At 41.7% G+C, this 259,483-nt stretch overlaps 14 protein-coding genes and 1 long non-coding RNA gene across 18 annotated transcripts; 8 read left to right on the forward strand and 7 right to left on the reverse strand.

Annotated features, from left to right (window-relative positions):
* The first annotated feature begins 5,274 nt into the window (after positions 1 to 5,274).
* On the forward strand, positions 5,275 to 6,367 carry pth4 (parathyroid hormone 4). Its single transcript, XM_041945068.1, has 3 exons — positions 5,275 to 5,280; positions 5,421 to 5,509; positions 6,097 to 6,367. Exons 1-3 carry the CDS (start codon positions 5,275 to 5,277, stop codon positions 6,365 to 6,367), a joined length of 366 nt encoding a protein of 121 aa, XP_041801002.1.
* Positions 6,368 to 9,950: 3,583 nt separating this feature from the next.
* Positions 9,951 to 23,705, forward strand: cept1b (choline/ethanolamine phosphotransferase 1b). Its single transcript, XM_041960081.1, has 10 exons — positions 9,951 to 10,137; positions 10,795 to 11,097; positions 14,498 to 14,672; positions 15,117 to 15,264; positions 15,358 to 15,499; positions 17,247 to 17,331; positions 17,635 to 17,766; positions 18,664 to 18,822; positions 19,094 to 19,219; positions 19,968 to 23,705. The coding sequence occupies exons 2-10, from the start codon at positions 10,907 to 10,909 to the stop codon at positions 20,088 to 20,090; spliced, it is 1,281 nt and encodes a 426-aa protein (XP_041816015.1). The 5' UTR covers positions 9,951 to 10,137; positions 10,795 to 10,906; the 3' UTR covers positions 20,091 to 23,705.
* An 808-nt stretch (positions 23,706 to 24,513) lies between these two features.
* On the forward strand, positions 24,514 to 30,531 carry LOC121624439 (DNA damage-regulated autophagy modulator protein 2-like). 2 transcript variants are annotated; one of them, XM_041962083.1, is made up of 8 exons: positions 24,514 to 24,725; positions 26,604 to 26,831; positions 27,133 to 27,200; positions 27,536 to 27,678; positions 27,765 to 27,942; positions 28,463 to 28,545; positions 28,758 to 28,850; positions 29,087 to 30,531. In XM_041962083.1, the coding sequence occupies exons 2-8, from the start codon at positions 26,701 to 26,703 to the stop codon at positions 29,219 to 29,221; spliced, it is 831 nt and encodes a 276-aa protein (XP_041818017.1). In that variant the 5' UTR covers positions 24,514 to 24,725; positions 26,604 to 26,700; the 3' UTR covers positions 29,222 to 30,531. The 2 variants fall into 2 exon arrangements, with proteins under 2 accessions (XP_041818017.1, XP_041818007.1); XM_041962073.1 differs by having other exon boundaries at positions 26,658 to 26,831.
* Positions 30,532 to 32,010: 1,479 nt separating this feature from the next.
* On the reverse strand, positions 32,011 to 40,327 carry c2h6orf89 (chromosome 2 C6orf89 homolog). The gene is made up of 8 exons (XM_041954553.1): positions 40,193 to 40,327; positions 38,129 to 38,383; positions 37,345 to 37,510; positions 36,206 to 36,354; positions 35,514 to 35,665; positions 35,157 to 35,292; positions 34,502 to 34,625; positions 32,011 to 34,242 (listed from the first exon to the last, which is right to left on the reverse strand). Exons 2-8 carry the CDS (start codon positions 38,315 to 38,317, stop codon positions 34,160 to 34,162), a joined length of 999 nt encoding a protein of 332 aa, XP_041810487.1. The 5' UTR covers positions 38,318 to 38,383; positions 40,193 to 40,327; the 3' UTR covers positions 32,011 to 34,159.
* Positions 40,328 to 41,675: 1,348 nt separating this feature from the next.
* On the forward strand, positions 41,676 to 48,390 carry nfs1 (NFS1 cysteine desulfurase). Its single transcript, XM_041952375.1, has 14 exons — positions 41,676 to 41,711; positions 41,813 to 42,028; positions 43,376 to 43,452; positions 43,559 to 43,675; positions 43,856 to 43,939; positions 44,450 to 44,602; positions 44,725 to 44,818; positions 45,025 to 45,159; positions 45,267 to 45,424; positions 45,522 to 45,627; positions 45,821 to 45,902; positions 46,088 to 46,171; positions 46,498 to 46,587; positions 46,745 to 48,390. The coding sequence occupies exons 2-14, from the start codon at positions 41,923 to 41,925 to the stop codon at positions 46,806 to 46,808; spliced, it is 1,350 nt and encodes a 449-aa protein (XP_041808309.1). The 5' UTR covers positions 41,676 to 41,711; positions 41,813 to 41,922; the 3' UTR covers positions 46,809 to 48,390.
* A 1,182-nt stretch (positions 48,391 to 49,572) lies between these two features.
* On the forward strand, positions 49,573 to 75,699 carry LOC121612286 (RNA-binding protein 12-like). Its single transcript, XM_041945082.1, has 19 exons — positions 49,573 to 49,675; positions 53,983 to 56,708; positions 57,302 to 57,306; positions 63,548 to 63,655; positions 64,763 to 64,891; positions 64,997 to 65,176; positions 66,106 to 66,180; positions 66,458 to 66,529; positions 67,129 to 67,212; positions 67,440 to 67,529; positions 67,625 to 67,723; positions 67,815 to 67,901; positions 68,700 to 68,759; positions 68,993 to 69,126; positions 69,929 to 69,983; positions 70,221 to 70,275; positions 70,787 to 70,920; positions 71,011 to 71,247; positions 71,714 to 75,699. The coding sequence occupies exons 2-19, from the start codon at positions 54,011 to 54,013 to the stop codon at positions 71,828 to 71,830; spliced, it is 4,419 nt and encodes a 1,472-aa protein (XP_041801016.1). The 5' UTR covers positions 49,573 to 49,675; positions 53,983 to 54,010; the 3' UTR covers positions 71,831 to 75,699.
* Positions 75,700 to 77,025: 1,326 nt separating this feature from the next.
* fer1l4 (fer-1 like family member 4) lies at positions 77,026 to 109,182 on the forward strand. Its single transcript, XM_041949937.1, has 49 exons — positions 77,026 to 77,124; positions 78,348 to 78,403; positions 81,454 to 81,542; positions 81,682 to 81,781; positions 81,868 to 81,962; positions 82,315 to 82,359; positions 83,383 to 83,547; positions 83,715 to 83,775; positions 85,765 to 85,896; positions 86,017 to 86,079; positions 86,192 to 86,276; positions 86,357 to 86,525; positions 86,923 to 87,103; positions 87,641 to 87,827; positions 88,139 to 88,218; positions 89,126 to 89,251; positions 89,526 to 89,589; positions 90,888 to 90,991; positions 91,100 to 91,208; positions 92,205 to 92,412; positions 93,122 to 93,254; positions 93,355 to 93,455; positions 93,548 to 93,635; positions 93,757 to 93,873; positions 93,984 to 94,136; positions 94,248 to 94,467; positions 94,624 to 94,748; positions 95,312 to 95,446; positions 95,542 to 95,715; positions 96,614 to 96,724; positions 96,844 to 97,005; positions 97,188 to 97,362; positions 98,822 to 98,934; positions 99,075 to 99,191; positions 99,656 to 99,698; positions 101,187 to 101,287; positions 101,539 to 101,673; positions 101,752 to 101,871; positions 102,081 to 102,208; positions 102,292 to 102,462; positions 103,164 to 103,318; positions 103,688 to 103,869; positions 104,006 to 104,091; positions 104,180 to 104,278; positions 104,589 to 104,706; positions 105,233 to 105,356; positions 106,566 to 106,867; positions 107,091 to 107,191; positions 108,613 to 109,182. Exons 1-49 carry the CDS (start codon positions 77,046 to 77,048, stop codon positions 108,791 to 108,793), a joined length of 6,168 nt encoding a protein of 2,055 aa, XP_041805871.1. The 5' UTR covers positions 77,026 to 77,045; the 3' UTR covers positions 108,794 to 109,182.
* A 1,533-nt stretch (positions 109,183 to 110,715) lies between these two features.
* On the forward strand, positions 110,716 to 131,240 carry unm_sa1614 (un-named sa1614). 3 transcript variants are annotated; one of them, XM_041944102.1, is made up of 29 exons: positions 110,716 to 111,116; positions 111,319 to 111,515; positions 113,596 to 113,668; positions 113,763 to 113,908; positions 114,108 to 114,182; positions 114,519 to 114,568; positions 115,163 to 115,292; positions 115,998 to 116,083; positions 116,319 to 116,394; positions 117,232 to 117,312; positions 117,395 to 117,492; positions 117,585 to 117,654; positions 118,121 to 118,208; positions 119,142 to 119,190; positions 119,321 to 119,493; positions 119,608 to 119,741; positions 120,244 to 120,335; positions 120,447 to 120,633; positions 121,337 to 121,422; positions 121,509 to 121,624; positions 121,806 to 121,873; positions 121,954 to 122,061; positions 122,923 to 123,193; positions 124,076 to 124,243; positions 124,336 to 124,399; positions 125,155 to 125,198; positions 125,955 to 126,109; positions 126,628 to 126,753; positions 127,477 to 131,240. In XM_041944102.1, the coding sequence occupies exons 2-29, from the start codon at positions 111,390 to 111,392 to the stop codon at positions 127,549 to 127,551; spliced, it is 3,015 nt and encodes a 1,004-aa protein (XP_041800036.1). In that variant the 5' UTR covers positions 110,716 to 111,116; positions 111,319 to 111,389; the 3' UTR covers positions 127,552 to 131,240. The 3 variants fall into 3 exon arrangements, with proteins under 3 accessions (XP_041800036.1, XP_041800027.1, XP_041800044.1); XM_041944093.1 differs by having other exon boundaries at positions 110,716 to 111,515; XM_041944110.1 differs by having other exon boundaries at positions 110,716 to 111,515; positions 126,628 to 126,749.
* st3gal8 (ST3 beta-galactoside alpha-2,3-sialyltransferase 8) lies at positions 129,204 to 148,599 on the reverse strand. The gene is made up of 9 exons (XM_041944123.1): positions 148,508 to 148,599; positions 136,520 to 136,894; positions 135,983 to 136,094; positions 135,746 to 135,884; positions 134,734 to 134,927; positions 134,477 to 134,656; positions 133,354 to 133,399; positions 132,953 to 133,072; positions 129,204 to 132,644 (listed from the first exon to the last, which is right to left on the reverse strand). The coding sequence occupies exons 2-9, from the start codon at positions 136,668 to 136,670 to the stop codon at positions 132,477 to 132,479; spliced, it is 1,110 nt and encodes a 369-aa protein (XP_041800057.1). The 5' UTR covers positions 136,671 to 136,894; positions 148,508 to 148,599; the 3' UTR covers positions 129,204 to 132,476.
* A 2,848-nt stretch (positions 148,600 to 151,447) lies between these two features.
* Positions 151,448 to 165,084, reverse strand: LOC121617726 (protein SSUH2 homolog). The gene is made up of 12 exons (XM_041952947.1): positions 164,992 to 165,084; positions 163,760 to 163,840; positions 163,604 to 163,679; positions 163,275 to 163,404; positions 160,641 to 160,701; positions 159,968 to 160,089; positions 159,062 to 159,124; positions 158,811 to 158,890; positions 157,895 to 157,987; positions 156,671 to 156,776; positions 156,074 to 156,181; positions 151,448 to 154,907 (listed from the first exon to the last, which is right to left on the reverse strand). The coding sequence occupies exons 1-12, from the start codon at positions 165,002 to 165,004 to the stop codon at positions 154,767 to 154,769; spliced, it is 1,074 nt and encodes a 357-aa protein (XP_041808881.1). The 5' UTR covers positions 165,005 to 165,084; the 3' UTR covers positions 151,448 to 154,766.
* An 8,711-nt stretch (positions 165,085 to 173,795) lies between these two features.
* rem1 (RAS (RAD and GEM)-like GTP-binding 1) lies at positions 173,796 to 180,830 on the reverse strand. The gene is made up of 5 exons (XM_041959387.1): positions 180,765 to 180,830; positions 177,739 to 178,139; positions 175,537 to 175,619; positions 174,540 to 174,747; positions 173,796 to 174,416 (listed from the first exon to the last, which is right to left on the reverse strand). Exons 2-5 carry the CDS (start codon positions 178,103 to 178,105, stop codon positions 174,139 to 174,141), a joined length of 936 nt encoding a protein of 311 aa, XP_041815321.1. The 5' UTR covers positions 178,106 to 178,139; positions 180,765 to 180,830; the 3' UTR covers positions 173,796 to 174,138.
* Positions 180,831 to 188,580: 7,750 nt separating this feature from the next.
* pnp4a (purine nucleoside phosphorylase 4a) lies at positions 188,581 to 194,511 on the reverse strand. The gene is made up of 7 exons (XM_041957794.1): positions 194,489 to 194,511; positions 192,658 to 192,821; positions 192,197 to 192,300; positions 190,385 to 190,560; positions 189,950 to 190,140; positions 188,932 to 189,011; positions 188,581 to 188,724 (listed from the first exon to the last, which is right to left on the reverse strand). Exons 1-7 carry the CDS (start codon positions 194,509 to 194,511, stop codon positions 188,581 to 188,583), a joined length of 882 nt encoding a protein of 293 aa, XP_041813728.1.
* A 6,593-nt stretch (positions 194,512 to 201,104) lies between these two features.
* On the reverse strand, positions 201,105 to 202,704 carry LOC121624813. Its single transcript, XR_006007880.1, has 3 exons — positions 202,681 to 202,704; positions 201,769 to 202,031; positions 201,105 to 201,483 (listed from the first exon to the last, which is right to left on the reverse strand). It is a non-coding gene; the product is annotated as an uncharacterized LOC121624813 (long non-coding RNA).
* A 15,491-nt stretch (positions 202,705 to 218,195) lies between these two features.
* trib3 (tribbles pseudokinase 3) lies at positions 218,196 to 225,903 on the forward strand. Its single transcript, XM_041952524.1, has 4 exons — positions 218,196 to 218,804; positions 221,569 to 221,847; positions 222,018 to 222,310; positions 222,818 to 225,903. The coding sequence occupies exons 2-4, from the start codon at positions 221,569 to 221,571 to the stop codon at positions 223,308 to 223,310; spliced, it is 1,065 nt and encodes a 354-aa protein (XP_041808458.1). The 5' UTR covers positions 218,196 to 218,804; the 3' UTR covers positions 223,311 to 225,903.
* Positions 224,361 to 238,201, reverse strand: LOC121617351 (ATR interacting protein). The gene is made up of 17 exons (XM_041952510.1): positions 237,910 to 238,201; positions 236,865 to 237,205; positions 236,474 to 236,553; positions 235,641 to 235,811; positions 235,441 to 235,553; positions 234,865 to 235,124; positions 233,789 to 233,894; positions 232,866 to 233,030; positions 232,311 to 232,569; positions 231,804 to 231,857; positions 231,406 to 231,578; positions 230,494 to 230,630; positions 229,260 to 229,351; positions 227,603 to 227,689; positions 227,433 to 227,511; positions 227,078 to 227,299; positions 224,361 to 225,824 (listed from the first exon to the last, which is right to left on the reverse strand). Exons 2-17 carry the CDS (start codon positions 237,202 to 237,204, stop codon positions 225,751 to 225,753), a joined length of 2,412 nt encoding a protein of 803 aa, XP_041808444.1. The 5' UTR covers position 237,205; positions 237,910 to 238,201; the 3' UTR covers positions 224,361 to 225,750.
* Positions 238,202 to 259,483: the final 21,282 nt, after the last annotated feature.

Below are 259,483 nucleotides of genomic sequence, written 5' to 3' on the forward strand. Positions count from 1 at the left end.
AGGTTAATGCCGTGTTGGTGGTGGGGAAGCCAGTGAGGGATCACGTCCTTGTTGCTGTAGTAACGGGTCCTACTGACAGGTCTGTGCATTTTCTCTCTCTGGCCACACTGGAGGCGTAGACCCCTTCAGATGACCCCATGACTTTCCTTTAAAGTCTTTATCAGGACAAACTTCACACCTTCAGCTCCACTCCTGGTGAGGTTCTCAGGAAACTGTGGCTGTAATTGACACCACTACCTTTAGGGGGCGCTGTCCGATAGGCCTAATGTATGTTTATTACATGTCAGTCAAATATTGTGCTTTTAGTCTTGGCCTAAATCTGAGGCTCCAGTTTGTGGTGAAAGGAGACTTCTCTTCCTCTGCTCAGTGCAACACTGCCACCATGTGGATGCAGGCTGCTTTACACCTGATTCACAGTTAAAATGTGTGTACAGTTGTCAGACAGGAATAACGTTTAACTCTGTAAATCAGTGGCAGTAAATATTGACTTGATGCACAGTGAGATCATTGATCGCCCATTGATCAGTGCAGGAGGAGTAAAAGTCTGTCTCTGATCTGTGAACCAACAGATTTAAACCACTGATGATTCTGGACCAATGCACCGAATGATCCTGACACACTTTGACTCCCTCACACCAAAGTTAGAGCGAGCCATCGCTTGTCAGCTATGAAAAATACTCTATCCTGTTTTTATGTTGTTAAGTACTTTGAGCTGCATATCTTGTATGAAAGGTGCCACACAAATAAAGTTTATTATATTATTATTATTAGAAGTCTCCATTCAGATCAGCACCATGACTCAACAGTGTCAGTCTGACTGCTTCATGTCTCCTCTCTCCAACAGGTTTGGACAGTTGTGGAGGAAGTATTAATAATATTAATACCATACTGTGAAAATACTCTGTTACAAGTCAAAATCCCGCATTGAAAAGGTAACTTTAATAAAAGTATGTAAGCATAATTAGGAAAAAAAAAATAATTAGAATTTAAAATATTAAAAGTAGTAGTATTAGGTAGTAAATTAATCTACTGATTGTTTGGTTTGTAAAGATTCTGTGTGGAGATCTGCAGCCTTCTCTCCTTTTCCCTCTTGTGCTCTTGTGTTTTTCCCTTCTCTTCTCCTGTCTGTCTCTCTCCTGTCTGTCTACTTGAGTGGCATCAGTGCGGGGCGTGGCCGACAGGTGGGGCCAACCTCCTTGCTGATTGAGCACAGGTGTGCTTAATGAAGCAATCAAGACCCACCTGGCTACACAGCATACAAGCCCCAGGAAATCATCAAGAATTTGTAGAATTGTCTGCCCCCCCCCCCAGCGTGGTCACAACAAAGACCTTCTTATGTGCCTCGTCTCTCTGTGTGTTAAGTATCTGTCAGTGCTCGGTCCCCTGACCTGATCCCTGTGTTCGTGCTCAGGTGAATCCAGTCACCTGCTCTCGTCTGGACATTTGGTCTGCTCTCCCTGAGACTCGGAGCTGAAGCTTGTTGGACTTTGCACTGTTGAACTCTGTTCATCTTTGGGACTCATTACCAGTTGGCTTTGCTTGCTGAACATTCATTAAAACTGTCTTACTTACTCCTGTCTCTTTGTCTGAGCTTGACGTTAGTGTCATTAAACCCTTAACATTCTGACTTTAGTGAGAAATGTCTGAGTCTAAAATCTAAAGGCAGATTTTACCCAGAGCTCAAGAGATGCCTTTACAAAGCTTGTTTTAATTCGAACATCAAAATGATAAATAAATAAATAATTTTTTAAAGTATTTTAAAAAGTAGCAAAATCTGACTTTTGTGAAGCTGAAACATATTACTGTGAATGGCCTATTTCAAAATAATATATATTATATAATAATATGTTATCATTTATTACGGAATAAAGTGGAAATACTCAAGAAAAGTACAAGTACATCAAAATTGTGTTTTGTACTTTGTTTTCCTTCACCAACGCCATCATCTGCAAAAAGCAAAGATACAATCCTGAGGCAACAGGAAAGACTGCAGACGGCGTTCTGTGCTGCGTTCATTAAAAACTAGAAACACAGTCAGTTGCTGCAGCTGTGCAGAGGGGGAACATTAAACTGTGAGGCTGGTATCAATGAGATAAAATTACAGTAAATAGTGATTAAATTTTTTTTTTAAAATGTGTGTGAAACCCTTGAAGGCCCCGCACACCCACACAGGAGGTTTAAATTATTGATCAGAGCTCCATCTGTACTCGACCAGGTCTGAACCACAATGATCAGCCTCTGTGCAGTTTAATGTGAGGAACGTTTATCTCTGACCGGTTTCTCCTCTTTTCTGTTTCAGTCTCACCACGTCTCTGTTTCTTCTCTGTCCGTCTCCATTAGCCCCTGAATGTCTTCACACCACCATCACTTAACGGACCAAATCACTTCTCCTCTCTCCGTCTCTCCGCCCACGAGCCTGTGACGGCAGCCTACATTTCTCACAGAGGGAAACTCGTCCTGGAAGGTGTTGTCAAGACGACTGCGTTTCTAATGGTGACTGCGGCGACACCGAGGCAACTGGAGACTGCAGTTTATTTGGGTTCATTAATGTTGGTGGTTGTAATGTCAAGAGGCTGGAGAGGAGCTCCAGGCAAGAAGCATCTTAACTCCACACAGAGCGCGTTTTCAAAGTTTCCACCTGCACTGACAGACAGTTTGCTGACGTTCAGTTTATCCACACTGACTCATTTCTGTGTGTTTGCTCCCTCAACATCAATAAAACCATTCAGGCCCATTTTTCTCGATTCGTCTTTGTCAGACGCCTGAATCTCTCCGAGAGGAACGAGGCGGATTAGACCAGAAAATAGAAAAATGATAATCCCTCAATTGAATTTCATCCTCCTTTTGAAAACACCTGATTATGTAAAGAGTATCTGTGAGTGTGTAAACCTCTTCCACTGTCAGACCGGGGTGCAGGAGGCTGTTTGGGATTGTATTAACACAAATAACTTGCAAAATGTTTGATATTTTCCCTCCACTGACACAAAATCACATGTCAGAGAGATGATGGTGCTGACGTTAGTTTCGTTAGCAAATCAAACACCCCACTTTGAATCTGTTGTGACTCTAAACCTGTGGGAGGTCTGAAACGTGTGTGTGTGTGTGTGTGTGTGCCTGGGGGCTTTATAAAAGGTCTGGAGGTCGTACCTGAAGTCAGTTGAGTGTCTGATCATCAGAGGAGTGGCTGTCACCAACAGGGACACTGTGAGTACCTTTAAAAGAATATCATCACTTAACAAGGCTCAGAGACTGAGTTTTATTTTATTTTATTTTCGTTTAATTTGCCTCTTTTTATTTTAGTGTTGTCTTTTAGTCACGTCTGTAATCTAAGTTTTCTTCTGTTCGGTTAAAGGTGACGTCTGTGTGAAACAAACAGCTCTGTGATTCTTTCAGGCAACAGAACGAACAAATTTTCCTTTTCAAGTCGAAAAGTTTGACTTCAAAGGTCACTTCATAGTTCAGTGTGATGTGATGTGAACTGCATTTTTTTTGTCAGATTAGCATGAAAATTAAAAAAAAACCTGCATCGTAAAATGTGAATAGTTTTCATTCTTATAAGTGTGGTTGATCGACTGAAGGCTGGACAGAAGCAAACTCACAGTGAGACGTTCGCGTGGCTTTTTTTTAAAGTTTTTTGTTTCTTCGTTTCTGCTTCTGCTTGATTTGTCATTGAGATTTGGGATCTGTGCTCCTCAGCTCCTCTGTGACCTGCAGTCACCTGTAACGCCTTTCTATGTGCAGAAACATAATTACTCCAGCTTCAGACTGTTTAGTATGGCAGAAAAAGATTTAGTTTGTCCCAACACACATGTCAAATGCAGAATACTAAACAGTCCAGGATGTCCTCCTGCATCTGGTTGCATTTTGCATTATGCAAGCCAGCATGTTTTTTTGGTTAATCTCGTCCTCTGCACAGCTGAAGATTCGTCGCATCGACTGAGCTGCCAAGAGCAGAGTTCATACAAAGTCTTCGTACTCTGTCAGTACCCGATCTGGACATCCTGTCCGATCAGTACTGTGCATATGTCTAGGTCAGGTCCTAACGCCTGGCTGATGAGTTATTCTAACCCTAACTGCTCCTGCAGTGAAACAGACACATTTTTCATTCAAATTTCATGCTGCAGACTGAAAAGCGTACATGAGCGAGAGGTCAAAGTTCAAGGCACCATGTTATCTAACTGTATTCATACGCCATGCAACGATATGTACTTTGTCTGAGCAGTTGTCCAAAAGTAGACAGAAAAATGAAGCGATTTGTAATGCAGCCATATATCGCTGGAAAACTGTAATTCCATTCAGAGAGGGGAGGCGCCTCTGATTGGCCGGTGGGGCTGCTCATCCTGCTCATCATCACATCTGCTTTCAAGAATCACAATTTTCTGAACATTTTCATTTTTTTAGACCAACTGTTCAAAGGTAGAAAGTTAAAAAAATCTCACTTTCTGTGATGTTCCAGTTTCAGTTTCAAACACTTGACAGATGAAGAATATCGTAAAAGTTTGCTTCTTCACAGGAAGCTGCAGCTCTGGTCTGTGTGGACTCTGATATGGAAAAACAGCTCAGTTGTGTGCACAGCCCATCTTACAGTATATTCAGGCCATGCGCAGGATTAATTCAAGAAGGAAAAAATGCTTCGACACACTAAATTAAATCTCCTGAAATGTTTACAAGGTCGAAACCAGGCAAATGGCCAAAATGACTAAGGACAAGGCTGGTAAACAGGAACAAATTTAATTCCATCCTGTGGACGTCATAGTCTGTGATCAAAGAAAAAATATACAACACAACCCTCCTCCATCCTAATGTCTGAAAACATCCACAGAAACATGCTACACCTCCTGCAGTAAGATCCTTCTGTCTGTGCACAAAGCACCCCGTTCAATTGTTAACCATCCGGAGGAGTTTATATGAGCAATGTTTATATTCTGCAGCTAAAAACACACATGTGGTGGTATTTCTTTCTTGGCTGATTCCGATATATTTAGTTAGAATGGAACAAAAACAGGCAGCAGTCAACTTGTGTTTGTCATTCTTTACTAAAAGTTTTTTGCAGGAAAAAAAGCAGCTGAGATTTGTGTGCACATGCAGACTGAATACATTCTAATGAGCTGAGTTTAGAGGCATGTAGTATCTTCTGTTCTGCTGCTGTACAGAACTTTTTTCATTTTCTTGACTTCTCTCAAACCTTTTCTTCTTTTCTTGTGGATGATTTGTATATAATGTAACAACAGCAATGAAAATCAGTCTTTGTTTGAACTGCAACCAGTGACGAGGATGCAAGTAGATATTTGTTCAGGGGTCAAGAGCCGAAGAGGCTGGAACTGCCAATCCAAGAAACTAACCAGAAACATGTTTTTCGATGTTATTTTCTCTATTAAAGAAGCGTTTTGATGTGAGTGTTTCTTGCTGTTTTCTTGCAGAAGATGCAGATGTCCCACAGGCCTGTGCAGTGGCTCGCTGTCCTGCTTCTCGTCGTCTTTACAACCGGCCAGTGTCAACAGAACGAGAGGTGAGGCTCAGCATTTTTAGACGGTGCAAACTGTGAATCGCTTTTAAAAGGATCACTCCACTGAAAATAATATTTTCAAATACATGGAGACCCAGAATCACTACAAAATATTGACAAAAATCTATTTCCTGCCGACAAACACAACCAAAACAACACTGTGCGGCTAAATGTGCTGTGAAATTACTTTAGCGCTGCTTGAAAATGTGTCACTTTAAATCAAATCTTGTTCTCCCTGATTTAGTTTGTCACTTAATCAAACTGTGTTTTCTACAAATGTCACCTTGTATGTGTGACTTTATGTCTGCTGGTGTTTTTCAAATGGCACAACTTCAAATGATCAATTCAAACCACATTAATTTAGATAAATGAATTTCAAATTAAAACAATGACATGTTGTTAATCCAGTTTCCAACAGTGATTAAATTTCACAATTAGGAATTCAGTTACTCATAAGATTTAATCAGATTTATTATGACTCTGTGTTTGGATAAAACATCTGCTTTCTGAGCTTTGATTGAACAGTCAGGACTCAGGACTCAGTCCAGTACTGAGTCCTGACCAACAGATGCTTCCTGTCCTCCCTGCAGCCGTCGAGCGGTGACCGAGCACCAGCTGATGCACGACCGCGGCCGAAACATCCAGAGTCTGAAGAGACTCATCTGGCTGTCCAGCGCCATCGAGGGTCTCCACACTGCCCAGACTCGGTCTGCTGCTTTCAACCCCACAAAGGTCCTGAACCTGGCTCTGAATCCAGCGCTGGTCCCTGCTGCTGGAAGCCCCCAGCCCGCCCGGGTGCAGAGCCTCCTGAGAGACTTCTTGAATCCCTACCTGACTCAGCTGCCAGACAGAGAGCCCTAACAGCACACTGATGAAGCTACTGTACAGATACATAAAAACTTATCATTTGTGTCCATCGTTTAAACAATAAAACACTTAAAGTAGTGTCAAGACACCCTTTCAGCTGCAGACGTGTCCAAATGTCTTCAAGAGTTTAAAAGCAGATACAGATTTTAATTCTGAAGAAATATTTGAGTTTGAGCTGCCTGACGGGATTTTATCAGTGGGCAGAACTACAGAAACACGTTTTTGCTTTAACGAGGGATGAGCGATACAATCAAAAAATAAAACCGTTTCCAAGCAAGGGGACGATTACAAATTTAATGAGTTTCTCCATATAAAATTCGACTGAAACTATTTGTAGTGGAAAACAGAGCAGCATTAACAGAAGAGTAGCATCGCTCATCTGAACCTGATGCTTCAACTGAGTTTAGCAGTTTCCACTCACATCATTTCTGTTTGTGTTTCTGTACATCCGCCTAGTATCTGCAGGCAGCTTGCGTTAGCTACCCTAATGGCTAATGACAAAATCTGCATGCGTCTCGTAGCACCAGATGACGCCACTTCAACAACCATGGGGAGAGCACTCAGATATCAGTGTGTCGAGTCATTTTTCAGTCGGTCTCTCGAGCTGTAGATGTGATCGTTTGTTAGCCTGAATCTCTAAACTGTGTCGGCTGCACATTCACTATAACTGTTCACGTCACAGTTTACAGGATCTATCGTTCGTCTACCTTTTGACTTGAAACAAGCTTTTCATGCATGTTGTGATTTCCAGGATTTAGACATTTTACACATCACAGAAAAAGTTACATTTGAATTGTCTGAAATAATTTGAGATATCAGCCAGCGCTACTACTATCATACTTAGATCTGCTCCACCTCTCACTCTCTTCAGTTCAAGACAAATTCAGGCATATGCTTCCTGTTTCTTGTGTGATCTCCTGCAGTGCGTTTGAATTGGGTATAGCTGTCTGATCTGTGGAGCTGTTAGGGTTAGAATAACCAAAGCTGCTCTATAACCAAAGGGTGACACATTACAAGTTGTGGCAATAGAATGAATTAGCATGCACTTCTTGTCCCCTAAGTGGGCGCGGTCGCCTCTTCATTTAACGTTTACACACTACTGATGGATGATTGCTTGTCCACATCAAAACAATACAACATTAGATACAGTACAAATGTCATGTTTGCACCTTATTTTGCTTTTATTTTGTTTTTATCTGCTTAATGTGCTCACTGCAGATCTCCTGACAGTGTGTTGCTGAGTTCAGGTCTCAAACAAAGTTAATTTTCTCCATTTATACTTTTATGTAGCACATTTACGTTTTCTCTCTGCTTTGAACTCGCCTCTTGACAGAAGTTGTATCAACCAAGTTCCTCTGTGACCTGCACCCATGAAATTATCTTCGGAGAAGCATATTTCCAGCCTAAACTTGAACACTCGCTGGATTCAGGATGTGAACCACAGTCCCTGGTGTTAAAGTCCAGCAGTGGGTTGCATCAGCTATGCATAAATTCAAACGTAGCCTAGTTTGATAGTTTAACAGTTTGCCAGTATAGGCTATCATCATGAGTTTGTTAGCGTTACAATCTCATCCGCACAATAAGGGGGTACTGTTATATTAGCATGTGTTGTCGTTGCTTGCTGTAGATTAAAGTTGCACAGTTACCATCTACCGAGTTTACATACCTTTTTGTCGTTGTTTGCTAATTAGCGTTAGCTATTCTTAGTTGTTAGCCTGTTGGCTATTATGTAGCAAAGTGTTGAAAGATGATTAGGCACAAGAGACAACATGACAATTAACACTCTGATTGGCCGCAGGAAGTGATAACATTATTTTCTGTTAAAATACTTTGGTTAGTTTGGACTTGACACCGGAGTAGTAAAGGTGAACTTTACGTCTCCATGGGGCAACAAAACAACACAGTTTTAGTATTAAACTAAATAGTTTCAGTATATTGTTTAGTGTGGATTTTGCACCCTAGCTTCAGACAGAACTTACGTAGAGGTGGTGCAAGGTGGCCACTGAACTTTGTAGCTTAAGTCCTCAATCCACCTCGACCACCTCTCTATGACTTGTGCGAGGTACAAAAAAGATGTACTTCCATGCAAAAAACTGTTGCCCCCGAACATAAACCAGGAATAATGTTTCAATCAAAACGTGTTTGGCAAACTCATTTCAAGGACACAAAGTTGCTTCCTTGTGTCACCTCGACCCAGAGAGCCAGACAAGGCTCTGCTACCTAAAAAAAAAAAAACCCAGAAAAATAACAGATGAATATCTGCTTTTGCATGCAAAAAAAATGGGGTTGCAGGTGGCTGCAACTGTGTAACACATAAGCAAAAATACACGACAAGGTATCCTGATGTGACAAGATAAGGTCTGAGGTGGAAGTGAAGAACACCACAGCAGCATGGTGTGGTTTACTCAGACTGCTAAAAGCTTCATATTATCTTCAACTGAATCTTTAAGTGATTTTTACACAGAACGAGGGCTGTGGAGTCTGTCCTCCATCTTTTACAATGTTGTTATGTCACTTCACAGTCAGTACGGACAGAGGGAATTATTACAGGCACCAACACGTCTTGATAGCTTGACAGCTGAAGGAAACAAGTGTCTTCAATACTTTACTTCTTTTAATTAGTAGTGATTGAATCATGTTCACTTGTCTTATTCACAGTGTGGAGTTTAAAGCAGACAGTAGGCTACATAGTGCAGTCCAAACTTACAGAGATAACTCTTAATGTATGGAGCGACATTTATGAATACCATGTGTCTGATTAATTATCTTTGTGTATGTACATGTGTGGTTGTATAACAATGATTTGAATGTCTGTAATTTCATTTTGTGAATATTTATGCTAAATTTTGTGGATGTTGAACATTTTTGTCCTCAATTATACTGTACAATAATACTGCAAATTAGCCCTACAATACAAGAACAAAGCTGCTCTTTCATATTCATTTCAACAGATCATCTACTGGTGACGGTGTTGACTTTTTATCTGAGACTTGTTAGCTTTAGCCTGAGCAGTTTAGCATGATATCGTATGATATCTTCACTCGGCAGAATTTAATTTTTAAACCAGCTCACTACACCTGATTAAAGCTAGCTATTACAGGTATCCAGATCTGAATTCAACTCTGCCCAAATCATCACAGACAAACAAATACCACTATTACCACTTTGTAAGATTTGGTCTTATTTGTTGCTCTGCACTTTGTAGGACAGCTTTCTGCACCTCCACCTGGGTACCTCCCTCCATGTTTGACTCACCATCACTCAGCTTCCTGGCCCACATGCAAAATACCTGCAGACGTGATTAATTAATCATCACTGTTAATCACTTGACCCCTGAGAAGTATAAAAGACTCTTTCTATAATCAAAATGTGAACACTGTTCCTACAAGAAATTAGTAATACAATCTTTGTTATGTGGAGAGCAGAAACATGCCATGAAGAGTGTAGGTTGCCAAAAATCAGAGAAGGAGGATGTGGGCGGCTGGCCCGTCTCTGCCTGGGAGTCTAAACGCAGGGCCGAAGTCAGGGGAAGGAGACAGCTACGCGAGATTTCCGTGATGGCTAACGGTAACTAGCTTGCTATGTGACAGCCACAGTGACACCGGTCGTGGTGATCCATCTCGAGCTGCAAACGTTCCTCCGGTATACTAAGTCATACAGAGAAACTTTAAAACTAAGCGCCCACAGAGGGGTCCTGTCTGTCGGCTAGAAGAGCCCTCACCGCCCCTCGGACTGTCCGCGGCTCTCGTCCTTTCATCGTCCAGGTCAGTCGGTGTTATATCCGTCACTTCACCAACTCGCTAGCTGTCTTTGAGTTAGCTAGTCGAGCTAGCTTTAGCTAGCCGCAGTCTGCACCGGAGGTGTCAATGGTATAGTTTGATTTAATCAGTATGCTAAATGGGCAGTGATATTTTGAGTAATGCAAGTATGAAGGAGTAAGAAGAAGTCGACAGCAAGCTAGTAATTTTAAATAATCAAACTGACACATGTCTTCCGTAGCTACTTGATAAGCGAACGTTACAACCCCAGCTAATGCTAATCTTCAACATCAGCAATACTGATGTTAAGTTAGCTAACGGCAAGTAGCTATGCTAGGCAGCATTAGCAGACTGCTGGAGCAGATTGTTGTCAGTACCTCATGTGTTGCTGACAGTCACAAGAAATAGTTAAGTAGCACAGATACGCTGCATTACGTGGATCTTTCACACCGTCTTTGATTATTATGGCGTTAATAGTTAATCAAACACTTGTTAATAGCTTACATGCAGATATCTTTGATAATTTCTTCTGAGTCTAACATGTATAATCATGATTTTTATCACTGATGAAAATAATTATTAGTTGCAGCCTTAGTAAAATGCTGTTTATATGTTGTGATATCTTCACTGGACGTTATTGTGATATTGGTTTCTTTGTCCCAGGTATTGTCCAGCCTCATCCAGCCCCACTGTGGATCTTTAGCCCCTTCGGCAGGACAGTGGCAGAGGCAGAGCCAGAGCCATCAGGGACCAGACCAGCAGGCAGCAGGGCTTCATGACCACGACGGGGCAGCAGCAGGGGGGAGGCTTGCGTTCTCGCCGAAGCCTTGGTCGGGACAAGGACCCTGGGCAGGGCATGGGCATGGAGGCAGCCTGCTGGCTGGCCCCTGGAGTGCTGCGCAGGCTGATCGAGCTGCCCTCACCCCCCCTGTCCCGACACCAGCTCAAGAGACTGGAGGAGCACAGGTAACAGTGATTTCTGCTCTACGGATTGAGACAAACTCAATTAAAACTTTACCTTATGTGGAGTTATTTAATGTTCTGCACAGTAAGCATACCTAGTTCTGTGGTTCAGCAGTGATATGGATGGAACTACACAGAAAAAAGGCTAAGCACTATGATATGGATGGGTCCAGTGTGTGTAGAGTAGATGGCATCATATGTGGCTCTCCTGTATAAAAGTAGTGTTTGTTATGTCATCAAGCTTTGTCCAATTTGAGTAGACACATCTAAGTTGCTGCTAGGGCGACCCTGGTTTAATTAGTTATTGTTTTCTTCAAATGAACTGTTTATATGGTCTACAGGGTTTGAAACAAGATATGATTGTATGAAGTATTTTAGACAAGTTGATACAACTTGAATAGAGTCAAGTGAAATAATACAGTTGTTTGTTGTTTCAGTCCTTCCTGAGTCATTTCAAGAAACTGACCATTTAGCTCACGTTATTGCCATATGTCATATCATTAAGATATTAAATTAGTGGTATGCATAGCATTACTTAGTAATGTTCAGATATAGCATTCGAAAGTGTCTTTATGTTTATTGATAACAGCTGCACAGTTGTCCAGTTGTAGTTAAAATAAAACACTGCTGGTATGTCAGGTCTGACAATGATTTCACGTTGGACTCATGACACCTAAACTGATGATGACTCTGGTCTGTAGCTGCTTGAGCTCATGTTTGCTTCACAGTTCTGAATCTTCGAGACCAGACTCGCTATAAAAGCTCCCCAAAACTGACAAAACTGCCATCTGAAGGGCTGAGTTATGTTCAGGATCATATTAACGTTCAAGTGATGAATGTTTATTTTATGGATGAGAGTATTTTGAACTGGCTGCTCTTGGTTACGTTGTGGAAAAGCTGTGAACACACCTCCTCCTTACTTTACAACTTTACAACTTAAGTGGCCGAAACTCAATGTCATTTACATTTTCCATTATCCTACTTTATAGAAATGTAGATATAAGTCACTGCTGGCTGTTAAGTGTTGTACTTTTTAAGTTTTTAGATTACCATAGGTTTCTTACCAGCTTGTTTTAATCGGTTGAATAATGCTAAATTGGTTAGCATGGTTCAGTTGCTAAAGGTGATGTGCTTACCTGTCTTGTTTTACTTGTAAAGGTTCTATATATGAGAACTTGAACATGATATAGCAGCAAACAGCTATTTGTTGTTAGGGATCCACTGAGCCTCTTTTTCCACTCCTGATTCGATTTGAATTTGATCTTTTCAATAATTGAATTTTAAGATTATAAATAATTGTGCACCAGCAAAAATCATCAAAATTGACGGGAATTAAAATTTAAGTGTAAACCTTTGAAATGCAGCAACAAATTGGTCAGGAATGAAACTTCCACTATAAAACAACACAACAGCATCAAATGAGAACAAAATGTAAACAATAAATGACAATTAGGTCACAAACTAAATGACAATTCACACAAGCAGAATAAACAAGTAACATGTGAAAGAAAACATTCAAAATAAGCAGAACTGAACTGAGAAGATCAGCCACACTGTCACGATACCCAGTCCAACTATCTGAGTCGATATCGGACCGATATGTGATATCAGTATGGAACTGGTGCATCCCTGTTTGTTATGCACAGATATAGTGGAGTAATGGCGTTCTGAGCAGAGATGAAGCTACGCTCCCTCTGTTCGTGTGGTAATTTGAGCTTCTCTGTTCATTGTTTTGGTAGCCGGGATGGATGTGTGTGCATGTCAGTGCATGTGAGTCCCTCCCTGTGAAACTGTTCGCCCTCATCACGTTTATAAAGAGATGACGACAGCAGCCTCCTACACAGCATTGTAAAAGTGAGACGACAGAGTGTTGAATGGTGTCCCAAACATTCAAACTTGAGCTACCTAAAGCATATTTTGCTTGATTTTGTAGGTAGCTAGCGATAGCAGGATTGTTGAGAACCCTGCCTGCCATACCAGCTGGATCGTCCCTAAAAATGTCCTTGAAAAATCCTGGAAAATGATCTTTACAGAAGAGCGGGAACCCAGTTAAATGATGATAGGATGTGATTAACAGTTTAACAGGAGGGTGTAGCATCTTTGTCCTCAAGCTGGCTGTCATTCACACTCAACAACTGCTGACCTGTCTGAAATTGATGTGAGGTGATTACCTACATTATTTCTGTAGAAAAAGATTTGCCACTCTGTTGGTCTTTTTTGAACAGCAAAAACACCAAATCACCATCTCCTTATTTACTCAAACATTAAAATTATACAGAGTGCTATTCTTCTGTAACAAAACAGTCTTTGGCCAAGCGTAACCTGCCAACATTCACTTTTTATGCCTCTGCGCTGGTGAGGCATTATGTTGGTTGTCTGTTCGTGCCATTCTTGTGAACACGATATCTCGGGAATACCTCGAGGGAATTTTCAAATTTGGCACAAATGTTCACTCTGACTCAAGGATGAACTGATTAGATATAGGTGCTCAAAGGTCACTGTGACCTCACAAGACACTTTTTTGTCCATAACTCAATCATTCTTACGCTAATTAAGAGAAAATTTCACACAAATGTCTCATAGGATAAAAAGATGAAGTGATTAAATTTTATATCCAAAAGGTCAAAGGTCAGCTTCTCTGTGACATCACAATGTTCTGTGTGTCCACCTTGAGACTGTGCTGATTGTACAGATCGTCTGTGCTGCTGGCTTGAAGATGTGTGTGAAGCTTCCATGTTTTCTTTGCAGCAACATTCATATTTGAAGCACTGCAGTCCACCACAAGCTGATTGGTTCTGCTGATATTGAGCTTCAGGTGATTGTTGTTGTACCATGTGATGAAGCTCTCTATCAGTCCTCTGTTCTCCTCTGGAAAATATAGTCTCTAAGTGTAGACGGCATGTTTCTCACTGAAAATTATTCACAGGAATCACACGTTATTATAGTGATAACTTCCATTTTGCAAAAAGATACACAATACCTTTTATTATATTCCTTAAAAATCTTCACTACATATATTACATTAGTCTAGACTGACTTGACTGGTCGGCGGAGGAATACAACCATGGGGTGGTAGCTCTAGTTCTTCTCATACAAACCAATGGAATTAACTGTGATTATCTACAGTTAAGGTGACAGGTTGCGAGCTTGAACTGTCACTCTCTACAGCTTAATTATGCAAGTTGATTTTAAATTGGCAGCTCTTGTAATTTAAATATTCACTCTTTTAAAGCACAATTTCAGTACAAATCTAATGACGACAATCATATTTATTGTCACCAGCCATTGTCGTGATTCCGATATTCAGTTGTCATCATCACTGTTTGTTGTCCTTCCTGGCGTACAGGTAAATCACCAGGGTGAAGTCATCAGGTCCTCGCCTGTCCGTTGTCTCTCCCTACAGGTACAGCAGTGCTGGACGCTCCCTGCTGGAGCCTCTGATGCAACGTTACTGGGAATGGTTGGTAGGACGAGTCCCTTCCTGGATTGCCCCTAACCTCATCACCATCATCGGCCTGGCCACCAATGTCTTTACCACCCTCGTGCTCGTCTACTACTGCCCAACTGCCACTGAACAGGTTGGTCATCAATCTGGGATGGTCTCCTTTTAAAAACATATTAAACACACTAGAATTCATGTTAAAATCAAGACTTTGCATTCAATAATTAACTGTGATTGCTTTAACTTTGCTGTTTTTTTTTTTAATACAACTGTTAATAAAACTTTCAACATGTTTTCAGTTAAAAGAAACCAGGAACAGAGAAGGAAGCTGGAAGGATTTTAATGTGAAACATCTGTCAGTTTTTTAATGTTGATATCTTGAGATATGCTTGTTAGAAAACTGACTGGATTTTGGTGTTTAGAGAAGAAGACAAGCAAGCCATACGCACCCCTCTTTATGACCTTGTCCTCATGACAGCCGGGGGGGTGTGTCATGACGGGGAGGTTATCAAGCAGACCCTCTGCAGCTGGGGTAGAGGTAGAGTGAGTGACCCCTGCTTGAATGTATGTGTTGTTTCAGGCTCCTCTCTGGGCGTACCTGCTATGTGCTGTGGGTCTGTTTGTCTACCAGTCATTGGACGCCATCGACGGGAAGCAGGCCAGACGCACCAATAGCAGCTCTCCGCTGGGCGAGCTGTTTGACCACGGCTGTGACTCCCTCTCCACCGGTCGGTTTTGTCCAGTTCGACGTCGTTCCACTGTGTCCCAGTGAATCTGAAGCCCTTTTAACACCGCCTGTGTTCATGCGTTCATCTCTGCAGTGTTTGTGGTGTTGGGAACCAGTATAGCGGTGCAGATGGGTACCAACCCGGACTGGATGTTCTTCTGCTGCTTCGCTGGGATGTTCATGTTCTACTGTGCCCACTGGCAAACATACGTGTCAGGAACGCTGCGCTTCGGCATGTGAGTCGACAAAAGCTGCTTGTTTTTTTTGTTTTGTTTTTTGTTGTTGCTGTGTGAAGGGTTTTTAAAAGCATCATTTCCAGCCATCTGTGTATTGATTATGCTCATCTCAGGAGATAGAACTCAGTCCTTAGCAAGACTGAGTGTGACCAAAATCATACCTGAGTCCTACAAAAGCTTTTTTGCCATTTAACAAAATATTGCAAATGCATATCAAGTGCATTTTAAATGTTATCTAAGGATAAAAGCTTGTATAACGTCATTCAGGACTGGAAGGATTGTACTTACAGTCAGCACAGTCACCTTAATGTCCACCAGACGTGGTTCAGCGACATCACAGCCTCCAATGCTTCTTAGCATTTTGTTTGTGGTGTTTTCTTGGTTTTTCTTCTTTCTTTCTTCTTCGTTTTTTGTAGCTGTGGTTGTACGTATATTATGAAGACTAATTTCTAGTAATTTCATTCACTCACTCAACATTCAAAAAGTCAAACATGTTTCCAAAGTCACTGACACCTGTGAGGTTGGCAAAAGAGACAAGAAGCATGAGGACAGTGGAGTGCGTTAAATAAGAACATTGAGTTCAGTGGCTGTTTCTCACCTCCACACACAGACCTGCAGCATTAAGTCTGAGGCTGCATCCACAATAATACGTTTTCATTATAACCAGACAAGCATTTCAGCACCGTATCAGAAATAATCTCCATCCAGACTAACACGCCTGAAAACGCTTCTCACATGACCATTCATGTACACTGGGCATACGCCTGCCAGTGTTTGCCTCCACCGCATGTAGGAATGATGAAGTGCAAAGGTCAGCAACTCCTGTAATTTGTTATCCGTGTTAAATGAACTGCTGGTAGTCAGGGTTAATAGATCTATACAGTCTGTATATGGAGTTTAATTTCTATAGGAAAAGGATCATGTGATAGGAGCATGATGAATTAGGAAGGACACATTGTGACTGATAAGACCCAACCAGGAAGCAGAAGTGGGTGTATCATTTCCAGAAGGTTTCAGTCTGTCTGCGGTGGTTGCCTGAAACACATCCGGTTGACATGACCAGGTTCTAGGTTCAATAACTAGAAAGGTGCATTTCTGAAATCTGAAAACGTAGTTTGTTCACTTTATTTATTAAAAAGTGGATGAACCAGTTTCACTTCAGTGTTAGTCATGTCATTAGATCACAGCTGTCGAGCTGGAGTAAATGTGGATGTATTCTGTGTGTAGATTTGACATAACAGAGGTGCAGATCTGTCTAGCAGGATTACAGATGCTCACAGCCACTGTGGGTCCCTGCCTGTGGAATACGACGGTAAACCTCCTGGCTGTTGCTGCATGGCTCACTGCTGCCTGCTGTCTCCTTCCACGCTGACCGCTGACCTCCACTGAGTCACACGGAGAATTTCAATTCACAGTGTGTTCTGCTTAAAGGTGCAGCCACTAAAATACAGCTCTTCAGTAACATAAGCTGAGGGGAAAAATGCTAATAAAGTAATAAAATTTCATCTTTACATTTAATTCCAAGCACCACCAAGATGAGGCACAGTGAGACGCATGTTGAGTGTCTGTATCTGCACCTTTAATGCAGCAACTTTCCTGTTGAATCTCGATTAAAAAGAAGAAAACGACAGCGTCCCATCAGCTCCGTGTCCAGCAGCGTGTTGTGGAAGAAGGCTGTAGGATGACTGTGTGCTGGTAGATGTCACTAATCCTCACTGTGAACTCTCTGCTTTCTCCTCCCACTCAGCATTGATGTGACTGAGGTGCAAATCTTCATAATAATCATGTATTTGCTGGCCGCCGTGGGAGGATCTGCTTTTTGGCAGTCACTGGTAATTGTGATCGGTTCTAATTCTCAATGAGACTGATGATGCCATAATAATGTAAAGATGTTTATGTCAGTACTTAAAATGCAGCTCTAACTTTGTTAGTCTCACTGTTTTACTGTAATTGTAATCAGAAATGTGAAGGATATCACTCTGAATGCATTCTCTAACATTACTCATGATGCTTTCACTGTGGACGTAGAGGTGAATGTACTCACAAACTTTAAACTAGTACGAAAACTAAACAAAGTAAATATCTCTTTCATTATCGTTGCTTTAATTTTGGTGTTTCACTGTCTTTATTCCTAGATTCCGATCCTAAATATCCAGATGAAAATGGTTCCTGCCATCTGCACTTTTTTAGGAGCCATCTTCTCCTGCACCAATTACTTCAGAGTTATTTTTACGGGAGGTGTGGGCAAAAACGGATCCACAATAGCAGTAAGTCTGAACACTGAGCCCTTCCCCCAAGTTACTCCTGTCTGCCAGAACGTATCAGAGGGTGGATATTGTTTCATCACAGATAAATCAGGATAGAAATCCTTCCAAGCAGCGTCATCATAACCTGTTGATGGTTTGGAACACCGTTAATTTCTCAGTAGTCGCAGAGCTACCTTTGTTTAGCCTCAGTTAGCGTTATCACTGCTACCAGCCGACATTTGTCACTGGAATTCTATGTTCATGTAAGCTAGGCAGAACTAGCACATACTGAAAATGTTTATATATAAGATTATTATTATTATATCAGTTTTATTTATTTAGTTCAGAATTACAAATTTGCCTCAAAGGGCTTTTGGCGGTAAGATTTATACCCCCTACTGCGCACATCTTTGAACACTGTATTGGATTTGATTCAGAGTGAGCCATCGCAGCCTTCTCAGTGTCCCATCACTGACACTTTGCTGCACCCACCTGTCCCAGAGCTGTTAGCAGACTTCTCATTATTAGATTTTATTAGCCGTAGTCAATTGGCATTCATTCTGTTAACCAAACTACAGCTTCGATTTGGTTAAACACTCATCGTAAGCTGGTGTCAGTGTGTATCACCGCTTATCGTTTTGATGTTTAGAACATAAAGTGGACAGCTACAGCACTCATTGCTCAATCTCATGGTAATTTTGAATGTAATTCAATGGGTTGAGTTAATTTTTAAGCATTGTCACCATTTGTTTCTAATGCTTTTGGCACAAATATGAGCAGCTCTGAAGTGTCAGACCAGAATAAGTAGTTTGTTGTTAGCATCAGTTCAGTCAGGTTCTCTCAGAGCAGCTGTACTGTAGGTTTCTACTGACATTAACCATCTGTGTGTTTCTTGTGTTTTTGTGTCTCTGTCCTCAGGGAACCAGCGTCCTCTCTCCGGTCTTACATATTGGTTCAGTTATAATTTTGGCGATGATGATATACAAGAAGTCTGCTGTCCAGCTCTTTGAGAAACATCCGTGTCTTTATATCCTGGCGTTTGGCTTCGTCTCGGCCAAAATCACCAATAAATTAGTTGTAAGTCAAACTGACGTTTTGATAAGAGGGAGGTCAGACATAATGCTGCAGTCACAGAAAGAATAATCTAAAAAATGTAGAAACTTGTGTGTGTTTAGTGTAGCTTTGATATTGATATGATATGATATTAAAAACAGTAAAATGCCCATAATACCATAAATAGAAAAGATAAGATAAAAACAAAATGTACTATACAGCACCAAAGGGTTACCATTTAGACACTTATGTGTTTATTGCTGATTGTGTGTGGTTTTTGTCTGTCTGTCCACAGGTAGCACATATGACAAAAAGTGAGATGCATCTCCACGATTTAGCCTTCCTGGGACCAGGACTACTGTTCCTGGATCAGTATTTCAATAGTTTTATTGACGAGTACCTGGTGCTGTGGCTTGCACTGGTAAGTACAGACACCGTGAAATGAAAATAATACTTAAAATGTTCGGAATGACAAACATGAAAAGACTCATTGTACTAATGCTAAAATTATGAGGTAGAATAATTAGACACTAAGTCACAATCATGAGTTAAATTTTTAAATGTTTGAAATACAAAGTCAAAAATAACGAGGCTGTAATCTTCAATCAAAAGCATGCAATACACATTATTTTGACATTGTCAAACTGTCTGACTATGAGATATTGTTAATAATATTGTTAAAAGCATAAAATATTAACTCAAAATAACGAAACTAAAATACTAAATTATGAGATAGTAACAATACTACTGTTATATAAACAATTATGAGACTGATATACAACGTTAAAACTATTTACTATCATAAATCAATGTGTTCAAAAGCATGATTTCATAAATTGAAACTATAACATATGAGAAACTTTGAGTTATGACACACAAGTTGAATTTATGTGATGCTGAGTTAAAATTAGGAGACTGTGATACAAAGTCAAAAGTAAGAAATACTAAATTTAAAGGGCAAATATTAAGTCATTTCATAGGCTTAAAGTATGATCTGATAAATCAAAATCATGAGTTTTAAGTCAAACCAGTGAGAGTATATCAGAACTATGAACTGTCAAAGTTTTAACCACGAGACAGTAATAATAGTGATGATGTTTTTGTCCTGTCAGTCATGTTTCCACAGTGTTTTTCTGAAGAGACTGACGGTGTTTCTTTCTCCCCCGCAGATCATTTCCTTTTTTGACTTGGTGCGTTACTGTGTCAGTGTTTGCAACCAGATTGCCTGCCATCTTCACATTTTTGTTTTCAAAATCAAGCCTTGTTCAGTGCTCAGTTCAGCTCCTCACTGAGGACACGCCGGCCATGACTGACTCTGTCCCTTCCTGTTAGTCGCACTCATCTTTTCTTCCCTCTGTTTTCCACGTAGAGATGCAGGGGATGACGTGGTGTAAAGTATGTGCTTCTGCCAACTGAATGTGAGGACAAATAATATATATTAAGATACTGGAGTATTACTGTCACTGTTTCTTTTTCACCAGTATGGAATTGAATTTGTACCAGTTTCATCTTCTGCCCCAGTAATAAGAATTCTCCTTCTGACAAACTCATGGTTACACAGAGCAAATATTTCAGGAGAGTACAGGTGCTACTCAGTATGTTCAAGGAGAGAAACTTAAACTGAAGTGTGTTTTAACTGTTCTTGTGCAGAGAAAATGTATAGGAAATCAAACTCTTTGCTTTTCATTATTATAATTTTTTGTAATATTTGCATAACTTTACCTTTTGCTATTGTAAATACCAAACTGTTACAGTGTCTGTGCTTCTCTTTTAAGTTAAAAATCCTGCTTTGACACATTTATAAACCTTTTCTTCATGTGTCTTCATATCTCCTGCACAGCGCAGGAAACTGTGCAACTGTTACACATCAGCAAAATGCGGTTTTGGAGGAAACTTAATGTCAACTTAATTACGTTTTTCTTTTACATATCAAAACGTTCTTCTGCAAAATGTTCACTGCCAATGTTTTTCGTTTAGTTTGTTGACTGAAACCACTTGGTTAAAACTACACGTGGGACTTTTTGGGCACTGTTCAGGTCTGGGCTGGGATTTTATGTGTATTTATTGTCATCTATAATGTTATGTGCTAATACATTATTAAGAAGTTTATAGTTTTGTTAATGCTTCATGGAGTTAGGCTTCTCCACACTTTGATCTTTTTATTGTAAATATGTAAGGAATCTGCATTTGATAGAGGGAATGACACCACAACAAAATCTGTTGTCTAAAGTCAAAGGTCTGCTTACTTGCATTAAGAGCTATGCGGATGAAAGGTACGGAAGCTAGTAGGTAGTCCTTTTAGGTCAAGAATAACTTCGATGCTCAGAACATTTCTGGTTTCGGCTGCTTTGAATCAGTGCTCAGATGAGCCGTCACTCTGCTTTCTGTTACTTCTCATCTCTACCTGATATTATTGTTCTGTACATTTCTTATTGTCAACAAATTCCATGAAAGGACCAAAACTCAGCAGTGTGTTCATTTGTCTCTGAATACCCTCTGACCTCCTGCTCTGTGGCGCTTAGCCTCAAACTCATCGGTTCCTGCTGTGGATGTAAATCTTGAAAAATGCCTCACACACATAGTTTCATTTCTAAAATAATAATAAAAAAAAGGGTCATGCTTGTTAGTGGGTCAGTTCATTGTTGGTTTGGGTCTTTTCATTGGATTTGTTGTCAATAACAGACTTATTTAAAATGAACATCTACCTGCCACCATTAACGGTTATTGATGTGAACGTCACACTCCTTCCTGTGTTGCCGGTGGATTCTGCCACTTAACTGAACCACTGTTTAAATAATGTGTTCATATTAACAGAACCTGGTTGACATTGCGTTTCCCCCAAAACGCCTGCTGAAGCAGAGCAGGTGCACCTGGACTGAATGTGCAGGGGATGAGGTCACACGATGACATCACAGTTTTTAAGGTGGTGACTGACCAGAATCAGATCAAACTTTTGTTCCTGACAGTTAATAAAAACGTGTTTATTTGAAGTGGCTGCTGCTCACTCCGCCTCCACATCTACCAACATCATCTTACACTGTTACAGCACCTGACACTGAGTGGGTGTTGAATGCTGCTGCTTCTGAAGAGAACCTGTAGTGAGTTTCTTGCTTTTCCAGTTGTGCCTGTTTTGTTTATGTTTCTTGATCGGTTCCATCTGCAGATACTGTACTGATTCACCACAGTTTGTTTCACATGTGTAAGAAGGCCTCAAATGCAAAGTATTGACTGTGGTGAGAGTCAGTAACGTACAATAGCTTCAGAACAGCATCATTGTCTTTTGAGTTCAGGTTCAAGGTGGTTTGGTCGTAAACCACAGCCATTAGACTGTTGGTGTGATTCATCAAAATAAAGTGTTAAAGGGTCAATTCACACAAATCACAAATTTATTTGTCCTCGAATGCCTTTTGTTATCTTAACAGAATATTAGAGAAATATTAAGAACATTATGGGATTCATAGAATAAAGATGTGTATCATTAAAATAAAGCTGAAGGTATGAGTAAAAAAGTCAATGTATATAAAGTTGAATTGATGAGAAAAAGTCATTTGAATTAAGTGATTACAAGAAGATGGTTTCAGTATTTTAATAAGATCTGAAAAGGCTTTTTAAAAGACTTTTTTTTTTTAAAAAAAAAAAAGCAAAATTCTAGAGCGGCCTTGTAATACTTTGAAAAAAAAATTCCTCATGAGACCATAATTTTAACAGCCAAATATGAAAGTAAAGTACTGTTGATGTTGTTACTGCACGCTACCAGTGGGGAAAAAAAATAAATCTCAAGTTTCAAGATATTTGGAGAACAGTTGTAATAAAGTAATTACAGTTTAAGAAAAAAAGTCATTGTATAAAGTAAAAAAAAGTGAAAAATTCAAAATGAGAAGAATCCTCACTTTGAGAATAATTATAATAATTTAAAAAAATCTTTAGAACAAAGACAGCAGTGTCTTCCAAAAAAGACACTGCTGTTGAGTTTTTCAGATGTCATTTTCTAATAATTCGAGCCCCATAAGCTATCTGGACACATAAAATGAAAACCATGTGCATGACTGGATACTAACTGGTTTAGCGGGGAAGTTATTTTTGTGATTTGTGTGAAGTGACCCTTGAAGGATGCTGATGCAACTATAGCTACATTTCTCTTAGAGTGGGTGTAAACGATAAGCTACATTATGCATTAAACAACAGTGTTGGCTACAAACAGCTGTTCCTAGAATGTCACATTAAAGATTTTTTTAAATCCTTTATTTTGTACAGTGGAAGTCTGTACAGCAGTAGTTCTCAAACTTTTTCTGGCATGCGTCCCTTCAAAAGCTCGAGAGAGTTCAGGTCCTCCCACCCCACAATTTTTATCAGACATTAACAATGATAGGGGAAGCAATTCAATAAAGGATCCAGGGATCCACCACCAGTTTGGGAACCACTGCTGTGCAGTCATGACTGTTCACAATTGGTGTTTCGGGAGAAAATGGGAAAAGAAATGATGCTCTGATCAGCATGTGTACTGTACTGCTGTACAGTTTGTACTACAGCTGGAGATTCTTTGTATAACCCACAACCTGAAACCAACAACTGAGTAACTTTTCATAATAACTCTGAGATACAGCCTCCACAGCTCATGTGCATATAGTTACTGATGTCAGGTCAACTCTATCATTGTTACTAGTAAAAGTTTGCCTTAAACACGTTTGTTTTCTATTGTTTTGTACAGAGAAGAAGCTTTCATGATGAGCATGTTGTCACTGTGTGTGTGTGTGTGTGTGTGTGTGTCCACTCTGGAAAGCTTGTGCAAAAGTTTGTCTTCTGTTGGCCAGACTGCCAAGCTCAGGTATATCACCAATGTACAGAACAATGTGTTCTTAGACGAATACAGTCAACCAGATCATCTGACAATCTCCCCTTCACCTACCAATGCAAATAAATTTCATACTCCCACACGGAAGCAGGTTTCTTCTTCTGTGTTTTACTGGAAACGGTCAAACTGATGGCTTCATGTCCTCGTTCTGATGATGCCACTGAGGACAATGTTCAGTATGGAGGCCCCAAATCCAAAGGATGGTTTGTTAAAGGATTTGTCCAACAGTTTTGGAAACACACAGATTCATTTTGTGGCCAAGAGTCATGACAAGGTTAATAACTTACGGCTGTTATGCCTGTCTGCAAAAAATGAGACTTAAGATGGTTATCTTATTTTAGCACAAACACCTCAAACGGTTAACCAGGCTCTATCAAACGGTAACAAAACTGACACACCAGCCCGTCTAATGAAGATCGGCATTCGTTTATTACAAATTATAACCGAAGATTGAAATGTTAATTTGCATATTTACAAAGGCTTTTGTACTAGAGGCTTTTGTAGAGTGGAATGAACCCTTTCATGTAAACTGCTTGTTAATACTAAACTGTCAGTGGAGGAGTCATCAGAGCACACTCTATTATGTGCAAGTCTGTACTTATAGATATTCCTGATCACACACTTGCAAAATATTGATGATTATGAATACTGTTTGGATTGTATATTTACAAGGAGTTATGTTTTGTATATATAGCCTCTGCTGAATTTCCTGAAATGGTCAGTTAACTGATGTTTTATCAGCATTTCACGAGCTTCCTCTTGCCTCTAGTTTCCACTGAGGCCACGCCTCGCGCTCTCCGCCTGGCTCCCCTGCGAAGCAAAATTCAGGGCAGAAAATTCCACGCATCTGTCCTGTAGTTGAGTGGCGCATGCGCACTTCAACCCTTGACGGGACAACGGTAACAACACCGTGACAAGTATAAAACTTTATTTCTGAATGAAAGTGCGGCACACGACCCCGAGGATTAGTGACATTTTACAGGCGTCTGCACGGCATTCTGCTTTGGAAATACGTGATTAAAGAAGTTTTGTTGCCCCAGGAGGAGGATTATGGTCGCTGGAGGACTCGAATAACGTGAGTGTCATTAACGTTATGTTTAGTTAATTAAAAACCCACTTTCTGACAGTGACATTGGTTCGCGTGACGGTAACGTTGTTTTCTCAGTCGGGCAGCGGTGTGGTCCCACTTAATAAAATAAAAACGGTCATATATAGCGTTAATATTGGTAGGCGATGGCTATCTAGCGCAGCTAATGATAGCTAGCTAACTGCTAGCTACAATCTTAGTGATTTTGGTTTTGAGTCAGATAATTACTCGAGTAACGTTAGTTTGGTATTTTCCGTGATGTGTATGAAAAAGCGCAAACTGGTGGATTTTTGTATGTGCGACCCTGGTTCGTCATGGGCGAGGATAACAGCGAAATAGTTAATTTTACACACTTCAGTCTGACTTTCTCTTTCGTTTCCTCATCAAGAGCCGATGGTAAAAGGACGGGGACTTTCCTAAGCTGCTCTGCACGCGGCACCGCAACGTTTTTAGCTTTTTAAGTTGACGTTACAAACCCAGGTGAGACTGTGGCTGGGGGAGCTTCTTTTTAAGCTCATTTGAGATGCTTTTAGCCTCTCAGGAAGTCGGGCTGCACAATTAATCGCAACATTATCGCAAAGTGCAACATCCAAATCGCAGAAGCTGCAATTTTTCTGACAAAGGTAAAAATGTGTCACCACATACACACATTAAAAAAGAGATGCCCCAGCCTACACATCACATTCTCCAGATGTGAGGGAGCATGCCTGTTGGGTGCAGACCCCAGCAAAAATCACATCATCATCATTTTAATGTTTCTTAAAGTGAAAATGAAATGCAGAAATTACAATTCCACTTAAATCATGACTCAGATTAACACTCAATGATTTTTTTCTGCATATTCAGCACTGTGAGTTAGTCACATTAAAGAAAAGTGGAAACCCACCAGTTATTTGGCATTTTTGATAGAAAAGTGTGTAAATCAATTATTTGATTAGCAAAATAGCTGCTGATTGTTTGTCAATCAAGTAATCTGTTTAATTGTCTCATCTTTATTCAATTATTTCACAAAGAAAAGCTCTATCCACCTCAAACTCCTTCACACACAGAAATAAAGAAAGTTTATTAAAAAGGTAGAGCTGCAATTAATCGATAAGTTGTCAGCTGTCAAACTTATTGCCAACTATTTTGATTATCGATTAAAGACTTTTAATTAATAAAATTCCCAAAGCTGCAATTCCAGCTTCTGAAATGTGAATATTTTCTTTCTTTATTCTTCTATAACAAAAAACTGAATATCTTTGGACAAAGCAAAACATTTAAGGACGTCATCTTGGGCTGTCTTAAATACAATAATTTCTGTTCTTTTGAACAGATTTTCCAGAGCCATGAGAGCTAACACAATTCTGTTGAGAGGAAACTTTCACAATGAAAAACAAGAGTAATGTGGTCTTGCAGTCGGTGAAAAGCAGCAGCTTCACCTGGTCCTGAAAACAGCACCTGCATTGATCTCGTCTCCGCATGGACTCAGACTGAAATCTAGCCAGCATGTATTGTGCTGTGATCAGTTCTGCACAGGCCCGGCTCATCTCAAACCTGCCTGTTAAAAAACTAATAGGTCCCAGTTCAGGGAGCGACATCTTGGTGAGTTGTTCTGAGGGCGGGTGTCTCACCTCATTAACTGACCCCTCAGACTCCGTGAGCTCAGTAAGAGTGTTTGCTCTGCTGCCACTGCAGATGTTTCTATCATGGTCACATACTGTATTTTAATGGACAGAGAAAAGCAGCAAATGCTCACACTAGAGAAACAGCAGCCAGAGAATGGATCGAGCTTTTAATTGATAAGTGACTTCAATGACTAATAGATTTAACTGAATCAAAATTGTTGATGATTTAGTAGTAAGTAATTGTTTGACTGTATGTCAGTGTGTGTGTGTGTGTGTGTGTGTGTATGTATCACTGTTTGTGTGTTGTGTACAGGACGGAGTGAACCAACATCACACCGACACACTTGAGTGTCACCATGTGGTGGTTTCAGCAGGGTCTGTGCTTCCTGCCCGCAGCGCTGGTCGTCTGGACAGCGGCGTCCTTCATCTTTGCTTACATCACAGCGGTGGTGCTGAAACATGTGGATCCTCTTGTGCCCTACATCAGGTCTGAGTCTGGACACACACACACAGCATTTTCTGAGTTCTGTGTGGCTACAAGTATATTTTGATTTTAATTCCGTAAATCCATAATTAAGTAAAAAATGGATGTAATTGTAATTATTTGAATACTGTTGCCAGTATATAACATGTAGTTATATAGTATATAGTAATATGTTGTATAGTATGGTAGATGTCTTTCAGCACTAACACCAGAATGAACCTTTTTCATACCAAAACCTTTGCCCCTATTAAACAAAATAAATCAAACTACTCTTCAATGAACTTCGATGTTCTTTGTGTTGCAGCGACACAGGAACAGTGGCACCAGAGAGGTGTGTGTTTGGCATCATGCTGGATGTGTCAGCCTTTTTAGGTAACACACACATACACACACACAATTTCATGTTTCCATAGTTTCTGGGGACATTACATAGACTTGCATTAATTTCCTTGAGAATAACCATAACCACTAGTTGCCTAACCCTAACCCTCACCATAACCTTAACTCAAGTCTGAAATTTTAAAATATAACCATTTACATTATGGGGACTTCCCCATAAGGAAGGCGAGTCCTCACAGTATGACTGTGTACAGATTTATGTCCCCACGTGGTTGCACACACACACACACACACACGCACAGATACTTTTGATTATTTTGTCTGATTGAATGCTGTGTGTGTGTGTGTGTGTGTGTGTGTGTTTGAAGGTTTGGCCACGGTGTACGTGCGTTACAAACAGGTGGAGGCTCTGACGGGTGAGGACGAGCTCAGACTCAGCAGACTGAACCGCTTCGGGCTGCTGCTCGGTTTCATCAGCTGCTTTGGGATGTGCGTGGTCGCCAACTTCCAGGTGTGTTAAGCTGATCCATTCATACCTGTACAGCGTGTCAAGTGTGAACATGTCAGCAGTGAATCTGTGTGTGTGTGGCTGAGCAGAAGACCACGCTGTTCTCCATGCACCTGGTGGGGGCGGTGCTGACCTTCGGGATTGGGGCTCTCTACATCCTGGTCGAGACGCTGATCTCACTCAAAATGCAACCTCACATCCACAGCAAGTCCATCTACCTGGTTCGCCTCGGCATCGGGGTCTGGACCATGTGCAGCATCATCAGCAGTATCCTTTAACACAGCAGGAAACGGTCCAGCTGTGATGGAACAAGAGTTGATTCACACAAGAATCAGTAAGAGAATCAGTAATTAATCATTTTCTTGTGTCACCTAATTTAATAATACTGAAATATTTTAAACATACGAAACACAATGGAAACACAAAGCAGAGCCCAGCACCAAAGACTTACAGGTTCTTAAAAGTTCAGGTTGTGTGAAGCGTCTTTCAGGACAGGTGACTTCTCTGTTACTCCATATCTTCAAATCATGTTGAATAGCAGCCCAAGCGTGACTTGGAAATGTAGTTACATTTGTAGTGCCCCCCCCACACTGTGCACAGAGGTTACTTGGACAAACAAATGAGATGGCAGCAAAACACGTCAGTTATTCTGATTTAGAATCTCAGCTGTATGTTGAAACTCTCTTCTTACAGTGTTTGGCTAAACAGCGAAACACATGTCCTGTTGTATTGATGTGGTGTTGCAGAGCAGTGAGCTGTGATCTTTAACAGCGTCCTCTCCTCTCAGTGTTCGTATCATCTGTCATCATGTACAGCAGTTTGCGGGGAGTGGACGTACCTCACAAACTGCACTGGACTCCTGGAGAGCCGGTCAGTAGTCGTAGCACAGTAGTGTGCGTTTGTGTGCTTGTGCACCAGAGCTGGGCTTCATTTTTTATCAATTCTGATACTAAAATCATACTTCACTGTTTCTGGCTTCTCAGATGTTACATGTCTGAACACCAGCAGCTGCACAAGAACTTGTCCCATTAAAATAATGACACCTTTTGGTTGGTAACAGGTTTGTCTCTTGTGTTCTTCAGGGCTACACGGCTCATATTATCAGCACCCTGTCTGAGTGGTCTCTGGCCTTTTCCTTCATCAGCTTCTTCCTCACCTACATCAGAGATTTTCAGGTACTCAGTCTCATTGTTTCACCTTCACAGCTGCCATTGAGGGTCTAGTCCGTTTTGGTTTAGAGATGCATCGATTCCGGTTTCTTTTTAAAGTCTGACCTGTTGATTATGATTTTGTTTCTAAGAGCTATAATTGGCAGCGTGACTTCAATGGAAAATTTAATTGTATGTTCATAATAAAACTTTGACTATTAAGTAACTTCTACATTTTATGTTTTTTTTTAATATATATAAAGAAAATTACCTTGCGTGCTGAAGTGAATTTGCAGAGTAGCCACCTGTACGACTGGGCGCATGGTGGCGTTGCAGCATCACATCACCACAAGCGTGAAGCCTCCGAGTCGTCTCCACTGCTGGCAGGAGGAACATGACCAGCAGCAGAACATCCTGCAAGAACTGTTTAACACTGAGTTTTCTTATCATGTTTAAAGGGTTTTTATGAGGACTTTCTTAAAGCTGGTGGGGAGGCTCTTAAAGGGTCAGTACAGCCAAACTTATTCTCACAGAAATATCAAAACCTACACAAATAAAACCAAAACTATCTGACTGCAGATATTATATGAGGGGAAAGATGGAGATGTTGTATTGTTTTTTTGTGATATGGATGAACTGACCCTTTAAACCCAAATATGATGCGTGGCACTTTTCCCTCAAACTGCTTCAGTGACTTAAGCGCTGCACTTTATATCATTTATACTCAATTTAAAGATTTTTAAAATGCTTCCCTGTTTTTACTTCCAGTTCTAAATTATATCTGCTCTTCCGTTATGTCACATGGTAGAAATTACATTTTATATATTTATATATATAAAAATTTTGATTGCAGGGAGATTATTAAACTGAGTGCTGAGTCTCTAGTCAATGGATTGTTTAATATTTTCATTTTTTCTGACACCCGTTATCAGTCTGTGCTTTGATTTAGCTGCATTACCTCTTTTTGGTGTTAGGGTTAGCAGTAAATACTGCTGAAAAATTTCCCGTTTTTACTGTGATAGCCAGGTGGATATTTCTGAAACTTTGCACTGTTTACTATAAACTTTGCTCTCCTGTAGGTGGCGCTGGTCAGCGGGTGTAGAACTAGTCTGACCAAAGCTGAACAGCGCCCCCTGCTAGAGAATCAGCAGCCTGATAAATATCATTGTATTAACAGGTGCTGTATTGTGCCACTATTGTAATTATATATTTTTACAGTGTTCAATTAATATAAAGGTATTCTAAATTTATTCAGGCTGTATTTAAAGAATATATAAATAATCTCAAATTAAAAAAATTAAATAGCATTTAATTTGCCAATTAATCATTCTGTTCCTTTATTCTGGATTAATGAGTGAGTAACTGAATTTTAAAACAACTGACAACAGCTTTTAATTACACTTTAGTTAATTAACTAGTTTCTTACATCCACCTTTATAGGTCAGCAGTCAACATCGTCACTGCCTGTGCTGACACATTACTGTAGTTTTAAATTAAAAACTGTTTCTGTTTAATGTGTTGAATGTTAAGAGGTGTAAGCATCCACAGTACAAACACAGAGAGGCAGCAGAGTTCTGATTGGTCAGTCTCCTGTCAACACACGTCAGCTGGCCAATCAGAGCTGCTGCTGCTGTTTGGGTTGAACTACATGGAATTTCAGGTGGCACAGTGTTGACATTTGTTTTACAAATAAAGGGAACGGTCTCTACATCTATCTGTGTTACACTTCATTATTAAACAACAGTGTATTAAACAGCACCTGCTGTCTATTAACTGGGAACATATCTACAAATAAACATTCATGTTTGATCACATACAAATCTGCTTCACTTCTGGTCTGCACATTGCACTGTTTGCTGGTGTCTGTTTGCATTATTCATGTAAAGATTTTTTTCTTGTTTGTAGTGGCTGTGGTCTTACTCTGTGGACTTCAGACTGCAGCCAAGTTACATGTAAATATTTAACATCTTATTTATATAATTAATTTGGATTTAAAGCTGCACTAATCAATATTTTTGAAATTACCAATGAATCAACTGGCTGTAATTGAGCTTTTCAGCCTCCTTTAGCTCCTAGTTTTGGTTAATTGCAAACAACCAAGTGAAGAAAGGGCAACATTTAGCAGCTACAGATATTTTATCAGGAGTTTGTGAAGACCAAACTAGAGCTTAAGGGAGAGTGAATACTGGACATTCATTCATCAGGTGGCCACAAACATGACTACAGTGATGAAGATAATGCTCTGTGTCTGCTGGATGTGTAGCTTTTAAAGTAACATCGGTGTCAGAGGGTTTTGTTCAGCTTGTTCTGCTGTCCCCAAATGACCAAAACCTCGGCTGATTAAAAACTTCTATAATTGTGTAATACTAATCTGTTTATTTACTCACAGCTCTAATGTGTCGAGGTTCTTTAGGTTTATCATCAGCTGCTCTCTGATCAGCTGCTTCCAACAGGTCACTCCTGCTGATGATTCTGACCTGAAAATAACTTATAACTTAATAATTTAACAAATATCCTGATCTGTATGTTACATAAATGCAAAATAATGAGAATATGTCCACTTACCAAAGTGTTCAGCCTCCTCTGATTGTTATTTACCTTTATCTGGAGCGGCAGAGGCCAAGTTCTATTAATTAATAGTAATTGATTAAAAACTCTTCAGGGATTCAAAATCTTGGGACCTCATTGAGCCAGTTTCCCCAGTGTTTCTCAAACTGGAACAATGATTTCCCAGTTTACAATCTGGCAGTTGTCATGGAGGAAAAACAAAAAGCTAATTTACAAATTTGTACAAATGAGGAGGTGCAAAATAGTTCAATATAAATCATATTCGATATAGCTCCAAAATAATCATACAGCTGAATCAACATGTCTCAAAGAGTTTCTCCAAAAACTGAACATTATAACCGTGAAGGTCGAGTTTCCAGCAGCACTGAAGCGTTTGGGTACATCCGTTTGAGCTTGGTGTATCTAATAAACTGAACACTGTGTTCAAGGCTATCTTTGACCTCCCAGCAAATGTAATTGAACAATATGTACAATTTATTAACTGGTGGACACAATGCTTTCTTTCTCTCTAATACCTGCAGTGCTCAGTAAAACAAGCAGCTCAACAACTTTTCTCATTAAAAAGAAAACAAACGCACCTCATTTTCAACCACTCGAAAATCAAAAATCCCACAAAGATGGAAGCAAATACATGACAAGCTTTAATTTTCTCAGAAATCTATGACATTCCTCTGCGAAGCGACGCTTTAAAAGATTCACCTCCTCATTCTGTTCAAACGCTCCCAACTGGTGACGTTTGGAGATTTTTGGGATGCTTGAACGAAACGAGGCAGAAACTCAGACTTAACAGGCATTAACTTTGGCAAACTGATTTAATATTCAGACTTTTTAACGACCCATTGAAACCCTGATTATGCACAAAATATTTCCTCCGCTGACGTTCAACTGTCCACACTCAGTACTCATAACAGACAGTTGATCAGAGCATAATAATATTACAACACATTATTAAAATGAATGGCTTGAACACATATATACATACAATCATTACAATAAATAACAACAGTGAAATTAAGCAGCTTTGTCTGTTAAATTAGTAAAATCACAATTAAAAAGAATATCTGAAGCTGATCCTGACAGACGACATGAAGGACGAAAGTGAACGATGATGCTGTGCATTACGTTGGAGGAGGAAGTGGCTGTTAAAGGTTCAGTTCACCCAAATTACAAAAATACATATTCTCTCTCTCTCTCTCTCCCCTCTCGTGTGATCTCTCCAATCAGATCATTTTGGTTTTATCTGTCTGGGTTTGGAGATTTCTCATCTCGTTCAGAAATTCTGGTTTCGTGACAACATTAATCTCAACGAGCGGCACAACATTTACTTGAGGTTTATTCTCCGACCTTCAGCTTGTGCACAGCTGTTAGTTATGTTAACACCAAAATGAAATTCTCAGCTCATGTGTGAATAATTTACAGTCAAAGACACAGACACTGAACTACAATGGAACAATAATTGAGTCTATTACATCAGTAGTTGAGTAAATGAATGACAGCTGGTCAGTGTGAGCCATATTCAAAATGTCACAGTTAAACTTTCTTTTGAATTCTTTCTGTAAATTATTGGGCTGCAGTGTAAGATCACACATGTCAGGTCTGTGTCTTTTCCCTAAAAATGAGCCCTAAAGGGGCTTTACAGTCTGTGCAGCAGACTGTAAAGCCCCTTGAGGCAAATAGTGATTTGTGATATTGGGCTATATAAATAAAATCTACTTGACTAAACAGATTAATTTACAGGAAATGATGACAATTTCTGTTACAAAAAAATGCAATTAAAGTTAGTTCTAGATATGATAACTAAGAAAACTATGTTTCGTGTAACTTTGGTGAACTGGCCCTTTAACATGGAGGAAGGGCCCAGATGAGGAGCAGAAGGTGAAGCTGCAGGTGTGTCTCGCAACTTCAGGAGGTAGTAAACGTCCAGCAAGTACCAACACCAGTCCACCAAGTCCTGAAATTCCTAGAAAGCTCCCAGAATGCACTGCAGAAAGAAGTGAGGATCAGGCAACTCTCTGGAGGCAAGAAGTGAGCGGTGGGTCCCAGCGTTAATAAACTTATTTGTGTTCTGTTTGGGGCGGGGTTTATTTTGCTCTAACCAATCAGCAGTGACTGATCTGTCCAGTTGGCAGGAAAGGTGCGGTTTCTAGAAGCAGTTTACTTACAGCGGACTGAAGAAATGTAGCGATTTGTTATTCCTTTAAGTCGACTCACATCAACCTGCAAACATTTCATCCACACTAAAGTCTGTATTCTTAATGCCAACTGCGCAGCTCTGACTGACGAGTAACCAAAGAAACAGCCATCAATATAATAATCTCTGATTATGAGATGTGGGCAATGAGGCCTGGAACAGGATGATGCCAATGCACTCAACAGTGTTTCACTACTTTCTGACAGAGAAACAAACCCGATGATTTCATTTATCTTTTTTTTTTAATGCTAAAGATCTGATTGAAGCTATGGCACGAGCACAGCTGCAGAGACTTTATAGACCGATGATGCTGTGCTGTTACACACCAGGACAAAGTCAAAAGTCACTTCTCAATCCTCTGTGCAGTGGTTTCCCGTTCTCTGAGGACACTAGGTCTATCAGATGGGCGGGGCATCAGAAAAAAGACCGGAGGGTTATAAGGCATCAGTGGGCGGGGCCGCAGAAAGGCAGACGAGCTCCGAAAACACCTCAGCAGCAAGTCAAACATTCACGGCCGATCTGCGCCTCGCACCCCAGTCCTGAACTCTGTCCTCCTTGGCTTCGCTCCACCTGAAGGTTAAAAGGCCGATCCATCACAGATGATGTTCTGGCCTCGGCCGGGGAACAGCTCCGTCTGCCAGTACCGAGGGTCAGCGTAAACTGTACAGGTCAAAGGTCAGAGGGAACAAACATCAACATCAACAGCAGCCACATGTGACATCCAGCTGTTCTATGGACCCTTAGACAAAATGTATTCATGTCTGAATGAATCAACAAGTAATTAATGTGTTTTATACGGAGCCCTTAAGACCTGCTTTTTATCTTGTAGCACAGGACCAAATTTACTTGTACTGTCTGAAGTTGCTGTTTTGTCGCATTAAAATTGTTTGTGGATAAAAACAGGAGCGGCAGGTGTTACCCATGTCTCCAGGTGTCAGCCACAGGTTGAAGGAGCTGCAGTGTTTCTGACAGCGTTGGACGGGCAGAACTCGAACCGTTGGAAGCCCCTCGCCCACCACCAGCCAGCCAAACACACCGACACCCTGAAACACAACAGTAACTCAAAGCTGAGGCTGAGGGTTCATTTGTGGTGAATGATGGAGGGATACAGAACACCAATGAGGGTCAGGACAACACAGATTCAGCAGTCAATCAATCCACACTCTCAACTGCCCTTTCACACAGACATATGTCAGTAATAAATACAAACGTGTAATCTTTATTCCTAAAACAAGAGAAAATGTATTAATTCATGGGCAAGAATAAACAGAAAACGACATTAAACAATTTTACTGACATTTAAACATGTTTAAGGCAAAATCTGAAGCAGTTTTTATCAACAAATCTCAATCCAAAATCAAAACAAAAATCCTTTAATTCACACAGATTTTCAATTCTGACAGTCCAAAATGGCATTTTCAAAGTCAATATATTCCATCTGGCCAACCCCAAACTCTGTGTGAAATTTGGAAATAATCAATGTGGCATATTGTTACTTTTTGTCAAACAATAACAGTGTTTTCCTGTTCGGTCCTCCACTCTGTCAGTGCGGGGATGTCTGGATATGAACTCACCTTGCTCTGGGAGTTTGTGCTGTGGGTGACCAGGCAGCGCTGCACGATGGTCCCAGCACTGTCCAGCAGGGGGCAGAGCTCCGCCTTCGGGAAGAGCCACCTCAGCACCTTCTCCCTGGTCCCAGAGCTGAACCTCCTACAACACACACCACCGAGCCTCAGTAACAGTCTTTAAATACTGCTGTGCATATGCTGAGGTTTCAGGGATGCTCAGGTATTGATCTTATTATCGGCCAGATGTCGGCCAGATGTGACCGATACACATTAAATCTAGTTTTCTATTCTGCTTCATTCAAATGGAAACAGACAAACTCCCTCCCTGACCTGATCAGACTGACTTTGAACAGAAATGTGTACCAGAGCAGAGTGAAGTTGGCGGGTCCTTGTGGGAGGCCGAGGTTGTGGTTCTGCAGACCGTCGTCCTCCTCCAGCAGAATGGACATGGAGCCTGAATGGGCCAAGTAGAGCTCCTCAAGCTGCTGCCGCTGGACACTGAGGGACTCCCCACCCTGCAGAGACCAGTGCACACAGATCTGAATTGTGGTCACAATAAAAGCAGACACCAACTGTCTTCAGCAACTTTTAAGTCCAGAAAATCACATACAACAATGTAAAGGGCCACACTGAGCAGTTACTCCAGGTAGTAATGTGAAGGATTATAAACCTAGTGTTCAATCTTCTCATCTGATTGTGGGCGAGATGGCAAATGTATTTTAAAAATGTTGCACTGTTCCTTTAAAGTTTTCTACTTGTGTTATTTTTCAGTCTACAAAAGGTTGATAAATCTGTTATTAGGGGTGAATTCATTAACATGGTGACAGATTTAACTTAATTTAACTACAATACCCATGAGGACCGTGGGTATTGTAGTTACCAAGCAATCAACTGAACAGACAGAAACACCTGAGTGGTCAGAACATAAACTTATAGGATCATTGTTCTTTACATTATCCATGAGAACCCTGTGTTTGTATTTGAAGAACATTGAGGAGATCACTGGGATCACAGTTTCACCCATGATGTCTGTGTTGTCTGTGTTGACCTCTGACCTTCAGCAGGACAAGCTGGGGCCCCCGTCGCAGAGTCACAGTCCCTCTGAGGCTCTCCGGGACTTCCAGCACAGAGGAGATCTCTGCACAGCCCGAGCAGTTGACCAGATTCTGCCTGAGAGAGCCGGCACTCCACCATTCATGGAAACCTGCAGAGCACAAACACACAGATGATGGATGTAACTCTAATGAAGTTTTGAGAGCCTTTGTGCTACTTTTCTCAAGACTTTGATGATTTTATCAGTAGCAATTAATCTGTAAATTATTTCCTGGCAGGTTGACTGGTTGGCTGACTGCTCTGCCATAGCCTCCTCTTCGCCTTTGACCTCTTTGGTCCATGTTTGAAAGTAGCAACACAGAGGTGGCATCTTTTATAAATGGACAAGGACTAATTGCTGCTAAAAGACTTGTGCAAAGGAGTTTCACACAGGTGCATTAGAGATTTATAATTGTCCAAGTATTTTTTTATCAAATGGATTAATTGTTTAACATGATTACTCCAACAGAGTTTTGAGTCTTTCTATGAGATCTGTGCTGTCCGTTTTGAAAAAAGGTGTGAAACAAATGAAAAAGTGTTAAGCTGCGTCTGCTGGTTCCCACTTTCATTAGGCGTGTCTTAGCAAGAAAACTGAAAAAAAAAAAAAAAAAAGGCTTCAGGCCATTGACGGTTTCTTGCTCAGGCTGTTGTCACACCTCAGGTGTGTTTTTCTCAGAACAGACAGAGAACCTCAGAACTCAGTCAGTACTTGTATCCAGAAAAACATCCCTGAGTTATAGCGCATAGGGCTGTGTCGGTGAGGACATGTTTAAGATACTGAATAAAATACAAACCAAGAGTAACAGATTCACGAGTTTGAAGGTGAATGAGGGGAATGCGCTTCTCACGCAGGATTGAGGTCAGTCTGAGCTTAATAATTAATAACTACCAGTAAATACTTGTACAAGTACAACTCCTATACCTGGGTGATGTGTTACTGTGATGCAGCCAGTGTGTGTTAAGTTAGTGTTAAGTACTTTCTTATTGGTGAAAATCTGTTTTTGTGTGTGTGTAAATGTATGTATGTATGTATGTGTTCATGTATGTGTAATGTGAAAGAAATCTGAAACAGAAAGAGAAACACAGTGATCATGCTACAGACCTTGCAGGTTGTACTTCTTGGCGATGGGCAGGGACAGCAGGCGGACGTGGCTGAGGGGGGACGACCAGTTGTAACAGCCCAGGTTGACCAGACCCAGCTGGGGGGCACTCTGGGGGTATGTGAAGGCCAGCACTGCCACCAGCAGGAAGCCCACTGCCACCACAAACTGCAGAGACAACAGGGACATTACAGACACTGAGAGCTGCATCCTTCCTCGCACAAAGCATGAACAAGTCTTTACTCTCAGTATATGCTACAACAGACAAGGGATTTATTTTGCAGCAAGAAAATAAAGTAATCTGAATTTTCTAGAAACTCCTCTATCAGTTGTATCTGTATCAGTTTTTCTGGTTGCTGTAATTGTCTCTTCTGTCCATACTGGTGAGAACGTGATCACTTCCGAACATGATTTTTGACCTAACGTGAGGCTTCAGCAGTCTGAGTAAAACAAATCTACAAAATGATCGTCTTTTTAGTGCAAAATATCCGTACTGTTGTACACTGTACTATGAAGAGAGAATTTCCACAGTGTAAACACAAGAATGAACTTCGCACCAAAGCCTCATAAGGGCTGTGCAGTAGAAAAGGGCCATTACTGACAAACACTGAAAAAACAAAAAATCTAATTAACAACAATAACAAAGTGGGAAAAGCATCTAAAGCCTCATATCCAAGAGGCTACAACCTGCATGTTGAGTGCTTTTACATGTTGAAGGCCTTCAGTGATTCATCATTATATTTTCTGTTATTTTAGCCATGTCATAATTGTGCTGGCAGGCCTGACCTTTATGGTGGCCCTCAGGATGGGGAACTGGGGAGGCTCTCTCCTGGGTTCATTGGTCTCTAGGACCTGCTTGATGAACCTCTCTATCTCCCTCTCCGACATGCCGTAGCGGTAGCCCGACTGGCGGAGGATGTCGATGCTCTCAGACAGCTTGTCGTAGATACACGGCTCACTCATTGTTGTTCCCATGACGGCAGCTTGTCAGTCAAACACGTCGATCTTCAGCTGCTGCAGGCTCCAGGAGCATGGTGTCACCTATGAAGTCATCTGAAATTATACTTCCTCTTCATAACTTTAAAGACCAGCTAGAACATGATTAAAGGTGTTGTCCAGTGGGCGTCCTTATAACACCTGACAGAGTAGCATACCACCTACAGCACTTTATAATGTTGTCTCATCCCCTTCAGTGTCACATCGCTTTGACTATCAGTCATAACCTGTTTTGCATTAGCAAGACATGCCTTGACGTCACTTCATGTTAAACATTCCTGTTGTTATACAGCGCTGTTCAGATGACAAGACGCTGGTAGCTGTACTAATATTTTCTGACCCGATTTTACAAATTAGGCATTATTCTGAATGTAGCATTTTCCAATTAAGATGTGGGATAGGGTGGTGTGATTTGGATTTTAGGAGCATTCTTTGGACATGAATATATCGCATTCAGAACATGCGGCGCAGTTTACAGGGCACACTCTGGGGTAGAGATGCATGCATAAAAGAGAAGCCCACAAACACAGCAGAACACGAACCTTACGTGGCAATTTAGGGGGTAGATTATGCTAAAGATCACATCTCAGGAACTCACACCTGCTCATGTAAAGATTAGACAATGAATTACGACAAGTTTGTACAATTAAGGGAGTTTGATAAATGCAACTTGCTGTACTTGTACCAGTAAACCTCAATAAAAGCAAGAGATTTAGGATCAGCATATGAAAATATTCTTGTATGATTACCAGTGTCATGTAATCAGGTTTTGGTTGCTTGTAGACAAATGACTGATCAAATGATTTTTTTGTTTGTTTGTTTTTAATTGGCATCTATAAATAAAAGAATAAATGTAATTTTGAGTAAGATAAGCTTACAATGAAGAGTTTGGTGATTAACCACCTTTCTAATACAGGTTTCCACAGTAACAAAACTGATGCTTCAGGTTCTGTAGCAGTTAACTGACGAGTGAAACTGACTAACTTAAAACACGCTAACATAAACTAAGCAAACTCTGGGTTTAACTGACTGCAAATGCACTTCAAAACATGGAAGACGATTTAAAGACAGTCGAACTCGTCGGTGGGCATAGTACAGCAGACACTATGGACTCTCAGGTGTCCACATAGGCACAATTACAAACCGTCAGGTGTCCACATAGGCACAATAACAACCCGTCAGGTGTCCACATAGGCACAATAACAACCCGTCAGGTGTCCACATAGGGACAATAACAGACTCACAGGTGTCCACATTGTTACAATTAAGAAGTCCCAAGTACCCAGACAGAGACAATATCAAATCCCCAGGTGTCTACACGTAAATTACCGGACTCCGCAAAGAAAACGAACGTTAGTTGTATCCTCGTCATGCTTCGCTAAGTAGAAAAAGCAGGCAGGAACCAGCAAGCCACATGTAATGTCACTACGAACTCGGCTCCAAAACATGAAATGACACAATTTAACTTCCTTGATCATTAAACGTTAAGCGATTTAACCCTTAGCAAATGAACTTGGCTACTTAACGCTGACAGCTACCGTGAGCCTTTTTTTTCCCAAGGATGGCGAAGTTATGACCCGCCCTACTCTGACTCTGATTGGCTAGTATTCGTTGCCTTCCATGGTTAGCTTCATCCATGAGGAATGATTGGTTATGGTTACGACAAGGATATCAGGTTAAGCCAATCGAAGGCAGAGTAGGTCGGTTTATGCCTTCGCCATCCTAGGAAAAAATGTTTCCTACTATGAGCAACTCAAAGCAAAACACTGACATGTTAGCTTGTGCTTGCTAGCCTTGGTTAATACTTTCAGTTTACGTCGCTTAAAGAAAACTACAGAACACCGAGAGCCCCACCTTAAAGTGAAATCCACCGCCGTAATGGGGGTCTCTTCTTCTCACGCTACGTTCCAAAATGAATCTGTTTTTTTGAAAGTAGCTTGCTAGCTAATGGCCATGGCTGCCACATACAGACGAGATACAGTGCTCTTCTTCTGGCGATTTACGCACCCGTGCAATGTCGCCACCAACTGGTATGGAATATACATGTCTGCATGCCGTTCAGGAGAAAATAAGAAATACGTAGTGGAACCTGATAGCAGATAGCAGGTTGTCTTTGTGTCTGTCTCTCCCTCTTTATCCACCTGTTCCCCTGCATACCTCCATGGACTCATACAGTTCACTCACACATTTCCCTCAATGACAGTGCAATTAGAGAATGGACAAACTGTCCTTTTATGACAAACACCAGGTTACTCATAATAATGATACATGTATGTTTGAAAGGTTATGGCAACTGGTTCAGATAATTTGCAAGTGATTTACAGAATGAGCATGTTGATGAATACGTCTGAGAATTGTGCATATTAATATAGGTAGTGTAAATCATTTTGATCACCAAGACTAACTGACTGTATCTCTGAGTCATCTGAAGATATTTGAACTTATATATTTTAATTTTGTGTAAAAGCAAATGCAGATGAAGTGCATAGACTGAGGAAATTAACTTTAGGCGAGGTTAGATGTTAGAGTCAAGGTCATCTGAAAACGATGAGCAGCACTTTGAAATCAGCAATGGTCCAGCTCAGTGGTTTGCATGTGTACATATAAACAGTGGTCATGTTGATACATGTGCTAGAGGATAAGACAGACCGTTAAAAAGACAGTGTAAATCACTTTGGTCAACACGGCAAAGTCAACATACCACTGAGTCAAGGAACTAGAAATATATATAATGCCATGTGAAAAATTAACTGTGGATTTGAAAATGTTCATTTTTCTTTGACGATTCCGCCAGAATAACTGAGCAAAACTGTAAATCAATATAATCCACAGATGGATTCTATACTTTAACCAAACATATTGCCTCTGGTTTAGTTCATTTTACAGGAGAATGAACTCACGTTTCATAAACTACTGTCTGTAACCAATCAGAGGACAGAGAAAGATCTTGGCCCCGCCTCGAATAGCACCAAAACAACCCATGTCGTCCAATGAGATTGCAGTTTGTTCAGAGGAAGTCCCGCCCACTGTTTCCGTTTCTTGTGCAACAATATGAAACTGCAGCAACACCAATATGGTTCGTTGTGTCAAGCTGCAGAATCACAGGCTCAAGTCGCAGATAGACCGGAGGGTGCTTCTCAAAAAAGTAATTTGTTTTTAAATAACATCGTATTTTTAGTACAAACTTGCATTTGTTTTGGCAGTTTATCTAAAATAACCTTTAAAAAATAATAAATTAATTAGTAGCTGTTTTAAAAAAAAAACAAAAAAACGAGAAAACTTCACGTTCGTCATTGAAAATATTTTATTTTGAAAGTCATAATCGGAAGCGTTCTTTGTTAGCGTCCCTGCCTTCACTCTCACCGATTCGTATGTAAGTGACAGGCGGCAACCTTTCTTAAACCAAACTTCGCACACATTTTACTTTTTTTTCTGAAGTCACAATTCTTGAATCTTCTTCCTTTTCATTCACAGGAACCAGTAGGCTAAACTGGTTCATCCCGGTTTACACAGGTGTTGGTTGCGGTCAGCGTGTTGTTATCGGAGGTCAGTGAGTCTCCAGGTGAAACCCGCACGCCGTCCAGATGCTTTCCCCAAGCAGGGCAGTCTCCTCCCGGCTCTTCAGGCCAGTCTTGTGGATCCCTCTCCGGTTGGGTTCTGACCAGAGAGCCGCCAGCACCCTGAAGAAAGGTAAGAGCTGCCCGCAGCAAGTCAGCCTAGTTATTGTTATTTGGCCCTGAGAAGCTAGCACGAAGCTAATCCCAAAGTGACGCAGTTTACAACAGCTAAAATCCTGAGTGATGAAACGTTACATAGGGAGGCATGTGAGCCGCCTGTAACATTATAAGAATTCATTAATAGTATAAAACCACTCATAAATGATTAGTTCTAATTAGTTAATTGACAGAAAATTTAGCCGTGTTCAGATGTCATACTTGATTAATGATTGTCAATTAAGTCATTTATCAGGCAAAAGTGTCCAAAATCCTACAGCTCGAGCTCTGTTTACATTTTATTGTTGTATTATATTACCTGGATTTAATAAAATTTGTCGTTGTGTTTTTGATCAGTTTTTTATTTTCTTGACTTTTAAGTATATTTTTGTTTTTTCGGACTGCTGTACGGAAGAAATAAGACACTTTAAAACGTTTTGCATTGTAAAATTCTGAGTTTGTTAATATCTGCTTATTAGCTAAAATATTGTGCTTTTATTTGTCACTTAAAGAAGCACATCTATTGATCCTCATCAGTAAATTACTGTTTGTGTGTGTATACTACAAATGATTTATCACTGTCGGATTAAAAAAAAAGTTCAAATATTGAAATTGGCCTCAAGTCAAGTATCAGTTGAGATTCAATGTATTACCAAATGACCACATTGAAGAAGCTGCATGCAAGTAATGTAAAAACTTTATTGCAGAAAAAATGTCAGGATCAAGGTAAACCTTTTTCTCTTTATATACACTACTCTGTGTGTAGGAGAATGAAATTGGCCCTTACATATTACATGCACTGATATGGAGCAGACACACTGTTCTGCTGGCAGGTGGAGGTAACATGCCAAGGTATGTAGCTGTGTGCCAGCAAAGACTGCAAGCTAGTTAACAATTCTGGACTTAAAATACTTTCAAAAAATGGCTTTGCTGTTCTTTTTGAAGAAGGAAATCCACTTGACACTTTTGTTAGAGAATACAAAGAATTCATAAAGGCGAGTAACACTAAATGTAAACAAATCTCCACAGGGCACCTTTAAGTAGCGTAACGTCGTAAACTGATACAGTCTGACATAGAGGATGTGCATTGTTTTTGTTATATACAATAAACTATACATGGCATACAAATATGTTTTGGTACCAATGTGATACCGATACAGTGTTCAATTTTCAAAACCATACTTTTCCATTTGTGGCTCTATAGACACAGTTAATGAATGACTCAACAAGTGCTGACCTGCCTGTCAGAGAAGTCTGACCGAGGAATTGAGTCTAGAATCATGAGTAAAACAAGCTGACTGTTTGTTGTTGTTTTGTACTGCAGAGTTGATAAAGAAGTATGAACTGGAGAAAGATGAGCTCCGCCCCCTCTACATGGACTTCCAGGCCACCACACCCATGGTAGCTGATACCAACCGTGTTGTCATGGTTACAGGCTTTACCAGCTGATGTTAGAGAGTCACCTGCACTTACTTACACTTACATTTAAAAATGTGTGCTTGTGTAGGACCCTCGGGTGCTGGACGCCATGTTGCCCTACCAGGTGAATTACTACGGTAACCCTCACTCCAGAACACATGCCTATGGCTGGGAGAGCGAGAGCGCCATGGAGACGGCCAGGAAGGTAGAGAGACACTCAGTTTGTAGAGAGAGAGAGAGAGGAAAAAGTTTTTAAAAAGTAAAATTGTGTGTGTATTTTACTCTCTTTCTTTTTTGTCAGTTTATTTAGAAATTCTGAACATATTTACATATATATGTATTTAGGGAGAGACACTGACTGTGTGTTGTCTCTCTCTCTGAGCAGCAGGTGGCTGATCTGATTGGAGCAGATCCAAGAGAGATCATCTTTACCAGCGGAGCCACCGAGTCCAACAACATGGCCATCAAGGTCACCCTCTGCTCCTCCTCTTCAACACTAACTTTATTACCCCCTGTCCGTCACACCTTCTCTCCCCCTCCTCTCATCCCAAAATCCTCTTGTTTTGGTTCACAGTGAGAACAGATCAAGAACTGATGGAACATAGAGAGTACAGTGAGAGCAGAATAAAGGGCTGTTCTTTACGAATGAATTGAAATGAATCTATGTGTCTGTGAAATGTGTGGTTCTAGGTTCTGGGTGGGGCTTGTTCTCAGGACATTGACAGAGTCACTGACCTAAATTTGAATATCAAAGTTCTCCCAAGTTGAACTTGATGCAAAAAAAATCCCTGATAGCAGCAAATCCATGAAACTGAATTGATTTCCCCACAAAATCTTTGCCATTTTAAATCATTTGACCATACCTTAAGAACAGAATGACAACACTGTGAGAACACAGAACAGTCAAAAGGTGAATGAACAATAGAAAAAACACTGAGTTGTGATGTTAGTTATGACCCTGCCGCTCCCTCTCCTGCAGGGTGTGGCGAGGTTCTACCAGGCCAAGAAGCGCCACGTGATCACCACCCAGACAGAACATAAGTGTGTCCTGGATTCGTGCCGAGTTCTGGAGGCTGAAGGTTTCAGCATCACCTATTTGCCAGTCCAGAAGAACGGACTGGTGGACCTGGAGGTACTGAGCATGCAGAGAAATCACATAAGAGAGAGTACAGAGTGAACATGTAAAGCATGTCCAGAGAGCATACAGAAGCCAGAATATGCATTAAAACTACATGTGTGTCTGTGTGTGTTTAGCTGTTGGAGGCCTCCATCCGTCCTGACACCTCTCTGCTGTCAGTGATGACGGTCAACAACGAGATCGGAGTCAAGCAGCACATTAAAGAGATCGGTAATCATGGCAGAACAAACATGTGACTGACTCCCCACATTAAGCAAAAATCAGATTTCTGAAACTGTTTCATCCATGTTGGAGTGATTCAGAATAAAGCAGATCACCATCATCATGAAGAGCCTTCACTAGTCTCCGGATCTGATCTGATTGAGTGTTCTGATCAAAAGTATTGATTAATTAATCTTTTCCCTTCCTGCCCAAAGGTCGGATTTGTCGTTCTAAAGGAGTCTTCCTCCACACCGATGCCGCTCAGGCTGTCGGAAAGATTCCCATCAACGTCTCCGACTGGAACGTTGATCTGATGTCCATCAGTGGTCACAAGATCTATGGACCCAAAGGTTAGCTGCAGCATTACTAAAGATATGCCATCAACTGTTCGTTCATTAGGCAAGGAAACAGATTCTCTGTTTCCTGAAGAGAATTTACCTGTGCTGTGTGTGCACAGGTGTGGGCGCTCTGTACGTGCGACGTCGGCCTCGGGTGCGTTTGGAGCCACTGCAGAACGGGGGCGGGCAGGAGAGGGGGCTACGCTCTGGCACTGTACCCACCCCACTGGCTGTTGGACTGGGGGCTGCCTGCAATATCGCCCAGCAAGAGATGGAGGTAAAACAAACACCCTCAAACATCTCAAGACTTGAGAAATACAACCAAACATCCTGAGCCTTAATATGTTTGTGTGCATGCGTGTGTGGGGACACAGTATGATCATCACAGAGTGTCCACACTGGCTAATCGTCTGGTCCAGAAGATCATGGCTGGGATTCCTGATGTCATCATGAACGGAGATCCAGAACAACGCTACCCTGGTACACGCACACACACACATACACGAGTGAAACTCTTTCACACACACTACTGTGCTTGAAATTCATTCAAACCGAACTTGGAAGTCAGTGAAAGTCCTTGAACTTAATGTTGTAAAGTCTGTGTTATACTGGAAGAAGTTATCACAATGGTAGATGAGGCGGTTGGACTTCTCTGACTGTTTGTGCTTTTTAGGCTGTATCAACCTATCCTTTGCGTACGTGGAGGGAGAGAGTCTGTTGATGGCGCTGAAGGATGTTGCTCTGTCATCTGGGAGGTCAGACATACTCATGTTAACATTTTTAAAATTTGGAGCCTCAATGACACACACTGCGTTTTGATGAGAAACAACATTTTGTTTATAAGTTAACTGTTTAACTGTGTGTGTGTGTGTGCGTGTGTGTGCGTGTGTGCGCGCGTGTGTGTGTGTGTGTGTGTGTGTGTGTGTGTGTGTTTTTACAGTGCATGTACATCAGCGTCTCTGGAGCCATCATACGTCCTCAGAGCGATCGGAGCAGATGAAGACCTGGCTCACTCTTCCATCAGGTACAAACACGTCCCAATTGTAATCAAGTTGAACTTTAATAAAATAACAGCCAATCCTCTTAATAGTCCTGATTCTAATGTTGGTTAGAAGCAGAGTTACTATAATTACAATTTGAACCATGTTAAAGTTTATAATCATAGCCATAATTCTCATACAAAACTGAGTTTACTGACACTCATGTCTCACAGTGCAGCCTTTCTGTCTCTGGTTTGACTTCAGTTGAATCGCATCTTGGTTAATGTGAACCTGTGTGTGCGTGCGTGCGTGCGTGCGTGCGTGCGTGCGTGCGTGCTTGCGTGCGTGCGTGCGTGTGTGTGTATGTTAGGTTTGGCATTGGCAGGTTCACCACAGAGGAAGAGGTGGACTACACAGCAGAGAAGTGTATCCAACAGGTCTCCAGACTCAGAGAGATGAGGTGAGTTCAGCTAGATGGATCATTCTGGTTTACTCTCATTCTGACCTTATGTTGGTAGTTTGGTCCATTGTTTCTATCAGTTATAATAACACCATAGTAATAGTACTCAACAAGGTAATATCTGAGTGTCAGTTGTCTGTCTCTGTCTGTCTGTCAGTCCTCTGTGGGAGATGGTTCAAGAAGGCATCGATCTGAAGAGCATCAAGTGGTCGCAGCACTAGACTCCTCCCACTTCCTGTTTACTTCCTGGCTGACAACTAAGACGATGAATCCCAGGGAATTCTGGGAGTAGGCCAGCTTTTCCTTCCTGTATACAAACACGCACAAACTTCCTGTCTGACTTGAAGTCTGTTTGTAGCTGCGACTCTCTGTCTTTGGAGAAGCTCCTCTAGTTGATGTGTTGGGAGATGTTGCTTAGAGTTGACCAACACACGGCAGCGTCTGCTTATTGCTCTCATTCTGTTGTAGATCAGGCTTCTGTTGGCTGAGTGGCTTCTGTGTCTTGATTGAGAAGTTGTCAGAGGCTCTGACACCTGGCTCCTTTATTTAGACCCCATTTTTACACCTGGTATTAAAATGCAATCTGTATCCAGACATGTTATCCGGATAAAGAAAAACACATATTAATGCAAGGTGTAAAATGTTTAGTGATCGGCATGTGATCGCTGTTCTGCTGTAAACAGTAGGAGTCATAGTGACAGAGTACCTACAAGCTGGTACTGCACACTGAAGCAAACTGACACAATATTTTTTATACAAAGAAAGGAATAACTTTAAGTATTACATTTACTGAATTTAAAAGAGGAGACAAATAATTAAGAACTTATTGGGGACAGCATTTCACAAAGTTTATCAAGTGTCCCCTAACTCAACCACTCACAAAATCCTTAGATTTTTTGTTAAGGGAGTCTGGGGCTGATTACTTACTCACAGATGTGCTATGGATGTCCCAATGAGGATAACAAGAATGCATGAAAAATACCAGGTGCAAACACAAAGGAAAGATCGGTAGTAGTAGTAGTAGTAGTAGTAGTAGTGGTGAACCTTGTCTGGGACATTCTGGCAGATACCATGGTGATTTATCCTGGTTATAAGTGAGCCGGTTTCATGAGTTAAAGGCAAAGGTAATAGGCTGAATGGCTCATCTTGCTCCGTGACACAGGCTCTGGTCAGTGTATTAAGCAACCACAGGCAGCGACCCAGGTGACAAGAAACAAAATGGGAACAATGGGCAGCGTTGCTTCACCAAGGCTGTTGATGACAACTAAAGGCAGCAGAACAAAGTTCACTGAGTTGATCTAATGATCCACTCTGAGTCAGAACTTTTCACCAGATGATTCACATATTGTCTCCTGTCCTCTCTGTCTCAGAACTCACTATTGTCATTTTATTTTCTTCCCACCTCAATTTCAGTATTTAACAAAGAGCAGCACCATGTCAGTGTTAGCAGCCAGAGTTTCTTTTGTTTAAGTCTGGAACACTCTACAAGACTGTAGCCTGGATTTGACCTCAACGGCTAATTTTCGAGATGGTGGTGAGTAAAAACAGCTCAGAGCCAGTCTCTCACTTACTGACTGACACTGTGACATGTCTGAGGCTGTTGATGGGAATGTGAAGATGATCCTGAACAGTTTGGATGCTAAATATCCTTGCAGTCTGAGAGGAGTTTTAAAGTCTTGTATTGAGTTCCTGGATGTAATCAGCTGAGCCTGTACACGTGAAATTTACTAGACTCCTGCATCTACTGTCTTCTACTGTTACTCAACATATGCATTATTATCCAATAAAGCAGTGCTTCATGAATATGCAATGAATTTCTTTTTAATGGATTTTTTTTATTGGGATAATTACATTTCATGGTTAAATACTACAGTACATACCACGGCATTTATAGCCTGAGTTAGTTTAGTTAAGTTTCTGATATTATTAATACACAAGTTATTTAAGTGTTTTAGCATTATCTAAATATAACTTTATTATTGCTGTACACTAAACACCAGAAGTACATAAGAAAGCAGCTACGTTTTTTACTCAATCGAAACCTCCCCAATTTTGTTTACTATGTGTCATACATACTATATAGTACACCAATAATATCAGTATAGTAAGTATACTGTAAAACTAATATTTCTTAATACCCATAATTACATATATACATATATATTTTTTTGGTACTATTATAGTAAGTATTTTATAAGGTCATAGGAGTTCAGATTAACCTGGTTTGATGCCCAAAAGTAAGCTGTGGGCCCATTTTGTTGCAGCAGCTCATGTAAGTATCCTGTCACTGTCGAGAAGCTAATTATATTTTGCAATTATATAATACAAGCTTAAGTAATGAAGATATTAAAGGTAGTTTTTGACACAGCTCTTGTGATGAAGTAATAATGTAGGATCGTTGTTTCACTCAATATTGCTCTAAAGAGGTGCATATTAACACGTGCTAGTATTCAAAGTAAGACAAACAGTGAGGCTTTCAAGGTGCCTGGGAGTCTGAGGCACCAGGGGAGCTCCCTTTGCCCAGTTGGTAATCCAGCATCACTCATATAATTTTTTGCCAAAGGTACATGGACATCTGAACATTTCAGCCTTAGTTGAACACGTGGTACCAAAACCATGGATATTTCTCCATGGTAACAGCCCCCATGCTTCACCAGATTTTTGGAACCTGGATCTGCTTAAGATCATGAGTGAGGTCCTGCACTGATGCTGAATGATAAGGCCTGGTTCACAGATCCTATTCACTGCAAAGGTGGAAGATATAGGTTCGGCCTTTGTGTGTGCAACAGGGTATCCACATACTTGTGGACATAGAGTGTAAGTTTTGTGAGTTGAAACTAGAACTTCTGCTTGGACCTTCATTCTCCTACCAAGTTTTGTCCGGCTTGTTCAGCCGGTTATGCGTAGGGGGCGATGTTGCTCTCATGCCAGGAAAACACAGGCCGCAGTCTCGCGGGATCCCGTCGACTATCGCGGTGTTTGCGCCGACATTTCGTGCCGTAGCGAACTGCAGAGGAGAGCGGAGAAGAGAAGAAAAGAGCGTCGTTCATGAGTTAAACCTCAGTGTGTTTGTTGACAAAATTTCTCGGTAAGAATCCAACAGCGGCAGCCCGCTCAGTGACGCACTCACACCGAGAGTCGAGGGCGAGAGAAGCCGCTAAAAGCGTGCATCCTGCTCGCTTCTCCGCTCCAACACACACACACAAAGCAAGGATCACAACCAGCTAGCAATAGGAGGCTAACAGAGCGTTAGCCTGCTCAGGTAGCTAAGCTAAGCTAAACTAGCTACATTCAGCATTTCTGAGCTAGTTGTCTATGGCTCTGGCGGTCTCGTTTTAGAAACTTACATATCGAATATCTGGTTATTATTGTGTAAAACGTTCATGCGGGTTTGTTTAAAATGGTGTCTTGTACGTAGCTACTAGCTACCGTTAGCTAGCTAATCGACACGTTATTTATGCTTTCACGTATTTTTCATAACGCATCTTCTGTAGTTACTTCACTGTACAAGCTAATGAGGAGGGAGATTGTGTGTGAGTTTGAGCTCTGAATTGTGTTGTTTTGTAACGTTAGCTCAGGTTTTGTGGATTCCACTGCGGTCGCTGCCCACCGGAGACCGCAAGTGCAAACTACGCCCCCTGACAATGACGCCACACGTCCACCACGACATGAACTGAACTGATTGAATGAGCAGGTAGACAGTTGTTCAAGATGAGTGTCAGGTGTCATGGAACCTGGGTTTAATGGCCAGCGTGCAGAGTTACAAACTTTAGCCCTTTTCAGATATGGAATCAAAAAGTAATGGCTGTTCAAACTACATGACGTGATATTACATTTATGTGTTAAGAAAATGTATATTTGCAGATAAGTCATGATCAGATGTTTCAAATTGCTGAATAATTTTCCAGCCTTTTTGGCCTGGGTCTCACCGTTAGAGGGATAATCTTTTTTTTTTTCAGATTCAGCAGACATGAGAATTGATCTCCTAAAAAATATTAACTAAATGGTGGATTCACAGCGTTTCTGTTCACAGGTTCAAACTCATCAGATTGCCGTTGTGACTAATGTAAAAGTAGCGGAGGGGTTACTCAGACATGGGACTGACACATTAAAATTGCCTGAATATCTATGCAATGAGATGCATATCTGACATGGGCTATAGTTAAGTCATTGAATGAGACCTCCAATGGTGAAACCGTATGGAAAAAGTGAATAAATACCTGAGTACATTTTCCTCTACGGTAGATGTTTCTCTTTTTTTGTCATGAGCAGGTCAGTGGAGTTCTGTACAGTCACTTCTAAAATGGATGGAGGGATAAGGTCCGGAGCATACAGCTACAGTTAAAAAGTTTAATAAGGTGCAGCAAAAGACTGTGTTCCAGGTATCATCATGCCAGATCCTGTATCACTGAATGTTGTTGAGATTTGATTTGAGCTCTAAGTTGGCTGATACGTGGAGATTTGTGGATTCTGTCATTGTGTTCTGAGTTATTGCCGTTCCACTCTTCTTGTTTAATTCCATAATTGTTTGCTGTGTTTTGAAGTCAACCACGTACGGAAAGTTATGCATTCCAGCTTTAAAACAAGAAATCAAGGCAGTGTTTTCTTCTTAAGTCCTGAATTTGCTGTATTGAACATTTCTGGTTGTCTGGCTGTTTAAAGGCACTATTTCCTGTCTCCTATCAACTCCATTTTGTTTCTTGGTTTTATGTGAGTGCATACTGCATCTTCAGTTGAACTTTTTCCCCTCTCTGACATTTGTTGCTGTTTCCTCTCCTTTTTTATCCTCCTGCTGCTGTTGATGTTGTGAGAAGGTTGACACCAACAAGAGGAATGGATGTTCGGGTTGAAAATCTATTAAAACTCTATCTTGGAGAAGCATTAGGTAAAATGCCAATCATGTCAGTGCTGAATGTGATTTGTCTATGCAGAGGTTGTGCACTGAAACGGTTGATGATAATGTTGGTGATGCCTGGCATCATGCTGAAAGCTGTGGTGAGATGCAGATGGGAGCCTCACACCCAGACAAGGATTTCACCTTTTTTCAACTTGCAAGTTTTATGAGTTCCTGAGGGACTGAAATATCAGAGTTTTGCAAGATGTCCATTGAGAAACAATGAATAGTCTGACAATTCAGGCTCAGGGTTAGAGCTCAGAAACCTGAAGATGTATCTGAAGATCCAGTGACACTTGTGAAGCAAATGATTGTGGAAGCACTGAGCATTGCTCCACCAGCCTTTGCTCAGTTGAAGATGTTGTTATCAGTGCTAGCTAACATGTTGCTCTGCACTTTGCTTCTGTTTGCTTTCTCTTCTGATCAGCTGCTGTCTTTGGTGCTGTGCTGGATATCAGTTGCTGATGTTGCGCTGGTTGACATAATGCTAATGTTGCTCTTATTGATATAATGCTAATGTTGCTCTGGTTGACATGATGCTAATGTTGCTCTGGTTTACATGTACCTGGCATTGCTTTTGTTAAATGTTGATGACATTGCTCTTATTGCTCTGGTTGATAAGTTACTGCTGTTGCTTTAGTTAACATGATGCTAATGTTTTGTTGACAATGTATTGCAGATTTGCTGATTGACGTGTTGCTTGTGTTGTGGTCTTCTACAACTGGTTTCTGAAGTGCTGTCTGCTGCGACTTGGTGTTGCTCGAGGATTCAGCAAGGATCCATTTTATTCACCTCTATGTTCTTGCTGGCCTCCTGATTGCCGGCTAGGTCTTGGAGTTGTTGCTTGCTGTTTGCAGGGTGTTGCCGACTGGTTGCCAGGTGTTTGCTGGCTGGCTGTTTCTCAACATTTCACTTGTTCATAGGAAAGCTTTGTTTAATGTACACTGTCAACTTTAATCGTGATGGGTTTTGGTTTTGGACAGGTGTTTCTTTCAGCTGTCAGGTGGAAAAGCTGCTGCAGTCAGATTCCAAGATTTGTTTTCCTAGTTCGGTTGAAAGTCTCTCGTGGCTGTTAAAATTTAGTAGTACGACTGAAACCATACATCACACAATGCTATGTTAATATTCAGCGCTGTATCTGCTGAATTTGCGCGAGAGCCAGTTACTGACACTGATTCAGCACAAATGTTCAACTACTAAAAACACCAACACATGTCAGTCACTAGAAGCTAATGTCTGTTCTGTGAAGGTTGAATTTCATTAAGATGTTTTGATTAGGAATGTTTGTTTTTCTGACCTTTTCACCAGGTTTCAGTGTCCCGCAGAAATCCTCTGTCTGTTAAACAGTGAAACTATACACACAGCTTAGTTGCATTGGTGAGTTGCAAATTGTTGCATGAGATTCATGAAGGTTTACTGTTGCACGAAGTATTTCAAACTTTGCTGAAACTACTAGCAATATGTTGGTGCTGCATGGTAGAAAACAGTGAGGTTTACTCTAAAGAATGAGGTTCCACACAACGTCTCAGTTACTTACGGGGTATAGCAACTCTATTCAGATTTAAGGTCTTCAGTATTCTTCAACCGAATAGAGTTGTATGAAGTTCTCATCTGACATTTCATTGTCTTCAAGTTAGAGCCAATAGCCAATTTCGCCTTTTGAAATGGAGTTTCAGATACAAGCACTTCATTTGAAGCACACTGTAGACTTGCATTTCCAACAAAATAAGTTGCATTAGAAAGTTTTCTTGTCTTTAAATGTGCACATTAGAAACTATGGTGGTCATAAGCCAGATCAATCAGACTTCACTAGGAGGAGTTCTAGAATGTGACCTGGCCCAGGTGCATGCTTGCTTCAGAAAAAGTGGTAAAATTGGTACAGTTAGCTTGCTTGACAAAATCTTGGCCTGGCTCAAAAATGATTGATATCATGGATGACAAATTTTTCAGCCTGTTTTGCACTGTGTAACACATTTTACCTTGTTTAGATCCGGAACATCAGAGACAGTTGAGAAGAGAATGTGTGCATATCTATGTGTATATGTTCCTTTCAGTGCTGTTCCTTTATTCCTTGCCATGTAATCATTTTCCAACTAAAAATAACAAACAGTGCAGCAATGTTAATGCTGAAGATTGCTTCTGTTGGGGTCTGACGTGATCTGATCTGAAACAAGTTTAGCAAACTTATGAAAAGCTGCAGATGGCTGGAGACTGTTTCAGTTTAGCTTTTTTTTTCTGCCACTTTCCTGAAAATGTTTCACCCCCAATCAAACCCCCTTCCAAACACCACTGGTTTCCAAATGTCAGGACCTTAAAATTGGTATGTCCAAAGTTTAAAAAATGGTCTCTGGGTCATTCCGAGGAAACAGAAACGTAAGCAGTGTTGGCTAAGCCACTATTGGCCTGTGAAGTCAGATCTGAGTTTCCTGAAGAAACATCTGGAAACCACTGGTTGCCTTTTTTCTGCTCTTCATCTGACAGTAGTGTTGCTTTCTCCCCAGGTTGTAGGGCTGTTGCTTAGCAGTCAGTATGGCGGTAGTCATCAGGCTGCAGGGTCTGCCCATAGTGGCCGGCACCATGGACATCAGACACTTCTTCTCTGGCCTCACCATCCCGGACGGGGGAGTGCACATTGTGGGGGGTGAGCATGGCGAGGCTTTCATCGTCTTTGCCACTGACGAGGATGCTCGGCTGGGGATGATGCGTACAGGTGGGTCCATTAAGGGCTCCAAAGTGTCACTGTTGCTTAGCAGCAAGACAGAAATGCAGAACATGATTGAACTCAGCCGCCGCAGGTTTGAGGCTGGGGCGGGCGCTGTGGAAACCACTGCATCTACAGCAGGAAATGCCAACCGACAAGTGGCCACCCCCATACCAACAATACAGCCAGGGGCTGGGGGGAGAAGTGGTAGCCATGGAAACCAGGGTTTCAGTAACACTCCAGCCTCAGTTACGGCAGCAAGCTCATCTCAGGAGCCACCAAGCAACAAGGCGGTGGCCAGCGTGGTGCCCAGCTTCCCCAACAGCTACAGCTCCGCCCCCACAATCACCACAGCTCTGGCATCGCTCAATGCAGGCCCCCCACCCATCCCCCCACTTCCAAGCATGCCTTCCATGCCCCCCATGCCCACACTACCCACCATTCCAGTTCCTCCCCCAGTGTCCTCTCTCCCCCCTGTCCCTACTGTTTCCCCACTGTCTCAAGGGCCTCCAGTGCCTCCTATGTCCCACCTTCCCCACATGTCCTCCCTGCCTCCTTTCAACCCGTCCCTACCACCCCCAGCAGGACTTGGCTCCGGCCTCCCTCTTGGAACCCCCAACCCCATGCTGTTCAACCCTCTCTCCCCCCTGGCTTCACTTGGCCTCCAGGCTCAAATGAAGGCTGCTGCTGCTGCAGCCAGTGGAGCAGGAGCGCTTAATCCAGATGAGTTGTTTGTCCTCCTGCAGAACCTCCCATTCTCTTGCTCAGATGTGGATATAAGGGGTTTTTTCAGGGGTCTCGGGGTAGATGGGGTACGCCTGCTGAGGGATGGACAGGGCCGTCCAACTGGCAGGGCTATGGTCAAGTTCTTCTCTCCCCAGGATAGCTTCGAAGCTGTGAAGCGGGGAGGTGGTATGATGGGCCAAAGGTTTATTGAGATCACCCCTGGCTCTGAGCGACAATGGGCTGCTCTCAATGACAGTGCAACAGGCCATGCTCCTCAAAATAGCAGCAAAACCAATAATGAGTCACAGGAGCAGCAGCACCGTCGTGGTAATGCTGGGTCAGGGGCAGGAGGCAGAGATCAGCGAGGAAGGTCACGATCTCCCCATCGGCAGGAGTTCTGTGTCTACCTGAAAGGCCTTCCCTATGAGGCAGACAAAAAGCAGATAAAGGAGTTCTTTAACAATTTGGCCATCATAGAGGACAGCATCTACATCGCCTACGGGCCCAATGGGCGAGCCACAGGAGAGGGCTTCCTTGAGTTCAAAACAGAACAGGACTACAAGACTGCTCTGGGTGCTCACATGCAGTACATGGGCACCCGATTCATTCAGGTCCACCCAATCAGTCGGAAGGGAATGCTTGAAAAGATTGACACCATCCGCAAACGTGAAGCAGCACAGGGTGATGGCAAGAACCAGGATGGCTTGAAAATTCCCAGGAACTGCGCCCACATTACCAACATCCCTTACAACGTTTCCAAGAAGGACGTTCGTGCCTTCCTGGAAGGTGTGGGGCTTTATGAGGACACCCTGAAGGTTTTGACAGATAGTCATGGCAATGGTTTAGGCCAAGCTATCTTCCAGCTGCGAACTGAGGAGGACGCTCGCAAAGCTGAGAGACTGCACCGCCAAAAACTCAATGGCCGTGATGCCTTTGTCCACTTGGTGACCTTTGAGCAGATGAAGGAAATTGAGAGGAACCCTCCGCCCCAGAACAAGAGGGGCCAACGCAACCAGAACCAGAACCAGCTGAACCAAAATCAGAACCAGCACCAGCAAGCCCAGCCCAATCCCCAGCAACCCCAAATCAACCCATTTGCTGGTATTAGTGGCGAGGAGTTTAACTTTCTCAGAAACACCATGGGAAACCTCAATAGTGCCCCCTTTGTGACTCCATTTTCAGCTCCAGGGAATGGGCTGGCAGGCCCTCCTCCTCTCCCACCTCTGGCAGCAGGGTTGGGGGATGTGAATCTGGGTGTGGCTCCTCCTCTTGTTGCTGGTATTCCTGGTACTCCGATCCTGGAGCCACCAGGCTTTCGGCCTGGAGCTGCAGGAGGAGCTCCATTCAGCCAGGATGGCCTGAGAGGGTTGGTGCCCTTTGATAATGCCAACAGAAAAGGAGGTGGAGGAGGACAGAATCGAGGGGGAGGGGCTAACAACAACCAAGGCCGTCAGGTGGGTGGGGCTACTGGTGGACAGCCGGTGTTCACTCCAGGAGCTGATGGGCACCGTAACCAGCCGGCCCCTGGAGGAGCAAACAACCCCAGCAGTCAGCGTGGTGCTGCTGGCCCGACAATTGTAAAACTTCAGAACATGCCATTCACTGTAACCGTGGATGAAATTATGGACTTCTTTTATGGCTACCAGGTGCTGCCAGGCTCCGTCTGCCTGCAGTTCAGTGAGAAAGGCCTGCCAACTGGCGAGGCCATGGTGGCCTTCCAGAACCATGAGGAGGCCACTGCTGCAGTCATGGACCTCAATGATCGACCTATTGGAGCACGCAAGGTCAAAATAAGCCTGGGTTAAAGCCCTGCCTAAACCTACCTGGATCAACCATTCAGGTGAAGCAAAGCCAACATAGACTATACCTGATTGTGGACTCAAACTCAACTGTTAGCAGCTCAGTTTAGACCTTGCCCTGCCCACTGATTGTCAGTCATTACTGAAGCCCCTACCCGTGTGTGTATATAATGTCAGGTAAGCCCCACCCCCCCGCATTCTGTCCAGTAGGAGGTCTTTGATCCAGACTTGGCTCTTTTCTGCAGCTCCTCCACTGACTGTGGTAGCACAAACTGTTGATGATATTGATGTTGGGAGGATTTGGTCCTTTCTTACCCTGTTTCCAATGCAGCTTTTTGTCAAGTCATGTCCAGAGCTGACAGACTTTACATATTCACCTGTTTTGTTGCTATGGTAACGTGATGATTATAATGAGGCGGACAACTATTGTTGCTTTATGCGCTTAAATATGCTGTGCTGCTGTGGTTTATAGTGTACATGCTCTCTTGCTGTGGTAAAATGGTCTAACCACAGTAAGTTGCCATGATCAAAAGTGTATGCTCTTTTGCTATGATAAAATTTATTGTCATGGTAAAATCTTCTCATGCTCTGTAGCTATGGTAAAACATGCTGTAGATGAAAAGCTTTTCAATCACAGTGAATTATTGTTGCTCTGTTGCTGTGGTAATGTCTTCACATTCTCTGTTGCTATGGTAAAATTATGCTAAAAAGCTATGTTGCCATGATCAAATGTTCATGCTCTGTTGCTGTGGTGCAATGTTGACATGCTCCGTTGCTATGGTAAAAATTATACTGATATCCAGCTCTGTTTCCATTGTAAGAGGCTCTCTGTTGCTATGGTAAAATGTTGACACAATTCCGTGTGCCGTTGCTATGTAGAGGAAGCGTGATGGACAGATTGCTTATTTTGTAAATAATGACTTTGGGCCGCTGAATCTTTTCTCTGTCACATTTCTCACATGCTACCCCCAGCCCCGCCTTTTCCGCAGCACATGATCAAGAGGTGTTTGGACTGTAGAATGCTGAGATGTAGTCTGTTGCATTTTTTTAGTTTCATAGCTTTTTGTTGTAATTATGTTTGATAATGTTTTGGATGTTTTCACCTTAAAGCTCATTTTTGTTTTTATTGTCAGTGTGAACAAACTTGTATGATCGTTTAACCATACATGATGTGGAGTCTCCTTTGCTTTGGCTAATAAAAGGATATTCCTGATGCACACCTGCTCACCTGCAGTCAGCCCTCTCTGACTCTGCTCTTCACTGCCTGATCATGGAAACCTTCTGATTTATTGGTTCATTTGAGTAACTGAGTGGCTTGTTTCTTTATTTTGTAAAACTTGAATGGAAGACTGGGATTTCTTTGGAATACAGATGGCCTTCAATCTTCAATGCAACATAAGGTACTAAAACTCAAAGTTTGATCAAGTAAATGGCTGGCTCCAGGTTGTGCCTCGAGTAATCATTGCTTTCATAGTATAGTTAAAATGACACTCCCACCTCTGCTAGCACTAGGCCAATTGTTAACTTTGCTTTAGTTTTGACTGAACAGTGGCTGATGTCCTGTAGAATCACAAATCTAACTAACCTAACCCATTTCTGTAGTGTGTCTGTGAATCCTGGCATATTTTACCATCACTAACTCAGTTGAGCAGTTTTCACCTGTACTGTCTCCCAACATTACTCGGCACCTCCACACTGATGCTGATAGCTAGGCTAGTGTACTGGCTAAGCGACTAGCAGAGAGCTAATTGGTGACAGTCCAACATGTCATCAAAGCTACTGGTACGTTTTCAATTGGATTTATTTGGCATGATTCACTGTTTCTTGTCAACCAGCCAGAAAAACTACCAAATGCTGAAGATCGTCAATATTCATGATGCTCCAGGTGGTTCATGGTACAGCTGAGAGCTGCTGTGGTTGCTTATAGGTTTTCTAGATCCCTTGTGTTAATGATAGATATTTGTTTGTGAACTACCTTTGCATTCCCTTGCAAAGCTTTAATATTTCCTTGCAAATTCGTTGCACCCACTGGTGCTGTGGCTGCAGCCAGTGACTGTAGCTTTGTTGAAGCTTGTGCCTTTAGAAATGAGGATCTGATGGAATAATTAAAAAAATATTGTCAGGTAACTCAAAAGTACTGCAAGTGAAAAGTAGTTCACTGTGACTCTGAAGTGATCAGTCTAGTTTAAGTAAGGTAGTGCGTGATTAATAAAGCTCACACTAAGGGTTTTAATTCAATTGTCCTAAGGAAGGAATTTAATGATCGGGTTTATGTAGACGTAGTTAATATCATGATCTCAGAATAACTGATTTTGTTCCTTCACGTTTTATATAAGTGGGCTTCATCATGAAGTCTTTCCTCTTCCTTGACCTCCTAACAAAGAACAGAGCAAAAACTACAATTACTGCATCACAGTTGTCTGCCTCCACAAGTTGCAGTTTACATCTGTGTCTGTCCAGTCTAATATATGTGCTGAAGACTTTGAAGGACGTAATAAAGGACCAAGTATTAGGAAGTTATCCGTATATATATTGACATGACTCTAGTGAATGCTGTCCAATTAGAAACATGCTGCATTAACTTAGAGACTATTGTTACAGACGAGTACAGATGACTGACAGAGCGCTTCATCACATGGTGCAACAACAATCACCTTAGGCTGAGTATCAGCAGAACCAATGAGCTTGTGGTGGACTGCAATGCTTCAAATATGTATGTTGCTGCAAAGAAGCTACAAATTGTAAATGCTTCTCACACATCTTCAACCAGGCAGCACATAAGATCTATACAATCAGCACAGTTTCAAGGTGGACGCCCAAGATTAGTGCCACCAATTCAGCATCTGACCAAATGTGAAATATGGTCACAATCTGCCTGTCTGTTCCAAAGAACATTTTGATGTCAAGTGAAGCTGACCTTTGACCTTTTGGTTATAAACTGTCATCACAAATGACACATTTTTTTTCGTAATTAGCAAGTAAATTCTTGAGTTGTAGTCAGAAATGTGTTTTGTGAGTGACCAGTTCACCCTTGAGTCCAAGTGAACATTTGTGGCAAATATGAAGAAATTCCCTCAAGGTGTTCCTGAGACAACATGTTGATGAAAACAGCAGCATGGAGGCATAATGACAGAAAAGAAAGATGGAGGGACAACGTAACTCATCCCAAGATAACAGGATATTTTAGTTTTAAACTACACAGCAAAATAATAACACAAAAAGTCATAATCATATCATAAAACAATAATAAGAGTTAAGGTTTTAACATTAATGGCTTGAGTATTACTAATCAGCACAGCTGCTCTCAGCTTATATGATGTGCTTCGTGCTGCGGATTTGAAATGAAGAGTCAGTTATTTCTGTCAGGTCCACACATGCAGTCTCATGTATGAATCTTGTAGTTCTGAAATAGCTGCAATCATCAGTGGAAGTAATTTTGTCTAAAGAGGGACGTCTGCTGCTCTCAGGAAGTGGTTAACCTCCAAGCAGGTACACTGATAACAATGTTTAACTGGTTGTGCATGCAGTGTTCAAGTATGTGTGAAAGAAATGGATGAACAGGCCTTAATAAATTGAAGCGAAACACTATATAGACAAATTGTTGTTGGTAGATGATTGTGTCCGTGTTGTAGACCTGTTGTGTGGACGGAAGGAAAAATACATTGGAATAAAAGAATAATCCTGATGACGGACTTGGCTTCTGTGGAGGATGTGAGTCTGTGTGGGTGGGTGAGTGTGGGACAGAGGTAACATTGTCGCTGAATAACTGACACTGAGCTGTCAATCACCTGCTGAGATTCCCCCCTCCGACTGATGAATAGACAGACAAAGGCAGGACTTGCAGGTGAGTGACAGACACAAAGACGCTCTATTCAAAACACTGTATGAAAGGCCTGTTAATGCTCCATTGAAACCTGTACACCATCTTCATCCACCACAGGAGGATAAGTGCTATTTTCAGTGATGTTGAGTCGCAGTTGGCCGCCTGTAGATGGTAATTGGTGCATGATACACCGTATAACCCCTATTCAAAGAATGTTGGGACGCTGTGCAAAACACAAATGATCAGAATGCGATCATTTGTTGACCCTTTTAAACATTAAAAGGACTTTGGGCCGCTGTATTAAACACTCAATTGAAAATGGTACAAAGACAATATATTTAATGTCTTACCTCACCAACTTCACTGATTTTTGTAGATATATGTTTATTCTGAATTTGGGAAAGACTAGGAAAGTTGTGGAATGATCCAAAAACACCTGTTTGGATCATTCCACAGGTAAACAGGTTGATTGGTAACAGGTGATAGTATCATGATTGGGTATGAAAGGAGCATCCTGGAAAGGCTCAGCGAGGATGGAGCAAGGTTCGCCACTTTGTGAACACATGATTGGATAAAGGATGTTACTACATGGGCTCAGGAACACTTTGTGAAACTGTTGTCAGTAAACAGTTGTTCATTCTGTTATATTTACATTTTACACAATGCCCCAACTTTTTTGGAATCTGGGTTGTAGATGGTACAGGGCAGTCAGTAAATGGTTGTTTATGTTCTGTGAAGTGGCCATTAATGATAAATGGTGGCTTGTAGGTGGTAGACACTATCCTGAAGATGGTGGTGTGCAGGTGGTGGAGTCTAGGTGATAAATGTTGGCCTGTGGATGGTACCTTGTTGTCTGAAGATGGTACTGTTGATACACTAGATCATAGTGGCCTGTAGATGGTTAATGGTAGCCTATTTATTGCAGTGTTGTTCACTGGAGGAAATGCAGATTTTATTTGGTTTATATAACTCTTGTCTGGTTTTAAATTCTTCTCACCATAGCTTTAGTGTAGTTCCAGGAATGTGCAGTGGTTGGGTCCAGACCTTATAAACCATCCCAGTTCCAGTTCTGCGTCTCCTTTGCAACTAAACCTTTGATGAATTAGATTATCTGATAATTGAAGTGATAAAGTATTGTTTATTTATTTTCATGTTACATGATAAATATAGAATAAAGTCATAAACTTGGAAGAATTAAGTGAGTTTGCCCTTAAATTTCCCCTTAAGTGGTTTAGGGTTGTTTATTATCTTATTATTTAGACACATTTCCCTAAGGTTCTTAAAAAGTTTGTGATCTCCACCAGCATTTCAAATAAAGTTCTTGTGTGTTTGAACAAAGTTTACATGCAGCCTGAGCATAAAAATATGGAGACAGTGGACAGTTGACCAGAATTGAGCAAATGATGAATGGAAGCAGTTTTTCCAGGGAGGAGGATATGATGATGTCAAAGATGGGTGAGGCTGTGTTTGTGTGTTTGTGAGTGTGTGAATTATATGGTTTTACACAATACTACAGTTCTGTATATTATACCCTTTTCCTTCTCAGGACCCTGTTTTTCTGTGCTTTGGCCTCTCCTGTTCTGTTTCTCATTATGATTTGATGGGCTGCTGCTTTTTCTGACTCCACTGTGGTTCTGCAGCTAAGGATGAACAAGATGGGAACCTGTTCTCCTCTCTGTGAGGAGGCTGGCTCGTGCTGTGTTCAATTTCTTCTGTTTCTCCTCTGCTCTTCCTGGTCTCAGTTACACTTCAGAGTTTTCTGTTTTCATAACAGCTCATTATCTGACACACACCGTGAGCTCTGTTTGCTTCAGCAGCAGTACTTCCGGCTTAAGAGTGTGCCCTTCAACATAAAAGCACAGAAATATACTTTTTAACCAGTGATGAATTGAGTGTAAAAGTTCATTCTTGTTTTCAAAAACAGTATTTTGACAAAAAACTTAAAGATTAAAGATCCACTTACTCGCATTTTGAGAGAGATTTTAAATCACACATCACAGTCTTCCTCAATGGATGCTGTTGTCAGCTGTCATTATAACCCTATATTATCATCACCTGTTACCATTCTCAGCAAACTCCATTTACTAAGAAAAATCTTGATGTGGTTGAAAGCCCCAGACAAAACAAGTGAATAAGTGGAACTTAAGTGAAGGTTTTGTTTTGTCAAAGTAATGTGCTATTTAATCATGACACTCACTAAATAAAAGCAGAGATTAAAACTGGTCCTGCCAAATAAGTAATATATCAAATAACATTTTGTTCTGTAAATCATCATAATGTATCATCAAGTCAGAGCAGTTTATAAATTAGACAGTGTACATTTTTTATTTGTTTACTTGAATGTAGAAATGCTGCTGCTGGTCTGTACTTTATCATTAAACTACCTCATAAAGCTGCTTTTTTGACTTCTAAACTGCTGAGAGCAAGATCAGTTTTACGAGATCACAGTGAAGGACTGGTTGGCCGATGGATTATAATCCTACTTACTTTGGACCCTCTCTTTTCTTATTTTTGTGCTGTCATCCTTGTGTTATTGGCTTTGCAGAGGCAGGTTAGGGATTTCTGGCACAGCTTCACCTACTGTCAATGTGAACAATAACCTTGTTGTTAATACTACCACTGTTGCTGGAGTTTTGGCCTTATTGTGGCCCAGTCATCTTGCAATTTTATTCAGAAGCTAATGAATGTTGTTGCCATACTGATATTTAAGGCTGTTAGACTGCCAGAATTTGACATTTTGTGTAATAACGACAAAAGCACTTGTTTTTTTCTCTCTGTTGATTAATTAAAGGCAGTCCTGCTGTGAGGAACGGTTTGAAAGGATTTGTAATGATGCCGCTTTTATTCTGAAGGAGTTGGGTCGGAAGTCTTTTGTTGCTGCTACTTTGTGCACAAGTTAGAAACGTCGCCCGGAGCTCAGGGGGCGTGACTGACAGTCGTCCTGTCCAATAAGGATGCGGTTTTGTGCCTACCTGTCCAATCGGAGTGCATGCTGCCCATGTGCCGCGCCCTGTTAGCTAAACCTGCTGAACGGAGACGAACGGCTGCTTTCTGTCTCAGATAACGTTGCGGTTACAGCGCAAACTTCAGCCGTGGTTCATGTTAAACTCGAACAGAGTGATCAGGTAACAGTTAGTGCATTCTCAGGTGTGCCCACTCTCAGCGAAAAGGTGTCGCTTCCTGTTCCAGACCGTGAGTAGTTGATATCCGCCTTGGTGTTTGTTCCTGTGGTCTGAAGAAGATAAAATATAACTGCTCTGATAAGGTGATTTACTTAAGTTTATATCGACATAACACATGCTGTGTGTGTGTGTGAGAGAGAGAGAGAGAGAGATCTAGTGTGTGTACTGTACTGGATTAGCTAACTGGTTGACTGGATTTACAGTCTTAGTCAGTCTTTTTTCAGTGTCATGCTGGTGTTGCCTTCAGGTGCTGCTCCGTCAGTTCTTTCAGAGTGAGGAGAAACAGCCACAAACTACATCAGTCCATCTTCTCTAATGTTGGCGTTTTAAGAATAAGAACAAAGTGACCACACCTCCAGAGAGCCCAACCCCACTGTAGAACTGCTGATGATGGAGATTCCCAGAGGCTTCAGCTGTGGTTCAGTCAGTTTATTCAGTGTCTGTTTGAGGACTGGCAGCCATAAAGTGTTATCTCAACAGACTCACATTTATGTAAAGTAGCATAAGTTGATCACAGAACCTGTCAGCAGAACGCTTGTGAGAGAAAACTGCTCCTTGTACCTCACTATCGACCGTTAATGACTTAGTTCTGTGATGCAGCTGTAAAGTGATATACATTCATTTTTGAAGTGCAGACTGGATTCAGGGTTGAGCAGCTAATGTGGCATATTCCCATTAATTGACAGTAAGAAAATCTATTTACTATCACATAAGAAAAAGAAAAACAGAGAATCTGGAACTAGGAAATGTTGTAATTTAATCATAATGTAAATTTCTGCTTAACTAAATTGATTAATTAGTTATCAGAAAAGTTGTTTAATTTTGTTGGACTAATCGATTAAGCGACTTTTAGTTGCAGCTCTCATCCTCTGGTCCACTCCTCTGGCTCTCAGGCCCTCAGGACTTGTCTGATACAGATGTGGTTGTGAACTGTGGTTCGTGCTGGTTGTAGTTGTTCTCGCTGATGAATGTAGTTTTACCTAAACAGAGCTACAAGCTGTCTCTCAGCTCTGAATTGTACACTGATTATCTCTCTCTGTCCCCCCTCAGATGGCGGACTGTGTCTCTAAGGTGGAGCTGAGTGTCTCCTGCACTGACCTGCTGGATAAAGATGTCGGCTCAAAGTCTGATCCCCTTTGCGTGCTGCTGCAGAGCTCAGGAGGAGGCAATTGGACTGAGGTAAGATGGCAGGAACGATCCGGGATACACAAGCCTTTGCTTTATTTTATTTGTAATTTTATGTGAGATAAATTACACATCTCCCCCTCTCTCTCTGTCTGTCAGCTGGGTCGTACTGAGCGTTTGAAGAACACCTCCAGTCCGTCCTTCAGTCAGCGTCTTAGACTGGATTATCACTTTGAGACTGTTCAGAATCTGAAGCTGGGGGTCTACGATATCGACAACTCCACATCCGACCTCAGCGATGATGACTACCTGGGAGGGGTGGAGCTAACGCTGGGACAGGTACACACCAAACCAGCATTCGATCACTATGTTCAAGTTGCAACAAGGGATTCATTTCATTATAAATTAATCTCCTGATCATTTTCTGAAATCATAAATCAATTATTCTTTAGTCTATGAAATGGCAGAAAATAATTAAAAAAGATGCCCCGCATAATTTCCCTGAGTCCAAGTCTTCAGACTTTTTATTTTATCCGACCAACAGTCCAAAACCCAAAGATATTCATAGTATAGTGTACATTATACTCACATTTATTTCTCTGATGTCAGAGAACCTTTTGTACTTTTGCTTGAAAAATGACTGTAAAGATCAATTGATAATCAAAACAGTTGCTGTAGATTGATTGATATGTTCGTGTCAGACAATTATTGTAGACAATGTAGACAATCATTTTGTGCAGTGGAGTGTCAGCTCCCCCTGGAGGTTGTATGGAGTCATCACCCTGTGTGGTGTCTCCGCTCTCAGCTCCTTGGCTGGATTGGCTATTTTTGAAAATTAAAGTGATCATTTTGTGAATTCGAGTAGGTGGAGGCAGTTACTGTGTTTGTATCACTGTAACTGCTGGAAACTCACTTGAGATGATGATGCTACATGTTGGAGGCAGATTTGGGGAGTAAAACTGATCGTGATTCATGATTTTCTATTCAGTTTTTACAATAAAATATTTAAGTCATAACCAGCACTTTTAGAAGTAATCCTACATAAAATAGTTAAATCACAGAGTTGTTACTAAGAGGCAGAAAAGTTTCTCAGGTCCACGAAGTGTTCTGAGGTCCACACTTCCCTCTGCTGGACAAACTGTATGAATTATATGGTGTGTTGTTTCTCTTCTATGAAAAGTGTTTTACAGTTTCTGCCGTCACTACAGTACTGACACAGGATGGGAATCATGGATTCAGCTGAAGACTAACCTCTGTGTGTATTTCAGGTAGTTTCCAGTAAATCTGTGACCAGACCTCTGCAGCTGAAGAAAGGCAAACCTGCAGGAAAAGGAACCATCACTGTATGTACAGTGTGTGTGTGTGTGTGTGTGTGTGTGTGTGTGTGTGTGTGTGTGTGTGTGTGTGTGTGTGTGTGTGTGTGCGTGCCTGTGCTGTATCTTTTTTAATGTATCAACCGATCATTGTTGATTAGCTTAATGTTGTATTACATTGTATCAGTGGAGACTCCTGTTCTGTGATGATCAAAAAGATTGACTATCAAGTTGTGTGTGTGTGTGTGTGTGTGTGTGTGTGTGTGTGTGTGTGTGTGTGTGTGTGTGTGTGTGTGTGTGTGTGTAGGTCGCAGCAGAGGAGATCAAGGATAACAGAGCCATTGTGTTGGAGCTGGAGGCTAAAAACCTTGACAAGAAGGTAAGGCTGCTCCTCCTCATCTTCTCCCTTTTCTTCATCGTCTTCCTACTAACAACATCTTCAGAATTAGGAGATGGGCACTTAGTAAACACATATATTATAACAAGGCCAAGTTTAAACTTATAAACAGCTAGTTGGACTGGCTGTTGGAAATAACACCCTATTTTTTTCTCTTCCCCAGTGTACTTAAAGAATTAGTTTGATTTCCTGCACTGAAGAAAACACGTAAAGCAGCTGATCTGAGAACATGTTAACCTGTATGGGTGATAGAAGTGATATTTGATCACTAGTGTTATCCAGAATCACCAATTTTCATTTTAGTGAAGCAAGTAGACCAAAGAGACGTGGAAAAAAACTCTGAAATGAGTGAAGGACTGTTTCCTTGAATGGAAGACTAATGTAACGATACCTTTTTTGCTCTGTCCAAAGTCTTTGTTTTTTCACATGTGTACTTGTGAAAAGACGATTAGAAGCCGGGTCACTCAGCTTGCTGGAAAGACAGAACTGTAAACTTATATACTTAAGTTCACAAATACGTTTATTGAAATTTCTTGTAGACATGTGATGAGATGGCAGCATGTTGTATTTTCTCTGTTCAGGATATGTTTGGGAAGTCTGATCCATTCCTGGAGATATTCAAAAAAGCAGATGATGGAAAGTGGCAGCTGGTCCACAGAACAGAGGTACACGCGCAATATACAGTGAATACATTAATACACACAGAATTCAGGCACTCCAGTACAATCGTCAACAGTTAATGTAACGCACAACATGATTTTGGACACAAAGTAAATAACACTTTCTTTCCAAACTTCAAAACAAAAGTTAGATTTTTGTTTTTTAATCATGAATATTTAATGTGATGGATAAATGTGTGTGTGTGTGTGTGTGTGTGTGTGTGTGTGTTTAGGTGGTGAAGAACAATCTGAGTCCCACATGGAAGAAGTTTACTGTTCCTCTACAGACGTTCTGCTGCAGTGACCTTGACAGACCTTTGAAGGTTCCACCAATCAGAATCCACCTCTATTCAGAACAACCAATTAGAGTCCACCCTCATTCATAACAACTGTCACATAAAACCTCCTCCTTCTGCAGGTGGATTGCTCTGATCACGACAGTGATGGATCTCATGATCTGATTGGTTCTTTCACGACTAAAGTCTCTGAGCTGCAGAAAGCAGGACATGGTTCACAGGTGAGCTCACTGATCATAAAACATTTGACCTCTGTCTGTTGGCTGGTCAGAGGCCATTAGGTCATTAAAACTGTCTGACGTTTTCCCCCAGGTGGAGTTTGACTGCATCCATCCCGAGAAACAGAAGAAAAAGAAGAGCTACAAGAACTCTGGAGTTGTCTCTGTGAAGAGCTGCAAGGTAGAGACCACATTACTCATAGTTGTCAGCCTGAGAACAGATTCCTCCTTTGATCAATCTTTACCATCTGTAACCTGAACCGAGCTGCTGTTCCTCAGAGGACACTTTGTAACCTGTAGACACTGCTTTGAGCAGAAACGCCCCTGTGAATGTACTATTTTTGGGACTGACAGGTGACAGTGTGGAGTCATAATACAAGTCTAAAGAAAGAAAGCAGAATCAAACATAATGCACACTGAGGCAGTGGAGTACAGTGGTGTCAGTGTAGGAACTCAGTTGATAGGTAGTCTTCAGATTTAGAGCCGAACACCACACCAGATGTGAGCTGTTAGTGCAACATCACTGCTACTGAATCATCCGTCTATTCTGTCCTCATTCACTGACCTCTCCTTCAGTGTCACTGTTTTCACCAGGCTGAGGGAACATCAGAACTTTAGCAGACAAAAGTAGATTTATAGTGGGCTCCATGAGGAGTATGCTGGAAGAAAACTGATTTTTATTTCCCCATTCACCACAGCACTATACACCCACAGTGAAACTGGAGTCCGTGATTCATCATTACAGATGTTGTTTTAATGTTGTTGATTTCAATCTCTTTGAAAGACACTGACTGACCTTTAGACCACATTCACACTCAGTCCAACGCACATATGTAATCTTTGCTCCTTGTGTGCACTGTAACTACGTCAGTAACTTCACCAAAACAAATTGTGTGTATCCGCAACCTGAAGTGTACACTTTTTAATTTAAAAATGTGTGCAGATGCACGAGTGATTCTTTGACTCTGTGTGTTTGCAGCTGGTCACTCAGCACACCTTCCTGGACTATGTGATGGGAGGCTGCCAGATCAACTTCACTGTATGTCAACAGCAATTAACACATACACATTTTAAATGCTTTTTTTTATGCCACTAGTCTTCAGGCTTTTCATAAAAACCTTTCAGTTATGAATCATAAACCTCTTAATTGATAAAACACAATTTATTAACTGTTTTATTAAATTAACATGTCAACGATGTATTTCAATAATGAATGACTGAATGGATGTCTGTAGGTGGGATTTATGAATGAATGTTGTATGAACACTGTAGGTGGGGATCGACTTCACTGGCTCTAATGGTGATCCTCGCTCGCCTAACTCTCTCCACTACATGAGTCCAGATGGGTTGAACCAGTACCTGTCTGCTCTGTGGTCTGTGGGTCAGGTGGTCCAGGACTATGACACGTTAGTACACACTCGCACACAACCCTTACCTGACAAACTTGAAAAATCGCAGCAAACCCTAAACCGTATATACACCCTGAACCCTACAGCCTATATCTAAACACTATAACCTAAACTGTAGTTCCTACACTCTAAACACCACCACCTCCAGCCTTAAGCCTACACCATGTGCTCTGAATTCTATAACACAAATCCTTGTTCCTTCATCCTAAACCCTACATTCTTAAACTCTACCCTAAACTTTACATCCTTATACCCTAAACCCTGTACCCTTAAGTCTATATCCTACAGAATAAACTAGGAACCCTATTACCTTAACCCTAGTGTCTACACCCTACATCCTACACACTAAACCCCACAGCCTACACCCTAAATCCTACATTCCACACCCTAAACCCTATATCGTACTCCTGAAACTCTATATCATACACCCTAAACCCTACATCCTAAACTCTACTCCCTAAACCCTACAATCTACACCCTAAACCCTATATACGTCAGTCTAAACACTATATCCTGCTCCCTATACCCTACACCCTGCATCCGAAACTATATAGTGTACACCTTAAATCCCAAATCCTACTCCCTACACCCTGAATCTTTGCATACATCTTAAACCTTATATTGTACACCTTAAGTTTACATCCTATAACCTAATTCCTTTATTATACACCCTAAAATCTAAACCCTGCAATTTGCATCATAAATCCCACACCATAAACTCTGAATCCTATTAGAAAGCAGGAAAAGGTACTTTATTTCTGTGACTGTAACAGTGGTTATTTTGTTTTTTTTGTTTCAGTGATAAACTCTTCCCAGCGTTCGGTTTTGGAGCCAAACTGCCTCCAGACTACCAGGTAGGCTCTCTAACCAGCCAATCAGAGCACAGCTTTTTACAGGCTGTTTTGCTCTCTCAAGTATTACATCATTTTTAGCCCCGCCCAGAATCTGCAGCATAAAATCAGTTTCTGATTTTGTGATTTAGTTGGGGTTGTTGTCCCTTTCGAAAAGGAGAACAGTTATCTAAACAGCCAGTCAGAGTAAAGCTTGTGCATTGTCAGGTTTATTGAACTGCTGTGTTATTGATCTTGCAGGCTGCACACCATGAGTTCGCACTCAACTTCAACCCCACTAACCCCTACTGCCAAGGTACGCACACACGCACGCACACTAACATATTACTGTATGTGATACTAGATTGCTAATACTGATGCATGAATGTGTATGTAGCATTTCCCTGTTGTTGCTAGTCCAAATGGGAGCTGGTTTTATCTCCTATTTTCATATTAAGGTAGTCAGCAGTTAAGTCTTTTGGTTCTGAGCTGTCTATTTAAAAGAAAACTTAATATCATCAATTTAAAGTCAGATCATATCTATGCCTGTTGTGTGGTGGTGCTAATGAGGTCTGGAGAAGGTGTCTTTTATTTCATTCAATAGTCAAAAGTCTTCAGTGTCTGAACATGCAAGATCACAAAGACTCAAACTGGATCGGATTTTGGCAACAGCATCCAGATGATACCTGAATTTCAATTGCCTGCATTCATCTCTTAGCTCATGCTTGTTTTTCTCTGTTTCCATATTTCCTCGGAGCGTTTCAGCTGCTCAACATAAATAAAGTATTTTCATCTTCGTTAAACTGCTTCCCGTCTGTCTCTCTCAGGTATTCAGGGGATCGTTGAAGCCTACAGGATGGTGATGCCTCAGCTGAGACTCTCTGGACCCACAAACTTCTCTCCCATCATCAATCATGTCGCCTCCATCGCCGCCTCCAGCGCACAGAGCAACACCGCCTCTGTGAGGACTCACACATAAAAACACGCAAACACAAAAAACATTCACCCAAAACACGCTCACACTGAAGCCTATGTCTGTGTCTCTCTGCAGCAATACTTCGTCCTCCTCATCCTCACTGACGGTGAGATCACTGACTTCGACCAGACCCGGGACGCCGTCGTTCGGGCGTCGCGGCTGCCGCTGTCAATCATCATCGTGGGGGTGGGACCGGCAGACTTTAAGGCCATGGAGCTTCTGGATGGAGACGACGGCGTGCTGAGGTCGACAGTGGGGGAGGCCGTCGCCAGAGACATTGTCCAGTTTGTCCCGTTCAGAAAGTTCAAAGATGTAAGGCTGTGTGCGTGTGTGTGTGTATGCGTTTGGACAAAGATAACAGCTAGCTGGCCTTTTCGCATGTCAGACTCTCTTTGATTTATAGATTTATATGCGCCTCCTCGTGATTGCCTGAGTAGGTCCATGCAGGTCTGGGATGCAGCAGCTGCCAACCTGTCCTGAAGAGTGTGGAGTTAGAGGAAGGCTTATAGGAAGTGTTTCAAATCTATCTTAACACAATAGTCATGTGTTCACATGAACAGTGTAACACACTCTGCGTGCTGAAGTCTTTCCTCCTGTTCATACTGGTTAGTGATGGGGGACAGAATCCACCGTTTTGTACATAAATGTGTTGTTGTGACTTGAAAATTGTGGACCAGTCATTTGAGGACAAAAACAGACACTTACATCACATCTCTCTCTCTCTCTCTCTCTCTCTCTCTCTCTCTCTCTCTCTCTCTCTCTCTCTCTCTCTCTCCAGGCTCCCATGTCGGCTCTGGCTCAGTCTGTCCTCGCTGAGGTTCCCACCCAGGTGGTTTCTTATTTCAAAATGAGAGGCCTCGAACCATCTAAACCACAAGCTGCCCCCACATCCTAAAGCTCACCCGCAGAAAGCCTAAACCACACCGGCACACACCCCAAACCCACCCGCAAAGTCGACCACCCTTCAGGGACCAACCTGATGTGTTGCATGAAATCTTAGCCAATCACAAGGCAGCACTTAGCTGTCAGCCAATCAGAATGCCATGGGCAACCATTCCCAGTTTTTTTTAATGACTTTAATAATCACTTTGTTTTTGTATTCTTCTCTTTAATAAGTGGAATGTGGATGATGTAGTATAGATGATTGATTATTGATTCCTTCTGCTGCTTCCACACTAACTATGCAGATGACATGTTTACAAACATGTTTTTAACAATCACAGAGCCACACACACACATGCACCTTGACTTAGGTCACTTTTGAGGACATTGCATAGAAGACATTTGTATCCTGTAAACTAACTTGAAACTTAACCACTGACCCCAAAATCAGCTTTTTTCCACTTGGGAACATGGCTTTTTCCCCCAGTTGGCCAAACAGTCCTCAATTAACTGGTCTTTAGTCTGACCTGTCCCCGAAAGTAGGAATCACGCACCTAGGAGAAGTTTCGGCCACCATGCTCTGTCCCCATTGTTGTTGCCATAGTAACAGCAAAGGGTCAGTGATGTGTTGTGTAAAAACTGCATCCACTGTGCAGAGAGAAGTTTGGGGGTTTTCCTGTTCACTTCAACACAGTCAGTTTTATCCCTGCAGCATCTTGTGGACGTTAGAGGAACTGCAGGTACCTCACTGGAACCAGCGCTGTCCACGTTACTATGGTGACTGCTTTCTGGACCAGCTCTGTGTGTGTATGGCTCTGATTAGCTGTATTGATCAGGTATGGATACTTTGCACTTAGCTTTTGCTCAAAATGCTGGAAAATTATGAATGGCATTATATATTTTATATCATAGCTTTACTACTATAGCCTTACTATAAGACCTTAGTCTAGCCTTACTGTAGTCTTTAGTGTTGCTTGTGTGGCCTCGGCACGCTGCCTCTGCTGCTTTAGCCTGAATGTTTCCAGACTGTTCTGTCACAACTCTCAGTGGTTTGTTGATGCCCTGTGTGACCTGTAACACTGAACCTGATCAACTGCAGCATCCCTTACATGATGTCAGTGTTACACACAGGTCAGGATAAAGCTCTGGCTATGACCTCTGCCTGTCGTACGCTAGATTACTGATCATTACAGTGTGTTCAGACTGAATGCAGTGTAACCTGTAAAAGACAAAGGGAAGACAAAATCATACTGCAGCCAGGGCTTGATGAATTGACTTCATAGATATACAGACGTGAGGGAAAAGGGTGGAGACTGGAGGGAAATAACAGAAATTAATTTTAGAGATCGGTCTGAGTTGCACACAGTCTGTATGTTGTTAGTGAGCTACAGCTGAAGTCTGTACAGTTGGTAAAGAAACAGACTGCAACAACAGTCCAGCAGGTGAAATTACTTCACATTCAGTCTGAACTCATTGTTAGAACACGACCACTGTCTTCAGTTAACACATGATGTGAGTATCTGGACGTCGTAACCGTGGTAACCCTGCATCCCACGCGACCATAGTGGAGCGTTCCGCGTCTGTCTGAACCTCTGTTTCTGTACCAAAGACTATTTCCTCATTAACATGGATCCTCCCACCTGGGATACTGGACCGACCTGAAAACACACGTGCACACACACACACACACACACACACTGAGTCAAAATGTGTCAAAAAATATTAACCGCAACAAAGCCACAGTTAATATTAAATTCCACTGCTCTTCATAGTTACTGCCAACACTTCATCTGCAACCACTTCAAACTAACACTTTTGCTGTGGATGTTGATAGAAATGACAGAATAGTGATTTGAGTTTTTTTTCCTCTTTTGTCTGTTTTGTAGGGACATTTTTGGCTTTTTTTATATTAAAGTGAAATATTTGTGTTGCATTATTTGTAGCACTGAATTTTGTTTGGGAACAGTCTGTAACAAAATAATCTCTCTACTTTTTGTAGTTTACAACTGCAATTATAAAGCACTTTGAATGAATAAAAGTGTTACATAAATGCAGTCCAGCCACATCTCATGGTGTTGATCAGCAAACGGAGCTCAGATTGAAATTATGCGTCTCTTGGCTGCAGGTAAGCAAACACACACTACTGTTGTAGGAAAGTCAGGAAATAAATAGATGGGACAGTGATGTAAAGTGCCTTGAAGAAGAATTCAGTTTCTTTGTTGTGCAATAAGATCACTTGTGTGAGTACTATCCTGAAAAACGTCCCAACAGGATGTCAGATCAACCAATCAGCTTGCTGGACAGCAGGTCCACACTGCACGTTGCTGAGATTTGGAAGGCGTGTGCGTCGACCTATAACACCCTTCGCTGTGTTGGTCTGCAAAGACGTTTGTATGCGTCTGCAGAAGCATAATTCTAGCCTCGGGTGTCATCACGTGATAACACCTGAAGACCTCTGCTGTACTGGAGTGGTGTATGACATCATCACGACATCACATGCGAGAGCTGTAGAAATTACATCAGCGAAATGGAGAAGACCCTCTACAGACTGAACACCAGAAACACCAAACCTGAACCAGGTCAAAGGTCATCGGACGACAGATCCAACATCAGTGGCTGTCTCTGAACAGAGGTCATGACTCGCCGCCATATACGATCACCACTGGTTTAAAACTTAATGATGACTCCTGAACAAACTCCGTCTGCTGAAAGATTATGAGATGTGGTTGAAAGCTCTGGGAAAAACTTGAGTGAAGATGATTTTGTGAGTGTTTTTTTTTTTACTTGAGGCAGCATTTTATGCTGCTCAGCAGTTTGTCCTCCGTCTGCGTCTGTGGTGCCAACAATGTTTGTTTTTGGATCGAATTTGTTCCAGTTTTCCCTCCAAGTTAACAACAGAAACCATCACCTCTCACCTGCTCACAGACTCTGAACCTCCTACGGTAGCCCATGAGGGGTTTAATTTCTTAAACATCTGAGTTTTCAGAGACATTTTAAATCTCTTGGATTTGAAGAGATTTCTATTTATTGGCAGAAAGTTCAAATCGGTTTCCCAGAAAGTAGAGAGGATGAAAGTGTTGTTTTCTAGAGAGACCAACTGCAGTTCAGCAGAAGAAAGTTTTGACCCCACAACAAAGTAATATCTACTTGTGAACAGTTCATTTTTGGGTTGAACTGGTCATACACATTAACATATCAACACATCTGCTGCTGTGACCATGTCAATCAAAGAATGAATCATTTCTTTCCTCTATTGAAGTACATTTAGAAGCATTGGGTGATAAAATTATCCACTAATTTTTGTGAGTCCTGACCCAGTTAGTTTTGGCCTTGGAAACATAGCACTTAAAGCTCCAGAAAAAACTAATGAAAAGCACTAAGAGTTCAGATTTTGTGTGTATGTGTTGTTCAATTTTATCTCCATGTGATGCCAAACTACAACCGATCCTGTAGACTGAGGTTCAATCCTGTCAGGCTGCCATGGCGTCCTCTAAGTTAGTTTACATGTTTTATGTCATGTTATGAGATTCTGTTTTCACACGTGGTTTAAAGTGTTAAAAAGTGCCTCGGTTTTTCGGGACTGTAACTCTGGCTGCATAGTCACATGGTGCTGTGATGTCATCAAGTAAAGGAGTAATTCTAAGTTTGAAAAAGTTTGGGGAAAAAAAGAAAATGCTGTCTGATAAAAAAAAAACAGAATTTCCCATAATGCTTTGCCTCACAGCTGCTCACTGTGATCAAATGGTTTTTAATCCTGGATCACTACACATTGTTCTTCACTCTAAGTCCAAACCTACACGAGTAATTTTCCATCTTCTTTCTCAAAAAAAAAAACTGTCCACATGAGTGCTGTTTAAAAAAAACTCTCCATCTGTATGAAAATGCAAAAACATGATGTAAGTGCTGTTAAGAGCCAAAACCAACAGACGTCACATTAACCCTAACCCTAAAAAAATGTTGGCCAATCAGAAGCCTGAAAAAAAAGCTATTAGTTTTTTAAAAGCTCCATTTTCAACAACCTAAAAAAGCGTTAATGTGTGGACGAAAGGCCAAAACACTGAGAAAAGGCTGTAAATAGAAAATACCCGTGCACATGTGGACGAGGCCTAAATGCTAAACTGGTTGAGCCACAGCATCATGTGACCAAACAGCTCCACTGCTCACTTATTCAGCTAACTGCTATTAACTAACCAGTGTATCTAACCATTATCACCAGTAACACCATGTATGTATCAATGCTGCCTGTTACAATACAATAATAAAACAACTTTGGGAAAGAGAAAAAAAAATGTCTGTGTTTAAATGGAGAGTGCTGCTGCTGTTTAAAAGATAATTCAGTGTTTTTCCAACTTGTTTTATATTAGTAGTTTGGACTGATGTCCATCATCTGATCGTGTTTCTGGACTTTTCAGACTTCTTTTTATGGTTCTCAATGTGTTCCCAGATCTCAGCTATGAACTTGGTGAGTATGATGTCATTATCACTGAGAAAAAATGGAATTAATAGAAATAATGGACCATGTTTTGGGGAATTTGCCTGAGATCTGGACTGGACTGAGATGAGAACTAACCGACGAGATCTTCGTCTCATTAGTTAGTCCTCAGTCATGTCACATAAAAGTGACAGTAAGAGATGAAACTGTGTTACGTTACAAAGAAATTATATTTTCTGGTTTTTGTTTTCACAGTGGAAAATTTGAATGTGTTTGTAGTTTGTTTTTCAAGCCTGAGAACCTGCTGTCAAGGAACACAAACACCAGACTTCAAGAAGAAAAGAGTTATTTTAATTCAGTACTTTCTGTTTTGATGTTTTTGGTTTTCAATGCAGAAGTTTTGCTTTTACTTGAGTTTTTTTTTTTTTTTACATTGTTTAACTGAAGTGAAGGAACTGAGCGTTGCTTCCACTGTGTGTGTGTGAGAGAGAGAGAGAGTGTGTGAGTGTGTGCGTGTGTGTTCTAAGGAGGAAACTAGTTGAGCAACTCTATTTGCTTTTTCAAACAGCAGAGAGGACCTGCCCTAACAGACACACACTTCAACAAGCCTCTATGTACAGTTATACACACACACACACACACAGACACACAGGTACCTCCCATACATCACCCTGTTGGACAGAAAACACATGCAGCAGTTTGTTTCCAACTGCTGAAGAGAGAAGACAGAAAGGAGCATACGAGGCGAGTTCAGAGAGACACGATGTAGACAGGTGTGTCAGGTATCAGGATCATCATGTCCATCACTGTGACTCTGAAGAGGATCTCCAACCTGCCGGGACGATCTGACAGAAAGGTCGAACTCAGCTTCAGAGGTGAGTAACACACTAACCTGCCTGCATCCACAATGATAAAATGCCTCCTTATGTTCTATATACTGTGAACACTGTACGGCCAAAAGTGTGTGGACTACCCTGTGTTTAGTACACTTATTTATTCTCCTTAATGCAACATACAGTGATAATTAAGGCAATAGTGAGCTTCCAACTTTGTGACAGTTTGGCCTGTGTGTATAAGAGCTTTCATATTCTTTAAAAGTAGACATTTCTCACTCTAAAATACTTCACAGTAAGTCCTGCTTCCAAAAATATGCTTCAGTAAAACTACAGTAATAGTAGCACTGAAGTGTTCTATTACTTTTATTGATACATGAATGAGTAAGCACTATTTCAGTGTCGTAGCTGGTCAATATGGAACTCATTTTAACCACTTTATACCCTCTTAGGTAATGAATTGGGCTGTTTTCGCTCTTCATATGTTTTTTTTTTTTTAATCTGAATGTGTAAAGTACCATTAAATAGAAAAATAAAATTCCTAAAACTGGTACATGAGAGGATTTTGAGTGCCACAGCCGGTGAAATAACAACACGAGTCATATGTTGTTGTCTGTATTGACAGACAGGGGGGTTTGAATGAATGCTGCTTCCTGCATCGCAGCTCAGCAAAGAAACATTATCCAGGAAACAACTAACTTTACCGATTAACTCAGACTGCTGAAGCCTCATATCACCTATCAAATTAACATCAGAATGTATTTTTACACCGCTACGGACTGTCAATTACACTGGAAGCATGTTAGGAAGAGATTTGTTGAACAGGAGTTATGATTGCAGGAAGCAAAACTGTTTTGATTGCTTATACTAGAACCTGATTATTGTTTTAAGGCAGATGTTAAAAAATGCGAACCTGTCCTTGAAGACTGCAAACATGTGAAGGTTAACCAGAGCTCAGACAGGTTCAGTTAAAGAGGACATACAAATACAAGAACATAGCTCTGAGCTCATATCTTTGTTGATTTTATTTCATTTCCACATAAGGAACAAATAAGTGGAATTAAACATATGATATTACAATTACATTCAGAGTAATGCAATTACTAAAGATATTAATTTGAGTAATGCAGAAGCATGTATTGTATTTCAAAGAGACTTATTATTTTGAAAGTTTTCAGTCACCAGTGGATACCTGGGAGTCAGTCATCAGAGGTCAAATCATTACTATGCTAACCTGTCTGTCTGTCTGTCCGTCCGTCCTCCAGGTTTCATCCATAAAACCAGAGTCCTGCAGTGTGAGAACTTGGCTATCTTCAACGAGGTCAGTAAACCACATCACTTATGAGATCTGTCCACTGTGGACACATTCAGACCAATCAGAGAACGAGTTCCTGTAATGTCCACTGGATGCTGCTGTCATAAGACTGCTTTGAAGTGAATGGGAGAAACCCTCAACTTCTCTCCATGAATACAAAGTAAATGAGGATTTCGTAGTAAATGACCTGCTCCTGAAGTCAGTCTGAAGTTTACTGATGGTCAGTTCAGGACGATCAGCTGCTGAGATTTCAAATCACATGACTTGACAAATTTGTCCTCTGTGTGTGTGTATGTGCATGTGTATTACTCACATTGTGTGGACATAAATCTGTTTATAAATTGTGGGGACTCGCCTTCCTAATGGGGACAATGGGCAAGTCCCATTACATAAAACATAAATGAATGAATCTAAGTCTGTATGTAATGTCACCAAAAGTGATGAAAACACAACTGTGTGTGTGTGTGTGTGTACGTGTGTACGTGTGTGTTGCGGCATAGCTACTTCTGTTTGTCTACTTCAGATTGAAACTATTTTAATGGAGCTGATAGGAAACTGTACCACTCCTACAGAACACACACTCATACACAACCACTCCTTCAACACACACACACACACCTGCAGCTGACATGATTTTATTGCATTCTACTGAACTCTGCAGTGCCGATGGGGCTCCTGGAGAAAACAAAAAAACGAAGAATTCACGCATCAAAATAGAATTTTGTAAACGCAAGAATTACCAAATGTTGGTTGGTCAGAGCACCACTGTGGTCCAGACTGAGATGTCTCAATAACTATTCTCATGGATGGCTGTGAAATTGAGTGCAGACGTTCATGGTCCCCAGAGGATGAAAGTTAATGACTTTTGTGATCCCCAGACTTTTCCTCTAGTGCCACCATGAGGTTGAAGTTTATGGTTTTCAGTAAAATGTCTCAACAGATACTTCACAGCTTTGTCATAAATTTTGATACAGACATTTATAGTTAGCAGAGGATGAACTGTAATAACTTTAACGATGCTTTTGGACCTTTGAACCACCTTTCTAATTTGTTCACTTCTTTGGTTTATGACCAAAAACCTGCAAAACTAATGAGATTCCAATCAGCCTCTGCCTTTAGCTACTTAATCCTACTAATTAGCAGATGCTAGCATGTTAAACCAGCTGGTGAATATTTTAAGCATTAAACGTCAGCATGTTAGCATGCTTGCATTAGCAATTCTGTAGCTGAAAAACAGCCTCACGTTGCAGCCAGCTTGGCTGTTGACTCTTAGCCAATGTCGAGACGTAGCAACATCAGCAGCTTCGATCCATGTCGTTCACACAGGACACACACACAGGACACACACACAGGCCACACTCAGGACACACACTTACTGTAGTTACTTGAAGTGTGGAAGCCATAGCTGAAATGCCTCATGTGTAGACAAGCTGTTATGTTTCCTTTCTTCACTCATCACTCCCTGTATAACAGTCAGTCAGCAGTCAGTAAATTGAGATTTCAACACTTTCCGCGTCATAAAATGTGATGCACTGCATTATGGGATTGCTTGCTGAGAGGAGTGGATATGACATGGATGCTGCTCTTTTGTTCCCTTGTGGGGATTTTTGAGGCACAATATAAAAGATGAATTTCCTACTTTAGACACTAAAACATGGCAGACAGTAAACATAGTACACTGTGTAGTAAATATGGGGTGATACCCCAGTAGATAAAAAGTTGGGGAGGGATCATCACACTCATTACAATTCATCCCGAAAGGGACGTTATTGTGTGTTGCAAATTTCATGGCAGTCCGTTTGATGTGTTGATATTTCACAGAATAGGAGAAAACTGCTGTTTCCTGGTGCCACAGGTGAAGTCAGGGGGTCACCGGAGTCATTAGGATTCATCCTCTTGGGATCTTGAATGTCTGTAGAGCCAGGATGCTAGCTTGAATGGATGAACCATCCCTGTTTAGACGTTTGAAGTGAACAACACAACAAACTTGAGTAAGGTTGTGTGGTTGGGCTGGACAGATGTTACTAATGAGGATTTCTTACTTCTAAAACAGGACCTGGACATTGCAGCTTCATGTCAGCTACGATGTGGTGACGGTACAGGTTGAGCTTTATAGAAGCAGATCGATAAATGAGTTTGATTTCACTGCTCTGAAAGGAGGCATCTCCGTAGCAACAACCACAAAGGCTCATGGCTACTGTAGTGTTTAGAGCCATGAAAACATTGTCTCTTGAGATCAGAAACTAACTACACATTTGGCTCAATGATCTGAAGACTCGGGTTGTGAGTTTGCGTATCTCCTGAAAACAAACTTTATTATGCAACTTTGAAAATGGAGGATATATCTGTTGAAACAAAGGCTCCACCCACTTCACTACGTCACCACCTGTCTGTTGACATAGGCACTGCTGACAGGTTAGTTAATGTAATTTCAGTAACCTGATGTGAAAACAGCAGTGAACCCGGCGTATCTGAGTTATATTAGTTCTATTTCTCTGCGCAGCCATTAACTCAGGCTGGTGTTTGTTCTTCAGGTGTGGCCAGGTGTTTTTCTGCATGTGTGTGTGCCTAAATCTAGCACATGGTGATGAATGATAGAAAAATGTGTCGACAGACACAGTCCTTCTTGCTCTGATTTGAGTTTTTCTTCGTTGTAAACGGAAGTTAGTAGTGCACCTGATATTTGTGTTAATACAGCAGCTGTATTGATGGTTACGTGTGTCGACCATTAATCACAGAGTTGGTGGGTTGACCCCCGGTTCTGAAATGTCATTGAGCATGAAGTTGTTTCAAAACTGTGTAGATTTGCTTTGACCTCAGTTAAATTTCACATGAAGTCAAAGGTCGGTGGCCAGGAGAGAAAGGACACTCGCATCCGACACCAGAGATCAAGTTTATCTCCCATCATGTATGACCACCTGCTGTCATGTGACTGAAGTTGTGTACTAAGCTCATGCCACTTTTTTTCAGTTTTATTAAATTTCAGATCATAAATTAAGAAATTTTTGCAATTTTTGTGTGTGTGTGTGTGTGTGTGTGTGTGTGTGTGTGTGCAGCATTTCCGCTGGCCTCACTATGGTAAAGTGATCAAAGAAGAAGTTTTGTCCGTCAGTGTTTACAACTGCAGTAAATTCTTCTCCAACAGGTAACAAACTCACTCACGCACACACATACACACACATTCACCCATAACATACTCATACAAACGAATAGTATTTTTGCATTCGTCATACTTAAAGTGTGTGTGTGTGTGTGTGTGTGTGTGTGTGTGTGTGTATGTGTAGACTGCTTGGTAGGCTGGTTGTCAGTCTCCAGCATGTTGTTACCGCCGGGAGACTGTTGCTACGGGAACCACTCGCTGATGCTAACTACAGCCTGACTGATGTAAGGACACACACACATACACGCACACACACGCTGCTGTTTAAGAGACCACTGATGTCAGCTGATCTCACTTTCTCTCTCTGCAGATCTATATAGAGTTGGACATTCGGTATCATCCAGTTGAGGGAACAGCAGGAAGCTGGGAGGGGCTCGACTTCCTAAGAGTCGAAGACGAGGATGAGTAAGATCATATCTGTACATGTGGCTGTAGTGTGAGTGAGGACGTTAAAGGAGCGCCTTAACATTTATTTTGTGCAACTTGGACGGGTTTGAAAAACTATGACTCATTTGTTTGAAAGTTACTTTAAGCCTAAAACGTCAGCCACACTACCACCAGACTAACTCAGACCTAAGATTCATGTTTCCCTGGTAACACTCAGTGGCATCTAATGGCAAAAAAAAATGTGTCTCATAATTTGTGGTTTGCTAATAAAGTTCTGGAGCGAGTAATGAGATGGAAAGAGTTGTTAACTCCTTGGAAAATATGTTAGTTTGTCATGTCATTTTGTTTCTCTTCCTTCTGTCATCCTCAGATCAGATCTGGTCATCAGGAACGAAGGATTTAATGACCCTGAAAGGTGAGAATGTTCCCAACTCACACACTGATTAACCAGAGCAATACCGGACACTGATGTCTCTATGAAAAGATAATATGGCCCAAAATATTGGACATATTTAAGTATTATGCTGAACACTAATCAATCATCAGCTTTGATTCCTCTGCCACCTGCTCTTTGGTCATGTGTTTGCTGAAGAAGACCAGATATGTTCAAAAGCAAGGAAGAACAATTCATGGAATAAAAAAGACATCAGCCTGCTGCACAACACAAGAGCCACAGCTTCTCAGACTCTGGACAACAACCCACATTAGCTTTCCCGCTGAAGTCTCCTTATTTCACTTACAGACATGAACACACGTCTTGTTCTGTACCTTAGCTTGTTGAACGAGTGGCCAGACAAACATTCACTGGGGAAAAGCGCACAGCTAACTTCAGTTTGCAGGCTACATAGCTAATTATCTGCTCAGCTGCAGCCCATGAAACAGCGTGTAAGCATGCCTACAAATGTCACTTTTATCTGGTTATAGGCTAGTGTGGTCATTACTCTAACTGTGTCTAATAACACGCTGCCTGCCTGTGACATGGAGGCTACAGCACAAGTGTGTTTACTTCGTCTCTTGTCCACTCTGGTCTAACTATTAATAAAGCATTAAACAGACATGACATTATTTTTGACTACAAAAATGGATGGATAATGTGATGTCAGTACGGGAACAGGAAACAATATAAACATCATCATTAGTTGTGAATACTGACAGATTCCTTGTCTGCTGCACAGACAGATGGTGTTGATTCCTCTTCTACAAACATTTTGAAGTTAATCCCTCTTTGTGCTTATGTAAAGCAGTCAGACTGTGGGGTGATTCATGTGGGACCCTTCAATGGTGCACACACGTTGTGGCAGACCCCACCTCCAGTCAGAGAAGTTGCAGATTTTCTTCAAGCGCTTTATAAACTCCACCCCTATAAACTCCAACCCTCTATCGAATCAAAACAAGCACACGTAGTATTTTGGGGAACTGTCTCTCTCTCTTCTGTCAGTCAGCAGACTGCCGCTCGCTCAGGTCAGCTGGATAAAGAGGCTCGGCGTCTGGGGCGGAGCCTGGTCCGGACTGGGGATGACGACGACGACGACGATTATGATGATTATGATGATGAGCAGATGGACGTAGAGACTTCCAACATCATCTTCACTCCTCTGCTGAGGTCTGGTGACCTTCCTGTCTGTCTGTCTGTCTGTCTGTCTGACTTCTGTTAACTCATATGGGTGCAGTAGTACTGATCTGCTGTCAACAATATGTGTGTATGTGTGTGTGTGTGTGTGTGTGTGTGTGTGTGTGTGTGTGTGTGTGTGTGTGTGTGTGTGTGTGTAGTCGTTGCAGGCCAATGTCCAGAAGTGTTGCTGCGGCGACAACCAGAGTCCAGAGCTTCCAGGTGAGTTCCATCAGTCTTGACCGCTTGTCCAGGTCCATGTTAAAGTGGCACAAGGCTAAAAAAGGAAGCCCAGACTTTCTTCAGCTGCATCCTCAGGCTACACCTGAAGGGTCCTGAGGGGATATTTACTCCCTCCAGCATGCCCTGGTGTGCCCTGGGGTCTCCACCCAGTTGGACATGCCCAGAAACCATTTAATTAAAGTGGTTATCTATATCTTTAGAATAACAAGGGATCACTTGTAGCCATGAGTCCGTCTAGTCGGCCAGAGAAGCTTCTAGAAGCTGGACGTACAGCTGGACCAATCTAAGCACCGTCTAAGTCGACCAGGGGGGAGTCAGGGCTACGTTGTAGTTTTACTGTAAGACAGTAAACTCCCAGACCTGCTTCCGTCTGTGTTCTTCCTGCATACTTTGTTTTTTTTCCTGGTGCTGCGGTTCTCTCACCTACGCAAATTAAATCATTGAAAAAAGTTTATCAGCCCACAGGACTTGTTCAGATGTTCTTTTGCAAACTTCTGTCTCTTTTTAGTGTCTGCCATTCTTGTAGCTTCCTCTTGGATGCATTTTATAATGTCCCAACCTCACCTGTGCGCTGTTATTGGCTGGGGGCAACATGCCAACTTCCCAAGGCTTGAAACCCAGATTTCTGAGGAAAATCCCACATTGTCTACCTTTAAACTCCAAGTAAACAGCAGCTGTTGGAGAAATCCTTTTTTGCCATGTTTGTACAAGTGAAGAATGCATTGTTTGAAAACACTGCACTCAAGTTTTAATTTCAGTTCACTCACATTAAAATATGATCTTAAGATCATTAAGATGGCCGACTTTTTCCACCTTAAGTACATTTCAAATACATCCATGTTGCCATAGAAACGTGTACAGCGGCAGCCGTGATGATTAGAAAACAGTTCAGGTCATTAAACACAGGTCTGATATTATTTCCCCATAAGGATCCATGTGAGGAGTTTTGAAGTAGTCTGCTCTGTGAGAGTGGTGTGTGAAGATATGGTGTGTGACTCCTGTACATTACACTGCTGTAAATTATTTTGGACCAATGGCAGTTTCAAATGTAGACACATTTTTGAGAGGATTGCATTTGGAGCACTGTAGAGATGCTGCAGGCCTGCCAAATAGACTCTTCTCCAAAATCAAGCACACTGGAGGACACACTGATTGCTTCTGCAGTTGGATCTACCACTTCCTTCTGCTTAGTGCTTGAAAAACAACTCTCACGTCAGTATGGCTTATAGCAGCACTCCTAGCACACTGTACTCCTGCTGCATCCCAACAACACAGCCATAGAGGCATGGTCATGGTCAAGGCTTCTCCAAGTCCACAAAACATGGGCAAACTCCCATTAACCCTCCAGTGTTCTTGCAAGAGTGAACAGGCTGGACTACTCGTCCACTACTGGGATATAATCAACATTGCTTCTCCTGATTCTGAGGCTTGATGATCAGCCAGAATCTCTTTTCCTGCAGTCTGATATGAATCACCCCCGTGTGTCAGTCCACAGGCACTGTTCCACTGATATGGGCAGGGTGGCGGGTGGTTTATTCACTTCCAGCTGTTTCGATGCTCCTCAAGGGGAGATGAAGTTAGCAGACAGACCCCCCAGCCATTCAGAAGAAATCAGTACATCACTCTGTGTGTGTGTGTGTGCGTGTGTGCGTGTGCGTGTGCGTGTGTGTGTGTGTGTGTATGTGGGGCCATGTATTACTCAGGTGTTGTGGGGACATACGTCTGTTTGCACAGTCACGTTGTGGGGACTCGCCGTCCTTGTGGGGACAAAATGCAGGTCTCGATAATGTAAATCATTAAAGTTTAGGGCAAAGACTTGAGGTTAGGGTAAGGGTTAGGCAAGTAGTGGTTACGGTCTATGGTCTATACGGTCTATAATGTAAGTCTATGTAATGTCCCTGTGTGTGTGTGTGTGTGTGTGTGTGTGTGTGTGTGTGTGTGTGTGTGTGTGTATGTGTGTGCGCACAGGTGAATGTGAACATCCTGGAGGCTCAGAAGCTGGTTGGAGTGAACATCAGCCCTGCAGTTTTCATCAAAGTGGGAAATCAGAAAAAACACACAGCAACACAGAAATCCACCAACTGCCCCTTCTACAATGAGGTACAGCAGAGAGGAGTGCAGTAGACTACAGTACAGTAGATTACAGTACAGTAAAGTACAGTAGAATGCAGTAGAATACAGTATAAAAGACAAAGCAGATGTTTACCTCTTCTCTTTCAGAATTTCCAGTTTGAGTTTCAGGACTATCCACAGATCCTCTTTGATAAAGTCATAGAGATAAAGGTCAGTTCAACTGTTTAGGGTTTTTTTTTAAACTTCTTTTTCTACTGCTGTTACCATGGTGAGAGACCTGGGCATGGCCAAAGTAAACACCTGTAATGTGTCCTCCCCTCAGGTGTTCCACAGACGGACTCTGGCCTTCCTCATGACCCACATAGGAACCTTTAAGATTGACATCGCTACTGTGTACAACCAGCCAGGTACCAGTACCGCTCATACAGCTGCAATCTGGTCAAAATATTGTAATACTCACTGACCTCTGACCCCCCTGTATCTGCAGACCACCGCTTCTACCAGAAGTGGGCTCCTCTCACCGACCCAGCAGACACCAGGTCAGGGGTCAAGGGTTACGTCAAGGCCAGTCTCAATGTGCTGATGAAGGGAGACGCTCTGAGCATGCCAAGTCTGCCACCAACCTCCTCGTCTGGAGCCAGTGAGGATATAGAAAAGTCAGTAACAACACACTGTGAATATCGTAACACATCTTCATCATCATCATCATTACTATGATCACATCAAATTTTGCAAAAGCACAACTACACAGCATTTAACAAGGGACGAAAACCAAAAACAAATAGGATGGTTGCCATGAACTGGCATAGCAATGAGGTGTGGACCACCTTCCCCTCCAGTCCTGTGCCGTCCATCCATTATCTATACACCGCTTAATCCTCTGCAGGGTCACGGGGGGGCTGGAGCCTATCCCAGCCGTCTCGGGTGAAGGCAGGGGATACCCTGGGCAGGTCCAGTCCTGTGCCTTTAGTAAAAATATATGTTGTACTGAGGCAAAGTTTGAACTTATGAGAAGCAGATGCAACCGAGTTATGGCACTGCGTTTTCTTGCAGAAACCTGCTGCTTCCTCGTGGTATGACTTCTGAGCGTCCTTGGGCTCGGTTCCGAGTCCGGATCTACAAGGCTGAGGGCCTGCCCACCATGGGGTCGGGGCTAATGGCAAAGATGTCAAAGGTCACTGACCGGGTGGTCTTCATCGATCCCTACGTACAGGTGACCTTCGCTGGTCAACAGGTACTCAGACGTGTTAATACATGTTTCGCTGTATATGTTTATGTACAGTATATGTATGCATATTCTCTCTGAAGGGTGTACCTCCAAGGACCTTTCAAGGAACTCAGTAACTTAACCTACATTTTAACAGGAGGAAACAGGGACTAAATTTAGTTCCAGGTGCCAAAAAGTCTGTACTCTGGAGGAGTCAGGTTGCCTTATGGTTCAGGAACTTCTGGGGCAGAGCTTGCAGAGCTTGACATCACTGACTGGTCAAAAACAGACCCGGTTGCTGCTTCAGCTTGTGCTCATGACTATGTTGCTCATTGGAAAACATGTAATCAAGCTACCAGCTTATTGTGTGCAACTTCTGTGACTTTGTGCCAAACAATACATTGTTTTTGTTTGTATCTGTGATCTTGAAGGTCAGTGGAATTTGTCTTCATGGTTCTGGTTTTTGTTACAAGTTTATTTCCTCTGTTGTCCTTGGATAATACAAGTAGCAGTTGCTGAATCTGAAATTGTCTAATTATACTGTGTGTTTGTGTTTAAATGCAGGGGGAGACGTCGGTCGCTAGTGCCACCAGCTGTCCAGTTTGGAATGAGGAGATCTCTTTCATTGAGCAGTTTCCTCCTCTGTCTCAAAGAATCAGAGTGCAGATTCTTGATGACGCCAAGATGGGAGACATCGCCCTGGCAACACACTTCCTGGACCTGCAGCAGATTTCTGATCCCACCAGGAACGGTATGACCTGCAGTTTACACATGTCCAGTGATACAATACACATTCATTTTCTCTCTACTTTAATGGTACTCCACTGCCCTCACCTGTAGAGAGAACCAGGTCTTTATCTGGAACAGGTCTCTATTAGAGACAGGTCTTTATTTTTGCAATTGGTGCTGTAAAAATGATGTGTGTACATTATGTGTCTACATTAGAAAATTACGTTTTTGTGCTTTTCATAGACACCAGTCTTTACTTGTTTCTGCCATTATTTGAATATCAGCTTTTATTTGATAATCTGTTGTAAAAGGAAAATATCTGACTGTCTGCAGGCTTTAACCCCACCTTTGGACCATGTTGGGTTAACCTATACGGTTCTCCTCAAAACTCCACCCTTGGAGATGTTCACCAGGTAAGCCAGAAGCACCCAAATCAAAACTGACATTTCAATAATTTGATATTTTGGCAAATAAAATTATTTGCTTTTTTCTGAGAGGTAGATCAGAAGATACGATCGATACCGTTCTCAAGTCTGTACAGTAAAATAAGGCTGCAGCCAGCAGCTGGTTGGCTTAGCATTGCACAAAGACTGGAAACAGGGGAAACAGCAACTCTGGCTGTCTCCAACGTTGAACAGAATCTGCCTACCAACACCTCTAAAGCATACTAATCCGGTGACTAATGAAGACTCCAGTAAATCACTACATCCAGCCAAGGAATAGTCCAGCACATAGCCCCCCATAAAACCACTATTTGACATTATATATACAATTATATTTACAACTTTTTAAAATTTTTGTACAGATGAAGCAACAAAGATATAATGGGTTAATTAGTGAGTTTTAAAGGTGCTAATAGGTGATTTTCTTCTTATTCTTTTTTACCATTTGGACAGAGTCAAGCTAGCCAGTCTATATACTAAGCTAAGCTAACCAGCTTCTGGCTGTAGCCTAATATTTATCATACAAAATAGTATTGACCTTCTTATCTAATTCAAGTAAGTTAAATCATGTTTATTTATATAACACCAAATCATAATAGAGGTTATCGCAGGGCACTTTTCGTACAGAGCAGGTCTAGACCTCGCTCTTTATAGTATTGTAGCACGTGGAGACGGTGGCAAGGAAAAACTTCCTTTTAACAGGCAGAGACCTCGAGCAGAATCAGGCTCTGGGTGGGCATTGGTTGTAAACCTACCTGCCCTGCTGTGCCCTTTCCAGTCCACCTTAAAAAATATGTGGGATTAGAACCGACTAAACAAAACTGATCCAGACTAACATCAGACAGACATCCTTGGGCTAACAGTTTGTCTTCTCCAGGCTTTGAACGCGGGTCTGGGTGAAGGAATCTTTTACCGTGGTCGAATCCTCCTCGCTCTCTGTGTGGAGGTTTACTCCTCCTCATCCGCTGCCACCACAGATACAAGCTCAGTCACCTTGGGAAAGGTACCTCCTACTTCCTGTTTTTCTTAAGAGCAAAGCTTAAAGCACATTCAAAACAACACAGTGTATGTTACAATAGTCTTTTAACAGCAGCAGTGATTTCCTATTGCATCTTTAATCAGTGTCAGAATGTTGTTACCTAATGGCAAACCCAATAGCAAATAAATTCTTATGGCACCTTAATGATACTTCCATGATCTCAGCAATTCTCCAGTCACCTTGTCAAATCTCATTTGACCTCACCGAATCTTATGTGACTTCTTTTGTGTCCCTAAAGGCAAAAGGAGCACTGGGGAAGCTAGGAATGAGGAGGAAGAGCAAGATGACGGAGAAGAAGGAAGGTCAGTCTACTGATGAGAAGCAGGAGAAATGAGAAACTCAACTTTAAAGTGGACGATGCCATTTCCTACCATCATATTAGAATGTTGGTGAAAGAGAAAGGAGAAGCAGTTAAGACATCAAAAAAGAAAAAAATCCACCTGCCAACAACTCCAAAGCTGCTTGATTAACTATCAAATTAACTGACTCAAAAAATAGGATATCTCAATGAGTTTTATTCCAAGTGCAGTCTAAAGAGATGTATCTTTTGCTTTTTTTTTTCCAAATATTTTTATTGAAAACAAGTAAAATACTTTCAATCACAAAATTACATTTTACCTTGTTTGTTTTGTTTTGTAACTAAATATATGCATATATGCACAGATATGCACACACATACATATACAAACAAAAAAAAAACATTAAATGAAAAAGCACTACACTAAACAGAGTGTAGAAAAAAATGAACAAACTACATCCACCCACCCCACCCCACCTCAGCTCACCACGACCAGCACCTGCTAATGGTTACTTGAATATAATTAAATGCAAAAACAACAGGCACACATTCAATCGGACAGTACCAATAAATTTGTGAAATACGAAATAAAGGGTTGCCATTTAAAGAAAAACTTGTCAGTGCAACCTCTCAGCGTGTATTTAATTTTCTCAAGTTTTAAAAAAAACATGGTGTCAGTAAGCCAGCGGGAAATGGAAGGGCATTTAGTAGACTTCCAATGCAACAATAAAACCCGTCTTGCAAATAAAGTATAAGCTATAATATCTTTTTGCATAGAGTTTAGTACAAGTGAGGCATCAGGAACCCCAAATATGGCAATCAGAGGGCAAGGCTGCAAATTTACTCCAAGAACGGTGGACATGATAGTAAAGTAGCCAGTCCCAAAACCATTGAGATCAGGGCAAAGAAAAAACATGTGACTAAGGTGACAAGGAGAGCAATGACATTTGTCGCATTTGTCTTCAACTTCTGGATATAATTCAGAGAGTCTTGACTTGGAAAAATGGACCCTGTATAGAACCTTAAATTGGATAAGTCCAAGACGAGCACAAGAGGTGGTAGACCGTATCCTATCTATAGCATGTTCCCAGACCTCATCATTTAATTGTGTTACTTTTGCTTTTAAATGATGCATTGGATGTTGAAACAATGAAATGATGAATTAAAACCTGTCAGCAGAAATAGTCCGTGTTGATCATGTCAACCTCAGGCTGACATGGGCTTTTGTTGGGATTTCTAGATTGATATGTATATTTATAGTTTATTTATCACTTGATATTTGTTTACTTGCTGTTGCCATAGCGTCTCAAACTGCCAGCGGATTAGTCAACGACACAGGAGAGACGGGAGTTGAGGTACCAGAGGCTGTTACTGTGGAGGTTGAGGAGACCCACCCACTCCCTGAGGTCAGTGCTATCACCATCCTCATCATCCTCATCATCATCTTGGATGTGTCTGTGATATTTGATATTTCAGAATTAATAACTTAATTTTTCCTCATTTCTACTTCTTAGGGTTTCCTGGGAGAGAGGGAGGAGTTTCTGTTGTTCGCTTCTCTGTTTGAAGTCACTATGCTGGACCCGTCTGTAGGAACCAGACCGTTGACCTTTGAACTCTCCATAGGTAAGCAGTGTATTTTATGTGCTGGACATGACAGTTGTTGTCCTACAAACACATCTGCAGTAGAGCTACGACCAACTACTAAAACAATTATTTTCATCCGCGATTACTCTGCAGAATTTTTTCTCAATAAATATATATCAATCAAGTCAGACAATAGAGATCCTCACAATTTTCCAGAGCCTAAAGTAATATCTTCAAGTGACAAATCAATGGTGCAAAACGTCAAGATGTTTACTATTCCATAAGACCAAGAAAAGCAGCAAGCCCTCACAAGCTGAAGGTGAAGAATATTTGACAGTTTTTCTCAGAAGATTCTGTAAACCATTAATTTATTACCAAAAAGGTGGAAATTTTCAGTAGATTCATAATCGTGGAGAGCTCTACCTCATTAATACGATACGTCTGAAGAAACTGCTGCAGCTTCTCACTTGACCTAAGCACAGTCCGAAAGGGAATCAGACCTTCAACCAGCCATCCACAAAATAAAAGTCACCTTTTGTTTTCAATATCAGATGAGTTAGTAGAGGAAAATGTGACCGTTCTTGCTGTGGATCATGCTTGCATTCATACTTAACTAGCTAGTATGAATTCAAGCTGGAATTTTATGGCACATTTGTAGCAGCAGTTGGAATTCAAGCTTTAAACATCATTGAGATTAAACCTAAAAATAAAAATCTTGTTAACTGGAGACTGAAGACAAACTTACAGCTATTGTGAGAAAGAAACACTCGCAGACCAAATGTGAGCTGGTTCTTTCTCACACATGGCCACCACTTAGGGGTTGGCTCAGTCTTGGGTTGGTGGACTAACTATAATTAAAAATCAAGTCTAGTTATTGCATTTGGGCCTGCTGTGGTTCAGAGTTAGCATCTGATGCTGGATTTAGGCCACTGCTGAACCAGACCATTTTGGCTGCCTGGTGTTTAAATGTGGAATCTTATTTCCAACATCAAACCCTTGAACTCCATCAACTGTTCTCTTTTTGTTCCCTGGCAGGGAATTATGGGAAGGCAGTTGGGGTAGGGAGATCCAAGAAGAGCCAGAGCAGAGAGGAGCTGAGGAGGAGCAGGGAGGATCTAAATGAGGAGGTACAGGGTCTGCTGGAGTCAGAGGAGGAACTGGACAGAGACGAGGTGCTGAGTCCCGAACCTGAGAACAGATCTGTGTCTGCTGCCATGAGACCCCAGCCCACCGAGTACGACAGGTAAATAACCACTGCACCTACACAGAAAACTCCTACACAATCCATCCAACCACTTTCTACCACTCCTCTAGCAGTAGGTTGTGGTGGCAGGTGGCCAGATACAACAGCCTAGACATCTTTGTCTGCTTCCCGTTTATGAGCTGTTAGACAGTTATGCCTTCTTTATGGCTTGAGCTTTGCTTCTTTGACAACTGAAGCTGCAGCCCTGTCTACCCTTCCTCATCTTGACAGCTTTCTCCACCATGATGGAAGCTCTGAACATGACCCACTCAGCTGTGGGAGTAGAAGACCTCACAGACAGAGTCCACTGCCAAATGGTCCCTATCCATGTAGTCCAGACACTTTATTCTGAAGATCCTGATTTGTAGACATTCTTGAATTGCTCTTATATTAGCTTCTCACCTCGCACCAATTTACCTTACCTACAGGGAGGTATCAACATGCTGAAGTGTCCTTGAGCAACACACTGAACTCTCCTGATAGTTGGACTCATTCCTTGTATGGTTGCTTGCTGCGTTTGGTGTGTAGGTGTGTAGAGGCAGATTATAAAGTGCTTTAGGTAAAAATGCTATACAAATGCAATACATTTACTTTAATGAGGGGAATTTCAGAGGAGCAACTCCTGCCGCAACAGTTACTCACAAACACTGCCTAATTGCTGTCTGTCTGCTTGACTGTCTGTGTCTCTACTTCTCTGTCTGTCTCTCAGGTCGTTCCAGTGTATTCCTCTCCACTCCCCCTTTATGAAAAAGAAGCCTTGTCTGTTTGTCTGGACACAGTTTGAAGACCACAGCTTCCGTCTCTATCAGGCTAACTGGCTCAGCAAGATGGCCGACAGGCTGGTGAGAGTCGAGTGGCCATTGATCACCATGATGTGTATCACGCATTACTTTCAAACTGTGCCCATATTTTATCCTCCTCTGCTCCCCACTACTCTTTTAGGAGATTGGTCTTGATGAGGTGGAACGTCTCCTAAGGAGGCCAAGGAGTAACGCAAAGGAGCGTTTGTTGGAGGTGCTGCTGGAGCTGGTGGCCTCCTGCAAGTAAGTTTCCTTCTTCTGAAAATCTGATTAGAATATATTTTGTTCGATTTAATTTTTTCCCCATGTCTGTCCCTCTGTCTGTCTCTCTGCAGACAGTTTAGTGCTTTCTCAGACAGGAGGTCTCAGTCTCGTCCTAACAACCTGGACAGACGCAGGAAGGAGTTTATCAAGAAGAATTTGGTGAGTGTGATCTCACTCTCTTTCTGCCGGTCTGCCTTCCGAACTGTCACATTCTGCCTGCCTATCTATGCCTCTTTGTCTGACTGTCTTCCTGTCTGTCTGTCTAAATGTGTGTCTCCAGGTCTTGCTGGCCAGACAGGCAGTGAGGGCCAGGCGGAGGGTCACCAGGCGGACGGCCAAACAGCGTTTGATAGATATGAGGAAACTTCTTAAGAAACTCCGCATGCTGGCTAAAGAGGTCAGAGGTCATACAGTGGTCACCATAGGTCACCACAAAGATGTCAAAGGTTGCAATTTGTTCAGTATGTCTGAGGTCTGACATACCCCCCCTCCACACACTCTCTCCAGCCCCAGACTACCATTCCAGATGTGTTTCTTTGGTTACTGAGTGGAAGCAAGCGATTGGCTTATGTCAGGATTCCTGCCTACTCCATCCTCTTCTCACTAGTGGAGGAGCAGAGGGGACGGGACAGTGGCCGAGTCACCACCCTCTACATGAAGGTAACTGACATCTGTCTCTACAATGTAAAATCAGTGATGACACTCCCTTTTCGCTATCCTGGCTTTAAAATCAAGGATGACGCTCACGGTTCTGTCTGTTTGTCTTTCCAGTCTCCAGGAGGTTCAACAAGTGAGATCTTTGCGAAGCTGGAGGTGTACCTGTGGCTCGGTCTGGCCAAGTACAGTAAAGAGGCCATCACCGGCTTGCCGGAGGAGTTTCTGCCACTTTATGAAGAGGAGGAGGAGGAGGAGGAGGAGGAAGAGGAGGAGGAACAGAGGAGGCCGCTCCCAGTGGGGATGAGGAAACTTCCCCTCAGTCTGTCCTGCCAGGGTGGGTCAGCTGACCTTGGAATTGATGGAGAAAAGTTTGGCCTTCAAAATAAAATGAATATAAATGTGACTAGTTTTATTTGGACTTGTTAACCATGAAGCTTTACTTGGACTCAGCAGCAAACTGTCACTTTCTTGTTGCTCTCTCTTATTGCAGACAGCAGATACTTCCAGCTAAGATGTCACCTGTACCAGGGGCGTGGCCTGATGGCTGCTGAAGATAATGGCCTATCAGATCCGTTCGCCAAGGTCCTCTTCTCAACACAGTGCCAGGTCACCAGGGTAGGTACAACTGTCCCACTAGTTTAACAATTCAAATGCATCAACCTGCTCCATGACATATATAGAACAAATCACTCTTTCAACTGTTGCTTGCTGACACTCTGAAGTCTCTATGGTTTAGCAGCATATCACAATGCCAGGATTTGTCTCTTTTACAATACAATTTTTTCAATTGTTTAGAAGAATACAAGGCCCTTCAATCAGAAAGAAGGATGTCCTGTGACTTTGGTATAAATTAAAATTGACCAGGTCTCCAATGATTCAGTCCATAACTTCCATAATAATTGCTTGGTAGCTCCATGCTCCAAGTATCGCTGGATTGGAAATTTCCCATGATGCAACAGGATACTGTCTTCCTTTAGACCCTTTCTGTCTGGCAAACACCCATGTCTTTCCAACTCACCACCTCCTGTTTATGTGCAGTCTTTCTGTTTTAAATTTGTTGTCCCCTTGCTCACAAAAGCTATCATACAACTATGTGTACAACATTAAACAAGACTTCATGTGTAAAATAATGGAGTACCCCTTTAACACACCTTGTGTATGTGCGTGTGTGTGTTCAGGTGTTGTCTGACACTCTCTCTCCAGCCTGGTGTGAGAGTTTGTTGTTTGATAGAGTTCTGCTGGAGGGAACGAGGGAGGAGCTCCAACAAGACCCGCCCCTCATCATCATCAACTTCTACAACTACGATGCCATGGTAACGCTGATGTTCTTATCATCCTACATATTCTGCTTCTGTGTGTACACATTAAGGAAGTGATGACATAACACTCTGCGTGTGTGTGTGTGCAGGGCAGTCCGAAACCTCTGGGTCGGGCCTTTGCCGAGCCTGAGATTAAAATTGTGGAGCAGTACTACCAGAAGCCCCGCCTCCGTTTCTATGACATCAGCCTGGGCAGGGCCGCCGCTGGCGAGGTGTTGGCCGCCTTTGAGCTTATTGAGCTGGACTACTCTGGGTTTGGAGAGGTGATATCTGTGACTCAATCAATTAATCAATGTATTTATGGCAGCTTGGCTCTTGTTCTATTTGTTTGTCCATCATTTCTATCACTAATAACGACATTTTTTGAAGCTGAGATCTGGGAATACTGTGACATCACTAACAGGAAGTTTGAGAGATCCTGCCTAAAGGGTTGTTCCTACCAGGTGACATGGACAGGATATAGCTTGGTAGCAGTTCAGTCCTGGGTCCCCTCCTCTTCCCCCTTTACAAGAGGACTCTTGGTGCTGTCATTCACTTCTATGCTGAGGACGCAGCTTGTCTTCACTTTCTCTCACAGTTGACACTCAGGTGGAGGCCCCCAAAATGCCTGGCAGTGAGAAGTGAAGCAGACAAGTGGAGCTTAGAGTCACCTGTGTGACAATGGAAACACATACCATGTGTGCGGACAGAAAATTACAGGGCCCAAGATGGAACCTTGGGGAACACCACATGAAATATTTACTCTTTCTTGGCAGAACTTTCCAAGAAAGACACACTACTCCCAACATATTAAATCAGAATTAAATTACTCTGTGTCATACAGCCTAATCCATGATTCTTGCTTCTGAATGAGGAGTTTCTCTGGTATCCAAATCTATTCTGATTTCATTTACCACTTTGAGGAGAGCTGTTTCTCTGCTATTTCAATTTCTCCAGTATTTTGCTCAAAAATATCAAGAAGAAGAAGAACATGGGAATATAGCCAGACATAGAGTCAAGATGTAAGACACGAGAATACGCTGTTGAGTTGATAGGAAAGATGGACAAAGACAACAAAAGAGTTGTAATGAACCAGAATTTTCCTTCATCAAAAGCACAAAAAATCAGTATGAGAGAATTAATTCTAGATACTGAACTAGAAAATTATTTCACCCCATGCAGCCCTGTCTCCCCAAAAGTGTGGACCCTCAGGAGCTGACCTACGAGGAGGACCAGAGATATTACATCATCCCAGAAGGAGTCCGACCTGTTCTGAAGACCTTCAGGATTGAGGTCTCACACACTTGCTATTGTTGACATCTTACAGATGTGTTATTGGGACATCAGGATGTTGGATCTTTGAATTACCTGAGTCCTTCAGGATGCTACCTGTGCATTTTTTGTGTGATCAGGTGCTGTTCTGGGGTCTGCGGGAGTTAAAGCGGGTGGAGCTGTTTGAGGTGTCACGCCCCCTGGTGAGGATGGAGTGTGCAGGGCGACAGCTGGAGTCTGAAGAGATCGAGAACTTCAAGACTCACCCCAACTTCAAAGAGCTGGTCCGCTACATCGATGTGGTCAGTTCCTATCATTATTGCTGGTTACTGACATTATGGCTGCTAAGGTCCACTGATCTGACTTAAAGAAATGCAGCCTTCTTTCACTGAATTTAGAGGCCACACCTGGTGTAACCATTGCATGCATACAGAGTGGAGACATGGCTAACATCCTCCTTTCTGTTGTTTGCTCTTCCTATCAGGAGCTGCCAGAGCAGACCTACCTCCACCCTCCTCTGACGTTATTCGTGATGGAGCAACGGGCATTTGGCCGGTTCGCTCTGGTCGGGACCCATGTGGTCCAGAGCCTCATGGATTACGCCCCACCAGAGCTTGGGGGGGAGCCAGAGGAGGAAGAAGAAGAGCCAAAACCAAAGGGTAAGAGCTGAAAGAAGTCATGAAGGTAGTATCCACAGTAGTACTGTTCACCAAATGGTTGGAGTTAATTATTTTAATTTTTTTTTTTACTTTCAGAAAGGTACTATGGATATGTTTCCAGAATATTTTAATTGACTATTTACTAAGCCCTGCCCCCCTTGGTTACTGTTACTGTCTGTCAAGCTTTTACATGGTGGATACAGTGGCAGATTTACCATCGAAATTCTGCAAGTTTTGGTCAACAGTTTTTGGCAGCAGTAGAGAAACTTCAATTTCAAGCTAGACTATTGATTGTGTTTGCTGAAATGACAACTGTCACTGGCAGATTTCACTGGCTGCAGCTAGCTAGCTAATAAAGGAAGCTCTGAATCCAGTGTTCTTGGAATGCAAGTAGCTAGTCAGGGCAGGCACTGTAGTAGATGTTCTTAAATTTTCATAGTTTGAAACTGTACTTTTTAATTGAACAAGAGAAAAAGTCTTGAGGATGAGGATGAAGAACTGCAGGTAAACATCCTCAAACATATATAGGTATAGTATCGGCCAGCTGTTAGACAGTGGAGAAATAGTCAGGAACAGAACTTTCTTATACGTAGACTGTAACCCCACAAAATAATGTTGTTAGCTAATGAAATGCTGTTTGTAAGGTGGACCTGAGAGCTCACCACATTGCAGCTTAAGAAAATACAGTACATGTAAATAGACAAACACAAGCAAATTAAGAAATATATTCATCACTTTGAGAACATATGCACAGCAAGTAGCAAGTAGTAGTATTTGTTGTGTACTGATGTGTTGTTTTACTAGAGCCTGTAGATTCAAAAAAAAGTTTGTAAGGCTTTTTTTTTTTAATTATTTAAAAATTATTGGAATAAATTTGAAGGAATAAAAAAAAAAAAGTTGTCATATTACCATTAATCAGAGAAAGCAACCAGGTTCATCAGTGATGACAGATGGACTTTGGTCGCATAAGTAGTGTTTCCTACAGTGTTCATCACTTTTTAGTGCCCTCTAAATGTTTTCTTAATTTGCTTGTGAATTATCTTTGTTTTCTTAAGTTGCAGTGCATTCCAACCACCATGCGTTGGAAGTAGCACTCACTTATTTTTGTAACAAGTGTGCTTATTAAACATGCATGCTAGCATCAGTGCCTTGTGTTAGGGTAGATAAACACACTGTTTAATGTTCAACACGTGGAGAAATCCAAAGATCAACAGGCCTGCCATGCCTAATTATGGCTGTCATGCTCTGATTGGACAATTCCTGTCTGAGCGAGGTGTCAAGTAATTAGTCACTTATAATTGTGGTGATTAAATTCAAGTTCTACAAAGATTAATCTATAAATTTACCCACAATCACCTGCTCAGTCTGAAGCTCTGTGATTGGACGTTTATCACAGCTATGCTCTCTTGGATTTGTTGTGAAGTATTTATGGACACAGCCTCTCCTTGTGTCTCTCCAGTGAGACGGAATACGACGAATATCAAGCCTCTGACTTCAGTGAAGAGTATCGGACTCAGCAACCTGTCAATTAAGCAGTCAAAGATTCCCATCAACCCCATCAAGCTGTTTAAAGTGCGTATGTTAAACTCCTCCTCTTTCTCTTCTGTGTGTTACTGTAAAAACAGAAAACCAAAACTGTTCAGACAAATTAAACCAGAGTTCAACCATGAAGAATTAAAGAACGAGCGGATGTTTACATTTTGCTCCCTCAGGCCCCTCTGAAGAAGATGACGGTGAGTGTCGAGGAGCTAGAGGAGGAGCCCCCTGAGAAGGAAGAATTGGACTGGTGGTCCAAATACTACGCTTCCCTGGAAGAGCTGGAGAGAAAGGTGAGACACTGAGTCCAAGAAATTCATCGAAGAGCAACAATTAAATCCCTGGCAAAATAAATAGTAATAAATAATGAATTACAGGACACATTCATGAGGGATTATCAAAAGAGAAATTAAAGGAAATAAATAAGTCAACCTTCAAGACTTTACTGAAATTAGAAAAGAATCTGCATCAGTATCACGAGATATTTGTTTGATAACAGGTCAGTTTCTCTTTGGAGGTGCAATGCATTCACAAATGAATGAAGTGGATAAAAAACTAAAGATGTGAAGATCTTTATCTCATTATTAGTTAGGTCAATTAGTTATGGAAGTCATAATTATAACTGGCAATTATCAGCAGACTACATGTTGAAATGTAATTTACAAAGTTACAGATTTCAGCTTTAAATAAGAGAACAACCACACAAATTGATAAATTGGTCTTTATAAATCATGTCTGATGTATTGACTGTGTGCAGGCTGCTGAGGAGCAGGAGGAGATAGAGGATCAAGCAGAGCCAGGTATGGTCTTAACTTTGTCTTTTTTGTCATGATAATGTGTATTTTGCCATATTTGTCTATTTATATTAAATTATTTATTTTTAAAAATGTTAGTATTTCTAATCAGCAGCTGAGCATTGATGTTTTTTGAAATTTCTCTATCTCTGTTGCTATTTTCTTTCTTTCAACTCCTACTATATGTTACTGTAATGCCCAGATTTCCCAGGCTGGAGATAATAATGATAAGTTTCATCTTATCTTATCTCATGTTGGTGCTTAAGTGTGTTCAGCTGCAGTTCCACTAATGTCCACTTGATGCTGCTGTGATAAAACTCTGAGTGTATTGAAGAGAATGTGAAAAACTCCAACTTCTCTCTCCAAATAAAGTCAGTACCGTTTTTTTTCTGCAGAACTATAGCTCTCAAGAGATCATTTATCTTCCTCTCATGTCAGTCTGAGGGCAGCTTTCAGTATCCCATTAAAGACGTATACAGTAATCCCTCGTTTATCGCGGGGGTTACCGTTCCAAAAATGACCCGCGATAAGTGAAATCCGCGATCTTCATTTTTACTATTATTTTACAATGCAATATTGTACTATAGAATGAAACAAAACGCCAAAACTTGTTTTCACGCCTAAAATGCGTTTAATAAATGCAAATATTAACGTTTTTTATAACAAAAACTATGATACAAAACAGGAAATATTGTCACTCGCGTATTTCACAGTCCATCCAGCTGTGCCTCTTCGTCCTGACTCCGCTGCGCTGTAGCGTCTTTTTCTACTGAAGGCTGCGCAGGAGTCTTTGCCCGAGAGAAGAACATAGTTATGGGTAGTTGTCGGCACTCTTTCTTTTTCTGAGCAAGAAGATTTTTATAAACGGACATGTCACCTTCAAAGCGCTGTAAAAAAAAAAAACACTGTAAAAAAAATCCGCGAAGCAGCGAAGCCGCGATAAGTGAAGCGCGATATAGCGAGGGATTACTGTAGAATATAGCCATGTTGTGTGTCCAAGTATGTGGACATGGGATCACTGCAGCTACATATGATAGCTGAACATGTAATCCAAAAACCAAAGACAACATCAATCTGCTGCTACAGTATAACAGCCTTCACCCTTCTAGGAAAGCTCTCAACTAGATTTTGAAACCTGGCAAGTGAAGTCCAACACTGATGCTGGATGATAAGGTCTGGCACACAGTCTGCGTTCCTGTTCATCTCAAAAGTGTTGGATGGAGTTGAAATCAGGGCTCTGTACAATCTAATTTACCTCACACCAAACTGGGAAAACCATTTCTTTATGGATCTGGCTTTGTGCACATTGTCATGTTGAAACTGGAAAAGATCTCCACCTCCAAAAGTAAAATACACTTAAGTAGTACATTTAGTACACAAGAGTTGTCGGTTGCCACTTCAAAGCATGATGTGTGCATGTGGATCAGCAGTAAAACTTAATGAGAGAAACCAAAAACATGTTAAGAGCTTTTTATTGTGGTTTTCTTTTTTCAGATGGAGGGAATCTGACTATGGCCAACATCGAAGAGGAGGACGAGGAAGTCGTGGTGGTGGAGATTGAGCCTCCCAAACGCAAGATGATTGCCACACTAAAGGTGTGAGGATGCTGTGATTGACAGTTGACACTCAAGTCTGTCAGTCAATGGGTATAGCTGTACAATGGGACCCTGTCAGACCTGATTAGATAGATGTAGACCATAGATTGAGACCAGGGCCTCGAATAGGAACCACATGGACCCACAATGACTTTTAGTTTGAGTGTGTCGAGAACATATTTTTCCTAGCAGTCTGAATGTTGAAACACAGACAAAGTTATGCCTCTGTTTGTGTTTTTCTTTGTGTTCAGCTGTACGGAGGTGATCTCGAGTCAGAGTTCCGTCAGTTTCAGGACTGGCTGCAGGTCTTTCCGCTGTATAAAGGCAGAGCAAGTGGTGAGGATGATGAGGAGGATGAAGAGGAAAGGCTGATGGGAAAATACAAGGTACTGTAGATGGAGAGCTGTCTGTCTGTCTGTCACTCTGGAGAAAAAGGTTAATTATTCCACCCTTTTCATCCCCAGGGCTCCTTCCTGGTTTACCCGATTGATCCAGGAGACGAAGAAGAGACAAAGTGTCAGATCACCAATGGGATCCCCAAAAACTCAGCAATCAAAGTCTTGGTCCGAGTCTATATCGTTAAGGTACCTGTCAATCTACCCATCCATCCACAGCCTGCCAAGGCATTCAGGATGCTCAGACATCTGTGATATGAGAGTTGGATGCTGAACAGCAACCGTTTTCATGCAATAAACAACCAAATTCACCATCTGTCTTTCACAGTGTCCTGGCCCACAGCTGTGTCAGGGGTTAACAGTGTTTGTCTTCTACTGTCTCTGTTTGTGTCCTGCAGGCCAACAATCTGTCTCCCACAGACCCAAATGGTAAAGCCGACCCGTATCTGGTTGTCCGATTTGGACAGCAGAGTCAGGACACCAAAGATCGTTATATCCCTAAACAGCTCAACCCCACGTTCGGAGAGTCAGTACCTGTCTGTCTACCTGTACCTGTCCAACACTCTGACTGTCTGTCTGTCTGACTGTATGTGTGACACTGTCTTTCAGGGTTTTTGAATTTACAGTGTCTTTCCCACTGGACACAGAGTTGGTTATCAGAGTGATGGACCATGATATGGTGGGATCTGATGATGTCATCGGCGAGACACGGATTGACCTGGAGAACCGGTTCTACAGCCGCCATGGAGCCTGCTGCGGTCTGGCTCTTTACTATGACACGTTAGTACCATGAATACATCACGTTTGTCTCAGACCTATTCTACGTTAGAACCACTACTAGAACGTGTTAGCACCAGACCACAACACATTACAACCAGAACTATGACACATTGGACCTCAAACTGAGGAAACATAGTACCAGTAGTAGGACATATTTGTACCAAAACAATAACAAATTAGTGTCAGCACTATGACACAGTAGCATCAAATCTAACATATGTCAGTACCAAAACTGTGGTACATTAGCACCACAGCTAAAATATATGAGAACCAGAACTTAGGCACGTAGTACAAACAGAACTACAACATGTCAGAACCAGGACTGTGTACCTTTTATACAAGAATTGCAGCTCAAAGTGTTTCCAAACAAAAAATCACATGAACCAAGTGTTTCATATGAAAAAAGACACAGAATAAATATAAAATAGTACTGAGACACAAGTATCAAAATTTCAGTATGTTAATACCAAAACCATAACACCGGAGCTAAAACACATGAAAACCAGAACTCAAACACATGAGAAACACTACATGTTGGAACCAGTATGGTGAAGTTAAGTACCAAATGCCAATACCACTATGACCCATCAATATTAGAATACAACAATAGTACAGTAATTACTCTATGTGTTATGTACTTATCAGTAGAGTACCTGTCTCTTTAAGTGTTTACCTGTACCTCTTCTTGACTTTCTCTGCAGTGACGGTTATAATATGTGGCGCGATGCAAAGAAACCGTCAGCCATCTTGGCTGAGCTCTGCAGGAAGAATGGTATCCAGTCTCCAGAGTACAGAACAACTGAGGTCAAAGTCCTCAACAAAATCTTCAAGATCCCACCTGATGCAGTACCTGAAGGTAGGACATGACAGACAGGTAGACCGAGCCAGATGGAGTAAGAGATTACATATTCTGAGGTGCCCTTATGTATTAAAATAATGTACTAAGTGGAAGTGAACAGTCCGTAATTGTCCACCAGCTCTACCAGCTGTACCCGCTCTAGTCAAAGTCAAAAGTCAAAGTCAGCTTTATTGTCAATTCTGCAGTATGTACAAGACAAACAGAGAATCGAAAATACGTTACTCTCAACCTCTGTGACAAGACATATTTTAAAAAGAAATAAATGAAAACTGTACAATCTAAACACATTAAGAGAATGTAGTAGTGCAAAATGTATATCAGTAGCAACAGTGGTAACAGCTCTGACAGCAGTGTTGTTGTTGTCAGCTTTGCTGAAGAAGAACCAGAGGTCTCCACAGGAGGAGGCAGAGATGGAGGAGCACGCAGCCCTGAGCGTGCTGCAGCGCTGGGGGGAGATGAACGAGTTCCTCCCTGGAGCTCTTCCTCTGGTCCCGGAGCACGTGGAGATCCGGTCACTGGTGAATCAGGACAATCCTGGACTGCCACAGGTAACAATACAAAAAATATCTACAGTACGAACAATCACAACAAGAGTGACAATATGCAGCTACAGCCATTACGACATCATCAGAAGTGTGTGTGTGTGTGTGTGTGTGTGTGTGCGTGCGTGTGTGTGTGTTCCAGGGTTACCTTCATATGTGGGTGGACATGTTCCCTACTGATGTCCCGGCTCCGCCCCCTGTTGACATCAAACCCCGGCAACCTGAGCAGTAGGTCGACACACTATTGACGTCAGTACAGTTGAATGGAAGAAGAAGTTACAACATCTAACCTTTGTTGTTGTTTCCACAACGACAGGTATGAGCTGCGTGTGATCATTTGGAACACAGATGACGTGTTTCTGGATGATGTCAACCCGTTCACCGGTGACCCGTCCTCCGACATCTACGTTAAAGGGTTAGATTCCCAAGCACACACACACACACACACACACTCCTGCTTACATGCTTCTTTGCATATATACATATACATATATACTGTACTTCTCTTTTGTTGCCCCTGTCCCAACTTGTCTGAAATGTGTTGCTTGCATGAAACTCAGAATGGCTAGCTTGGCTGCAGTTGATTACATCTGCTAGCTACAATTGTCACGTCAACAAAATCAACAGGCTCAGGCTAGAAATTAACAGCTGCCTTTGTTAACTTGTGTCTGAAAACTTGTGTCTCTGAAGGCTCAGTGTTTTATTCAGTTCTGTTCTCTGTGCAGCTGGATAAAGGGACTGGAAGGAGACAAACAGGAGACTGATGTCCACTTCAGCTCTCTGACTGGAGAGGGAAACTTCAACTGGAGATTTGTGTTCCGCTTTGACTACCTTCCTACTGAGGTACACATGCGTAGACACAAACACACCTGGTAACACCTGGACCTGCTGATGGTTAACATTTCCTCTGATCCCTTCATGAGTCCTAATGATGATAGTGACCTCCTGACCTTTGCTGTGGTGCCTCTAGGGCTACAACTCATATTAATTTTCCATTATGATGTCCAGTGAATGTCCTGATCCTATTCCTGTTCCCCAGAGGATGCTTCACTCTTTAGCAGCCTGACCAGGGTGATACTGATTGATAAAATTGTCTCCAAAGTCAGATATCTCGTTATGTTCTGGACAGATCATCATGTAACTTCCTGATCACATTCATGCTCTACAGAGGAGGAACCTTTTCAGTTTTAATGACCCCATAATTATTCCTTTGGCACCACCTCAACGCAGACTTTTTTCAGGATAGATCAATCATCGGCTGTTTGTTCGTATTGTGTCTGTAATGAACACTACAGCCACTAGAGGAACAGAACTTTACACTGTCAGTCTAGTTGTTAGTGGAAATAAAATTCCTCCTCTCCCCCTGTAGAAAGAGGTGGTTTATAAGAAGAAGGAGTCAATTTTCTCTCTGGAGGAATCCGAGTTTCGACAGCCGGCTGTTCTGACGCTGCAGGTCTGGGATTACGACCGCATCTCTGCCAACGACTTCCTGGGTGAGACACAAACAGACAGGACTATAAAGTCTCAAATATTTTAAGATACTTACCTTTACTGAAACAGGCTTGTATGAGAGACAAGCCTTTCTCTCTAATTTACTTACCGTATTTCCTTAAATTAAAAACAGTAGTTGGATTAAAACTGGGTCTCTAATATTGGCGACAAAAAAGTCGACAAGAACAAATGAAGGCCGGCTCTCAAATACATGAGGGGGAAAAAACAATAGTGAATAAAGTTCCTGTGGCTGTAATATTATATGCATGCCAACTAAGTATAAGGTATACAGTATTTCCATCACTTTAATTTAATAAATGTCTCAGCCCAACTGTATCTGTAGTAAATTACAAGGGCCACAAGGAGGCAGTAGCTACATTTCAATTGCCATATGGGAACCTGGAAGTCAATGAGGTTTCCACATTCCCCCAAAAAATTGACAATAAAAGCCTTATTAAGAAATGAAGGGTTTTCATCCAGTGGAACACTGGAGAGCTTTTAATGTGAAATGGATACATGAAGTGTTGACTTTAACAGAGCAAATAAGAGTGGAACAAAGCAAGGCAATGTGACCAAAAATATCCAACAGTGGGAACTAGAAATAAAAGCCTACCTATGATACAAACCTGCAAGGACTGGCACCTTTTGTAGATGAGGTAAATAAAGGCCCCGGTCACTATTTGAGGAAGTACAGTAGTCATATTTTAGTTAGAAGCCTCCCCATTTTCTCATCTGCCCAATTTAATTTACTGTTAATATAAACTCAACACTTATCCTTTACAATTTAATCAATTCAGGTTTATGTCCATTTTTACCACACCAGTGTTGTTTTACTGACTTGCTGTCCACCATTTTCAAACAGGAGTGCTGCTCGCATTCGCTAATTAATTAGTCATTTCTGCTATGCTGTTTTTTCAATAGCTGCTAAGCTACTGAAACTCAATGGTATCATAAGCTCAAACATAATCCTTCATGTTCATGGTAGGCTCTCAGTCTGCAGTATCTGCAGTGTTGCTTGTCACTGACAGTAATGTAGCAGCAATTTAATCATTGCACTCAATGTGCTTGCACACGAAAAATTACATATAGCTCAGAAAGGACAAAACATCTAACAATTAAGTAATGCAAAAATATAAAATCACTAAAATCAGAATGCACCCTCAGTACATTAAAGAGCATCATCATCCTCATCATCCTTCTTCCTCCTTCAGGCTCTATAGAGTTACATCTCGACGACATGGTGCGACCGGCGAAGTCATCCGGCAAATGTACGATTGAGATGGCGAAGGAGCGAGCCAGCCCTCGATTCTCCATCTTTCGTGCCAAGAAGATGAAGGGCTGGTGGCCGCTGACCCGCTTAAAGACGGCAGAGGACTTCGAGAGGGAGGAAAAGGAGAAGAAGCAGGCCAAGAAGAAGGGGAGCAAGAAGAAAAAGAAGAACGACAAGAGGGCCAAGATGAAACAGGAGGACATCCAGTACACCGACAACACCGGCAACACTTTCCTGCTAATGGTACAAAAAAAGACACAATACCAATATACTAATACTAATGATAATCCCACCACCCTTGATCATGGCCTTTATAAGGGACTGGCCTTTATTTGTTCATACTACTCAATATTTGAATAACAGCTTCTATGGAGAATTCACAGAACTAATGTTAAAGTAAATACTCGCTGTGTTTGACTGCTTGTGGTGACACTGAAATTAATGATGAAACTGGGTGTGTTTCAAGGGAAAGGTTGAGGCGGAGCTTCAGCTGGTGACATTAGAGCAGGCGGAGGGCAATCCTGTGGGGCGGGCCCGCAAGGAGCCAGAGCCTCTGGACAAACCAAAGTATGACACACTCACACATACAAACTTACTTTTAAGGAAATTTCATAGACATACATTCATTTCCAGACTTACCCTCACCACCACTTACCCTAAACTTAAGCCTTACCCTAACATTAGCCTAGCCCTAATCTTAATCACTGTCCGTGAAATCTGTGCTGTTTTCCTATTTTAGACATGACTTTTATCCCAGATGGCAGCAGATGTTCCCAATAAACTGGTCTTGAGTATAAAATGAGTCTCCAAAAGTAGCCCTTGCCATACCCTCACACACACACACAGTTAAAGAATAGATTCACAATTTTTGAAGTAAATTTAAAACAATAATCAGATGTCCATATGAACACTGAAACAAGTTTTACTTCTTGTTATCATTCTTCCTGTTCACACTGGATAAAGTTCCTGATCTTACTGTGCTTTCAATGTCAAAATCAACTGTTCTCATTCTGTGCAAAAATACACTCAGAAGTCTGTCTGAGGTTAAAATTGGGCTTCAACAGTCTGAGTTATTCAGATGTATATCTTCCAGAGGTCTGGTCTTTTTTAGTGTGAAATTCCCTCCATGCATCTCCCTGGATAATGTTTCCATGCTGGAGGGACGGTAAAACAAAGACTACTGGAAGATACCTAAAGACTTGATTAGTCTAACTCAGACTGCTGAAGCCTCATATTATCTTTACACAATGTTTGACTTAATTTTTACACAGAACAAAAATGCTCATATGGGCGCCTGACTGTTGCTGGAAGTCGGACATGAAAAATTGTGAACCCATTCTTTTAAGGTGGCAGTGTGAAATTCATCCACATGCCTTCAAGAAATATGGAGTTTTTGGTGATGTAGTGACTATTGTACTCGCTAATAAGCTACTGTAGCTGGCAAGCTAGCATGCTAGCAAGCCCGGAACATGCAGTCCGTCAGTCACAATAGCACCCCAAGCATCTTTCTGTTTTCTCGTTGTTGTCTTGTATACATCCCCTTGACATTCAAGTCAAAAAAGTGTCACCGAAGAGGGAAATAAAAGCTCTCTGAGCTAGTGAGCTCGCTAACTGTTAGTTAGAAAGCTTGTTAGCACAGTTTATTTAATTTGTACCATCAACTCCTGTCCCATGACTGTCTGTAAACCATGGCTTTGTTGTGGAGTTTGTACTCAGACAAAGAAGGTTACATGAAACTGGCTGGTGACACAAAGTTAATAAGTTATGATTGCTTTCTCCATTTTGGAGACTTGCTATTGGTCGACAGTGTCAATGTTCGCCAAAGTTAAATCAATGTGAGTGAGTCCACTGATTGATCCACTGACTGATTCCATTGGAATGAACTGATTTCGCTGTGAAATTTCCCATTTTTAAAAACTGAAGTGACCAGACCCTTAGACTCAGTTCAGGTGGAAACAGGTGTAAACTGTCTCCTGCTATCCTTTTAGTCGTCCAACCACCAGCTTCACCTGGTTCGTCAACCCGATGAAGACCTTCATCTTCCTCATCTGGAAGAAGTTCAAGAAGTTTATCATCGCTCTGATCATCCTTGCCATCCTCACACTCTTCCTCGCCCTCATCGTCTACACTCTGCCGCAGCAAATCTCCACCCTCATTATCAAAGGATGAAGAAACCCTTGGGTAGTCTTCATCGCCTTGTCCTGGATGTCACAGACTGTCGCAGGTGTCTGATCCTGAACTGATTCACCTACAGCTGATTGAAGTTATATTTAGCCTGATTTCTATGAACCAATCAGTAAATTGAATGATTTAACATGGCAGCACTACGTTACCCAGCATCCCCGTGTATATGAACCCAACCAGGGTCATGGGAGCAATAATTTCAGCATCTGTTTTCCAGTCAGGTTCATACGTCGCCAGAGGAAATCACTGACCACCTGCAGATTTAACTCATATTTATATTGTGTAAATTAAACATTGTTACTGGACAGATAAATCAGCACCTTTCCTGAACATGAACATAACTCATTTGTATACAAGTGTAATTTTTTTGATTATTGTGGTGACATTTTTTTTATTATTATTTTATTATTTTTTTAGAAAATAAGTAAGTAAGTAAACAAATGAGTAAATTCTTTTTTTTTTTTGATTTTGCACCAACTCAGAACTGAGGATGACTCTCAGTCTGAACATTAGCTGTTATTTCTGAGTAAATAAATTAATAAATAATAAAGTTACTCTATCAGTGTGTCTGCATGAATTGAGCAGAATGTAAAAACCCATTTAGTTAAATGATTATTTGTTTGTTATTTGTTATTAATTTGTAAGATTTGGGATTAAATTAACTTGTGTGTTACTGGATTTAATACCTTAATACCAGACCCACAATGCAACTCAACCATCAGAGATTTGGGTGTGTTTTGCTAGTAGTGGCTAATGTAGCCTTGAACCACTAGCCTCAAGCTGAGATGAGGAGCTGCAGAGGTCTGTTTTCAACATTAATAATTATAATCTACAAACCAGATGTAGATATTTAGAAAACTTATATTGTATGCAGTACATATGAGGTCTGTGTTAATGATTCATGTGCGCCTGATAGACATTAATCAAACTGTGTTCTTGATTTTCAGGCTGATCAGCAGGAAGTTAGAAATGGTTTGTTTACATTCGCTCGTTGTGATTGTTTCCTTTGAGACTCTGATGATGTTGGAGCAAATGTTGGCTCGATGCCTCAGAGACAAGAAAGGAAATTATGTCAGAAGAGAAGTATGAGGTTCAGCTTGTGCCAAACAAATGTCACATAACATCACAGTTATTTTACACCATGCTAATGGCCTGGCTCCAGGGTCTGTCAGTCAGTCTGCCTACCACTTTGCTTCAGACCGATCTCTACTATTGGATGCATTCCTGTGAAATTTTGTGCAGATATTCATGGTCCTGGGAGGATGAACCTTGCTGACTTTGGTGATCCCCTGACTTTTCTTCCAGTGCCACCTTGAGGTCTGCATTGGTGGTTTTGAGTGAAATGTTGGAAGAATTGCTATAAAATTTGTTTCAGACATTCACACCTCCCTCTGGATGAACTGTGATGGCTGTCTGGCGCCATCATCAGGTTGATTTATGTCCAGATAATCTGCAAAACTGGCATTCCCATCAGTCTCAACTCTGCTCGTATTTATTGTTCATTAGCACATGTTAGCATGCTAACACGCTAAAATAAGAAGGTAAACATTATACCTGCTAAACAGCAGCATGATAGCATTGTCACAGCAGGCTGATGTTAGCATTTCTTTCATAGAAACAATAAAAAGCCTCTCGATAAAACCAGAAAAAGAGATTTTCAGATTGTTTTTTTTTTTTTTGTAAAATAAATTTAAAAAATTAAGGTGGTCTGGAAGAATTCAAACTACAGTTTTAACCTCTTTTAACTCACTTTCAGTAGCTTTGACAGGTATTACACAGACACTGGTGTAATGAGCTGTTCAGTCCACCGCTGTTCTCGGTCAGCGGTGCGCGCTGCCGCGGCACACAGCCCCGCCGCCGTCACCGTGAACGCGCCTCTCCATTCTCCATGCGGGTTGAATAAAGAAGCAAAAGCAGAAAAAAATCAGCTGATGATGAGAAGACATGAAGCTGTTCCTGCAGCGGAGAGCAGAGACCGGTTTGATTGCCTCATCTGAACCCGGTCCCGGTGTCCGGGGGGGTCCGGTTCTGCGCTCAGACTCTCCGCTCTTTGTCAGCCGGTTCACGCACGGAGACCCGGGGCGGGTTTGAGGGTTTTTCTCTGAATGAAGCAGCTCCACCGGGGAGAGACTCGCTGCCTTTACGCGCTAATGATCCGGGAGTGTTTTAATTTCTCGGGGTTTTCCGTTGAATCCGCGCCGGTAGGATTTATTCCCTGCTGGATTTAATCACCTTTTGTCTGCAGGAAGAAGCGGCTGATGCTGCGGTTCATAGTGAAGTCACACTGACGGAGGAGTCACCGGAGCAGGTCTTTAATTATCACGTTTATCTGCCTCTTAATGCTGGTCTGTCTTCACGGGACTGTGGGAGTGCAGAAACAGCGCTGATGGGATTATTTCACCTTAAACTGATTTTCATATTATTTTATTATTTCTTGTAATTGGCTCTGGGGAACGGCTTTAAGGTTCCGCCTGCTTTTCTCAGTCTTTTGTGTGGAATTGATCTGTCAGCCTCCGGACCCTGTTAGTCTGCTCCGGTCCTGTCCCGGGTGGTCCCGGTGTGTCCCGGGCTGAGGAGCACCATGCCCGAGTGCGTGTCAGTGTCCGAGTTCTTGCAGGAGGTCCAGGAGGACTGGAGCTCCCCCACCACCTCCTCCTTCACCTCCAAGATGATCAGCTGCAGGAACACCGTCTACCTGCTGGAGGAGGTCAGTATGACACAGGGGGTGGTGGTAGTGTGGTAGTAGTCAGTAGTAATAATAGTAGTGGACTGGAAACGTACTATGCATCATCTGGGAGGCTTCATCACCACCATGAATGAGACAACCAGTCCTGTTTGATTCCTCTACTCTATATTCAGGGCCGGACCTATCTTTGAGGCCCCCTGGGCAAAAATCAGCTGCTGGGCCCCTGTTAAACCCCCATCTCTGTGTACAGAGGTAGTGCAGTTGCCAGCATTTTCAGAAATTACATTTATATTCTTCCAATTTGCAACAGCAAATACGTGATTAAAGAAATGTTTCACATAATGATGAAACATTTTTATTAAACATATCTGCGAAGACACAAAATGTCCACTGAGAACAGCTGCTACAACAGCTGCAGTCAAAAGTTTACACTCCTGACCACAAAAGCATGATGAAGGTTTTTATGGTTCTGTTTAGACGCCTCAAAGAGTTTCAGTATCTAAATCTAATACAGCAGCCAGAGCTGGAATGCTGGACTCTGGGGTCAAAGTCCTGAACTGTTCGTCCAACCATCGACCCCCTCTGATGTGCCACGTCTGTGAAATTCCAGAATGATGGTATTTCTCAAACATTTTAGCCATCTGAAATTTAACTGAGGAGCTATATGAGCGATCACTGCTGAATTGATTAGGCATGACAGATGCAAATCATCAACGTTAAAAAATATTTTGTGTCACTTTTGATTTGAGATCAATTTTGTAAAATGTCTTGTTTTGTCCGACCGAAAGTCCAATAATGAATTGATTAACAAGATAGTTTGTGTAGTTGTGAAGTTGCTCTGCTGTTGTGTGATGTCTGCTTCTGTGTGCGTTTGGGTTGAGGGGCCCCCAGAACACACACACACACTGTAGGTCAGTGGAGTCACTGATCCGAAGCCTTCAGATCCTCGACTGGCCTGAAAAACAGCGACTCAAGTTGCCCCCCTGCCCTCTTTATACCCCCAGCAGAGGCCGCATATGTTACCGCAGCAACATATTAATCCTCATTAGTATTCGTTGTTATTTCATGGTAATGAGGAGGAGCCAGAGAGATGATTATTAATGAGGATTTGAGTCAATCTGCAACCTGCACACTGATCCCACAGTTTCTCAAAGCGCGCGTGAACAAGTTGTAAATGTGAGTGCAGGAAGTGTCTGTAGAAACAGGATAGCTAATCAATAAGTCTCACCTGCTCTACACACAAATGCTTGTGCATGTAAAGACTCATTTACATACAGAGACACCCAAAAAACGGTGGTCAACCACACTGCAGACACACAAGAGGAATTAGTTGAGCTGCCATTGCGCTTCAGTATCACTGCAGATTTGTTGGTCCTTGAGGAATTGATAAATCAGATTTTACTCAGAGAGATGATGGATCAAATGTCAGCCATATCACAATACTGTAAATTCTCTGTAAATTTATTGGGAAACTGTTTGTGGATGTGTATTTTTGTTGAGTCCAGTGAATCCAGTGAATTAAAATCATAAAGGGAGCAAAAATCATTTAAAATCTGAATAAATCAGTCCTGATCATTCATTTGTAACATTGCCAACAACAACATTTTGACATGTCACTGCAGGAAAAGCACACATGTCAATAATGACGTTAACGATGGCTGAATTCCATTTAGCTGCTCTGGTTTCAGGGTCCTGGTGTGTGACGTCGTGGCTTACAGGGAAACCGGATTACACCAGAGCCATCGTTAATGTTATTAGTAGCACTGGTGCTTTTCCTACTATGACATGTGCAAACTGAGGAGAGACACATTTCTGTCGTGACTGTCGTCACATTAATTAACCACCTCGATGTCGGACTGAGCTCCAGTTTAAAACATCTGACTTCAGCTGCTTCATGTGGAGATTTCGACTGATGAGACTCACACAGGAATGTAGCTGCCTGTTGTCAGAGAACAAAGCTCGTCCTCTGTGTGTGCGTGTTGAGTCAGCAGGTGAATTAATGCCTGTCCACACACACACACACACACACACACACACACACACACACACACACACATTCAACAGATTCACACACTGTGAACGTGACTGTGTGTGTGTTCAGGTTCTGGACAGTGACCGTTTGGTGTTGCAGAAGATGAAGAAAGCTGCTAAATCCAAATACACATCAGGACAAGGTATACACGCACGCACGCACGCACGCACACACACACACACACACACACACACACACTTGTTGCTTCCTGTACTAACAGTGCTTCCCTCTGTCAGACCACGTGTCTCACCTGGAGCAGTACATTAATGCGATGGAAAAGCTGTCAGTCAACTGTCACTCAAACGGAGAGGCGGAGGTCGGCTCGGCCTTCTGCCGACTGGCGGACTTTTCTAAAGAGCTCCTCTCGCCAATGAAGAACCTGGTGAGTCATCAGTGACAGCAGTGTGATGTCACAGAGGTCAGAGGTGACAACACCTGCACCTGGTAACAGTCGTACCCTCCAGTTAGTCTGAAGCTGGTTTGGAGCGCGATCAAGCAGATGTACAACATTTTAAAAATGATCGTCTTACTTTGACAAGGTTATATTTACTGTGTGTGTGTTTGTGTGTGTGTGTGTGCAGTTAAAGAGCATGCTCCACAACATCAACTTCTTCCTGGACTCTCTGGTTAAAGGAGACCTGCGGGAGGTGAAGGGGGTGAGGACTTTATCTTTACTTACTGCTTTCACATCACCTGGATGATGCATATAAACTGCACCGACGCACATTTCACCACCGCCATTATTATCATTTTTGCTCCTCGTGGCCTCAGGATGGCGCTGTCCGCCACCTGACTGTTCTCATTAAAGTTCATGATAACGATCAGATGTAGGATCTGTGTGTTCACGTTGTGTCACGAGTCTTACTGAGAGTACAGAAGTGAAAGAGCTCCTCCTCCGCAGTAAAGCTAATGACTGTAATTAAAGTGTTTACGGTCTCATCAGTACAGCGGATGTAAAATCATCTTTCCTCCTCTGTCTTTTTTGTTTGTAGGATCTGAAGAAACCTTTTGACAGAGCATGGAGGGACTATGAGAGCAGATTGTGAGTGATGGTCACACTGAATCTTATCTGAAGTGTCAACATGCACACTAGCACCTCTATTATTGCCTCTTTTTTTGGAATATCCCAGTTTTGGGTTTGCGCATGTAAATATCACCAGTATGGTTTCAGAAACCTGGGTAAGCGTTTGTCTGGGTTTTGAAAAACCTGAATATGACTGCTGGAGCACTCTGACAGACATCCGGATACTTCCTCTACTGGAGTTTTGAGAGCTTCAGTAGTAATTAGAACTGGACACACATGGAATAGCACTCTTCCTGTCATCTTTTTTTATAAGGGGTTTTAAGAGTTTTGATAGAAAGTATAACTCTCTGTCTCTTGAGGCACCAGAGAATAGTTGGATAGAAGAATTCTTGGAAACTGATCCACTGTAAAAGCATGCAGCATCTATTTTATATGACTTAGACTGTGATGAGAAGACGAGCTGAGCTCACAAATATCTGAAACGTATTGGCAGTTAGCTAGTGGTCGTGTTCATTCCTTTTTCCATATCTGACCATCTGAAGAATCACCTGTGTGCAGCTTTTAATGCTGTTAGTGGATTCAATGTGTGTGTGTGTGTGTGTGTGTGTGCAGTAAGCAGGTGGAGAAGGAGAAGAGGGAGTTAGCTCGTCAGTATGGGATGGTGAGGAACGAGGTGAGCGGAGGAGAGATTGCAGAGGAGCTCGAGAAGGAGAGACGCTCCTTCCAACTGAGCATGTGTGAGGTTAGTGGCTCCGCCTCCTCCCGAGGCCATGCCTCCTCACCTATACCTCCTTGGTCTTCTTCTTCTTGATCTTCTTCTTCATCCTACTGCTTGACCTGCTTCTCTTTATCTTCCTTCAGCTCCTGACTCCTCCCCTTCTCCCCCACTGCTCCTTAACTATTCTGTTAAAAACATGTCCATCACAAAGTGTGTCTCTGTCTCTTTGTCCAATAAAGGGACTCCTCTCTCTGTCTGTCTGTCTCTCTCTCTCTCCCTCTCTCTCTCTGTCTCTTCCTTTCTCTCTCTGTCTCTCTCTCTCTCTCTCTGTATGTCTGTCTCTCTCTGTGTGTCTCTCTGTGTCCCTCTGTCTGTCTGTCTGTCTGTCTGTCTGTCTGTCTCTCTCCTCTCTCTCTCTGTCTCTCCCTCTCTCTCTCTCTCTCTCTGTCTGTCTGTATGTCTGTCTCTCTGTCTCTCTCTCTGTCTGTCTTTCTCTGTATCTCTCTTTCTCTCGGTGTGTGTCTGTCTCTCTCTGGGTGTGTGTCTGTCTCTCTCTGTCTGTCTGTCTTTCTCTCTGTGTCTCTCTCCCTCTCTGTCTCTTTCTCTCTGTCTGTCTGTCTGTCTCTCTCTGTGTCTCTCTGTCTCTCTTTCTCTCTCTTTGTGCCTCTCTCTCTTTCTCTATCTGTCCCTCTCTCTGTCTATCTGTATCTGTCCTTCTGTCTCCCTCAGTATCTGATTAAGGTCAATGAGATAAAGACAAAGAGAGGAGTTGACCTGCTGCAGAACCTCATCAAACACTACCACAGCCACAACAAGTAAGAACACACAAACAAACACACACACACACACACACACACGACATTCAAGTCCCCACAGTTTCACTGTGTAAGTAGGTTTATGTCCCCACAATGTGATAATAATTATAGTAATACACGTCCACACATACATGCACAAGCCTACATGCAGTAAACTGACAAGGTTGTATTTACTCTGTGTGTGTGTGTGTGTGTGTGTGTGTGTGTGTGTGTGCGCGTGTGTGTGTATGTGCAGTTTCCTGCAGGAGTGTGTTTCCACCACTCAGAGGTTGAAGCAGTACATGGAGGAGCTGAATGGAGTCCTGATGACGGTATGACAGTCACAGCTGTACACTTTAATGAACACTGCAGCCAACAGGGGGCGCTAGCAGACTTTTGTTTTTTTCAGATTTTTTTCCTGAAGTCAAAGTACATTCACTCAAGTACTGTACTTAAGTACAATTTTGAGGTATTTGTACTTCACTTGAGTTATTTCTGTTTTATAGTACGTTATACTTAGACTAAAATTCAGAGGCACAAGTACATTTTACTCCACTACATTTCTTTGATAGCTTTAGTTACTCAGCCCTTTACAGAGTCAGGTTAATAGTTCAAAATATAATCAACAAATAAATTATGATCTTTCATTATAAATAAAGATAAGAATCAATTGATCTCTTGGTTAAATTCACAAGCTGCCTGGCAGCATAAAAAGAGAAAAGTAAGCCCCACCTTTGCCAGCATTACATTAAAGTAATGTACGCAATAATGCATCAAAAATTAAAATATGTTAGTGTGAATTGGGACATTCTGCATAAAGTACTGTAAGTATATTCTGATGGTAATACTTCTGTGCTTTTGCTGAAGTAAAAGATTGAATGCAGTATTTCTACATTGTTGTATTGCTGTCTATTACTTAAGTAATAGTACTTCTTTCACCACGGGACATGATCACCACTCAGCCAATCATGTGAGAGCTTATCATAGTTCCAACTCTCTACACGTGTTGCCTTTATTTCAAAATAAGAGCGCAGCGTTATTCAAAATAACTTGATGTAAGCTAAAAAAAAATAACTGTGTTTGAATGACGGAAACAGCAGCCTGTTAGCCTGGATGAGTTCAGCCACAGTTGAAGAGCGGGACTCAGGTGAGCTCTGGTGTGTCTGCAGGTGAAACAGCGTCAGGAGGAGGAGAAGAGGCAGCTCGTGTCTCTCAGAGATCAGCTGAGGCCGGTCGTCCACACCGAGCAGGTCCGAGACAAACACAGACGCTGACTAACATTATGGTAGTGTTCAACAGGTAATTCATGTCTGTGTGTGTTTGTGTGTGTAGGACTCCTTACCAAAGCAGGTGTACAGTATGCATCAGCTGCTGGGAGACAAACAGTACGGGACAGAAAGAACAGGATTCCTCTATAAGAAGAGCGATGGGTGAAAATAAGCACACACTGACAAACACACTGAACTCTGTCCATCAGTGTCGGCTGTGAAACTGTAAAACTGTGCTTCTGTTTGTGTTTCAGGTTGAGGAAAATGTGGCAGAAGAGGAAATGTTCAGTTCACAACTGTTACCTGACCATCGCACACGCTACTGTGAGTTCACCTGTGTGTGTGTGTGTGTGTGTGTACACGTGTGTGTGTGTCGCTCATGTTATGGTTCAGAACAGGACACGTGTTCATGTTTGTGAGTGAGATCTTGCTGCTTCATGCAAGATTTCATCAACTGGACTGACTGAAAAGTTTCATAGCAAACCTCCAACAGTACTTACAACATTTTTAGTCTTCAGGTTTTGCTTTAGAGGGATTTATGGCCTTTGCTTTTGTTTTATTTTACTCATTTATGACTTTCTGCTATTTAATGATGCTTTTAATCTGATGTCCTTATCTTAGTCTTGAATGTTTTTTCTACTTATCTTTTTATTATCTTATTCTTCTTACCAGTTTATTAGTTGCCTGTTAAACACTCTAACCTGCACTACGCTGAATGAAAGGTTAAATGCAAATAACTGATTGACTGACAGATTGATAACGATCACGCCCTCTCCTCTCTTTCTCGCAGCCTAACAAACCCCCGACCAGACTCAACTTGCTCACCTGTCAAGTTAAACCCAGTGTGGAGGACAAGAAATGCTTTGACCTCATATCTCGTAAGACACACACACGCACACACATACTCTTTGTGAGGACAGTCATTGATATAATGCATTCCTAGCCTCTTACCTCACAGCTACATTCCTGATCCCAACTCTGACCTCACCCTTAAAGCATATTTAATATTTAATTTGTTATTTAATAAATATATATAGATTTAGATTTTTATTGTATTTTTGCATGATAAATACAATGTGAAAATAACTAAATAATAAATAATTAACTAATAACGCATATAATATTAGTTTATGATATAAATATGTTCATAAATAACTTATAATTGTGTGTATGTAAGTGAAAAGTTTGCATTTGTTCTATGATTGGAGGGTATTTTCCTGCATAAATCATTTTACTCACACCAGTAACTTATGTTTTAAACATCGTGAAGTACTTTTCCTGAGCCTCAGGGGTCAGAAGTCCTGGCATTTACACTGCTGGGCAACATCTACCTAAACAGGGAGGATTTCACAAGGCTGAACCAAGACTTTTTAAAAATCCCAGCAGGTTTTGTCTTGATTTTGTCTCTTGTCTGTGACGTCTCTGCGTCTTTTCATTTCCTGTCTGGCTGTCTCTCCAGTCCCCTGCAGCTGTCGCACAGCTTCACTGTGGCTGATGTTATTTTAACAGTCGTCGTCTTTTTCCTCCTCTACCGCCGGTTGATTTGTGCAGATTCGTGCAAATATCAAACACATTTAAGATCATATTTGCGTGGCTCTAATTGAGCACCTATTTATTTTATTTGTTGGTGGTGGTTAACTAATTAACAAAAGCTCTTGAGCCTCACTGTTGCTATCATTCATTCAGAATCGCAAACAAACACAAACAAAGTTCATCCACAATTTTCATTGGCCACAGTATAAATGCTCATAACACACTTATATGTGTTGATATATAATTGCGTAACATATAACAGACACTTTGTCCTCCAGATAATCGGACCTACCACTTCCTGGCTGAGGATGAACCTGAATGTGTGGCGTGAGTCAAAATAAGCTTTATTCTGACCAGCAGTTGATGTGGTCTGATACTGGCACCGCCCTGAATTAATGTTGGTTAAGATAAAAATGAAAAGTATTAATAGTGTTTGTGTGTATCTGTGTGTGTTCAGCTGGATCTCGGTGCTCAGCAACAGTAAGCAGGAGGCTCTGAGTGTTGCTCTGGACGGGGGGAGGAGAGGAGGAGGAGGTGGGGAGAGCAGCGTGGAGGATCTGACCCGGTCCATCACTGATGACATCAGACGGATGCCAGGAAACAACAACTGCTGTGACTGTGGAGCTCCAGGTAATCTCTGTCAGTCAATTAATCAATCAATCAATCAATCAATGCATCTTGTCTGTTTTCTCACTCCACAATTCATCTAATGGATCGAAACTCTCTCTCTCTCTCTCTCTGTAGATCCTGGATGGCTCTCGACCAACCTGGGTATCCTGACCTGTATCGAGTGTTCAGGGATCCACAGGGAGATGGGCGTCCACGTCTCCAGGATCCAGTCTTTGAGTCTGGACAGCCTGGGGACCTCAGACCTGCTGGTAGGTCTGTCCTGTTAGCTAACAAGCTAATCCATCTGCAGTCCATCCTGTAGGCTGTTGGGGTTGCAGAGTGTGATCAATCTTCTAATCTCCTCACATTTTCATGCCCACAGTCTTGTACCATTTCATTTTTTATCCTGGAATCAGATATTTTCTAACACGGTAATCTTGTGCACTGATGGTTCAACCAGGAGCGTTTCATGTCTATCCAATCAGTGGACGTGTTCCAGGTATGAGTCACCTTAAACTGTCTATGGTGAAACTGAGTGGGACCACTTGCTCCAGTTAACTAAACCCAGCCAAGTACAGGATGGTGCTGCATTAGCTTATTGGCTAACAAGATGGAACATGTATATCAGACAGCAATAAGTTGATAGAAGGTTTTAATAAAGTTTAGGAGTTTCCTGCAGTCAGTTCTGACTCTGTGGTCAGAATTATGAGTTTAATATCAGACCTTACATTCACTTTTTCACATGGCTGTAACTTCTGCTCTCTCTCCCAGCTGGCTAGAAATGTTGGTAACGCTGGTTTTAATGAAATACTGGAGGCAAACCTGCTGAGTCCATCACTGAAGCCCTCCCAGCACAGCCACATGTGAGACAAGCACACACACACACACACACACACACACATTATTCTGATAAAAATAGTTTTCATTTGATTGATTCTGATACTATATATATGTGTGTGTGTGCATTTGTGCAGGGCAGAACGCAAAGACTTCATCCTATCAAAATATCAGGATGTTCATTTTGTGAGGCGGAGCCACAGCTCAACTGCAGCGCAGCGACTCGGCCTGCAGGAGGCGACGAAGAGCTGCGACATCTACAGTCTGATCCAGCTGTACGCTCAGAGGACAGAGCTGAGCCAGCCGCTGCACACACACATACAGGTACACACAGGTGCACACGCATACAAGTATGAACACGTATACACAGGTACAAACACACACAGGTACACATACATAAAATTGTACACAGGTACATACATACAGTTACACATACAGGTAAACAGACACATACAGGTATACACACAGGAACACACACACAGCTACACATGCATACAAGTATACACACAGGTACACACATGCAGGTACAGACACAGGCACACAGATGTATACAGCTACACACAGGTATACATAGATACAGGTACACACATGTATACACATACACTCACAGGTACACACATATCCAGGGATACACACAGGAAGATCCTGTCGTTCTCCCTTTGTGTTCTGATTGACAGTTGTAGGCTGTGTAGTGATCGTTTATGTGATCACATTAAATGATACCTTTGAATTAATGCTTGCATGATTGGCTGAAACGGAAGGAGCCATCTGATTGGCTGCAGATAAGTCCCTGTTGAAAACAACGTGTTTGTGAATAGAGGCACGTCAGGGGAGTCTTCACACAAGACCAACAGTTTGTAAATGCAGGTTCAACAGTCTATATGTAAATGTACCAACATCCAAACATGTCATTTACAAATGCTTTTGTGAATCCTTCTGTGTGTATTAATTAATACGGAGACTGTTCTGACTTCATGGTAAACTCCCATAAACACACACACTCAGCAGTGTGTTTCCATGCCAACAGGAGAAAGGGGAGACAGCGCTCCATCTAGCCGTCCTATTGGCTGACAGGACGTCGCTGCACATCCTGGACTTCCTGGCTCAGAACTGGTCGGTCCGCTCTGACGTCGTTTATGAGTGATTTAATCTCAGTGTGTGTCCACCTGAGTGTTTAACTGCATTTTGTTTTTCCTCAGCTCCAACGTGGACATGCAGACATCAGCAGGAAACACGGCGCTGCACTACAGCTGCCTGCACAACAAGAGCGACTGTGTGAGACTGCTGCTGAGAGCCCGGGCCAACACACACATCAGTAATACACACACGCACACACACACACACACACACACACGTTTATATAGAGGACCCTCGTTCACCTGACCCACCACCTCCCTCTAACTGTTACCTAAAACTAGTTCATCCCTAAACCCTGAAAACAAGTCTTAACTCTCAAACAGAGAGCATCTGAGTAATAGCTAAACTGTGTTTCTCAGAGAACGAGTTAGGAGAGACCGCTCTGGACGTGAGCCGCAGGCTGAAGCACGTCGACTGTGAGGCGCTGGTGAGGTCGCAGCTACACTTCTGTACATGTGACTGATGATGTCAGCGTTACACCTGCTGTAACTGTGTCTGTCCGCGCAGCTGCAGCAGGCCCAGTCCAACCAGTTCGAGCATCACGTCCACGTGGAGTACGAGTGGAGGCTTCGTCACGACGATCTCTACGACAGCGACGACGACTTTGACGACAAGGTAACCGTGGCAACAGACGGACAGCTGATACAGTATCTGCATAGTTGCTTCTGCAATGGAGGCTATGTTGTTGGTCCAGTTTGTTGTTGCCTTATTTTCATGAAACTTGGTGGAAGGGTGAAGGATGGGTGGAAGAAGAACAGAGTGGCTCTGAATCTCTTTACTTATGTTAACATTGGGAGATTTTGGGAGATTTGGCCCATGTGGAATAAATGCAAAACATCTTAAAATCCAATAGATATAATGAAGTTTAATAGTGACGAAACACAGCCAACTGTACAAGATCCACATGATGGGTACCAGTAATCCTCTGAGGTAGCAGATACACATAGTTACTCATACTTCACACAGAAAGCAGTCGTTATGGAGCATATTAACCAACTGTGAAACTAGTTTGATAATATATCTAGACATACATAGTGGTTACAATGACTGTTGGCCTTGGTGGAGGTCTGTGCTCTGAGAGTCCTTCAAGAGGAAAAACATGAAGGTCGACTGCTTTAGTTCACAACACAGATGTGCCATAACATTAAATACTCTGTTTTCTGCTTTTGAATGAAGATTCTTAATTAAATCTGTGGATCTTTGTTGAGGATAACAGCAAGAAACTGCTGTCAGGAAGTGTTCTGGATAATAGTCGATATTTACTTTAACTTTCTGGATTCAGGCCTTTTTAAAGCTGTTTTCCTTCCTCTGTCTTTGCTCTCGGCCTATTTACATGAAGACTTGATTGTTTTATGTATTTACCAAAATGTAGTTTACTCCAAAACCATGACTGTAATGTTAATAATGGTTTTAGCTTAGTGATGTGACTCTGCTGGCCATAAAACTAACTTCCCTCCTCTTCCTCCTCTGTTTCAGAATGGTCCGGTGAAGAAGGAGCGCTTCTCCTCTTCCTCATCCTCCTCCTTCACCTCCTCCTTCTCCTTCTCCTCCCGTCCCTTCAGCTTTCAGTCCACCTCCTCCTCCATCACTCCGTCGTCCGCTGGAGCAGCTGGAGGAGGTCTGCTCAGTGTGGGGAGGAGGCTCGCCATGGCGATGGAGCTCCACAGCCGTCCCTCTGGCTCCGCCTCCAGCCCCCCTCCTCCTCCCCCGTCCTCCCCTGCGCCTCCGCTGCCCCCGAGGGTCAAAGGTGAGCTCAGATTCTGATTGTTGTCAGTTTTATTGTTACATTTACATTATTTACGGATTTATTACCTTAATGATAATGTCAGATGTTTCACATTAAAAGCCTTCCAGCAGCTCATAATCCTGTTTCCTGCTGGTTTTTATTGTGAAACAGCTGCAGGAAGTGTTGACTTCCACTGAAAGCAGCTTAACAGCGATTAAAAACTTCAAAGTATGAAGTAATTACAGTTAATTATGCTGTTGAAATGGCCAGCCTCAATCAGCTTAAGACATCAAAAATACTGTTTTGGTGGTGAAACATTTGTAAGCTCACAACTTACAAATATTCTTACATAAAACATTAAATTGCAAACAAAGAGCTGCAGAGCCCGATAAATATAATTCCTTCATACAACACAACTCAAGGTTTTAGCCGTGCTGCAGAGATGACAGTGTCGGTCTCAAAAACGATTGGATGTCATGAAACTTGATACCTACGTTCTTGTCCGCTCATCGATGAACTGCTGTCAGCTGACTTTTATCAGGTCCAACATTTTATTTGTCTAATTCATGCTGGTTTATGACTAAACACCTGCAAAACTGATGACCTCACCATCAGCCTGTCTGTTTAGCTGAAAGCACCGCTGTGCTTAGGTAGAGCCTCACAGAGCTGCTAGCATGACTGTGGACTCTTAGTCTCAGTTATAATAATCTAACCGGACAAAATAAAGGACATTTTATTAAAAAGTGTATCATCAGTGCAACAGGAACTGGAAGGTATGGATGGTAGGTGAAATGGGGGAAGTGTTGAGCTTCCAATAAAAGGAGAAGATCAGAAGTCAGGGAGGCCTCTTTAGAAAATATAATCAAATTTCCTTAATCATCCGTACTTCCTGTCGTCCTCCAGCTCCCAATGTTCCTCCTCCTCCCCCTCCTGCTGGGGGGGAGGGAGTTGGGGAGGAAGACGAGGAAGAGGGGGAGGTCTTCTTCCCCCTGACAGGAAACAGAAAGTCGACCCCTCCACCTCCCATCGCCGTCCGACACAAGAGGAGCTGCTCTGAGTCTGGCAAGCAGGGTAACATCTGAGAGGGACTGCAATTAATCTGTCAAAGAGATGCAATGTTATTAACTCTGTGTGTGTGTATGTGTATGTGTGTGTGTGTGCAGATTATGGGTTGCCAACCAGCCCCAGGATCTACAGCGGTCCAGACTCCTCCTTCAAGAAGTGTGTGTGAGTATCTGAGTCACAATTGCACTGAATTTAAACATAAATTCACACTTTATTACATTAAACACATCAGAGGTAACAAGGCTTCTGATTGGACCCACAGTAGCATGATGTCACCTGGCCCAGGTGCCAGGCAGTCTGGATTTTCCATTTCTATAGACAGCATATGTTGGTGTTTAAAACAAGCTCCTCATAATGAAAACAATCTACCTCAGTGGCTTTAGTAGAAACAATCATAGTACCATAGAAGCATCGTTTCCTGGATGACTGAGAATCTTGCTGAAACCATTTTTTTGCTTCTCAATATGCTTTACAGAAAAAAAATTGGCCACACTGTAAAAAAAGTAAAAAAAGTTCAGACTCTCAAGGCTCTTATCAAAAATTCTACTGAGATTCCATAAATACCAAAATGTCTGGCTGAGTTTTGGTGAAATTTGTCAAAAATGAGGCCACAGGTGTAAAAGAAGTGGAAGAGAAAGGTGGAGGCATAAAAAACATCTTGTGTGTGAATATTTCACTCAGTGGAAGCATTATAGAGTTTCAGTGCCCACTGTGAACACGATACACAACATGTTTTTCTGCTTAATTTGAATGAGGAGAAGGAGATATGTTTGATTAAAGTCAGGAGTCAGGCGAGCGTGCACAAACTGAAACACTTCCTCAGCTGAACTGAGAGATTGTACTGACCTCTGGTGGACTGCGGCTGAATTACATCTCAGATAATAAACCTGTCTGTCTGTCTGTCTGTCTCTCTCCAGGCCAGCTTCTCCTCTCAGCTCGCTGGCTGAACGACCTGACAGAGGTACTTCCTGTCCAGAAACATCAGATCCACGTCTGTTTCATCTGTTTGGACTCTGATGAATCTTTCATGTGTGACTGTTTTGGAAATGTTAGCTCACTGTGTTGGCCAGGAGCTTAACCAGTGAAGGACGAATAGCAGGGGACTGATATAGTTTGAGTTTAGCTTTTAATCCAGTACTTATACATACAGTAGAAAAGATTAGTTTACATTTTCATTTATGATATTATAGCATTTTATTTGCTGTGTATTTTATACTTTATTGTAGTGCTCTGTGTAAACAGCATTTTTAAGATACCACCTCGGACTTTTTGGCAAACTTTGATGAAAATTCTTCACTCTTTCTTGACATTATATAAACCAAACTCTCAATTAGTTTAATTGAAAAGAGAATCTGTAGACTAATTGATAGTTGTTCTTGCTTCTATTGCATTTTTACATTCCTACAATATTCTTAATTGTGTTTTTAACAACCTTGTTCTTTTGCTTTAAAGCAAATATATATATATATATATATATAAAATAGAAAAGTTATTACACATATAAAAAATATTTATTATTAAAAATAAAAACAAGCCCCTTAAAAAGTTGTTAAATTAAAAACAATGAATAATTAAATAATGAATGAATCGACTGATCATCCATATTGAAAATTAAAACACTGAATCTTTAAACATCTACTCTTTGTCAAGTCTGTATTTACCTTTTTATTCCTTGAAATAACACATTGAAATATTTCTATTCATTTTTCTCTCCGAGGTTTTCGGAGGGCCGACAGTGACGGTAGCTCCTCCCACTTCCTGCACCCCGCTAGTAAAGCCCCGCCCAATGGGTCTCCTACCAATCAGCGCTCTCAGAGCTTTGAGAGTGACAGAAGAGGCCCCGCCCCCCAGCCACTTCCTCGCAGATCATTGGTGAGTTCTTCAGAACCCCATAGACACCAGTGCTATGATTGTTATTCAAGAAAAGTAATGTAGAATAAATTACTTGTTACATGTAACAAAAGTATTGCATTAGATCACTTATTTACTCCCTGTGGAACGTAACTTACTTACACTACTTATTACATTACTTTTGCGTTACTCTAAAACATCGCCTGAGATGATTGATTGATTCATTGTCATGTTTTTAACATGAAACCTTACATATGTCCACAACTGCCTCAAAATAAAACTATATCAATCTATAAAACGATATAAAAGACACATAGACTAGCCTTTCTGTTTACACTGTAGTACTGCTACTTTTACTCAAGAAAAACATCTGAATACTTTTTCCACTGCTGGAGACAACTAGACACATCTCTCTGTAGCTACCTAACTCAATTTGCTTTGAAAGTGAGCATGTTTCCTTCTGAAAGTTAACCCTGTTCTAATAATTGATAATATTTATCAGTATTACTATTTCAGTGTTATTTACTTCTGTCCGTCAGCCTCGGGGTGCGACGAGCCGTCGGGTTGAGGCATTGTATGACTGCCAGGCTGATCACCACGATGAGCTGAGCTTCTCTGAAGGACAGGTGCTGGTAGTCCTGGGCCAAGAGGACAGTGATTGGTGGGTACGTATCGTCATTCTGCGCTCTGATTGGTGCCCCCGCTGGTGGGGCGGAGAAACTTGTGAAAGTGGCCTCAGCTGTTCATCCCCTTTATTTATGAGAATACAATACTTAAACTAAGAAAAAGTAACCTTTGAAAACAAAGTCGACATGAAGTCATTGCTGGTTAAATACTGTATGAAGTCTTTTACCTTCATACACCTGCAGAATCACACAGTGAAGCTCCTACAACCCCGATTCCCCCACAAAATTGGACACAGTGAAAAACAGTTCTCTGAAAAGTTCCCAAGCCCACGTAGTAATGTCCTTTATGGAGTCATGTCTGATTCTAATGCAGTGCTGCCTGAGTGATCAAAGGCCACTGTGGGTTTCAGTTTTGCCCCTTTTGTGCAGAGATTTCTCTGGAATCTCTGAATCTTTTAATGATGATTCCTAAATCCCAATGTATGTTGAAAAAAGTTGTTCTTAAACTGTTGGACTACCAGCACAGTTATATCTCAAAGTGGTGAACCACTGAGCCTTTCCAGGATGCTCCTTTCATACCCAATAATGACACTATCACCTGTTACCAATCAACCTGTTTACCTGTGGAATGGTCCAAACAGGTGGTTTTGGAGCGTTCCACAACTTTCCCAGTCTTTTGTTGCTTCTGTTTTCAATTGAGTATATGTCAGAAAGGATTAACAAATTGTGTGTGTGTGTGTGTGTGTGTGTGTGTGTGTATAGCATGGTTACATAGAGGATGAACCGGACCAGAGAGGTTTGTTTCCGTCCTCCTTTGTCCAGCTGCTCTTAGACTGATGTGACCCTGGACGGAACCAGACCAGGACCAGTTCAGATCCCGAGTCAACCTGGACCTCAGAAGAACCAAACCACGACCAAACCAGATCAGTACTGAGCAGCAGAAGCTGAACAGATGACCTGCGATGGACCAGGTCAGACTTTTTTTTGTCCTACTCCCCCTCCCAGATCTTGACTGATCCGGTCTTGACCAGCTCCAGCATCCTGTGAGTTCACACGATCACGGTCCAGCCACAGTTCCTGTTGTCAGCCATGTTTTAATTGCAACCAGCAGTTCTTATGCCTTCTGTTACCATGGAAATGTTACAGATGACCTTTCAGTGAAGAATCTGGACCAGACTAGATCTCTAGGTCTCTAAGCAAGACTAGGTTATGAGATAATGTTGCCATGGGGACAGCCGCGCACAGAGAAAATCAGCGATAATTCAAGGCTGATGTTGATGATACTTTTATTTATTTATTTATTTATTGAAAATTAAAATATTTTATTAAGCACACAGATAGCGACAGCTCACTTCAAAATAAAACAATCCATGGGACTTTTATTTTGAAGTTCAACTGAACAACTTTTTTCTCTTCTAATTTATTGTTTAATTAATCCTGTGAAGATGCCACAACAAAAGCAGCTTCTGTCCCATTTCAGGCTCCGCCTCCTCAGAGGGGGCGGGGCTTACAAGGTCCAACATGTGACCAGAGCACAAGGGATTGTGGGATACTGAAGACCGAGGGATAAATGGCAGTTGTCTGCTCTAAATTCAGGTAAAATCAGTCGGTCTGTAAATGTGGGCGTCAGAGGAGGCGGAGCCTGAAATGGAATACAGCTGATGCTTCCAGCTGCCTTAGATGTCACAAGACATCAACGCCTCAATGAGTAAGTGCGGCAGCGTATTGCCGCCACTATTACAAAATAAATTGCTCAGTTTCTCGTTAAAACAAGCAAAAATATTTTTCACGCTTTAATGGCATTTTCTATTTATCACTACACACCAAATAGTTCTGACTCAACGAGAAACATTACCTGTGATTAAGAAAATGCAACGTGCCTCGCTAAAGCAAGATATATAGACTAATGTGTAGAGGCAGTGACAGTAACATGACTCACAGCCTGTCCCAGCGGACACTGAGCTGAATGTTTCTGATGATGGTGGCAGCAATCATCACTTTTACAGACGTTTCTCAGCAGAACTTTTCTCATTTGAGTTTGATTGTATCAACTTTTACCTCCAGAGTTTTTGATGTGGGAAGAAAAAAAACTCTTGACTCTTGTTTCATGTTTTTTTTTATTTCTTTCAGAGTGACTGTGGAGGATTTGTGTTTTTTGAAATATCACAGTGCTTCTGTCTGTTTGGTTACTAAGAATGAATGAACTGATGATCAGCAGGTTGTTTGTTAAGTGAAACGGACATTTCTCTCTCTTTTATAAAACAGAGTCACAGTTTAAACATAACATGAGCTGAATTAAAGCTATGATAACTGAACATACGTCATACAAACATCTTGTTTGGTTAGTGGTTGTTGCTCTGCTCTAAATCTACAGATCACATGGAATTACCAGCAGCTGAATGGTTGATTTGATTTAATCTGCACCTTCCTGCATTCTTGAAGGAAATAATCTCTAAATTTCCAGACTGCAGGGAATCTAATATGCACAATTTTGGATTTATACTCTCGATAATCTTTTTTTTTTTTTTCAGCGTGTGCAAGTAAATCTTTTTTACTATAACATAGCCTGCAATTTCCAAAACATGCATCCAGATGTCAAGTCCAGCTCAGGACTCCAGAGGCCTGCTGCTCTGTCATTTAGTGGCTGAGTGTTCCTCATTAGGTGGATGATTTCCCAGTTTACCAGCAGGAAGTTTTCCTGGAGAAGCCAACAAAGTGTTGAATCTCAGCAGTGCATGAAACCTATTAAACTAAGCAGCAGATGTTTCCGATTAAACCACAGCTTTTGATGACTCAGCACTCAGGTGCATTCAGCCTGTGCAAGTTGTTTGAGACAAACAGGGTTAAACTCTAAACTGCAGCCGGGCTACCGACAGAGCAACAGCCTCCAGAAAGTGATTCAGCATTTATGATTATTTATAGAGGCCTCAGTCTGCTTCAAACGAAGTGCTTTGGGGATCATCTAACAGCGTCTGAAACCTCCCTTTCCGACAGCTGCATCTGACAACTTTTATCACTTCCAGGAGAGACTGTCTGAAAGTGTGCTGTTATCCCCATTTGTGCATTGGGACCACAAAGACACAGAGTTGTTGGACAGAGTTCAGGGAGGTGGTGGGACACTGCCAGGAGTCTATGCCTGCAGCCTTTTCACTCTGCTTTCCAGTGTGGCTGTTCGGAACAGTGGACATGGTCAGACGACCCTTCATGCAAACTACTTCTTTTCTGGCTGTTAGACGCTACACCAGCAAGTTTGTTTAAAGCTGACTGAGCTCTTTACTGAGCGATTTCACACTGGCAGGTTAGTCTGAATCTGGAAACAGATCTTCAAAAATTATGTAATGTCAAACGTTTTCATGATCTCATACCTGCAAAGTCAAAAAACAAAAGTTGGTGTTGAGAGAGGATTTACAGGTATATCCACTAGGGGGCAGATCAGGTCTTAATTATCACCACTAACACCAGATTATGTTTGTTTTAAAAAACAACAACAACAAAAACATTTATTGCAAGAACACACAAGTTAACCTAAGATTGTGGATGCACTTACTCCGTAAATGTTGTGAGCCAGTTGCATTGGCTAGCATTACTGGCAAAGGCACTAAAATACAAGGTGCTGCTTACTAGTGCAAGAATATACTGCAGAAGAACTGATTAGTTTGGGAAGTGGCAGAGCTACAGTGATTGCGCAGATTTTGCACAAAGTTTCTGAAAACAAAATTTGCCAGAAAATATTTGTTGGCTTTTTCTATGTGGAAAAAATTATGCAAAGTCTAATTAAAATGTTTGAAACGGAAAATTAAAACATTTTGGTTTTTCACAACCCTTAAAAAATTAAATGATAATGTGACAGATGGACAACGGGATAAATTAAATGCTGTTTTAATCCAGATTTAAGGCCAAAATTCCCAGGTGTCCTATTCTAATGACCCACACTCAGCATGAGGGTGTGTGCTGACATCCATGTACACACAGACACAGGCATGGTTTGTCTTTGCTAAGCTGTTGTAGTTTGTTCAAAGTCTGCTGCTGGCCTTCACATCCTCCACTGGTCATGGGATTAACTGCATCTGGTTAATGTGTATCGTTAATAAAAGGCACACTCAACACAGGACAAACAAAAAGCACAGTGAAAGAAACGACATAAGTGAGACGATCAAACTCAGATTCAGACTCAACTCAATGTGAAAACGTCCTAAAAACTCTTCGTTGTGTAAACGAAGCCACAAACATTCAGTGACTGACAATCAGCAACAGTATTTGTACATTCACAGTACAGGTGTGAAAGCCCTCTGCACACTGTCGTCTACCTGGACAAGGAAGTCCAGCAGACAGCAGACTGACTCCTCTGCTTCCTGCTGGACTTGTCAGTCTCTCTCATATGGTTGGTTATTTTTGGTTGGACTTTAGTACATTGCACTACATCTTCCATTCACTCATGCACCGCACGCACTGATGATGTTACTAATTGTTTGATTTTGTCCTTGTTATGATTTGTTTAATAAACCTTTAGTTCAAAGTCGTGCAGGTCTCCTTGTCTTTGTCACTGCTATCAGCTGAGCTGTGACTCAGAGGAGTCCACTCATGTCTGTCCACAAGTTCAACAGTCTGCAGGTTGGTCACTGAGTCACATCCTAAGTTACGCCTTTGACTTTATCGCTGGCCATTAACTCATGAAATACAAATAAAATGTTTCCGTGTTGGGCAATCAGTGAAATCAGATGAAAACCTGCACACTGGTGAATCATCGCGGAACACATGGAGAAGCTCAAACACAGGCTGAGAACGTCACACAGGCTCCTCCCGCCCACTGCCCCCGCCGCCATATACGACGTTGTTGTCCCATTTCCAGCACCAGTCTGTCAGGACAGAAACGTCCTCCAGATCAGGACGGTTTGCTTTGAGGTTCAGTTAGACTAAATGGATGGATAATAAATGATTTAAAATACAAAAAGTCTTGTTATGTGGTTGGACAAAGAAGTAACAACTTCTTTGTACCACTACTTCTCCAGAGCAAAGTGCTTTGATTAAAAAAAAGAGGCCATCCCTGTAGAATGTCTATAAAAATTAATAAAAAATATATATATAAAAAAAGTCTGTGGTTGTTTCCCACTCAGAGCAAAACTTGTGTGGTCGATCCTTGCAGTCGCAGACAGCAGGGCGGTTCGTCTGTTTCAACAGTGGAGGGTCCCGAAAAACAGTCCATGTGTTCAAGTTGAGCTAGAACTAATTTAAACCAGCAGGGGTCTGCACAGAGAAGATCTGAGCCCCGCTCCCCAGGTGGAGGGGGCATGTTCAGCTCCTCTCACCCCGAAGGCTCTGTCCACAGGTAATCCAGGTATGCAAGCGGCTTCAATCCGGTACACCTGGATGTCCGACTCAAAGCAGACGTGTAATGATTGACGTGCAACAAGTTAACAGGTCTAATTCCCGACCACGTGTCCAAATTCCCCCCAGTACACGCCAAATTTGGCAGCCGTACACGGTCCAGAATCGGCTCAGATTTGTTTATCAGTGCCAGAGGATGGCCGGGCAAGCCGACGCTTGGCCGCGATCAGCCAGACTCACCTTGATACCAGATGAGATGCCGCTGGTTCTCGGCCTCAACAATCTGCTGGTCAGCAAGCAGATCAGTCCGTCAGTCAACAGGTCTGTGGGTCAGTCAGCACTGCTGTATGTATGCAGGTGTGTAGGTCAGTCCATCAGTCTGTGGGTCAGCAGGTCGGTCAGTGCCAGGCCTGCAGGTCTGTAGGTCAGTGGTCGAGTCACAGGTGTAGACTGATCTTGCCCGCCTTGGCGAGCTGGTGGATGACCTGCGTTTCAAATTCGGCGCTGTGGACTCCGGTCTTCCTGAAGGCTCCAGCGTAGCGATTTTCCTCCCAGTAGTGATGCCAGTTCCCCTGCTCGTCGGCACCGTAACCGAACACTGACACCTGAACACGGACAGGAAGTGCAGCCATGACATACTGCAACATAATATGTATGTCTTTCTCTCTACGTCAGTATCCCTGAATGCACCACGATGTGCAGGGATACTAAGGCACAAATAATCAAACATGGATATAAAGGAAGAATGTGAGCTTTGTCGTGTCCTTGAATGTACCATCAGGGCGAGTTATCTCAACGGTCTTGCCCTCAGCTGTGTCACTATAGTATATGATGACAACTCAAGTTTGACTGAAGAATGAAGTTGACTAAATGTTGTGGAGTATGTAGGTGTCAGACTCCGCCCCCCTCCTACCTGGTCACACGTGTGCAGAGCGAAGATGATGGCCAGCATGCCTGTGGACGGGTAGCGACCGTGATGCTCGGTCCAACGGTCATTAACATACTTGAAGAACACCGGGTTCACCACCAGAACCTACACACACACACACACACACACACACACACACACACACACACACACACACACACACAGTGTTACCATGGTAACATACTAATTGTGTTGTTTGTATAAGAACTTGTACCAGAACAAATAATCTGAAAACTGTGAACAAGAATAAAATGTCTTAAACTGTGTGAGGAAAGAAAATGACACGAACATGTGAATGTACTTTTTTCATCACTATTAAATCTTAACTATCGAAATATTTTAGGTGTAGTTTTATGTGTGTGATGCGGAGAGACCAGTTATTTTACCTTGTCTTTATCAGCCTCCACTCTGTCTTTAACCCTCATGTAGGTCCTGAACACACATACAGAAAGGATTACAGGTCATAATATAGTTTAAGTGTGTACTTTACATTGCTCTTAATCCATTTGCATATATTAATGTATATACAACATGTACAGCACGCAAGTTCACAATTTATCCCATCTGATGTTAAACATTGAACTTCATACATACTACCTGTTATATTACATATTCAGGCATATTGTTAAGTATATAAGCATGTCTATTATCTATGTATCTGACCATAAATATACCATGCAGGTGATCTGTACATGACATGAGTACTTTTGTTTCATTTTTAACATACATGTAAACATTTTAAGCTGTGTGTGTATGTATTTATCCACTATATGTTTACATTAGTTTACTGTTAGTTTGCAGAAGTCACATTTTTCTATCTGGTGCAAATTCATATAGTATATATTTATACATACTGATGTACATGTCTGCATTCATAGTACCATGCAACATTTCTGTACAATACAACATATAAATATTTTGTTTATGTGTCTATCTTACATTGGTAAATCTCAGGATGTAATATTTAGATACACATATCTAAATTAAATTAGACCACATATTTTCAATATATTAGATTTTGAATGTAGTGAATACAAATTTTGCTGTCATAAAAAAAATCTATATGTATATTTCCTGTTTACATTTTGTATATATTATAAACAATATATTTAAAATGTATATTAATTTTATGTTATATATTTAATGTAATATATTTTATATACAAACATACATAATTAGATACTCTAAATCTTTTTGTAATTGTGGGTTTTGAAAATACACTCAGTTGCCAGTTTATTAGGTTTAAGTAACTAAAAGTAATGCATTCTTCGTGATCTTTTTTATAGGCTGCAGTTTATGGTGCTGTTATACTGACAGGTAAACACCTGTTTATATCATATCATCAGTAGAAACACCTGTCTGAATCTGAACACCTGTCGAACAATAAAAACTGAACATTATAACCTTCATGACGCCAGTATTTATTGCAGGGCTGTTGTATTAGGCTGCATTAGTTTTAGCTCGGCGTACCTAATAAACTGGCATCTATGTTTACTCAATATTTCATACATTTTGATTTGGCCGGTGGACAGCGCACTGGTCAGCCATTCTAGGTCCCTCAGTTTAAACGGCAGGAGGACGAGGCTGACGCCATGCCTAATGTCCACCGCGCTCTCTGGATACAGGAAGTGATGTGTCGTCCGATTCCCGACGTCTTTCTCGAATCCTCGAGTTACAGCCTTGTTCATCCTGCGGAGGAGAAAAGTGAGGAAGATGAGGAGCAGGGAGATTGGAATGGGAGGACGTGTGATCTTGGACGTACATACCGGATTACAGAGTTGTGCGAGTCGATCAGTTTGCCGTTTCCTGACCGTCGTAGTTTGCCTGAGTTGCCAACCACGGCGCAACTACGGCAACGGGAGGGGAGGGGCTTGAAGTCCACAGTGGGCGGGGGAATGACCTGAAACATGGCTGACATCACTTCCTCTAGAGTTTGGCCGTTACCGGACCGCTGAAGACCCTGTGGAGAGGTGGAGCGTATCACATTGTATTTAAATGTAGGTTTTTTTAAGCTTCTTATATTGATATTGTCTGAGTCTGGGTCCAACAAAAAAAAGAAAAACACTTTGCATCAGCTCTGTAAGCATTTTTTTTTTCTTTCTTATTTTTGTTTTATGCTGCAGATTTTAACTGTAAAAGCATGTATAAACAGAATAACTGCAGCACCCAGCTCTGGCTGCTCTTATTTAGCTCACACGCAGGGTATATACAGTACACTGTAGCTGATGTAGCTCAGACTGATGATGTTAGCAACATTTCTAGCACCTCCCCTCCACTGCCCCCATTTTAATCTACTAATGGTTTCTGCAGCAGGACTGAATCTATAAATGCAGGAAAAAGACTCAGACGTTTGACTCTTCATCCAGACTGCTGACAGCTTCAACAAAAACAATTTAAAGACTTTCTACATTTCAACTTTCTGAAAATACACATTTTCATCATTGGTCCTGGCTATTTACTGAAACACATTGTATGGCCACAATGCAGTAAGTTACATATTCTTCTTTGGTCGTTTGTAAATCAGCTGATTCGGCAACTCTCAGTGTTGACACATCAATTAAATGCTGTCAGGTCACTTTCAGTGTGCAGCATGTGGTTGTTTTCTGGGACTCACACTTGGTTATTGCACCACAGTCAGTCGAAGAGGGCAAAATAGGGCACCTGAAAATTTTCTTTTTTCTATAACTTATTTTTTGTGATTTACTTAACTGTTAATGTAAAGTTAATTTACAGTTGTAGCTTTATCCTATTCTACTAGGAGCAGGAGTTTGTCCTCACCAGCCACCATCTGAGCGCGTCAGGGTCAAAGTTGTTGTTGGTATCTCGGAGGATGGGCTGCTGTTTGGGGTCATAGCGTTGGCTGAACCAGTCTGACCGGCCCAGGTCTGAAATACAGGACTCAGTACAACCACACGACCTGAGAGAGGACGACACAGAGGAGTCAGACGGGGACAGAACAGGGAATCATGGGTTACACAGAGTCGTTGACCTCCTGCGTCTTATCTCAGGACATACTGGGAGTCCTCTAAAGGCTCCTCCTTGGCTTCGGGTTGGGTGGTCATGGGAGGAGGGGGGGTCACGGGACGGTCTTGGGTCAGATCAGCAGGAGACACTGTGGGTTTAGTTACTGCAAACACAAACAGAGAGAATACTGCATCATGGGAGCTCTGCTAACACTATTAGCATCACTATGATACAATCACAATACTACTACTACTAACGATACTACTGCTATTATCCTAATAGTACTAACTACTACTACTACTACTTCTACTTCTAATACTACCACTGTTATTCCAATTGTTGCTATTGCTACTACTGCAAGTACTTCTACTGATACTACAAACACTGCTGCTGCTACAACTATTGTTCTTATGCTAGTGCTAACACAATGAGTTCGGCAGTCTTTGTGAAATAGGTTCATTTAAACAAATTTGGAAACCAACAGGATGGCCTATCTGGATAATCTACTTTTTTAAAGAGAAATTCACAAAAGCTGTGTAACAAAAAACAGACTTTTTTACTCCAGTGAGGGTGACATGAGCTCCTCACCTGTCTCCCTGCTGGTGGGCGTGGCCCGGCTGAAGGGCAGGGCTAATGACAGCGGCAGGAAATGTCTCCTTTGGATGCTCTGACTGGCGAGCATGAGGAAGAGGATGGCAGCAATCACCACGGCAACGCACATCTTCCTCTTCAACAACATGGCTGGACGGATGATGAGAGGGCGGCGGCAGGAGCAAACATGTGTTGAGCTGTCAACCAACCGTTCAGCCTGCTATGTTAGCATAATTCGACTGTGTCATCTTGACATTTTCCCCTGTTCTGTCATCTCTCTGCTCGGCTTTATCTCCATGGAGCCCGACGTGCAACTTCCTGTCCTGTGAACCACGCTGCTTTCCGATTGGTGATAACAGGATCTGTGGTCACCTGGGTCAGAAAGAGACATCAGCATTGTCAACAATAAAACAATTTTTGTTTGCTCAAAATTGCTAATAACTAACATTATAACACATTCCAGAACTGCACTTGTGCAAAAACCGTAACACTAACACTGCTGGACTGCTGCAGTAGTAGACCATCCATTACAGACATCATGTTCTGAAGCAGGTTTAAAATTGGATGACATCTTTTCTTTCTTCTCATTTATTTTTTCTTTCTTTCTAAGGAAATTCTGGGTTTTACACAGTACAGTTATCTGGATTCGTGCTAACTCAGTAATTCTGCAATGACAGACATGTTCGTTATCCATAACAAAATATTTGCCGATGACAAACTGTTCATAACAAACTACGTATCCATGGCAAACAGATGACATCACCGAGCTTGTCTTTACTCTGAGAAACCTTTAATCAGAACCAGGAAATGTCTAAACAACAGTTAGGTTACATGTATTACGTAGACAAAACATGGATGTAGTCTGCCTGATGTCACCCACAGGTTTCAAAGGCCTGACTCCACCGAACTCCGCAGAATGAAGCCTGGTTGCTGAAGCCTAGTGGCTAGCGGCTATGTCCATAATTATGCATAACTGTAAAACTTGATATAATTTAAATGAGAAGTTATACAAAACTTAATTCCCCCTGCAGTTGTCATGAACCAGGAAATTAGCTATAGAGAGGAAAAGCATTTTTTGTTCCACGCTGTAAACATGTTTATTTCTGCTGTCAAGTTTTAATATGGGGGTCTATGGGAACTGACTCGCTTTTGGACACAGCTTCAAGTGGCCATTTGAGGAACTGCAGTTTTTGCCATTTGCGTTCGCTTCATGTTTCAGCCCCAAAGGTTGCTGCTCAGGTTCAACACAGAGAGCATTATGTTGTTATTGTTGATGATGTCATCACCACTGATGATGAAGGTGATGACTGAGCAGTTTCCTCTACAATGACATCATCTACAACAACAAACACGCTGCCTTCTACCCCGAAAACACAGGAGGAGATGGAGAGAGGGGTCCGGCTTTAGATTTTTGCTGATGAATGGAGTCACCCTCTTCCTCCCTCTTCCTCCCCCACTCCCTCCTCCCACACCACACCTCCCCTCTCCTCCTGCAGGAATGTCTCCCTGCAGACAGACTCAGTCTCTGAATACCAATCAGATCTGGATTCAGTTCAGCTTCTCCTGTTTCAGTTCTCGCTCTCCTCCTTTCTCCTACAGTCTCTCTCTCACTGTGTGTGTGTGAGCGGTCGAAATCAGCTGACCTGTATGTGTGTGTTTCTTCACTTCTCTGTTGTGTAAGTGATATTTCTTTCATAATGTTTGTTGTAACTGGTTCAACACACTCAGTGCTAATAGCATTAATGTTCCCTCTATTAGCAGCACTAAAGCTCCTCTCAGACCTGCACCTCGTTTCTGAAGAAACTTTAACGAAAAGGTCCCGACATAAATCTGACAAGGTTGGAGCTGTAATATTTCTGTGGCACTTAAACTGTACTGAAGTCTGAACTGGATGTGTCGCCTTAACATAAAGGCGACAGAAGCACAAGGTTTAATAAACAGTAATATCATGCACATCATTTTCAGCCTGATTAGGTTCACTGCAATGAATTCATCATATAAGTATCTCAAGGAAAATTAGATCAGTTTAATAAACCACACAGCAAACTGAGGAGGGTCAAGTTTCAAGTGTTTCTGGTGTTGCTACAAATCTCACTCTGAGGAGAGTTAATTTTACATTTTCTTTCTACTTCATGTTACATGAGGCGATCAATACCACTTTCTTATTTCAGCTTTTTACAGCACCTCTAAAGTCCACTTAGTTACAATGTCCGGAATTTCAGTGTGCGTCATAACATTGCTGCAGAAAAGGGGGCAAAATTAGCGTGTCGACCAGGCGTCACGTTTCCATCACTGCTGATCGGAGCTGGGGCCGATAAATAACTGCGACTGCTGCAGAGCCATTTGGCCCGGCAGTGAATTGTACCCTTTCCCAGGGAAGACAAGCAGGAGGTGTTAGTTGGTGTTTGCTGTTTTTTTGTCCAGTGTGAGAGGTTTTAATATATGTTTTCACCTTGCTTGGTTATATTTAACACTATTGCCTACTTTATCTTACCAAGAGTCGAGTAAATAGTCTTTTTTGCTGCCTTACTGCTCAAAGCCCAATGCGCAACAACACATGCAGTTCTTTAAATTCGAGATATTTTGAACTCAGCGTGAAAAACAAGATTCTCAGAACTCTCTACTGACTTTATGGAAATAACATCATTTTTATTTGCGCTTATTATTCTATGGCTTGTCACTGCTTGCAAGATTTTTGCCTTTTGACTGAGACAAAATCATAAATTGTACAACCACAACAACACAAATGTCCAGCTGAACATCATCACCAAGCTCTTTCTCTAATTTTCATATATGGCTGAATGCAGACAGAACCAAGATTTCAGACAAAAATGTTCCATATTTCCTGTCTGAAACCACTCAAACCCGCCGTAAACACTCGTAGAATCACTGTAACTGCTGCCATACGTCTACAGTCACACTAACTGGGATTTTGGAAAACAGGACGAGAGGAGACGAGTCAGGGCAGATACTGATGAACAGATCAACACACTCACATGTTATTTGTATCCTCCCCTGGCAGGAAAGGGCAGCGCACCCAGGAGGAAGGCTGGCTAAAGTTCCTGACAGGAAACTAAGCTTCAGGATCGGCATCTGCATTAGCATGTTAGCACAGAGCTTGAGTGTGTGCCATGTTTACTGTGTAAACTCATCCTGGTACAAAGGGCTTTAACACAGGTGCAGTTCAAACGAAAGTGATCAGCTGGATATTTGATGTGGATCTGTCCAAACAGAAAACATGGATACATGGATCCATGTCTCTGCTACAAATTAATTCTTGGATTGAAGTCCATTACTGTACATTTAGGTAAATAGAGTAGTGAGTTGCGGCAACAGTAACAGTCATGTTCATCTTGTCTTCAGAAAACAACACTGCTGGTTTCATCAAGCTGATAAAAGTGATGGCTTTTGTTGTTAAGACAGAGGTTATTTTTATGTAAATGTTCCTCAAAGCTTCATTCAGACATAGAATGATGAGAATCATCAGCTGAGAAGCTCCCCGACAGTCGAATCACTGCAGTTTTGTTTTTTAGCTGTGTCACTGTACACAGAGCAGGGCGGCCAGTAGACTTTTACAGAGAGCTGTCTCAAAATCATAGAACTACAAAAGTAACTCAATAAAGGTGGGATTCTTAAACTGATTGTCATGGCGACGCCGGGTGAGACCCCCATGACATCCTCTTCAACACGACACAAACATACAAGAACAATGGAGGATATCCTCTCCGTCGGAGTACCTATCATCAAACAGGACAGAGAAACGTTTGCACCTGGTCTGTTGACTTCAGGGCTGCCACTTTTAAAAATCTGGGCCAAGAGAATAAAAAAAACAAACTGCGGTCACAGTTTGCAGTCTGTAGGCAGGGAAGTCATGGGTCTAGTGACGACCAATCTGGACCACGGGTTTCAACTTTGCTGCAGGCGGTCAAAAAATGAACTGCAGGGATTTTCATGTTATGAAAGTTGTAGAAATTAACTCTATTTATCCTGATTTGGGTGCAGCTCTAGACACAACAGGACAATCCTATTTGCTCACATGCTGTACCTGAGGCGTTTTGCTGGATGTTCATGTATTCACCCATCCCACCCAAATATGAGGATGGAGACTGATTGATGGCGTCTGATTAACACTGTGGTCTTGTGCTCCACACTGTGAGGGGAAAAGTTATTTTTAGTCTGAGAACAATCTCCCTGACAGTGAACCAATCAGCTCATTCTATACTTCCTGGTTTATCAAAGATTTTATTTTCTTTGAGATATAGCTATGTGGAAATGTAATGTAAATGTATTACAGAGTTCATATTCAGGCGAACAACATGTGTGTAATTTCTTTGTGTGTATATCTAATCTTGTGCTGCTGGAGCCTTTCCGTTGACTGTATTCAGTTCAAACAGCTTTGTTGCTCCACATCCTGTGTACATTGTTTCGCAGTATTTAAATCCTTTAGCCCCTTGCTGTTTCGAAGTACACAAGTTTTATGACAATACAGGTGAATCTATTTTTAATTTAAGACTTCATACAGAAATATTAAAGATACCTACTCAGATTAGTGTCATGACTTTGAAGTTAAAGTCACTCGGGGGCTCTTTCAGACACGAGACAAACATGTTAAGCTGCCAGAACATTCATGTACAGAGGTGCATGTCCAAAAAAGGGTTTAGACAATGTTTAGCTGCATTTCCACCAAGCAGTCAAGCTCAGTTCAGTTCAGGTCGTTACACATTAAAACGGTTATTTCTGCATGCAAATAACAGAACCTTCCCATTCTGTATCACTCTTTCGTTACCCTTCTGACCCTGGTGCAGATAAAACAAAGCAGATGCTTGATGGTCAGAGAGAATCAGAGCAGCAAGAGTCGTCTCGCCTCCTGAGTGAATCATCAGTTCAAACAACTGTATATAAAAAAATATGTAAAAGTCAAAAAGTACAAGCCTACCAAAAATGTTAGGTGAGAAGTTACTGCGACTCCCAGGGGGCGGTTCAATGACAAACATCCAATCACAGAGCTTCAAATTCTGTCGTCTGATGTCGAACTGAAGCTAATGACACTTAGAGTCGTCCACCAACTGGACGAAAAATAGTTTCAGATTTCTCCGAAACAAAGTTAAAATAGTTCAAACGGACGTTCAGAACATAAACTTTAAATTTCTATATGACAAAACCAGAAAACACAGGAATAAGTTCACAGCGAGGACAGACGCAGAGATACAGTTAAGAGGACAGTGGAGAGTTAACGGCTATCAGCTGAGTCACAGTGTCTGTATGTTATTTTAGGGTTCAGAGGGTGGGGGGATGGGGTGACGGGGTTAAAGGTTACATGGTTTCCTGTGCAGAGAAAACCATGTGACTGCACTCCTTCCTGGCTCTCTGCGACCTCTGACCCCTGTTTTGACACCAGAATGGAAACCAGCTGCTCTGCTGATGGAGTACAGAGATGAGCTGGGAAGTAACGACACCGCAGAAGAAAAACAGTGTCAGTTCTCGCACAGACCGCCACGGCGATGAAGACTAAAACTTGTTATACTGTTATTTTTCTTCAGGGAGCAGTTGACATCACTGAACTTAACTGAACTTGTTTTCTACAATTTAAAATCTCTCGTTCACCATATTTTAATTCTTAAGTGCTTCATTAAAACAGATTTAAACGTTCAGTTTGACCAAATTACAAATGAAACAATTTCTCTCTTTTTCACTATAATGTTATCTAAACAGTCAGTTAGTTTTGATTTCATCTGAAGGCAAAAGTTTCTGGGATTTCTGTCGTTTCCCAAATACAACACAGGAGACATTTTTTGTTGTTTTGTTTAATTTATGTTGACTTGTCAAATTTGTGTCACATAAGGGAACTAAACTGTATCTATTACAATACACGACTGAAACTTGACATCAGATTTTTGGTCAAATTCTTTGATCAGGTATTGATTGCAACCTAATTTTGCCTAATTTGGACAGACCGAACTTAGTCGCTGTTCTTGCACCATTGCTTGAGTTTAGACATTTAACATTTAACACCAGGTTTTGTATCAAAACTAAAAACTTAACGTTTTTTTTTACAATATCCAGCTCTACTGAACATCTGCTTGCCAGAGATTTAACCTCACATTTAATTTCTAGTAAAACAAACAAACATGCTGCCAGACTGCACATATGCATGCATTTACTCTATAATCTGCAGGATCTAGTGTGACTGTACTGTACACATCCACACTGAGCCCTGAAGGACATAATTACAGAAAAGTTTCCAGGTCCTCACGAGACAGACCGTCACAGAGACTTTAAATAAAAACCAGCTCAACGTCTTTTAGTCACATGTTATTTGCCTGAACTCATATAAGCTTACACATAAAACAAGTTGTTTGAACTGAACGTTGCTCCAAACTGCAGCTGTTAGAAAACTGCAACAATCAATCATTAATTTCTACTTTGCAGTGTGAGCGTGTGGTAAAAACTCTCACAAAAGGGGTCATGATTAATAATAAATAACTTCCTGAATAAATGTCATGTGATCCTGTGATGGCTGATAAATAATGTCCCTGATGCACATCTGTTAGACACATACAGTGTCTCCTTGTGAACAGAAGCCACACACAGTACACTAAAGGAAGTGACTCTCAAAACACACACACGCGCACACACACACACACAAAACAACCCGCAAAGTTGATAGAGAAGTTAACAAAACATGAAAACAGGAAAAAACAATGACAATAGAAAAGAAACATAATGTTAAGTTGAAGAGTTTCAGGTAGAGTAAGAAAGTCTTACTGTGCACCTGTTGCAGGTAAAAGCTAAACCAGGTTGTGGTGAAGGTAAACAAACGGAAAGCCACATCTGCTGTAAACCTGTGTAATAACTCTGGTGTGTGTGTAAAGATTTAACTTTCTAGCCGCTTGTGTTCAGCTTTTACCAACGAACACGTCCAACACACGGTGAGGAAGCCGCTGTATGCTGGGGCAAGCAATATTCTGTATGTAATGAGGATGTCTAAAAACTTCTGGGTACTTGCAAATCCTCAAAACCAGCTTTCTGTTCTGGGCTGCTATCGGCTGATACAAAAATAGGTCACTAGAGAAGCTGTTTGTGGATAAAATAGGCAGACAGGAATGTTGTTTTTGGTTAATCCAGCAAATTAAACACATGGCAAATCAAAGTGCTTCATCACATTAGGACTGTCATGTTTTCAAACGCCGACGTTACAACAAATTTGGAATAACACATAGTTCCTTCAAATTCAGTCAACCACATCCCACAAGGCCTATCCTAAAATACACAGCGGCCGTGGTCCCACCAGATTTTACCCCATCAGTGACCCCGTCTCGTTCTCTCCAGGCAGTCTAACAGAGGGGGTGGGACTGACCTCACATCCTGGAAAAGTATAATTTTTCCCTTGATTACAGAACTGTAAGGGAAATAATGAAAGCAGCAGATAAAGAGTAAAGCTTGGCTGCAGTGATTAGGGCCCTGTGAATCACCAGGATCCAGAAAACAGACAGAAATATAGAAGCTGGAGATAAAAATGGAATCAACGGTAAAACTTAAAATATCGTGGAAATTGCAGAAGCGTGAATTTATCATAATCTGTTTTTTTTCCAGGCACCAAAGCTGAATGAACATTGACAAACTTAACAAACTCTGCAAGAAGTGCAACCACAACTGCAGATACAGGACTCGACTTCGCCGAAGTCTGTATGCATGGAGCCAGATATACTGCTGGAGAAAATTATTCATGAATAAAAAATAATGTTTTTACTGCTTTTTACAACTGCTGTTCATTACATTTTGAATGTTTTCTACTTCCACTGAAAATGTGGACTTTGGGGAAAAACAAAAGGGAATCTGGACAAAATAAAAATGGATTTGATAGAACCCTGAATGAGTATAAGGACGGTGACAGATAGTAACACAGTCAACACAGCCCACGCTATTTTCTTGTAGAATTGAAATGATTTGTCGAACAATTGATTAGCTGATTGACAAAAAATTAATTGGCAACTAAGGCTGCAACTGATGATTATTTTCATTTTAATTATTCTGGCGATTGTTATCAGGATTCATTTTTTGTAAGAAGAAGACAAAATTGTGAAAAATGCTCATCACAATTTCCCAGAGCCCAAAGTGACGTCTTCAAATTGCTCATTTTGTCCAACTAACAGTCCAAAAAATGTACTTAACTTTAATAAAATACAAAGAAATGCAGCAAACCCTGACATTTAATAAGATGAAACTAGCAAAAGTTTGACATTTTTGAAAAAAAAAGGACTGAAGCAATTAACAACAGTTTGCAATTCATTTTCTTTCGACCAACTAAGCGATTAATTGAGGAATCGTTGCAGCAAACGGACGGTGTACATATTTAGGAGCGCCCCCTGCTGGAGTGTGATGACTTTAAATAGATGACAAAATTGAACATCACAGCTGTGCGTCACATTCACGTAAAAATTGTACCGCTGTACAGCCATGTTAGCAGCTCTGTGAGGCTGTGCTTACACACACCGCTGCTTTGAGCTAAATGCTAACACCAGCCAACACAATGACTATGCTAACATGCTAGGTTTAGCAAGTATGATGTTTACCCCGTCCACCATCTCAGTTTAGTGTGTTAGCAACATTTAACTAACATTTAGCTAACATTTGCTAATTAGCACTTAACACAAAGTACAGCTGAGGCTGGTGGGAATGTCATTCGTTTTGGAGGTTTTTGGACAGACATCAAAGTTCAGGTTTCCATGAAGGCCGCAGAAACAGGACATTGTTATTTCCTTTAGTGTCACTGACCAGACACAGACTGGAAAAAATGTCGAGCCTGAGCTCCGAAAGGTTTGAAGGGACCAGAGGAAAAAGTTACATACGCACACACTTTAAATGGTGACTTCAGAAAGAATAACACTGGTTAGAAACACTGACTTCCTGTTACAATGCTGACTCACAGCCACTCAGACACAAACTCTGTAACTTAATATTATGTCCAGTGTTTATACATATAGTAATTGTCCTTGTGGTCCAGCTCTCTACTCTGTAAAGACGACATCTATTTCCTGTCTGTCCTGGCAGAGGGATCGCCTCCTCTACTGCTCTTCCAGACGTCTCTCCCTTTTTAATGAATTTTTTAATTAAAGTTGTCATATACTGGACAGATCTGTAAAGATCTCTGAGAAATCTGTGGTTCTGAGCTGCTGAAATAAAACTGACTTGAGACAGACGGTCAGGTCTGTAACAATCTGTTTCTGTAGTTCAGATTTAGAATCAGGCCTCTATAATTACATCTGTCCAAAAACAGACAGGGAGGTTTGACTCACAGACCACACAACCTCCATCTCTCATTATGTTACTGTATGTGTTCCACTGTCCTGCTTCAGATGTCACATGAACCTCAACACCGCAAACACAGAGTCACGCATCACAGCAAACACTGTCATTCATAAGCACTAACACGCAGACAGCGAAGCAACACAGAGACACACAGCACAGGTCTAATTTCATCACTGAGGACCACGAACACACTCAACACTTCGACATAAATACTACAGGACGTTTAAAAAGTAGCATGTGATGATGAAAATAGGTCGGCAAGGCAGGCTCAACACATTATATACAATAAAAAAGGGGACTTTAAGCAGCAACGGTTGAGTTTCACTTTGTCTCGACGCTGCCTGATGCTGCAGCCCGACTGTCTACTACAGCAGAACGCCTGTTTGACGTACCCAGAAATTTCAAGCAAAAACAGGCAAATATCCTCTGATTTCAGCTTCACCGACTGTGAGGAGATGCTGATTTTCTCTGTTTTAAAAAATTCTGAGATGAATATTTTTGGACTTTGGACTGTTGATCGGATGAAACAAGACTTCTGAAGACATCGATCAATCAAGAAAGTAATCAGAAAGATCAGGATGAGACTATAAATATATCAGGAAACAGTAGAAGTCATCACAACGAAGGCTTCCAGTACTATAACTATACTCCCTAACAAATACTATCATAGTACTATGACACATAATAATACAGTGGAGTCAGTCCCATAAGAGAACCACAGACATGCTACAGAAACATCATAGGAGGTGTAAGTGAATCTATATAAACCATATAAGAATATTAGTATAGACGACACGTATAACAATCCATATATAATATTTTGGAACAACTGACTAACCAACAGATATTGTAGGAGTATTTGAGTTCAGCAAAGAGCAGCAACCGACAAACCGAAAGTATCACTGAGAAACTGCAGGAGACTTTATAATGAAGTAGACCGGCAATAAGATAACTACAGACTACCTGCTAACTATGCCTAATTATAGGAAAACTGCAAAAGATAATAATACAGTAGAGTACCATAAAGTCAAAATAGGGTACAAAAGACATACTGCTACTTACGTATTTCTTTGGTAAAGTGTAGGAGATTAAATTACAGATAAGTGCAAGAAGAACACATACACAACAGCTAGACTTTAAGAGAAAACTGAAGGCGATACTGTAAATGAGGACAACAGACAAAAAAAACAAGTACTTTTATGTATTTTTTTAAGGATAAGGAAAATTTTAAGTGAAATTATAGGAGTATTATAAAGGATAAACTTTATACCCAGAAACTATCTGTCATAAACTGCTGTAATACTAAACAGCACCCTCCTGGGAATCAATAAATGTTGATCTTACCTGGGAATCAATGCATTTTATAGTATTTTTATAGGAACAGTGTAGCATATTAACTTACAATAAAGTGCAATGTGTCAAAACAGAGCAAACAGGTCATAGAAATATTCTAGGAGTACTAGTGGTTCTGTACAAATACTGTAACAAATATTGCAGAGGTGCTATAGGAGATTGAAGTAAAAAAAAAAACAGTAAAAAAAACCAGAGACAGACTCAGGAATATTAAACTACGCATCCTGGAGAAACACTACAGACATACTGTAAGACTGGACTACCTCTCTGCTGTGCTGCTCTTGATGAACAACACAAATTTACTGCACCTTAACCGGGGACCAATACGTTTTTATCGTTTGTGTTTCTACATCAAAAGCATTGGAGATAAAACTTTTCATTGTGTGCAATAACGTCATGAAGTACTTCAGGTAACTTGACCTACAATAAGATACAGGCAGATTAAAATCACAGGGATGTTATGAGAGTCTAAAATCTATTATAGAGTCTACAGGCCAGTACAGGACGACTTTATTCCATAGACACACTATTTAAAAAAATATGTTATATGGTAAGACCTGACTGACCACCTAATATTGCAGGAGTCAAGTATAATTACATTAAACGAGGCTGCGTATGTATAACGGTAAACTGTAAGAGACGGAACAATGAAATTGGCCTAAAATAAGATAACTACAGGCTACCTACTAACTTTTCTATTAAAACATTATGATAAGGTGACAAAAAACAGACCAGAACATTTAAAGGAGTACTGCACGGTATGCGGTGGTCACTTTTAAATCACCGTAGAAATACTACATGAGAACACATTAAGATCAGCGCAGACCCCGCAGACTCGTAACAGAAATGCGGTACAATACTACACGAGTATCACAGGAATTTGAGAGAGAAAGTAGAAACAGAAACTCTGAAGTGGAGCCCCTTCGGCCCCCTCCTCCACCATATCTCTCTGGTTCTTATCGTCCTCGCGCTCCTTTTCTTTTCCACACATACGCACAAAAACGACAACAAACAGCACGAACAGCAGGGAGGCAGCTCGAGAGCAGCCCGCGGCTAAATCAGCAGAAAACTGCATGAAGTTTGGTGCAAACTTTCCGAACTTTCCGGGCAACTTTCCACCATGCTGCCGCTCACACACACACACACACTCATACACACACACTCATACACACACAGAGATACACACGCACGCACGCACGCACACACACGCGCACACACATACACACACACGGAGGTGTTGCCGGTAACAGACGCACAGTGACCTAATAAACAGCCGGTTAAACAGCACAAAGCTCCGTTCAGAGGGAACTCAGGGGGACTCACATCAGGTTGCAGCGGCCGGATGGTTTCTCTTCTTCTCTTTGTGAAGCTGCAGAGTGGAGGCATGACGATGTAGAGCGGAAAGGAAGGCCCCGCCCACCGGGGGGAGGGGGGAGGACGGAGAGGTGGCACGAGGGGGTGGAGGGACTGTTTTCGTGCGCGTGTGTGCAGGTTTTTTGGGCGTCTTGCCGGCGCTATCGTATGAGTGTGTGTGCGCGCGCCCGAGCGTGTATATGCTCGCGGCAAGTGTTCGTGCGTGTGTGTGTGTGTGTGTGTGTGTGTGTCTGCAGAAAAAGGAACATCAGAATTTCAAAAGCGTTTAAAATGGCGCCGAACGTCTGCAGTTTCTGATAAAACACACACAGCTGACAATCAACTGAAAAACCTGCATCACATCAGAGAAATATGTAAAAATATTCACCATCAAATGATAAATTAGCGCCGTACTCACATAATACATCACAAGTCTCACTTCTATTATTTTTGGTTGACTTTTGTTGGTTGATTTTTTTACAGTTGCTTTTCTTAATTGATTTTATTTGTTCTCTTCAGGACATCAGAACAAGTTGTAAACAGGTGGCTCATAGTAGTTGAGTAGTAGTTGTGGCTAACAGCTGTTGTTTTAAATAGCAATTATCTGCAATATTTGTATTGTCTACAAATTATGCTTGTCTTGTATATAGACATATTGTTGTTTGTTCATTGTTGCTTTTAACATATATTTATATATACACCAATTTTTCCACCTATTAACTGTGCATATATGTTCAACTTTGATGTCCTTGTTATTAAATGTCTATTTTAAAGTGCATATTGAGTACATTGAGAGAAATTTGAAACTGGAGTCAAATTGGTGGTTAGTCCTAGTATTACAAATATGTTGAGGAATAAAGTATCGGACTGTAATTTTGTTGTAATGTCACCCTGCTATCTTCCACTTTTAATGCTACAAAAGGAAAGGCTCTGAGGATGAGAACTAAAGTAATGCTCTCCTCAGTAACCTTGAATTGCTGCAGTGTTAACTTCCCCAAATTCAATCAATAGCAGTACAGAGCTGCCAACATCTGATCCAGTATTGCACATTTCCTGTCTGTCTTCACTGTCAACTGCCAAAAACATGAAATAAAAAGACAGAAGACAGATTTCTCCAAGCAGACCAACGGTGTGTAATGTTACTTTATTTTAAAACTACAAATGATTATGTGAGTGAAACACATGAAAATTAATTTGAGGCTGAATCAATCAGTGATCAGCGGCTGTGGTCCTCTTAATGTGTCTCTGTCTCACATGTTGTTCTCGTGAGGCGCAGGGTGGATGGAAATTACTTCTTAATCTGACAAATCAGAACATGATAAAAGCCTTGGTGATCAGCTGAGAGACATGCGCTCCTTATCTGACAGGACATGGGACAGGAAGTGCTCGCCTCCAGCAGCGAGAGGATTCACACAGGAAATAAAACACAGGGAGAAAGCTACCATCAATTTTAGCAGAGGACAGAAGACGACTGTAATGCAGTTTGTGTTTTGTTCCTGTGCTGCAGTGCATTCTGGGACGGACTCTTGATGGAGAGGATGTTGTGATAGTGACATCAGCAGAATGTCAGACTGCACGGAATGATGTGATTGGTGGATTTAGTCTAAATGAATTAACATGATTGACAGTATAAGAGGAGATAGCAGACAGAGAGAGACGAGATCAAGCTCAACTTTCAGCCTTCCTCTCTGCGTTTTCCACAATAAGAGAATTCCTCCGTGTCCACTAAAACAAACCATTCACGACACCTTCATGTTATAGAGTGCGCAGTATATATACATTATATGTTGGCACAGCTTTAAAGCGTGGATCCTGAATGCAACACCTTGTGGTGAATACTGCCCACATTTTGCACAGTCCCCCGACACCATCAGTTTAAAATAACACTAATCATACACATACACATAATCAAACAGGCTTGGGATGGGATAGCCACAGGTCTGTAACTGCTAACAATAGATTTGGGTTTTGGGACATCCTGGTGCCACTTAAATGTAGAATACAGTGTTTCAGCCTGAGTCTGGAGTTTATATGCTTTGATGTTTTAATGAACTGCTGAATGGGCTAAAGGCAATTTTCCACTTTTGTGGAAAATAACTGTATTCAATTCTACTTTTAAATCAAAGTATTGGTACATCTCTTGTGTAGAATCTGAACTTCCTCCCTGTCATGTTGACATCTGCAGTTTCCTCTTCAAGTCTCTAACACATCAATAATCTGACCTTTTTTCGCAGCTCAGAAAGTTCAGATCAAGATGAACTCTCTTATTCTCATGTGACTCGTGAGCTTCCTTCCTGTTTACATGCAGTATTTCTCCATGGCTTGGGGTCTGTTGTTTAAATATGTTAAAGCTTTTGTTGATCCCCAGAGGAAACGTTCAGGTGCTACAGCAACACTAACCACAGTGTGTTTCTGCAGTTTACTGCATGTAAACTACATATACAGTGTGTGTACATGTATCACTGTATGTCTCTCACCAATATGAACAACATATCACACATATACTACATATACATATACTGTATACCCACCCACATGTATTTCAAAATGTAGCAACGAAGGCAAAACTAACATACAGGCTGAGATAAATTAGGTATATTAATAAGACATCTATCCTGTAAAAAGACACAACAAATCTCTGTAATTTTCCTTTAACATCCATTCACATGATGAAAAAGCTTAATAAAACCACTTAAGTACTCTGTTTTTTGACTTCTGCTCATTTTATTTTTAGTTAAAAAAATCCAAAAGCTAGAGAAAAACAAATACAAGAGCAAAATAAATTAAGTTTTAATGTATTCTATTACGGAAATTATGATAAAAGGATAAAATGAGAAGTTACTTTCTATTTTCACTTTCTGAGAGAAGGTTAAAAGAATAACAAAAATATCTATATTTAATTTTACTTTCTCTTTTAATTATGAACTACCAATATTATTTGTTAATGTATTTAGTTTATGTATTGTATAGTATTTTTGTTTGTCTGACTGCACAGTTTCGGGGCTCCATACCGTAAACAGATGTAACAGAAGCAGGTGAGTCTCAGAGTTTATTTTCAGTTTGTAACATTTGATTAATAATCTAGTGTAACAGCAGAGTATTACTGAGTACAGAGTAATAACGTCAGCTCCATCAGGCTAGTAGCAGACACGTTTGTTAGTCAGAGTATTGTTTTGTTTTGTTTTGAAACATTTATACTGCAGATACAGGAGCATCAATAAAGGTTCATCACATTCCAGCAACATCACATTAACATCATGTTTAGTGTTTCCAAAAATGCTCTGACACCAAAGACTTAACAGTCGACTGCTGAAAAGTGACAACAGAAAAAAAAAACAACCTTGCGCTGTATATTGCACTACTGAAGATAAACATAAGATACATGAATATTATGAAATACAGAATGTGAATGTGTTCCTTTAAAAATCAAATGAACTAATATATCTATAAACATATATAATGCTGTTTGCATATTACCAGTAAAAGCTATAAACCAGAAGTGGCTCCCTCCTGTTTGTCACGGATAACCTGGTTGTCATAAGGCAGGGGTCAGCAGAGTCTGTGAAACAAAGAGCACCCTCTACAGGAGTTCTGCTGTACTGCAGGAAGGCAGGTTTAAAGGGACAGGTTGCATATTTTTGTCCTGAGGTAAAACTGTTGATGTCAGCCAAGACAAACAGAAGAAACAGCACAACTCTGAAGGCTTCTTCCGTCACGCAAAGCTATAAAGCAATAGAACCATTAATATTTAACTGCTTGCCTGCTTTCAGTCTGGACGAAGACATAGCCTTAGTGTGGTTTTATGTTGCACTGCTGCTTTAAATGCTTCTGCTAGCTCCGTCCTGTTAGTTGCTGTGTTCGATGTTGTCTGGAAACCAGCAATTTCAGCGGCCATTCAGGGGCATATCGATTTCTTCACATTTATTTCTGTGACTTTAATTAAGTAGATTCAAAAACTTTGAGTTCTAACAAAAAAAAACACCTTGTGATCAGTAAAACTGATCTTAGCTCATTGATGATGAAATGCTTTAACTTAGTCAGTAGTCATCTCTCTCCAGACCAGAACAGCCATTATTCCTTCTTCCTTCCTGTCTTCTACCCAGAATGCCTTGCAGACTGTTATGTTATTGTCTCTGAGTGACAGAGAAGCAGTTGGAGAAGCTTTACTGGACTTCATGCAGGACAGGAAACACTTGGAGCTTCGATAAAATTGATGATAACATTGTAACGTTATGAAGACGTGATGATGTAATTAAAAAAATACAGAAAGTATGAAACATTCAGTAATGCTGTTTCAACGCTTTGGTGAGGTTTGTTCATTGTCACAGCTGCATGTGACAAACTTCAGGCAGATTTATTTAACACTGCTTGTGTTTTTAACAGTACACATATGTTTCTATATTGGAAATTAAGGCTGTCGTGGTAAATTCATTCTGCCTGTCCTGATGAAAGGCAAGACGTGTGCCAAACTGTAAAACAAAGAAACGAAAAAAAGACTATGGGCCCCCGTCACACTAGAATTTAAAATGGCAGAATTTTGTGACTAAATCAGTTAAATTCAATGGAATTACTGCGATCTGTGGATTCACTTGGTGGCGAAGAAAATTCAAATTAGCAAAACGTTTTGTCATGACTGACCTTTGATGGAACAGAGAGCTGGGAAGTTCAACATGGATGAAGCTCTCTCGAAAAACTGTGCAAGCTTATTGTCCTCTTAGCGATGGAGCTAACTAGTTTGCCAACTGATGGTTAGCTAACAATTGGCTGATAGTTAGCTAACTGATGGTCACCTGACAGTTGGCTGACAGTTAACTAACTGACAGTTAGCTGATAGTTGGCTGACAGTTAGCTAACCGACGGCTAGCTGACAGTTGGCTAACTGACAGCTAGCTGACAGTTAGCTAATGGATGGGTAACTGACAGCAAGTAAACTGGCAGTTAGCTGACATTTGGTTGAAAGTTAGCAAACAGAGAGTTAGCTGACAGCTGGCTGACAGTTAGTTAGCACACAGCTGGCTGACCGTTAGCTAACTGATGGTCACCAAGCTTCAGCAGCTCTTTATGGAATGAAATGATGTACAATCCTGAGAACAAAAATGTCAGAGGGGAACACGCGGCCAAGTACAGAGAAAATAAACTTTGAGAGCTATTATGACTGACTAGCACCAGTGTGTCAGCTGTTAGCCCGCCATCTTTGGTAGTTCACCAACTAGCCCTGTGAGCAGTGAGTAGTTGTCAAGCTTTGAGACCCAAATATTTCATTGAAGACACATGGATAAATGTTATTTTGACACTTTCTGGTGTGACTGGGCTCATGGTAGAGATTTCTGCCTTTTGAGTCATGAAATTTAAAAACAAAACAAAACATGAAAATCTTGATCTGCTTGCAGTGAAACCTCTGATCTCTGCATTTTGAACACTTAAGTGGTTTCTACCTTCAACATTAAACCACAGATAAGAACACAGGTAGAAACCAGGTGAATCAGATCTATTATTCTATACGCTTTCTGATTATAATATTTCAGATAATATATAACCTCATATCTCTTTTCTTTCTGCTTGTTCTTGAAACGGCAATATTTTGGACATGACATTTCCATGCAATACTGAGGACATTAAATGGCACATATAGGCATGTGTTTTCAGTGAACTATTCAGTAAAAATGTAACAGAACAATATCCTTGGTAAGTGGTCATGACATCAGAGACATGGTGGTAAACACAAGCGTCCACACAGAGACAATAATGAACTCTGAGGAGACAGCAGGCTGGTTAAACCATAAAATACATTTTTCTCATATATTACGGATAAAATCTTAAATTTGGATATCAGCAGCTCAGTTCTTCACGTCAGAGATAAACATTTTATCCAGACATACTTAATTCTCGATATGAAGGATGAATGACAGAAACAACAATCCAGCTGAAGTCCATTATTTCCTCTAATCACCAGGCAGAGCATCACAGCTTCACTTCCTCCAGCCATGTTTACTTAGAGTGGAGCATTTTCACATTGAATATGATTAATTAATATGTTTGACCTGAGCACCAAACGGCAGCTCTGAAGTGAGGATTACATCTGATCAACAACTGGTCGCAATGATTGGACCACTTCTGTGGAAAAACCAAGGTTGTTCTGGAGGGAGGGGGTAGTATTAAAGGAAACAATAAAGACATAAACAGCTTGGGACGGTTGAGTTGAGCTGTGTGTGGGTGTGTGTGTGTGTGTCTACAGGATGACACAGCAGCAGGTTGCCGGGTAATTGTCGGCACTGACTTGGTGCTCGTTGCCGTAGACAAAGTAGACGTGAGAGTCGCCTTTCCACTTATAGTTCACCTGAGAGATGGGGATCAACTCGACTCTCTGCCTCTGAGGGAGAGATTGTAACATTACAGGAATAGTTTCAACATTTTGGGAAATACACTCATTCTCTTCCTTGCTTAGAGTGACATGTTCAGATTGATTTCAACCTCATGTCTGTTTGTTGAGTATGGAGTCAGAACATAGCTAGCCTAGTTTAGCATGAACACTGGAAGCACAGGGAACAGCTAGCCTGCTCTGCTGAAAGTTCAGAAATACATCGACTGACAGACACTTCATCACCTACAGCGCAAACACTTTAACTGCTTAAGGGCATCTTCAATCTTATCTTCAAATGATGATCCAGTTGTTTCCAGTGCACTAACATCAGCTGACACTGTATGTGTTAGATTAGATTAGTTAACATGTGATGTTACAGTGCTGGAGGGGTCATGTGATGTGTCTGGGTTCAAGGCCTTTTAAAAGTGAATCTATGCTCATATTAAAGATATGATATCACCAAGAACCAGAGGTCTTGGGGTGTTATCCCTGCATGCTCCAGTCGTCACATTAGTCTCTCATTATTTTATTATTATTATAATTATTTAAATATTTAACAAGCAGCTGCAATCATAACTGACTGAAATAAATACAAACACAGTCTGATCTTTGTACAAAAGTCTAAAACTGGGGCACTGACAGAAGGATTGAATGGACTGAAGCATGCTGGTTGCTGTGGAAACAGAGCGTGTTAACTCTCCTAATATCAGCCCCACTCCTCGGTTAAACTAAATAAGAGTTCGCTGCAGCAGATACAAGCTTGTTTTGTATCATCAGCGTCAGTTGCCTTAATTACTAACTAATGTTAGCCGAGATAGCCCCTGTGGGACATGTTTTTATGGCTCTCTCTTATGTGCCCATTTTACAGCTGTCCTATGACTTAATATCCTTATGGGCCCCTAAAGGTCCAGTGTGTAGGACTTAGGGGGATCATTGGCAGAAATGTAATGTAATATTAATATGTTTTCATTAGTCTATAATCACCTGAAAATAAGAATCGTTGTGTATTTGTTACCTTACAACGAGTGCTTCATAGCTAGAGAGGGGGCACAGAGTCCCTCATGATGCACCACCATGTTTCTACAGTAGCCCAGAGTGGACAAGACAAACGCTGGCTCTAGAGAGAGCCATTGCATTTCCTAAATGCATCTTAAATCTGTCTGCTGGGGACCTACCTGCTGCAGGATCCTGGAGTTCTGAGCGTACTTGCTTTGGTGCTCTCTGACCAGACGCTCAGAGGCCTCAGAGATGGCCGGGTTTGGGAACCCAAGCAGTGGGTAGACCTGAGAGGAGACATACAGAGAGACTGACACACAGTGCTGAAATAAAACAACGCATTTTGTTACCCCCTGACCTGTTCTCTAGTTCCACCTGAAAAACAAATTTGACCTGTCTGAGACGAGCTTCCTGCACATTGTCTGTCAGTGATTAACTGAATACTGCCCTAAATGATTTCTTTACGATGTGCACGTCTTAAACAAAGACTCCGTGTCCTCATTCTACATAATTTACAGCATGTGAGGATTGTTTTATCTAAGGTACATAAAGAAGGGAGGGGAGTCCTGCAGTATAATAGAACAACCTGACATAAATGCTGCTTCTACTGGAACAGCTTGGTAACCAAATGACTACAGCACATGTTTGTTGCATGTCATGCCCTCATGGAACTCACTTCATGCCTCTTCACTTCACTCTGTCGAATAGAGACAAACACTTTCAGGGATTCAGGGAAAAAAATGTGTGTATACATGTGTGTGTGTGTGTGTGTGTACCAGGTACTGGCTGTTCTTGAACAGCTCCTTCCCGCTCACTGAGCGAAGGTCATCAATGTTCAGAGAAGAGGTATGCTCCACCACGTGGTCCTCCACATGGTTAACCCTAAATACACAAACACATTCATACACATACAGACACACGGAAAGAAAAACACACACATATTTTTTCAGTTGGAAACAGTTTGCAGTATCAGTGTTCAATAGCATGTGTTTAATACGATTGCTAGACTAAGCGATAAAAAAACAACAAAACAGATCTACAGTCAGATTTTGAATTTGAGGCTGCACAGATCAAACAACAGGCAAGAAAATCTGCAATCCGCAGAGTTTTGGGTGCTGCTGTTTGACAGATTGGAGTTTGGATTTGATAGACTCCACTGTGAGAGAATGGATGCACTCAAAGCAAGCAGGAAAACACTCTGCACCGTCCTCTGAGTTTGACTTGGTCCAAATAGTAAATGCAAAATAATCCAGATTGTTACCCAAACAAAAACAAGCTGGTTAAACTGTCACTGGCTCTGAGCACTGCAGCATGTGAGAGGAGATTCTCACATCTCAACATAATAAAACAGACCTCATCTGTCACAGACTCGTCTCTCAGCACTGATGCACATCCACCTGTCAAAGAGGACAGCAGAGATATTTTACCTACAGCCAGCTGTTGACCTGTGGACGAAGAAAGGCTAACCAGAGGCTCAACTGTGGTCAAAAAGAGGCATGGATCATTTTTTATACTAGCATTGTATCAAAGTTTATAACTCTGGTATTGACTCAATTTATATCATGCAGGTTTATCTTTATGCCACCAGAGGGCACCACAGTGTCACCCATCACTGCCCACCAAATCCATTTAATAGAAACTTTAATGAAGTTGCATATGTGTAGAAGTAGAACCTGGAAACTTTTCAATGTCCTCTAAAACTCACTCAAAGACCATTCGAACCGCCCTGACAACTCATGGAAACCCTTCCTGAAATCTCTGTAACTCTTCAATGTAACATCTGCCACACAATGACCCACAGAAACTTATAGAGGCCCTCTACAACTTGCACAAAGACCATTTGAATCTTCCTTACCCATCAAGGACCTCAAGGAACATAATCAGGGACCTCTGACACAACCAATGACCCTCAACGAACCTCCTCAAGAACCAGTGAAATTTCTTCCAGGAGTCCAGCAACCAGTTCAAAGACCCCTGGAACAGTTGTAGTCACTACTTACCACTCCACTTTGAGATTGATGTAGGTCAGCAGCTGTCGTTTTCCTTGACAGGTATCACAGTCCTTCGTTCCCTGAGAATTACACTCTGTACACCTACACACACACACACACACACACACACACACACACACACACACACACACACACAGTTAGACATGTGACAGACATGCCTCACATTCTTCGGTGATCTGACTGGTGCTGTTTTTTATGTTCTACTTTTCTCGAAATACGTTTCAGTTGTTTAAATTGATCTCCTCCAGACAGTCATTGAATCAGCCATTCGTTTAGCTGAAAATCAGCTACAGTTTTCAGCTGAAATTAACTTGTTAATTGGATTAACTTGTTGTGTGGCCATATTAAAAAGTAAAATAAGTTCAGACACAATCTGATATCTGAATTTCAGGGAAAAGAAGGTGACACTTCTCACTCTCAGTCCTTGAATGCATCACTGCAGAGATGTTTCATGGCTGTGCCTGGATGTGTAGTTAACAGGTCTAACATGCAGAAAAAGGGATCTGGTCCAATCTGTTGGTTATTTTTGCCTTTCTCTATTATGAAATGTAATTATATCTTGTCATTTTAATTGTTAGTGGCAAAGTTCATCATTTCTGCTCTGGATTCAATCTGCCTTCCCACAAACACGTGGGATTGACATGAAATGATGCAGCATGTAATCCAGTGTTACTGTTTTTAATTTCATCACGCTGATCAGCCTCACCGTTCACTCTCCCGCAGCCATGTGAGAGCCGTATAAAGTTACCGCTAAAGCTAACCAACCTCCTACTGTTGCTACTACAGATTAAAAGCATTCAACTGCCAAAACATGGGATGGTTTTTCCATTTAAGGGTCACACTTAAAAAGGTTGTGAGTGACTGCTCTTGGAGCACCTGGACTACCCTGCCCCCCCTTCAGGACCTGTCTTTGCCTGTAGCATTACAGCGACTGCAGCTGTCGTTATTGTTCGTTCCAGAGCCGTTACACACCCAGCACGGTTTCTACAGAGACACACACAGGGAGATTAACATGGAGAGTTTCACTGTAAATTCACGTTAGTTCCGACTCATTTATCTGTTTATTAATCTACAACACTGTCGGCATCATAGTTGCTATGTTAACTACAATTATTAAGTACTTTATTATTATTGATTGATTAATTGTCTTCTTACATATCCATCTCCATGGCACTCATCACATGGCTTAGTCCCTGTGCCATGGCAGGTGTGGCAGTCCTACACACACACACACACACACACACACACATGCACGTTAAAAATAACTTTACTGTATGTAACACTGACACGCTAATGCTGTCAGAATGTCCCACATCAGAATCCTGCTCTCTGATTGGCTAGTGTAACTATCAACTCTAGATCACACCTTGAGGCAATTTTAACTGCAGGTAACCATCACAACAGAACCAGCGTACTTTGTTAGCAGCAAACCCACTCACAAGACCTAGAACTTCTACAAAAACCAACCAAAAGACCCCAGTCACCTCCTCAAGGACCCCATGGAAGCTGGTCATAGAGCCCTGGAACATCTCAAAGGATAATGGACCCCCAGATTAAGGGACCCTTTAAGATCTATAAGACGGTCTGGAACGGCTTTAAGAACTATTTCAAGGCCCTATGGAACCTTCCCAAGTACCATTTGAACCTTCTTAATGATGCCTTGAAATACCCCTGGAACTTCTTAGGGGACTAAGACTTCAAGGACTTCTAAAATATATTTGAGAACTTCTGGAGCCCCTTAAGGGTCACTCAGTTCCTCAACGATTTGTGGCTCCTCCTCCTGTTCCAGGACACATAGAATGTCCTCAGGAACCAATGGGACCTCTTCAAGGCCTGTAAAACCTCCTCAGTGAACCACTGGACCTCATTTAGGATCACTAGTACATCCACAGAGACCTCTGGAACTCTCCAACCGCCTCAAGGACCCTAAGACTATTCGGACTCTTAACTAAATTAACCCTGGCAATGGAGAATCCTGCTCTTTGATTGGCTGTCAGCTGTACATTAAAATCACATAGCAACCAGGTGGTCTTTGACAGACAGCTCCTGTTAACCTATCACCTTGATGGAGGAGGTGTAGGGCACGCGGATCTCCTCTGTGTGATCGGAGAAGAGGCTGGGAGGCGTGGCTTGGATCTCCCAGGGCCGGGGGGCAGTCTGGGTGTAGAAGTCAGCCGGCTCACCTGCCAGTCACACAAGAGAGACATGACATCAAACACCTTTCAAAAGCCACCTGAAACCTGCTGCCATAATGATCAGGGTTAACAGAAAACCTGCGTTGCAGGTTACGTTTGGAAGACGTGGGTGAGGGAAATGCAGGATCCAGTGTTTCTGGAGTTTTTGAAGTGACATGAAACAGTCAAGATAACTCTGACTCCCCTGCACAGATTTTGAGTATTCGTTTTTTAATTTGTCCCCTCATTAGTCCAACAACTTCAAGAATATCAGATATTGAATCACTGGAAGAGGACTGATTAATGACTTTCCCCTTTTCTAATTTTGGTGTGTTAAAGGACAATCAAATTCACAGAAATATTTAGAGACATGTTGATTGTTTTGCTGGTTGTTTGTCTTCTGGGTTCAATGTTCTGACAATCAGAGATTACAGTTTGAACTTCTTGGAAAATCGTTCGACAATGATAACATCTGTGAACGTTTTAAGATCAGATTTCAGCTCAGGTTGAATAAACCTGTGTGTGTGTGTGTGTGCGTGTGTGTGTGCGTGTCCGTGTACCTTCATGAGGTTTGTGGGCCCACTCGGTTGACCTGGACTCAGTGAACGTCTCCAGTCGGTACTACAGAACAGAAAACAGGCTTACACAAGAGATACTACACATACAGTATTTTCAGATGACAGACATAAACACAGAAACAACCACAACAATATTATAGTATGAGAAGATAATGACAAATATTACAGTGTTATGTAATAACTACGACTGTTGCAAGCTTCAGATTAAAATCAAAGAATTTTAGAAACTTCAGAAGAATCTGAAGCAGAAGAAGAACGATGCTCCAATCAGTCAATATTCATTACAGATGACTTGATTTTGATCTGACATGTTGCTGATCAGCAGAACTGACAGTTAAAGTGAACATAATTCAGACTGTGGAACTTTCTCAGTACAGGAAATAGACTCAGCCTGAACACAATAAAACTGCATTTGATCTTCTAGCAGCTGGTGAGCGCGAGCAGATCTGTTAGCGTGCCACTAGCTAAAAGAAAAGTTTTTATAAATTCAAGAGCAGGATTTTTGAGGATTGTGTCAGTATAAACAAGAGTTTTGTTTGTGGAGAGTGTAAACCAGCAAGTTGGAGTCTGAATCTGATGTTTATTCATAAGAGAAACAAAACACGTCAGTTTCATTGTGGATACTCGCAGTCTAACGGAGGGTTTCAAACTGTTGATCACAGAAAAGAACGCTCCTTAGAACAACAGAACTGGCCTGAGAATCATCACATTACCATCATCATCACAGTAATCCAGTGATGTTGTCTGTACGTCCATGTGCAGACTGCAAAAAAGAACTGCTAATAGCTAATTCGGCATAACTTTTAAGACTTGAGTTGGAGCATATAGCTACCTTCCTCCATGGAAAAAAACATAGAGCATGATTATCCCTAAATAGAAGTTAGACAAAGAATAATAAGGCTGGCAGGGGGGGGGGGGGGCTATAGAGGGGTGTTTAGGGTACTGTTGTCTTAATTTAACACAGGCGTCAGAGCTTAATGTCTACATGAGCTGCATAGTGACAGCAGGAGAGAAGCAGCAGCGGCTTCATCCCTCTGTCGTAGCCTGCAGGATGTGTTCAGGCACAGCACTGACGGTACGCCACAATCACTGCTGTTACACATGCAGAGTGTAAGAAAATACACTCTAAGTGTGAAAAATGTGCTTTGGTCCCAGCTATGCACGTATAATGCAAGTGAAAGCTGTTGCGTGGCCCGTGTGGACAGCTGGACTGATTCAAATAGAAGCGTCTCTCCTTCATCAAGTAGAAAAGCCAAACAACAGAGTCACAGTGAACTGGATTCAACATCTCAGGCATCCAGATGCTGCGTCAGTTCTAGACGTTCATAACGTTGTGACTTGTTCACATTTTGTCCCCCGTCTCTCTGTGGACACATCCAGTCCTTTAGAGCACACGGAGAGAGAAGAGAGTCAACAAGTGGGTTACTTTGATAATGAGGCTGACATTTACGTATGGCGCCCTGGTATGAACATATGATCTGTGTCTGGATATGGGATCTGGATCAGGACAAACTCATGTTAATGCATGTGTAAATGCAGCATTAGATTCAGATTGTGATCAGATCCTTCAGACCACATTGTGATCATGGTTCATCCTGTGATCAGATATATTTGTACCATATGAACCATGAGACAAGCATAGTCCAAACAGTACACTTGAGACCACCACTAGCAGCTCTGTGCGGTTGTAGCTAGATGCTAATTAGGTGCTTTTTTTAAATGCTAGACCAGCATGCTAACATGCTCACGACGGCTCATATTCAGCAGGTGCAATCTCAGCATGTTAACATGCTATAGTTAGCCAATTAGCACAAAACACAACATACTGAGGAGGCTGAAGATGAAATTTAGACCTGATGATGGCGCTAGATGGAGAGTTAAGGGATCACAATACCCAACTATATTTATTAATGAAGCCAGATGAAACCCATCAGTGAACTAAACTTCAAGCATGTCTCAAGGACACCTTCATATCTCAAAGAGCTCGTAGTACCCTATTACCCCACTAGAACACTTCGCACCCAGAATGCAGTGTTTCTTATGGTTCCTACAGTCTCCTAAAGCAGAACAGGAGCCAGAGCCTTCAGCTATCAGCTCCAAGTGACACGCTCGCTACCTTCAAGGCTGGGCTTAAAACGTTCCTCTTTGATAAAGCTCATAGTTAGGGCCGGCTCAGACTTGCCTTGAACAAGCCCCTCGTTATGCTGCTATAGGATTAAACTGCCGGGGGACTTCACACGATGCACTAAGCTCCTTTCTCCCTCTCCATCTGTTCATATTCAAGCTCCATTAATGTATGTTACTTGCTCGGCTGGCTGTACTTTAAGGATTGGTGATAACATTTGTGCACCACAAGTGTTTGTGGGTCAGACGTGGCCCTTAAAGGGTAACTTAGAATTAAAGTTACATGTGCAGTTATTTTACTAATCTACAAATTGATCCTAGTCACATTCTTAAGATTTTACTCCATTTTTCCTAAAGGGAAACAATTAATTTTGTTCTGGATCAGCTGATGGTAACAGCCCTGCAGACCATGACTGGAGCATCCTTAAGAAACAAACACAGCGGTAACACCAGCTGTTAACAGCATCAAAACGAGTGTGAACATCAGGTCACCCTGTAGGTGTTGTAAGACTCCATGCTGGTGATGACTCCATCGTTGGCAGGACTGTTACTGTAGCAGCAGTGAGATGACGCAAAGCTCTTGAACGCCTCACGAGCCACATCCTCCGACAGAGACGGGATGCTACAACACACACACACACAAACACAAGAATCGCAGCACAAGTTAAACCAGAAAACCTTTTTTAATCTAGTAGTGCAATATGAGCATCCTGTCGGGTGAGACTGGCTGGTTCTTTAGCATTTCCTGGCACTTTCACCACTCTCAGGCGCACACAGGTTAACAGGTTGAGCAGCTCAGCGAGACAGGTGAGGTATCTTACCTCCAGTCGTCAGGTGCAGGGCCAGGTTGGGGCGGGGCTACAGGCTCCACAGGCATTGGAGGAGGCAGGTAACCTCCTGCAGCAGCAACAACAAACTTTAAGCAGTTGCAACAACGTGAGTCTTACGTGAAAAGCTGTGGTTTGGACTCCTCTTACCTCCTCCTGCCATGGTGCCTTCATAGCCAGGCACGTTGCCAAACATGTTGGCTGGAGGGGCGGTGGCAGGGGGATACAAAGCTGGAACAAACAACAGGAGACAGTTCATATATCAGGTCCTCAGAGAGCTTTTATTGAATGCTTCAGAGTTAGGGGGGATTTTTAGGCTGTGGAGAGTGTCATCTTTGTCAGGCGAGAGAAAATACCTGTGTGACACCTGGATGTTTAAGGCCTTCAGAGGAACAGTTTGATAATTGTGGGCAATACACATATTTGCCATCTTGCTAAGTGTGAAATTAGACAAAATTATATCTGCAGAGTAAATGTGGAGCCAGTGGCTAGTTAGCTTAGCTTAGCACAAAGACGGGGAACAGGGAGAAACCTGGCAAGAGAGGGACAGAAGAGCAAAGAATGTGGTAAGGAAGGAAAGGTGTAAAACAGGAGAGGAGGAGCTGGGGGGGTTAAATAAATAAGATACGGGGGGAGACAATGAGTGGGTGGTGGAGAGGGAGGGGAGGAAACAATGAGTGGGTGGTGGACAGGGAGGGGAGGAAACAATGAGTGGGTCGTGGACAGGGAGGAGAAGACGTAGCGGTCCTGCACTGTGGAGGATCAGCGTGGTGATCAGATGGACTTTAATCAATCCGATCGATCTATTTATGACACAGTCACATTATTAACCCATCAATATACCCGTAAAACTGGAAAATCGACCAACAAATTCCTCAAAAACCCCGCATACCGACACTTACTGTTAGCAGCTCTGAATTTATCTCAAGATTTAACTTTAAGGGATTAAAAGACGAAGTGAGACATTCGTAGTAAATTTGCTGGTATTGAATGAAGTTTAGTAAACCATCTGACTTTTCTTTATCATTCCAGTGAAGTCTCCAGTCAGTCTAAATGCTGATTCAGTCCTACAAAAAAACTTTATTTACAAAAACGAAGGGCGAGAGAGCACCGTGTTTTTTCTCGGTCCTGGTCCAGACCAGGTCTGAATCAATAACGGCCGCACTTTGATCCGTTAACCCGGTTTTAAATTTACATCCAGAAAATTAGCAGACACTAAAGCTGTGCTGAAGTTGTATGAAACATTTTGCTGTCTTTATAAAATTGCTGGATTTTTTTTTTCAGGCAGGCATTTCCAGCCCATGCCCTGCAGCAGATGGCTGTTGTGGTCAGTTTGGTGACCCGTGCAATGTTGTGGCCTGTCGGTGCGTTTCAGTTCTTACCTGCGCTGTTCATCCTGCTGCTGTTTGATCTGGTCGGTATCGATAAATCTTGGCCAGAGCTCCGATAGTTCCACACCGCTGCGATACGGTGCTGCAAACGTCCAAACAGAGACAATAAAACCCGCAACTTCCGGTTGCAACTTCAAAACAAACGTTTAACAACAAACATCCAATGTCGGCTGTCCGCCACAGTTTCCGACCCTATTTAATAAATGCAGATGTCACTGTAGACACTGTAGACACCAATAGCAGAGTACATGATTCCCTCACATTAATTTGATTATTCTGAAACTGGATAAATTGATAAATCCTGTCTGCAGACTGTTCTGGTATAATTTAAATCTCAGAGATAATTGTGCTATAGTGTCTGTTCTTTAATCTCTTATTGTCTTAATCACACACTGTGCACATTCAAAAGTCGTACAATAAGAAGCTTAAGAAGGTTGAGCAGTCAACTTTTGAAGTTACTGTATGCTTTTGTTTTGAAGGATACAGGTAGCCTCCGGTGTAGTTGTGATTTTTGCCCCGGTAGCTTGACTCCAGACACATGCAGGAATGTCGACCACGCCCCATCTGGAATAGATTACGGAGCTGAGTCCACGAGGAAAAGTACCAACAGGGCGGACAAAATAACATGAACACCTACAGACTGAGCATCAGAGGATTTATTGAACAATTTATTCGCGCTATTCATTGAACGGCTGCAGAAGCAGACATGTTAAAAGGAGACATTCAGGGCAACAGCATCAGTTCTGCAGCCTGTCTGCAGTCCACGGTGGGGTGAACGGGTTTAAGACCGATCTGACGTTGACAGCCCACATGAGCATTTAGTAAAATGTCAAACTGTTGTGCTCACTTCAGCCTAACAGGCCCAGAGCTGCTCTCTGCGTGTCAGACATGTTCAGGCGGTTTGTGAAAGTAAATATTTCTCAGGTCAACAGGAAACAGCTGCTCCGACGATCCTGGCAGCCTGTGTCATTGCATGTGAGCCCCCTCCTCTCTCCCCGGTGGGCAGCCATGTTGGAGGTCCCTCTGCTCCTCAGGTTGTTCACATAGGGTCCGTTTGATTCCAGGTTCCAGGTTGAGGGTCTGCAGGGTGGATCAACACGCAGGGAGGAGCGGAGCATCACTTTGCTCTCAGGGTTTCAGATGTTCGTGTCTGATGTGTCCTCATCACAGAGGAACTGTGCATGAACAGGGCTGGATTAACCTTTTAAGAGACCCCGGGGGGAAAAAAGATGTTGGCTCCTGTTAATCCTCCTGCTGGATACCTACCAGACCCCATATTTGCTTTGTGACTATTTGATTAATTCAATTTATTTAGGGAGATACAACATGCAAACACAAAACCTGCTCTCCAACCAGTCCCAGTAGAATAATAGATTATTTGTGCCTTAAACGTACTCGGGTCTGCTGGTTCTGAGAGGGCCATGCTTCTGCCTAAAGTTCATGTGGGTGATCTGTTGTAAAAGGGAATTCAGATAATATGCTTCGAAGCCTGGGAGCAATGTCAGGCATGTTATGTCAGGTCTGTGGGTGAGGTTCTCCACCACAAGCACCAAACAAAGTGTTTATCAGGAAACTGTCATCCGTCTCAGTGATGTGATACAGAACAGTAAAACATACTGGATGAATGTGACTAAATACTTTTTTTAAGTACAAATTTGATGTACTTGTATTTTACATGAGTCTTTTAATTCATGCTACTTTACACTTGTACTCCACCACAGGATATACCGTCCTTTTTACTCCACTTCATTTGTCCTACAGCTTTACTGTACAAACAATTTTTACATACAAAACGTATGAAGAACTTCGAATTTTATAGTCTAATTTTTCATGTGAAAACATTCCCAGCATCCCAAATGTGAAGACTTGCTAATAATTTATTTGAATAACATGAAGTTATTTTTGATATTATTTTGAGGTTTGGACTGTTGGTTTCATTGTGATTTCTCATGATTTCCAGAATTTTTATTAACTAAACAATCAATCAATTAATGGAGAAAATAATCAGCAGACTAATCCATAATGGAAATAATCATTAGTTGCAGTTCTATACCAAAGAGTTCAAAATTAGCTCAAACTTAACCAACTACAACAATAAAATCCTGCTTTTATATTAATACATGAGTAATAATGTAATGACATAATATATAATAGTGTAACAGCAGGGAACATTTTCCTTTGACTGCTTTTATTCTCAATACTTAAAGTAAGACTACATTTTCCTCATAATACTTTATTACTAATACTAATACCCCTTACGTGACATTTTTAATGCAGGACTTTTACTTGTAACAGCGTTGACTGTGTTTGCAGTGTGTGTTAGTCTTGTACTGTTATTTAAGTAAAGGATCTGAATTTTTCTTCCACACCTGGCAATGCAAGACAGTCCAGGACTGATAGAAGATGATACTTTCTCATTACTTTCTGTTAAGGCTAAGTGTCCGTGACTAATGCTAAATTTGTCATAGCCTGATATCTGATAGCAAACTTTTCTGTGATGTTAACAGAGTGTTAGCTATCGTTAGCTAACACTGGTCACTCGCCAAGACCCCTCCCCGGTTCACCGCTGGTCCTCGTCACACCACAGGTCTGTCTGTCACCTCCGAGTCATTTCTTCTGATCGCTGTCTGCTCCTGGTCTCTAAGTAGTTCATAATCCTAAGGCTCATATACAGGGCTGTCAACAGACTTGCTGGGGCCCGGGGCCAAGAGACCATCATAGGGCCCCCCCAGCATGTTTAGAGTTTATAACAATGACAGATTTACGTAAATTTCCCGCTTCAGGGCACGTATGTAGCGTAGCCTTAAGTGCGCCAGAGTGGGGTCAAACCATTCTCTGCTAAGACGGGGGGTAGGGATGTATATATATATATTTGAAATATTTAATATCTTAAAGTTTTTAAGTATATGTTGAGTAGAAAATAATATTTAATTCTTCAGGCAATGATTTAATTAAAAAGAAATATGTGAATGTAAAGTAAAATAAATTAAGGGTCATTCAGGGGCCCCTATGGTCCTGAGGCCCGGGACAACATACCCGGTTGCCCCCCCCCTGTCGACGGGCTTGCTCATATACATATATACGTATGAATATTCACTATCAAACTCTTCAGTGTCAAAGCTAGCATTGGGTATCCTGTGGGGGGTTTATTAATGCTAAACTTGATATGGCTGGACTGCTTCCTCTTATGTGACAACACGTCTTTTTTAGGTCAACATACATGAAACTCCACTTTTAAAAGTGTAGATGTTGCTGTAGTGTCTAGTTTCGACATCATTTTCCCGCGCGTTGATTCAGCGGGGCCACCCACCTGCATGCTGTTCTTTAAGGACTTTCTCCATCACGCTGCTCAATAGTTGGGGTTTAAAGTTAATTCTTTACACTGCAGCAACTGACACCATAGTTAATTTACTGAATTACGGTTTAAGGCTCAGTTGATGCTGTGTCTCAAACCCGTCTCAGCTCAACAGAATCATTTCTTCCCTGCACACACTCATGTCTGCTGGCCTTGGGAGGGCCATGCTCCTGGAGTCTGTCATGGAGGCGGTCTGTTGGACAAAGGGATTCAGAGAATGTCAGGCGTGTTATGTCAGATATGTGGGTGAGGTTCTCCACCAGGGCCCCAGGGCCCAGGTTTCACCCAGCTCCCCAAGGCAAGCTCAAAATCTACAGTGTTCTGGCACAGTGTGAATATGCTAAATATCCTTTAAAAATTATGTGGAAACAAAACAAAAAAATTAAAATTTGGTTTTTGTTTTGCAGATTTTTTCCAGTTTCCCCTCATTTTGCAATTTCTAATGTCCAGCATGGAAGTAATTATTTTAGATTGCAATTATCTGCATTTAACGTTAAGTTATTAATAAGGAGGTTTCAAACAGTGCAGCCAAGACAGGCAACAACATAATAATATGTAGTTATAATGAATAACATTGTCATAAAATAAGTTTTCAAAGGACAGTTAGCAGACTTCCCAGCATGCATTGTTTAAGGCTCGGGGTTAAAACTCTCCAGAGACTTTTATTTGTAGTTTAAAGAAAACATACATAATGGAAACTTGCCGTGCGTCTTCTTTAACTTAAGATAACTAAGATATCATGAGAAAACGACTTCATAAGATTCATAAGACTGGACCAGGACATTCACACACTGTCTATTTGGGAGTTTCTAAGCAAACCAACATTTTGTGAACTTTTGTCATTTCTTGTGAGAATGTTTTCTCTAGTGATTTGATATGAGGGTATTTACATTATGGCTGATTATTGTAAGGGACACGCTGACACTCAGTGGTCAACTTAAAGCAGATGTGTTACTGTCCAGTAGGAAGAAAGATTACTGCAGGGGGAGCCAGAGTCTCACACACACACACACACACACACACACTGCTGACAGTCTTCAGTTTACATTCCTATAGTTCTTGGCAGTGTCAGTGTGTGTGTGTGTGTGTGTGTGTGTGTGTGTGAATAAAGAGGCAGAGTTACAGTACTGAGGTTTTTACACTGAGCCAGCGACAGACAGACTGAAGGGAAACTGTGCAGTTTGAATGAGCACAGGGGGGTGTTTGATTTTCTATGTTCTCTGCTTTGTCTCTGTGAATCAAACGCACCTCAAAGGGGCTGAAATGTTTGAAATCTCCCTTAAAATAATGTGCAGGTCAACAACGTCGTGTTCGCACGCAGATACGCCACAAAGTGTTTCTCTCACTTAGCCCGAAGCTTTCAAGGGTTTTTCTTTACAGCTCTGTAATTAGAGTATGTGGAGAAACTGGCTCATCATGTTTCTGTTTTTGTAGGGAAAACTTTGTTTTAACCTTCAGCTTCAGTTTGGTTGGTTTCGAGTTTGGTTCATGTGGTCTGGACTGAGAGGGAAAAAAGATGTTGCCCTTTGATCGTGGTCTGATTCATTTTGTAAATGTGTAAGAGTTCACACACAAAATAAGATTATTGCAGACCGATTATTAATGACTGATTATGAACATCATTTAACTGAGCCTCACCATCACACACAGTCACGGCAGACAGACAGAAAAAGGACGGTTAGTTACTGCGTGGTCACTATGTTTCACTCACTTTTTTACCTGGAAAATGCTAAAACACACAGAATAGGAGCTCAACACACCTCAGCTTTAACACCTGTCCACTTCCGGATTGATCAGGGAAAATCCCACTATATGTCACCATATATCGCTTAAATATAGGCAATATATTACTTAAACAGATCATGAGATTGCGTACAAAGTTCACAGTTTGTGAATTTATGCTAAAATTCAATAAAAGTCTTCTTGGATAAAATCCTGTGGTTGGTCGGCTTTGCTTTCACACCACTAATGGACTTTTCGTGTGAAAATGGAGGAAGTTTTAATTGTTTTTTGAGAATCTAATAGATGCAAACATGTTAACACCAACATATGGTGCAGGCCTATTTAAACAATAAAGCCACCATTAGACAGAGAGCTCATGAAGTGTGCTGCTGAAATGTCAGCAGGTTTTCTCTTTTGGCTGGAATGCAGACCGCATCCTGTAAAGCTGCCATCTGGATCAATGAGTTAAATTACAGAAGAACAGTAGATATTTTACTCCCCACCTCCCCCTCTAATGTTAATCCAGTCTGAATGGGGCTTTTGTCCCCTGTTAGCCTTGAGCTAAAATGCTAACATAGTTGCTCCACACCTTACCTAGTCACACTGGATTAAAGGACATTAGACCGACATTACCTACTTTTATTGTCTATCTTGAGTGGTTCATTAACAAACAAACAAAATAACAGTGTTCATGTAGCTCATTTTAAATGCATTACTGTTAATATTTTTATGATTTTGGCAGTTTTGCGGACAGTTTTCCATCTGTTTGACTCAGAACAGTCACGTCAGCATGGCTGCAGGGTCTGTGTGATGTAAAATCCTTTAGCTGCCTTTAGCATGCTAGGTCCCTGCTAGCTATGAGCTAATGATCTGATGCTTTATCTTCACCGCTGGCAAACTTGTGTGATCGGTCTTTATCAAATCTTCTCCATAACTTTCACGCCTCAGAAAAGGAGAATTTTCTGATGTTTCTATTCTGAACAGATAAAGGAGGGAGCCAAAGTCACAGCTTTGAGCCTTTGGTCCTCCTCCACTGAGAGGATGTTTACACATCACTCTGTATGTGTGTGTGTGTGAGTGTGTGTGTGTCATCCGGGTTGAGCAGAGTCAAGCATTTTTTCCATTACCCTCATCAAATCAATGTTAAACACTCCTCCTCCATCTACAGTCCCAGTCCAACCGTAGAGAGAGAGAGAGAGAGAGAGAGAGAGAGTGTGTGTGTGTGTGGGTTGACACCAAAATGCCTGATCAATAAACAGATAGGATATTTGATCAGTAAAAACTGGGACAACCAGTCTGCCAGATGTGGTTTCCAGATAAAGTGCTGCTGATTTAAACCAGTTTGTTGTTATTTCACAGCAGCTCGGCTTCATCTCTGTTCACTTCTAAAAATAAAGGTTCAGCGACTTTGCAATCTCCTGACTTTTCCACCAGCAGGTTCACATTTGTGATTTGATACGCACATTCATGCTCCCCTCAGGACGAATGTAGTAACTTTTCATTTAGCACTAAATTTGAATTTGACTAATACTTTGGTTTACAACTTAATACTTGCAAAACTAAAGACATTCCCATCAGCCTCAGCTCTACTTTGTGTTTACTAATTAGCAATTAATATTAGCATGCAAACATGCTAAACTAAGATTGAGAACATGGTAAACTTTACCATCAGCATGTTAGCATTGTCATTGTGACCATGTTAGTACACTGGTGTTAGCGTTTAGCTCAAAGTACCACTTTGCCTACGTACAGAATGGCAGAGCCGCTAGCATGGCTGTAAACTCTTCACTCGTCAAATGCAACTTCCAGGGAAAACTCTTGTCTCGTAATAGAGCCAATATACATTTAATCAGGTGTGTATTCCCAACAGGGTTTGTCTGCAGCCTGAGAGACTACACGCAGGTCCCATAAAAGACGCTGTCCCATCCATCAGCCAAATACGCCTGTTTTTTGTCAGCCCCACAGAGGTGTCAGCATGCAACCCTGTTGTCATGACGACCACTCAATAAACCATCTCTTCTTCCACTGTGGTTAACAGACCATGGGTCGCAATGGCAACAGTAAACATCCAGGAGGCCCGTGGGTTGATGTGGCGACCTGAAAGTGTGTTTATGCGGAGTGGAACAGAGAGGTTTGATCGCTGCAGCTCCTGCAGGAAAGAGGTTACAACTAAAAACAAAACATGTGAGAAGATTTGATTAGTAGTTTTACGTTAACTGAAACAAAAAACACTAACTAAATAATCTAAATCTAATAAAGAAAATCTGATAAAAACAGGGAAATGCAAGATAAAATGAAGGAAATACTTAAAAAAAATAGAATGGTAAATATAAACAATAATAATTAAAAATCTAAAATGAATGAAGGATAATTTACTATTCATTAAGTTCTGCCACTCATAGTTAGTGTTGCTACATCTGTCAAGCTTTCCATTATCACCCTGCACAAATGCAGTTTTTTAATGAGAAAATATACAATCAAAATTGTTCAAAACAATGGGTCCTTGATTTCAGACAGGAGTTATGAAAAGCTGCCTCATATTTCTAGCAGACAACCGTCAATTTTGCTGAAGCGACAGCTGTCGCCAGCTGATTTTTAAGGTTATCGCAGTATACTGAGAAGGCACATGGTGTCTGGTTAACTCTAACCATCAACAGCCTGAACTCTGATATAGTTTCATCTAGGACTGGCTGCCACACACTGGAACGGAGCTTTTAATAACATAAACTGTGCCGTCACAAAATAATGTAGTTGGTTAAAGATATGCTAACTCTTGGCTTTAGAAGTAAAGCTAGGTTACTACTGCATGTGGTAAGCTAGTTAGCTGGACATTACTGTTAACCTTGCATATTATGTTAGAGCAGACAAACACAACTTGGTGGGAACGTTCAGGAGGTAGCACAGACTGTCTTCAGTTTAATCAGGATCACTCAAAGACATTTTGAGTTATCAGCAAATGTGATCGGCCACGGCCACTTGTACCAACCAATATGGCACACAGAATTTGGTAAATACTGCCACAGAGCATGCACACCGAAATTGGTGAAATTATGCTGACTGGGTTTTGAGGTACATGATGGTGTTTGTGGCGCCCCCTACGGGTCGGGCCTTGGTAAGACTTTCCCCAAACACAGCTTGAATATACGTATACCCAGATTTGTGACGTTTGGAGAAATTTTTAATGAGTTATGGCCATTTCCCTGCTAAGCCCTGCCCCTTGCAAAGTTTATTGGTTGATGGTAGCCATGTATCTTCTGTTGTTGTCGTGGTGGACATTTATGTGCCAAGAAGGTTTTTTTGTAGAGCAAATTGAGCTGAACTCGTGTGTCCAAATTCAAGTCTGTTGGATTTACCATGTTACCTTTCCAGATTTTAATTTTTGGGCTGATTAGGCTCATATTTCTTGAGATGCAAACGCAGATTTCCAGTTTCCAATAATAATAATAATAATAATAATAACCCGGCACAAGCATGGTAAGGTTCTGCCCCTTCAGGGTTTGAATCCTAATAAATGAAAAGTAATAAAATTAACTGAAAGGAAACCCATATTTCTGTCACATTGATGATGATATTTTTGAGGTCTGTAAAGCATTATTTTGAGAGGACTGTTCCTTTAAGACTTTATTCTGCACAGTGTTGAACTGAAGAAACAGCAGAAACCTCAGGAGAACAGTACAGTGGAGACTACATGACATCCTGAACAGTCATCTGTTCTCACACACACACACACACACAGACAGACAACTGACCATTCATCCAACCTTTAACCCTACAGACATGATCCATATTTGAAGTCAGTCTGTTTATTTTTTCTCTGCGTTTTTTTTTTTTATGTCATCTGGAGGAAATTTGGAGACCCAGTGGTTAATGAGGAAAACGAGTTGGTCACAGTGGTCACAGTGACGTACGTCCGCCGACTCGGTTTGCCGCTGATCATTTTGGCGGTCGACTCGCTGAGTGTGAGAATCACAGCAGACACCATCGTCCACGGCATCACAACCAGAGAGAACTTCAACAAGTCAAAGAAAGTCCAACCTGACGCTCCTTGTGGACACGTGTCCTCAGAGGACGGCCAGGTCGTGGCAGCTCTTGGACCGCACTTTGACCGCCATGCGCTGGTTGTTGCGTGCTACCAGTCGGTCCAGGAAGCGCCGGGCCTTCTGGGTAAGGCTCTCTTTGCGCTTGTAGATGGAGCGTCGGCGCTCGACGGCCTCGCTGCAGTCTCGGCGGAGGCGGATCTGTCGGACCACGCCCTCGAACAGCTCGGTCACATTGTGCTGCAGAGACGCCGACGTCTCGATGAACTTACAGTCAAATACAACCGCACATGCTCTGCCCTCTGAGAAACACATACAGAAAGAGAATAAGTTATTCCAATAGCACCAGTCAATCAATAGCCATTATCAATATATTGTATATCCATATGTATATGTATAAACCCCACGTGACCTTTGACCCCTACCTTCCACAGCAACTTCTCTGGACCGGACCAGGTCACTCTTGTTGCCCACTAGAATGATGGGAAGGTTTTCGGCCTGGCGGGCTCGTCGCAGCGTGATCCGGAGCTCGGAGGCAGAGTCGAAGCTGGAGCGGTCGGTGACGGAGTAAACAATGACGTAAGCACTCCCAACCTTCAGACAGCTGTCCTGAGAGGAGCCGCCCTCGCCCTCCTGATGGGTACCGAGACGTAAACACAGAGGAGGAAACAAATCTACGTTTTTAAAAGCCATTTTGGAAAAATCTATCTGATCTGATGTTCCTGCTTGTATTTTCATCTGTTTTCTGATCTGCATTCAGTTGTTGTGCTGTCAGAGCTTCAATGATGTTTAGATTCAATTACTGTAAACTGCCTAAAAGCCTTTCTGCTGTGAAGCAGCTGAAGGCCTTTATTGTGAAGCAGCAGGAAGTTTGCCTTAATTACAGAGTTAAGCAACTGAGGGAAACATTAATATTGAACATTTAGACACTTTTTTGTCAATGTGTCAGGGTGTTGTGGTCTAACTGACTGGAAATTCAGAAATTGAGAAAATGCAGTCCTGATTTTTACATAATTTAACTTTATGCAAAGAAACACCATGTCTCCTCTAAACTGTGACTTATTGTAATTAAACTTTCAGAACCTTAAAGATTACAGGTTTTCAAAATTAGAGCAATCAGTAAAATGCGCCTTTTCACAAAGTTTATCCAAATGAAAATAACAAAAGGTCTCCTGGTCAATTGAATTTTCATTATCACAACAAATTATTTGTCTTTTAATTTAATGATCTTAGCAAAACCATTCGAAGCATCATGTGTGAAACCATTATTTTTGTTACCTTATGTGGATCTAAACAAGAAACCCACAGCAGCCAAACTGTCTGCACAGATTTGAAATCAGCCACATCAGGTCATGTACCCATAATCCTCTGCTTCAAAAGTGATTCTAATGCTCCACAGCTTTCCTTCAACACACACTATACCAGTTTGTCATTCTCCCAGGTATCCATGACGATGAGTGTGGTTTCCTCTCCGTCTACTGTCAGTGTCCGCTCGTATGTGTCCTCTGTAACAAACAATAAACAACAAGACTCAGACTCTGCAGCCCTGCTGGCAGCTCAGTGAGGCTCCACTTAGGCACAGCAATACTGACAGCTAAATGATGATGCCAGCATGCTAACATGCAGATGCTTTACAGGCATAATGTTTAGCATTACAGAATGCTAACACTAATTTAGCACAAAATACACAAAGTGGGTGATGGGACTGTCAATAGCTCTGCAGGTATGCGGTCATATCACATTAAATAACACATTAAATGAGATAGATAGATGGATCATAAGAGTCTGTGAGTCCATTTGAGTGCTATTTCTACAGTTTGCTGAGGGCAGCGATGGCAGAGGGCACGAAGCTCTTGTATCATGCTTTTTCACAGATCAGAGATCTGTATCTGCGGCCAGATGGGAGTAGCGATGGCAGTGCCAATGAGGAAGACCAATGATTTTAGAGACATTTTGTGTGATTTTGAGGAGTCTGTTCCTGCTGGTGACAGTGAGTACCGTAAAGTACCATGTGGAACAGTTAGAGGATGAGCTCAATGATACTCCTGTACAGGAGGAACCGAAGGTGGGGTGTGACGGAGAGTTCCCTGAGTTTTCTGGAGAACTATTGGCCGCGTTTATGGATGTCGGTAGTGTGACGATCAAAGCTGAGTTTATCGTCAAAGGCTTGAAGCTCTCCAGTATGGGGACTGATGTTATAGTGGATGCTTTCCAGAAAACAGGTACTAATTGAGTCTGGAGGGATTCAGTGACGATGGGGTGGAAGACTTGAGGCCTTGCTCGATTTTTCAGTGAAAGGTCTGTTGTTTCTCCTGTAGTCTGTGTTTAATGTGGGGAGTGATCCATGGTTTTAAGTTGAGATACCTCTTTACTGTCCTGACTGGGATGGTGGTTAAAATGCAAAAATTGATGTAATCTGTGATGACGTTAACCCTGTAATTCAGATTATCATTGAAAAAACTCCAGTCAGTGCATTCAAGGTACCCCTGAACTTGTGCAGTTGCATCCTCTGACCACTGACATATTGTTTGAACGAGGACAGAACACCATCCAATCTGCAGCTATTAACCTGATAATGGGGCTATTTCATGGCAAGCTATCCAATATTTGTTGAGACATTTCAGTCTGGAGTGGTGGACCAACTGACCAACATCGTCATTCCTGCAGCCACGACTCGAGCAAGGCTAAAAATAATAAACAACATGGAAGACCAACAACAAATTATATCTGTGGTCATAAAGAGACAAACTAACAAACACAATAAGTTGAAGCAAACAACAGTATCAGGAATCTGAGCATACAGCAAGAACAATAAACACATTCCAAGCTAAAGCAGCGAGCTCAAGCAGACATGAAGCTCAGTCTACTAACAGCAGACAGGCTCTGCCCCCTCACACCATGTCAGACTGTCATGGATCAATACAGGTTGTCAATCATGGCTCCAGGCCAATCAACACGTGACACAGGAATGGATCATTGATGTTGGGTCAGTCAAGGTTGTGATGCAAGATCAAAGTCAGGGACAGAAACTGAGCACTGATCTGCTGAGGGCTGAGCTGGAGTTTGAAAGCTAAAACATAATCAGACAATAGGAAACACTGACGGGACACTCCTGTGATTCAGTCTGTCAAAAGCGGTTGAACTTGAGAGATAACACCTGTGCAGCAGACTTCTAGCACCAACCATGACCAGTAAACTGATCTTCATGTGGAAAATCAGCAGTGTTCATTTAATACCTTCATGATTAAGACTCGTAAAGGAAAAGTTGTGCATTTTGGGAAATATGCTGATTTGCTTTCTCGCTGAGTGTTAGATGAGAAGTTTGATACCACTCTGATGTCTGTACACTAAATATGACTCCACCTACCAGCATCTCTAAAGCTTGCTAGTTAACACTTATCTCATTTGTTCTGTACAGAAACAGAAGTGCAAAAACAAAAAAATATTCGAGGCTGCAATATTTTTCAGAACCATTTGCCCGGAAACCAGCAGAGACTAGAAGATACATGTTAATTAGTGAGGTTTAGCTGTGCTGTTGGGTGGGGTTTGATATCTTTGGACAGAGCGGCAAGAACATGAATAAACTACATAAACTAATGTAGAGTGACAAACGCAGCATCTCACCTCCGGGTTGCTCATCTTTCTCTGTGACCCCCGCGAAGATTCCTGCGAGGCTGGTCTTTCCGACACCGTGGTCGCCCAGCAGCACCACTCTGTAAACACAGTCCGAGTCACTCTGCGAGTCGTCCTCCGAGTCTGAGCTCCACTGGGCGCGGTAGTGGAGTGACTTGTCTCCAGGGTGGTAGGAGGCGGATTGTCCCAGAGGTGGGTGGCTGCGCTGGGTGCAGGGCCGCTCGGGGTTGGGCTGGGTGCTGCCGGGGAGCTGGGCGTCTCGAGTCCAGGACGGGTGCTGGTAAAAGTGGGCTGGAGGAATCGGCGTACTGCCTCGCCGCTGCAGGGGCTCCTTCTCTCTCTGGGTGTTGAGGGTCATCTTGCTACGGTGACGGCATCAGGACAGGACAGGCCTGAGGGAGCAGAAAGGTGGAGGAGTCAGGTTTCAGAATAAAGTCTGGTTCACTATGGTCTTTCAGACTCCTGAAGGGTTTTCATTCAACACTGAGTGACATTTTGTCGACAGAGCAGAAGTCCTGCTGCCGCTCCAATCTAATTATAGTTTTCTGTGAAGCTGACACATGACGCAGCTTTTTAGCTTTTTTGTCCATATTCGAAGACAGCGGTCAGCAACCTTTTACACGTAGAGATCATCTCTAGCGACCTCCAGCAGTTTAACAGTGAGGCAGGAGTACTCCTGGGTGTGTCAGTACACTCTGACATCACTGCTAGGTGTGGTTTCAGGTGCAACAGATTGGAAACTTTAAAGCAGGGAAGGTGGTGAAACACTGTGTTATCTCACAGGGTTTTCACATCAAAAGTGCAAATACAGCGTCATGCTTTTGGCTAAGTCTCTCCTATAAAAGAGATACTGTATCTCAAGAGACTTCCTGTTTAAAGAAGGGTTAAATAAATAAGAATAAGTCAAATTATTTCCAATATGGTCAGTGGCTGTGCTCTGCTGGTTTTCTGCCTGGTTTTACTGTGTCCGTCCGGGGGGACTCTGGCATTGACGGAAGACGTTAGACGACAAGGGGAAAAGTTTATTTTTTGTTCATCACTGAACTCTCAAGAGTTCAATAACTGTCTGATCCTACAGGGGTGAGAGGACAGATGACCGGAAAAGCATTGTATTATGATCTGTTCTTCATTCTACACATTATCTCGCAGAAACTATGATCTCCTGCATGTTTCGCTCTTGTGAAAGAGAGCAACCTAAGACCTCACTTCATTTAATTTCCGTTTTTATGTCTTGATTGGCGCGTGCCGCCTGGAGCAGAGTGAACTAGCTTTAATGTCTTCTTCTGTTCCTTTTAGCAGGTAGCGGTTAGCACGTAACATTAGCTAAATGGTAGCATCGGAACTGTATTGTCTTCTTCTGTTCTTCTTAGCGGTTAGCATTAGCATTAGCAATAGTTAAATGGTAGCATCGGTACTGGCCACTACCTGGAGTATCTCTGGGTCAGTTGAACGTGGCGGTGCTGTTTGGATTGTGTAGGAGCAGTGTGAACTGGCACTAGGGGGGGTGACTCTGGGACGCCGGAGTTCACTGCCTAACCTCCTGGAGGTGTAGTGGGACTAAGTAGGCGAAACACTGTTGAAGGGAGGTTTCCACCTGATGACCCCCAGAGACGTGCTAGGAATCACTGCTCTTTGGCAGGTATAGAGGCAGATTAGAGCTCCAAGGTTCTTCACTGAGAATGAATCCTCTTTTTGAGCACAAGTATCTTGTGTTTAAATTAACTCGGGGCGTGGGGTACAAGACAGCTTAAAGCCTGATGAAGTGCTAAATGACAGAGATACCAGCAACACATACAAAACACACCTTAGTTTAAACAATTTGGGAGTTAGACTATAACTTAGTAAAGCAAGGCACCATACAAGACAGATGCAACATAGAGTTAAGATGGAACTTCAAATTTAAAACCCTCTGAGCAAGTGAAAGTCACTCCTTATTAAGATTTGTCTGTTAGAAAGAAGGAGAGACTGATGATAGGAGAGCAAGAGGAGTTTATTTCTGATATTTACAGCAGAAGCACATTTCCTGTGACAGGCTACATCCTTTCACATTTCTGTTGACACTGAGTGCTAACACTACTGTGTTGTAACGTGTTTTTTACACTAGTTTAGACATTATTGCATATATTCGAAACAGTCTGTTGTAGGTCTCTCATAGTGAACAGTATATACTGGGAACAGAATCTGTTGTCATGTTCATACAGTTTACTAACTCAAAAAAAGTAAAGACTAGACTTAATATGACTCGACACCTGCCTGACTCGAGTCCCAGGCTGAATCCTGCTTACTAGAAACCAAGTGTACCCATGAAGACTCTGGCATGCCTAAGAGAGCACAGACACACAAACAAACCTTCTACAATAAATAATTCAAGTATTTAAATGTGCCAAGTACGACAGTCAGTGATGGCGAGGTTAAGTCCGGCCAGGTCTGAACTCTTGCCGTTGGGGGTAGTTAGGGACATACTTACTGTTACTTATTTTGGGTGAATAGGAACAAAATTACTTCTCGTGACCACTAATTGTATTTTACATTTCTGCTAATTAATCCACAGCAAAACTACAACACCAGACAGTCAGGAGGTCAAAGGTCACAGGTCTCTCATATAAAATGTCACACTGTATGTGACTGCTAATTAAGCAGCTGAAAAGAGTTAATGAACTACATCAGGCGCTTTTAGTGAAACGAGATCAACCAGAGAGTACTTACAAAGAAATGAATAGCATGTTTTAACATTTCTAAATTACACGTTAAAAGTCTGAAAACCACATTCCTGTATCTTCCATGTGAACATCATCAAATGTGAAGTGTCCAAAAAAACAACACGTAACTATATGCACATTTAACAAGCTTGAAATATTTTTCACATGTCACACATGTTTTTATGTAAAATATTTGGAAATCACATGTGCTGATATAATGTGATTTTGTTTGGTTTTTAAGTCTAAAGTTTTTATTCAGGGAAAAACTGAAATAAAAACATCAGCAGGAAATAGCGTGCAATAGAGAGAGTAGCTTACCGTAGAGCCCATGAACAGTGTTGTGTCTGTCCAGCCACAAACAACAGAACTGAACTGAACCCCGTCCCTCTGTCTCTGTCGGTGTAACAGTAGCCTGCTCCGGTGCCACAGTAACCCGCCTGGAAAAAAAAAAGTTCCACAACAGCGTTAAAAATTCAGCAGTGGAATCACAGAGTTATCTACCTCCCTCTGTGTGTGTGTGTGTGTGTGTGTGTCAGTGACAGCAGAGGAGAAGCAGATAACTGAGGAGGGAGAGTGTGTGTGTGTGTGTGTGTGTGTTCGGGGGGTGAGGGGAGTGTGTGGGTGTGTTGTGTTATCAGTGTGGAGGGTGAGTTGGTTTTGGAAACATTTTGGTCACTTCCCGTTCGACCAAGACGAGACATAGTTTGGCTTCAGTCAGGATATGTCGGACTAGTTTACAGGGAAAACATTACATGATAAAATGTTTGATGTGCTTTACAGTCATCAACAGAAACTCTTGAGAGCTAAATGACAAGATGTTTCTTCTATTTCTGACTTGTTCAAAGAGATACTGATACTGAATAAAAGATAATTTAAATGGCTAATGAGGAAAAAGCTAAAAAAAAAATACAGATTATCAGTTTACTAATTAGCAATTAAAGGACTAGCAATATAAAGGACCGATTAACTAACTTTAGTACCTGATAAAGAAACAGTTGGCTAACATAGAACTGCTTCAGTTTACTAACTATGAATCAGTCCGTCACTGATTAAGATTTGTAGTTTATCTGACGATGGTCTACGAAAATACCAGTTTACTAACTAGCAAGTTGATGAAGGTCTAAGTGATAAAAATAACAGTGTAGCTAGCAAATGAATCACCACCAACTAGCTAACTGACAAAGGACTAACCAACAATGTTACTAGTTTGCAAATTAGCTAGCTGACCAGGATCAGTTTACTAACTGGTAGGCTGATGAAGGACTGATAAAGACACCCGTTTACTTACTAGGTTGTATATGATGGACCAGTTTACTAACTAGCTCGCTGATGACAGTCTAACTGATAAAAATGCCTTTGCACTGGCTAGCTGATGAATCATCAGTTCACCAACTAGCTAGCTGACGATAGCTTAACCGGCAAAGACACCAATTTACAAACTAGCTGTCAAAGATCAGTTTACTAATAGGCTGATGACAGCTTTGATATCTAGCTGATGATAGACCAAGAAACTAACTAACTAGCGAGTAAGTGAACTGATAAAAAAATACCAGTTTACTTGCTAGCTGACGAATCACCAGTTTAGCTAGCTGACAAAGAACTAACTTTCACACACCAGTTTACCAGCTAGCTAGCTGACAAGGACCAGTTTACTGACTAGTAGGCTGATGATGATGCTGACTAATTGATATTTACCAGTTGACTGCGCTGATGAAGGACTAACTACCAGTTTACATTTACCAAGATAGCTGATGAAGGACTGACTAGTATAGGTGGTGAAGGTCCAGTTTATGTCCAGTCCCTTTATAAAGCACATTTAAGCCAACCAAAGTGCTGAATGTTTGTAAGGTTTCAATTCTCCAACTTTAAGGAAGTGACACACTTAACTGTTGCGGTACCTGTTGAACTCTGGATCTGTCTACTATGGAAGCCTTTGTACTCGTAGTATCTCAATTACCTAATTATGCTAAGTCAACATTTTAATTTAGTATCACATGATGCAATTTTTCAGACTTTTTCTCTGGCAGAAATGGGTTTCCAAAGTTCACACATGAGCAGACATGGAAAATTATTTTAAACAGAAACACACTTAACTTCCTCTTTGTCAGAGCGAGTGCTCTTTCTGAAGCTCAGCATGTCATAAATGTTTAGATTTGATCCACCCCCTCAGTTTAAAAGTTTAAAAAAACTAAAGAGGAGGAGTTTCCTCATCACCTCATCCAATCCAGTCAGTATTTCAGTGACCAGCACAGAAGCCGAGCACTGACCATCAACCCCTTCGTCAGTAAAACCAGACGCTCTCAGCTCCTGCAGCAGCTCCATCACGCCCTCTGCAGGCAGACTGGTGTTACTGACTGACTGACCAGATGAGCTCAGACTGGATGTCTTTATTCATTTTAAGTTGCTTCATTAATTAATTAATTAATTCATCAAATCCATTTCTCTGAACACGTGGTTTTAATGTTGAGACCTGTCAGCCCACAATCTAATGTGTTTAGTTAATGAAAGCTGCTTGGCCTCAGAAGTAATGCTTGCTTACTGCTGTGGCTTTGCTGCACATTCTAACATTTGCGTCTCACGTTGCGTTTAATCTCAGGTAAGGTTGCTAATGGTTGGGGAGAGGGTTAACAGTGAACTGATGTTTAAAACTTCTTCCTCTAGAATGTTAAATAAAACATAAATAACAACCATGTACAAGAAGTTTACATTATCTCACACTTCAACATCTTTTCTTAATGGTATATCTGTGAAATACAACTCATTATAACACCTAATACAGTGTGTTGCTTTATATCAACAGCATGTCCTTCTTTTAACAGTTGTCTCTCTGTAAATTTGATATTGTAAATTGCATGTTTGATATTTACATATTTTAAATGTATTCTATATACTTTTGTACACTCTCATATTTTAAATCCTCCATTTAATACTTCCCTATTGTTGTTTTTATATCTCTGGATGACTTAGCAACTGAATGGAGACAATGACAAGCTCTCTGTAATTATTAAAGACATTATGAAACACATTGGATGTTTTCTGTTATTCCATTTTATACTGTTCCTGCTGTAATTTGTAAATTAGTGGCTGCTATGGGTTTATTATGCACACCTGTAGTTATCTATACCTATTTTCTGCTCGGTTCAAAAAAGTGTTTTGAGACAAAAACAAAAATAATATATGATAAAATAATAATAAATTGCCACAATCTGTGCAAATATAACAGTCTTAAACTAGTCTCTTAAACAAATCACTCAAGCTCTGAAGTGAATTATTCATCATAGGACCACGTGCATCTATTAGACTCACTGTATTACTTGTTCTGGTAAGCAGTTGTATTATGTGGAATATTGACTCCTGCTGCCACCACATGGTCACTGGAGGAAATGTGACACTGTGTTGCAGCAATGAATCCAACAGTTCAATGGAATAATAATAATAATAATAATTTGCTGCTACATATACGTACATGTTTAAATATATCCAGATTTTGTTTTAGCTTTTACTCTGCTGTATCTTGAACATTAGGATTAACATTAAGCTTCATTCAAACATGGTTGTATCTAGTAGTCACATTGGATCACAATATGTTGACTGATTATAACTGTTTCTCCAGTATTTTATAACCATAAAGAGAAGTCAGTCAGTGTGTATTTAAATATTATCCATATCAAAAATAAAAGTCCTTTATCCTCATAGGAATTACAGCTTTTCCTTTATTTGTCTCTAAAGTTGTGACTCATCATGTTGCTTATCCTCGCTGAAGAAGGAGTAACAGGATGAGGAGGAGTCACCCTGAGAGGAGAGAGAGGAGTGCTGGGTCGCATCTGACTGCTGAGGGCCAGGGTCTTCAGTTTGATCCTGATTGGTGGGAGGAGGAGGAGGAGGAGGAGAAGGAGGAGGAATGGCTGAGGCAGCTGGAGTGGAAAACATCAATTTAAAATTAACTATACTAAAATAAATTCAAAATTTCTGAAAAAAAGGAAAATTATAATGATTACAATGAAAGTAAATGGAGCATAAAGAAATCAAAATCAAAATATCAAATCATTTAAATGAAATACATCCCCAATGGCTTCTGTTTAATATTTCTATATGCATTTACTTTTTGGATTTATGTAAGGTTGTCATGGAAAGCGTTCATCGTTGAGGAGAGAAACAAATCCAGCTGCAGTCAAAGTTACTTAAAACCTGAATAATTCAGTTGATGTTGTGCCAGAGCTCCAGATAGGAAAGCTCAGCGACAGCACGTGGAGGTGCTGCGAACTGACATGATGGTTCAGAGTCTCTGAACGGACTCAGGAAGTGATTCATGAGCAGGTAAAAGTCGGTGTTTAATTAAAGATTGGACACATCAAAGGGAAAAAAAATTCAAAGGTCAAGCCAATTTCTATAGCCTAAAATCGCACATTTTAAATTTTCACAGAAACACTTTTCACAGGAAAAAATGGAGAAACTGAGGAAGCAGAGGACGGATCCCTTTTCCAGGATGCACAGACATGCAAAAGATGTGTCTTTACACCACCAGGAGGACAATCTATTGAAGTTTGTGTAACTAGATGTGATTTGATTCATTTTTATATACAGTATTGTTTTTGCTCTATAACTGATTGCTTCAGCTATGCTCGCTTTCACTCTCACACTTTTGTTTACTGATGTTAACCGTCTGGACTTCATTGGACTTCAAGTTGAAACTTGGTATTCATTTCAAAAAGTTCAGCGTCCTAAATAATGATTTTCCTCTTTTTATTTGTATTAAGTTTTCTGCTTAACACAAACCTCAACTCCTTCCACTGTCCAGAGTCAATTAAAGCAACAAATTGACCCCTTTTAGTGCTTGCACTTCAATTTTCACTTTAATTCCTTTTAGTTCTTGAATTTTAACTGGCTTCAACTCTTTTCACTTTTTGCTTTTTAACTGACTCTTCAGCTCCTTTCAGTATTTACGTTTAATCTGACCCTTAAACTCTTTGGGTATTTTCCTTTAACTGACCACCTCCTTTCAGCACTTTCAATGTAACTGACATTTCTACTCCTTTCAGTAGTTGCAATTAATCTGACAAATAAACTCCTTTCAGAGCTTGTTTTTTAACCGACTCTTCCACCCCTTTCAGTCTTTGTACTTTAACAAACCCCTCAACTCCTTTCAGCCATTGCACTTTAATTGACTCTTCAACTCTTTGTAACATTTTCCATTTATCTGACATTTCAGCTCTTTTCAGCACTTAACTGTAACTGACACCTCAACACCTTTCAGTGTGTTCAGTTCAACAAACAATTCAACACTTTGTACTGCTTGCACAAACAACTCTCCAATCACTATCAGCACTCTCACTTCAACTGACACAAATTAATTAAATGCTTTCAGTGTTCCTCTTTCAGTTGACACTTCAAGTCCTCTCACTACTGAAACCTCAACTTTTCAGCTCACAGTATAACCAACATTTCAACTACTTTAAGTGCTGGTATTCTTCAAATGACTCTTCATCCGTTTAACTCTTGAACTCATTTCAGCTCTTTTAATTAAATCAACACAAATTTCACCTGACACTTCAACTTCTTTCACTGCTTTAAATTCATTTTGGCAGTTTTAGTTCTTTTTAGTGCTACAGCTTCAGCCATTACTCCAGCTGAGTTTTCAATAACACCTACCTCTGCTGGGAGAAGCTGCTGTTGAAACATCTGGGTTTGAGCGAGAATGTGATCCACTTTCTCTTCCAAGTTCCTCTCCAGGTTCTGCTCCAGATTCCACCTGGAGAAGGACTCGGTCCAGCAGGCGGTCCAGCAACTGGGTGGCATGGTATGGCTCAGTTCTGATGGTCAGGTTGCGAGCAGGCTGTCCCACTGAGAACTTCAGCTCTGTGAGGTTTCTGAGAATCAAAACCCACAGAGACGCTTCGAAACTCAAAATGCTTCAAAGGCTCGTCACACAAATTAAAAACTACTCAGCTAAATGTGAATAAAAATATACTTGTACAATGTTGATGCAACTTTTTAGAGCCAATTTGAGCTGCTGATGCTGAGGCATTTTTGGATTCTTACCTGCTTCTGCTGCGTCTGAGGATCCAACAGAGAACCAGTAGAACCAGCAGCACCAGCAGCAGAACCACCAGGGACACAAAGAAGACTTCAGAAGTCAGCATCTGGGTCATCTTCACACTGATACCTAACAACAGGGGGCAGCGATCGGCTCCTCAAAACTACACACCTGTTTTCGGAAATACATGTAGATTAACATGGACGTTTAGAGTTTATTCTTGTTCTTGGGACCATCAGAAAATAATATTACCACAAGGTCCATTTAGTAGCTGTTCTTGTCCTCTCGCAATACTATTGTTTCAGTCAAGCAGCGGCTTAAACAATTTTAATGTTAGACAATACAAAGTGAGTTGACTCACCAGACAATGCTCTTGACTGTTTTGAAGGTGAGAGAAAGCAAATCAAAATCAAAACAAAAACAAAAACAAAAAGCAATTCTGCCTGAGAAAGGTTCCTTCTACGGTACTTCTCTACATGTGGATAGAAAGAGTCAGTGGGGGATCCTCACTGCAGCAACAACCTTCACTTATGATTTCTTTTGTACCTGTTATAGTAATGGAGTCTGTATAATATGACAATTAATTTTTACCAAATCATTTTCTCATCGATGGCAAAGTTTGTCAGTCCCTCCAGACAGAAAGATCATTCCTCCTCTCCAGAGGATGAACCTCTGGATTGTAATGAACCCCCGACAAAAATTACATTTTTCGCTCCGACAATAGATAAATCACCATGTTGTTTGTTCATGCATACATACAGTGCAACTAACAGTCATTGTAAAACATTATTTTTCCAGCATGTATTGATTTATATGTTTAACTTACCGGTCTCTCCTGCTGGGATCTTGCAGTTTGAAGGAAATCAGTTAAATGATAACTGTAAAATCAGTTATAAGACAGGTAAAACTCTCTGTCATTCTGAACAAGTTGAAAGAAAACATTCTCTTCTGTATGAATTTCTGAACCAATCAGAATTTCCAAAACACTGGATACAAAGTGCACTTCACTGACCATCATTTTAACTAAGGAATGTGGCAACATAGCAACAATGGTTTGCATTTTTCAGGGAAAATACAGTTGTTCCGTCCTCCGGACCAGAAACAGTCTGTGATGTCGCTCTGACATCGGTCCAAAAACTAGATTCCCATCGGCCTCAGCTGTACTTTGCATTTAGTGCTAATTAGCATATGTTAAGCTCAGATGGTGAAGATAGTAAGCATTATAACTGCAAAATATCAGTTATTAGCATTATCATTATATGTTAGCATGCTAATGTTTGCATTTAGGTCAGAGCACAGCTGTGCTGAGCCGCTGGCATGGTTGTAGATGCTCAGTCTTGTTTGATTATGGTAGTGCTCTTCTTGTTGTTATTGTTGTTGTCATTGTCTTTTCCACTTGTGGGTTTTCTGTGTTTTTTATTTGCCATTTCATGATTTGCCATTTCAACATCAAAATACCATTTATTGGCTTCGTTTGACCTTTGGGTTTCCTATTTCCTCATCTTATTTATGGGTTTATTGTCCCTGGAAGAGCAACACTGTATTGACTGTATTTGTAGAGAGAAGTCTGGTTTTTTCCATTCACTGCAATACAGTTGGAGTGCTATCACAGCAACATCTAGTGGACATAAGAGGAACTGCAGCTGAACAGACTTCTGCTCTGACTGGAATACTCGTCTGGAAATTGCTGTAGCTGCAAAAACAGGAAACAGGAATCAGGAAGTTTGTCAGCATGTTTTAATCAGATTAATGCAGTTCAGGAAGTCAGTGAATTCTTTTTTTTTACAAAATAAAATCACATGATTCGTAAAGAACAATGTACAAGAGAAGAATCTTAAAAAAATCTTTGCCTCATATCTTAAAGCACCATTAAACACAGCAGTTGTCATTATATTAATCTGTAGGATTAACAGAAAATATCATAAATGAATACTTACATTCAAATTTACCCTGATAGAGAATTATTAGGCACCATGTTGATATAAATAAAGTTTTATTACAGTAAAAATAAAAAATAACATGAAGGTTGATAATAGAAAACCGGAGAGAGCTCTAACAAATGTTGCAAATAAAACAATCAGATATGTACAGCGTGTGTTTTCAGACAGCATTATTGTTGTTATTGATCTCCATCCTGCTGATCAGTTCAGTCACCAGCTGCTGCACAGTGTGAGAGCGCAGCCGGCCGACCTCCAGGACGCCCTCATGGTTCACACTGTCTGTGTCCTCATAACTCTTCACCACCTGTCACAGATCAATCAATCAATCAGTCAATAAATCAACCAAATAATCTGCCTGAGTCTTCATAACTCTACCCCTCCTATCACGGATCAAAGTATCAATCAATGAAACAGCTAACAAGTTAACTCCAGAAAGTACATTTTTATCAATCTTAACGAGTTGATCAGCCAAAATCCATTAATACACTGAAGTATTGATTGGTGTGTTTACCTTGTTGGTGATCAGAGAGAGGCCGAAGACTTTCAGACCACAGTGAGTCGCCACGACGACCTCAGGAGCTGTACTCATACCTGTAAACACGCAACACCTTAAGTAACTGAGACAGGTCACATGACGTGATGATACTGTGTGCAACAGCAGGTCATATAAAAGGCTGATACATAATTAAATACACTCAGAACCGCTGATTAACACAAGACATCAGATGGAACCCAAACAAGACTAAATCTACATATTCATCTGTTTGGTCAGTTCAAACATTGTATATATGATTCGGTTTTTCAATAAATACTCCATTATAAAGTATGATAATTGTATCAATCATGATTTTTCTCTTCCGTTTCCAGAAAATACTTATTTAGAAACAGAAAAAAACATGATCAAAAAGGTATTCAGTGCGGCTTCACCGTGAAAGTAAAAACCCACCTGATCAAAGAGGATTGTGCTCATGTGGAAAAAACTAAAAATTAAGTGCAACTTTCTTTTTGAAGTACAATGTCAACATAAACAGGTCTTCCATTATTACCAAATGTGCATTTTTCTAAATAAAGTTATGTTACATTTATTTGTCTCTAACTACCTGACACAATGGAAACCTCACGCCTGTTTTAATTTAAACAGGGATCCTGGTCACTCTGCACAGAGGACAGAGGATTGAAGAAAAAAAACAGAATTTGATGGCAGGATTTCTGTAATTCTGGGAATTATTAGTTCAGAAAACATTTCATCAGAGGATAAACCCATTAGATTTTAATGACGTGTAAAACTCTGAGAATAGTTCGATGAGGATGTTGTTTGTTCATATCCTGACTGTAATGATGCTGCAGCCTCACGACTTAACACTGACACAAACACATAGACTTCATTTCCTGGAGACTTACTCTCACCATAATCATAACCACTACTTACCAAACCCTAATCCAAGTCTGCATCCTAAAATGTAATGATTTACATTATGGGGACCGGCATGTCCCCTTAAGGAAGGTGAGTCCCCGTGTGTGTGTCTTACCGACAGCGTCCACCCCGAGTCGATGCAGTAATCTGGCCTCAGCGATGCTTTCGAAGTTTGGTCCACCCACCGTGGCGTACACGCCCTCCTGCATGATGCTGGCCACGCCCAGCTGCTTGGCGATCTCCATCGCTATGCAACGCAGGCCTTTGTCATAGCAACCTGACATGGCTGGGAAACGAGGCCCGAACCTGTAAACAACAATAAACAACTGAAGCAAAGCTGTAAGCAAAACTTCAATTCTTTGTAACAATAACAGCTTCGTTAACACAAGAAACATTACAGTATGTTCTCAACAGACAGCGACAGTGTGACAAAAAGACAAACAATGAATTTAAAAACAAATAAACACGACAACTAGCTTCATCATAAACGTCACACAATGTTAAACAACTAAACCACAATAACACACAACCAGGTGTGTATCTGAGTTACTTGTCGTCGTTGGGTCCGCTCAGCGGGTTCAGACCAACCAGCCCGGGGAAGTTGATGTGGTCTTTGATGATCATGATGTCACCAGGCTGGAGGCCGTCAGCCAATGAGCCGGCAGCATTTGTCACGATCAGAGTCTCCACCCCCAACAGCTTGAAGACCCGGACTGGAAATGTTGTCTGATGATCATGAAAACAGACAGACAGACAGACAGACAGACAGGTAGGTTGATACTCATTTGTTGCTCAAACATAAGAAGCTTCATGGTAATCTTTGTTGCTATGGAGACGCTGGTTCATCATGGTCACAGAACGTCTGACATGCTTTGCAGCAGCATGTTTTTGCACCTTCAGGCATTTTTGTTCTTTATGTTGAACTCTCAGACAGGCTCTCCTGACTATTACACAATCAGCCAATCATAAATGGCTAACTTTTGGAGTCTTAATGCCCTGAGTTCAGCCTTCCAGGTAGAACTTCCTGCCTGTGTACAAATCCTGCTCCCAAATTTTTAAAATTTGAAAAATCGTATGATGTGACTGATGCAAAATAAGTTATGTTAGATCAGTAGTTTTGTTGTGAAGGAAATTCTAAATAGTGCCAACTAGGAGACAGTCAGTTATTCTCAGCATGGCACACACAAGAATGTGTGTGTGTGTGTGTGTGTGTGTGTGCGCACGCTAAAGTGGGAAACAATAGCAGTATTCAACAATCTGTTAAAAGGCTGCATGTGACCGATCTCATGCAAGAACTGAGCCGGGTTCATGAATGCAGACACACAAATGCCACATGCATGCACGTGCAAACACGCACTTACGCACATGCACACGCACACACACAGGCCAAGTTGCGGGTTGAGTCTCACCATGTTGATTACAAACAGTTATGCAGTATTTGTGTTACACCAAGATTGCGTGACTGAAATGCTTTAATCAGCTCACACACTGTGTGTGTGTGTGTAGTCCAATATGTACAATTTATTTGTGTTTATTGTTCATTGTTCAGTGTGTACTTATTGTGTGTAAACATAATTGAACAATGCTGAAATGGTGCATTCATGTGCCTTCTGGTGGTGTGGAAAAATACACTCTCAACCTTTGGGAAGCACTGATGTGTGTGTGCTCACGTGCATTTGCCTTTGTGAGGACTGAACTGAGGTTTAGAGCCTGACAGTCAAAGTCACGTTCAGGGTAACTATCACTTGCATCAAGTTGTGTGACTAACTGGAGACTGGAGGTAAAAAACGAATTGTTCAAATTGAAGCTGTAGAGGCGGAGATATGTGTGACTTTGTGTCAAACTCCAAAACACTACACCCGACATTTTACATACTTCCTCTTCGTATTAATTGTTAAAATGTTTTCTATTTATCTGAACTTATTTCTGTCCTTGTGCTATGCGCTATGTAAGTTGCGTTGTTTTATTTTCATAATGCAACTCCCCTCTGCCTCCAGAACACCCTAGTATGAAGCTACTGCCAGCCATTGGCTAACTTAGCTTAGCATAGAGACTGGAAACAGGAAACACCTACCCTGGCTCTGGCCAACAGTTAGAAAATCCACCTACCAGCCTGAGGTCTGTTAATTAACACACTTTAGTGCTGGTAGGTGGATCTTGTTAGATGCAGAGCCAGGCAGCTGGTCCCACCTGTTTCTTGTCTTTCATTGGCTGCTGCTGCCAGCTTCATATTTACACACACACACACACATCTAACTCCTGGAAATAAGGTCAAGAAGTGTATTTTTCAAATTGTTCCTCTAAGGTCAGTGATACAGATGCGTGTGTGTGTGTGTGTGTGTGTGTGTGTGTGTGTGTGTACCTTGCAGAGTGAGTGTCCTTCATACATGTGGAAGCGGCCCTGCATGCACACACACGTCTTCCCCTTCAGCTCCCCGAAAACCAGCCGACCTGCATGACCCTGCACTGCAACACACACAGACACAGACACACAGACACAGACACACACACACACACACACAGAGAGAGAGAGAGTCAGGATCACGGTAGGTGATTTCTGGCATGTCAGAATGTGAATTTCACAGTCGTACAGAAAGTACTGACTGTCGCAGAACTCATATCTGAAAATAATGGCTGCTAATAAATGAAAATCTGAAATAAGACTTCATTTACTGACAGCTGTGGATGTCATCGGTGTTTATTCAGTGTAAAATATATGTGAATAAATATGTGGTGAACAGTTTTAAACTGTCAAATCAGTCAGTTATTAACTTGCTCACCATTTATTATTTAATATTGTTAAAATAAAGCTGTCTAGAATACCTGTGCTCTGTGGGAAGCCCGGTATGTCAGAATAAGCAAAGGAGTCCTGACACTTGAGGGTGTCAGCGAGCATGCCCAGTCCGGACCCGCAGATGATCGCCACCTGGGGGCGGTGCTTCGTCTGAGACATCAACCAATCAGCTGTCTTCTGGTATTCGTCATGACTGCAGACAGGATGAAGAGCAGATAGAAGCTTGTGATTTTAAAATGATTTTAGGGGGAATTTATTAATTGAAGCGTGAATTCATTTCAGAGTGGACACAGAGCTGATCATGTGGAGCACCATCATCATCATCATCATCACCATCATCATATAGGTCAGGTGAAGGCTGAATCAGGAGGTTGAGCTCTGCAGCATGTAATGGACCCTTTTTATTTTATTAAACTGGGTAAAGTATAATTTATTTCTCTTTTTGTCTAAAATACCCTTTTTTACCTTCATGTGGACACCAGGAGGAGATACAATACAATGAAATTACACTGAAAAAGTTTGGTCGGTTCGAGGTTCATAAACTGATTATCGACAACAAATCAGAAAGAAAACACTGAAACTATTTTTTTTAGACTTTCCTGCAATCTGATTTTTTCTTTTTACAGTTTACAGTCGCTTTGGTGCTTTTCTCAGATCAGAATTAAAATTCTCATAACACTTAGTTCAACCTCCACAACATTTAGTCATTTGTGCACATCATAGAGGCAATGTCTCCTTCCTGTGAAGCGATTGCAAATGTTTTTGGACATCAGTTGCTTTCATACAACTCTCTGCTGTTTTAAACATTTTCATTTGCTTATGTCACGTCAGTCAAAATGAACTATACTCATGGATGCTGAATAGTCATTCCCAATAAAACTAATAGTCCTCATTTTATTGCTTGAGTCATGACATACAAAATTGTTCAACTAGTTATCAAATTCTTTCAAGCTAATTATACCTTTATCATTTTTTTCTTGAAATGTCTCCTAAATTGAACAATTATGTGGCCAGAGAGACAGGAACGTCTGGATGTGACAGAATGATTTACCTGTGTTCAGTTAGAATATGTACTGTTAGATTGTTCACATTTGTGCACAGCTCTACCAAAAGGGTGTTTATGTTTGTTCTAAATAAGTGACTGCAGTGTATTTTTTTGCACAATGCTGTAGAATTGCAAAGTACATATGCAGTAAAAATGTGAAAAGTACGTATTCAGTGTCTTGTACTCACTCAACTGCAGCAATGTGCAACTTTACTGTTGTTTTCAATGGTTGTACAAGGAGTGTATAGTGCTGTCTTGAGCATTTTCAGGTAGTGTCACCAAGTTCTGACCTTTTTTGGCATTGGAAAACACTGACAGAATAAACTGTCATAAGGAAAACATGAGAAAGCCATTTGAGTATCTTGTTTATACACGATGGTGTCAAGACTTCTCTTTTGGATGACACTGGCAGATTCAGTGACATAAATACTTGCTTTTGAGGGATGGACTATCCATTTTTAGCAAGTGCTGTGCCTTTGCAGGTTATCCACTAGGTTTTGCAGTTTGCACTAATCGTTCTGAGAAATGCACTAACTGTTTTTTAAGACTGATGTGAGAAAAGCACCAAAGCGATTGAGAAAAACTGTAAATGTACATTTTCACACTTCTGAAAATGATTCAAAGAAAAAGAAAAAAAGCATTTCTTTGCTGAACTGGTCACAGTGGAAATTCAATGATGAAAATCACAAGCCAAAAAGTTTGTTAGATAATGGTCTAGTATGTTGACAGAAAGATGTTAGTGTTAGTAACAAAGCAGAACAGTAAGGTTTGTTATAAACAGACACGATACAAATGTAATACAGGTGTGTTCTTACCTGATTTGTTCTTTGCTGTGCATGATGGACGAATGACGATGAAAATAAAGCGTAAAGTGTGTTAGTGTGTTTCTATGTGTCTGTGTGTGTTTGTGTGATGGAGAAGCATTCACAGTGTGGCCAGCTGATGCTGATCGGCCAACATATTAACTGGTCACATGCTCCTGATTGGTCAACAACTCGTCCATTCATCAGCAGAAGCCAATAGGACCACAAGAAATTTGCGTACGTATGTGTATGTGTGTGTGTGTGTGTGTGTGGATCGCTGGGAATTTTCTTTTTGGCGTCTAGTTTTGCGTCATGCCCCCGCTGACAGTAACGTGATTTCACTTCAGTATTAACGCACTCTAACTCTGATCCTGAGACTCAAACCACACACACACACACAGCTTTGATTGGCTCTGATCCAAACACTGACTTGCACAGTAAGACTTTAGCTGCATATGAATGGAAAGAAATTACAGATGTTTATGTTCTTGGAGGCTGCAGAGTTCATTACAGCCGCAGTCTGAACGTGCTGCACTGGACAGACATGGAGGGCAGCAGTTTTCATCAGTATTCACTCTGAGGAGGCGCTGAAATCAGTGTCTTGTTCGGTTTTTATTCTGTGTATTGTGGCTGTAATGGAGGTCTTGTATGGAGCAACTTTTACTTAGCTAACGCTCATTTTCTACAGAAAAGCAGATCGCTTATTAAAAAATGTTAAACTGATGTTTTACTCAAATTTTGACATTGATGACGGGAAGATTGACACCACTCTCACATCTGTGTGGTAAATATGAAGCAGCTGCTTTTCTTAACATAGCACAAAGACTGGGAAGGGGGAAACAGCTAGCCCAGCTCTGTTCTACTGATCTATCAGCACCTGTAAAACCCGATAATTAACTTGTTATATCTCATTTGTTTGAACTGTGCAAAACCTGCTGCATGCTTAATATGAAATCATTTTGATCACATTTTAGCTTTATTCCTCCACCCTGCAGCATGATGCAAACATTTCTAAATCAGTTCAGTTAAATTTGTCTACCTGAACTTTGTTAATCGCCTTTGGTCCAGACTCAAAGCTGGCTCAGCCAATCAGAGCTCAGATGTGGCGGTTTAACGAGCAGCAGCTCGTCAGTCGGTTCCCTTTTAATTGAAACTCCACATCGGGTCTCATGACCGCTTACTGTACACACCTCACATGTTCCCTGGCTGCTCTGATCGGCTGCCGCTAATGAGGCTCATGTGGGTCTGCTGGTCAAGGTCCGGAGCTGGACTGGAACCAGAGCTGAACTTTTATTAGAGGGACCAGTTTAGCTGTCCATCAGAGTGAAAACCCAGAGCTTCAGCACACCTCCAACTGCAGGGAGCCAATCTTTAAAATGTTCAGGACAAACGAACACCAGAAACGAAAACATTTTTAGTTTGACATGTGCCCCTGTGTGTGTGTGTGTGTGTGTGTGTGTGTGTGTGTGTGTGTGTGTGTGAGTGAGTGTGTGTAAGTAAGTTAACAGGAGCCATGTGGAAGCTGGTTAGCAGGTTAATGGGCAATGGGCAGCTGGTGGTTAGAGACACACAGACAGAGAGACTGACTAAAACTGATAGATAATATATACTAATACACATAAACTAATATATTACTAATATATATCCACATATGTACCTGCACAGTGAGTCTGTAACAGTAAAACTATGAATAGATGCATCCAGTTAAGTGGTTGTTATCATTATAAATAACAACCACTGGTTTTTAAGTAAAGTTTTCTCAGCCACGCTAGCTGCTCGGCTCTGCAGTTGTTAACGTCCGTCATCAGACTAAAGAATCTCAGCTATTGGATGGATTGCAATGAAATGTGGTGCAGACATTCATGATGCACATACGATGAATTTGAAATACTTTGGTGACCCCTTAACTTCAGGTCAAAATTTCAATTTGTCCAAAATTTTGGTTCATAGTGTTTATATATTGCTAATTAGCAACTGACAGCATGCTACAACTGAACTGAGATTTGTTGGCATTTACCACTAGCATGGCTGTTAACAGCATCAGTCTTTCTGGCAAATTGTCCAGCCAGTATCTGTTTACGTTGAAGTAAAAGAGCCCTCTAGTGGTCGCAGTAATGATAACAGGAGTAAAGAAGAAAGTCAGGCGAGGTTATTACAGAGCAACAAAGTCCGCGTATGGAGGAAATAAAACAACAAAGGGGCTACTTCCTGTTTCAAAGTGTGGGTCATGAGCCAGGTTTGCATCCAAATGTGTCACAAACTTTAACTGAATTTCAAGAAAACTGGCCAAAGAAAATGTGAATGAACGCTTGTTTCCATCCATCGAGATGAACAGCAGGTGGTGCTAATTCTTCAGTCGGGTGTCATTAAAGCAATGCAGAAGAAGAAGCTGCAACTAGACGACGTGATTAAAAGGCCGCCGGTGAAAAATGAGTATTCAGTTTTGTTTGATTCGTGCATTAATCTGAGGAAGGTTTCTCCTCTTCGCTCCACACAGATCTGACGTTTTCATCTATTTTTCTATGTTTCATCTACGTCAACCCCCATGTTAGAAACAAGATAATAAGAAAGATTCTAAAATAAAATTAACATACTAGAATAAAGTAAACCAACATAAAAATATTTGTAAATGCAACTAAAATATACCAGAAATGAAAATATACTAAGACAATAAAAATATACTAAACAATAAAATATACCAGTGAAATGTACCGACAGAATAAAATGTACCAGTTCCATTGCTCTGTCACATTTTGCTCCTATCGATACGTCGACCTCCACCTGAGCTACGCGTAAAAACTTGATTTGCAATATTTCTAGATTTTTTTTCAATTTAATGTTTCCACTCAGTTTTTTTAACGTGCAAATTGAAAACACACATAAAATAAAACAGGCGGATGGAAACAAACCTCCTGTTGGGTTCTTTTAATTGTTTTAAACATTAACCACGTGTTTATTATTGTAACCATGACGAAGGTTTTGTAACCTTCAAAAAGTACTTATTTTAATGCAAAGCATGATGTTTCCTAAATCTAAACAACTCTTAACCTTACAGCTGTTGCATCATAAAATAGGTTCATTTTACAGTTTTGGCGGGAACAGACCATGCTTTCGTCCTGCCGTCAGGTCAGAAAACACTCGTACGAGTCGTCGTAGAGAGAGCGGACAAACGGCGTGTTTGGTCATATCAACAGTGACCCAAAAGGCTGAGTCATAGAAGTGCTGCTGGATTCAATTAATGAATAAATTAAACCTCATTAAATCGTATTATTGGCTCCTCGTTGAGTAAAAGAATGTAGATTTTGAAAGGTCTTTCGGGGGGCACATGTGGGAGGCGTTCAATTTAAACTAAAGATTTACCGGATCTGAAATAATAGAAATCTGATCAGCTGAAGGCTTTAACAGATAAATTTGTGTCATCTGACGGACTGTTTTACTGTCACATGCTGGATTCAGCCGTTTCCTCTGCTGCCTCTGTGTGTTTAATGCTCAGCTGAACGCTCAACATTACTGCGTTCCTTCACCTCAGTCAAAATGTGAAAAATGTGACTGCGTCCATTAAGATGCCCTTCAGATATTTGGCATTCTTGGCCGTATGTGATGTACCAGCAGTCTGTCCTGCTCGGCTTTTATTCCTGCTGCCTCAGCTCGACGATGCCAGGAAACATCCAGGAGGTATTTTACACAAAGCAGCAAATGTCTCGGGCTCTAAACTGTCAACAGTAAATTCTAATTTCACACAACTCACACTTAAAAATGGCCCAATGTTGAGATCAGACCGCATGATATCAGCTGGATAACGAGCCGTCAGACGTGTGGCATTAGGAACTAACTGTATCACGTGTGGTATTGCAGTGGAAGACGACTGATGCGTCATCACATCGTGGCTCTAACAGAGTCCGTCAGCTTCGGTCCAGACTGAAAAGTCTCAAAAACTGCTGGATGGATTTTAACCATATTTTGTAGACATCCATGGCTGCCAGAGGATGAACAGCAACAGCTGTTTCTACTGATGTTATGATGGTTGTATTGTGACATTCCCTGATTTGGAAACAGTGCAGGCATATCGATGAGGAAGACGACCAGGATCACACTGATCATACAACAGTTCATGTCTAAATGTTAATAAACGTGTTGTCTCTCTTACATCCATAGACTCGATATTCACATCTTTACTTCATCATATCATCAAATTTCTCTCGGGAATTGAAAGACAGATTCTCAGTTTTTCAGGTGTTAAAACAGCAGATGAGGTGCTCGTGAGTTTTTTCTTGCTGTAATCATCTTTAAATGCCTAAAATGGCTGTTTAATGGTGGTTTCCTAATGTGCGTCCAGTGTAACTGATGGGGGACAGTGAACAGTGTGAATTTCCTTTAAAAAACAGGTTACATTTAGCATCAACGTCTATTTAAACTTCCCCTTTGAATGAATGATTATATAACAGTTTGTGGTCAAAAAGCTGAAATAATTTTTAAAACCGGTTGGAGTTCAGTCTGTGTGGATCTCTGTCAGCATCATATTACTCACAGAAGTGCTGTTTCTCTTGGTGACCTGGTCATAAGGTTTTCTGTCTGTGTGTAAGTAGGACAAACTGCAGAGACTGACGTGTCTCTAAAAACAAAGTGCGGGCGTAAAATCCTGAACGCGTCAGAGAATATTTCAGATTCTCTGTGAGTCGACTCAGACTGTCTGCTGCGTTTCTGCTCCACAAACTGATGAAGGAAGGTTTTATTTTGTTTCGGACTCTGAGTGAAACTAAAGTTTGAGTCTCTGCCGCCATGCCAACGGTTTTTAATGTGACGTCTGTATGACACAGCAGGAACAGAGAAGATCTGGTTGTCATGGCAGAAAACAGAGAAGTATTATTATACAGTAACTGTTCATTTTACTGGTTAAACTTGTAATTAATCTGTGAGAGTTTATCCACCTTTAGAGAGCTACTCGGCAGGAGCAATGACAGCCTGTGTGTTGTGTAATAAAATATATATGTGTGTTTACGTCCCTCTTGCGTGTTTCGTTAATGTGGAGCTGGGTGTCACTCATCTGATTTGAATAGAAGCAGAAATAAATAAAATAACTTCTATTTGTGAGAGAAAAAAGAAGGAAAACAAAGAGTCATCAAGCAAGATGATCTGATTGTGTGTGTGTGTGTGTGTGTGTGTGTGTCATGTGGACAGCCAGCACTAATCAGAGGGACACAGCTGCGAGCTGCGAGGACAAGGGAAATCAGCACGGTGTCACAGGAAATAAGGTGCTGAACAAACCTGCAGCTCGGGGTTCAGGTCCAGTGTTTGCTGCTCATACAGGAAGTCGTGTGGCGCTTGTGTGGATCCATCCACACCAGGGTCACTGTGGGAGGAAGTATTCAGATCCTTCATGTCAGTAAAAGTACTAATACCGCACTGAAAATACTCTGTGACAAGTAAAACTTCAGTAAAAGTATAATAAGGAAAATGCACTTCAAAGATTTTAAGTAGAATTACTGACTGTTACAGTGTTAAATATGTTATATCATTAGATTATTCTGACTCGTGCACTGATGTAAAAGCAGGATTTTACTGCTGTGACTGGTTGAGCCGGATCTCATCTTGAACTATTTTGACTGAAACTCATGATCATTTTCATTATTGATGAATCTGATGATTATTTCCTCCATTAATCGAACGATGGTTTGGTTTGGTTTACTCAGAGTGAAACCTTCACCGTGCTCGTTTTATACAGAGCTCAAAATGATTAAAGATTAATTAAAATAATAAAAAGGAAAAGCAGCAAATCCTCACATTTCTAAAACTGAAACCATGAAATGTTTTCACATGGAAAATGACTGAAACAATTAGCAAATAGCTGTGATCGATTTTCTGTCAATCCACCGATCATTCAGGTTTACTTGTATATAGAGCTGTAACTTATGACTATTTTCATTATCAATGATTCTGCTGATTATTTTCATGATAAATCAATTAATTGTGCAGTAAAATTACAAAATACCCCAAAACTACAAATAGATATTTTTTGAAGTAGAAAAAGTGGAACCCTGCAGGACTGTGAGCCTCTCTATGGCCCTTGTCCTTCTAAAAAATAAACAAAGAACCCCCCCCCCAAAAAAAAAAAAAAAATCACCTCATAATCATCACTGAGACACTTCTTACAAAACCCACAGCCAAAATTATATCTGCAGATGACTTGTGACGATCAGCTCACGGTCACATGTTTGTATGCTAGCTGGTCTCTGACTGTCAGCAGAAACCACACAGGGTTTCAAGACATTTTTTGCAGGTTCAAGTCCAAGTCTTTGAGCTTGACTCCGGGTCAAATCTCAAATCTCTCGTGGTTGTAATGAGCTTTGCATCATCTCCTGCATGGCTTCCGGTCTGCTTTGATCACTGCATGGTGATTTCTACTGAATTCAAAGCATGTGCTGCATCCTCATCATTCCTTTATTTAGTTGTATTTATTGTTTGGAATATGATCACTTTATAGAGGCTACTGCAATGCAATATGACAAAAACACCCGATGAAAAGCTCAAAAAGCGAGTCAGTTCCCATAGACCCCCATATTAAAATTTTACAGCAGAAATAAACATGTTCACAGTCTGGCACAAAAGACACTTTTGGTCTCTCTAATTTCTCCATAGTCCAGGGGACTATGAGGGGGGATTTTTATATAATTCACTCATTTAAATTAAAGACTCAAAGTTAAAGTAAAATTCAGCATTGCTGCTTTAAGCGATTGCTAGCTGCTAGGTTTCAGCAACCAGGCTTCATTTGGTCACCTCCGCTCCACGCACGCTCCACCTCTTTGCCTATTTTTGGATTAATCAGGAGTTTGGTGGAGTCAGGCGCTGCCAAGACGGCAACAACCAGAGCCACTGGCACTGAGCTCCATAAGAACTCTTCAGAAAGCTATGGGAGATTTCACAGAGACTATGTCCATGTTTTAACAGTCTATGGTTGTGACACATCTGGCACAGCAGCTGTAGGTGTGGTTGATGCAGCTCACCGTCATCTGTGGACACACATGTTAGAGACATCAGGTTAGGCGTGATAATACAGGAGCAAATGTCATTCAGCTCGTCAGACGCCTCCTTAATGTTAATGCACCAAAAAAACAAAAATAAAAAAAAGACTGATCATGAGTCCTAAATCTCAAGTCCCAAGTCTCAAATCCTCATCTCTGATAGTCTCTAGTCCAGAATGTCCTTCAAACTTACTTTGCTGAACTGAGAGAGAGAGAGAGAGAGAGAGAGAGAGAGAGAGAGAGAGAGAGAGAGGGGAAAGTAACAGAACAAACCTGATGAGCTGGTGGAGTTTGTCTCTCTCTGGTGGCTGGAAGTTGCTCTTCACATCTCATTCAGTCATTCTGATTCAGAACCAGGATTATTACTTAAATGAACGCACACAATCTGTGTGGAGGCATGGACTTGGAGTAATTCTGGCGTAGCTTCCATGTTTTAAGCGGTAGATGCTGAATAGTTGAGCCCTCTTTCCACAAGAAAACAAGCAGTACTTACACTTCCAATGCATAGCTAGGTTTCTGTCTTCAGAAATCAAAACCTATAAAAGAAACAACAAAACAAATCAATTAAACTGTTACATACGTGACCAGAATAAAAACGGACAACACTAAACTAAAAACCTCTCCTTTACTACAGTAACCTACGTCTGTAGACGTCAATGGCACTGAGTGAGTTTAAAGAACTGAGAAATGAATTGCACGCTTGCCGAGTTGAAGAGTGGCCCCGACAGATCAGCAGAGTTGCTTTTTCAGCCGTTAATAAGCTCGCTGTGTTTACTGAAGCTCCAGTTATCTCTAAATGTACACTTTCCTTACACAGTTTTGCGTCGCTTCACGCTACGTTAAGCGCTGGTTAACTTTAGCTTTCACATGCTAACGTTAATCTTTACATCAACGTTAGACTGGAGCAAAGGAGGAAAAGGGGAGGGGGGGGGATATTGCCAAGAGGAAGAAGAAGCGAGACCTCCAAGTGGATTTAATTACAGCAAGTAGTAGTCTGACTGAAAAGCACAGACTCGCAGCAACGACAGCAAAACGCCACTAACTAAACTTCATAACTTCGGCTACAGTCCCAGACATGGCTAAATCACAAACATAAAGTTCACCTCCAAACCTGGACTAACAAATAAATTATATGACAAATATGTAAACTATACGTTTGCTACGTATAAAACCAGTGAAACTTACCATGCAGCAAGCATCTCCTCCTCCTGCTTGTTTGCTTCATTCAAAACATTTCGGCAAGTGCGCATGCGCATTCAACGACGGACGCCGAATGCTGCCGAAAGCTGCCGAAAGCTGCCGAGTTTAAGTGACCAAGATCAAGGTACGCAATTATGACGTCAGAAGGTCTGTCTACGAGTCTATGACTTTATTAGTCTATGTTCAGGTAGATCATTTCTAAACTTTCTACACAAGTGACAACACCGTGAACAAAGGAGAGAAAACAGTCGAGGCAAACCACTGACAGACAACATCATCATCTGTTCATCAGAGGCAAATTTCTACTGCACACAACAGCATCTTTTGAGACTGATGGCGGACAGGAGACAAAGAGGCGAGGAGAGAGCGGCGGGAGCACGCAGGGCCCAGAGGGGGCCCCGCCGCCTTCAAGAAGTTGTTCAGGAAGCCAACAACCAGCTGGACGCAGAGATGGCCAACACTTCCAGCGAGGCGAGGACAACAGTGGATCTTGTCAAAGAGCTGGACAGGACCACAAGCGAGTGGCGCAGACAGAAAACCCTGAAAGAAATGTACATCAACAGGGGAAAAGAAACAAAGAGAGAGCTGGAGAGGCTGGAAAAGTACAGCAATCCAGAAACTCTGGACACCGCAAAGATTGCCACTCTGGCGAGAGATACTGCCAAGAGGAAGAAGAAGCGAGACCTCCAAGTGGATTATGAGGAGCTACAAGTGGCTTACATAGTCAACGAGGAGAAATTCGCAGCTGAGCTCCAGGCAGAGAAGGAGGAGAACAAGGCTCTCCGCGAAGAACTGGAGAGAATCAGGGCTTCACACCAAGAGGTCAGCCCAAGCTATCAAACTGATCTCATCACCGCCAGACAGCAGGCTTACACCCTTCAGTGTGAGCTTTGGAAGGAGCTCCAGCAGAAGAATCTCCTCCAGAAACACTGTGAGGAGATGCAGTTGGCGTATACTCTCAGCCATCAGAGGTACACAGCTGAGCTCCAGGAAGAGAGAGACAAGAACAAGCTTCTCCAAGATGAACTGCAAAGGACCAAGATTTCACACCAGGAGATCAGCAAACGTTATGAAGCTGATCTCATCACCGCCAGACAGCAGGCTGACACCCTCCAGCGTGAACTTGAGAAGGAGATTGAGCAGAAGAATCTCCTCCAGGAACAGTGTGAGCTGAGGTCCACAGCTGAGCTCCAGGAGGAGAAGGAGAAGAACACCCGTCTCCAAGAAGAATTGGAAAGGACCAAGGTTTCCCACCAGGAGATCAGCAAACGTTATGAAGCTGATCTCATCACTGCCAGACAGCAGGCTGACACCCTCCAGTGTGAACTTGAGAAGGAGATTGAGCAGAAGAATCTCCTCCAGGAACAGTGTGATGAGCTGGAAGTGGCAGATATAGTCAGCCAGCTGAGGACCATAGCTGAGGTCCAGGAGGAGAAGGAGAAGAACACCCGTCTCCAAGAAGAATTGGAAAGGACCAAGGTTTCCCACCAGGAGATCAGCAAACGTTATGAAGCTGATCTCATCACCGCCAGACAGCAGGCTGACACTGAGCTCAAGTCTCACACTGACAAAGTGTCAGAATGCCGGCGTGTGATCGAGACCTTGACGGCTGAGCAGGACGCGCCTGATGAGAAGCTCTCAGAGACAACAAGGACTACTTCTATCTGGAAACGAACACGCCACTTTTTGGGATTAAGGAAACCAAAGAAGTGGAAGAAGTAGGAGACTTCACATCAGAGAGGAGAGGATCCATTGAACAACAGGACAGGGACACAACATGAAAAAACAAGGCGGGCATGGTGGTGCACTGGTTAGCAGTGTCACCTCACAGGAATAACCCACCATCTGGTTGGTGCCTTTCTGTGTGGAGTTCATATGTTCTCCCCATGCCTGTGTGGGTTTACCCCTGTGCTCCGGTTTCCTCCCACATGATTATTATTATTATTATTATTATTATTATGACTGTTGTTATTATTATTATTATTATTATGTTTAATATATAAAATATGTGATATATTTTATATATATATAAACTGAAAATAAAATAAAATAAAATAATAAAATTCCTGCATATATAGTTGTATTTTGCAGTATTTTATCATTGTATAACCGGGTTTTTTAAGAACCTGCAGTAAAATGTCACACTACGTCTCTCACATTATGACTGCTGAGCCGATTGTAAATATGACTTGGGCCTGACGACTGATCGGACCAAGTTGGACCGGGTCTGTTCCAGTGTGGGCCAGTTGGTGTTCAAAACCACACAGCGTGTGATCTGTAGAGGTTCTCATCTGAAGTTTTCACATCCAGTCACTTCCAGCAACATTTTTACTGGCATCCACGACTGATCACATCACATATTTCACCCAAGGTAGACATACCGGTCAATAACAGCTTTAGCCGACCTGATGTTAGGTAAATGGTTGCTGAGGAGCCCTTCAATGGCATTTCAGTTTTTGCACATGGTCAGCCAGGTCTGTGCATTATCCTGGCTAAGAGGGACACACAATATATTTATTTTATTTAACAGCGCTAAGAGTCTAGAGTAGGGGTGTCCAAACTTTTTTCACTGAGGACCACATACAGAAAAATATAGGAGGGGCTGAGCCTCCCCTTTAGTGTAGTAAAGTTGGACAAATCAATTCAAAGTTGGTCAAATATGCTATATTGTTGAACATGATTGCAGAAAAAAACTGCCTTCATCACAACTTTCCATAAATGGATTTTTATTGATTTATTCAGAAAAATGGTTGGCAGCTCATTCTCAGAACAGCAGCCTCAGATTTCTTCTTAGTCAGGATGGTGAGTAGGTTTTCACATACAAGGAATTTTCACTTGGCATACTGGTACATAACAAAAAACAAAGTATGAGAAAATATAAAGAAACATAAAAGCAAGTGCTGGAAGTCAAGAAGCATAAATGGAAAATTAGCTGCAACATCCTTCATTCAAAATCATTTTATTTAAGTAAAAGACTTTTAAGCAGGAATGTGCAAAATTTCATTCAGTTTAAATAATATTTGTGTGCAAGATAGAGTTCAAAAGATGTTTAATGTAATGCTCTGGTGTGTGTGTGTGTGTGTGAGAGAGAGAGAGAGCCAGCTGTTCTTGTGGCATGAGGGTTTGGTCCTGATGGACTACAAAGAGGTCGGCCACAATCTTTCCTGCACACCTCGAGGTCCTGCAGGAGTACAGGTCCTGGAGGGATGGCAGGCGTTGCAGTCTGGTCTTGTTCTTGTCAGTGGCAGCAGCACACCAGATGGTGATGGTGGAGGTGAGGATGGACTCAGTAATGACGGAGCAAAAGTGCACCATCATGCAACCGCCGCGTCACCTTGACAATAACAAACAGTGACTGAGCAGTAATCACACAGCAGCAGATCAGAGTTCCAGTTAAACTGGGGACGATAAACCACCTGAATCTGAGTCTGCTGACAGTCCGATCTGACTGAAGTCCTTCACATCTGGAGCATCTTAGTGTCATTCATCACCACAGTGTGTGTATGTATGTGTGTGCGCGGCGGGTTATTGGCGATTGTGTGTGTGTTGCATCATGCTCACATTCTGTGCAGATCCCACTGACACACACACAAACACACACACACACACACACACACACACACACGATCCAGCACATTTCATCAATTAATAGTTAGCATTCATCAATAATTCAGAGCACAAACATCCAAAACTTTTCTTATGCTGCTGAAACTCTTCGATGTGTTTGTGCTAATAATCAGCTCCTACATGCAAATTAGTTTAAAACTGGTCACATGTTGACCGCAGTTTGGTTCACTCGACAGCGAATCAAAATGCTGCTTTCTCATGGCCTCCATTTGTTAGGTAATGCAGGGAAACATCAGTCAAGGAGTACAAAACCCTATTTTAAACGTATTTTTCAACAATCACATTACTGTAACGTGTAACTAAACTGTTTACCGCAACATTAAAGACTACTGACACGAACTGAACTACGATCATAGCAACAGATTGTAAAGATGTTTAAAGTGTCACCAAGAAACAGAATCGCTGGCGACGTGGGATTCTGACTGTGATTGGACATCGACCTGCTGCATCCAGCTGTTTCCGGATAAAGTTAACTGTGGACGTTAGCAGTTAGCTGATGGATGAAAAGTTTGATTTCTGTTTATTGTTCGTGCAGGAAAACCTGATGGGTGTCGTTTCATGCAGAAACTGTGAGGAGCAAAAATATGTGTTTGTTATTTTTAGCAGATGCTGAGGCCATTTGGACAGAAAAAAGTCTGCAAAATGTTTTCATATTTAATTACATTTTTACTATATTTATTCAGTTATTATACTCTCCTGCCTCAGATTTTTATTTTAGTGTTCCTAGCCGTGCAGCTAGCAGCCCTTAGCTGAGAGAGCCCCGAGCTACCAGGGTCCTCAAACTGGCCTCTGTTGGTCTCTGAGGGGTGTGTTCAGTCCCAGGCTGGCCAGAGTCAGCTAATAAGACCACTAGCTGCAAGGCAGGGGGAGATACATTTCATACATTTCAGTGTTTACTGGGAAACTGAACCAAATAAAAAATCAAGAGGAAAAGAAGAAAAATGAAAATTAATAAATAAAAAAGAAAAAAAAGAGTTCAGCTTTTTGCATAAGTGTGAGAAACTTTCAAGTGTGTGGACGTGAAGACGGCTGCTGCTGCTGCTGCTGCTTCAACGCAACTGTTACAGTGCAGATGTGACATCATGGCAGTATGAGGTCAACACACACACACACACACACACACACACACACACACACACACACACACACACACACATACAGGAACAAGTCAACACTCTGTAACTCTTCTGCAATCAGAGGCTGACTTCATCCTTCAACCAGCCTCAGTGTGTGTGTGTGTGTGTGTGTGTGTGTTTGTGTGAGTGAGTGTGTGGGTGTGTGTGAGTGTTGGTCAGCATTGCGTGTTGATTGCACCTCGTTACGGCAGAAAGCAGCCGGATGGTGTTGGAGGGAGTGTGTGTGTTTGTTTGTTTTGTTTGTTTCAGTCAGAGATGGGCGAGTGTGTGTGTGTGTGTGTGTGTGTGTGTGTGTGTGTAGGGTATTGCCTCAAGTTGCATTTGATGGTTGCACAGGAGAGCAATGAAACCACGGCCACACACACACACACACACACACACACACACACACACACACACACACACACACTTAAAATGCTTCTTAATGTTTCATGTTTTTTCTATATTTACATTGTTTAGGTTTTTATAAGCAGCTTTATTCTGTCTTGAAGCTGAAAACTCTTTTCTTGTCTGGAACATTCTTACAAGTTATTTATTGTTTATTTTATGGATGGATTAAATAAACTTTATTGTCCTCCTGTGAATCATTACAAATGCATCATCAATCAATCATGATTGTTACAACAAAAAAAAATGTTTTAGCAAAATTTTTGTTTTGTTATTTGGAAGTTTTGACTTTAATTGACTCTAATTAAAGCCTGTTCCTCCATCAGTCTGCTGCTGCTTTAAACAGTAGATGAGCTGCAAACAGTGAATTCACATGATGGTGTTTAAAACTGGTCTCCTCGTGTTTCTGTATGAGCATAATAGCATAAACACATCCAAATGTTTGCTTCAGAGTGCGAACACAAGGTGAAATACTTTTTGAGTTCTGGCCTTTTGAGTGTCAAATGACTGCTATTATTTATCAATAAATAAGAGAGTTTGGAGATCTTTAATGCCTCTATTTTCATCCACAGTTTTATCTAATTTGTATTACTATTATTATCAAGTAGGTTTTGTTCTCTATCTTATTTTACACTAATTAACTGTTTTATGTGAAGAACTTGGTGCATGTGATTTCTCTGTTGTAAAGCAGTTTGATCTCGAATTCTTGTGTGCAAGGTGCTGTGGAAGTAAAGTTTATAATCAATATGATTATTTTTTTTATTATGATTCAGCCTATTCTTGCATATTCTCTGCAGTATTAAACTGCAGGACATCAATATGCCTAAGCATCAACATGAAAAAGGAAAAAGTGTTCACAGATGCATGTTATTGCTACTTTCTTTTAAATAATCATGTCCATTTTGCTATGAATGTTGGGTAATATTTAAGGAGAGGTGAAGTCTGCAACCTGAGCAGACTCTCTGGAAGTTTGTCAGCTTGAGGCTCCTCAGTGGATTTGGACTCTCACAGTCTTCCTGTGATCGTGACTGTTAAGTCTGCAAATACAGGAAAGTCTGGACATTTGGATTCAGGCTGTTGCTGCGTTCACGTCATATCAGAGTTATCGAATCGTGTTAAACGTCCAAATCGTACCAACCACTGGGAAAAAGCTCTGATCTGTACAGCTCAGACATGGATGCTTCACATCAGCCAAAGATCGACCTTCAGTCTAATTAAAATTTAATGGACATGATGTCAACGCGCAGTGTTTTAATCCTCACACGACCAACATAAAACCGCCTTGATGACGTGAGCGCTTGCAAGTAGTTAACATGAGAGTATTTCTACCGTCCGCCCCGTGTGATGTGAACGCAGCACAAATCGCGCTGGTTGCTCACTGAGCTGCAGCAGATCAGTCTGATTACATAAATCCTCGCCAGAGATTTGCTAAACCAGGCTGAAACTAAGATGAAAACATCGGCTGATCTGAATATTCATCAGAATCATGAGAATAAATGGCAGATCTCGCTCTCCACTGTTATCATGAGCATTTCACTTCTGTAAATGAGGGAGAGATTAGAGGGTCCCATGGCGGGAAGAATGTGGTGCTTAATTAGCTGCTGATGAAACCCACCAGGGGAGACACTGCTGAGCCGATCCTGAGAGGCTGGTTTGTTTGATTCTTTGATTCACGAATCTGCAGCTGCATTAAGAAAACAGCAGGTTAACAGAAAACCACGAGCGGGCCGACAGGAACGACTGACTGGCTTTGTGGGAGAGCGGCGCAAGACTGCAGTCCTGCAGCTACAGGTGAGTCACACCTGTCGATCCAAGACAGGAAACAGATCACGCTCACAGAGAGAAGACAGAGAAGTTCACCTGCAGCAGGCAGAGCTGTCAGGTGGGTGGCTTTTCAAAAGTCAGGTTTCTTGTCTTTTTTCCAGGAAGATGCTGCAGATGCAGCATCAGTGCGCTGTTTGACTTCGAGACAATAACGACTTAAGTAAATCTGTAATCTCTTCTTTATTTTCTTTGATTGCATGTGTTCAGCAGCACTGAGGGGGGTCACTCAAATGAAGTTCACTCAACAAAAGTGACATCAATGCCCCAGAAAATTAAAAAGTAGAAGAGCGTTATGGGAATATCTGTAAAGACAGTGGATTTTTCTTCTCCCAGTCATGTGAGTGATGTTCTCCATGTCAGAATTGATTTGACAGAGTTGCATTAACAGTTTTTTGAAAAAAGGCAAAAACCACCTTGAGTGTACAAACTTTTTTGCGCAATCGAGGAAGTTTTTGCCGTTTCCATTAAGCTGTTCGAATGAGAAATTTCAAAATCCACATTAAAACACTTAGAAACAGCTAATGAAGAAATACTTTCCAGCTCTGATATAACTGATGCTACGCAGCATCTAACCAAACCTCTTCAGGAGCCACCATTTTTGTTTTTGAATGAAAAAAGTGCCCGTCCTGCCAGTAGTTCCTCAGAGGACACTGATTGGTCTGAAGCACTGTGGGTCAACTGACAATGTGTCAGAACTACAACAGTACACAAAAAGATACACACTCTTTTCATCTGATTTATAAAGCCGTGCACATGCATGGTTCTGTTTAATTCAGTCATTGTGGAGCTAAGCACACGTGCACAAGCCCTTCACTCATTTGCATATCCACCACTTGTTAAGACACTAAAAAAGGACACCAAAGAAGGAGACATGCAGCTGCTCTATAGGGAGAACAAAGTGAACGGATTCACAGATGAAAATGACTAAACAAAACAGGAAACAAAGTACTACTGACAGGAAGTCAGATCATGATAAACAACCCTGAGTCTAAAAAAGTTGGAATGCTGAATAAAACAAACAGAATGTGATAACTTGCTCATCATTAATATAAATTCAACTGTTGTTTATAAATGATTGTGTTTTTATTGCCATTTTATGCAGCATCCCAACATTTTTTGGAATCAGGCTTATATGAACCATAAAATATAAAAAAAGCAAAGAAAATGTTGAATATACTTGGCAAAACCGTAGATTTTCAAAAACTTTCAAAAAGTTAAATGCTGAGATTAATTTCTTAAATATTAACTAAAAATCTGAAAGGTTTAATAAGATAAGATAAGATTCAACTAAATTCAATAAAACAGAAACACAAAACTCTTGAACCAAAAAAAATCATCACCAGCTGCTGCTTGTTGGGATTTCCATCCATCCATTATCTATACACCGCTGAATCCTTTGCAGGGTCACGGGGGGGGGCTGGAGCCTATCCCAGCCGTCTCTCTGGGCAGGTCGCCAGCCTACCACAGGGCTACATATACAGACAAACAACCACACGCTCATTCACACCTATGGACAATTTAGAGTTATCAATTAACCTAAGCATGTTTTTGGACTGTGGGAGGAAGCCGGAGAACCCGGTGAGAACCCACGCTGCACAGGGAGAACATGCAAACTCCACACAGGCAGGATCGAACCGGGGATCTTCTAGCTGTGAGGCGACGCTGCTAACCACCGAGCCACCGTGCAGCCCTTGTTGGGATTTATCATTGACAAGCCCACAGGCGCAAGGGTTCAGGACTCAAAACGCAGACTCTATACACAAAAGAAGATGTTTCACCAAAGTGTGTTTTATTAACAAAAGGCGCTCAGGATATCTCAATAAAAAACTAGAAATGCAAGGCAAACAAAGTACAAACAAAAGGCGCTAGGATTTAGACAAACAAAGAAACAAAACTCTCAAAAGACTTCTAGATAAAGTAACAAACAAAGGTGCAAGGAGCTTAGCAAAAGGAAACAAGGGTCTCTAGGACAATCTGGCACAGGACAAAGGGAGACGCGGACAATATATACACGAGGTAACAAGGAACAGGTGGAAACAATTAGGGTAGGGTAGACAATCAGACAGGCGGGAAGGACACCAGGAAGTCAGGGTCTGAAACGAGAGGAGAATTAGGTTTCACAATAAAACAGGAAGTGCAAGACGAGACATAACGCTAGTGAACAAAACACAATAACAGACACAACGAGTCATGACAATCATATTATTCATGTTAATGGTAATGTAAGAGCCAATTAATGGGGAATTTATAGAGTATAATAATTTAGTTAAAAAATGTATAAATATGCTTAATTTAATTTTAAGAAATTCATGATGTGTATTATATTTCATAGGAATACATAACTTAGTTAATTTAAAAGGAAACTTTTACTGTGAAATGTAATTTTGGCTTTCATTACGTAATGCGTCATACGTCTTTTTAATTTTGCTTGCATGAATGTCAAGGCAGATTGCAGCTGGACGCGAAGGAAGCAACACAGTTTTTTGACCGTACTGAAACTACAGAAACGATTTGTAACCCCTTTTATTCTGTAAAATGTGTATATACGTTCTTTAAGTAAAAAAGCATAAAAGGAAGACTTGGTTTCAGTCAAGTGATTCAAATACTGGTTGTAGACAAGCTGTAAAGGTGACACACGAACTTTGAAGACACAGAGTGCCACTACATTTATTATAAGAATGTCATTTTGAGACTTAGGAAGGACTCATAACAAATTACAGTTCTTCCTTTAACTGACACGGTGAGGGGGTCAAAGGTCAGACCCTCCACTTCAAGCACACACACACACACACAAACCCACACACAGATTCATGTCACAGTGGATGGAGTCGTCATGCCAACAGCAGACATTACTGCTGGTTTCATCACAGAGACAATCCCAGGCTGGCCTCACTGTATGTGTGTGTGTGTTTATAGAGATCTACCCCTTCACACACACACACACACACACACACACACACACAATTTAAGTGTCTTCTTATCTCAGTTTTGCATCATCCCTGGTGACCTCTCAGAGTGTGTGTGTGTGTGTGTTGGGGGATTAAAGAGGAGATTGAAATAAAGATGAGACAAGATCAGGTTTCATGAGAGCGCAACAACAAAGAGGAAAGAAAAAAGAATATAATGAAATCATAACTATAATAAGAAATAATTAAATAACTTAAAGCTGATAACTCCACTAAATTTGTTATTTAACTAATTAGAAAAATAGGATCCTTATCCTGATCAAATAACTCTAATGCCCAAGGCTCTTTGAGGATATATTTAGGCATAGCAATGCCTTGAGCTAAATGCTAACGTCAGCATGCTAACATGCTCACAGTCAACGCTGACCTGTGTGTGTAGCAGGTGTAGTGTTCATCTGACCTAGCGTGCTAGCATTTGCTAATTGGCATTGAAAACATAGAATGAAGCTTCTGTTTCCTCTTTCACATCACATTTATTACTCACCTGGTACATCTTTCATAGAGGTCATCCAGCACTGAAATGATGCTTTCAGAGTTGTGTGAGATGTGGATTTAGCAAAATGTGGCAAATTCCAGTCCAATTCCAAGTTTTTAAAACGAGATGTAATCATGTGCAAACTGGTGTGTAAATACACAGAGAGGTGGAGGTGGTTAAGTTTGGGTGAGAAAACAACTCATGAGTTTTGAAAGACGTGGTCACTGAAAGCACTCTGTGTCAAAGTGATGAGCACTTTAGCGCTCACACACACACACACACACACACGAACACGGCTGCTGTGCTGACTGTGTGAAGAGCTGTGAAAAAATGTGTGTAAATGAAATTCACAAGATTTGGTTTCAGACAGAACATCGCTGATAAGAGCGACTGAGCCTTTCCAGGATGCTCCTTTCATACCCAATCATGATACTATCACCTGTTACCAATCACCCTGTTCACCTGTGGAATGATCCAAACAGGTGTTTTTGGAGCGTTCTACATCTTTCCCAGTCTTTAGTTGCTCCTGTACCAACCTGTTTGAAACATGTTGCTGCATCAGATTCAGAATAAGCAGATATTTACAAAAATCAATGAAGCCGATGAGGTGAAATCTATTGTCTTTGTGCTGTTTTTTTAATTGAGTTTATGTCAAATAGGATTAGCAGGTCATCACATTCTGTTTTATTGATGTTATACAGAGTCTTAACTTTTCAGGATTGTGTTTGAATATGGAAAAGTTACTGGTTGTGAAATCATGTGGGGAGCTGCATTGTAAGAAATGATTAAATTAAAAACATGGACAATAATGAGACCTGGGACATGATGATAAAAGCCCTGATGGATCTGTTGAATGATGAACTCTACTGTAAGACTTGTGTATCTATGACGTATGTTCATGTTTATTTATATTTCATTCATGTTGATCAGATCTGAAGAAGCTGAGGTTCATATGTGGGTAAATGTGTGTCGTTTGTTTTACGCTCTTGTTTTGCAGTTAGGATAGGGTCTTTGTTTTTGTTGATGCAGGGTTTGATTGTATGTATCAGGAAACCTAAATAAAATCTGATTTAACCTGCACTTAGACCATCAAGAGCTCTGATGACATTATCCACAACCACCCCGAGGCTTTAACTGTCACTGAACGCTCCCACTGTCAGCCAGACACTAAACGCAGCGTGAGCTCCCCGAGGCACGACAGATCAGGATGCCCTGAAGCACTCAGAGACCACCAGAACAGAGCTCAGGGACCAGACTGCAGGTCCACACACAGGAAGTGGATTCAAAGCTGTGCGGCACACACACACACACACACACACACACACTCCAGCTGACTCGGTTGCAGATCAAAACTTCAGTGTCACAGCAGCACAGGTGTCGCACAGGTGATATTCTAGTGAATGAGGGCAGCGTGAAAGACAGTGTGTGTGTGTGTGCGTGTGTGTTTTATGAGTGTTGTTCTCAGTATGTGTGTGTTCTCTTGGCAGGCCGTAGTTGAGTCAGACACTTGGCCTCTGATTTCATCACGTCGGTTATGAAAGAGACAGTAAAGTTTAACGCACACACACACACACACGCACGCACGCACACACACACAGTGTTCCTCCCCCTCTGTTTCTTCAATATTTCATCATGTGGCGTAAAAACACACTAACCATGTGGAGATAACCTGCTGTGTGTGTGCGTGTGAGTGTGTGTGTGTGTAACCAGGTCAGTCAGGCTCTACCTGTCGCTTGGAATCTGTCCAGTCAGAGTGAAGCTGACCACACACACACACGCGCACACACACACACACACAGGAAATCTCCATAATGAAGCTGTGACCTCATTTCCTGTGGAGCAGCAGGTGTGTGTCTCAGCCTCCTGCAGGGATTAATCTCACTCACGTGTTCGTACGTCCCTGTGAGGAGGTGTTCAGTCTGCAGTCGTTCCGCTGTGACGTGATACCTCTCTGATGTGACGAAGAAAGAAACCCACAGTCGGTGTGTGTGAAAACGAAGAGTTTAGATAATTTCAGGTTTCAGCAGTTTGAGTCAAATCAAGCAGAGATCTGCCTAAAGTTTCAAACACTAAATGCCCTCTCTGTGTCTTCTTGCTGAGCGTGGTTGATGGATGCGTCCTGGTAATCACATGTAGGTCTGCAGTGGTGGAAAGTAACTAAGTACATTTACTCAAGTACTGTAAAGTACTTAAGTATATCCAATTTATGCTACTTTATACTTCTGTTCCACTACATTCCAGAGGGAAATATTGTGATATTGTACTTTTTACTTCAATGTTTTTGTGTAACTATTGTACTTAAAAACTGATTTTTTCTGCCAATAGATCCCCATACATCCTGCACACTGACCCTTTAAATAAAACATTAAGGCCCCATAGACCCTCACTATTTTTTAGAGTAACTGTGTGATGCTGATTAGATCCACACAGGTTGGAGCTGTGTGAAGCTCGGCTGGGATTCATGTGAAGTCATCATGTATTTGATAATGAGGTTGACTAATAGAAGAGCTCCTGAAGTCTGCAAGAAAAGTCTTTGATGTTGTTGCACCCGATAAAACTTCTGTGTGCAAATTCGTACCTAAAGATAAAACAGATAATCTTTCAGGACCTTGAAAGCTTCACAGTTTAACAGTGAAAGGAGCCATTTGCATATACTTTCAGTATATATGTAATGTACTTTTACTTAAGTAGAACTTCTTGAAATAGAGTTTTTGTGGTATTCTGGCTTTCACTTAAAGAATCTGAGTGCTTCTTCCACCACTGCAGGTTTGTTATCAGGACAAAAACATCAACAATAATCCTACATGTGATGATGAGGATGAAGATCCACACAGTAGTTTTTCTGTCGGTTGAGCTTCTTCTTCGAATGTTTTACAAACCATCACTGTCTTGTACTCAAGTGTTCACTTCGTTCTGCACACAGACTTTGAACTGGAGCGTCACAACTCAGTGATCACAGAGTCACTGAGACTAAATTAGACTTTGTTGAGTCATTGTGACAAAGTTAGCAAGCTGACGTACAGCAGGTATGACGTTTAGCAGATGTTGCACCACTGTCACAAACCTAGTTTAGTGTGTTAGCATGCTAACAATTGCTAATTAGGACTAAACCCAAAGTAGAGCTGAGGCTGATGGGAATTAAATTAGTTTTGCAGGTTTTTTGCCTGGAAACAAGTTGATTATTGCACAAGATGAGAAGTCGGAGGATCATCAAAGTTATTTCGATGGATCCTGTGAGGAACATGAATTTAACACATTTCATGCTAATCACTCAATGCTCCAATGTCAGCCTCCTGGGGGCGCTAGAGGAAATCTCAGAGGATCACCAAAAGTCATTCCTGTCAAATATTTTTATTGGATGTATGTGTGTAGAAGTCACCTGCTGGGGGTCACTCACCTGTGTGTGTGTGTGTGTGTGTGTGTGAGTGTGTGTGGGTCAGAGGGGGGCGGGGCAGAGGGCAGTCAGGTGAGGTCAGGTCATCTGATGTAGCTGTTGTTATTCCACCTCACCTAGACAGTGCTTGAGCTGGAGGAGGAAGTGAAGTCCACATCCAAAATGACACCTGTTTTAACACACACTGATATTATAATTATGACCGGCTAACCCAAACTTGTCAGTCGCAGGTGTGAATTTACCTTTAGCTGATCTAAATCTTCTGTGTTGATGTGCTGAAGAGACAGCGTGATGAATCACCGATGAACTGATCGGACGGATTTAGTTCAGGAAGAGCAGAAACGTGTCACACGTGTCTGAATGTGGAACAAACTCAGATGAGCAGGAAACGAGTGCAGCAGGTGAACGAGTGCTGAGCCTGCCACCACAGACTGAAGGCAGATTAAGGTCAAAGGTCAGCAGATGGCTGCGGCTCTGCAGATCAACAGTCCATCTGAACGAGTTCAGCACTGCGATTGGTCCCTCACTGTCAGAGGAAACCTCACTGCGGTATAATGTTGTATATCGGTAAATGTACCTTACTTTCGTTATTGATTAATCTGTTTTGACGGATGGAAATTTAGTTTAGTGAGCTATAAAACACAGGGAGAAGCAAATCCTCACATTTGAGAGACTGCAACTAATGTATTTTCTTTTCTTTTTGCCTTTAAATGTAAATTAAATGATTAAAAAAATAATTAAAATAGCTGCCGATCAACAAAGTTGAACTTATAATGAACGCTCAGCGCTGAGTTACTTGGTGTTTCCACTGAAATGAATTGATTTCAGTCTAAACTGTGCTTCACGGCGGCAGCTGCAGTCAGTCTGTCTGGTGTGCTTCATCGTGTCTTTGCAGTCAGGACTTCACTGGTGAATTTATCTGAATGATCGTATTTATTCACGGTTTGATTTGTTAGACAGCTCATCATGGTGTTCGGTCACACTTCAGTCACTTCAGTTCAAGGTACAAATCAGAGACCAACATTTATTAAAAGAAAACATGAATTCTGCTTATATAATTGTCATTATTAACTATTGTTAGTACACATTCAGGCTGCATTCAGAGGGATTCTGGGCAACACATAAGAAAGTCAAAGCATCGTCTGTGCGTCACCTTTCAAACACGAGAGGCAGCTTGAAGTGCAAAGCAGAAAGACTGTGATTTTGGATTTTAAATCCTGCCCAGTGTGTCAGTGTATAACAACGATCCATATATAAAACGAGCAGCTGCTGTGTAAAATTAAATCTCTGACATAATGTGTCTTTCCATACAGGCCATGTCTCTGCATTCGCTGTGTGTGATGCAAGCTGTCATCAGCAGTCGTCAGTACAGAACTACCCAGCAGTTTATAAAGTCCTTAAAATCAGCAGCACCATTTAAGTATTAGCACCCACATAGTAATCATAATCCAGTAATATACAGCATATTCCTCTTAAATGGGCTATTCTGCATAATATTTTGATACTAATACTGCACTCTTTTCCTTTTGAGCGCAGGATTTTTTACCTCTACCCTTGTATTTGTACTTGTCCAGTGTGAACAAAACATAATATCGAAACTGTCTCGTGTCTGTTTCTGACGAACGAGCGGCTCAGGATTGCAACATCGTGGCTCCGCCCCCGCCGGATGACGACACCGAGGGAGGAAACAACGTAACCAAACAGACCCAGAGTCAGTCCGAGTCCTCAGTCCGGCTCAAAGTTCTGGAGCCGAGCGGGGTCAGAGCAGACCGGAGTCCGGAGGATCAGACTGGACCTGAATCTACACCGAAACGCGGACATTATTGTACTTTAAAGTCAGACAGGAAGACAGAAGGACTCGGCTCCACTCGGCTTTGTTCGCTTCAGCGCCGGATATATATATATTTTTAAAAAAAAGACAAGTTTCATTTTTATATTTGAATTAATGGTTTCGCTTCGTTGATTAAGCTGATTTTCACCGTCAGTTTAATATTATGATGACTGAAGAAGCAGCTCAATAACAGCTGACTGACGACAGGTTGCGCAACCGACACGACAATAAGGACACAAAGGCGTCATCAGTCGACTCCAGTATTCCCAGTATCAGACCTGCTGCTCCCAGTTGGAGTTCAAACTACACAAGAAAACCTTTTGTTTTTGTCTTCAGCAACTTCTGCTCCACAGACAGACAGACAGCTTTAGAACCACCGACTCTACTGGGTTTCTATTGAGTCTACTGGATCTACTGGTTTCCTGTTGACCTGCAGTCCGGACCAGTCTGTCTATCTAAAGAGGACAAGGTAAGAAACTGGCCTCAGAGCAGTGATGGAAGAAGTACTCAATAATAAGTATTCGATAGTTTTACTTCAGTAAAACAGTACAAGTATAATCAGCGAAATGTAGTGTACAGTAGCCTCCTCGTGGCCTCTTTCACTAATATTAATATCTATATTGGATTACTTCTGATGCAGTAACGTGGAAACAGCATCCTTAAGTCGTCGAGGTGGAGCCCATTCTAACAGCTGCACAGTTTCTGGTAGTTTAATCTATAAATGATCACATCTGTTAAGTACATCATGTTTAATCTGGTACAAAGTAACTTCAGATGACAGTTAAAAAAGTCCAATATTCAATATTTAACTCTGAAAATGTGGTGAAGCTCTATGAATAGCAGAAAATGAATTAATCAAAGTACAAATACCTCAAAACATGTTGGACTGTAGTTAAGTAAATGTACTTGTTGTCAGACGAGTTTCTGATCAAAACAGGCTCAGCTTTAAGCATCAAGTTTCATTCTTGACCTTAAAAATAACAGTTTGAAAAAACAATCTCGAACTCAAGGTCGGTTTACTGGCTCTTTCTGGTGCTTTCAGCCGGACCATACGGTCTTCATCAGCGGATGTTTTCTGCCAGGTTGTCATAGAGATGGGTCTGTTAGCAGCTCAGAGGCTTTAATGGTTGGCTAATATTTAAAGACTTGTTGTTTCAAGATGGCTTTAGAGAGTTTGATCTGATTTGTTGAACACTATGAGAAAGTTCAGGAGAAGGCTTGTAGGCTAGAAGCACTGTTTCCAAAGTCAAGAGTAAACTTTGATGCATGGCTTTAAAGTTTGTGCACTCGACTGACTCCATGACAACTGAGCAGACTCCTTCCACTGATGAAGAGCGCTGAAAAGCCTGGGAAAACTGATAGGAAGTGGACATTGAGGCTTAACGCTAGTTTAGAGAGGCAACAAATGCAAATATTAGACTTTTTTCTGCTGTCAAACACAATAAAACTGATGTATTAACTTTAATGTAGGTTTACTGCAGCAGGTGAACACAAGAAATGAAGACAAATATGGTACAAATGAATGTGATGGTAGATGACAGTTAACGATTAGGAGCAAAATTATTAAAGAATAAAATGTGAACGAGGCATCTGAACTTGTGACTGACATGTTAACAGCAGCTGACACAGAGACATCGTTGTTCCGATCAGATCAATAATCCAGCCTCGTTTAAAGGTACCAGAAAAGAGGACAAACAGCAGCAGGGAAAGTCTGGTGAACTATGAAATATTTATAATGTAAAATAATTGAAAACGTACAAGATGAAAATATCTGCAGTAGCTAAAGTTCTTGTATAAAAGTGAGTTTTCAGTGCTGAAACAGTTTCTTTTGGCAAAAATGCTAAAAATAGAGAAGCTCCAGCTTCTTAAATGTGAATATTTGCTGGTTCTCTTCTGGTCTTCTATCATAATAAACTGAATATGTTTGGGTTGTGCACTGTTTGGACATTTTCACTGATTTCTAACACTGATCAACAGATTTAATAATTAAATTAAGCTGATGTACGACGAAGACAAGAGTGACACTTTTCAGCCAGGCCTTCGTCCAAGTCAGATACTCTGTTGAGTCCAGTAGAATTGAGTAGAATCTAGTTTTGTATTTCAGTCGTTTGATCTTTAATTGTGAAGCTGCATCTAAACAGAAAGTGGTTGAAGAAGATTCACTCTGTGTGTGTGTGTGTGTGTGTGTCAGGGGATGACGTTGCTGTGGTGACGCTGTGACTCAGGGTATTTCACCAGAGTGAAAGCACCATTGGCCAACAGCAGTTTTCCACAGTGTCACCACGGCGACCACAGGCTCAGAAAAATTCTATACACACACACGCACGCACACTCACAGGATGCGTGTGTGGTAGGTGTTGACTGTATTTAAAGCCTGTTTAAACTATAAACTGTTGTGCTCTGATGCAACGATCTGAAAGCTGAAGCGTCTGTCAGTTTACAGGAAGTTGCATCATGAAGCCTATAGACACGTTAACAGTGTAACATGTGAGCGGCAGAGACACAGAACACAGTGAGATGTGATGCTAATGTAACTCCTCTTACTGTATGTGAAAATATTACTAAAGAGGGTTTAGTGGAGGGAGGAGGCTCAGCTGTGCTGGCACCAGCAGAGGGCGCTGCAGTGCAAAGGTGAAACCAGGAGTGGAAGTTAATGTTTATAGTTTTAACCCGAACCATTCTTGGAAAAAAAGAGAGACCAAAAACAGAGCTCAAAGGGAGAAAATAATGAACTTTCATTTGTTGGGTGGACACAAATTCCCAATCTGCTAGATATGTGAACGAGCAGCTGTTTGCTAACAAGGTGGCCATGGTAACTTAAAAGGCGATAGGTCAGAATTGGGTTTACAGTTTGTTTCTACTGCCCCCAAGTGGTCAGAAAATGTGGTTGTGTATCAGCCTACCCTGAAATAACTCAGAAACTATCAGATGGATTGGCAGGAAATTCTGATCCCCTCAGAATGAATTTGTGTGGCTCCATCATCTGGTCATAATTTTAATTAGTCCACAACTTCGGCTAATAACCAAATACCATTACTGCATCACATTTGTCAATGCTGAAGTTATTTTGCATAATCTTGCTCAAACAGGAATTGTTAAAAAATGGAAAGCAGTTACATTCAAGAAAACTAGTTCAGGTGAAGCTAATATACCTCCCACAGCTTCTTCACAGTAACAATAAAGCTGTGAGTATTAAGTAACCTGATGATGTCACGTCTCTGCTCCAATCACAGATGACCATGGATGTGACTACAGTCAGGTCTCAGCTGTGTCTGAAGAGGCTTTTGGACGAGCCCCAGGATAATTTACCAAAATGTAAATTAGCTCGTCTGACTCCACAACCTCCTGCCACCGGCCTATCACCCTGCCTCAAGCCCAGAAGCCCCGCCCCTAAGTCCAACCAGAACCAATCCCCATCCAAAGTCGGACCGTACTTCCTGTTTGAACGCTGCGAGGGGGAGGAGACTTACAGGGCTGAGCATGCACACACAAAGCAGCAATACACCTGCCAGGTAGAGCTACCAGTAATACTAATAATGCAAGAGATACTACAAGAAATACTACTTATATTGCTACTGATGCAGTAATAATGTTGTTAATGCTGCTGATGATACTGCAAAAATTAACGCACAACTGTAGCAACCGTTACCCTAACTGTCACCTCTCGTTGCCATGGTTGCAGGTGCTTCCTCTGCGTGGTTACCAGGAGCGGTTGGCTGTGTACACCCGTATTGGTCACCATGCAAACATCTGTGCCCTGCTGGACGTGGTGATTGGCCAGGACAGCGTGTACGTCTTCCTGCCTGGTCACCACGGTGACATGCACGCGTACGTGCGAAGCAGGAAGCGTCTAGGCGAGGAGGAGGCGGGGCATCTGTTCACTCAGATGCTGAATGCCGTGACGCACTGTCATCGTCACGGAGTCGTCCTGAGAGACCTGAAGCTCCGCCGGTTCGTCTTCACTGACAAATACAGGTGAGACTGACAAGTCCTCTGTGAATACTGCTAGTACTACAATACTGCATACTATAGTGACACACACAGGTGAGACTGACAAATACTGTGTAAATACTACTAATACTGCATACCACAGTGACAGCAACAGTGACACAGATGAGGCTGACAGACTGGTAGTTCTGATACTGCATACCACACTGACGCACACAGGTGAGACTGAAAGACAGGGAGTACTGATAATACTACAGAATTACTGCTAATACTGCGAAGCGCCGAAGGTCTATCTTCACTGAAGCACAGGTGAAACTGAACTGATGATACTAACAGACACAGAAACTACTACTAATACTCCTACAACATATCGATGCTGATTCTACACTTATATTACTGATGATAAAGCAAAAATAATACTTCATGATACTGCTAACAACTGATATCAATTCTTTTCATAGTACTACAGATACTACTGCTGTCACTGCTGATGCAGTAAGTAGATTAAAACTGTGTGTGGTTTTCTTTCTGCAGGACTCGTCTCGCCCTGCTTGGCCTCAATGACTGTGTCCTCCTGCATGGTAACCATGACGACGACTCTCTGACAGACAGACACGGCTGCCCCGCGTACGTCAGCCCCGAGCTGCTGACCAATGGGAAAGGTTCTTACTCAGGCCGCGCAGCAGACATCTGGAGCCTGGGCGTGTCTCTCTACACCATGCTGATTGGACGATACCCGTTTCAGGACACGCAGCCCGCCGTGCTGTTCGCCAAGATCCGCCGCGGGGCCTTCAGCCTGCCTGACTGGCTGTCACCACAAGCCAAGTGTCTGATTGGCTGCATGCTGAGGAAGTCGCCTGCGGAGAGGCTGGAGGCGGCGGAGCTGCTGATGCACCCGTGGCTGACAAATCCCTGTGTGCCACATCACAACATGCACAAGACGCATCACAGCTCACAAAAAACACTACAGAGTAAACAAGAGGCGGATGATCAGGTGGTGCCAACATGGACGGAAAAAAAACACTAGCACACGTGTACTTCTATACTTGTGAGGACCTGCATTAGCCCTTAACCTTAATCACAACTAATGAGCTCCAACCCTTATATTAAAGTTAACCAAAACCTGATTCAGACTTAAACCCTGAAAACAAGTCTGAACCCTCAACACTGCCTTTGAAGAGGTGAGGATCAGACAAAATGTCCTCAGTCCCACAGTCAACAGCCCAACTTGGTCCTCACAAAGATAGACATACAAGATCACAGACACTACAGAGACAGTCTGATCCTGGATTACTTGACCAGCCCTCAGGTGCCTTCCTCCTGCTGTAGCTGTGACTCAATGCAAACTCTGCCTCCTCACAAAGGGACGTGGTCTGTGACGGTGTCCTCACCTCGAGGCCTCAACCTGCTCCTCGTCTTCCACAAATCATAACTGATCCACCAGCTTCACCAATACCTGACACACACCAGAATGACTGGTGTGTTCAGTGTGTCGCCCAAAAACTCCCATTTCCCCCTGAACACAGAGTCCGAGTTAAACTAAGGCCTCATTATTGACATCCTGCAGGGGTAATTTTACTGATCCACTTCAACACCTGGTCACATGGTCATTTCTGACTTATGTAGTTGATGAAGACTTCCTGGACACACCATTGGTTTTAAAAAATGGATTCGGAAGACCAAAAATGGGATACAGCTTGTTTCAGTGTTTACACTTCCTGGTTGCTCCCTAAAAGTATAAGAGAAGGATCGGTCAGTCACCAAAGTCGCCAGTGACAGAAATCACCAGAGAAATTTACACAAATTCAGCATAAAGTGGCCAACGATGCCAAACTGTTAAATTCAGCATCAGGCTGACTTTAAAACAACAAAGTGTTTCAGTCCTTTTATGATGATCACAGTTTAATGGGAGTTGGGAGCCGCCATCACAGCCTGTTATCTCAGGATCAAAACTTAATTTCCTAATTTCTCTAAATTCTATTATTGTGGTGCTCATGAAAACTTATCCTGAAACAACAATGTACTCATTATTTTTATTTAATAGTTTAATAGTTTTCTTGTGACAGGACATGTAATTTTGCCTGGCTAACAAGCATATTCATCACTGTAATAATAATAATTACATGCAACCATCATCCAAAATAACAGGGCAGTAAATTTGTGATCATGAGAAAACTATTTCTGATACGTCAACATGAGAATATAATTGAATCTCAGGATAAAGGATCTATTTTAAGCACCACGTATTGAGTCATAATAAAAAAATAATGAAGTCGTAATCTTGAGATAAACAGACTGAAATAATTCCTGACACGTCTTTTGCTCCCTTTGACGAAGACTGGCCAATCACGACCCAACAGACGTGCAGCCAGCCAATAGGATGCCTTCTTCTGAATGTGTCATTCAGACCTCAGTTACAGTTTTAAAGTAAATAAAGATGTTTCACAGACTGTTGGTCCCGAACTGTCTTTTGTTTGATTTGAATTAAGGAAACATTTTACTGTTATGTAAATCACCACACTGACTGCCACAGTAGATACAGAATTACTGTGAATCATAAATTAACTAAATATACATTTAAATAATGCATTAAAATGAAGAAATAAATCATCATTAAATGTGCCAGTTAGTGATTCTTCTATCTCATCGTGTATTAATGGAATGGTGGTGTACATGTTCGGAAAATAAGAAAAATAGACTTCTAGATAAGCTTGTCTGGGGCGTTGTTTGTAGCGAGCTATTTCTTGGCTGGAGCCAGTAACCCCCTGAAGTCTCTGCAGGGCAATTTCTCAGGGGCGCGAAATAGTCTGGCATAATACCCTCGCAAATGGATATTTTTACGTCTTGGTTTTTGTAAGGATTAAACGCACACAATGGCTAAAATGTTAATTAGTAGATTTTGTAACCGATGCACAGAGCGAGGCTAACTGTTTCCCCCTGTTCCCAGTATTTGTGCTAAGCTAAGCTAAAAAGCTGCCCGCTTCATATTTAATGGACAGATATGAGAGTGGTATTTATGTTCTCGTCTAACTCAGTGCCAAAAAGTGAGTAAGTACTGATTCAATGTCAAGCCATTCCTCTGATGATTTGACATCAGATCATCAGAGGAATTGATCAACCAGATCAACCAGCCGATGCCCAGCAGCGAGTCTCTTCACATTTATGATCATCCGGTTTCTAATTTCCTCTTTTTCTTGCACAGTTCTCATGGAAAAAAGGGAAGAAATGACATACAGAACATGAGCTCTGGCAGCAGCAGTTTTTCTCACCATCATGTTTAATTGCTAAATCCCATCACACAGCAGAATAAATCCTGTGACTGTCACTTCAATCAGACTCTAATCCTTCATCACAAAGAACAGAATCTCTGCTCTGTCCTCATCTGTGTGAAATATCCAACCAATAGTCAGTAAACCGTCCTTTATGTCAGCTCATTTGTCCCTGGTGAAGTCACTGGCGGCAGCCAATCAAGAGACAGTATCAGTGTCCATGTCTTCAGTGTCGTCGCCCTCCGAGCGGCAGATCTCCTCCAATGCCAGCTCTGACAGACAGGAAATAGGAAGTAAAAAACAGGAATGTGTTTATCTCAGTGTTCTAAATGGTGTTTTATGTGGCCAAACATAAGCGGATTCATGTTAAGGTGTAAAATTTAAGTTATTTTTTAACTCTACCATGTATACCTACATGTATAGATCCTAATGTCATAAAGATTTGTCAGATCACAATATTGTGACATGCGGATATATTTACACCATAATTAAACAGCAGCAACACACACGACTGAAATTAAAAGCAGTGTCACTGGTAATCGTGTTATTTTGCATATAAATGATCCTATGAGTCCTACACAGTGAGGTATATACAAATTTCAAATATGGGAAAAAGCTCTGGTATCAGTATTGTCAGATAACCTGCGTTTAGGTCCCAGATTCTATAGGAAGAAAAAAACTGGGGTTAACTACAGGGAGGAAATTTTTTTTTGGTTGGTTGGTACTGCAGTGCCACTAATGATCATTTTTGGGACATGTTTGTGCGTTTGAGAGCCTGTCACTTCCATGTGGTAGATTTCTCAAACACATCTTTCACACTCAAGACTAATCCTGCACAATCAAAAATCCAGTTTTAATCATTTCCAAAACAGCACAGGCAGTCTCTCACATTAAAAGACATCTGATACAACGATTTACATGACTAAAGGATAAGAAGTGCAACAATGCAGGTGAGCAGAATGGCTGAATCACTTTTAACCCACATATTACAGTGCATTTGGCTAGTTCATAGCCGCAGAGAGAACGGCAACAAACCAAATTAAAATCAGGTTTTTAAAGGATTCTGTTGATGTAAGCCACATACTGTATGTTCCCATTTTACTGCAAATGCATGAGAAACATTTTTAGAATCGTCTTTACTGCAGAAACAGTCCTGCGACCAGATCATCTGTCAAACTAGACTCACTGCTCACAGAGAATTTCATGATGAGGAGTTTAAACAGTCTAACTGTCTAAAATCGCTTCAAGAGCCTGACAGGCGAGATGTAACTGATAGAGATTATGTTCTGATTTAATTGGAGGAATTCCTGTTTCACTTTTATATAGAAAAGGCTTGAGGGGGGAGTTTGACTGAAACGAAAACTTGCAGACTGCTGGCTGTCTAACCCAAACCCCCCTATACCTGGATACCCCTGATCTGCAAACAACTGCCTGGTCAGTGCTGCAGTTACAAGTTACAATGTTTTCAGCATTTAACTTCACAAAACATGTGTGTGTGTGTGTGTGTGTGTGCGTGTGCATGCACCTTCGCTCTCGCTCAGCTCGGGGATCTTCCTCAGCGTGTCTCGTACAGCAGGTATCACCTGGTCGTACATGTGCAGCAGCGGCCTGCAGCTCTCTGAGAAGCTGCTGTGATGCAGCAGCAGCCAGTGCAGCAGCAGCAGACACTCTCTGAGCAGCGACGCCGCCGCGCCGCGCCACCATGGCAACGAGGGGGCGGAGCACGGCTGTGGGGGCGGGGCAGGGCCTGAGGAAAAACACAAAAACTAAGTACTGAGTGATCAAGTAATCAAGGAAGGCAGCTTGTTAGGTGTTGAGAACAGATTTAGGGACATGGAGAATGTTTCCAGCCTCATGTTTAAATCTGAAAAGTGACTGACCTGTGGAATCTGTTGGCTCCTGAGAACCACGAACATCCAACCACTGACGATGGAAAACAATCACCACTGTCTGAACCAACTGACAAAGAGAGAAAGACTTGAGTTTTGTGTAGAAAGGTGCAACACAAAGCTTAGTGTCACTGCATGAAGAGACAGGGTCAGAGTTTTACCTCAGTGTAACACTGACAGGTGCTGTGACAGCTGGTGGTCCAGCTCTCTGCTCTCTGAGTCGTCAGTCTGCTCAGCAAACGAACCACCTGAAACACAAAAACAACAAAAGCCAAAACAGAAGTACTGTAATGAAAAAATCAGTAACTTAATTTGTCCAGAGTGGGGCAATTGATTATGTTGCAGTGGGAATACAATGATAATAAAAGCACACAGCACATGAATACAACACAAGAACAAAAAACAGAAATACACTCAGTCAATTAAAGAGACAAAAAACCCAACATTGTGCAAATAACTACATTTCCCCCTAGAGTTTAGGAGAGAGATGGCAGAAGGCATAAAGAAGTTAATTCTCAAAAAAAGCTGTATTCAAATATTAGCTGCTGCCAGCACAAACAAAACAAGGCTGAGCCTGTGTTAACATGCTGAGGGGCAGAATTATGTGTTATATAACAGTTTAAATGATGGATTTAGTGCAAGGTACATTTCACAGCAATAATTCCATCAGCACAACAAGAGTCATGTCAGTCTAATACTGCTTTCATTAATAAATTAACTCTGGTCTGGTTTTACTTTGTCCTGCTTTGTCAGTTGCTGTCACTGAAACTCAAGACTTGAACACCAAATTTATCAAGACAACAAATTAACATGTCGAACAATAACCAACGATAACAGGAGCAGTTTAGAAAACAGGCAGGCTTCTTATTAAAAACTATCAAATATAAAACACTTGAAATTAGACTTAAGAGCCTGTTTCTAATACCAAAAATATTGATTGGCTGCTTGATTTCTGGCTTCAATGTCTGGACTGGACTGCAGTGTGATGAGAAATATCCTTATATGAGATTAGGTGTTAACCTACCTGTCTTGGGACTGTGACAAGAAGCGAGTCCAGGTAAGAGATGGGTTTAAACTCATTTAATGCATCCAACTAAAGATAACTAAAATAAACAATGGGAGATGGAAATTGACAACATCTGCCATCAAAACAATGCATGAATGTGTGGCACATGCGCTATGGGTGAATGCCCGCTAAAGGAGGAGGCACATGGGCCAGCTGTTCCAGTAGCAGCAAACAAGATCAACTGATGACCCTCCACCATAAAGCCAATGTTCTGCTGAGGTTGGACCAGAACAGCCCAATACACACAGAGTGAGGGCGTCACAGTGCTTCAAATGATTTATGGATCATTTTACACCGTGCACAGTGACTGGTCAGGTATGTGGAGGTGTGAAAGTGGTCAGGGTATGAACATGTCTTTTTTTTTTTTTTTAATTGATCACACAACTCCTTTTGGCATTTTTCATGTTAACAACACCACCATGAGTTTCTTGGAAAACAGACTCAGTCTCAAAGTGCGCACCAATTTTCCTTTTTGAACAATTTATGGTGCAGAGACTACAAGGACACACAAAAGAGAGTTGTTGGAGGGAGATCAGGGAGACAGTCAGATGCAGCCTGGAGGAGAGACCATGAATACTGTAGAGATTCAGAACAGGTGGAAACACTCTGACTTTAGCCGTGGTCAGACCACACAAAACAGTTTATTTGAAACATGAGACCTTAACCCCGCTGTTATTCATCTACATCTCCTGTAGAATGCAGGACTCAGTATGTCTCTGCACTATGTGTGTGTATGTGTGTGTTTGTGTCACCTGCAGGTCCAGCTGAATCCAGTCTGTGTGTGTAGCCTGGTTGTCTCTTCTGGTTCTGATGAACTGGAACAACTTCAGGAAAACACATGGATCTTAAGAGAACAAAAACAAAATCAAACACTGCTGACATTCAGCTGCAGTGAAATCCTGTGAAGCAGAAACATAAAGGTATACTATGCAGGAATTGATGGCAACTGTTTGTAAACAACACTCAAACTTGGCCCCTCCTCCTTGGCTCCAAACGGCGCCCCCCTTCCCCACAGGGGCAACACAAACAGGCCCATGTACCACCTACAGCAGGCATGTCCAAACTATTCCATAAAGGGCTGTGTGGCTGCAGGTTTTCGTTCCAACCAAGGAGGAGCACACCAGGCCAACCAATCAACATCAAGGGATCCCTTAGTTATCAGCTGAAAAGGGAGATCAGCTGATTAAATGAGTCCAGCCTGGTGTGCTCCTCCTTGGTTGGAGCGAAAACCTGCAGCCACACGGCCCTTTATGGAATAGTTTGGACATGGCTGACCTACAGCATCACATACCTACATAGGACAGTGACTCAAGAGTGGTGTAACTGAGTACCAGCAGGAAAATGAATGAGATATCTATCTATCTATCTATCTATCTATCCATCTATCCATACATGAACAGTACAGCTACAGTAATAGCTGGATTACTGGCTCTAATTACCCGGTTGTTACTAGACAATAACTATGTGTCATATCATCATGACAGAATTACAATGGCTAGTAATCTGTGGAGTTACAGACAGCAGTCAACAAGCCAACAGCAACATAAGCTAATTGCCTTTGTGTACAGACAGGAGAATTCAGTGGAGCTTTCCGAACTGCAGACACAGACAACACAGATTACAGTGTCAGCCTGGCTGCTAGCTTTTCATGAAGCCCTGACCTCACCTACGCACTGTGATTGGCTGGGGGCTGCACACCCACACAAACATCCCAACCGCAGTTAAATAAGAAGAGGAAAACACAGGCAGAGAGAGGGGTGTCTGCAGATAATCACACTGCTAGTGGGTCATCAGTGATGACTTTTTAGGAAAATCCTGTATAGTACACCTTCGAGTGAATATTTGAAGCAAAATAAAGATAAAAAAAACATTACAGTGAACATTAAAGAGTGGTTCCCAAGTAAAATTATTACATTATTATTATTATATTACAGAAGAGCTAAATTCATTGTAGTAACAGTGATGTAACAGAGGGCAGAGCCTCACCATGCTGAGAGCAGAGCTGCTGGGCCAGTGTCTGGTGGTCGGACATGGACATGAGGACAGACACACAGCCTGAGACTGTCTGCAACCTGCTGTCTGCTGACAAACACACACACAGCACCTGCAGCACACAATTCAACCTGAGGGAGAGAGAGATAGAGAGATGTGACCTGTGCAAATTAATAGTCAACAGTAAGAGGATTCCTTTATCTGTCACTTCTGTAGTAAAAACTGAACACTGCCCAGAAGCTGCACTTTTGTCCTCTGATTTTTATTTATTTATTTTTTTTGCTTCTGGACTGTTGGTCAGACTGAATCACTTTCTGAAAACTACAAGCAATTAAAGTCATTAGTTTGGACCAATACAAGATTTTTGAGGCTGATACTGATAACAATATGCAAGAGAAAACTCTGATAACGACACACTGGCCAGTGTTCATGTTGGTGAATCTGCACCAATAAAAGTAATCCTGCATTAGCTGGTGGCAGTTTCTCGTTGTTATGGAAAACATCACTTGATATTTAATACTGAAGAAAGGTCTGACACAACAACTTCTGATACAAACTGCAGTGATCAGGTTCAAAGGGTTAACTCCTGTGTGCTGTAGTTAATCTATTTTTAAGCACCTCAGTTCATTTCCAGAAACTTCTGCATGTGATCTTCACAAAGTTCACCGTCAGTTCACATTTCACCAGTCATTTTTACTGTCTGTTACATCACAACAGTGACTGTAAATCACTGCAGATAGTTTACAGTCAGATATTGCATAAGCACTGACAGTCAATGGAAAACTCATGCAACCACAATCCCTGATCAGCCACTCCTCTACCTCCAGTAATCCTCCCAGGTGAGTGTTGCGTCATAAGAGTGTGTGTATGCCTTTGCAATGTAACTGGAGGCCTTTTAATGTTTACCTGTCAGCGTGTGTGTGTGGAGTCCTCTCAATTAGGACACACAGGGTCTTCATTGCATTGAGGACAAGCTCTTCTCTCTGTGAGCCACCGCTGAGCCCTGCTTCACACAGCCGCAACACTGACTGCAGCAAGGCATTGTGGGAGCACTGATCCACACATGTAGAGTGCTCGGCCTAAGACCAGCAGGAGAGAGGGCGGAGGATTTCAATTAAATGTTTTTGTAAGGGGAAATCTAAGTGAAAAATCTCTCTCCAGTTATCAGGAACAATTTTTCTTATCACAAAGTTGTTATTTCAATATCGCTCCTCTGTAGCGTAATAAAGTGAGGAGAGAAAGTCAATGCAGTAAAAAAAAAGTACAACAAAGTTGAAGGAGGAACAATGTGTGTGTGTGTGTACCTTCTTGTCTGTAACTCTGCTCTGACTCTCCTTTGACAACACAGCCTCCACCACCTAGGAGCATCACAAAGGTCAGAAAATAGTCAACAACTAGATGATCATTCACTCTGTACATGAACACTTTAACATTACTAAGATTTGTTTAGATCAAACTTTACAGATCCTGGTGTGTTCATGTGTTTTTCACTATGGAAACAAAGTGATGACTTTCTTAAATCCCCCCTCCACTCAATAATGTCTCTTTCTCCTTGTTACTTCACTTGAATGTTTGAACTTCCCTGTGCAAAATGATGTTTGCTCAGTTTGACACTAGAGGACTGTTTTCACACTCATCACACACTTACACTGTTTGGACAAAGCCTAAATCAAAGGAAAGTTACATTTCATACTGATGGACTTGACCAGTGTTGTAAATGAAAGAGTGAATATGATATCCTCTGATATGCCTCTGGTTTTGAGACTGCTGGATCATTGCAGGTGTCTGTAGTGTTACTGCTGTGTCATCACCTCATCACTGTGGGCCAGCACCAGATAGAGGAGCCTCAGAGCAGCCAAACCAGTGTCCTCCACGCTGGAACCAGTCAAACCAGCCTCCTCCGGTCTCCCTAGTTCAGCAGCGGGAGCAACATGGCCTGCGGGGAGCGAACTGGCAGCAGCAGAGTTTGAACCACCAGCAGAGGTGGAGCGGAGTGAGTCCAGAGCCTGACAGAGCCGAGACAGGTGAAGGTCCAACAAAGGGAGGAGGAGGACAGCTCCGGGACATGACCTACACACACACACACACGCACACGCATAAGACAGAGAACGGTGGATTGTGTAAGCTGATATATCAGTGAAAAATGTAGCATACAGCTTACATCGACTCTATAAATGGTGGCATTTTGAACTTGTGGTCATTTCAATGCTGCTGTTACATCATTTGGCCAAAAGAGGGCCCTGTTGTCCACAGCCCTGTTCAGTTGTGGCTGCACCTTGTTGTTCTGGATTTTTCAGTGAGCAGCAGACATCAGAATTAGTAAAGGTTCAGCAGAGCAGCTGTAGTATCTCGGTGCAAAGGTTTACCTTTTGTTTCTGCTGCTGGCTGCAGCTTCTGGCCGGCTCTGACTCAGCATGTTGAGTCCAGTTACAGCCAGACTCTGGACCGGACTCAGAGCAGCTCTGGGAGCTCCACCTTCACCACCACTGACTGCGGCATCAGAGTGGAGTAGAAGACCTGCTGACAGCCCACTGAAATCATAACATACAACACAACATTAATAAGTTAGTCTTTTATTAGACGGTTTAGCTCCTTCGTGCTTGAGTGGCAATGGTTACTAGAAGGAGTACTACAACCACCACTGCTCCTACCGTTAAACAACTATCAATACTCCCACTCAAGTCAAATTTGTGTTTATTAAGTTTTAAAATGACATTTGATATTACATTAAAAGTTATTTTATATTACAGTTTTTTCTCCTTCAGGTTTGTGTCGCGGTGGATTTGGCGACACCGTGTGGTGATGGGGTGTCACAACATGGTGTGGTTGCATTAAGGGACACCATAATGTTTAGTTAATAGTTTTATATATTATTATTGTCTTATATGCATGTGTAGACTTTAATGCAAGAGTTCCAAAGCTAGCCTGGTGTGCTGGCTTTAGAAACAAACTCAAGGATCCACACAGAATGATGTGTTTACTCGTCAACTTTATAATACCAGGGTGACTTTCAAATAAGCATGAAACCTCTTTTGTTTGATCTGTTTGCCACTTGCCTAAAGTAGCTGAAGGGTAATTACCTTGCTCAAGGACACTTCAGTAATGGTAATGAGGGAAGATTACTTTTCACTTCCTGACCCAGATTTATTCTGCCACACCAGGCATTGAACCAGTATCTGTTTCTCTCTGAAGTTACCACTACAAACACCTTCCCTCTAATACAGCACCGTATTACACATATGACCACATTACCTTCCCTGTTGTCATGGTTACAGGGCAGGGTGTTTACCTGGATGTCAGGTGGATGTCAGTCATACTCATAGACAGCAGGTGAGAGAGGCTGAGGCTGCTGGGAGATAAAGGCTGCTGCAGCAACAGTCCCAGCAGAACGCCACCTGGAGGACAACACAGTAAGTACCACGCATAAAGACACATTTACAGACACAATTTCCATGAAGCTGTTAGACATGTGAGAGAGGAATAAAGAGCCCTAGATATTCTGACATTCAGTTCCTTGTAAGGGTTAAGGTCCAAAAGCATCTTACATCTTTCCAGTCATTCCAAAATCCTAAACCTGTCAGCATCGCTGAAGGCTTGCTTTGCCCTCCATATCCCCCACAAAAAAAGTGAAATCAGATGTGTTGAAATACTACCGATTACAAGCTGAAGAACATCTGCAGAACGTACTGGAGGAAGGTGCCTGCTCTGCAGATCAACCAAGGCTCATAATTAACGGTTCATATCAAGTGAAATTAAGTAACAAATTCACTGAAAAAGATGTTTCCTCTCTGTGATGGAATAAAATTATTTGTAAGGTATGTGATTCCAGTGATTCCAGTGTGTTTCAGTAACATTTTAATCATATTTGATGATTATCAAGATATCATCAATAATCATGCCAAGCTGTCAGAGAAGTGTAATTATGCACAAACACCCCTGTGTGATGTTAGGATGTTTAATATCTCTCTGAACTGTTCTGTAATGTCTCTGTGTTTGACCTGATGAACTGATCTCGTGTCAGTTCAAGGTAACAGATATCACTGAGCAGGATAACACTGTCAGTAGTGGTAAAGCTCACAGGCACTCTTCCGTGTGGAGCATGTGTGTTATTTAAGTATGACTTAGAGTCTAACATCTTTTTTTGGCTGACTCATTTTATAAACTTTAGAAATCCATCAGGAAACCAAAGACATTTTAATTCAACTGAGTTGCACGCACACGTATATTATTACAAAGATCAGCCTACGTGAGGTTAGAGAAGAGCAAAGGAGCAGAATCACTTGTTGATTGGCACAGATAAATTGTAGCGCTTCTACCTCCTTTGTGTCACCAGTGTAATGACGTACTACACACAGACTGACTGACCTCGGTGCTGCAGGTGCACAGGTCTGATGGACAGGAAGGGGTCTGGCCGAGACACTTCTTGTCTGTCACTGGATCTGCTGCCAGACGACCCTCTGTCCCCACCATCTCTCCGTGTCTTCCTCGGCGTCTTCACCGGTGTTGTTCTGGATGAGACATGGGCTCCAAACGTCTCCTTGGTGATGAAGCCATTTTCTGTCGGAGAGGAGGAGCTGCTGCCACCCCCATGATGTAACTGGGCGAGGCTGCTAACTACTTTAGGACTGAGAGGAGAGAGAAAGAGAGAACAGAGATGAGCTGATGACGATTAATCATTCTGACGGTCGTATATGTTCACTTGTGAGTCACAGCTGCAACTGTTCCACTAAATTGTGACCTGTGACCTTTGACCTCCTGACAAAATAACAGACTTCCTTTAGGTTTTGTTTTACTTTTGTCAACTCCTAAAATTCTCAGTAACTTTCACACAGTGTGACTGAACCTGTAGATACGTCTTCAGTCTTGTTTTGTGCACTAACAAATATCTTATCATCAAGCATTCGATTGATCGTCAAACCTGTTGTAATATTGATGACTGACCTGTTTCTAGGCAGTGGAGAGGCCATCTTGTTTCTGTCTGAACTGTGTAGTTTGGTCTTCATCTCATTGATCTCTGCCTCTTTAAACTGCAGCTCTGACTGCAAAGACTGAACCTAAACAACATATCATTATCATGTCATTCTGAGCATTGTATGGACCGTATATATAGACGTGTGTGTAGGTGTGTTTCAGCTCCTCACCTTCCTGTTGAGCTCCTTCTCTCTGTCGCTCTGCTCTCTCTGTCTCTGAGTCTCCAGCAGGATCTGGTCCTGCTTCTGGGCTTCCTTCTCCTGCTGAACTCTTTTCAGAGAGTCCCTCAGGACCCGGATTTCCCCGCTCTTCAACACAATCTCCTCTTCCACCTCCTTTAGCTAAAACATATACATTCACCAGGACATATTTATCCTGAGTCTCTTCTCAGTTGGTATACGTCAATCCTAAATTAGTAAATCTCATCTACTTTTGAAGACCTCACACTGCTTCCAACCTTGTTATCTAGAGATTTTTCTACTAGGTACTAGGTCTTGGTATCAGACCAGAGCAACTTTTTTTGGTCAAGACTGAAATGTCAAACTTGATCTCTCACACTCACACACACACACACACACACAGGTGAAAACAATACCAGCCATGACAACATAAAGGCAAAAAGGGAAGATTACAGTGTTACATTATACAAAGATATAGGGCCAAATTAAGAAAGAATTCAATACCAATCACTATAATGAACTGTTATGTTTCTTTTATAATTTATTACAAACTGTTTTATTACTGCTTTGTAGCTTTCAGTGATTTAAAACCACTTTACAAGAGCCCTGCTCAATAAAGACATGAGGATACAGGAAACCTAATTATTAATAACTTAATAACAAAATAATGTATTCATGCTAGATTATAATGTGCGAACACTGAATGTGCTGTTCTGCTCTGATTATGTAGTTGTTAACTGTGTTGATCTTCCAGGATGTTTTGTTCTGAAACTGCCCTGCTGATCGTGTGTCTGATGTGAAGTTTTATAAAATGAGAGTCTCACCTTCCTCTTTAACTCTGCATGCTGAGCCTCCAGTAGACTGTAGGAGTCTTCTCTGTCCGACCCAAACTGCTGCCTTTTGTCTGAACACATGAAACAACAGAGCTTTGTCAACATGTTCAACACAAAACTCATCAACTGTATTAGCTGTCTGACCTTCACTTTGACATCTGCTTGTTAAAGGACACTGCAGTCATTCTGCAGGTTTTAACACAGTGTGTAGAGGTGTATCATTACAGCTTGATACAGTGAATCATTAGACAGTACGTGCATTTACTGTGACAACACACAGTGACTGATTAAAAATTAGCTCTTGGTCACAAAAAAGACAGACAGAAAGAAATTTAGCTTCCTAAACATTGGCTAAGATGAATTATTACTGATCTGAACTTACTGAGAAGCTCTCTGCTTGGTATCCCAGCATTCCCTCTGTTGCTGCTACTGAACCCAAATGTGTTTTCTCTGCTGTGATTGGTTGCAGCTCTGCTCTGTTTGCTCTGCGCTGCAGAAGGCAGCCTGGTGGACCCACAGGCCAGCTCTGTTGGTCTGATTCCTGGTTTAGATCCAAGCCCAGATGCAGTGGCTGAGGTGATGGCCTGCGAGGCAATGACGTCAATCTCATCCAAGTCGTCCTGGGTGAAGTCGTCGTCATCTCCAAATGGGTCATCAAAGGCCGTCACTGTCTCTACATCGTGGTTCAGGCCTCGGAGGCGCTTGGTGGGGGGAAAGTTCATCCTTTGGGGGAGGAAGAAGAAAGTTAACCAGCAAAAAACAACTATTACTCTACAGTGTTGTTGGTGTAATATCAGGACCCATATTCATTAAGTGTTTCATAGTAGAAAATCAATTCTAGGTGGCCAAAGATTTTACTTTGCGATGCAACTTTTGGTTGTACGAGATGCAACCAAAACGGCATCACTTTTTCTAGTCAGTGATGTTCACACTAACCATATCTATCTATATATTTTCATACAAGGGTTAGTGAACATTTCACCGGTGTGGGTATGAAATAAGTTTTTTTTTCTGATTTTGAACATTGAAGAAGAAAACATAGGAACAACAAAAAACACTTTCTGCTTTTAATTGTTTGACTCATAAGTGAAAGTTTAGGGCCATTCCTCAGACCGTTTCTGGTATGTTTTAAACACACTGGTGCTGAATGTTATTCTGCTGATTACCCATCAACAGCAGGTTTCAAGGGTCTGCAAGTTATTTCTAATAGAAACGGAATAAAAACAGTGGCTCCTGCCAGGAAGGAAGGGACACAATCTTGACACTGATCAGTTTTGTAGACGCACATCGGGAATGTGTAGGGCCAAAGTGACTGCTAGTGGTTCGTTTCTCACTACACTAAAACTTCTCAACAGGCCAGTTATTAGTTAACTAGGTAGGTGTCTAACGTTAACGTTAGCTCCTCTGAATTACCTGTTTTAACTTACCCGTCTCCTGCTGTTGCTGCTGTCGCTCGTTAGCTGTTAGCTTCAAATATTTAGCTAGCCGTGATTCCAGTGGAGCCTGCTAAGCTAACACAGCTCACTTCGTCACGACAACATTTCAATGTCTGAAAACATTTCATGAAAACGACGTTAGAGGTGCCTGATAATTGTCTTCTTTAATACGGTGCAACAGCACTAAATTAAACTGCAAAAATATATATCTTAAATGGCTCTCCAGCAACAACACATCGTGAAATTAAATAAGTGAGGATAAAGTGTGGTATTCAAGTCAGTCAACCCACTGCTGTGCCGCTGATAATCTGACCAATCAAAGCGCGCTGCTCTGACAGTCAGACCAATCATAGGCAACCATGCGTTGGACTGGTTGCTGTACAGGCCCCTGTTCGAGACATTCTGTGCTAAACGCGCGAGAAAAAAAAAACAAACAAAAAACAAAAAATGTGAAGAGCCGATGTCTTTAAAAAAACAATTCGACGTTTTGGTGAATGTTTTTTGTTAGTTTTGGTGAATGTTTTTTGTTAGTTACATGACAAAACTGGACTCAACTGGACTTATTGCACTCAAGGAGTGCAATAACTTCTTGGGCTCTCTGTTTTGCAATTCCTAGCCCTGTGATACGACTGTCAATTATGGACACACACAACGTTATATCTTTCACTGAACAGGTGTCTGTGAGAGTTGAGTTGCTAACTACCTTAGCTCTGTACAAAAACTGCATACAGTGGGGAAACAACCAGCCTGGCTCTGTCCTAAGGTAACAAAATCCACCCACCAGCACCTCTGTGTATAACATTTCATGGCCCCTCTTTCCTCTCATCTGAGTTTTGGCAGCTGGACAGTCAGACAACATTATGTCCACAGATTGGGGGGTATGTACATGCATCCCTGGTGGAAACTACCATGCATGTGCTAAGAAGAAAATACAAAATTAAAGGTCCAGCGCAAAGGATTTAGTGGCATCTAGTGGTGAGCCAACTGAATATCTCTCACCTCACCCCTCCCTTCTAAGTGTGCATGCGACCCTATGGTGGCTGTGAAACTAGTGAAAAACGCTCGAGGCACTCTCTAGAGCCATTTTTAATTTTGCTGGGCTACTGTAGAAACATGATGGTGCAACATGGAAGAGGACCCACTCCCTCTTAGCACAGCATATCATTCTGCGGGAAAGAAAAAATGATTCTTATTTTCAGGTGATTATATGCTAATGAGGACATACTTAGGAATATCATATTCGATTTCTGCCAATAGAGCCCCTTAATCTTGCAGCCTGGTTCTTTTTAATTGCACCCTTGTAACTCCTGTCATGTTGGTAGTCTGACATTTGCTGCCACAGTTTTTATCAACATCTTATTTCAAAGGATGGTGGATGTTAATATGAATCCATGTATGTACACTCTCTTCATATAGAAGCTTCTAGTGGCTTCTCAGCAACAGCAAGTGTGCTTTCCATTTTTAGATACAGACAGGTCTGTGTGTCACAGCTAAGGCTCTACAATGTGTGTGCGTGTATGTAACTCTGACACATGCTCTCTCTCTCTCTCTCTCTCTCTCTCTCCGCCTCCATACTTCAGTACAGAAATGGCAGAGCTCAGCGAAAGGCATCCAGATGCACCCGTCATCATCATCAAGACACACACACACACACACACACACAATCATCACTAACATCTGCACCACCATAGCATCACCGGTACTCTGCACCGCTACGGGTCTCCTCTGCACAGATTCAGCTCTTCATGTCTTCAAAAGATAATTCAGTGACACACACACACATATATTTGGCAGGCGAGTTGGTTACCATAACAACCAAACAGTCAAAGCAGGGTCACTGAGTGAATCAGATGAAATGAAGCCTACATACATGTGTATATGTGTGTTACTGCAGAGCAGAGGAACGACTGTAACTCTCATATGAAGGTTACTGTTTCTGTCCATCGTGGATTTGAGACACCTCTGATTGGCCAGTGTTCTGGCTCCCACTACAGCCAGACTGCCAGAGAGCTGTCCCTTTTGATGTGATATTCACAGACAGATATAAACCTTTCTCAACTGGGAGTCACCAAGTTTTTTTTTTTATTTGGTATTTCTGCGTTATTTAGACAGTGACAGCTGGAGAGAGACAGGAAAAGCAGGGGAGATATGCAGCAAAGGCCGGGGCTGGAATCAAACCCAGTGTACACCATGTACTCAGCCCCAGTACATGGTGTAGCTCTACCAGGTGAGCTACCCCAAAATCAGCAAATTTAACACAGGAATGACACTCCTGAGGCCAAATACTAAGCTCTGCCCCCCATTGTTACTGTTGCTATGCTTGGAGTGGAGGGCAAGAGCAGTGGTGATTTTAAAATGTCATAATGAGAAGAGTTTTTTTCTGTTCTCTCACAGGCTGAGTGCCGGGCAGATCATTGCTGTAGTAGAACAAATGTTTTTCACACCTATTTTACTTCAATCAAACTGGGTGTCTTTTCATAAAACTTGTTGATTGATGATGGTGTCCACGCTAGTTTAGTCATATTGTGAACATTGGCAATAGCTGAATAATTGCAATACGTCAAAACATTTCATGCAATGACAGAATAATAGCGAAACAAAAATATCTTTCAGTCGTGACCTGACTTTCCTCTGCCATTGTTGCTGAAGTCTGCTGTTTTGGCTGCAGTGGTCTGTGTGATTGTGGGGTAAGCGGGGTCTGCTAGTGTGACTGGCGGGCTGGCTAGCCAGCTACCCCTGCAAGCGCTTACGGAGCTTCTCAACCCAACAAATGATTTTCTTCTCAGACTCATAATACATTTTTGGAAAACTGCCAATATTCTAATCATAACAGTTGATTGATGAAACTAGCATATGCAAATTGGAAAAAACGTCCCCTTGTTGGCCCCGCCGGGACACAGTAGGCGAGGTAGACTGGTCCAATGCATACTTGAGATTTTTGCTGAATTTTGCTTTTACAGCATGGTATTTTTCAGCACACTGTAGATTTCGCATTTGTTTGCATACAGCATACTATACACTACATTTTGGCTAAATCAGTACGGACTGCTAGTATAATAGGCGGATTCAAATACAGCCCTTGTGTTGTTAAATGACATGGTCTGGTCTACAGAGGATTTCATGTTTGCGTCAGCAGCAGTTCCCATCCTTACCCTTGCGTCACAAAGCACCGCTCCTGTCGCCTAGCAACGTTGACAGCTCCAGCTGACAATCAGGACACAGCTCTGGAGTCATAAATTTTCATTTAATTTTTTTTTTTGTTTTTGTTTTGCCATTTAGCAGAGAAATGCAGATGCCTTAAGCTGTGTACTTTTGGCCAAGTAACGTTAACATTAGCTAGTTAACAACAGTTAACACAGTTTATATTGCTAATGTCATTCAACTTTCATAAAATAATTTCATATGTAAAATACCCCAACCTTTAATATTAAAAATGGTTTTGTCATCAATCAGTTTGGTGAATAGACAAGGCCTGCCTTGCTCTGAACCAGCCCAGACCCCTGTTCTGCAGTTAAAACTCAGTGCTTTTGTGCTGGACAGGTTTTTTAACCAGCAAGAAAAACAGTTTTTCATCTGAGCAGGGAGGCCCTGGCAGTGCTGCTGGGTAGTGTCAACCAGGAACAGAGACTCGGATGGGGTGCCACAACTGAGAGGCAGGTATCTACTGCATCGTCAACAGATGGTGGTGGTGGCCACTGGCCACAAGGCCATCCACCTCCTGAAGACCCCGCAAGACTGAGCAAGACTCTCAACTGTTCCCTTCAAACAATCATCCTGCAGGCTGTTTGTGAGCATCAGTCCATGACTCATGACTGGTCCACCGCAGCCCACTGTACAGAAGTTCACTCTTCCCTCCTCCAGGGCACTTTATCCTCACAGTCGGAGGGTATCCACGCCTCCAACACCAACTCCCCCTCATCACTCCCTACAAGAGGCCAGTCCGAGGTGTGGGAGCCCAGTGTTTCAACTGCCATCATTCCAGGGCACGCTCCATTATGGAACGTGCTTTTGGGATGAACATCAGCTTCCAGGCCCATAAAAAAGGAAGAGATTGCCAAGTTTAGTCACAGGAGCTCAGCTATGATTGGGGAATTACTGTATGAGGGCGATGTTAAGCAAACACTCAACTGACCACAGGTGTGTCCTTTTCTATTTCTAACAGGTTGAGATTTGTTTGCCAAACATAGTGGTTAGTTCTTATCCTCAAATACTTATTTCATGAAATGCAGAAATATACTGTTTTAAAATACAACCAGTAAATTTTCAATTGGGAAATAAATGTAAAAATGTAACCACGAGTTGAGTTACAAGTGATTTCATTTTCTACTTTTGAGATCTACAAAGTGTCTACAAAACAGCCTCAAACATATTGTCGAGAAAATGTAATGCAGAAGATTATACATTAAAATGAACAACATAGTTTCATTAAACTTTTATTGCACAGTCATGGGACTGAAACTTTGAAGTCAGCATTGTGCTGAAGTGCTTTACCTGCAGTTATTATTAAAAGCTGCTGTAATTCCTACAAACCTCCAAGGATCACTGTGCTCAGTGGGTTCGGTGCTTTCAAATCTTTTTTCTGCACAGACAGAAAAACAAATACAATAAATACATTGGGTTAGTTTGTTCATTTGCAGAGGCTGGAATTTGCAGCTGCATTGACGTCTTGTGTCTGAAGGCTACATCATCTCAGGTACAGTCTCTTGGTCTACACCTGGGGTTGGAAACAGTTAATCTGAACAAAACTGCCAGTGTGAACGCACCCTTATAATGGATCAACTCAGGTCTGTCTCAACAAGGTGAGTTACACAGGTCCCTTTCAAATCAGGTTTCTTTCTTCTTTGTCTTCTTTTTAAAATTAATTTGTGCAAAATTGTGGACCAAATCTGACACAGAAGACCTTTAGCAGGCACACTGGAGGGACTACATTTCCCATAATGCATTTAGCATCATTTGCTGAGGATCTTGGATTAACACATAGAAGATGGATGGTTGGATGGTGTGTTTCCTCTGTTACTGTGTGTATCGCTGCAGTACAGGCTCCCTCCTGCACATGTTGAGGCTTCATGAGGAGTTTCAGTCAGAGAGGAAGACATCCAGAGGGAGACCACTGCATCTGATTGGCTGATGACCCTTAATAGCCTACCAATCAGACACCATCCTCACTGTGTGACTGCGTGTGTTTCCCTCTTCGTCGTACTGTGTCAGCCTGTGCATATTTTTATGTTTGCAGCACTGCATGCATGCATGAGTGCGTGTGTATGTGAGTGCAGGATGCTACAATCTGGAGCTGTGAAGGAGGGGGAGGGGCGAGGATAGAGAAGCTGAAGAAATAGATGAAAAAGAAAGGAAGAGGGATACAGTAGAGGAGAAGAAGAAGGGAGGAGGGCAGTGAGGAGAGGACAGATGCTGAGGAGAGAGTGATAGTGAAAGCACACTGAGGAGAGATAGGCAGAGAGAGTGAGGAGGAGGAAGAGACGATCTGCTGGAGGAAGCAGCAGCATCGTTGATTTTCACAGGAACCAAGGCAGCTGCCCGCTGTTACCGTGACGATGGGCTGCTGGCTCTCTGGACCGTGGATGGGTGACCAAACGGTAAGCATCCGAAGACCTGCCTCAATGCTTTAAATGATGCTGTGAGTGTTTTGTGACGTCTTATGTGAAGAAGATGGACGTGAGCTCACGCTCAGGTTTGTGTATGCGTGTAGCTGCAGATGCAAAATGGCATCACATCATGATTTCTGCATTTGTGTGCGTGTGTGGATAATAAGCCTAATTTGCGTGTGCTTAAATCTCAACTGGGTGCGTATATATATTTTGGTATTTTATGCAAATATGTAGAAAATTCATGTTTGTACAAGAATGTGGTTCATATTTGTCATCTTCAACTGCTTAAGGCACACAGTCGTTCTGCTGCCATCCTCTGTCTCCACACACAGGTGCCATTTTGTGCTTCTCAGCTCATGCTGTGGTTGTGTGAGTGTGTGCGTGTGTGTACGTGTGTGTCTGGTTGAATGTAGCGGAGGGTGACTCATGGTTGTGATGTGCTGGAGTTAACAATATGTTCATGCATCTAATTCGATGGCTGAGCTGCGTGTGTGTGTGTGGTGCGTGTGTGCGTGTGTGAAACAGGATGAGGGTTATGTTGGCTTGTAGGTGTTAACCCTTTGGTGCAAACATGGACATTGTGTCCAAATTTGTCATGTTTGATTTAAATCGACAAAATTTGACAGTTTGTTTATAGTAATGGAATAAATCCACCATCTGTCTGCAGGCACAGTTGTGTCTTGTGACCTAGTTGCATAATGTCGATTAATTCTGAGTTTTCAGTCTGTAGTGTGTTCAGTCTGAAGTGCAGTTAAAATGGCAGCATGCAGACTAAAATCTGATTATAGTATCATTGAGGCTGTTATTCCACAATGCATGGCTGGATTAAAGCATTCCTCTTTTTATTAAGTCTGTCACTTACATAAAGTTGTTGGACTTAAGAGAATAGTGCAGCAGAGACTGAAGTACGATGACTTTTAGTCCCTAGTATGGGTCAAACTCCCACAGCACTGCATCCTACATTTCCCACAATGCAGCTGGATAGCATCTTGTTCTTAGACCCTTGTTGCCTTGTAAACAACTTTCTTTAAGACTTTGCATTTCCAGCTTGTAACACAGGCACTGTTATACATCAGTCAATGATATCAGATGGTCATTTCTTTCAGAAAAAGCTCCTCCAGAGCCACAGACAGGAGACATTAAGACATTACACTTCACAAGACGAGAAAGTCGAGTCATTCTGCTCATTCTGTGGCCAGTAAACTGAACTACATGTTTTAAATAGGTGGGGTGCAGATATTTCATACGGTTTCTGGAGGTCATCTAGGATTCAGTGAATTAAACTGATGCAAAAACCATATAAAATTACAATACTAAAACAAATCAGTCATGCTCATTGATTTATAACATTGCTAACAATGGCCAATGACCGACTGTAAAAATCTATTATTGACCAACTCTAGCTAGCGCTAATGCTAATGATGCTAAAGGCTGCAGGATGGACACTCGACAGTCACGTGGAAAATAATTGTTGACCATTTTGTAAATTGTTTTATATTACATGATGAACATCAGATTAATCAATAGATGTGTGCAACTTTTAAGGCTCTTTTAGCCCCAGGTTTTGGTTTTATCTCACCGTTTTGTTCAGTCTCAAGCACCAAACAGCAGACAAAGTCAGCAACCATCTGGTGAAGGCACTGAAATATCTAACAGCTAAAGACCAAACCTGAGCTAAAAGGAGAGTTAACATTGCACTTACATTCATCGGGTGGACATAAACATGGCTCCAGCAGGATGGTCATCTTCCTCTGTGTCTGCTGGATGTGGGAACAGGAACGTGTGTTCTAACATCACATCCCTTCTTTAACTTTGTCTCCTTGCACCAGGTGAGTGGGCGGAGTCTCGCACACCTGAGCCAGCGGGACGCTCTGCGGATTCTGGCGGCCAGTCAGCGTCCAATCACCATGCAAATTAAGGGTCAGAGGGGGTGTGGAACAGAGGCAGGCAGGGGATCCTGGGAGCCCCTCCCTCTCAATCTGCAGCACCTCAACCTGCCCCACCCAAGAATGGGGGCAGGCCTTAACGCCTCTAGTCCTTCCTACCAAGACAGGTACAGACACACACAAAGACATTATGAGAAGGATCTTGGATGTCTGTGGAGAGCTGTTATCACAAAAAGTTAACCCTACAGCTAATAACTTCAACATACTGTAGCTCTTGCACACCATGAAGTTTCAATGACAGAATGTATAAACTGAAAAAGAACCAGAAAGCCCCCTCCAACTAATGCCATTATACTGTGTCATGGTTTGGGTTTCAGACTCAGATTGGGTAAAAATAATTTAATGCCAACAAGTGTAATAATAATAACATATATAACATAATGAAATGAATGTTAGCCTAATGAATGTCTACAAATGGAAATATAATTTAAAAAGTCACTAAAACAGTCAGTAAAAAAATGTTTAATTTAGGTGTCTAGTTCCTTCAGCAGTGCAGTAAGTAGTTTCAAACCGCTGCACACACCTCAGGAGAAAACTATCAGGTATTCTAATGACATCTGAGGAGAGTTTTCTTGTTTAATAAGTTTTTATTCTTTCACAAACTGAAAACAGGGATAAAAAAAGGAATTTGAAAGATTTGGTTTTTGTTTTCTGTTTTCCACATTAAAAAAAAATAACTGAGTGGATGATAAACCAGTTTATCTGTACATGGCCTCAAGTTGTGTTTTAACTTGAGAAACAGGTTCTGAGATTTGCAGCAATTAATTTAGCTTTATTTATTAATGAGAAACTGAAATTATTGTATGACACAATCAAAAATATCTTGACACTTGCCCATGTCTGCAAGGGTCTGCAATATTTGGTAGCCCAACTGTACATGTGAAAATATGTGCACTTATGCAGAAGCCCAGTGCAATAAAAATGTCCATGTCTGTTTCAGAGTATATTAGTTTCTCCTTAGTAACAGATTTTTAAAAAATGATTCAGTGTTGAAAAAGTCTTAATTCTGTGTTCTTCATCTTTCTCAGGCATTATTACAGCCATCTGTCTCTGCCACAAGATCACTGTGAAGGAGGACGGTACAGCTACCTGTCCAGCTCCCCACAGGACACTGTGGACATCGGCCACCAGGTGACACACACACACACACACACACACACACACACACACACACACAGATCAACAGACAGGGCAACAGCAACAACTGCATTACCCACACAGATGACACAGGAGATTTTAAATGTTCTGCCAATTACCAAGTACAATGTCTGGCTGTATCTGGTTTAAAAAAAACAAACAAAACACAGCTGGGATTGAACACTTAGTGTGGAAAACCTGGTAAAACCAAACAAAGAGACAAAGAGGGTGATTATAGTGTCCATTCTAGCTGGGGAAAAATATCAAAACGTCAATAGAACTTTCTCTTGCCAAAATCTGGCTAATTCACAAACTCTGACTCAATCTTCATGTGTGGCCTTGTAGAGCACGCAAGCAGACATATGCAACCTACGGCTTCTTTTACACTGACAGTTTGGTCCAGGTGTGAATAAGAATTGTAATTCCTACAATTACTAATAATGTAATAACTCATAAACATACAGAAACTTTGCATTGTGTCTCATTTCGTTATTTCACATCATGAAACCCTAGGACCCAGAACTGACTGGACGTGGACCGAAAGGGCAGAACTGCCTGATGGGATGTTGCAATGCAAACTTAGAAGAACCTAATGGCTGCCAAAGTCAGGTATTCAAAACTATGCTTTGTATCACATTGCTCGGGCTGCATATCATAATTTTTTCTTGTTGTGGGTGGAAATGACAGCAGCTGAGAGTGATATATCTCATTCCTCTGTGCCATAGAGCTCCATTGTTGTCCAGAAACTATTAAAAACAAACCACACTGTTAAACTGTCCTTTCATTATCATAAACACACACACTTTTAGTTTATTTTGACTCAGCCCTACATATGCAATCGTGTGGCTGCAAATACTGGAGCACCAAATGTGGATCAATCCTCCACTGAAAATAGTCCTCAATCATTTTAGGAAATTACTATGCACTTCTTAAAAACGAAACTATATATTTATGAGCTGTTGTTTTACTATTTATGTGTGCTGAGACCCACACAGGTTAGGGAAGTCAGACAGACTACCATGTTGTTGCTTTTGGTCTTTTCATGGGATTTGTTGAAAAAACATAGAGCCCTATTTTTGAATCGAATAAGCTAAACTTAGCCAAAATAAGCCAAACTTATATCTTCTAGTACTTTATCTGGTATTGTAGGTCTTGTATGTCATGTGCATTACGATTTTACTAACCCTTAATTACATCTTTTAACATTTTATCAAGACCAGCATAATGACATAATGTCAGCTGGCTAACACTTTACAGAAATGTTGACTAATGTGTGTTGTCCTTATAAATAAATAAAAGAAAGAAAAACATTTGTTTAATGTGGTCCAAATGTGGTACCAGAATTTTGCATTAAAAAGTTAAACCGTAAAACAAACAAAATGATTATTTAAATCAGGACATATCTGATCAAAGAATAAGTAAATTGACTAAGAACTACACCAATAATTCACTATTAACCTTCAGTATTTGACAGATTTTCAGACACATTTAATAATTACTCAGAAGGTATTGAGGTCCCATGCCGAGATAAAACATTAAAATATGCAGTCATGTACAGTGTTTTGGTGTGTGTATTTGTGTCAATGACCTTGGGACTAAGGATGCCTGTTGTTACAGACGGACGATGAGGACTTCATGCTGGAGAAGCCGCTGGGCTTCCTGCCCCTCCACCATGAGCTGGACAGTGGTCTGGGCTGGACTGATGGCTCCCTCCACCAGGGGGACCTCTCTGGGCTAGAGACAGAGGAAGGAGGCCTAGAAGACTGTCATTCACATGGGGCCCTCGCCCCGGGAGGTTGTGGGGGTTTCGGAGGTGGTGGCTCTCCCTCCTCTGAGTCCTTTATCTCCTCGGAGCTCAGCGACTCCGGCTTCTACAGTGTGAGCACCGGGGAGTTCAGACACTTCCAGAGGCTGCTGGAGAAACGAATGCGGCTGTACAATGCCAGGCTGCAACATCAGGGTGAGCCCTGCGAGAGGCGAGAGCGGCGTGACAGCTGCCCCAAGAGCCACCGAGAGCTGCTGGAGGCCATCCCTGAGGCTCTGACCATGCAGCCTCAGTGTCAGCGCCTGCAGCTTGCGATGGAGGAGGGCACCGGGCCCATCATGGACCTCCCACCCCGTGGACTTTTCAGGTACCAGCTGGTAGAATCATTGCCTGTTTTCAAAAGTTTCTTTAAGACTAGTGAAAAGACAGTTTTGCCTATCTAATACAAGATTGCTTCAGCTAATTCAATGAAGTTAGCCACCAACACCATGCGTTCATCAGTGACACCTATTGACAGTGACAATCAGAATATTGAGAGAATTGAGAGGCAGTACTGAGCACAATTTAGTCCCTGGTTAAAACCAATTTAGACCCCTTTAAAACCAGTCCAAACTAGTTTAATAATCAGTAACTAGTTTAAACCATTTCAATATCAATATGTCCCAGATTTACATCAGCCTAAACCAGTTTATCCCTGATTAAAAAAAAACTTAAACCCATTTAAAATAAGACTAAACCTGGTTTGAACCTGCTGAAACAAGTTGAAACTATTTAATCTCAACTCAATGAGTTAAAAAAAAAAATGTTCAGACCAGTTGGTGGCCAATTTAAGTTTGTTTGAACAAGTCTGTTTAAGATGATTAAACCGCCTTTCTTCACAACAGTTGAAAATCAGTTTAGTCTGATTTAATTCTGAACACTATGTTTGTATTTCCAGGGTTTCATCCGTCCAGTTCCATAAAGCTGATCGGCCCTGCCTGAACCGTCACAGCTCCAGCAGTGGAGCCCTCTTTAACCCCTCCCACGCTGCAGTTTCAAGAATGACGGCGCCAGTCCTCTCCACCTGCAGCACTCCCTCCAGCCACCGGAGACCACAAGTACCCATGCAGCAGCACCACCAGGGCTCTAGTTCAGTGGGTATGCTGAGGAGAAGCCGGACACTGCACCATCGCCCTCCTCCGCAGGAGTACCGCCGCCGGGCCAGCCACCCAGCTTCCCCCTCCTATTGTGCAGCCACCCTGCACCACTGTGGAGGTGTTGCACCATGTAATGTTCTGCCGCTGGGTTTGCCAGAGGAAGGTGAACTAGTGGCAGGTGTGATGGCTTCCCACCCAGCAGGCCTAGTCCTCCCACCGCAACAGCATCCTGCCAGTCTTGGGCACATTAGGGGTGCCAACACCCATGAGAGATGCTACGATAACAACCCTAACAGCCAGATCGCTCACCACGACTGGTGGCACTCACAAGAAAGACACTTAATGCCTGAGCCTATGGTGACAGAAAGAGACAGAGAGATCGAGAGGGAACTGGAACAAAAAAGGCAAATGCAGAAGGAGAAAGAGCTAGAGAGAGAGAGGGAGGCACAGATTCAGGAGGAGATGGACAGAGAGATGCAGCAGGAGCTAGGCAGGAACCGAGCCAGAGAGCAGCAGCACCTCCAGAGTTTGGTCCACCCTCCTGAAACTGGAGACGTCAATGACACATGGCCTAAACCGGCCAGCCGTCAGTCTCTGGGTGGTGGAGGAGGCAGAGGTCTCTACAGTACCCTGGAGGGACACCCAGGGGCCTGCTCTGCTGCTGGATGGGATGCAAAGAAAGGACACATGAATGTGAGTTCAAGCCCTAATCCCAGTTCTGGTCTGCAGCCAAAACTTGATATTAGCTCAAAACCCAACACAACCTCACGGATCTCTAGGAACCAGCTCCTGAGAGACCGGGCTTCTCAGCTAGCGGATGAACGCAGCGGGATGAGCACAGATGAGGAGACCAATACTGACATGTTGATGGGTCGGTATTGGAGTCGAACGGAAAGGAGAGAACACTTCCTGTTGGCCCGTGAGCAGAAGCAGCAGCAGCTGCAGGCCAGAGGAGTGGCTATGCGGGACATCATCAGCAGGGGAGGAGCCATCGTAGCAGGGGGAGGACCCTCTGTTGGAGATGGAGGTATGCTGGACAGCAGAGGAGGAGGTGCTTTTGCAGAAGGGCGGTGCAATACTGTCCTGGAGCTGAGTCAGAGGAAGCTGAGTCGTCTGAGGAACAGGAAGCTGTTGGATGACTGGACAACAGTAGAGGAGCTGCTGACTCATGGGACCAGGCTGGACAACCATGAGGAGATGCTGTGTCCCAGCTCCCTGCTGACGGTCACCACCGTCTAACTGCATGGACACCATGTGTAACTGTAACTTCGCGCGCGAATGAGTGTGTGATGCCAAACTAACAATACAACATTTGAGTATATCCTCTTGTTGTGTCTTTTCCAGATTCAGAGTTAAAGATGGATATCAGCTTCATCTCTGTATATCCAGTACAGAGACAGGTCCAGGATGTGTTTAGCCTAGTTTAAAGCTAAAGAGAAAAACAAACATGCATCTTCCAACAACTCCGAAGCTGTCAAATTTAAACAAACTTAACTAACTTAACTATTCTTAGATTAAGCTATTTTAAATAACAACCAAATTGTACTTTCATACAGCACCTGCATCTGAATAGCCACAAATTTTCTCATCAAGCTAACTGAAGACCAAATTGTACAGTACAGTGTGCAGTGTTTGCCATCTGCCTGCTGTCTGTGTCCCCTTTGGAGTATCTTAGAGACTTCAGTTACGTGTCCACTACGAAGGACAGGGTACTCTTCATCTCTGTATTTGAAGCACAAAGACAAAACTGATATCTTCTAATATGACTCTGGGACAGAGAACATAAGGATCTATGGAAATGTTGGACTGTTCCTTTAATGAATGTGTGTGAGAGAGGGAGCCTCACTGTTATTGCTGTACATCACCTCAACTGATAGCTTTATGTGTGGGTGTGTCACCACTGTACAGCACTACGGACAAAATGTGTGTGTCAGTGCATGACGCTTTAATGACAAAGAACCGAACAAGGTCAGATGAGTGTGTGTGTGTTTGCATCATGTGTTTCATACTACATCTTATGCTACATTTATTTCACAGAATCTTAGACAAAATTACAAAAATTTGGGTTTGGACTCAAATCCTCAAACAGACCACGAGATTTTAGGGAGCAATACTGTTCTGCGTGTTGTACCTGGCTGTGCACGATACGTCATAAACTACTACTTTTACATCAGGGCCACAGAACACATCAACTGTAGCAACGCAGACAATGACAACTAAGATTTGATACCAAATCCTGAATGGTTTTTATAGAAACTCTGTTTACAATTAAAATATCAATCGGTGGGAGCTTTTGTAACTAAAAATGATTTAAAAAACACGGCCTGCTTGTGCAACACTAGTCAAACTGTGTTGATCAGGGATGGGAAACAATGTGCCACGGTGGTTTGCAGAGGATTTTGACCACAGCTTCAATCTGTAAAATCAGCTCATCAAAGTTAATGCCGCATTTGCGTCATATCATTGAGACTGTACTTATGTGCAGCTGAGTTTGAATCCATGTTCACTCCAAACTCCAAGTTGTAATTCTGAATTGGCGGCATCAGAAATTTCAGACAGCTATGATATGTCATACTTGGTGAAAAGAACTAAAACAATGTCAGTGACAGTGGCAAAACGATTGCAGAGTCACTAGCACTAGCAGTTACATTTAAATAAAATCCACTATTAAAACTAATTCAATTGATACAGATAATTAAAACGGACCAGTCCATTCTTACAAATTGTGTTCTTGACAGTGTATAATATAACTAAAATAAGTAATATGATGAAAATATCTAATTTACACAAATGACCATGTATTTGGTGTGTGTACAAGGCCAGCCGCTGACTTGTTTCAAATAATGCATGGTTGCCAGGGTAGGCGGCAGCAGGCCAATGGTCTTGTGAATGCAAAATTATTTGTGATAACTGAATTATTTTTTTATGTGCTGCTTTGCTCCCCTTGTGACCATGGCCACCACAGAAACCCCACCAATTAAAACAATGTATCTAGCTTCAATCTGCATCTTATTTTCTGGGCATGAGCACCAATGAATTATATACATTTTCACCAACAAAAATATCAATTAAAAACAAAAATATTCTTATTTGGTCTGGGCTACTAAACAATGTTTATGATATTAGCTAGCTAAACAACTCTCTGTTAAGATACATGAGGAGATGGATAACAGTAACTTGGTCGAAGGTACCTAGCTGATGGTCGCATGCTGCCACTCAGTCAAAATACACAACACTAACATTGCACAGCTCACTGTCTGAAACCACCATAATGTCTGAATATTCAAACGTCATAATAGCAGGAGTTTTTTTTTTAGACCATTATAACTGTTCGGCTGACATGGTGTGAATGCAGCATTAGTTTTGGCCCATCATGGCTCATGGTTCCCTGTTCCTGGTGTTGTCTTTTCTGTTGGCAGGATGTTTACAGATCTACCTACCCAGGTAACAGCTTATGCATGTTTACTGAAATCTACAGTGATGCGTTGACTATGTGAAGACCATTTTAAAGAAAAGAAGATACACCTCAAGTCAACTTTATGTTAGTTGGTACAGACTGCTGCAGTGTCTTTACAGTCAGGACTGACCGAGCTCAAGTCAGCACTGTCAACATTCCACTAAAAACAGGTACAGTATGAGTAAATCTGAAATCTACTGATTCCAGATCTGTCGGTCGGGAAAACGTGCAATAATACCTCAAGCTAGTTTTAATATGACAATGACAGTGTCGTGTGCGCTACCTGTCAGGTTTCCACCGAATGCAGTAACTCGTTTTAAATCAAACAGATGCACAAACGTGACGAGTCACCACAAGTGCACAGTAATACTAGAATCTAAAATGGCAAGAGCAAAGGTTATTGTAGATATTTGCATTATTTCTTTACATTGCTTTCCATGAGAGGGACCTAAGAAAACAACTTTTTGCACATCACTTTTTATATGAAAAGTTTTCCCTACCTTTCTGTACCAGGGACCGAGGCCAGTGGAACGACTGTAGATAGGACGACAGTGTGTGTTGATGTTTATAAACCCTCATAATGATTTATGGAGGAAAAAAAAATCAGTTTATTGTCATTGTGTTGGACATATTTCAATATTTTTCTTGTGATGGTTACAAAACCAATGTGAACAGTTTTTATGATCTTTAAAAATCAACTTCATTTACTTAAAAGATGGTGAAACTTTGATTTACCATTCTCACAGAGTGAACACAAAATGTGAATATTATTGTCTCTTTACATGGATAAACTGAATTTTACTGTTGTTTTGTGTCATTATGACATGTACATATTGATTTTGTCAGAAGGTGCAGATGAGGTTGGAGTTAGTAACAGGACGTGCTGATGCCATCAGACGCCTCCAGTGGTTTATCATGTGATTCTGTAGGTTTATAGCTGTGTTATGGAGGCTGTATATACAGCACAGAGATTAACATAGTAGTATTAGTAACTTTAACACTCACAATATTGTCACAATTCATGGAAAGTGGTTCAGTTCTGAATGTTAAATGTGGCATCCATGAATTATGAGTAGGCTCACTGACACTCTAATGCTTAAAGGAACACTACAACATGTTTTACACCTGTTCTTGTTCTCTGTCCCCTCCAGAGTGAGATGCTTCAGCTTCATCTGTGTCCACTACAGAGATAGGTGCAGGATATTTATTTATTTAGCCTGGCTGAGCACAAATACTGGAAGCAATTCCAACATCTCCAAAGCTGTCCAATTTAAATGTCTGATCTTACTGATTGACCAAACGCAGATAAGTTGTGGTCTTACAGGATGTGTTAAGCTTAGTTGGCACAAAGCGTGGAAGCAGGTGGAAGGTGCAAGTCTATTTCCATCAATAACAAAACAGTGCTAGCAGTACTTTGAGCTAACATTGCTAACATGCTCACAATCACAATGTTAACATGCTGATGTTTGGCAGGTCCTATTCCTATTCCTCAAATAATTCCTAGTTAGCAAAGGTGTAAATAATGAAATTAACAATGGCCAAATTCCTGCTGAATACTTTGTTTTCTGAGTCCTGGCTAAATTTCATACTGTCGACTACTATGACATCATTATTGCCATTGTTAAACATCATTAGCAACATCTTTTTCCTACTATGACAAGTAAAAATGTCTGTTCCATTACACAAGTCAGAAAATCTCATTCAAAATCTGGAGCCAGGCTAAGCTGGGTGTAGTGACGACATGCACTGTCTAAAAAGTTCTGTGTTCATACTGGGTTGCCAGGCCGAACTGACTGGTTCGTTTAAATCAGACAGCTTTCAAGTTGCTGAAAGATAGATTTACTCTTCTGACTGAGCTTAGCTAGCTATTTCCCTCTGCTTTAAGTCTTTTCGCTAAACACGTCCTGGGCTTATCTCTGCACTGGACAAGCAGAAATGAAACTGATCTTCCATCTTCTCATCTGACTCTGGAGAAGACAAAGAAAAAGAGGATTTACAGAAATACCAAACTGTTGACGAAGGAAGAATTTCTTCCTTCGTCAACAGTTTCCTTCGGGGGGGTGTGGGAATTTCTTCCCACACCCCCCCGAAGGAAGAATTTCTTCCCACCCACCCCCCCCCTTCACTCTCTTTGCTTACGTTACGCAAGGACACACAGAGCTGAAAATAGCGCTGCTGTCCTCATGTGATGTGACATTAAAAGCACACTGAAGCGGAGACACTTGCAGCTGGGGAACTCAACACTTGTTTTACTCCATCTGACAATCCCTCCATCCAGCCTGCAACACCACCTCCATCTGTCTGTGCAAGGGTACTTTTCACAATGGCAAGCTTTTTGAGATATGATGATGTACATGTGATTGTAATAAAGAGATTTTAATTAGCTATGACATAGTGGTTTTGTGTTTCATTAATACGTTAACAACACATTGCTGCTGCTGCTGCTGGGTGGTCTTGATGTTCAGATAAAAGCAGTAAACTTCGGGCTGTTTTAGTCATTCCTAACTGGTCTGAACAGCTGAATTGATGTAAGTTAACGTTTTATCGAATTGTTAGCTGAGATCAATTTTTTAACATACAACACATGAATTCAACAGATTAGTTCACAGTCCCTTCTTCAATTATTGGCCTGGACCCACATACATTGCTTGGCCATTTGTTTATTAACCATTAAATTAATAAGTCATGTACCTTTTTTCATCAGGTGCTGCCATGGTTAGAAAATGGATAAATCCAGAGAGAACTTAAAATAACAGCTGAACTATTTGATAATGGATGCAGATGGCATTCATGAAAAATTACATAATTGCACCAAACACACGTAGCTCCTGAACAAGAAAAATAGAAAAAGGTTACTTACAATCAGCGACTGTACAATTAACTACGTCACATCATAAAAACGGAGCCATGACACAAGCAAACTGAAGAAAACCATGACATGCAGTAGAAACTTCTGGAGGAATACTTGCTGAAAGTATCCTTTGTTGCATTGGCACTTCTCACATAATTGATGCAGTGCTTTACCTTCACTCCATGGTGCAATGACAATGAATACAATCATAGCAGTCAGTTAACAAACTCAGCGAGGGCATTTTCAGTAAGTCTCATAATATTTAAATTATGTCTTTTTCACTTTGACTGAGTTATCAGTTCGAGATGTTGTTAGAAAGGAGAGTTTACTTGTTTCTTTTGAAGAGCCACATATTTCGGCTAAATAGACACGTAGTGAGACCATTCAGTCAAAGCAGTGAAAGGACAGACTAAAGTGACTCACAGAGTCCCAATGAAACAAAAGATCAAGACCTTTGCCCGGAAGAGACAGGGGTTAAGAAGGAATGTGTTGGTCACAAAATGAAAATTTGCTCAACTGTTTCAGAATGAACATAGCATTGAATACATGGCATTAAATTACACAAACTTTGACCGTGACAGTGAATGCTAATATAAAAATATGTATATGAATGGAGATTTTTTGATAAAATAAAGCATTTTGTTGTGTTCACTATTTCATGGCGTATAAGTATTTTGGATAGTTTTAATGTGTTCTCTCTTGTACTCCCACTCTTCAGGACTGATGTACTCCAGCGAAGTTTTCATTGTTACTTTGAATTGTTAAGCGTTTTGAGATGTTTATGTCACGGATCAGGTTCAGAGGCCCAAACGCGGACAAAGACACAGCAGACAGAAGCGTCCAAATGAAAATATTTATTTACAATCAAAATGCTAACACAGGGAGTGGTGGTCAAAACTACAAAACAAAGCTACCTGTGCTCACTAGCAACTAGGCGAAAAACTACCAGAAAACAAAACTAGAATGGAGAACTGAACAGGTTAACAAGGCTAATAAACTAAAAATCCTGTAAAGGCTGAACTTAAACAATCAACAAGAAATCAGAGCTTACTGACAGACAGAAATGGGAAATGAGAGGGAGTACACCCAGGGCTGGGTGGCGTGGCAGTGTGGCTGCTGCTGGCTTGTAATTGAAGGTGAGTGAAGGCAGTTTCCAGGCAGGTCAACCAGAGGCAGATGAGGGTGGCAGGAGGGATCTTCAGGCGGCAGAGAGGGTCGGAACTAGGCAGAGAGAAAACAGGATTACAAAACAGAAATTTCAGAACTCGAGTCAAAATTACCAACAGAGCCAGGGTGCACTGACTGGAGGTCGTTTACGGACTGGCGTCGAGTAGTGGTCTGCTGGAGTCTTTTATACAGGCTGGAGAATGTTTCAATTGAGGTGACCACTCCCCGCCGCGGCTGGAAACAATCTGGTGATTGGGATGAGCTGCACCTGCCCTCCACCAGCGTGGCAGTCATGCTCACACTGCCAGGGAAAGAAGGGAGGGAGAGGTAATGCCACTAGATGGTGCCAGAGGTGGAGGGCATGACAGTTTATCACCCTGGATGGGCTGCGATGGTTAACAGCACCAGTCATTAAGCCGATAAGGCTATTGAGATCAAAACACTGTCAAGTCACTCTCTCCTGGGTCATCAAAGAGAAAACAGACTTCGCCTCCTGAGACTGCAGCAGCAGCATCCAGCTGTGAATCAGCTGCAGATCAGGGCTACTCCAGACGTATCCAAGAGGTGGAAAAATTCCTGTCCAAGGAGCAGATGAAGACACAGTCTTCTGAACCACGTCAACGAGCTGCAGTCTTCCTCTGATAAGAACCTGAGAGAGGCTGCACTGAACTCCACAGTCCAGATCAGCATCACCAAGGATTAGAGTCCGATCAACAGCTCCCCCCAGAGGCTGTGGTAGACACCTACAGACTGGAGTCACGACCTGAAAAACTCAAGATGACCATATTGGTTTAAGGTTACTGGAGTCAGTTCTCTAAATTATGACTGTATGAACAGAAGGTTGTTTCAACACTTGTGTACATACTGTGTATTTCAAATGTCCTTGTTGAGAACGACATTTCCTTTGGAAAAAGGGAAATGTGGGGAAACTGTCTTTCACATTAAAAAGAGCATCATTAAGTAACATAAAAGAGCATTTACTACTCTGCACAACTGTATATCACTTTCTGGTGGTATGAGATGGAATGAAACCAATTCCTTGTCACAGATCATTTTGATACTCTAATTGTATCCAGTTCAGTATTTCCCAGTGAACATTAAATACTACTGAAAAACCTGCTTTAAAAACCCATCCCTAATTATTTAGTGATTTTCTGAACTTGATTTGTTCAAAGTTCAGCTTTTTACCTTCACTTTTGGTAAAAATTGCAGATAAAGTTCATTTTAAATAAGGTTTTACGTGATGTGAGTGATTATTAATCTCAAACTGTTTATCTACTCAGTTTGAGTACAGTGTGCTGTGGAGACGCATCTTCACATTTTACTGCCTCTGGTTGAAAATGTCATACTTTATCATTGAGTCTGTGTGAATATACAAAAACACAATCTTATCAGATGTATTTTGAGTTCATTTTTTATCTGTTGATGCAGAGATACATTGTGATGATACAGAAGATATTCATCATAAATCACCAAACCAAATGCAGACGTACCCTGGTTATGTTTCAGTGACAAAACTTTAGTTGAGTCAGTTCAAGGGAAAGTTAACTTTTCTCTCGCACAAGAGGCCACACTTTTCAGGGAGTGTGTGATGTGATGCATAACGAGACACACTTGCAGTGGAAAAAAACCCACCCGCAGAGCCCCAATTTACAACAGATCACAACTTCTGTCCGAAAGAGACAGAGGTTAAGAGGAAATGTTGAAGTAATAACTTGGACATTTGTTTGCTTGTTTGTCTGTCGTTAAAATAAAACAAACCAGCATCAACATTACTAAAATATTGCAAGTTGATAAAGTGGAACAGAATATTACGACTACAAGACAAACCTGTTTTAACATTGCACTTACAGAGACACTGAGTGGAGGAAAGCTCTGGAGAACTGAGTCACCATTGTCCACTGGAATTCGGCATACTTCGGAAAACATCTGTCTCAACCTTTCACACATAGATTACTGTAGTTTTGACCCAGTAAATACATCAAAGACTCCATTTTGACAGGATATCTAAATTGTCTGTAGGTACAGGTTAAAAAGGTTGGTGTCAATTAATGTCTGACTGATGAAATGTGATGCGTTTTCTTAATTGTATTTTGAAATCTTAGCAAAACTTGGAGGGTACCAACAGTGTTGTTTCCCTCCAGATGGTTGGTGACGTCAGGCTCTATTACAACACAAGACCAGCCTCCATCACAAAAGCGCAAACATCTTTTCTTGTGCACTGACCTTATCATACAAGCACTCAGGGAGGGAAACTGAGACCACCCCACTGCCCAGCATACAACAGAGAACACACCTGCTACATCTGGACACCAGTATGACTTTGTCTCAGAAATACCATGGACATCTCATGTCGTCTGCCAGTGCCTGTTTAGATTTCAAATTAAAATTACAACATTTGGTGAAATGTATATTTTACAACACTGCATACAGCAGACTGATTATATGGTTGATAAAGGATGTATAAACGTACACCCACAAAGGTTAGAGTGTGAATATC

Source organism: Chelmon rostratus, chromosome 2 (genome assembly GCF_017976325.1).
Source record: "Chelmon rostratus isolate fCheRos1 chromosome 2, fCheRos1.pri, whole genome shotgun sequence".
In the NCBI taxonomy this organism is placed as follows: domain Eukaryota; kingdom Metazoa; phylum Chordata; class Actinopteri; order Chaetodontiformes; family Chaetodontidae; genus Chelmon; species Chelmon rostratus.

What these genes read in the sequence shown, in the direction of transcription:
- st3gal8 (XM_041944123.1), bottom strand. Translation starts at nt 136,670, where the DNA reads ATGTTGTTGAAGAGGAAGATGTGCGTTGCCGTGGTGATTGCTGCCATC. An exon ending in ACGCGCTCAGATGGTGGCTG is followed by an intron (nt 134,928 to 135,745) that starts GTGAGGACAAAC and finishes ACCTCTCCACAG; the next exon opens with GGTCTTCAGCGGTCCGGTAA. An exon ending in CTCTGCACACGTGTGACCAG is followed by an intron (nt 132,645 to 132,952) that starts GTAGGAGGGGGG and finishes GTCCGTGTTCAG; the next exon opens with GTGTCAGTGTTCGGTTACGG.
- cept1b (XM_041960081.1), top strand. Translation starts at nt 10,907, where the DNA reads ATGACCACGACGGGGCAGCAGCAGGGGGGAGGCTTGCGTTCTCGCCGA. An exon ending in AAATCACCAATAAATTAGTT is followed by an intron (nt 18,823 to 19,093) that starts GTAAGTCAAACT and finishes GTCTGTCCACAG; the next exon opens with GTAGCACATATGACAAAAAG. An exon ending in TGGTGCTGTGGCTTGCACTG is followed by an intron (nt 19,220 to 19,967) that starts GTAAGTACAGAC and finishes TCTCCCCCGCAG; the next exon opens with ATCATTTCCTTTTTTGACTT.
- LOC121617726 (XM_041952947.1), bottom strand. An exon ending in AGGCACCATGGCAGGAGGAG is followed by an intron (nt 163,680 to 163,759) that starts GTAAGAGGAGTC and finishes TTGCTGCTGCAG; the next exon opens with GAGGTTACCTGCCTCCTCCA. An exon ending in TCAAGAACAGCCAGTACCTG is followed by an intron (nt 156,182 to 156,670) that starts GTACACACACAC and finishes GTCTCCTCTCAG; the next exon opens with GTCTACCCACTGCTTGGGTT.
- trib3 (XM_041952524.1), top strand. Translation starts at nt 221,569, where the DNA reads ATGACCATGGATGTGACTACAGTCAGGTCTCAGCTGTGTCTGAAGAGG. An exon ending in AGCAGCAATACACCTGCCAG is followed by an intron (nt 221,848 to 222,017) that starts GTAGAGCTACCA and finishes CCATGGTTGCAG; the next exon opens with GTGCTTCCTCTGCGTGGTTA. An exon ending in GTCTTCACTGACAAATACAG is followed by an intron (nt 222,311 to 222,817) that starts GTGAGACTGACA and finishes TTCTTTCTGCAG; the next exon opens with GACTCGTCTCGCCCTGCTTG.
- LOC121624439 (XM_041962083.1), top strand. Translation starts at nt 26,701, where the DNA reads ATGTGGTGGTTTCAGCAGGGTCTGTGCTTCCTGCCCGCAGCGCTGGTC. An exon ending in GCGTGGTCGCCAACTTCCAG is followed by an intron (nt 27,679 to 27,764) that starts GTGTGTTAAGCT and finishes GTGGCTGAGCAG; the next exon opens with AAGACCACGCTGTTCTCCAT. An exon ending in CCTACATCAGAGATTTTCAG is followed by an intron (nt 28,851 to 29,086) that starts GTACTCAGTCTC and finishes ATATATATAAAG; the next exon opens with AAAATTACCTTGCGTGCTGA.
- LOC121617351 (XM_041952510.1), bottom strand. Translation starts at nt 237,204, where the DNA reads ATGAACTTTCCCCCCACCAAGCGCCTCCGAGGCCTGAACCACGATGTA. An exon ending in TGCTGGCCCACAGTGATGAG is followed by an intron (nt 231,858 to 232,310) that starts GTGATGACACAG and finishes TGATGCTCCTAG; the next exon opens with GTGGTGGAGGCTGTGTTGTC. An exon ending in GGAGCCAACAGATTCCACAG is followed by an intron (nt 227,300 to 227,432) that starts GTCAGTCACTTT and finishes GTTTTTCCTCAG; the next exon opens with GCCCTGCCCCGCCCCCACAG.
- fer1l4 (XM_041949937.1), top strand. Translation starts at nt 77,046, where the DNA reads ATGTCCATCACTGTGACTCTGAAGAGGATCTCCAACCTGCCGGGACGA. An exon ending in CTGGCTCTTTACTATGACAC is followed by an intron (nt 102,463 to 103,163) that starts GTTAGTACCATG and finishes CTTTCTCTGCAG; the next exon opens with TGACGGTTATAATATGTGGC. An exon ending in ACAATCCTGGACTGCCACAG is followed by an intron (nt 103,870 to 104,005) that starts GTAACAATACAA and finishes TGTGTGTTCCAG; the next exon opens with GGTTACCTTCATATGTGGGT.
- pnp4a (XM_041957794.1), bottom strand. Translation starts at nt 194,511, where the DNA reads ATGCACAGCAAAGAACAAATCAG. An exon ending in ACTCGGGGTGGACGCTGTCG is followed by an intron (nt 189,012 to 189,949) that starts GTAAGACACACA and finishes GCGTGTTTACAG; the next exon opens with GTATGAGTACAGCTCCTGAG. An exon ending in TCTCTCTGATCACCAACAAG is followed by an intron (nt 188,725 to 188,931) that starts GTAAACACACCA and finishes GATCTGTGACAG; the next exon opens with GTGGTGAAGAGTTATGAGGA.
- unm_sa1614 (XM_041944093.1), top strand. Translation starts at nt 111,390, where the DNA reads ATGCCCGAGTGCGTGTCAGTGTCCGAGTTCTTGCAGGAGGTCCAGGAG. An exon ending in ACCTGCGGGAGGTGAAGGGG is followed by an intron (nt 114,183 to 114,518) that starts GTGAGGACTTTA and finishes TTTTGTTTGTAG; the next exon opens with GATCTGAAGAAACCTTTTGA. An exon ending in TGAATGGAGTCCTGATGACG is followed by an intron (nt 116,395 to 117,231) that starts GTATGACAGTCA and finishes GTGTGTCTGCAG; the next exon opens with GTGAAACAGCGTCAGGAGGA.
- c2h6orf89 (XM_041954553.1), bottom strand. Translation starts at nt 38,317, where the DNA reads ATGGGAACAACAATGAGTGAGCCGTGTATCTACGACAAGCTGTCTGAG. An exon ending in CAAGAAGTACAACCTGCAAG is followed by an intron (nt 36,355 to 37,344) that starts GTCTGTAGCATG and finishes TGTGCTCTGCAG; the next exon opens with GTTTCCATGAATGGTGGAGT. An exon ending in CCCAGCTTGTCCTGCTGAAG is followed by an intron (nt 35,666 to 36,205) that starts GTCAGAGGTCAA and finishes TGGTCTCTGCAG; the next exon opens with GGTGGGGAGTCCCTCAGTGT.
- rem1 (XM_041959387.1), bottom strand. Translation starts at nt 178,105, where the DNA reads ATGACCCTCAACACCCAGAGAGAGAAGGAGCCCCTGCAGCGGCGAGGC. An exon ending in GAAAGATGAGCAACCCGGAG is followed by an intron (nt 175,620 to 177,738) that starts GTGAGATGCTGC and finishes TGTTTGTTACAG; the next exon opens with AGGACACATACGAGCGGACA. An exon ending in CAGAGAAGTTGCTGTGGAAG is followed by an intron (nt 174,417 to 174,539) that starts GTAGGGGTCAAA and finishes TGTGTTTCTCAG; the next exon opens with AGGGCAGAGCATGTGCGGTT.
- pth4 (XM_041945068.1), top strand. An exon ending in CAGTGTCAACAGAACGAGAG is followed by an intron (nt 5,510 to 6,096) that starts GTGAGGCTCAGC and finishes TCCTCCCTGCAG; the next exon opens with CCGTCGAGCGGTGACCGAGC.
- nfs1 (XM_041952375.1), top strand. Translation starts at nt 41,923, where the DNA reads ATGCTTTCCCCAAGCAGGGCAGTCTCCTCCCGGCTCTTCAGGCCAGTC. An exon ending in CCAACAACATGGCCATCAAG is followed by an intron (nt 43,940 to 44,449) that starts GTCACCCTCTGC and finishes CCTCTCCTGCAG; the next exon opens with GGTGTGGCGAGGTTCTACCA. An exon ending in ACGGACTGGTGGACCTGGAG is followed by an intron (nt 44,603 to 44,724) that starts GTACTGAGCATG and finishes GTGTGTGTTTAG; the next exon opens with CTGTTGGAGGCCTCCATCCG.
- LOC121612286 (XM_041945082.1), top strand. Translation starts at nt 54,011, where the DNA reads ATGGCGGTAGTCATCAGGCTGCAGGGTCTGCCCATAGTGGCCGGCACC. An exon ending in AGCTGGTCCACAGAACAGAG is followed by an intron (nt 67,213 to 67,439) that starts GTACACGCGCAA and finishes GTGTGTGTTTAG; the next exon opens with GTGGTGAAGAACAATCTGAG. An exon ending in TCTCTGTGAAGAGCTGCAAG is followed by an intron (nt 67,902 to 68,699) that starts GTAGAGACCACA and finishes GTGTGTTTGCAG; the next exon opens with CTGGTCACTCAGCACACCTT.